Source organism: Dasypus novemcinctus, chromosome 11 (assembly GCF_030445035.2).
Source record: "Dasypus novemcinctus isolate mDasNov1 chromosome 11, mDasNov1.1.hap2, whole genome shotgun sequence".
Taxonomy (NCBI): Eukaryota; Metazoa; Chordata; class Mammalia; order Cingulata; family Dasypodidae; genus Dasypus; species Dasypus novemcinctus.
Genome location: NC_080683.1, coordinates 56313618 through 56601975, shown reverse-complemented (window position 1 = coordinate 56601975; position 288358 = coordinate 56313618). Strand labels below are relative to the sequence as shown.

Here is a 288358-nt window from a genome sequence, read left to right as displayed (position 1 = left end):
AGTAGAAACAGATAATGAATGTAAAAACTAATGTAACTAATGCATGTGAAGTATAGAATGAAGCTGAGGAATAAGAGTTTCAGAAGAGGAGGGCTTAGCAGTGTCACTTGCTTGACAGTGAGTCAATCAAGATAATGATAAGGATTAATAAGATCCCTCTGAAAGCTCATCTTTTTTCCATTATCAAAATAGGATGCTTGTTATAAAGGGGTTAACAGGCACTTAACCAAATAACTGAAAAGGCCATGGGGCACACATGTTAGTACAGTTAGAAAGCCCTGGCAGAATTAGACTTAACTGAAGCAGCAGAGATGGTGTCATATAACTTTCATTTCATAACCCATACCATGGAATAGATTCTTGTCAGCAGACATAAAATCTTTTAAAAATGGTAGTGATTTTACCTGATTTGATACTGTAAAAGCAATCATCTGAACCTGTTAGTGTCATTACATATAAAGAGTTTAAGTGGAAATAAACTTTTTTTTGATGAAAGTACTTCATAGAAGAAAAATTTCTTTGCAGTTGTGGAATGTTGTTTTTCTTCAAGGAATCAGGACTTTTGTTGAAAATATAAGCTCTGAGCTGGCGTGGTAGAGTGTTTTATAACTTTTTTTACTTTTCGTTAAAAATGATAACTGAGTAAATTTGGTAGCAGTTTTTAAAATTCAAAACCAAAATTCATGTGACTCCAAGCTAGAAAAAATAACATTTGTATGTAATATATTTAGTTATTGTTAACTTTAAATGTGGTTTTGTAAAAGATTTGATTATAGAAATATTAAAACCTTATTTTATAACTTCTTAAGGATAATTTGAAACTCTCATTTTAAAAATTATTACAACTTTTTATCTGATTTTTTTTGCCTTTAATTTTAGGAGCTATTCTTGTTTTTATAGAATTACCCAATAGGTAAACATTTTCTAATATGCACTTGCTAATAAATCTGTGAAGTTGAATTCTATAAATACATGATATGTATGTCTCCAGTTTTAGAGAACTTCTTCGTCTTGGCTCTAATTATGTGAATCTAATACTTAGACCTAGGGAAGAGGCTGGAGTAAGTAGCTGACTATATTGCCATGCCAGTCACCACTAAAAGGAGCATATCAGTTTTGCCAGTGTCTGGCAAACCTGAAGGGAGAAATAAACATCTCTACAATAATAGTTGGAGACTTTAACATTCCACTCTGAGCATTAGGTAGAATGTCTGGACAGAGGGTAAAAAAGGAAACTTGAGTAATATGATCAATGAACTAGATCTAATAGACATTTATAGAACACTACACCCTATATAGCAGGATATACATTCTTCTCAAGTGCTCATGGACCTTTCTCCAGAGTCTAGACCATATGTTGGAATATAAGTCAGATCTCAGTAAATTTTAAAACATTGAAATTATACAAAACACTTTCTCTGATCATAATGGAATTAAGTCAGAAATTATTAACAGTCAGAGGGTAAATCCGCAAATATATATGGAGATTAAACAATACACTCATAATAATCAGTGGGTTAAAGAAGAAATTACAGGAGAAATGAATAAATACCTCAAGACAAATGAAAATGAGAACAAAACACACCAAAACTTATGGGATACAGCAAAGGCAGTTCTGAGAGGGGAATTTATAGCTCTCAGTGTTTATATTATAAAAGAAGAAAGAGGTAAAATCAAAGACCTAACTACACACCTGGAGGAATTAGAAAAACAACAGCAAACCAATCCCGAGCAAGCAGAAAGAAAGGTTAGAGCAGAAATAAATGAAATAGAGGGAAATAAAACAATAAAGAAAAATCAACAGAACTAAAAGTTTGTTTTTTGAGATCAACAAAATTGGCAAATCCTTAGCTAGATTAACAAAGAAAAGAAGAAGGTGCAAATAAAATCAGAATTGAGAAAGGGTGACACTACCACTGACCCAGTAGAAATTAAAGAGATCATAAGAGTGTACTATAAATAACTGTATGCCAACAAACTAGAAAACGTAATGAAATGGCACAAATTTGTGGAAACACATGAACAAACCACACTGACCCTAGAAGAAATAGAGGACCTCAAAAAAAAAAATAAAGAAATTGAAATAGTCATCAAAAACCTCCCCAAAATGAAAAGTCTAGCACCAGATGGCTTCACAATGGTTTCTATAAATCATTTAAAGAAGATCTAATACCAGTCTTGCTTAAACTTTTCCAAAAAATAGAACAGGGAGAAATGCTACCAAACATCACCCTAATAACAAAGCCAAATAAAGTTATTACCAAAAGAGAAAATTACAATTTCTTTAGTGAATATGGATGCAAAATCCTCAAAAAAATACTTGCTAACCAAATCCAAAATAACATTTAAAAAAATTATACATCATTATCTTTATATCAGGTAGGCAAGAATGGTCCAACATAAGAGAATCAATCCATGTAATATACTACATTAACAAATTGAAGCAGAAAAGGCATTTAACAAGATACAGCATCCTTTCTTGATAAAAATACTCCAAAAGATAGGAATAGAAAGGAAACTTCTCAATATGGTAAAGTGCATGTATGAAAAACCCACAGCTAACGTTGTACTTAATGGTGAAAGACTGAATGAAAGCTTTCCCACTGAGATTGGGAACAAGACAAGGATGCCCACTCTTCCCTCTGTTATTCAGTATTGTGCTAGAAGTTCTACCTAGAGCAATTAGGCAAGAAAAAGAAATAAAATCCACCCAAATAGGAAGGGAAGCAGTAAAACTTTTCTTATTTGCTGATGATATGATCCCATACTTAGAAAATTCTGGAAAATCCACAGCAAAACTATTACAACTTAAAGACAATTTCAGCAATGTAATGAGATACAAGATTACTATGCAAACATCATTAGTGTTTCTGTACACTACTAATGAACAATCTGAGGAAGAAGTCAGAAATAAATTTTCATTTACAATAGCAACTAAAAGACTCAAATATTTAGGAATAAATTTAACCAAGGACATAAAGAAGCAGTACTCAGGAAACTATAAAACATTGCTGAAAGAAACCAATTATGATCTAAACAACTGGAAGGATATTATTTATCATGGGTGTTCATGGGTTGGAAGACTAAATATCATTAAGGTGTCAATTCTACCCAAATTGATCTACAGATTTAATGCAATCCCAATAAAAATTCTAATATCCTTCTTTGTATATTGGAAAAGTGAATTATCAAATTTATCTGGAAGGGAAAGGGCCCCTAAATAGCCAAAAATGAAGTTGGAAGACTCTTAATTCCAGATTTTAAAGCATATTATCTAACTACAGTGTTAAAAAAACAAAACCAACAAAAAAACCCAGCATGACACTGGCATAAAGATAGACAGATTGACAATGGAATCAAATCGAGAGCTCAGAAACAGACCCTTACATCTGTGATTGTGATTTTTGATAAGGCTGTCAAACCCACTTAGCTGGATAGACCAAGGACCTAAATATAAAAACTCTTAGAAGAAAATGTGTGCTTTTCTTCTAAGACCTTGTGCTTGATGGTGGTTTCTTGGCCCTTGCAATCAAAACTTGAACAAAGCAAAAAAGAAAATAGATAAATGCTACTACTGCCTCAAAATTAAATACTTTTGAGAAAGCGGATGTGGCTCAAACAATTGGGCTCCCGCCTACCACATGGGAGGTCCATGATTTGGTTCTCAGTGCTTCCTGCAGAAGACAGTGATCTGGTGTGATGGGCAGGTGCGGTGAGATGATGCAACAAGAGACACAAGGAAAACTTAATGAGATGATAGTTTATATAAACTGTAATACATGCTGTGTAACAGTGTTCCAAAATGTATTCATCAAGTGCAATGAATGTACCACACTAAAGAAAGAAGTCGTTGATGTGGAAAAGTGGGGGGTGTAGGGAGAGGGGCATATGGGAATTTCCTATATTCTTTAATGTAACATTTTGTGTGGTCTGTGTATCTTTTAAAAATAGATAAAGTATATATATATTTTAAAAAAAGAATGTACTACCTAAAAAAAAAAAAAAGTAATGAGAGACACAACAAAGCAGGAAGCAGAAGTGACTCAAATGATTAAGTGCCTCCCCCCCACATCAGAGGTCCTGGGTTTGGTTTCCAGTTCCTCCTAAGGAAATAAGATGAACAGATACAGCAAGTGCAAAACAATGGGTGGGGAGAAATAAATAATAAATAAAAATAAATCTAAAAAAAAAAATTCTTTTTAATTCTAAAGAATTTGTGGGGAAGCGGATTTGGCCCAGTGGTTAGGGCGTCCGTCTACCACATGGGAGGTCCGCAGTTCAAACCCCGGGCCTCCTTGACCCGTATGGAGCTGGCCACGTGCAGTGCTTATGTACACAAGGAGTTCCGTGCCATGCAGGGGTGTCCCCGCATAGGGGAGTCCCACACGCAAGGAGTGCGCCCCGTAAGGAGAGCCGCCCAGCGTGAAAGAAAGTGCAGCCTGCCCAGGAATGGCGCTGCACACACGGAGAGCTGACACAACAAGATGACGCAACAAAAAGAAACACAGATTCCCGTACTGCTGACAACAACAGAAGCAGACAAAGAAAAACAAGCAGCAAGTAGACATAGAGAACAGACAACTGGGGCAGGGGTGGGGGAGGGGAGAGAAATAAATAAATAAATCTTTAGAAATAAATAAATAATTTGTGAAGAAACTTAAAAGTTAATCTACTCAATGGGGAAAACCATATAAATGACAAGGGATTGACCTCCAGGCTATAAAAAGAGATCACACAATAACAAAATGACAAGCAACCCCGTTTTTTAAAAATGGGCAAAAGAATTGAACAGGCATTTTTCCAAACTGTAAATACAAGTGACCAAAAGACATGAAAAGATATTCAACATTACTAGTTACTAGAGAAATGCAGAACAAAACTGCAATGAGATATCTTCTGACACCATACAAAATGTCCATTATTAAAATAACAGAAAACTTGAGGTGTTGGAGAGGATTAGGAGAAATAGCAACACTCCTTTACTGTTGGTGAGACTGAAATGGTGCAACCTCTGTAGCGGTTCCTCAGGAAACTAAATGTAGGCCATATGGATGGTGGGATGAAAAGGGGGAGAAGATACTGGATGGATATAGCATATTCCCAAGTGTAAATACATGATAATGGTTGGGCTTGATGGTAACATGTAATGATATAACAAACTGTTGTTGATCTATGAATGTGATTGTGACTGAAACAAGCAGTCTAAGAAGATTAATGTTAATTGGAGGACAACTGAAGAATAATATTTGGGAATATATAACAATGATATTGGAAGTAGATAAGGATTGTGGTTAATAATATAAATACAGGAATTTTCTATAGGGTGTTAAGAATGTGGTGTGATACATAGGAAATATAACTAATGTAATTTATGGACTATAGTTAACAACTTTGTAATGTTTTTGAAGCAAAAGTAAAGTTGATACTATATTCTAAACATAAAAAAAGAATATGGGGTTTGGTTTTATGAGATGTGAATATGATTAAGCATTTTTCCCTCTTCATTTTTTTTCGTTAATAAGGAGACCTTGACTATGTCATTTAATCTGTGTTCATCTGTGTAACTTTCTGAACACTAGAGGAACAACTGAGTTACCAGTTGGAATTAGATGAGATAAATGTGCCTGAAAAATAACTTTTTAGGAGTAATGTTTCCATAACTTGTTGAGCTGCCTTTTTCTGTTCTTTTATTTTTGTGAATTTGAAATAAAGTTGTTAATTTTAAAAATATGAAAAAATAAAAGGAGAATATCACAATTTCCCTGATACATAGAACTATGGGAATATTTGAAAATGTAATACGCAGGTGTCCCCAACTTTACTCTTGATATCCTTTGTTTTTCCTTCTCTTTTTTCAGAAGGTTTAAAAAAATCTGTCATATACTTCAGTGTTAAGGCATAGATTATTGTGCTTGGATACAATTAAAATTAGTTGCACAGAAATTATCTTCTATAATATTTTAAATTGGTACCTTTAAAAATTTACACATAGCACTATTGGAGTTTGATAGCATTTTATATTTCAAAGAAAATCCTTTTTGTCCATTAGAATTCCATGACAATATTAAGACTTTTCTATGCCTACTGTTTCAAAGTAAGATTTTTGTGGTATTTGTGTATTTATTCATTTTGATGAGTTCATCAAAAATACTTCATATATATCTTCAGGGTCCTTTAGTTCATCTGCTGAACTTGTTTAATGGTGTCCACATGTTTAGATGTTATCCTTACTGTCTTATATCCTGATTTTGAAACTGAAATTTTTCACTTGACGTTACAACCGTCCATATATTCCATTTTGCCTTTACATTGTTTGGTGTGTGGAAATTCAGAATGATCAGTGCTTGATATTTTGACTTGGAAATATCTCTCTAAATCCGTATTCGCTTTTATTGCAAAGTTTCCTCTAAACTGAAGGTTTGAAAATATAAACTTCACCCTTCTTTTCAGAAACCACAGAATCCACAAAATGTTATTGTTATCAGCTTATGGGAAAAAGATGTGACTAATACTGCTCATATGAGAAAGGGGAGTGGGGACCTCTTTCCTCCACATCTGCTTATGATTTAAGTATTGCTAGCTTTCAAAAATCCAATTGCAGCTTTCATGTGACTCAGTTGATCTCCATTGTAAACTGCCATATACCTCTTTCCCTTGTGATCTGATAGAGCCATCCCTAGAAAAAGCTAACCTGACTCATTCAGGAAACTGTATCTGCAGATTGTCATTGACTTACCTGTTTAAATTTTTATCATCTTAATTGTGTGAAGCTTTTGTGACATTTCTTACTACTTAATAAAATCTAGCTTGAAAAGAGCAATAATTATAGCAATGAATAATCTCGAGGTAGACATATTATGGGCCTAATCCTTCTTAAGATCTTTTATTTTATATTAACAAAAAAGTAAAAGGTCCTTTCCTGAAATTTTGGTATGGATCCTTAGAAAGTTTTTTTTTAATCAGTTTTATTGAGATGTATTCACACACCATATGAGCAATCCAATTGAATAATCAGTGGCCCTCAGTATAATCACAATGTTGTACATTCATCACCACCAAAAATTTTCGAACAATTTCATTACTCCAGAAAGAAAAACTCCACACCCCTTACCATTCACCTCTCAGTTCATCTATCCTTCCCTAGCCCTATATAACCACAAATGTAATTTCATGTTTACACATTGGTTTATATTTACATTTTATAAAAATGGAATCATACAATAGTAGTACTTTGTGTCTGGTTTCTTTTACTTAGCATATTGGTTTTTCTTCTAATATTAACATATATTTATTCAGTTTCAAAGAAAAACAGTCCATGTGTAATTTTACCATATTCCTCTTTTACGTACAGTTTTACTATACATGACCTTAGACTTTCCCTTTAAGCCACTGTCTTACCCATATAATAGTACTGCTAGTTACAAACATTATGTTCTGTGTTCACATTTTCTATTCATTTCCAAAGATTAACACATATACATCCTTTTTATCAATTCTCTACAAGTTTGAATTTTAATCTACTCACTCATGGTGTCATCCTTGAGTTTTCTATGATGCATTCATTGAGATGGAATTGGAAGTGTCAGAAGTGTATCAGGGAGCAATGCCTGTGAAACATGAACAGAGAGGGAGCAGGATTGGGCATAGAAAGCCTTCTGACCATTATGCACATCTGGGAAGCAGATCTGGGCAAGGAAAACCTCAGGCTGTAATGTATATCTGACAGAGTCTCAGACAACCCAGTGGCAATCTCCAGAGCAAAGACTGCTGTTAAATATGTTCCACCTTGGGTAGAAATGACCAGTCCCTAGTATATATACTGCTACTACCCTCTGTTATTGGCTGGGGCTCCCTGGGAAGATGGTAGCCTTGAATCAACTGCTGTAGCAGATCCAAAACACATTGTGGCTGGAAGCAGTTAGCTAACTGCACTCCTCACAACTGAACAGTCAGTTCTTTCTTGAAGGCACCAAACAACACACCTCCATTTCTACCAAGCCTCAAACTCCATCTCACAATATCAGGTGCTACTTCATATCTACCAGATTATCAAAATGTTTAAATCTGACTATACCAAATATCTGAGAGGTTGTGGGTCAATATGTATACTCCTTGCTGGGGTGTAAATTAATAAAGCAATTTGTAAATACAATTATAATCATAAGCCTCTATATAGCACTTTCACCCAAGAGGTGCTCATTCATAAGGAAACAAATTTTCATAGCAGCATTGCTTATATATAATAGTGAAAAATTGGAAGAAACCTAAATGTCCATCAGTGGGATAAACAGTGACATATTTATAGCATGGAATAATACATGGCACATAAAAACTGAATGAGCTCTTGCTTCTTTGGCTCACATGGATAAATCTAAGCATCTTAGAATTGAAGGGGGTAGGGAGAATTACAAAAAGATACATTACCAACAGCACTATACTATCATTTCATAGTATCAGATATCATTCAACAGCCATTGGATTTGTATACAGTAATTCATGTATATAAATTTAAAGGAATTTCATTTTTTTAAATGGAATAGATATATACATATGTAGTAAAAGTTTAACAAGCATGGGAATAATAAACACCAAATTTAGGAAAGAGGTTACCTTAAGGAAGTAGAACCAAGGAAGTGCAGAAGAGGTTTCAAGTGTATATGTGATTTTTTTGGTCTGAAATAATAAAGGAATATTGCTAATATTTCACAAAATTTGGTAGGGAGCACAGAGATTTTTTTTTTTTTTTTAAGATTTTTATTTATTTATTTAATTTCCCCCCCTCCCCTTGTTGTCTGTTCTTGGTGTCTATTTGCTGCGTCTTGTTTCTTTGTCCGCTTCTGTTGTCGTCAGCGGCACGGGAAGTGTGGGCGGCGCCATTCCTGGGCAGGCTGCACTTTCTTTTCACGCTGGGCGGCTCTCCTTATGGGTGCACTCCTTGCGCGTGGGGCTCCCCTACGCGGGGGACACCCCTGTGTAGCACGGCACTCCTTGCGCGCATCAGCACTGCGCATGGCCAGCTCCACACGGGTCAAGGAGGTCCGGGGTTTGAACCGCGGACCTCCCATGTGGTAGACGGACGCCCTAACCACTGGGCCAAAGTCCGTTTCCCCACAGAGATATTAGTAATGTTATTTTCTAATGCTCTTCTCCACTTACAGTATTTTATCCAGATAAGTATATGGTTTTTGGTAGTGAAACAATAGGTATGAGTCTAAAATTCCCTTTGTATGCTGGCATCTCATTTACAGATCCAAATAAAATACTATATTCAAGGGTGTTTACTTCTATTTTTCTGGAAATTCTGTGTTAATAAGTCTTATCACATAAAAATGTAAATCTATTTTTAAAAATCTGAACTTTGCAGTCTTTCTGTAGAAATTGACATGAGGATTCAAAATATATATGGAAATACAAAAGACCTAGAATAGTTAAAATCATTTTTAAAAAGAAGATTAAAGCTGGAGAACTTATACTCCTTGATTCTCAGATTTACTATAAGGATACAGTGATTCAATACAGTGTGATATTGGCATAAGGCAATAGAACAATAAAACAAAATAAATCAGTGAAAAAAAATAAAGTCCAGAAGCAAATATACATACATGTGTATATAATTGTTCCTAGACAAAAGTACCAGGGTAAGTCAGAAAGGATATGATAGTCTTTGAATGGTGGTATTGGACTAACTATCCAGAAGGAAAAAATGAACCTTGACTTTTACATCACACTCCAGAAATTTAACTCAAAGTGAATCATAGACCTAAATATAAAGTTAAAACTATAAAAATTCCAGAAGAAAACATAGGAGAAAATCTTGGTGACCTTGGGTTTGGCAAAGGTTTCTTAGAGAGGAAACAGAAAACACAAATGGTGCTTTAAACCTGTCTAGTGTCCTTTCCTTTCAGTCTGAAGAACTCCCTTTAGCTTTGCTTATAGGGTGGGTAGTAGTGTTGAACTCCCTCAGCTTTTGTTCATCTGGGAATGTCTTAATCTCTTTATTCTTGCTAGTTAAGAGGGAAGAGAGGTACCTACAAGATGAGTATAAAATAATGAAACTGATTTTAAAATCACTTTGAAAGTTTGCAATATTTTTGTATAAATACATAGTCTAAAAGTAGCCCCTCTCTACAATAACATTCAAATTCATTTGGATACATAAATTCTGACAGAGTTGTCTGGAAATATTCTGTATTTTTATAGTCTGTAATATGATATAATATATTTTCTTATATTAAAAAAAAAAGTGTACTGGTATCAAATGTGGTCATTGTTCTTGGCCTTCTGGCTTCTCTCTCAAGTGGCAACACTCCAGTGTCTACTCCTGGTTCCTTAGTTGTTATTTAACCTTCCTAGGTATTACTTGTTTCTAAATGTTCTTTTATGGTCTTTCTAGCTCTAACACTTTAATCTCCAGCAAAATAATATACAGTTCTCTTTGCTGCTCAAAACTTGATCCCTAGCATTTTGTGGACTTTGGTAGCTTTTAGAAATAAACTGTGATCTAGACTAAATTGAGAGGCAGAGACAGACAGATTTAGCAATTCAAACTACATAAGTAAATGACGTGATTGAGATTGAGGATGATTGATATATTTACCAGAACCTGAATTTGAAAAGATCATTAATACTCTATGAAATGTCTGCAAGTGGAGTTTGTAAATTTTTAGCAGTTTCTGAATTTCTGAACCCTTTTTATCAAGGCTTCTAGGCTGGAGGATTTGTACAGTTTAGAAATGGAAGAGGAAAATACAATGGCATGTTCAAGGAGAGGTCAGTGCTTTAGAGTCAAATTTGCCCTGAGAATTTGGACCTCTATGTATGTTACTCTTAACCCATAGAGACTTTTCCCCTCCCGTCCCCATCTCCCTGCACTCCATCTTTGCAATCAATTATGTGGCTTTCAGACATAGTTCTTACAAAATTGTGCTTCACAGTCCTGTTTTACTTGGTCTCATTAAAGTTAAAGATAACAGGGAAGCAGAAGTGGCTCATCTGATAGAGCATCCGCCTACCATATGGGAGGGTCCAGGGTTGGATCCCCAGGGCCTCCTGGCCCGTGTGGTGAGCTGGCCCAACCACAGTGCTGCTGCGTGCAAGCAGTACCATGCCATGCAGGGGCGCCCCCGCTAAGGCGTGCCCCATGCACAAGGAGTGCACCCTGCAAGAAGAGCCACCCGGCATGGAAAAAAGCACAGCCTGCCGAGGAGTAGCACCACACATGGAGAGCTGATGCAACAAAAAAGAGACGTGGTTTCCTGGTGCTGCCGAGGGTGCAAGTGGACACAGCAGACAAGGCGCGGGGGGGGGGGGGGGTGCGAGGGGGGTGAAGGAGAGAGAAATAAATAAATCTTTAAAAAAATTTAAAAATAAAATTAAAGATAACATGTCGTTTGTCTTTTCCATATACTTTTCCACATTCTCTTTTATGTTCACCTCCCAGTGTTCTCTTACCTCTCAGATCTTTCCACAGTATATTTGGAAACCCATTTTTTAATCACAGACTCCCTTAATTTACACGTAGACTCCCTTTACGTCCTTTACTTAAACATGACTCTCATTTTAGACCTTTCCTTTACCTATAGTTCAAACAGTAACACTTGTTAGTCTATACCCTACCTCTGCCCCTTTCAGACTGTTAGGACACTGTCCTTTGCAAACTCTCACACATATTTCCTTGATGTTCATGTCTATTATTAGACTTACCATATCTCTTTTTTTCTCCCAGCTTCTTAGTAGCTCTCCCCTCATTCTTGCCCCTGTTTGCAAAATCTTATCCTGAACCCCCTTTAATTTCTATGCAGATGACCTTTCATATTCACTTGCCTCAGTTCTTAAGATTTTCACTTCTAATGGCCTTTACTACCTTACCACTTTAGACAGCCGTTAGTGGCTGTATCATAGGTGTTGTGATTTGCAACTGCTCTAATTCTAAAATAATAAATTCAGACATCTTAATTTCTCATGACTACTTCCGATGTTTTATGTCTCTAAGGTTTTCAAAAGCAGCATATCCAAAGCTGAACTCATGATCTTCTTACCAAACCTCTACTCCAGATGTTGTGGAATTTAAGAGAAGTTCAATTATTTGAGAATAGAGAGGCCAGGACTCAGGAATGATTTTGAGAAGGAAAAATGGTTTATTGACGGCCGGCCGGACTCGGGAGCTTTCTGTTTGAATCCCGAGCCCCGAACAAGATTTTCAAACGTCTTTTATACAGAGAGGAAAGGCCAAATCGTCCCTTTGTTTCAGTTCTCAATAGGCTTCAATTAGCATATATCTCTTCCACATCTTAGGTAAGCTTTTAGCAAGGACTCCAGACATTTTAGATAAGCCTTGGTTTTTGCATTTCCCCTAAATACTTAAAGTTTATAGCCCTTGCTTTGTTAAACATTTCCTGGGACTGGAGCCTGCTGGTCCCTAAGAGCAGGACTGCAGCCCCTTACCGTTTCACACCCACAAGTCAAACAACTTAGTTATCTCTGAAGAGACAAAGAGCCTTCCACCCATAGCCCACATCATTCCCCCCCTTTGTCAAAGTTTACTTGCTAAGCTTTGGCATAATTATTGTTGTAGCTATGAGGTGGATGACTGTTTGTTGTCTTGACTGATTATTTATCAGTCTTTAGTACAGCATCAAGGACCGTTTTTAGAAGTTTAGAACTTTTCATTCTGGACAGCAGAATCTTGGGCAGGGGCCTCCCGCAGTTATTCTGCTGCCACTGGCACTCACGTGGATTTCCAGTCAGGTTCCAGATCCATCTATTACTTTTATTTTACTCTTAAAGAGTTTACACCTTTAATTTAAAAGGGGTGCTGAAGGGAGACGATCTCTTTTCTGTAACTGCTTCCTGCTGGCCATGGGCTGTAGTCATTGCCTAATAAGGTGTAAAAACTCTTTAATTTATTCTAACTGGAGGAAGATGGATCTGGCATTCTGTACGAAGTTGGATGAAGTTTTCATATGGTTAATAAGATGTTCACTCTGAAAGAAACAAACTTAATTAAAAATTTGGAATACCCGTTTTTAAAAGAGGACACATTGGATTACAGAGATAGACAAGATTAGATGCCTATAAAGATGGCATTCCTTAAAAGCTGGTGGGAACAGCATATATATTCTTTTTTAAGTTATCCATCTTTAGAGAGAGATTGCAACAGACACTTAGCTTTGTCTGAAGACACATTCCAAGCTGTTCAATGATTGACACTCATTCGCTCTGTCAGATGCTCCTGGTGAACTGGCACTCCTTGGGCAACTGGCTTCACTCAGGATTAGAACACTAATTTGGAAATACTCTTAGTTTTCACCTGTGGGAGTGATCAGAACTACAGAATAAAGATTTTTACACCTTGGTTTTCATTGTACAATTTCTAGCAATTTTGACTTGTTCAATAGGTGACTCACCATCAGCAAGCAAGCCTCACTTTTGCTAACTGAGACTGGCTGAGACTGCCACCTTATTCTATAGACATGTTATTAACTGTTTAGAAAATGATTTTACCAGGAATTTAACATGTCTAATATACTTCTGCACTTGATCCAAAATAGAAAAGATAACATTTCAATTATTAGGCATATATTTAGTACAGGATAAAAGTACAGCACTTAATATTAACTAATGTATTACTTAATGCATAAGGATTCAGAGTTGCCATTATTAGTTTTGAGTTTCAGGTTTGTAATACTTTACATGTTATCTCTCCATGAGAGCAGGCCATAATGCCAATTGTGCTCAAGTTTTACTTACAGTCTCCTGGTATCATGGCTCCACTCAGCATGTTCTTCAACGCAGTGAGCAAGTTGCAGCATCCTTCCAGTATTCCAGAGATTTTCCAGTATTCTACTAGCCTGGTGCATAGTGCTCTCTGGCACCATGGAACAGTGCCAGTCTGGAGGCGATATCCATTGTACACTTGGCTGTACCGAGTCATTATTGGCTGCAGGAGCTTGAAACTGCAATATAGTTTCCATCAACTTCAGGAGCAGAACCAAAGACTGATATAGCACATATTTTTAATTGAGGGGTCAGTGACCAGCCTAGCCAATAACTCACATGGAGAGGCCACCTGTAATGTATACAAGGCCTGGTTCGAATGCACAAGAGTTTGACAATGTTAAAGTTTATTCCTTGTTTTATATATATCTTAAACAACTTAACGCAATACATATATCAAATGACTATTTACTTACACAATTTTACTATGAAGATAACAGTAGGTGCTTTACTTTAGTAATAGAGGAAAAATATTATTTTTCATTGTTAGAATGAAAACAATTTTTCCAATAGAATCAAGACAACTTTTTATTACCATTTACTTAAATGTGTATTTTGCAGTGGCCTTCAGACAGGTTTATTATCATGAAGTTATTTCTGCTACCAATACCAATCTAAGTTTCTTTAGTTAACAATGACTTCTACAACTAGAATTATTTAAACATTTTCAGTTTGGAAGATGTTTTACAAACTCTTTATAATTGACTATAACCGCATTGACTAGACACCTCATGTTTAAATAAACTTACTAAATTACAATTACCAATGAAAGAAATTTACTCTCTATTTAAGAGAGCCTATCTACAATCTTTTCCCTTTAGCCTAATTTCACCAATGTGAACTTACAATTTTCACTTACAATTTTCATTACTGTAAAGATTTTGTACATATGTTAATTTAGTTTATAAATTAACTATGGGAGATTACACTCAAGTTAAATAAAATTGAAACCATAATAGTTTATGCAAGGAATGTTCTCTTTTTCCCTTACAGGAAGCTAAAAACTTCTTTTCTTTAAGTTATGAAAATTATTAATTTAAAAGCATAACTGACTACCAGGTTTTAAAACACATGCATACTGACTTCCAGGTTTCAAAACACATTACACAATTACTTAATTTTTTTAAAATCATAACCCAGGAAAGATCTCTCCATAGTTTTTATGGACTTTCCTTTACTTACTGAAATTTGTTAATAGAGCCACTAATTACCTTATTTTGTTGGAAAGAAATCTTCTGGAAGAAAATAAGGCTCACCAGATTGTGGAGAAGAAAATACTTTATTCTCAATCTTGCAAGAAGGGGCGCAGAGCCAGATATGGCTGGTGCCCCGAACAAAGAAAAATGACACAATTTATACCCCTAAGCCTAGCATGCAAGCTCTTCCTGTTTTTCCATAGATTGGATACTTCAGAAGTTACAGCTTATCTGAGATTTAACTTTCCCACGCAAAAGTTTGATTTAACTGCTTCTTCTATCACATTCCAACCATTTTAGTTTTTACCTGCTCCCCCCCTTTGTCAAATAAGGAATAGAATTTAGTGCTGAAATGGCACCGACTTAGTTAGCTCCTTCTTGGGCATCCTTCCACTGCCCATAGGACTGGCCTAAACTGGTCTCCTCCACTGCTGTCCAACCCGGGAGTGGGAGACTGAGGCAGCAGGCCGCCGGGTTACATCAACATTTTTCTTCTGTGAAAATTAACCTAATCTTTGTTTTGTTTTGTTTTGTTTTTTTTTTCCAATTTATGGCTGACAAAGGTTTAAACTGGGAAATTACCAGGCAAACTGATTCTTAATTCCCTAGCCTACTAGATAGGTTTAATCTGCCACACCTAGTCTTGCCTTAAAAGCTCTTGCAAAGAGGAGGCCCTTTCCCAATTGTTTCCATAATCAGATTTCTATGACTTTCTCATCCTGCTTAGTTCAATTTGGGCTTTAAGAATATTTATAAATATAACTGCATATTTAACCTCAACAATTTGAGCAAATAGGCAGACATGAATAGTTTGGCACAACAACATGACTTTAGTTACTTTAAACTTTTCAAAGACTTTTGAAACTCTTCTTAATTTGCACTATGACCATGCAGTTTACCACAAGAATTTTCTTTCTTACTTAATGGATTGTAATAACCAAAATGTTCTCAATGCCTTAGCACCATTTTGTTTTAGAACTTTATATTTTACTTTGAAATTAGCAGAATTTTGGATAAGTAACAAGATTAATTTTATATATATTTACTGAGGCTATTTGAAGCCTCAGGGAGACAGACTGCTTTCTCTCATGAATTGCCACTCTTAGGAACACTGACCGTCAAGGCAGGAGACTTCTCCCCCTCCACCCCCCTTTTGATTTTGGAGATAATAAAACTCCAGTGGCCATTTAACCTTATTTTATCAGGCAGCCATTTATTTAGTTTACACTTGAATTCATGAGAGAAAGGGTTACTAATACCAGAAGAGGAGACAGTGATGTCCCAGCTCTTCTCAATTATGAAATAACCACAGGCAAAGGCAAAGGGCGAGGTTAGGCCTGAAGCAACCATAAACAAAGGAAAGGTTAGTGTAGAATTTACACTTAAATAATAGTTTCAGGCTAAATTCACCCAGCTATAATCTCAGTTATTGTCTTTCCACTGTTTTACAATATAAATGCATTTATAAATGATTTTAACTCTTAGTTACAGTTTTTATTAATTTTTTTTAAAATCTATTCATTTTATAACACCTTTAAATACCTTTCATTCAACTTATAACATATTAAATGAACTTAATCATTTAATTTTTCCTTTAAAGTGAAAGAATAAATCTCTTGCAGTTAGTTTGAAATAAAAGGCTACTTTTCAGGATTTGATTTCTAGAACATAAAATGTTCTTTTAAAAGAACTCTTCTTCAAACATTGAGGATATGATGAGGTTAAAGCACAAGAAGCTATTGATAAAAGATTTTCTTTGTATATTGATCTTATTTAATTTTAATCATAAAAATTTCCCTTCCACAAACCTTCTACACCTTCAGTATTCATTCAGGTTCTGTCCCACACTCTACTCTTTCTAATAATCAATCATTTTATCTTAGGACAAAATCATCTTCTGTTTCCTTAACAATAAAAACACACTCCATATATCCCACATACTAAGTTACCAGGCAAACTTCTTACAACATATAATTGCCATTAATACTAAACAAGTTTGTTAAAATAATGAATTTTTTTTTCACTTTAAATACTTAGTAGCATGCAATACTAGAAACAGTTTTTTTGGAAGCAAGTTGGCAGGGGAGATTGGCTGCCGAAAAAGTTTGTTATAAAATTGCCTTTTATTATTATTATTATCAATTCAGTTTTGTTAAATAATGACTTTCTGCAATTAGCCACTTAAATACCTTAAACAATGCTTTGTAAAACTTTTATAATTATTTATACCCTTAAGACAAAAATTTTACCTTCACAGAACACATTCCCTTACTTAAGGTTACTACAATACCTTCTAAGAACCTGAGCAGAATGCAAACGTATTTTGGCTTTGACACCCTAAGGAGGGAACTTTACTGCATTTATTCTGATTCTGCTTTTCACCTCCTTCACTTCCCCCCCTTCCAGGCAGTCGGGTGCACAACAAACAGGAATGCGGCTTATGAATAGAAGGGTGGACTCACTGGAAAGGGGCAAGCCGCTCCCCCCTTTCCAGCTTTCAGCCAAAATGGGCAGACAGAACCTACTCAAATTTGGCAACTCTCCCAGGAACCCAGCCGCCCTGACTGGGACATTCCCAACAGACTTGGGTGCTTGGCTCGGACACAGATGGCCTCCAAGCCCCGGCAAAGGGCCAGACCAGAGACAAGACACCAGAACATGCACAAACATCTAGACTCCGCAAACATCCAGACTCCTCAGCTTTTGCCCCAGAATCATTTCACCCCCTTGCCAATGGCAAGGGAGGGCTCCAGCTCAGCTGTAATTCTACTTAATGTAAGGACACAACTCCAACACTAACATTGAGCTGACACAGACAGAAGCACAAAGGTCACTAATCTGACTCACAAGTTTATATATTTATTTTCACCACGGCTGCCCCCACAGCCATCACAAACCTCAGAACACTTAACATTTGGTATAAAGCAAATTCATTCACAAATTAGCACCATAACAAAAGATTTCAGCTAGACTTTTTCACTGTTTAAACTTTACACCCAGACCAAGCTCCACCAGAAAAGCCGATCCATTTTCCTGTAACCAAGTTTTGTTTTCCTTAATCTAGACCAATTTCCAGGATATTAGGACTCGAACCTATAAATACCCTTCCTATTAAAATCGAGACTCCACTCCTTTAGTGGATATAAGACCAGTACCAGATTCTAACATGCAGTTAGACAAACCCAAAACACCAGGGCTTTTCCCCGGTTTTCCTCCTTTTCCCAAGCCTAGAGAGAACGGCTTCCCCCCAGCCTTCTGGGGCTACTAGGGTTCTCTCGGGAGGTGATCAGCCTCCCCTTCCTAGCAATTAAAGCTAGGGCCTTCCAGACTCTGCTCACCCGGGGAGTCTTACCTTCTTCCCTGTTCGGAGCTCTTTTTCGTTCCCAGAATCCTTCTCTTCAGACCTTCCATTGCCCCTTGATTTTTGTCGGGAAGATTCTGGTGGAGCCCACATCTTTTCTGGATTAAATTTAATCCAGGGGCGCCCAGATTTGGGGTTCACCCGAGTCCTCCCGGCTTCCTCGGGGATTTGGAAGGGGCAGCAAAATGCTACCGTCTCTGGCCTTCATTTTTATCCCTCCGTGGTCGCCATTAATGTTGTGGAATTTAAGAGAAGTTCAATTATTTGAGAATAGAGAGGCCAGGACTCAGGAATGATTTTGAGAAGGAAAAATGGTTTATTGACGGCCGGCCGGACTCGGGAGCTTTCTGTTTGAATCCCGAGCCCCGAACAAGATTTTCAAACGTCTTTTATACAGAGAGGAAAGGCCAAATCGTCCCTTTGTTTCAGTTCTCAATAGGCTTCAATTAGCATATATCTCTTCCACATCTTAGGTAAGCTTTTAGCAAGGACTCCAGACATTTTAGATAAGCCTTGGTTTTTGCATTTCCCCTAAATACTTAAAGTTTATAGCCCTTGCTTTGTTAAACATTTCCTGGGACTGGAGCCTGCTGGTCCCTAAGAGCAGGACTGCAGCCCCTTACCGTTTCACACCCACAAGTCAAACAACTTAGTTATCTCTGAAGAGACAAAGAGCCTTCCACCCATAGCCCACATCACAGATGTGTCCTGTTTTTTAATATTCCCATCATCTACCAAGTTGTCTAAACCAGAATCTTGGAATTCATCCTTGATTTCTTCTCCTTCATTAGTTACTTCTCTTCACCTAATATTATCAACTCTCCTAAATTTCTCAAATTCATCTACTTCTCTATCCTCCTCCAGGTTCCAGGTGAAACCCTGAAGTTTTGCTGAGCTTCCTACATCTAATCTTGTCCCGCCCCCATCCATTCTTCACCCGGCCCAAGCAGAATTTGAATAAAATGCAAAAGTCACGCCACTCCCCTGCTTAAAGTCCTACTCTTCGGATCAAATTCAAACCCCTTAACGTAGATTAAAGGTACTGCATAATCTGACCTCGTTTACCACCATAGCCTCAAGTCTTGCCTCTTCTCCCTTCAAATCTGTGATTCAGTCATCTTTAATTTACACTTCTGGAGCATATATTGGATTTATTTAAATCCAGGCCTTTGGATGTGTTCTCACAACCTTAAACATTCTTCCTCTTCCTCTTAACTTGGCCTCACTCATCCTTTAGGCTTTAACTTCCTCTAGAAAACCTTCCCTAATCTCCGTAGCTCTGAGATAGGTATCGCTGCTGTATGTCCCAGCACCCTGAATTTCCTCTATTATAGCACTTATCACACTGTATTATAATCACTTATTTACTGGTATATATTCTTCACAAAAGTATAAGCTTTGTGGGGGCAGAAATGTGTCACTAGCACCCAGAACAATTCCTGGTCCAACGTAGGTACTTAGAATATTATTTGATAAATGAATAAAGTAGAGAAGAAATGAAGGAGAAAGTTTCTTTTTGAGAATAGGTGGAGATAAGGTTAAATGAGATTTTATTATGTAAGACCTCCTTTAAAATAGCATGACTAAATTATTTTCTTTTAGTGCAGGAGTTCTTAACAAGGGGTCCATGAGCTTGAACTGAAATTAAAAAATACGTTATTCTTGTGGGAATGTATTGGTGCAGGTGTGCTATACTTATTAAATAATATACAGTATAATGTGGACTTAGTAAGGGGTCTGTGGAACAAAAAACATTAAGAACCCCTGTTTTAGTAAAAAAAAAGAAAGACTACATATGATCTGGAGTGACTGCAGTTAATCTTCAGAAGTTCTTCACACTAATGTCCTCAGTGTCCTCTAGTACATACTTTGGCAACCTCTATGATTTTATTTCTCACCTTGAAATCATTCCTCTACTAACCTGGATCCTACTCAAGTTCTCAAAGTTCTCAATCCTATTAGTATTCTTTTTTCTTTTGTATATATTCTTTTAAAAAAATATTCTTAGATTACATAAATGTTACATTAAATATAGGGTGGGAAGCTGACGTGGCTCAACTGATAGAGCGTCCATCTACCATATGGAGAGTCCAGGTTCCATCCCCAGGGCCTCCTGACCCGTGTGGTAAACTGGCCCACGTGCAGTGCTGCCACGTGCAAGGTGTGCCGTGCCACACAGGGGTGCCCTCACATGGGTCCCCATGAGCAAGGTGTGCGCCCCACAAGGAGAGCCACCTGCATGAAAAAAGCGCAGCCCGCCCGGGAGTGGCGCTGCACACACGGAGAGCTGACACAGCAAGATGACACTACAAAAAGGAGACTAAGCTTCCCAAGTGCCACCTGACAGACACAGAAAAACACACAGAGAGCAGACAATTAGGGGAAAGGGGAGAGAAATAAATAAAATAAATCTTAAAAAATATATATATGTATATATATAGGGTATTCACATATGTCAATCCTACTATGATCTCTTTATGTGTTACTAATTTTGCTTTTAATTTGAACCTCCTCTAAATTTTCAACTTGTATTCTTTGTCTTTCCAATGAGACTGTAAGCATTTTATGGGTAAGATCCATGTTTCTTATTTGCTTCTTAATTCATTGCATACCCTTCAGCCTCGCTTTTTTTTTTCTTTTTTTTTTTTTTTGGTATTGTCCTTTAGTAGTTTCTCATGTCACAGTAAAACTGTAGGGAAAGCAAGAAACACTTTTTGTTTTAACATTTTACTGTGGTAACATATAAACAACTCAAAATTTCCCATTTTAACCACTTTCCTTTGTACAATTCAGTGGTGTTAATTACATTCACAATGTTGTATCCATTACTGAAACATTTTTCATCACCACAAACAAACTCTGTACCAATTAAGCAATAGCTTCATACCTCACCCCTGGCATTTGGTAACCTGTAATCAGCTTTCTGTTAATGAGTTTGCATAGTCTAGGAATTTCATCTAAGTAGAATCATGCTGTATTTGTCCTTTTGTGTCTGGCTTCATTTCATTCAACATGCTGTCTTCAGTGTTTATCCATGTTGTCGCATGTATCAGAACTTTATCCCTTTTTATAGCTGAATATATTGAACATACATTGTATGTATATACCACCTTTTGTTATGCACTCATCTGTTGATGGACACTTGGGTTGCTTATACCTTTTGACTATTATGAAGAATGCTACCATTAACACTGGTGTTCAAGTATCTATTTGAATCCCTGATTTTAATTCTTTTTGGTATATACCATAAAGAACTAGATCGTATGGTGATTCTGTTTAACTTTCTCAGGAACCACCAAACTGTTTTCATAGCAAATGTACCATTTTACATACCCACCAACAGTATACAAGGGTTCCTATTTCTCTGGATTTTAAAAATCATAGCCATTCTAGTGGGTGTGAAGTGGTATCTCATTGGAGTTTTAATTTGCGTTTTCCTGATGACTAATGATGTTCAGAATCTTTTCATTTGCTTAATAGGCATTTATATATATCTTCTTGCAGAAATGTCTATTCAAGTCCTTTGCCCATTTTTTAAATTAGGTTGTTCTTGATCATTTATAATCAAAGAAACCCTAATGTTTTCACCAATATCTGCCCATATACTTTCTGTAATAAAAGTACCTCGAATAAGCAAATTAATGTAAACCATAAGTAGTTTAGAAGTTAACAGTGGTCAAAGGCAGGGGGAATGCAGAATCTATTGTATAATTGGTACAGAATTTCTTTTCAGGGTTATGACAAAATTCTGATAATGGATAGTTGTGATGGTAGCACAACATTGTAAATGTAATGCCGAGAAAATCATATCAAAATATAATAAAGAGGGTTACCTGTTTAGAATGCTCGGAGGGGAGGGTCTGATGCAGGACGGGCTCCTGGGGAATGTCTAAATGCTCATTCTGCCAGAGTGGGTGACACCATGGGGTAGAAACCCAAGTAGTAAGAGTGGGGGTGGACCCACATCCTGGGGAGGACTAATGCCATCCAATAGAGGGAACTGTATCCCTCGAGAGAAAGGGTGGCTCCCAGGGCATTGGGGCAGTTGAGCAAGTTAGGCCCTGAACACTATTCCATCTATCTCTGGAAGTGGCTCCTCAGGAAACGGAGGTTGGCTATCACTGAGGGCACCAAGGTGGAAGGGAAAATGGACGTTAAATGTGTGGAACCAAAGTAAATGGGGGGTAAGAGAGGAGTTTCTTGAGAGTACACAAGGATGGATATAAAACATGTAATATTACACCATAACATATAGGAGATGACAGACTGATAATGTAAACCATAATGTAAAACATAGGATAACTAAAAATGTAAAGAACTGTGTATCCTAAAGTATGCACCATAATGTAAACACAGATGTCACCTTGTTAGAAAGCTAATGTCTCAGACTCTGTACATCACTTTAAGTAAATATGATATGAATAGGGCGTAAGAGTATCACTGTGGAAGGGAAAAGGTTTTCTGGTGGATGTGTGGGAGTGCTGTATATTATATATATACATTGCTGTGATCTAGGACTCCTGTGAAGAAAAGCTGAATAATTAGGGGGGGGGAAAAAAAAAAAAAAAAAAGAAAAAAATAGGATGTGGAATTTTTTCAAGTCAACATTCTTTATCTAAGTTCTTTATCTAACTTTATCCAAGTTCTTTATCTATCCTTTAAACTCATCGCTATATGCCATTCCCTAGTAAGGGACCATGACATTATATTGGGCTTCAAATTTCGGGGAGTTCTGGATCACAGAGTGTTTCAACAATGGCAATGGAGGGATACTGGTATGGGATACCAATGACAGATGATATATGACTGACAGGGAGCTGTACAGAACATATGTCCAGGGTGCATGGTAATGTTTGGATATACTCATAGTGGCAACAATTAAAAACCACAGTAGGGGGGGTACTGGGTTCCTGGCCAGTGGTGCTCTGTCGTGGTCCCTAGGGGAGCAGCGACAGTCTCACAGGTACAGTGGTGGGGACCGGGAGGGAGTGAGGGTTCAACAGTGAGCCCCTGATACTAATGACTATGCTTGTGAGCTGATAAACCCAAAATAATAACAAGGCCTAGAGCAACTTTGTGCCTGGGAATTTCCTTCTGTCAGCCTTCATGTTACTCAAATGTGGCCAGTCTCGAAGCCAAACTCAGCATGTAAATGCAATGCCTTCCCCCCAGCGTGGGACATGACACCCGGGGATGAGCCTCCCTGGCAACGAGGGACCACTATCAACTACCAACTGATGATGCAACTGGAAAATGACCTTATACGGAAGGTTCAATGCGGATCAGCAGAATATCCATGTCTACATAAAATACCATGACTTTAAAATGCTGTTTGACCTAAAGTAAGGGGGAAATGGAAAGGAGAAATGAGTTTATATGGCTACGAGTTTCTAAAAAAGAGTCTGGAGGCTGGCAGAAGGTTTGCCCTCATGCACAACTGAGCAGAGTCAGAGAGACAGATAAAGCAGATACAACCCCCAGATATTGGTTCCTTTGAGGGCTAAAGAGACCCATGGGAGTTATGGTCATGGCCGATGGGGTTAACTACCAGGGCAGATGGCCCCTCTTTGGAAATGGTGTTTATGTGTGATGAATCTGGACTCAGATGGGATCTCCCTTCATAAGACTTTCATGCTAATGTGCTGGAGGTGCAGTTAATGTTGGGGTTTAAGATATAATTAGGGGATTTGAATCTCTGGACTGACAATGTGATAGCCAGATCCTGAGCCTCAACAGACTCCAGCACCTACAATCTGATTTATTGGACTTACCACACTCAGCTAAGATGGAGGTGAAGAAGGACAACCACCACACCATGGAGCCTAGAGTGATTACAACTGAAAATGGGAGGATTGCATCCAGCATCCAGGTGGAATCTGAGCCTCCTCTTGACATAAAGGTGCAATGGACACAACCAATCCAGTGTCCACATAGAAGAGGTGGCATTGGATTGGGAAAAGTGGACATAATGGACAAAGGGTATGGGGAAAGGCAGGAAGAGATGAGAGGTGGAGGCGTCTTCGGGACATGGAGCTGCCCTGGATGGTGCTTCAGAGGTAATCACCGGACATTGTAAATCCTCACAGGGCCTACATGATGGAATAGAGGAGAGTATGGGCCATGATGTGAACCAATGTATATGAGGTGCAGAGGTGCCCAAAGATGTACTTACCAAATCCAATGGATGTGTCATGATGATGGGAACGAGTGTTGTTGGGGGGGGGGAGAGGGGGGGTGGGGGGGTGGGGTTGAATGGGACCTCACATATATATTTTTAATGTAATATTATTACAAAGTCAATAAAAAATAAAAAAATTAAAAAAAAAAAAAAAAACATTGTAAATGTAATTAATGCCACTCAATTGTATACTAAAATGATGAAAATGGCATTTTTATATCATATACATGTTACCATAATAAAAAATGAAAAATCTCTTTCCAAAAACAAAAAGTACCTCATATGTTGAATGCATACAAGTGCTATCTTGCTAGCTTTATGACAAAAGTATACCTGTCTTGTTTTATCATTTCAATTCCTTAAATTTACTATTTACTTCGTTGACTTGATCACACTGACTATGGGAGACAGTATACATAGTGATTAAAGCCATGGGCCCTGTGGTTCAGCCCAGGCTCTAGCTAGCATTTATTAGCAGTATGAATTCAGCTGTAGCCCTTAATCTTTCTGAGTTCCAGTTTTCTCAACTGGAAAATGGGATAATAACAGTATTTTCCTCATGGGGTTGCTGAGAGAACTATATGAGATAATTCCTGTTAAGTATGGAGTACAGCACCTGGGATGTAGTAAGTGTCAGATATAATGATTAGTCACTATAATAAGTTTTTGTCTGATTTTAACATGCTACAAAAGTAAATTTTCTGTAGTTTTTACATGTTAATTTTATGGGTGGTATTTTTGTTAGCTTTTTGAATAGCTATTTATACTTACTATTATATGTGGTATTAATCATTAAAAAAGTAGATTCTTTCAGTAGTTAGGCAGAACTGAATTTGCTAACTTCTGTGTGTTCCACTACTTAGTATTTCATAGTGACCAGGCTGGTTCAAACTGGAACAAGATATCCCTTATGTGGCTTTCTTTTATTATATGATGCAAGATGCTTGTGTCACAAAATGAATTTAGAACTCGTCTCTCTAAATCTTTAGGAGTCAAACCAGAGTTAACTATAGGTAGAGAAAAGTCATGAAGTAAAAACTGATATGCATTATTCTCCAGGGCATAATTCTAAAATAAATCTGTATAAATGATAAGGTACCCTGTGTACTGTTTACTATCTATATCTGTTCCCAGATTTCTCTTAGAAAACATTATAAATTTATAGCCCAACTACAGTGTGTCCTAAACACTGAAGGCAAACCATATTGTGGGGATTCCTTTTTAACTACAGATAAATTGTCACAAGCTCAAAGCCACAGAACCAAGTAAGTAGTAGATCCAGGAATAGAACTGAGAAGGCACTGATTCCTCTGCACATATTGAAACCACAAGGTTTTGCTGCTTCTGCACATAATGATAGGTCATCTGCTGCTGTTTGGTGTGACACATCAGGAGCTGTATGAGAGCACTTTCTAAACGTTAAAACTTTACTTTCTAAAGACCTGCTTAGAAAATAGGAAAGTAGCAAAAGAGCCATTACAAGCACCAGATTATTGACTGATATTTGACTTGGGGTACTTAGTTGCTAGCACAAAGTTTGTGTCTCTACTAAGTTTATTTAAAAAGTTAGAATTTATAAGCATAAAATTGATTTTACTAGCTTTTAATAACGTTAGTTTTTTTTTAAAATAAAGCAAACAAAAGAGTTTCCTTGTTACATTAAGAACATCATCGTAAATATAAGGAATAGAAATAGTTAATGTACCTTTCAGGCTTTCAGAAATTGACTCCACTCCCCCATTTTACTTTGTTTTGCTTCTTTTTGCCTCCTTTTTCCTTTCCCTGACAGGTGGAATGTACTGTCGCCAGTGCCCTTTCCATTTACATTTAAAGGTGTTCACAGTACTCAGTTTACCAATTTATTTTATAAGTTTGTTTAAATAACGTGTGCTTTTAGGGAAATCAGCGATAAATCAAAATTTTAAAACTACGGAAAGACCGTTCAGTATCTGAGGCTAATCTGCCTTCTGTCTTCTTTCTTATGTTAATCTATTACTTATGAAATTAATTGTCAACCTTTTGAAATAATAAGGGAACTATGATAGAACCAGGGAGTTGTCTAATACTATGATATTCTTTACAGAACTGTTCTAGAGAAAGAGTAGGGGGATTTTTAAGGTGGCTAGAAGTTAATGGTGAGACTGACTGAGTTCCCACTAGCATCTTCTTCTGGTATTCAGGAAGATTTTAACCTTTAATCTATTACAATTTTCTTTATGATTGTATTATTTCCTTTGTTTATGAGGATTAGAAATGCACAGGCTTTCAATTATTAAATTTAGTTTATCAAAAATTCTACAAATGCCTGGCTTATAGTTTTATTTAAAAAAGAAAAGTAGATAGACAACCCATTGTGTCTTTTTCTTGGCCCTATTCCTTTCCCTCCGATAGTTTCCAACAAGTGTAACTGATGGGTCATATGGTAAGTTTATGTGTAACATTTTAAGAAACTGCTAAACTTTTTCAAAGTGGCTCTACCATTTTTTTTTTCATTCCTACCAACTGTTATGAGAATTTGTTTCTCCACATATTCACCAGTACTTGATATTGTTTATCTTTTTATTGTGGTCATTCTATAGGTTGGGCATTGGTATTTCCTAATGGTGTTAATTTTCATTTTCCTAATGAATATTGGTCTTGACTATCTTTTCATTTTTTTATTATGCATTTGTATGTCTTTAATGAAATGTCTGTCGAAATCCTTTGCTCATTCTTAGATTGTCTTATTATTGAGTTGCAAGAGTTTTTATATATATGTATTTAAGCAGTTTTATTGAGATATATTCACACACCATATAGTCCATCCAAAGTGTACAATCAGTGGCTCTCAGGGTAATCACAGAGTTGTGCATTCATCACCACAATCAATTTTAGAGCATTTTCATTACTCCACAGAGAAAAACCCCATATTCCTTAGTAGTCACCTCTCAATCAATCCCTCTATCCTTCCCCAGCCCTACATAACCACTAATCTAATTCTGTCTCTATAGATGGATTTATATTTATATTTTATACAAATGAAATCATACCATATGTAGTATGTTGTGTCTGCTTTCTTGCACTTAGCATAATATATATTTTAAATGATTGTAATTATTTTCTTAATTAGAGAAGGTGTAATTCCACATAAAAGTCATATAAAAATACATTCCCATATATCTGCCTATGTTGACACTTAGCATGTACCTCTGTTATAATTAATGAAAAATATTAAAATATTGCTGCTATCTATAGTTTATAGTTTGCAGTAGATATATTTTTCCCATATACCACTCTGTTATTAACATCTTGTAATAGTGAGATATACTTGTTCTAGTTCGTGAAAGACCATTCCTATAGTTGTACTATCAACCACAGTCATTGTCCACAGCAGGATTAACTGTGTTATATAGTCTGTTTATCCTCCCCAAATTTCCCTTTCAACCACATTCACACACAAAATTAGCGCTGTTATTCTCACAATAATGTGCTACCATCCCCTCTATCCATTTCCAAACACATACAATCTACCTAATTAGAAATTCTGTACAGATTAAGCCTCAACTCCTCATTCTCTACTCCTAGTCTATCCCCTCCTAACCTATATTCTAGATTCTAATTCTATGAGTTTGCTTATTTTAGTTCATATTAGTGAGATCATACAATATATATCCATTTGTGTCTGGTTTATTTCATACAACATAATATCCTCAAGGTTTATATATTTTTTATATAAGTCCTTTGTCAGAAATAGATTTATAAATTCTTTCATGTCTTTCCGTTTTCTAAACGTCTGTTTTTTTTACTAGACTGTTTTTAAAGCAGTTTTAGGCTTACAGAAAAATGGAGCAGAAAGCACAGAATTCCCATATATCCTCACCCCCACACAGTTTCCTCTGTTACTAACATTTTGTGTTGGTGTGGTACATTTGTTACAATTGATGAACCAATACTGATTCATAAATTATTTCTGAAGTCCATTGTTTATATAAAGGTTCATGTAAACAATGTGTTTATATGTGTTTTACAGTTCTCTGGACTTTGAAATGTGTATACTGTCACTTACCACTCAATGGTTATCTTTTAAAGTGTAAACATTTTTAATTTAATGAAGTCCAATTATTACTTTTTTTTTTTTTAATGTTGTGCATTGTGCTTTTGGTGTTGAATCTAAGAACTCTTTGCCAACCCTTTCATATCTGCCTGGGCTACATGGAGAGCTTTTAAGCCCATCTGTGGTGTCTTGCTCCTGGATCTCATGTTTTATCCCCAGCTAGTCTGCTGGTCTGCCACTTGTCCCAACCAGGACCACAACTTCAAGCTAGGAGAACAGCAAGTTTTTCTAGTTGCTCTTGGGTGTGAGTGTTAACTCAGCCTCCTCTGGCGGCAAAGCAGTTGGCTTTCAGGGTCTACCTCACCCTGGTAGAAATACTGTCAAAGGTTGGGGGAAGAAGGGAACATCAGAGAAGTCTCAGGCAAACACTCCACAGATTTCTACTTTTCTGTAGTTTCTCAACCACTACTTCTCTTGTGTGGGAGTTATTCAGTGAGGGTGGAGAAGGGGTCGAGAGAGTCTAGAAGATAGCCAGGCCTATCAGGTGAAGTTCAAAAAATATGAACTAGTTGTTTTGGTAGGACCAGAATGGAGAATATGTGCTGGAGAAAGAGTTAGTGGAAGAGCTGCTAGAATAGGATTAGGGTCATAGAGAAAAGTATTTCAGAATGTAATATCTTGGCAGTAGTACAGTTTCAGAATCTTGGCAGTAGAACGTTTAGACCATTAACTTCCTCCTAGTAATACATATTCTGGTGGGTATTCTTTAAAATTCATAAGGGAATTTTTCTCATTCCATTTATTTGAACTAAAAATTATTTCCTTTAAAGATTTAATGGACTAAAGAAAAGAGAAAAAAAAAGATTTAGTGGACTATTGTAGAAAGTCTTCCGAGCAAATAATTAATATTATCTTTTCCAAAAGGACATTGAGAGAAAGGAAAGGAAGGAAAGGAAGAATATATAAGGGCAAGATATTTTAAATGCTGAGGGGGGAAAAATGTCCATTCCATATGAATTCTTTTTTTAAGTAACTTTAAAACAAATATTTTAAAGAGGGGGCATTTAATTATGAAAAAAAAAAATTATTAAAGTAATGATTACTTACATCCAAGAATTTCCCAGGAAATTCAGTCAAATTTCAACAAAACAGAAAAATGTGTTAGTGTCTCATGTACTAAATGTTTAATTTTAGTCTTGTTTTGATTAGACACTTTTTTGTTTATTAATAGACCCTACAGCTATTGAAAGCTTATCTCCCTACTTAATAGTGACTCTAAAAATTAACATAAAAGGAAATTGATTTTGTTTCTTGCTAAACAGTAATTTTGGAATAAAAGCCACATTTTCTACTCAGATAATAGGATTATAATTTCTTTGAACCAGTGTGAAAACATACAAAACAACCTAGACTTCTGGTATGTGTGTTGTGAATACAGGGAGTAGTCTACTCTGATGCAACCCTTTCAAAACAACTGATAGTAGAAGATGTCAGTAGTGAAGATTATTAAGCAATCAGTTATTCTTAATGAAACAAAAATTTATTGATTTCATATTATGTTCACATTATGATCCCTATGCCAAATTAATGTTACTCGAAAGAAGTTTTAGGCTTTCAGAAACCTTTTAATCTAGTTGAAAAGTCACATACACACTAGCGGTTTTAGAACCAAAATAAGTAGGACAAATATTTGCAACGAGTTCAAAGAATCAAAATTCACTTGGGCTGAAAAAGTTAAGAAAGTTTCAAGAAAAAAGTAGATTTGGGACACATCCATCAAAAGTATGATTTTTTAATGGCAGGCCATTCAAAAAGAAATGGAAAGGAGATGGCTATGGTATATTTTGGAGAGACAATGAAGGTATTAGCCTAGTGGAGCAAGGACTCACACTGGAATTCAGTGATAGATAATCCAGATGAAAGGGTAACATAGAAATATAAATCCTGCAGGCTAGAAGCAGCAAAACCAATTAGGATATTTCTGTAGTCCTGGAAGGAACAAGAGTGATTTATTTGGACATAAGAATGCTTTGATAGTAGAAATGACAAGTCATGGTAATTAACTGAATGTTAAGAGTTTATAAAAGGAAATAGAAGATAACTACTTCAATCTTTTGACCTCCGATGTGTAAAAATTTTTGCTCTTACCCCACCCCAACCCCAAAATGGTGAAGTTGAGCATTGGGATTCTGTGTTTGTTTTGAAATTTCTATTAAAATGATTGAGTTTAAATATGAGATTTGATCTGGAAATAAAAGATGTTGGCTTAAGTGTTGAAGAGATAGACTTTACTTTGGAGAGGCTGGGCCACTGTGAAAAACCTGGGCCTCTGCTTAATAGCTTTGTGTTAACTGTTGGTTTGTAGTAAAATGAGCCCCTAAGGACTGTTCAGTCTTCTCACTAATTTATAATGACTTTTCCTCCAGTTATTCTGAGCAAGTTTTACAGTACTTTTTAGTGAGATGACACCTTAATTTTAGTCTTAGAAATTGGTACTACTTAAAGGTATAGATAATAACCTACACTGTAATAAAAAAATGATTAATTATAAACTTAAAGCTTACTTTAAACAATAAATCTTTTTCTTTTTCCCTTTTCGGAACAATTAAAAATTTTTCAATAAGTTTTTATGGATGAAATGCTGTCATTTCTGGGATTTACTTTCAAATATTTCATTGAAAAGCAAAAATGAAGTGGGGATGGGAGATTAGTTGGAACAATTGTGGAAAAATGTTATAATTGTGGAAGCTGGATGATGGGTGCATGGGGACTCATTATACTATTCTATTTTTAAGTATGCTTGCTACAGCATTCTGTTGTAGGGCTAAATAATGAAGTTAGTAAACTACTAAGTAATGTGTTTTAGTGAATTGGCAGGCTCTGGAACACTGCCTGGCCAAAGTTCTCAATATGTTTGATCTGTGTATGTTAAAATATAGGGAGTATTTATGAAAATGTCTATATTGCTGTAATTATTACTTAAGTATATTATACATAGAAAAAAGAAGGAAAGAAGTTTAGCATTTTGTTAACACTCTTTATTCTGGTTGGGGAACTGATAAAGATTTTTATTTTCTTCTTTCTATTTTTCTTATTTTCCAAATTTTCTACAATGAATAGGCATTGCTCTTATAATTATAAAAATGAAGTAAACATTGTTTCAAAGTCATAAATAAATCATTGGACCAAGTTAGGCCACATGAAATAGGCTAAGAGAGGAAATAAAATAAGTGCTAAGTAGAAAATGAAGTATTCTACTTTCCATTACAGATTAGAATCATGATCTAGTAGAATTTTAGAGGTAGAAATTACCTCCTGCAGGCTCTTTACTATGGAAATCAGACAATTTAGGACAGCAAAGTTGAGGAAAAAATTGAGCAAACAGCTTTCAAACCCCTCAGTGATAAGCATGTGGAGAGCATTTTAATAAATTCCAAGTACAGACTTGCTTGGGTTGTAATTCTAGACCCCTCATTTATTATCTTTGTGACTTTGAGCAAGTTATTTAATTTCCTCTGTCTCTGTTTCCATATCTATAAAACAGAGACAGTAATTATATCTATTTCATAGTGTTAAATGATTTAAGACCTCTCAATTTTAAGTGAGGGAATACATGTAAAATACCTGTGCTTGGTACATAGTAGATAATAAATAAATATTATAAGAATTTATTATTATTTATTTTGCCTAAAAAGTGTGTTTTTCTGTATTTAAACTTTATTTTTAAAGGAATGACCTCATTTTTATAAGCATATTTACAACCACTATATTCTGTTATTTCATGCTAATGGTATTAGAGGCAAATTTTATCAGAGATTACCTTTAGGTTGACAATTATGCTCATTTTTCATATCATGAAATTAACTTTTCCACCTAGCAAATCCTTTCACCCAGTTCTCTTTCTTATTGTTGTTTACTATTGACACTTTCTTCACTTTTTTCCATTTACTATATTACTATTGTGTAAGGTCAGAGTGTGGTCATAATTTTATAATATGTGTATATTGCATGAAAGCATTTTATAGTTAGTAATTAATTAATCTCTTATCCATATTATCACCATATATAGGAGAAATGATACTCCATGGTGAAAATTCTGTGGAAAGCAATATAGGAGCTGTTTTAAGGGGTAGGGATAAGAGAATATAGTTTAGAGACAAAAGATTTTCAGTTGAGGCAAGCAGAAGTCTGCTAAACAGCTACTTTATGGGCCCTAATGATTCTCATTTGCCACCCACCCACACTCTTGAGAACAAATTAAAGGCTTGCTTTTTCCTTCTTCATCTTCAAAATTTTGCTACATATTTCCAAATCAAGTGTTTCTCTTGGCCAGGGTACACCAAGAGTTGTATCTTTTCTGCTTTGTTTTTCCATTATAAATAACATTTATTTGAAAAAAAAAGCATGACTGCATTTTTCCATCCCTAATCCAAATTCCTCCTTCACGCCAGATTATTCTATAAACTTCTAGTTTACGTTAAATTCAAGCATACTTTTTCTTCTAAACTTCAGCCTATTTACTTAATTCTCATTCATAAGGGCATTGTGTTACTTTCTAAATTGCCCTTTTCTCTTTTTCCACTCAGGCTTATATTGATGAAATCATTCCTGTTGTTCACAATTCCTTTTTCCAAGACTTTAGTTGCTTTGGCAGAAGTAGGATGGGAGTGGGTGGCAGAATGCCTTAGTTAATAGACATTTTTTTAATATTTCCATTTGGCTCTGCTTTTGTTAATAAAGTATTTTATCAAGACTTTAACAGAAGTAAATATTTTTTCGATTCAAAGGTAAATTATTCATTTTGTATCCTCAGTGTGTTATATCCCAGAAAAGACATGGTAGAGTTTATGATCAGGCAGCGCTAACTGCAAATTCCCTTCCGCAGTTTATTAGCTGTCTGAGGTTTCCCTTACCTATAAAATTGTACCCAGAGGTTAAAAGAGAAAATATCTGTAAATTAGGTTCGTCCAGCAACTACTTATTATGTGCTTATCGATATTATGAGAATATAATGCATTCTCTTTTGGACTTTTCAGTTTGAGGTACCGTGGGATATTCAAGGAAAATTATCCTCCAGGCCATGAGATATACAAGGGTGAAATTCACAGGAGTGGACTAGAGATGTAAAATTGGTGAAGGAAATCAGGAGCCTATTGAGATTACACCAGGAAATGTAAATGTGTATGTGTGTGTATGTATATGCTGTTACCCACGTGCGGAGTCATGGTTTAGGAAAAGGCACAGAAAGCTCTAATATGTTAAGAAGCCTAGAGAATAGAATTTCAAGAAAAAGGTAAACAGCATCAGTAGAAATACATCAAAGAGTTCTAGTAAATTAATTATTTAAACAATATTCATTGGATTTTCAGTAAGGAGATATTATTTTGACTTTAGAAAAGCAAATTTAGTAGAGTTGTGAGGGCAGAAGGTACATTGAGTGATTGAGCAGTAAATAAGAGATAAACTGTCAATTATTCTTTCAAAAAGATGAAATAAAAATAGGAAAGACATAAGATCAAGGGAGGATTTTTTTCCTTCTGATACTAGAGACTTGGTTTTATTTATTGGTTGAGAAGAAGGAACCTGTCCAGAGGGAGTTATAAGTATGAGCAAGAGCGGTATGAAGTGTGAGCAAGGAGGTATGGGAATGTGGACACCAGCAGATAAGTTGCCTTGAAAAATAATAAAAATAAATACCTTATTCTCTGATGTTTGGGAAATATAGCTAAGGATGGATATGGGAATGGTGAACAGTTGAGGGAGATCATGAATTATGTTCTCATTATGCCAATAAGTAGGAGCAAAGTGAAGTGGTCAGTATTTAAAGGGATTGGGGAAAGTTAGGAATAGCTGTTGAGTATAATAGAAGTGGAACCTGAGCAAGGAAAACTAAAAGGAATCACTGTGGTTGAGAGTCTAGCTGTGGTTGGAGACCATAAATGTATACTATCAAGATCTTCACAGCTAAATGTCTTTCTCTGGCAACTCTCAGATACCTGGGTAATCAATAATGTTAGTGCCCTTTGCCTTGAGTGGATAGATGGATGGATGGTAATATGAATAAAGGAATAGATAAGTAAGATCATTTATTTCAGAAATAAAAGTCCATCCTTATATACTTCAAAACGTGATGGCTCTTCATTGTTTGGCCACTGCTGTAGAATAAAAGCCAGAGTCCCAAGCTGGACTTTAGGGTTTCCAAAATAAAATTCTGACCTTGTCTTTCACTGTACCTTAGGCTACATGTAGCCCTACATTATAGACAAATAAGGACTTCTTGCCATTTTTTTAAACCATTTGTCTGTCTCCACCTTTTACCTCCATTATTTTGCTGCTTCCATTTCCTCAGCCTGTAAAACCCTGAATGTCTACCTTTGTAATCATAACTATTGATAAAACTTAGTTCACTAGTCATTTGTTTCAGCTGGAAATGAAGTCTGTCCTCTGAATACCTACAATTCTTTATTACTTTTCATTTATTTCTTAGGATTTTTGTTTTTACTAAATTGTAAATTCCTTGAGGATTGGGACCATATCTTTGGTCATCTTTGTATTATTTCACAATACCACTATACTGCCCTTCCTATAGTAAGCATGCAGTAACATTGGCTGAATAGACATTGCATTACATGTTTATACTAACTAGAGCAAGACAGTACTTTTTAATAGAAGATAATTTATGCCTTTCCTGTGGGCTATTTTTTAAAGGCTTCTTAACTGTTATTTCATTAGCCTCTTTTAATTTGAATTTTTTATCCCATAGGTATGGCATGAATTGCCTTATTCAGTTTGAAGATTTTGCCAATGTGAATGCATTTCGTCTCCTGAGGAGGTATCAATACCAGTATTGCACATTCAATGATGATATTCAAGGTAATTAAATTTTTACTGCATATGGATCAAGAACTTATCCTGAATTATTTCATGATTGTATAATAATTCTGATTCAGTAAGCATTACTAAATGCTTGGAATTATGCTGTCACACAGTTACTTCTCATTTAATATCATATGTTTGAGAAAAATGTTATGTGACTCTAGGATATATCTTATTATCTGTGACTAGCAGAAAACATTCAGAAATCAGATAAAATCCGTAGTGATTACAGCTAAACAAAGAATGAAATGCATGAAAATGTTATTATTCAGTGTTTAATAATAGAGATATATATACTTCTGTCTTCAGCCTTGATTCAATCAGCCACAATTTATAAGCTTCACCCCAACAAGAGCTGCCTGTATGCATAGTATACCACATTTTAGTATTTGTGTTTGATTGTAGATGCTTGACTACCTGCCTTTATCTAAACTGCCTGTATCTTTCTCTATAAGCACTTCCTTATTTTAATATTTTTTTTACTAGAGAAGTTGTACAGACAAATCATACAGAAAATACTGAGTTCCCTTTTATACTCCCCCCATTATTAATACCTTGCATTAGTGTGGTACCTTTGTTAGAATATTGTTAATAATTGTACTATTAGCTGTAGTCCATGGTTTATATTATGGTTCATTGTGTTGTACAGGCCTATGTTGTAGTTACTTATAATTTTCATTCTAGTAACATATATACAATCTAAAATTTCTACTTTTAACCACATCCAAATAGATAATCAGGACAAGCACTTCTTTTTTAACCCTCTCTAGATCCACACCTACTCAATCCTGTGTCCAATGCCAGTATCCTATTCTATTAAGGACAGAGTTAGAGGAAAAATCATGGGCAGAGGTCATAAGGGGAAGACCATAATGAGTTCTAGCAACTTAAAATAAGCTCGCAGATGGCTTCCATTTCACCAATTCCAATGGGCACTTTTTGGTGTTTTGAATTCTTGGTAGCATTTGACATTGTTGACCTCAGCCTCCTCCCTGAAACACACTCTTTTACTGTCTTCTATGTCACAACACTCTGTGGCTTTCTTCCTACCTTGTTGACTGCTCTTCTTATTTTTTTGCTAGTTTAACCTTTCCCAACTATTAAACAACAGAAGAAGACTTGTTCTTAGACTCTTTTTTAAAAATTTATATATATATTTTAAAGATACTTACATTACATAAATGTTACATAAAAAACAGTAAAGATTCCAATATACCCCATTCCCCCCACCCCCCACATTTTCCCACATAAACAATATCCTTCATTAGTGTGGTATATTCACTGCAATTGATAAAAACATTTTGGGGCATAGCACTGAGCATGGATTATAGTTTACATTGTAGTTTATACTCTCTCCCAACCAATTCTGTAAGTTATGGGAAGATCTATAATGGCCTATATCTGTCATTGCAATGTCCTTCAGGACAATTCCCAAGTCCTGAAAATGCCCCTTTATTATACCTGTTTTTCCCTCACATTGCCCTCAAAGCCTCCAGTGGCCACTACCTCCACATCAGTGTTCTAATTTCTTCCATTGCTAGAATTACAATAAATTTATAGTAGAATACCATAAGTCCACTCTAGTCCATAGTTCATTCCCCAATCCTCTAAGCTCTTTTGTTGTCTTCATTGTATATGTAGAAGTCACAAGTTCCATTATCAGATTTATATCTCTCACTCAGTCTTCTTTGAATTCCAGATCCATATACCCAGTGTTTACTTAGAATCTCCTCTTGAATATCTCAAAGATATCTCATACTCAACCTAACTAAAATCTGTTATTTCCTAACCAAACCTGGGCCTCCTCTAGTGTTCTCCTTCTCAGTGAATATCTGACATCTTTTTCTCGACTCTCCCCTCCTATCACCAAATCCTCCTGATTTCCTATTCTATATATCTGCATCTTCCATAGACATCTCTCCTTCATGCTAGTGCAAGTTTCCATCATATCTCCCCTAACATTTTCCTAAGTAACTACCCTTTACTCACTCTTTTCCTCACATGTACTCTGTTAGTATTTCTATGATTTACCAGATACTCATCTAAGTGCTGAAGATTCAGTGGCAAATCAAGACTTAGTTTTCTTTTTGCTATAAAAATCTAGTTATAGTACCCCTTCCAATACTTTGTTTTCTATTGCACATAGGGTAAATATTAAAATTCTGAGTGTGGTCCACAATGCATAGTCTGAACCCTGCCTCTCTTAGTCATTATTTTTGTCATTCTAGCTAGAGCATCCTTTCCCAATTCCTGAAATGAGCAAGGCTCCTTCCTACTAAAAGGTTTATCTACATAGTGATCCTTTTTCCTAGAATATTCTATTCTCCCATCTTTAAATATATTTTTTTAAAGATTTATTTCTCTCCCCACCACCCCACATTGTCTGCTCTCTCTGTCCATTCACTGTGTGTTCTTCTGTGTCTGCCTGAATTCTTACCAACCGGCACTAGGGATCTGTGTCTCTTTTTGTTGCATCATCTTGCTTTGTCAGCTCTCCGTGCGTGTGGCACTATTCCTGGGCAAGCTGTGGTTTTGTGCGGGGCAGCTCTCCTAGTGCAGAGGCCACTCCTTGTGCAGGGAGCACCCTTACCTGGGGGCATCCCTTACCTGGGAGCATCCGTGAGTGGGCCGGCACTCCTTGCACACAGCAGCACTGCACATGGACCACCTCACCACATGAACCAAGAGGCAGGCCCTGGGTATCGAACCCTTGGACCTCCTATATGGTGGGCAGATGCTCTATCTGTTGAGTCATGTCTACTTCCCCCATCTTAAAATCTTGACTCAATCATGACTTAATGACATTCTCAGGAAATCCCTGTGTCTGGGTCACATATACCTATTACAGGCTTTCACAACACTTTTTATTTTCCCTTGTGTTACTATAGCCACAATTATATTTATTTATGTAATTTAAAAATTAATCTCTCCTTCTGCACAAAAGATTTAAGTTCTGTGAGTCCAGGGAACTTGGCTGTTTTGCTTATCATTATATCCCTTGAGATTAATACAGTTTCTAGACCATAGCAGGCACCTAATATTAGTGGAATGAATGAATGTAGTATGTCTAATGCAGGGTTTGGTAAACTACAGCTTGTAGGCCAAATCTGGCCCACCATCTGTATTTCTAAATCAGGTTCTATTAAAACAAAGTCATGCAAGAGAACTTCTGGGAAGATGATGGAGGAGAAAGCTCCAGGATCCACTACTCCTCTGGGAAACAGCTGGTAGGTAGGCAGGAACTGTCTGGAGCAGCTATTCTGGGGATCAGGAGGTCAGGGGAGCACTGTATAGTATCCAGGGAAAAGCAGAACGAAGAGACTGAGAAACTGTGATAAAAAACTGTGAATGACTCCTTCCATTGCAGCAGCCTGCACCCATCCCCTACCCTTGAGGTGAACAGCTTCAGGTCCAGTCCCTGGTTGGCTGCTGCAGACCAAGAAGGACTTGGAAGCGCTCTTCCCCAGGAAGGGAGTGGGGTGTGTATGGCCACAACTGTGTACTGGCCAGAGCTTTTGACTGACTAATTTAGATTGCTGGCTCCTGACTTGGAACTTCTGTTTGGACAGGGACTGCTATGGCTATTATTTCAATGTGGCCCCAAGAGGGGCAGGGCTGATATGAGGTTTTAAGACATACTCCTTCATAAGGGCTTGGGGGAACAGTTTGCTCAAGAGTGCCATCTGCTAGACAGGCCAAAAAAGCATAGCTTCAAGTAGCCAACAAAAAGGCTTTTTGGTATCTTTCATGAACCCTTTCCCCATGGCCCTTTAGATCTGGTCTGTACCATTCATGGATCCCTGGCCCTGTTTTGCCTGTGAAATTCTGAATTAGGTGACCCTCCTCCCAGTATTTGCCATCCAGGCAAAAGCAGCTAGAGGAAATGAAAGGATGGTAACAACAACCAAAATAAGACTATAGAGGCAAAGAAAAAAAAAAACAAAACAGAACAGATCAAGATTCCCAGAGAAGGTACAGTGGGAAGGAAGCTTTCTCCTAGGATGAAACATTTGCACAAACAGAGGAATCTTAAGAATGATACTGCATACCCAGGGCAAAAATCCAGTGTAGAAGAGTTGAATAAATCTGATAACATAAACACCGTCAATTCTAAAGATCTAGAATAAGTTGCACCAAGTGTCGAAGAAGAGCCTTGACACAAAACCCATCAACAATAATGCCCTAGACAAGATAGAGAAACTGACCTTCAGAGTAAACTCATCAAGATAATCATATGCCTAGACAGCAGCAAAAACCTGCAAGCCATGCTAAAAAGAACAGGAATATATGGCCCAATCAAAGGAAGAAATTAAAAAGTCAGAGGAAGCACAGAATTTAGAACAGCTAATTGAAGATGTTCAAACAAATTTCATAAGTCAATTTAAGGAGATAAAGGAAAATATGACTAAAGAGATATTAAAACACTGTGTGAGCATAAAGAAGAATTTGACAGTTTGAAAAGAAACATAACAATTTATGGGTATGAAAGACACCATAGAAGAGATTAAAAATACACTAGAGGAGCAATGCAAGATGGTCTCCGCCTCAGGCTTGGGAGAAAAAGTTTCTCTCAATTTCCAACTGTTGGAAGAACTCAGGGCCAGAAAGAAGGAAGAGATAGCACTGTTAGCTGGGTCTAGAATATGATGAAGACATAACACTTACAAGATGGACATGGATGATAATTGGGCCTCTAAGAACAATGTGTGTAAACCAAATACACAGTCTTAAAATAGAATGTGGGCCTAAATACCAAGAAGCACCCCTTTTGGAAAACTTGTAACAAAAATTAATATGAATGGAGTTAATAGTTCTAATGGAGTGGTGGAATCAAGACCTATATCAGTGCTATCAAAATGGTAGAATTCATATAGCATCAAAGTTATCCTGCAAGAGCTTTGGTGCCTAATGATGTAAAAGAAAATAGTAAACTCCTTCAACTACCTGAAAGACAATATTACAGCAATTAATCAAAAAGAAAAACCACTAGCTCTCCCCCTTCTCCATTTAATTTAAGCCGTGTTCATTTTCAACAATAGTAAATTTTCTAAATATATCTCATAGACCTCAAAGTACTAGAAAGGAAGCTCCCATACAAAGGCATTTTATTTTAAGATACTGTGAATGATGCTAATTTTTTGGCCATTTGAAATACATAAGTTGAGCTGTATCCATTCATACTGTCAAATGTAGCCACTGCCCATGAAGTTGAACTTCTGGGATCTAGAAAATAATGATTCTCATCCTAACTGGTGGGGCCCATGTAATTCAGTTGTGAAAAGACAATATCATACACTCTCCTTGTCACTGATTACATGGCCTGGGAGCTCTCCTTTTTCTCCCATTGCTTTCCCCTACCTCCTTCTTTCCCTCCCTCTCTTAACAGCTATCCAGATTGGGGTAGCTTATTAGAATAGATGTGAAGGTTTCAGGTCTCATCCTGTTTGACTGTTGCTGGATGTATGGGTGCTTTGTGCCCTACCCCCCCCAGTTTCTTTTTTTTTTTTTAAGTGTTAAATGGCTCCACCCTTCCAAGCCTTCATTCTTTCCTCCCTTTCCTCCATTCCCACCTTGGCTGAAGAATAGATTGTAACCCCCTTCTCCCCTCTGAAATTGGCCTTTGGTGAGAAATTCCTTCAGGGCTTTCCCCATCTCTTCCCCCACCCCCCTAATTTATTAGGGTGCTGCTTTTCTATTCCTCCTCCTGAAGCCCCTTCCTGTACCATCACCACCCGAAACTTTCTATGACTTTTCCTTGTTTTGGTTACAATCCATCAGGTAAGGTTGAAAAGAGTATCTGATATCCCTCATTTTGTTTTGGAATCACATTGCTTTATTTTTCACAATTCCGGGAAATGAAAATTGAGTCTTCAGCACTGCCTCCCTCTGCTGTCCTCTGATGCATTTTTTAGCTCCAGTTTTTTTTCGAAGATTTATTTAATTTATTTATCCCCCCACCCCGTGGCCCCACTGTTTGTGCTCCCTGTTTGCTCTCTGTGTCCATTCATTGTGTGCTTTCTCTGTCTGCTCATCTTTTCTTTAGGAGGCACTGGGAACTGAACCCGGAACCTCCTGTGTGGGAGACGGGTGCTCTGGTTTTGAAGCAGACGTGGCTCAACTGATAGAGTGTCTGTCTGCCATATGGAGGGTCCAGGGTTTGGTCCCCAGGGCCTCCTGACCCATGTGCTAAGCTGGCCCACATGCAGTGCTGCGGCACACAAGGAGTGCCATGCCATGCAGGGGCGTCCCTGTGTAGGGTACCCCCACGTGCAAGGGGTGCACCCTGCAAGGAGAGCTGCCCTGCATGAAAAAAGGGCAGCCTGCCCCGGAGTGGCACCGCACACACGGAGAGCTGACACAGCAAGACAACACAACAAAAAGGAGATGCAGTTTCCTCGTGCCGTCGGATAATGCAGGTGGACGCAGAAGAACACACAATGGATGGAGAGAGAGAGCAGACAATGGAGGAAAAGGGGATAGAAATAAATAAAAAATAAATCTTTAAAAAAAAAAAAAAAAAAAAGAACAGTCATCAGGGTTACTCAGACCTGCCAGCTCTCAAAGTCCTTTGTGTTTAAACTTGGAGAAAGGTCACATAGAGACACGTCTGAGTATACACAATCCCTCTGAATGGTTTCCTTTTCTTGTAATTCCTTTTGCTTTTAACAATTGGAGTTTTGAACAAACAGGGCTCTCATTTGGTCATCCTTGCAATCCATTTGAATGTAGTTTGGAATCTGGCAACTGGAACAAAATCAACCTTGAATTCAGGAGGTAACTTTGGTTTCCATGCTGCTGCCTCTCATGATCCTCCGCAGGGGTTAAGAAACAACTCGGTGTGCACAGCAGACCCCTGAAATTGCTGGGCTTGACTTCCTAACAAATTGCTGCATTTTTCCACTTTGCTGTTCAGGACCACTAAATGCTAAAATGTGGAAATATCCCAAAATAAAAGTAATTTGTTGAATCTTTGTGTGTGTGTATGTGTAAACCACCTTTAGAAGCAGAAAGTATCAAGTCTAAAAAGCACAGTATTTCCATTAATCTTTTTTACTGGGGAAAACTTTAGTTCTAAGGTTTTAACATCCTGTAAGTAAAGTTAAACTTAATACTATTTATTAATTTAAGTAATTAATGCTTAGTAGTATTCCATGAGGCTTTTTTTTTTTTTTGGTCAGACCATTGCCCTATTTTAATATAATTTTTTTAAAAGCATGCATTAAGAAAATACACTAAAGGCAGGCAATAGCAGATTTGAACAGGCAGAATAAAGAATCAGTGAAGAAAAAAAATAGGATATACAAAATTTTACAGACAGAAGAACAGATAAAGAATGGAAAAAATTGAAGAGTCTCAGAGAACTGAATGAGAGAATGAGGCACACAAACATACTTGTCATTCATGTCCCAGAAGGAAAAGAAAGGAAAAAGAAAAGTTGTAGAAAGAATAATTGAGAAAATAATGATGGAAAATTTCCCAACTCTTATGAAAGATGCAAACATACATTCCCAAGAAGTACAGCATACTCCAAACAGAATAAATCCCAATAGACATACTCTAAGACCAGACACCAAGTATGTTGAAAGACTCACACTTTCTGACTTTAAAGCATGTTGCAAAGCTACAGTGGTCAAAACAGCATGGTACTGGCATAAAGATAGGATATACTGACAAATGGAATTGAATTGAGAGTTCAGAAATAAACCCTCATATTTATAGTCAATTGATATTTGATAAGGCTACCAAGTCTCCTCAACTGGGACAAAATAGTCTCTTCAACAAATGGTGCTGGAAGAACTGGATATCCAACAGAATAGAAGAGGATTCATATCTCATACCTTATACAAAACTTAACTCAAAATGGATCAAAGACCTAAATATAAGAGGCCGGACCGAAAAACTTCTAGAGGAAAATGTAGGAAAAATGCAGCTTCACATCTTATGGCAAGCTATGGTTCCTTTGACTTTATTACCAAAACATAAGCAATGAAAGAAAGAAAAATAGATAAATGGGACTGCCTCAAAATTAAAAACTTTGGTGCTTTACAGGACTTTGTCAAGAAATTGAAAGGCATCCTACTCAATGGGAGAAACTGGAAACCAGTTTCAAAGTCCAGAGAGGACTTAATACCATTTTATATAAAGAAATCATACAACTCAACAATAAAGAAACAAACGATCCAGTTAAAAATGGGCAAAAGACTTGAATAGACATTTTTCCAAAGAGGGAAATACAAATGACACAAAAGCATATGAAAATATGTTCATCATCACTAGCTTTTAGGGAAATGCGAATCAAAACGACAGTGAGATATCATTTCACACCTACTTGAGTAGCCACTATTAAAACAGAAAACCACAGGTGTTGGAGAGAAGGTGGAGAAATAGGAACACTCACTCATTGCTGGTAGGGATATAAAATTAATACAGCTGCTATCGAAGACAGTTTGGCAGTTCCTCAGGAAGCTAAGTATAGAATTGCCATATGATCTAGCAATCTCATTACTATATATATATACCCTGAAGAATTGAAAGCTGGAATGCAAACAGACATTTACACACCAAACTTCATAGCAGCATTATTCACAATTGCCAAAAGATATAAGCAACCCACATGTCCCTCAACTAATAAATGGATAAACAAAATGTAGTATATACGTACAATGAAATATTATTCAGCTGTAAGAAGGAATGAAGTCCTGATGCATCTGACAAAGTGGATGAACCTTGAGGACATTATGTTGAGTGAAATAAGCCAGACACAAAAGGACAAATACTATATGATCTCACTTATATGAACTAATTATAATATGCAAGCTCATGAATTTAGAATCTAGGTACCAGGAGAGGGTAGAGAGTAGGGGTAGAGAATAGGAAGCTGATTTTTAATTTGTGCATGATTTCTAAATAGTTTGATTGTAAAGGTTTGGATAAAGGACATGTTAGCACATTATTGTGAAAAGTAATTAACAGCATGAATTTTGCGTGTGAATAGGAAATAGGAAATTTTGGTTCATACATGTTACTAGAAGGAAAGCTAGAGGATAAAACATGGGACTGTTTAACACAGTAAACCTTATTGTGAGTGATGACTTTGGCTAATGTACTAATATTAGAATGTTTTTTCAGGAACTATGACAAATTTATAGCAGTATTACAAGGTGCTAATAATAGGATGATATAAGGGGGAAAATATACCTAATATGAACTATGGACTATCATTACCAGTAATATTGTAATATTCTTTCATCAGTTGTAACAAAGATGCCACCCATCCATGTTAAGTGTCAATAATACAGGAATATATGGGAATTTGTGTTTTTACATGATTTTTGTGTAAACCTACAACTTTTCTAATTAATAAAATTTATAATAATTTTTTAAAGCCTGCTGAGTGAAAGAAACTAGACAAAATGAACTACATATGATATGATTTCATTTGTATAAAATTTTAATATAAATTTATAGAGACAGAATTAGATTAGTGGTTATGTAGGGCTGGGGAAGGATAGAGAGATTGAGAGGTGACTGCTAAGGGGTATGGGTTTTTCTTTTGGGATTAATAAAAACGTTCTAAATTTGTGATGAATTCACAACTCTGTGATTATACTGAGAGCTGTTGATTGTACACTTTTGGATTGTATGAATGTATCTCAATAAAACTGCCACCAAAAATCCCACAGTCATGCCCATTTGTTTGTGTATTCTCTGTGGCTGCTTTCACACTGCAGTGGCAGAGTTAAGCCCTGCATGGAAATGGTATAGACAGCTAAGCCTAAGGTATTTACTTGCCTAACCCTATATGGAAAGAATTTGCTAAACCCTGGTCTAAAGGATTGAGTTTGAAAGTATTGTTAAAAGCTGAACTAAAGCGTTTGGTTGGCCAAGGTGGCTTTGCATTTTGGAAAGATCACTCAGCTTGTTGACAGTGTAGAGAACAGACTGAATGGGAGCAAATTTGAAAGCTATCGATGTAATCCATGTACATGATGATGGTGCCAGTGGAGACGGAGAATTTGACAGTTGACTGATTGGTTGTTGCAGGTGAATGTGAACAAAGAGCCCAGGACAAATTATAGGTTTTTTGCCTTGAAGAATTGGGAGAATGGTGGGACCGTAATTGAGAAAGAAGAAATGAGAGTCCTTGTAACATGTAGAGGTTAAGAACATGGATTCTGGAGAAAGATTTGCTTTACTCCTTACTAGCTGTAGGTTTTGATCAATTTACTTAACCACTCTGAATTTAGTTTTCTCAAATGTGACAAAAAATTGTAAATGGTTCCTGTTTTTTTTGTTTGTTTTTTTAAATAAGAGATAGAATCAGATATTTGAGGAGAATAAAGAAGGTCTGAAAGAATGGTTGTGAAGAATTAAAAGTCAATTGAGTATGAAACACAAGTCAGTGGATAGACCCAGTTTTTATTGAATACCATAAATGGATCATGGCATCAGGCTGAGCACCTAGAATTCAACAGCTTAGGAGTAGGCAAGGCCAAGATGGACAGTTGCATTTATCCTTGCAGGTATTTGTGCAAAAAAAGGAATGGGACAAAGGAGTCCCCATGGCATTAACCTGGGGATAAGGAAGGAAATGAAGTTACAAGTTGCTGATATGTAGGGGGAAAGGGTTTAAACATTTTCATAAGGTTGAAGAATAAGTATATAATGAGGATAATTGAACAAGATAACTGAAGACCTAAGAGATTTAGACCATTCTAATATAGTACTACTTCAAAGAAGGATTACTTCTGAGGAATCACATGAGATTTAAGATAAGCTTTAACAGGAAGGTAGCCAAAGTGGAATAAAGTTGACTGTCCCTGGGTGTGAGGTAGTAAAAGAAAAATTTAAATGTGAGATGGATGATGTTTCTCTCATAGGGTTTATGTTGTGGACAAAATAGATAATGTTTGTGAAAATACCTATCAACTGAAATGTACTTTATAAATATACTTTTAAAAATTCATCATACTTAAATTCTTTAGTATGGTATAACTATTAATGTAATGTATTTTAAAATAATGTATTTAAAATGTTTTTATCTTTTGAGACACACTAAAGTAGATGGTTGAATCTTGCGTTTCCCAAAATCTTTTGTTATTTTAGTGCCAACATTCATGGCAGTGATGCTTGTTATTTAATTTTGCTTTGTTTTTTAATTAATTTTTGTTTAGTATTCTTGAAAAGTGAATAGTTGAAGGATTTCAGAAAGTTACCTGAAATTTCCCACAGGTAAGATTTGCAAATGCCAGCTGTCGGATGACATCCTAATTTTAATGTGCTGTGATCCTAACTTCAAGATAACGTGTACAATGACAGAAAGCTTAGGCTTTATAGATCAACACCTTTAAGTCAGTAATCATTTTGCAGTGGTGTCCAAAATATCATCAAGTAAACTATGAAACAGACCTACACTTGCCTTTCTTTAATATTCTCTATCTTTTAATGTTGTGTGTCTTTTTTGAAATTTCTTTATAGATGTTAAAGACCATTTCTTCATAATTATGACTGGTTATGGTAGAAGTAGTAGCATTCAGATTTCAAATTAAGAAAAAGAATGGTAAATCCAAATCCTCAAACAAACTGAGGTGTGAGGAATCAGGGTTAGAGTTTCTATGAGCCAAGACCAGGAATTCAGAGGTAAAGACCGAGATTATATCAGAATTAAAGTCCAGAGAAGAGAAAATCTGAAGCAGGTTACCAAAGCAAGGTCAGGAGCACTTGAACACAGGGAGGCCCTGCAGATCCACAGCAGAGTATTCACCTCAGCCAATCTCCGCAGTGGCATTAAGTTATTAGTCATCTTTTTTTTGTGAAGATTTTATTTATTTATTTACTCCCATTCCCCTCCTCCCCCCACCCTGCTGTTTTTGCTCTCCGTATCCATTCGCTGTGTGATCTTCTGTATCTATTTCTCGTTTGGTCTTCTCATTTTTTGTGCTCCAGGATTCTCCGGGATTTGATCCTGGGGACCTCTTATATGGAGAAATGTTCCCTGTTAGCTGTGCCGCCTCAGTTTCTGGTTTCTGCTGTGCTTCATGTTGACTCTCCCCCTCATCTCTCTTTTGTTGCATCATCATCTTTGCTACGTGACTTACTTGAACAGGCACTGGCTCTCTGTGCAGGTACTCAGCTCACCACATGGGCCCTAGCTTGCCGCAAGGGCACTGGCTCACTGCACAGACACTCGGCTCGCCACACAGGCACTCAGCTCTTCATGCAGGCACTGGCTTGCCACATGGGCACTGGCTCACCATGCAGGCACGCTTTCTCTTCTTTTTTTTTTCTCCAGAAGGCCCCAGGGATCAACCTGGTGCTCCCATATGGTAGGCAGAAGCCCTACCATTTGAGCCACAATCTGCTTCCCAGGTAACTAGTTTTTCACCCAGCTAATCTGGCCTAAAATATAATCTGCATACAGAGTCTATTTCTACACAGAGGTTTTAGAGTATTACTGCACGAGCTAACAAAAAGATATGTTTGAGAAGAATCTCTGACTGACAACAGTAATAACAAATTAATATTAGGACTCTGACTAAAAATGACCAAATTATTTTGTACATTTCTCTGTAACAAAATTGTGTCTTTAATAACGTATTTTTGGGAAACGGACTTGGCCCAGTGGTTAGGGTCTACCACATGGGAGGTCCGCGGTTCAAACCCCGGGCCTCCTTGACCCGTGTGGAGCTGGCCCATGTGCAGTGCTGATGCGCGCAAGGAGTGCCCTGCCACGCAGGGGAGCCCCACGCGCAAGGAGTGCGCCCCGTACGCCCAGCGCGAAAGAAAGTGCAGCCTGCCTAGGGATGGCACTGCCCACAATTCCCGTGCCGCTGACAACAACAGAAGCGGACAAAGGAACAAGACGCAGCAAATTAGCACAGAGAACAGACAACCGGGGAAGGGGGGGAATTAAATAAATAAATAAAAATCTTTTTTAAAAAATAAATAACATATTTTCCATTTTTAAAAAAAGACTTAATGGTAGTAACACAAATGTGAAAAATAGTTGATATGTTTTCTTAAAACTGGCAGTCAGTATAATTAAATAGGACAGCCTGTAGTTTTCCTATTGCACATAGGCAAGTTTCTATTAGTCTGAATCTTAGTTTTCTCATCTGTAAAATAAAAGATACTATTACCTATCTTGTAGGATGGGTTTGAGAATTCTGTAAGGTTATATGTTTTCAGTTCTGGAAAATAGGAGGTGCTCTATTGAACAGTAAATAGAATACTATTTGTTTTGTAAATGCATGGTGATTATTTTTGGCTAGATTTCACTTATTTTCATCAGGCTAATAAAATTTTTGTTATATGAATGTGTGTTATCTAATTTCAAAATGTTGCTTAGAGATGTCCTTATTGGGTGAACATGGGAAAAATATTAAAATTTTTGCATAAATTATGTGCAGATAGTTGATAGAGTTAATATACTATTAATATATTTAAGTATTCCTTTGTTGCATTTTGTTAATACTAAGTAGTTTGAACTCAGTTTTTAGTAGTGTATACTATAGTAATTTTCTTTTTGTTTAAAATTATAGTTTACTCAGGAATAATTTAAACTTGAGTATATAGTTGTATTTCTTTAAACTTAATAAATTTTAAATATTTTTTTAAATGACATATTTTCCCCATATGTTCCTGTTTTACCTTTTTAAGCTTATGTGTTTTTACCATTATACCCACAAATGTAATACTTTCCCAATGTGGGCACAGAAATTACATTCCAGTGCCAATGAAAATAATCATGTAACATTACAGCTTTACCATGTAAACAAACATTTTTACAGTGGACCCTTGGGAAGACTATTTTTTTAACAGATGTGTTATTTAAATATATTACTTTTTGAAAACTATTTAATTAAAGAGAAACATACTTAATTCTAGAATATAGTGATCTAAAATCTTTTATGATTCAGATTTTGGTTAAATTTATTTTTTCATAATATAGTCTAGTTAAATTATTTTTAGCTGGAAAAATGTACAAATTCAATAGAGTGGAATAGTTACTATTAATAAATTGGATGTTTAATTATTTATTCTAGAGTCCATCACAATTCAGCAAATTCATACCAAAAGAATAAGGTCTCAATCTCTGGTCACTTAAAATCAGCTATAAAAAGAGATTTTCCCTTTCATAACAGCCTTTCTCAAATAGCTATTCTGTAACATGACACGTTTAATAGTGTATCTAGAAATTTTATCTGTAATAAACTATAGTGTGACTTCCCTAGGGTTTGTTTGTTTAATAAGGTAAATGTAGCCTAATCTTATTCTGAGTGCTTTGATAATTGAAAAGAGCAGACATTTCACCAAAAAAAAAAAGGAATTCCACTAGCCAGTAAATGTGTTTTCAAGTTTAATCTCACTATTTTTATAAAGCATATTAAATAGCAAATGAGAAACTGATTTTCTCTATCAAGCTGATAAAGATCTCTGTTGTAATCCCACCTGTTAGTGATGCATTAAGAACATGAGCACTTTCATACATTGATGGTGGAAGTATAAATTGGTACAAACTTTGGGGACAGTAATAGCTATATAAAACCTTAAACACATGTAATATTTTGTTCTTTATTTTATTTTTTTAGGAGGTACCAGGGATTGAAACTGGGACCTTGTATATGCAAAGCAGGTACTAAACCACTGAGCTACACCTGCTCTGCAAAAAACATGCAAATCATTAACCCAATAATTCCATTTTTAGGAATTTACCCTAAGGAAGTAAAGGTATGCAAAACAGATGTACAAAGATATTTATTGCAATATTATTTTTAATAATAAAATGTTAGAACCCTCTAATATCTAAAAATAGAGGTTTTTAAATTCATTACCATATATCCATACTATGGAATGCCATACTGTACAAAATAATACTTTAAAATATATTATGTGCAATGGATGTGTCATGATGATGGGAGTGAGTGTTGCTGGGGGGGGGAGGGGTGCGGTGGGGGTGGTGGGGTCGAATGGGACCTCATATTTTTTTAATGTAATATTTTTACAAAATCAATAAAAAAATATATTACTACTAATCAAAAAAATAAATAAAATAAAATATATTATGGACATAGTAAGATAGTAGTGAGATATTTTTAAGTGATAAAATGGCATGAAATTTTTTTTGTAAATGAAATTTTTCTTGAATATATATATATCAGATGTAAAGGAAATCTGAAAGAATATATATCAGAATGTTGAAAATGGTTATCCCTGAACAGTGAGATTATAGGGTTTTTTGTTACCTTTTGTTTTTCTGGATATTAAGTATTTAAGCATTTGTTTTGATGAGCATGGATTTATGAAAAATTATTCCCAAGTTTAAAAAGATCAGACCTGGCACATTGAGTTGGTGCCATGACACCAAAAATACCCAACGTATAATCTTTTGTTAGCAAGATTACTCAATACCACAGTTTTTACCTTTTACTTCCATTAATATTCTTTTTTTGGTCATTCATTTATATTTTAATTTGGTATTTGCCATCATCTCATATAAATGGCATTCTTCATTATGTCACCACTTATTTGACACCACTTTGACAAAATATTAGCTATAACCAGTTGTAGCAGACAAAAGTTACACAGAAAAAGAAAGAAAACGTTTTAACTACACTTACTCCTTCCTCTTATTCATAGATTTTTCTGAGTTTATACTCACGTATTCTAAATTAATACTCCAAAACACATTGTTTTGTATTTTATAGATTCCATAATTGCATTCCAATGCATTCTACATTTCTTTATGCTAAAATGCAAGAAATTTAGACTGTTTTGTTACATATATTTGTTTTGTCAAAAATTTATTGGGGGGAAATGGATGTGGCTCAACCAATTGGGCTCCCATCTACCATATAGAAGGTCCAGGGTTCAATGCCCAGGGCCTCCTGGTGAGGGCAAGCTGGCCTATACAGCAAGCTCGCCCACACAGAGTGCCAGCCCATGCAGAAATGCAGCCCTGCACAGGAGAGCTGGCTCAGCAAAATGACACAACAAGAGACACAGAAGAAAGAAAATAAGAAGACATAGCAGAACAGGGGAGCTGAGGTGACACAAAAGAGTAATAGCCTCTCTCCCACTCCGGAAGTTCCTAGGATCGGTTCCTGGAGCCGCCTAAGGAGTATACAAGCAGGCACAAAAGAATACACAGTAAATGGACACAGAGAACAGACAATGGGGGGAAGAAATAAATAAATCTTTAATTTATTGAGGAAAATGCATATGAATTAGAATATTTTTGTTATATATATTATAAAAGAATTCAATCTAACATAATTTTTCATATTTTATTTTTCTTTACTACTAATGAAACCCTGCCACTTTGGTAAATCTCATCAGGGTTTGCAGATAGCTTCTTTTCCTGTATCTTCAACCTCTTTCTCTCTTCTGCCTTCTCCTTAGCCTCTAGCCTTGTTTAAAGTGCTTTCATTCTTAAAATACTGCATTCTTTTCATCCATATCTCCATCTATTTCTTTTCTTTTTTCTTTTTCAATTTCTTTTCTTATCTAGGCTTATCTCCTGTTCTTTCTGTTCTTCACCTCTTATTTAGTGCTCAGCACACTGCCCTCCAGCTTCAGGCCGAACATGCATGCCACTGAAATCATTCCCTGAAAGGCCACTGGTGATGTAATTGCCAGTTGCAATAACCATTTTTCACTTCTACTCCTACTTGGCCTTTTCTTTCTCTGTCACCACTTCCTTTGTTTCCATGACAATTTTTCTTTGTTTCTTCTACCTCTTGTACCATTGCTTCTCAGTCATCCTTATGTCACATTTTATCTTTCCCTCCTCCTTAAATGTTCATATTCATTTGATTTCTCTTCAGCAATAAGTTTTCAAATTCTAATTGTATATCTCTGGCCCATATTTCTATGCTGAGTTCTAGACCTGGTTATCTAACTACCTTCTTGGTATTGCCACCTGCATAACATACAGACAGGAAGCACAAACTCAAAGTGCTCAAAATTAAACAAACTCATATTTACCCTCCAAACTTTTTTCTAGTCATGCAAGCAAGAATTTCTCTCCCATTCTATGCCTTTATTCACTATGACCTATTGATTTTTATCTCTTAACTGTCTCTTCCCTCTCTTCTCTCTCTCGAATTATTGTAATACCCTCTTTTCTCAACTATTACAGTAACCTCCTAATTTGTCTACACTTTTAGCCTCAAAAACTCTCAAATCCACTCCCTACACTGCTATCTGAATTTAAAATCTTTCAACAACCATCTGTTACCTATATTATAAAGGCTAAAGCTCTTTAATATGTAGTAGAAGGCCCTATATGATCTGACTCATTTCCTAGCCTCATATCACTTTTCATTGTAAAAAAAACTACGTTTGCTTGGGCAACACTTAAACTGTCTACAGTTACACGTGTTTTATGTTCTTTCACATTTTATGTTTTTGGAGGCTTGGTGGACAATGGTCTTTACTGTGAGATGACCTGGTTGGGACATTTCCTTATAGTTCTCCATATTAGTCACTTTGGATTTTTTCTCTTACACTGGTCAGACTCCATAGAAAAGATTTTTCTGATCTCTCTATTAGCTTTCTGCCAGTATTTTTTGAGCCAAACAGGAGTGGAAGATTTGGTAAACTTTCATAAAATATTATAATTTTCAGTGTGGTACCCTAACCTGCTCTCCTACAACAGAGACCATCTGCAGAAAATAAATCTCTACTTTTCTCCCAAATCTGTGGGGGGGAGAATCAGCCTCTTCTATAAGGAGAGGGAAGGCAATCTGGATTCTAACTGTTCTTCACAGATTTTTGGCCAAACCTCCTGTTTCTAGCTCCCCCCCTTCCTCACTTCCAGAGGTACTTGATGCCTCCCATATCTGGGCCTTTTGAATTTTGCTGTATCAGTCTGAGTGCTTGTTAGCTTTCCTCTCTGGTAGTGGACAATTCAGCTTTCTCAAGTCTGCTAAGTCAGCTGCCATTTGCCTTTCATGATTCTAAAATGTTGTTGACCATTCTCTTCTGGTCTTGTTGAACATATGGGTTTTGTTTGTTAGTTTTGTCTTGATTTTTTTTTTTTAATATTCTGAACAGACTGGACTTTTTATTTTATTTTAATTTCAACCCCCCCCCCCCATTGTCTGCTCTCTGTGTCCAATCACCGTGTGTTCTTCTGTGACCGCTTGTATTCTTGTCAGTGGCACTGGGAAACTGCGTCTCTTTTTGTTGCATCATCTTGCTGTGTCACCTCTCCATGTGTGCAGCGCCACTCCTGGGCAGGCTGCGCATTTTTCGCACAGGGCGGCTCTCCTTGCAGGGCGCACTCCTTGCATGTGGAGTTCCCCTATGTGGGGGACACCCCTGCATGGCATGGCACTCCTTGCGTGCATCAGCACTGTGCTTGGGCTGGCTTACTGCATGGGGTCAGGAGACCCTGGGTTTGAACCCTTGGACCTCCCATGTGGTAGGCAAATGCTGTCAGTTGAGCTACATATGCTTCCCAGTGTTTGTTTGTTTTTAACGCCCCTTTTCCATTGTTTTAATGGAATTTGTTCAGAAAAAGGAAAACTGAAATATGTGTTTAAGCCCTCATTTTTAATGAGTCATTCTTTCATCCATGTCTTTGTGCATGCTTTCCTTGCCAGATTTGTTCCCCTATTTATCTTCCTGGACCTTTCACATTAATCCTTAAGTACTGTGCTCAGGTAGTACCTATTCTAAATTCCTTGACCCCTGCATAGACAAATTTACCCTTCCCTGCTACCTCTACCTCTTGTACTTCACCCAGTCTATTTATTTAATAGTACAAGGGTTATAATTATATGATTACATATCAGTTTCCCTTACTAGTTATATATAATAGTTCCAATCAGATTTAACAAATTATTGCATTAGTAGAGGTCATTCTTTAATAAAAGATAATATTTAACAGCCATATCAAAGGTCCCTACTCTTTTTTTTTAAAGATTTATTTTTTATTTATTTCTCTCCCCTTCTGCCCCCTCTTCCCAGTTGTCTGCTCTCTGTGTCCATTCGCTGTGTATTCTTCTGTGACCGCTTCTATCCTTATCAGTGGCACCAGGAATCTGTGTTTCTTTTTTTGTTGTGTCATCTTGCTGTGTCAGCTCTCCATGTGTGTGGCGCCATTCTTGGGCAGGCTGCACTTTCACTCTGGGCAACTCTCCTTATGGGGCGCACTCCTTGTGCATGGGGCTCTCCTTTGCGGGGGACACCCATGCGTGGCATGGCACTCCTTGCACGTATTAGTACTGCACATGGGCCGGTTCCACATGGGTCAAGGAGGCCTGAGATTTGAACCGCTGACCTCCCTTGTGGTAGGTGGATGCCCTATCTATTGGGCCAAGTCCGCTTCCTCCTACTCTTTAAATATCCTTAAATGTGGATTCTGCTTATATTGGAAGCATATTATAACCAAGTTCAAATAGACGTTTCTGAAGTTTTAACTTCTCTAAAATTTTATCTTCAGTCTGTTTACCATCTTGCTAACAATATTTTGCCCTCTTTAAAACTGATAGTACAGGGACGTGGATATGGCTCAAGCAATTGGGCTCCCGTCTACGTATAGGAGGTCCAAGGTTCAAATCCCAGGGCCTCCTGGTGAAGGCAAGCCGATCCACATGGAGTGCTGGTCTACACAAGAGTGCTGGCCCACACAGGAGTGCTGGGCGGGCTGTACAGAAAGCTGGCGTAGCAAGATGATGCAACAAAAAGAGTCTCAGAGGAAAGACGATGAGAGATGCAGTGGACCAGGGGGCTGAAGTGGTGCACGAGATTAAGTGCTTCTCTCACGCTCCAGAAGGCCCCAGGATCAGTTCCCAGTGCCAGCTAAAGAGAAGACAAGCAGATAAAGAAGAACACAGAGCGAGTACAAAACAGTGGGGGGCTGGGGGCTTATAAATAAATATATAAATAATCTTTGGAAAAAAAAAACTGATAGTACAAAGGTAAACATCAGTCCTGCCTCTGGTTTACTAAAAACTTAGTTTTCAGTCTCTAAACAAAAGCTATTATGAAATAATTTGGTGTGGAAAAACTCACAGGTTTATGGAATAAAACGCACAGGTTTATGGAATTTTAGTTTTCCTTATTCTCATCACTGGATTAAAGTACATCTTAAGGTAGTACTACGAGATATTACCAAATTATGTATAAGACTGTATAAGTTTTTAGGAATGCTAAAAATATCTTTCTGATTTTATTAGTTAATTCTATGAAGAGAAGTTTAGATGGTTCATTATATCCTCAAGAAATATTATGGGATATAAATTTATATATAAGACTCTGATATCCATTGTAAATAGAGTAGACTTACTTTGCCTTATTTTGAGGCAATTTTCTCTGAGTTTAAAGCATTTTAAGTTTTAATATAGAATAATCTAGAATAACCATATGGAAATAAGTTTTTACAATTAAGATCTTTTGAAATACTTTGTCTTTCTGACCTTAAATGCTCAATTCTATTTAAAATTAAAATAATGATAGAATAATTGCTGACACTTCAATTTTGACTCTTCATCTGGTTCATCCTTGAGGGATGGTAGAATCTATACACCATTAAAATCATAGAATTTCAGAGTTGAGAGCTTAGAGTTTCACAGTGTAGTCAACTTATTTCAGAAGAATCTGAGATAGAGATAGCTTTATGAACAGCTGCTTACCTAGTGACTAGGTATCTGGACCTCGTTCTAATTTAAATTCTCTTTTGTCTGCTTAACAATTATAGTGAATCCGTCTTGATGTACCAGACAAATATCATCCTAATCTTTGTATCTTCCCTACCTACATAACCCATATTTTTGCACAGCCTTTCATTTTAAGTAACACATAGAAGAATAGTTTTGCATAATGTATGACTTAATACATTTCATAATTATTGCATTGATGCATTATTTTTAATTAGAGAAGTTGGGGGTTCACAGAACAATCACACATAAAATACAGGATTCTCATATACCACCCTATTATCAACAACTTGCTTTGGTGTGGTATGTTGGTTACAATCAGTGGAAGCACATTTTTATAACTGTGCTATTAATTGTAGTCCATGGATTAATTTAGGGATAACTGGTTGTGTTGTTCAGTTCCATGGATTTTTAAAAATTTATTCTAGTACCACATATACAGCTTAAAATTTCCCTTTATAGCCACATTCAAATATGTGATTCAGTGCTGTGAATTACATTTGCAATGTTGTGCTACCATCATCATCGTCCATTACCAAAACTTTTCCATGGTCCTAAGTAGATATTTTGTACATTTTAATCCTTAAAACTTAGAGCATTTTATTTTTGTAATCCATGTTCTATTCCTAAAACACATACAGAAACACACAATCTGTAAACTGATCATTTACTGTTGTCTTATTTATGACTACCAAATCCTACAAGAAAGAAACAAACCAAAAGATTGCAGAGAACAAATGTACTGATGGTGAAATGGTGAATGTCTTTGCTGCTTCACATACACAGCACTTCATCAAACCTACTGTAATCTATGCTTTTAAAATGACATGAGGGGGAAGCAGATGTGGTTCAAGTGATAAGGGCTCCGCCTACCATATGGGAGGACCCACGTTTGATCCCTGGGGCTTCCTGGTGAAAAAGAAGAAGAAAAAGCATGCCTGCATGGTGAGCCAAGTGCCCCCACAGTGAGTGGTGAGCCAAGTGCCCCACGTGGTAAGCCAGTGCCCACACTAGCCAGCCAGTACTCACACAGAGAGGTGAGCGCCCATGTGGCGAGCCGTGTGCCCATGTGGTGCGCCAAGTGCCCATATGAGTGCCTGCCTGTATGGTGAGCCAGTGCCTGCATGGCAGGCCGAGTGAGTCACACAGCAAGATGATGATGCAAGAAAAGAGAGATGAAGGGGAGAATCAAGGTGAAGTTCAGCAGAGACCAGGAACTGAGGTGACGCAATTGACAGGGAACCTCTCTCCACATCAGAAGTCCCCATGATTGAATCCCAGTGAATCCTAGAGGAGAAAGATGAGAAGAGAAGACAAAAAGAGAAATAGATCCAAGAGATCACACAGTGAGGGACATAGCAAAAACAGCAGGGCGGGAAGAGGGATGGGGGAGGAAATGACGTAAAAGTGTTTAAAGTTTAGCTAGTGTTTACTCCCCCAGCTGATTGATCTAGAAAACATTATAGGTAGAATTTCACTTTAGAGGAGTAATCAAGTAATCAAAAAACACTGTAAAAAGCTATAAAGTTTTATTGCAAGTATGAGCCATAAAGAAGTTAAACTATTTATTATGTTCAAAGTCAAGAAAGCTTATATGGCAAAGTAATATAATTAGAATTGAAGTTTCTATGCCTGTAAGACATGATAAGGAAAATTTTTACCCTGGATAAATTTTATATTTATTTTGTAAAGCACCTTTGGGATCTACGAAAGATGATCATAGTTAGAATGCTAATTAGAAAAATATGTATATATATTGATGTCAGTAGTCTGAGGATTTTGCCTCTGATGCAGTCATGGAATGAGACAATTACAGCTTCCCTTCCTGTACCAGTTAACCTGTTGTTTGATAATTTCATGATGTGAATGAAGAGTCGAAGTTTAGAATTTGGCCAGATGTATTCGAGGAGTAAATCAAGGATATTTGTTATTGTTTCAGGAACAGCATCTGTTGCAGTTGCAGGTCTTCTTGCAGCTCTTCGAATAACGAAGAACAAACTGTCTGATCAAACAATACTATTCCAAGGAGCTGGAGAGGTACCTGCCTATTTGTCATGTGTTTAAGGTGCCATTTGGGGAGAAGGGGGAGAAGCTACCAATATATAATTATGTATGAAAACATTTAAATATTTAAGCTGGGATAACTGATGCTGATTTATTTGTATCCCCCAGTGACAAGTACAAGACTTTTCTTTCTTAATTTGACTCACAATTCAATTCACACATATATAAATTTTCAGAAAAAGCTATTTTGAATTAAATTAGAAGCTCAGTGCATTACAACTGTTCACAAACAAAAGATCCAAAATATTTTATACCATTGGAAGGAGATCACAGTAAGACTGAATTATACAGTGTTCAGTAGTTTTTTACTATAATTTAATCATTTCAAAGAAGAAAATTAGATCTAGTAATAATAATTTACCTTCAAAATAAAAGTTAAAATTTCATCTGAGTTTGAGCTTCTTGTGTTAAAACTGCCAACATTGGTTTTGAATTATAGAATGTAATAAATAGAAAAATACTTTGACTATATGTATCTTAAGAAAGCTTTAAAATTTCAAATATAATATGATTATGAATAAAACAAGGTATTACACTGGTAAAAATTTGTGTTTACTGTGTGTTGGTTTGGATTTTGTGTATACTTAAAATAAAACAAAATACATGCAATTAGAACTTAAATGCCAGGATATAAATATGTGAAAATATTCATAATGTAAATAGAAATTCATTGCATTTTTACATTGAAATAAAGGAAAAATCAAGGCTAAAAAACAACTCATTACAGTTGAGTTCTTTATTCTGTATCTTATTTATACATGCTGTATTTAATTTTAGTGAGCCTCTTTGAATTTCTAATGAATGACACAGACTACTTCTTGATATGCAGCAGTGCAGAACTATTCATGGTTGGATGATTCAAAACTGCCACTTGTTTGTCACTGAAAAGGTTCTGGAAATTTCACAAATTATCACAAAATGTATTAAATGCAAAAGAAGGTGGTTCTTTCAATCTTGCAATAAATTTTACAACTTTCTATGTCCAAATTAAGAGAGTAAATAAATGGTTGGGAGTACAAATATTAGATCATTTTTGTTTGATTGCCTAATTGGTCAAGCTCTTATCTAAATGACTAGGCCTCACTCTTCAAATTCAGTTAGAGGTTCTTGAACATAACGATAAACAGCACAGTCCCATGAGCAATGGTTGACCTGTTCATTATATTAAAAATTCAATGTTTTCTTGTAGCAAATCTTGATTATATTAGGATTAAAGATACTGACAATCAAGGAATATGACTGGTTTGTCTGTGGCTAAATAGCAAGCAGCATAATATAGTTCTCTTGTAATAAGAGTAAATATTTAGCACCTGCTTAACCCAAATGTGAAAAATTCTTTTCTTCCAGTGTAAATGAATGATTGTAGCTCTTTAGTTCAACAGAACCATTTTCTGCTATTTGCTAATGGAGGCAAAATAAGGTGAAATGTAATTCTTGATAAAATATGTGGAACAACTTTAAACATATTTGTTTTCTTAAATCTTTCTCAGGCTGCCTTAGGGATTGCACATCTGATTGTTATGGCAATGGAAAAAGAAGGTTTACCAAAGAAGAAAGCCATTGAAAAGATATGGTTGGTTGACTCAAAAGGATTAATAGTTAAGGTAAGAATTTGTCATTTTTAATGAGAATAAAAATCAATATGCCATGGTGGATAACCATTCTAAAGACTGTCTCTAGTTTCACCTTTATCCCCATACTATACAATGCTTTATGTATGAGAATACTATCACAACATTATTTACGATAGTGATATGTTTTATTTATTGGCATACTTAGTAACTGTTTGGGGAGGAAGTAGGGGAGAGTAGAAAAGGAGTATAGCTGGACTCCTTGGGTGACTGTGTAAACAATACAACTATTGATATAAATAAGGAATAAAAATAGAACAATTTAAGGGGGAAGATAATGAGCTCAGTTTTGAACATAGCAAATGTAAGTGTAAGTTATATGTGGAGACCTCAAATGGAGATGTCCCTTGAAAATAGTTGGAGGAACAGGGCTGATGCTCAGGATGAGGATGTGGAGCTGAAGATAAGGGATATGGAGATCATAAGCATGTTAATAGTTAAAACCTTTGAAAAGGCTATGCAAATTGTGTTATATTTAGGGATGTCCAACATTCAAGAACCAAATGTGGAAGTCTATGATTGTGGTTTTTCTCTTTTGGTTTTTATATGAAGTCTGTATAAAAATACATAGGTTTTAGTATCTCAAATAATTTTAACATAATATTACTGAGCTGAGACTCTAATTTCCTTAGACTGCAATACTTGCAATAACTTGAAGCTGCTGGCTAGACCTAATTAGTCACTCTTACTTCATGTCTTTTACTTGCCAAAATATAGTATGTATATTCTGCTTGCCAAGATAAAGAAAGTTATATTTTGAAAGGTTTTATATATTTAATAACTTACATTTTTATTTATTTAATAACAATGTAAGGGGCATATGAAGTTTCAGTTAACCAGTTTTTCTTTCATGTTTTAAATAGTCAAAATTCTTATGAGGATTTTTGTTGTAGAACTAATAAATGGTAGGATAACTAGTAAGTTAGCATAATCTTGTGTTTTAGTTTGGTTTGCTGCCAAAAGCAGATACCATAAAATGCATTGGCTTTAGCCGTGGGAATTTATTAGCTTACAGGCTTACAGTTTTGAAGCCATGAAAATGCTGAAATCTAGGCATATTGAGATGGTTTTTTTCTTCCTGAAGACCAGCTGCTGGTGATACTGAGCCCCTCTGTCAAATGGCAAGGCACATGGCGGCATCTGCTGGTCTCCTTCTTTTCTTCCAGGTTTCATTGCTTTCAGCTTCTTGCTTTCAGGGCTTTCAAGGATAATGACTTCTTTGTTATCCTTCATTCTTCAGTGCTTTTACAACATCACCTAAGAACCAAAGCAATCATTATATTAGTATTTATTAACTTGTAATGTAGCTGTTTATAGTGTATTTTAAAAATCATAAAAGTTTGAAATAAAACATTTTATTGGTCAAATGCATTCACTCCCTCCCCCTTCCTGAAGTGGCTCCCTCGTCTGTTTGCTGGTTGTCTGCTTGTTGTCTGTTCATTGTCTGTCTGTTTCTTCTTTAGGAGGCACTGGGAACCAAACCCAGGATCTTCCGTGTGGGAGATGGGTGCTCAACTGCCTGAGCCACATCTGCTCCCTCATTCATTTTTTAAAGGCATAAAACCAAAAACTAAAAAGAAAACTGTGAACTCCTCTCATTATTGGAGTTATATCATCATCAGATTAGATAACTAATATTATTATCTGTTTTCTGTTGTCTTTTTTATTTTTGTTTTTTTTCCTTTCTTCTTTTTTCATTTTCTGTTTTCATTTCAACATCATGGCTATAGTATTCCCATCATTAACCTCATATCTATTTGTGTTATAGAATGAGTCTATGGTATAGAATATCAATATTTTAAATAATTTATCCGTATCAGTAAGGTTGATTAAAATCAGTTACTTGGTCATCTATAATGCTCAAATATTTTACTTTAGAGGAAATTTTTATCAGGAAACAATTGGTATATACATATAGCCAACTAAAATTAGTATATTTCAATAAAGACAAACATTCTTGATTTTAAAATAGTCTTTCAAAATTGAAAGAAGAAGAATAAAAACAGTAGAGAGGATGAAAAGGGAGCATTTCCAGCATGACTAGTATTTGCATTTCGCAGTGATGATTTGGAGCATTTTCAGGAAGAACAAGAAGCTAAAGCACAATCTAGATAATCTATTCTTTAATTAAGATAAATACTTTTGACCAAAACAGAAAACTAAAATAAATGATAGTATAGTAATATATATTACAAAGGGTTAGCTTCATCTAACTCAGAGTAAGGACAGTTTTGAGTTTTATTTTGATTTGGGTGTTATTTTGTTCTATTTTCAATAGTTCTTTTTAAATGAGTTTATTTTAATTACTACAATTTTTTAATTTTTTAATTTTTTGCTTTATAGTTAAATGTTTGACTCCTGAAGAAAACTGAGAGCGTTATAAAAATAGTTTTGATAATGCTGTTACTAGATTAGCATGTACCTTTTGGTAAGAGATGTTCTTTCAAATATTTTTTGGAGTACCTACCTACCTTGTGCCTAGGCACTGTTGCAGGCAGTGGAATACGGCAGTGAGCAAACCAACAAAATTTCCTACCCTAATAGAATTTATATTTTAATTAGGGTTGGAGAAGTAAATATAAAATTAAATAATTTATAGTATGACAGATAAGCTATAGTATGGTGGTAAGTGCTATGAAGAAGAATAAAGCTGGAGAGAAAGTTAGAAATGGGTAGGAGAGTGGTGTTAGGTGTTGGTTTGCAACATCGAATATGGTGTTCATGGAAGAAATGAACTTTGAGAAAGTAAAATTTGAGCAAAGACAGCAAGATAGGGTTCCAGCCACGGTGATAACTGGGGGAGCAAGGTGCCAGGCAGAGAAGGTGAGAACAGTTTAGCATGTTTAAAGAACAAAGAGACTAGTGTACCTGGAACAGAATGAGGGTGGGGGATGGGATTGATCCTGGGAGAACATGTGGAATGGTATGTGTGTGGGAGAGAGGACGTCAAGAATAACTTCAAGATTTTGACCTGAAAAACTAGGAACATGGAGTTGCCACTGTTTAATTCATATTTATCATCCATCTTTCTTTTACTTCCTTCCTGAGAGTTTCGATCTTTAGGTCTAGAGGTTGAAACTCCTGGGTATATGGAGAAAATCTTCCTTCCCACTGCTGTTTTATTGAAATTTTAGCCAGTATTGCGGCCATCACCTTGAATGCTGGTTAATACACTTCACACATTGTGTTGGTTTTTTTTAAAAAAGAAAATCACTCCTAAGAGACTTTATTACTTGCTGAAAAATATCCAGCTTGATTTTTTTCCTTTCTCTTTTCCATTTTATATAGATTATATAATCAGTGTATATCCAGGTATTATAAAGAATAGAGGCAAAAGATATATATATATATAATATTATATATATATAATGTCCTTCAAGCATTCAGAAAATTATAGACACTGATTTTTAGCAATACAAAATTAAATATTGGAGGAATAAACCAGCTACTGTCTTAAATTATGACTCTTCTCTACCCCCTCATTATGATCTAAGATAGAAAATATTTTTAATATAATATGACTTCCCTTCTTTTCATCTGTCTTTAGACAATGAAACATGACTCTGAGTTCTTTAGCTAGTATACATACCTGCATTACAACTATTGCAGTGAAATGCTACCTTTGGTGTGCTAAAACAACTCTGTCTACAAGTCCAGAAAGGGGCCAGGTTCAACTCTGATAAGTTAATGGCAACAAAAGCAGGCTAGTAAAAGGGGCAGGTAGTTCAAGGAGGCAGGGATTCAAGGTTGGCATTTGTGGAAGAGTTCTTCTAGTGCCAGTCTGTAAGAAGAAATACATATTTACCAGTCACAGCCTATAATTAATTTATTTAAACTGATCCTAAGTCATGGAATGCTAACCCAAAATTGTGGCAATCCTTGTCAACTAGACTCTTTCCTCATCCGCCACCACCACAGCATGCATACATGCCTTTGAGAAAGGTAGTAATTCAGTTCATTCATATCAATCAGCACAAAATGAAAGGGGGAGAGAGTAAAGAAATAAGAAATCACAAGAGAATATTTTTAACCCTTTTGGGTATAATTAGACTACAAAACAAAAGGAAGAATTTGGACTTTCTGAGATCAGAGATGCCCACTTCTAAAAATGCTAAAAGAAGCATTTCATGAAAGGACCCTCAAAAGGGGTACTGAGGGGAAAAATATATATCCATATCCAACTTACATGACTGGCATGAAGAATATGAATTCCAAATCAGATTTTTTTAAAAAGGAGAAAAATGAGCCATTAATCCAGAAAATAGAAGTCCAAAGGTAAAAGCAGTTGCCTCAAGACCTATGTTACCACACTTAGAGAAGGTCGTATTCCAATAGTTTTTCAATCTGAACCAAATCATATTATCAACTCTGAAATATGCTTTGGAGATCTTTATTTTTCTTTAATTTTTTTTTTTTATATTAGAGGTGTCGGTTTATAGAAAAATCATTCAGAAAATACAGACTTCCCATGTAAAAAACAGAGTTCATAAAACTCACCATTTTCCTTATTAGTAACATTTTGCATTAGTGTGGTGCCTTTTACTACAATTGCTGAGACAATATTATTATGATTATACTATTAAATAGTCCGTAGTTTACCTTAGGGTTCACTCTTTGGGTTGTATAGTCTCATGGTTTTAAAATTTTTTATTTTTAAAATACATACATACAAACGAAAACTTTCCATTTTAATCGTATAGCAATATATAATTCAGTGGCATTAGTCAAATTCACAATGTTATGATATCATCACCACCATCCATTACCAAAACTTTTCCATCACCCCAAACAGTAATTCTGTACCAATTAAGCATTAACTCCCCATTCTGCACCCCCCACCCAGGCCCCTGGTAACCTATATTCTAGTTTGGTGCTATAAATTTGCTTATTCTAACTAGTTCATATAAGTGAGTTCATAGGTTATTTATCCTTTTGTGTATGGCCTATTTCATTTAACTGGTGGTCTTCAAGGTTCATCCATGTTGTCATATGTATCAGAACTTCAGTCCCTTTTATAGCTGAATAATATTCCACTGTCTGTATATACCACATTTTGTTAATCCATTCATTGGTTGGTGGGCACTTGGACTACTTTCATCTTTTGGCAATTGTGAATAATGCTGCTATGAATGTTTGTAGGCAAATATCTGTTCAAGTCATTGCTTTCAATCCCATGTAGTATATATCAAGAAATGGAATTGCCAGGTCGTATGGCAATTATATTCTGAGTCTTAGAGGAATTAAAGAGTAGAGTTGTATATTGAGGGTACAGTATCTATTGAGTTTTGCAATTATTCTTTTAGTTACCCATGCTGATGACTTTCATTTCTTCACATTTCTCCAAGCCACTCTCTCCTGTCTTTTCCTTTCAACCTACAAAACTCCCTTTAGTAATTCTTTTGGGGCAGGTCTTTTTTTGTTGTTGTTTTCATTTTTTTAATTTTTTATCTTTTATTTTGGGGCAGGTCTTTTGTTGACAGACTATCTCAGTTTCTGTGTATCTGTGAATATTTTAAACTCTCCCTCATTTTTGAAGTACAGTTTTGCCAGATAAAGAATTTTTGGCTGGCAGTGTTTTTCTTTCATTTCCTTAAATATATCTCATCTCTGCCATCTTGCTCCATGTTTTCTGATGAAAAGTGGCACTTTGTCTTATTGAAGATCCCGTGTATGTAACAAATCATTTTTCTCTTTATGCTTTCATCTTTAGCATTTGACATTCTGCTTAGTATGGGTCTTAGAGTAGGTCTATTAGAATTTATTCTGTTTGGAGTACATTGTGCTTCTTGGACACGCATATGCATTTCTTTCGTAAGAGTAGGGAAGCTTTCAGCCATTATTTCCTCAAATATTCTTGTTCCCCATTTTCCTTTCTCTTCTCCTGGAATACCTGACATGTATGTTAGTGCGCTGTGTGCTGTCACTGAAATCTTTGAGGCACCACTCAATTATTTCTGTTCTTTTACCCATCTACTCTTCTGCCTGTATGATTTCTTTGTCCTGTCTTCTAGTTCAGTAATTCATTCTTCTGCCTGTTCAAATCTGCTGTTGTATGCCTCTAGTATATATTTATATATTTTTAAATTATCTTTTTTTTAAATTTTTTATAATTAAAGTTAATAGATCACAAGGAATGTTACAATAGAAAACATTAAAAAACAAGAAACGTAAGAGGTTCCCATATAACCCATTCCCTATCCCCACCACATCATTTTTGTAAATTGTATTTTTTTGAAGATACATACATCACAAAAAAAAATGTTACACTAAAAAATAAAAGTTCCTGTATACCCCCCACCCCCCACCCCACTCCTTCCACACCAACAACCTCCCTCATCATTGCGGCACACTCATCGCACTCCGTGAACACATTTCGGGGCAGAGCTGCACTACACAGATAATAGTTTACCCTGTAGTTTGCACTGTCCTCCAGTACATTCAGTGGGCTATGGCAGGATATATAAAGTCCAGCATCTGTCCCTGCAATATCATTAAGGACAACTCAAAATCCCAAAAATGCCCCCACATCACATCTCTTCTACCCTCTCCCTGCCCTCAGCAACTACTGTGGCCACTTTCTCCACCTCGATGCTAAAATTTCTTCTATTACTCATCACAATAGTTTTAGAGTAGAATATAAGTAAGTCCACTCTAGTCCATGTTTTATTCCTCCATTCTGTGGACCCTGGGATGGTGATGTCCCCTCTACCTCTAGATCAAGAGGGGGCTTGGATTCCAAATGCCTTCTGTTCAAATCTGTTCAAATCTGCTGTTTTATGCCTCTTGTATATTTTTAATCTATACTCTTTTGTTTTTCATCCCCCAGATTTCTGTTTCTTTTTATATGTTCAGATTCTTCTTTATGCTCGAGCATTGTCTTAATATCCTTTTCCTCTTCATCCATATTTTCCTTTATCTCCTTGAATTAGGAGATTTGTTTGAACTTCTTTGATTAGTTGTTCCAAATTCTGTGTCTCCTTTGAAAAATTTTAATTTGTTCGCTTGCCTGAGATATATTTTCCTGTTTCTTAGTGTGGCTTGTAATTTTTTACTGATGTCTAGGCATTTGATTATCTTGATAAATTAACTCTGAAGGTCAGTTTTCTCCCTCTTATCTAGGGTTTTATTGTTGATTGCCTTTGTGTTAAGGCTTTTCTTTGATGGCTTGATCCAACTTATTCTAGACCTTTAAAGTAGCCAGTGTTTAACTGGTCAGATTTTCCCAGCTCTTCTTCATCTGATTCTTGTCATAGATATGCAGTACAGGTTTTAAGATTGCGCTATTTGTGCAGTTGTTCCACCTCCAGGCGAGAGCTTCCTTTCCTCCGTACTTTCTCTAGGAATCTTGATCTGTTCTGTTGGCTTTTGTGCAGAATTTTCTCCTCATTTCTGTGATTTTGTTTAAATTCTCTCCATTACTCAGCACCTCCTTTCCTTACACATTTCAGTTCTGTGACCCAACCCATATTATAACAATTCAGTTTAATGCCCCCTTGGTTTTGTGTGTGTGTGAGTCTTTTCTGCCTCTGGTTTCTTCCCTGTTAGGGTACCCCACCCCAGGGAACCAGCTGGAGTCAATCCAGAAAGGTGATTCATTCCAGAAAAATTTGTTTTGTGTTTCTGTGCTTCAGCCAATAGAACCTGTTGTGAAGTGAGCACACTTCATATCAGCAGTTCTGCCATGATCTCTCTATACCCTCCAGTCCCAGAGGGAAACTTTCTTTGTATGTAGTACAACTTAGAGGCTTATGTTTCACCCTGGGTCTCTGCAGACTGTGTTCCTGTGCCTGGATATATATGGAGTTATATCTCACTACCTTGAGTGCCTCTATAATCTGTTCGTGGTGGGAGGAACCTGGGCACTGCCTCTGTGCAGTTCACACGCTGTGCAGGATCAAATGAGGAGGGGTACTGACCAGTGTGTTGAGGATGGAGATTTCCCACTTGATATTTTTCCTTTTCTTCAGTTTTTGTGTCCTTCTGCAGTCTCTACCATCCTCCAGAGCTCTAAGGAAGTGGGGTTTGTCCTTTTATTTGCTGATTCTCAGTAGGCTTTTTTCAGGGGATGTCTTACATCACCATGTTGATGATGTCCTGTCATCATGCTGATTTGATTACTATAGCTTTGTAATAAGTTTTAAAATGAGAAAGTATGAGTCTTCCAAACATCCTTCTTCTTTCTCAAGATGGTTTTGGCTATTGGTGGCTTTTACCCTTAGAACTGATCATTGGTTTTTCCATTTCCGCAAAGAATGCTTTTGGAATTTTTATTGGGATCACATTGAATCTGTAAATCACTGGGTAGAATTGATATCTTAACAATATCTATTCTTCTAATCGATGAAAACAATGTCCTTCCAGTTGTTTAGATTTTTAATGTTTTCTCTCAGCCATGGTTTTTAGTTTACATCCTTTTTTTTATATTTTTAAATTTTTATTTCTCTCCCCTACCCCATTCCCACCCCCATTGTCTGCTCTCTTGTGTCCATTTGCTGTGTGTTCTTCTGGGTCTGCTTGCATGCTCGGTAGCATTGGGAATCTGTCTCTTTTTGTTGCATCAGCTCTCTGTATGTGCGGCGCCACTCCTGGGTGGGCTGTGCTTTTTTCGCCTGGGGCGGCTCTCCTTGCGGGGCGCACTCCTTGCACATGGGGCTTCCCTACGCGGGGGCCACCCCTGCGTGACATGGCACTCCTTGTGCGCATCAGCACTGCGAGTGGGCCAGCTCACCATACAGGTCAGGAAGCCTCGGATTTGAACCCTGGACCTCCTATTTGGTAGGCGGATGCTCTGTCAGTTAAGCGACACCCACTTCCTTACTTACATCCTTGGTTAAAATTTTTTCTAGATATTTAATGCTTTCACTTGCTATTGTAAATGGACTTTTTTCATTATTTCCTCTTAAGAGTGTTCATTCTAGTATACAGAAGCACTACTGATTTTTCATGTTGATATTGTACCCTGCCAATTTGCTGAATTTGCTAGTTCTCATGGTTTTATTGTGAACTTTTCAGGATTTTTTTCCACATAGGACCATGTCATCCACAAATAGGGAAAATTTACTTCTCCCTTTTATTTTGGATCCCTTTTATTTTGTAACTTGTAAAACTGCTCTGGCTAGAACTTCTACTACAGTGCTGAATAATGGTCATGATAGTGGGCATCATTGACTTGTTCTTAATCTCTGAGGGAAAGCTTTTAGTCTTTTCCTTTGAATTTGATGCTAGCTATGGGATTTTCATATATGCCCTGTATCATGTCGAGGAATTTTCTTTTTAGTTTTCTAGTGATTTTTATCATAAAAGGAGTGTTGCATCTTGCCAGATGCCTTTTCTGCATCAATTAGGAAGATCGTATGTGTTTTTTCCTTCATTCATTCTATTAACGTGGTGTATTATATGAATTGTTTTCTTATGTTGAACCACAATTACATACCTGGGATAAATCCCACTTGATCATGGTGTATAATTCTTTTAATGTGGTGTTATCTAAATGTTTACTAGTATTTCGCTGAAGATTTTGTCAGTAGTGCTGCTGTGAACATTACTATGCAAATATCCCTTCTTTCAGGTATATAACAGGTAGTGGGATTGCCAGGTCATATGGTAGTTCTGTACTTCGCTTTCTGAGAAATGGTCAAACTGTCTTCCACAGCAGCTCTACCATTTTAGATTGCCACCAGCAATAAATGAGTGTTCCTGCTTCTCAGAATCTTCTCCAACACTGGTCATTTTCCATTATTTTCAATAACAGCCACTCTTGGCTTGGTAATCTAATAAAAATAAATAGATTTCCATTTTTATGGAGATTATATGCAAATTTATTTTAACATACCAGAAGCAGCTTAGCTATATTTTCATTTTCATGTTGTATTCTAAAAGAAATAAATTAGTGACAAATTTTCCTCTTAAAACTATTTTTAATATTTTCTATCCCTATTCCTTTTTAATAATCCTAAAGTCCTATAATTTTTTTTCTTTTTTCTCTCACAATCCTTTCACTGGTTTATCTGCTTTCTCTTTCAAAGTAAACCACAAGGAAGACTAATTATAATGTTTTTTGTTATTAAAGGTATAAATATGATACTAGAAGTTACTAATAGAATATTGAAGTCAGTAGCTAGAAAGTACAGTAATTCCTTGACCATATTTTTCATAATTGATTATTCCTTTTTTTTTTTTTTAAAGATTTATTTATTTATTTAATTTCCCCCCCTCCCCTGGTTGTCTGTTCTTGGTGTCTATTTGCTGCGTCTTGTTTCTTTGTCCGCTTCTGTTGTCGTCAGCGGCACGGGAAGTGTGGGCGGCGCCATTCCTGGGCAGGCTGCTCTTTCTTTTCACGCTGGGCGGCTTTCCTCACGGGCGCACTCCTTGCGCGTGGGGCTCTCACGCCGGGGACACCCTTGCGTGGCGCGGCACTCCTTGCGCGCATCAGCACTGCGCATGGCCAGCTCCACACGGGTCAAGGAGGCCCGGGGTTTGAACCGCGGACCTCCCATATGGTAGACGGACGCCCTAACCACTGGGCCAAAGTCCGTTTCCCTGATTATTCCTTTGATGGAGACTTTTTTTTTACTTCTGTGGTATTTAAAAGGATTCAAAAGCATCTGAGAATGCAAAGATCCCCTAATTGATTGTAAGAAAGAAGGACAGGTCCAGTGAGAACAGTTATAAGCACTGGTGTTCCTTGTGTGGGAGAGAAAAATATATTGTGGCTTCAAATATACCAAAAAAAATTTTATTTAAGGACAGTTGTACAAAGTTGAAAAAAAAAATGGTATTAAATTGCAGTAAGCAGAAATTTGAGAAAACAAAGAATAGCTGAAATATAGAAAAATTATCGAATTTATATTACTAGGAATCTTTAAAACCTGTATTGACAACTTTCTTTGTTTTAATAGTTTGGCCATTGGCCTTCCTGAAACGTAGAAACCTGTCAAGCTTCCTCCTAATTGTGTTTGTGCTATTTTCAGGTATCTAAAATGACAGGACTACTTGGATTAAAGTGCTGGTACAGAGTCCCAAGAATGTAGTGACTTAAACCAGATAGAATTTCTTTGTCATGCAACAGTGCAGTGATAGGCAGTCCAGAGGTTTAGGTGTGTCTGCCATCCATCTCTGGATGCAAAGAGCTTTTCAGTTCTCATCATCTCCCAGTCTGCTGGAAGGGGAATGGATTGGGAGAATGCCTTATTCCCTTTACAGGGACACAGCTAGAAGTTGCACACATCACTTTCACTCCGTTCTTTGGCCAGAACATAGTCTTACACCATACCAAGTGCCAAGAAGGCTGAGAAATAGCCTCTACCTGGCTAGCCAAGTGGCTGACTAAAACTGGAAGTTTTGTTATTATAAAGGAGAGAATGAATGTTGATGGACAGTTAGCATTCTTTACCACAATGTGAAAAGGGTTTCATTATTTGGACATAAAATTACAGACTTACTCAGATACTATAGTAAATTAATTGTCTTTGTTCCAGAAAGAGTTAATAAACAATTTAAGTAGATAGTTAAATACTGCAACTGGAAACTGGTTCCAAATTCTTATTCCTATTCATGACCAGAATTGCTTTTCACTTTGTATTAATGCAAAATTATTTTTTTGCCAAGTAACTAAGGTAGTAAGAAGGGCATAGAGATAGGAGCAACATTGAGTAAATAGACGGTTAAATGGATAGTCAAAATTAAAATCACCCCATTTCAGTCAGCTATTGTTGTGTTGCCAATAGCCGCAAAATCTCGGTGCTGTACAACAAGGATCTTTTATTTCTCACACATCTGTGGGTCAGTTGGAGCAGCTCTGATGATCTTGGTTGCTTTGTTCTATGCTGAAGATTGGGCCTAGGTCTGTTTCACAAAGCTCTCATCCTCCTTGAACCAGCAGGCTAGCCAGGTCATGTACTTCTGTTTGTTTTTTTTAGATTTATTTTATTTATTTATTCCTGCTCCCCTCCCCCCAACCATTGTTTGTGCTTGCTGTCTGCTCATTTTCTCTTTAGGAGCCACCAGGAACTGAACCTGGGACCTCCCATGTGGGAGAGAGGCGCTCAACCTCTTGAGCCACCTCAGCTCCCTTGTGTCTCTCGTTGTCCTTCCTCTTTGTTGCATCATCTTGTTGCATCAGTTTACCATGCCTGACAGTTGTACCAGCTCACTGCCAGGAGACCCCAGGTACCAAACCTGGGGCCTCCTATGTGGTAGGTGGAAGCTCAGTCACTTGAGCCACATCTGCTTCACAGGTCATGTACTTCTAATGGAACGGGAATGGTATCAGAGGGTAAGCAGAAACACCAGTGCTTCTTAACATTTGAGCCTGGAGTGGGCACAATGTCCCTTCAGCCTACACTTTATTGACCAAATCAAGACATGTGGTCAAGTAAAAGACAAGGGGTAGGAAAATATATTCTGCCTTTTGTGGAAGGAACTACAAAGTTACACAGCAAAGGGCACTGACACAGGGAAAGATGAGGAGGAATTGGGGCCGATAATGCAAACTACCATTTCCCCTAATACAAAGTAAGATAATTTTGAAAATATCTGGGGGATTCTGTCATATCCTAAATACCTGTTTACTCATTTGTGGCTAATAAGTTACCACAAAGCAGAATCATTTTGTACCTGCTAGGGTGATTGCTAGATTAGTCTCCATGGTTGAGACATGTAAATGAAATAAATATCCCAGCTGGGAAGTGAAGAGAGCTGAGGATGGGGGCACAAGATCGTCCCTCACCCCCAGCCTTAGTGGGAATTACAAAGATTTCAGTGTTATCATAGTTTTTTTATTATTATTAAAAGACAATTTTTTAAAATCTTGTCTCAGATACAGAAAAAGAGCAGTTTGAAAATATTTAGTTTTCACCCACAATATCAGTCTAGGTTTATTTATGTCAATTATTTATTTCTTTGGACTTAGGATTTAACAAAAAATTATGATAATAGTTAAATCTTAATGAACAATTTGATGCTTTCTAATGAAAGTGTAGACTGAATTATCTAATTCTTCTGACTAATTTTTCTTTAATAAGCATGATAAACAAGAATACCCTGACATTATTAGAAAGTAGAGTTTTCACTGCTAAAAGTAAACCACATATTTGATTCTTAATGAATTTAAAAAGATTATTTTTCATTGTCTAAAATGTGTAGTATATTTTGATGTGTAGGGAGAGAGGTTGAGATGATAACCTTCCAAAACCCAGAAATGTTTAGTGGTGAATTTCATTGTTAGAGAGCTGTCCAATTTAAAGTCATGCTCTTAATGGAAAACAGTGATACAGAAGTTGTACTTTACAATAGACTAGAAGAAGATGTACCAAAATTCAGAAATGCTAAAATTATAATTTATTCTTCATCACAATAATTTAAATTACAAGCAACTAGTACTTATTGAACTTTTACTGTAAGACAGGCATTGTTCTAAGGGCTTTACATGTATTATTTCATTTAATTCACAAACATGATGTAGAAATTCCAATAATATTTATTTCACAGAGAAGGAAGCAGGCACAGAGAGGTTCTTATGTTTTAAATATTGCACATGTATTAATTTTCAAAATAAACAGTATACTAACATTTTAAAGCAAGAAAATTATGTTATTTTCAGTATTAACCATTTGCACACAGTCTAGCATTTACCATCTTAGAGCTCTTTTTCCAGAGGAACATTGTGCTGAATTGAAGATACCTTGAGCCTTGGTTTCCTCTAATGAAAAATGACTCTATTTATCCTTTCCCTATTTCTCAAGATTGTTAACAGGATAAAATGAAATATGTGAAAACAACTTAGGGTCCATTAAGTACCATATAAAATTAGGTAACAATTTGGTATGTAATAAAAGACCTTAAAATTTTACATTTAAAATACTATATATGGCACATTTACAATTGAAACATTAAAAACAAAAACATAAAAAGCCTGCACTTATTCAGAAAAGCTAATGATCAATGATTTAAACATGGCGTAAAGTCCCATTCTTAATCAAGATTATGTAGGGAAGTGGATGTGGCTGAACTGGTAGGGCATCTGCCTACCATATAGGAGGTCCAGGGTTCAAACCCAGGGCCTCCTGGCCCATGTGGTGAGCTGGCCCACGTGCAGGCTGCCATGCCCAAGGAGTGCCATGCCACACAGGGCTGCCCACCCCCCGCTGCATAGGGGAACCCAATGTGCGAGGAGTGCACCCCGCAAGGAGAGATGCCCTGCGCAAAATCACAGCCGACCCAGGAGTGGTACCACACATATGGAGAGCTGACACAGCAAGATGACACAACAAAAAAGAGACACAGATTCCCATGCCTCCTGACAAGAATGCAAGCCTACACAGAAGAACACACAGAGAATGGACACAGAGAGCAGACACTGGGGGTGGGGGTGTGGGGGAAGGGGAGAGAAATAAATAAAGATAAATCTTTAAAAAAAAAAAGTGTCCTGAGACACTACTTATTAACACAAATAATATGTAGTAATATGTATGTCTTTTTTTTTTCTCTCTCCCCTTCCCCCACCCCCCAGTGGTCTGCTCTCTGTGTCCATTTGCCATGTGTTCTTCTGTGACCGCTTTCTATCCTTATCAGCAGCACCGGGAATCTGTGTTTCTTTTTGTTGCGTCATCTTGCTGTGTCAGCTCTCCGTGTGTGCGGCGCCATTCTTGGGCAGGCTGCACTTTCTTTCGCTCTGGGCGGCTCTCCTTATGGGATGCACTCCTTGTGCGTGGAGCTCCCCTACACGGGGACACCCCTGCATGGCAGGGCACTCCTTGCATGCATCAGCATTGTGCATGGGCCAGCTCCACATGGGTCAAGGAGGCCCGGAGTTTGAACCCCGGACCTCCCATGCGGTAGGTGGACGCCCTATCGATTGAGCCAAGTCCGCTTCCCTAATGTTGCTTAAATCATATATTGCATTACCATTTGTTAATGCTAATCTCACAAATGTGTGTAGAATTAGATTTTTAGGATTAAGTAATTATTAACTAAAGGAAAAATTTCTGTTTTGTTTACTATTTACCTGTTGTCTAGAAAAACATTTTCTGATACATAACTTCATTGAAAGAATGAATGAAATAACCTGACAATTGAAAAAATACTTTAGGAAAGCTATAGCGCATAGTACATAAAAATGTTAAGTATAAGTACTGTTAATACGTATAACATTCTGAAACTTTTTTGACTCAGACATATATTTGGCAGATTCATCATTTCTTCTTATAGGCATATTTTGGAGATATTGCAGTTTCAGTTGCAGACCACCACCATAAGCGAGTCACAATTTTTTTGTTTACCCAGTGCATATAAAAGTTATGTTTACACTATACCATAGTCTGTTAAGTGTACAGTAGCATTATGTCTCAAAAAACAGAGTATATACCTTAATTTAAAATACTTTATTTCTAAAAAATGCTAATCATTGTCTGATCCTTCAGCGAATCATCATCTTTTTGTTGGTGGAAGATCTTGTCTTGATTTCAATGGCTGCGGACTGATCAGGGTGGTGGTTGCTGAAGGTTGGGGGTAGTTTGTAGCAATTTTCTTAAAATAAGACAACAGTGAAATTTGCCACATCAGTAGACTCTTCTTTTCACGAAAGATTTCTCTGTGGCATGCATTGCTATTGGATAGCATTTTACTCACAAGAGAACTTCTTCAAAAATTGGAGTCAGTCTTCTCAAACCCTGCCACTACTTTGTCAAAATTGATGTAATATTTTGCATTCTTTGTTATCATTGCAACAGTATTCACAGATTCTTTACCAGGAGTAGATTCCATCTCAAGAAACCACTTTCTTTGCTCATCCATAAGAAGCAACTTCTCATACATGAAACTTTTATCATGAGATTGCATCATTTCAGTCACATCTTCAGGCTCCATTTCTAATTCCAGTTCTCCTGTTATTTCCACCACATCTGCAGTTACTTCCTCCTTTTAAGTCTTGAACCCCTCAAAGGCATCCATGGAGGTTGGAATCCACTTCTTCCAAACTCCTGTTAGTGTTGATATACTGACCTCCCATGAATCACAGATCTTCTTTTTGGCATCTGGAAAGGTCAGTGCTTTCCAGAAGGTTTTCAATTCACTTTGCCTAGATTCATTAGCGGAATCACTATCTGTGGCAGCTGTAGCCTTACAAAGTATATTTCTTAGATTATGAGACTTGAGAGTCAATCTGACTCCTTGATCCATGGACTGCAGAATGGATATTAGGTTAGGTGGCATGAAAATAACATTTAGCTTGTACAGTTTCATCAGAGCGCTTGGGTGACCAGGTGCATTGTCAATGAGCAGAAATATTTTTAAACGAATCCTTTATTTTTAGCATTGGGCTTAAACCAGGTTGTAAACTGATGTGCTGTCATCCAGACTTTATTGTTCCATTTACAGAGCACATGCAGAGCAATTATAGCATAATTCTTAAAGGCCCTAGGATTAACAGAGTGGCAAATAAACATTGGTGTCAACTTAAAGATACCAGCTAGCTCCTAGCAAGAGTCAGCCTGTCATTTGCAGCTTTGAAATCAGGCATCACCTTCTCTTCTCTAGCTATGAAATCTGAGATGGCATCTACTTCCAATAGAAGGCTGTTTAGTCTACCTTCAAAATCTGTTGTTTAGTGTAGCCACCTTCATCAGTTACCTTAGCTAGATCCTCTGGATAACTTGGTGCAGCAGCACTTGCTGCTTCACCTCGTACTCTTATGTTTTGGAAATGGCTTCTTTACTTAAACACCATGAACCAACCTCTGCTACCTTATAACTTTTCTTCTGCAGCTTCCTCACCTCTCTCAGCCTTCAAACAACTGAAGAGTTAGGGCCTTGCTTTGGATTAGGATTTGGTTTAAAGGAATGCTGTGGCTGGTCTGACCTTCTGTTTAGAACACTAAACCTTTTTCCATATCAGCAATAGTGCTGTTTTCCTTTCTTATATCATTCATATGTTCACTGGATTAGCACTTTTAATTTCCTTCAAGATCTTTTCCTTTGTATTCGCAATATGCCTTCCTCACTAAGCTTAATCATTTCTAGCTTTTAATGTAAAGTGAGAGGTGACAAGTCCTTTCACTTGAACACTTAGAGGCCACTGTAGGTTTATGAATTGGCCTAATTTCAATATTGTAGTGTTTCAGGGAACAGGGAGGCCCCAAGGAGAGGGAAAGAGAGAGAGGGTAATAGCCAGTTGGTGGAGCAGTAATAACACACTTACCATTTATCAGTTAACTTTGCCATCTTGTATGGGCATGGTTCATGACACCCAAAACAATTAGAATAGTAACATCAAATACCACTGATCACAGATCACAATAGCAGATATAATAATGAAAAAGTTTGAAATATTGTGAGAATTACCAAAATGTGATGCAGAGACACAAAGTGAGCACATGCTGTTAGAAAAATGGCACCACAGCATTGCCATAGACATTCAATTTGTTAAAAATAAAATATCTGCAGAGCACAATAAAGCAATGAGCAATAAAATGAGGTATGCCTGTATTTGCTTTACTTAGAGACGTGCTTCCTTAACACCGGAGAAAGAGGAATTTGCCCATGAACATCAAGAAATGAAGAATCTGGAAGCCATTGTTCAAAAATTAAAACCAACTGCCCTCATAGGTAAACTGTTTTTTTCTTCTTCCTATCTCCCCCCCATCCCCCTATCCCTCACCCCCTGTTGTCATCTGATTAGTTTTCTTCCTGCTAGTTTTCATGGCATAATTTAGCTTTGTCAAAATTCTGACCTTTGGAATTCACAAACAAAATTATACATTCACTCAAGGAACAGTACCCCAAGGCACCCAGATTCCTAAGTTCCCAATTACATCTTCTTAGTCTTGCTGACCCCAGCTGAAGTGTCTGTCACCCTGTGCTAACTCTGTCCGTCTTTTAATACTTGGCATAGTCAGCACTTTTACAGGCTTTATCACTCCAGATAGACCATGGTTCTTAAATGGGAGTGATTTTGCCCCTTAAGGCATCTGACAATGTCTAGAAACATTTTTCATTGTCACACTGGGGCAGGGGGCAGGGTTTGTGGCAGAGGGCAGGGATTTGCTACTGCCATCTAATGAGTAGGGGCCAGGGATGCTACTAAACATCCTACAATGCACAGGAACCCTACCCCACATACATACCCCACATACATACACATCCCAAGGAATTATCCAGCCAAAAATGTTAACAGTGCCAAGGTTGAGATACTGAACTGTATACTCCTTGAAGTTAATGACTACATCTCATATTTCTTTGTTTCTTTGTATTCCTTACAGAATTTAATACAGTAGTAGTTGACACATTGGATATGCACAGGAAGATATTTAATATGGTCAAATTTAATAAGGTCAAATAAAAAAATCACAAAGTTATGAAACTATCCCTTATTTTTATGTATATAATGGCAGTCCTTCATATCATACCTCATTCCTAGAAACTATTGTGAAACATATGACAATATTGATAATAATGATGATAATCATAATAAAAACAAGTACTTCATTAGAGAAACTATACTAAGGTCTTTAGTGTTTTATAGAATATGTTCTTTCAGTAATCTCACATGTCCTTTTATCTAATTCCTTTATTCCTCTAGTAAAATTCTTTCCTTTTTTAATTTTTAAATTTAAATTTTTTCTTTTTTGGGTAAGCAAGAGATTAAAAGAGTTTATTAAGAAACACGAAAACAACTAAAATACATGGTCCAAGGCATGGGCCTCCAGGATGCTGCAGAATGAGAGACGCATACATGGGGGCCCCAGGTTAGGCCTTTTAAGGTCTTTCCTCCCCCCCCTTCATAGTGTTGGGGAGGGGCTCCAGTTGTTTGCTGTTCTGATTGATTGCCCCACCTGTCACTTCTGAGGGGGCCAATGGTGAGTGACTTTTGAGGATATCTGGGGCTTTCCTTAACCCTGAATGGGATTCTCATTCCAAATGAGTTTCTCATGGCTGGGATCTCACAGGGTCTCTCCGGCAGCCTTCTTGTCTGTCTTTCCCTCAGGGGGTTTCCAGGTGGGGGGTTCACGGCCACATGTCTCACGGCCACGTTTTCTGCCAGGTTTCAGCTGTGACTCATTTTCCCTCTCCCTAAACTAAACTGCCTCAACTTCCCCTCAGATTTTACACCCTTATTCTTAAGGGGGTACTGAAGGGCAATGGTCATTCTTCTGTGGTTACTTCCTGCTGGTTAGGGGGAGTAGGCCTACTTGACAAGATTTAAAACCCTCTCGCTATTTGTTGCAGTTGAGGGAAGAGGGGTCCAGAATCCTGCTTGAACTGGATGAAATCCCTGCCTGACTAATGATTCTTTCACCATTATCCAGTTTGTAACAGGCAAACCCCAAATCCAATTTCCTAGGCATGAACAGACTCTATCTCCTGCCTGGCTCACTAAATAATGTTACAGGGGAGCTCTGGATTCTAGGCTTCTAGGTTCTTGACTGTGTCACGTAAAAGAATTTAAGGACACACCATAGAGTAGGCAAGGGAGTAAAGAGTTTATTAAAAAACAAGAAAGGGAAGCAGATTTAGCTCAATTGATACAGCATCTGCCTACCACATGGGAGGTCAAGGGTTCAAACCCAGGGCCTCCTGACCCACGTGGTTAGCTGGCTCATGCACAGTGCTGATGCGCGCAAGTAGTGCCACGCCTCGCAGGGGTGTCCCCCGTGTAAGGGAGCCCCACGCGCGAAGAGTGCACCGTGTAAGGAGAGCCACCCCGTGTGGAAAAAGCACAGCCTGCCCAGGAGTGGCACCACACACACACAGAACTGACGCAGCAAGATGATGTATCAAAAAGAGACACAGATTCCTGGTGCCACTGACAAGAATATAAGCGGACACAGAAGAACACACAGCGAATGGACACAGAGAGCAGACAACTGGGGAGGGGGATGGAGAAGAGGAGAGAAATAAATAAAAAATAAATAAAATCTTAAAAAAAAAAACAGAAAATGGGGTAAGTACATGGTCTGAGGCATGAACCATGGGCATGCTGCAGAATGAGAGCTGTGCCTAAAATTCTTTCAATGAATACTTCAGTTTTGCATTTAAATCAGATATGTGTCTTCACTGTTAGTATTGGCATATAAAGCATTATTATTTTATAATCTGGCAGGCTGAAGCATACCCATAAAATTATTTATAGATAAATAGACATCCTGATACAGATGCCTATAATCAAAATCCCAAGTGATAGAGTTGAATATTTTACCTGTGGTGTTTTTTTTTTATGGATACTTGTAGATTTGTGACCTTAAGGATTATTGACATTAACAAACTTAACATTTTTGTCTCTATACTTTAATACAAATGTTACATGTTTTGTTCAGAGCCTATTAGAAAATGACCTGGCATGCCTCATTGTTTTCTGGGCATGGGCTTGTTAGATAAATTACGAAAGTCCTAATCCCTGGTTTCTCATTTCTTCATTAGGAGTTGCTGCAATTCATGGAGCATTCTCAGAACAAATTATCAAAGATATGGCTGCCTTCAATGAGCGACCTATTATTTTTGCTTTGAGCAATCCAACTAGCAAAGCAGAATGTTCTGCAGAGCAGTGCTATACACTAAGTGAGGTAAAAGAAAAATATAATTGATATTTTAATAATCAAATTTTGATTCATTATTGGGGGGCCCATTACATCTAAGGTGCTTATCCTTACATTTTAAAAGTTATACAACCAAGTTGGAAAGAAAAGTATGAACAGTTGAAAAAGGATAAGAACTGTTTCCTTCTCTAGAATATTGTTGGGTAAATCTTCTTCTTGAGTAAAATAAAATAAACTTTATAATGTTTTGTTGGTATTTTCAAAGGATTTGGAAGTATCTAAGATTTAGATATGAAAGATAGAAAGGGAAGAGCTGGATTCTGGATGCTTATTAAAAATGCTTTTAGTAGCTCTTCCCAAACATTGAAGCATACAGTATAAAGCCAAAATTTTATATTTATTTGCAAAATCCTGGGTTTGGATTTTGATGCCAGGGGTGGAGCATTTGGGCAGCTATATTGACATCTAGCCAGTGTGGGATAGAAGTCCTCACTGCTTTCAGTACTTTACTGTTTCAAAAAAAGTGAATTATTTTTATGCATTGTTTGTACTAAAATGTATATATATATTGACTGATATGTTGGCAAGGACCTTTTTTTCCTTAAAAAATTTGAAAATGTCATTACAGGAAAATAATGGTTGTGTCATATATATCTAACATTGTTATATTGGAAATAAAGCCAAAATTAACCAGAACAGTCAAGCATGATGTAAAATTACGTCTCTCAGCACATATCAGTCTAGATGGTTCTAGATCTTTGAAATTATATCCTTAAATACTCATTACTAGAATTAATAACTTTTTGTAAAGAGCCATTCCATTGTTTTCCTCCCTTATTTTGGGTGCTAATGTCTTCTATAACTTTAATTTTTATTTCATCTCTAGATTGGGGAATTTGCCTCACAATCTTCAGAATCCTTAAGTCCTTAAGGAAAAAAAACCCTCTGAGTAGTAAATAACAAAATTTTAGCATGGTGCCTTGCACACAGTAGGCACATAATAAATGGTTAATTATTTTGTCTTAGAATAACTCAGTAGTCCTCAAGGATTTAGAGAGTCATCTGTAATAGACATATAATAAGCAAAATGTATATAGTTGTTTTTTAAAATTTGAATGTGTCTGGTATAAATGGCCTATACTCTTTCTTCCAATATTGCCTAATTTCTATATTGTTACACATAAAATCCAAAGTCATTTTGAGACCTGAAAACTTAGACAGTGGTTCGGGCAAAGGATTACAGAACAAGAAAAAGACTATCTGTTGGTCTGGATGTCAGTTTCACCTACTGCAGGGACAGATGAAAAATGGTTAGGAAAGATTACAAATACAACATACTGAAAGATTATTGAACCATGAAAGTTATCAAGTAAAAATTATGCTTAGAGATTTACTTCTCCATACTGACAATACATATGAGCACGTTTAGCTAACTACCATTTATGTAATGCCATTTTTCTTAAAAGTTGACAATTATAGAAAGATAGGCTGAAAGAGTGAGAGTGAAGTAGGGGAGGGAAATAAGCTTATATATAAAGCCTGCCAGTCTCTCAAAATATAATTTTCAAAGGCCTGAATATGTCAAATAGTAATTTACTTATATTAGAAAATTAGGAAAACGGACTTTGGCCCAGTGGTTAGGGCGTCCGTCTACCACATGGGAGGCCCGCGGTTCAAACCCCGGGCCTCCTTGACCCGTGTGGAGCTGGCCATGCGCAGTGCTGATGCGCGCAACGAGTGCCCTGCCACGCAAGGGTGTCCCCTGCGTGGGGAAGCCCCACGCGCAAGGAGTGCGCCCGTGAGGAAAGCCGCCCAGCGTGAAAGAAAGAGCAGCCTGCCGAGGAATGGCGCCGCCCACACTTCCCGTGCAGCTGACGACAACAGAAGCGGACAAAGAAACAAGATGCAGCAAATAGACACCAAGAACAGACAACCAGGGGAGGGGGGGGAATTAAATAAATAAATAAATCTTTTTAAAAAAAAAAGAAAATTAACTGGTAATGAAACACTTCATGTGATAGAGGTAAAAGTATCACTTAAAACAAAATCTAATTTTGTGTAAGACCCCTTATGTTACAGACCCCTAGATGAGACTTTTATATTTTTATTGTTTATATCCTAAAGAAGGTTGAATCTTTATATTTACAACTAATATAAAAGTACTGAAAGATGTTATGACATTTGTTAAAAATGAATATTAAACTGATGTTAGCAATATCATATTAGATCTAGACTCTAAATCCAGAATACATGAAAGTTATAGCCCAGTCTATCATCATTTAAACTATACTTTGTGGATTTAGTCCTGGAGACTTTTCAAATTAATTTCTCAAGATTGTGATGATTTCTTTGTTGAGGGTTTCATATTCCTATTTTGGTAGTCTGAATACTCTCAACAATATCTCTACTCTCCCCATCATTGATCAGACAGTTATGTCCCATTTGAATAGCAATATGGAATGCAAAACCTAATAAGCTCCTAGTTAATGCTATGGTAAGGCATGTCATCCATGAGGATCTTTAAAATGTTGTAGTAAGATAATGAAATTACAGCAAAGGAAGACAGTTTTTGACAATTAGTGATCACCTAATCTTCCCCAGTCACACTTGTCCTGAGTTTGTTCCCTGTATGATTTTTCATTATAGCTCCTTAGAGTACAGAAATAAATAGAATTTGTCCCAGTGATTACTTTGGAAATGTGTTGCTCCCTAAACTCTAACCTAAATATCATTATTTCTAATTCTGTAATACTAACTTGTCATTTTTTATCTTTATAAGCCTGTAATTGAAATCCTACATAGAAATGGTTGTTGGACCTACAGGTTGGGCCACTGTAGAGAGTGGAGCGGTGGTCTCAGGGAATCCTGTGCTTGTTACATTTTTCCAGAGTGTACAGAGTAAGAGAATAGTAGTAATCACCCACTCCAGAACGTATTGCCCAACATCCCAGGCTTATTAGGGAGTTCATGAAAATATAGATACTTTCTAAGCAGTCTTTACTTTGACTGTGGGGTTGTTCTGTTATGATACATTTGTTTTAAAATATCCTACTTCTTTTTAAAGCTAATTGTGTGTGTTTATGTTATAGGGACGTGCAATTTTTGCCAGTGGCAGTCCTTTTGATCCAGTCACTCTTCCAAATGGGCAGACCCTATATCCTGGACAAGGCAACAATTCCTACGTGTTTCCTGGAGTTGCTCTTGGTGTTGTGGCATGTGGATTGAGGCACATCCCGGATAGTATCTTCCTCATGACTGCTGAGGTATCATGCAAAGCTCTTAAGTTCTTTAAGGCCATAAAATACCAAGCGAGCTCCATATAGGTTATCTAATGTATTTATCTAGCATCTCAGCTCACTCTCTAGAACAGGGGTTCTTAACCTTTTTTTGTTCCCCAGACCCCTTTGCCAGTCAGGTGAAAACCACAGAAATGTATTGAATGCATTCGTAAGTGAAGGAAATGCTAGAGTTCAGTTAGAGGTCAGAGAAAATAAAAATAAGTTATTTTTTTTCAGTTCAAGCTCATGGACCCCTTAAAATTTGTTCGTGGACCTCTGGTTAAGAAATCCTGCTCTAGAAGGTGTAAAGTCTGAAAAAGAAAATCTTTCCCAGTAGAAAATGAAGAATGCAGAGAGGGTTAACACTGAGTCAAAAGATTGTTGTTCAGTAGCCAGTAGAAAAAAATTGTTCCGATTTTATAAAAGGAATTCTTTATTTATCTTCATTTTTCCAAGTAAGTTCTTGATACTAATGAAACAATTTTAAAAAACTATTTCAAAACTATGACTGTTAAATTTTTCTACATTAAGAACTCTCCTAAATAATAACATTTTGAAGGTTTGAAATGAAAATCTGGTATATATATATATACATACATACATACATACATACATACACACACACACACACACACACACACACATACACACTGATAGAGTAAAGAAGTATTTGTCAGTCATGGTCCAGAGCAAGAAACAGAAGCTAGTATTTTAAGCAGAAAGGAAAATAAAACGGGGGGTTTCATATATAAAGTCATTCAAAGGACTAGAGAAGTGCGATTTTGTCTGGGTCTTCAGGAAAGATTCCCAGAACATCACAGAACATCATTAGGGAAGCTCATGCTGTCAATAACTGTGAAGAGGCTAACAAGTTAGCCTGCCACAGTTTCACAGCTGCTGGCAGAAGACACAAAACTCTGAGATCAGAGACAAAGGACTTCATTACTCATATCACAGGAGGTAGCAAGATTTTCCCATGTTCCTATTAGTTTCCCTTGCCACCAAGTCCTATAGGAATGGTACAAGGCAGGCCCAGGTAATTGAACATATATCTGAAATCATGAACTTTTGATAACCAACATGTTCATTTGGTTGATACTGTGTTTTCAGACTTGGACAGGATGCAATTCATGATCAAGAAGTATGACTGAATTTTTTCTGTAATTAAACCACTGCATATTATAACTAAACAGAACCAAATAAAAATTGATTAATACTCATGTATTTTTATCCTATAAAGATGCTATTCCGTTGTAAGAGGCACCCCAAACATCTAGACTGAGATTCTTCTGTTGTTGATGTAACCCTAAAGGAGTATAGTCTACAGTTTAGTGTCAGGAGTCATTCTAGGAGAACAGATGTGTTAAAGATATAATGTTTCACTCCTAACTTTTTCTTCAGTACATTAAAAGTATGGCAGCTTATGTCTCAGGATTCCTTTACCTCAAGAAAGAAAAAAATCTCCTTAAACAGAAGTCGATGTCTAATTGCTAATAGAGCTTTTCCAAGTTGTTCTTACAGTAATGAAAATGTAACTGTTGCTGTTTTAACAGAGTCACATTAGAAAGGGCAAAAAAATGGATATTTTACTCACGATATATGGTTTTTCTTTCCTATGTAACTCTAGCACCCTCTAGTGACAAATTTCATGACAATTTTTTTCCCCATTTACTGTCCCAGAAAAATAATAACTACCAAAAACTTTGAAGAAAATTAAAGAAAATGTGATGTTAATGGTATAATTCTTATCATATCCAGTAATCATAGCCAAGACCTGGATTCATCTTTTGGCCTTTCCACTGGCTTTCTGTTAGTCTTCAATATAACACTCCTGTTTTTCTTACCACCTTTATTATAGCCCATTCATTGTTTCTTTATTTTCTTTTCATGACCCTTTTAACTAAGGGCTTTTCTTCATTCATTTTTGCCCCTACCTTTTCTCTCTCTCTCTCTCTTTCTCTCTCTCTCTCTGTCCCTCTCTCTCTTTATCCCTTCGAAGATCGCTTCCATTACCTTCATTCTAATAATGACTAAACATGTGTATCTCTAGTTGCATCTTTTACTGTATCTTCAGTTACCAGCTGGATAAAAATGCAGAAATGCCCTGCTGTTTCCTCAAATATGACATGTTTGAAACCATATTCATCATCTCCCTTGCCTTCAATATTTGCATCTCTTTAGGGAGACCCTATTCCAAACGCACCAAAGCTTAGAATCTTGAGTCTTTAAACTTGTCATGTGTACGTACACCTGTGAAACTAGTTGATCTATAGTCCTGCCTGGAAAGTTCTGAGAATTATTTAATCCCTATTGTCAGGGCACTGCTGATCATTGACTCCTTTTGTGACTACTCTGGTTCTTCTTGATGTTTCTCCTTAATGATGGCTGTCTTTATCAAACATTTTAACATTTAATTTTATTATTAGCTGTATTATGCTCTTGGGAACTTAATCTTTTAAACAAATGTTAACTCTACAATTAAATTATAAATTATCTTCTTTAAATAGAATCTTCCATGTACTTCTTTCAAGGCTCCAATAATACCTAACACATTGCGAAGCACAGAAAAGAAACTTTGTAAATACTTGTTTAATTGAATCAAAGAAAAATAGCTCATATTTCTTAGCAAGAAGAATAAATACAATACCATAGACACTCATTGCGGGAGGGCCCAAAAAAGAAGGAAGCCCTTATTATCTAGGTTGTATTTTGTAGTTAACAAAACTACAAAAACTACAAAAAAAGGAGATCTATGTGGAAATATATATATATATTTTTTTGACAACCCAAATTTTAATAACCACTAGGATTATTGTCAGAAATACTGGCTGGCCTGGAACAAGAGAAGGTGAAGAAAAAGCCACTGCAATATCCACTATACCAACTCAAGACTCCAGCAGCTCTCCCTGTCTCTTCCCATCTCAGCCTTCTGGAAAAGGAGTAGCTACTATTGTGCTGGTGGCAGGGCTGATCCCACTACCTCTCAGGCCATGGGGGTGGTAGCAGGTGTCACTTGTTACATTGCTTCCTTATAGTATGAAACATTTAATGTAATGTCTCTTTGTCGTACAGTTTGGGATCCTGATCACCAATTTTGGGCAATGGAAAATCCTGTTAACAGAGGCAAGAAATAAGTAATTTAAACACTGTGTTCATTATAAAATTCTTTATGGTCAGTACTCTGCAAAAAGAGTATAGGACAACAGCATCCCACCAGGGTCAACTATATTTCAAAGCTAAAAATACTCCAGGAATATTTGGCCCCAGCACAATTCTGGATTTGGATATTGTAATAGTTTATATAATATGTAAATAATATTAACCAAATAGAAATTATGCTAGCAACTTTATCCTCCCCTCTCCCTCCAATTCCTGACTAAATATTCTTGCTCAGAAGTCCTCAGTCATAAGATTTCATCTGAATTCCCTAATTTGGCATGGACAGTGCTTCAATCCTTATTTCTCTATGCAGATCATCTGCTCTGCCAGATCAGGACACTCTGACCCATCGAGTCCAGCTTGCACATCTCTACTTTTGATCTGGCTCCGCCTTCTGTCTGGAATGCCTCCCCCCTTTTCTGTTTGTCTAAATACTAGTCTTGCTTTAATCCCATATTCAAGCCTTCTTCCACTAGGAACACTTCCATAACCACTCTTCTGCTGGATTTCCTAACACATTCATTTCACCTTAACTTTAACTGTCTTCTCTTTCAGTTTTTCCTTGATTTCCTCCTGTATCGGTTGCCTCCCTAAATCGCAAATCTCTCAAGGACAGGAACTTTTTGTTGTTGTTAACCTCTCTGTAGTGTTCTGCTTGCTAAGTGACTTACATATTCACTGATGGCAACAAAACAGTATTTCAGAAATGATTTCATGATAGAAAAGTCTGGAACATATTAAGGCTGAAAAAAATTATACCTATTCAAAATATCTCAAATGAATAAGGTTTTCCGCTTCCTTCTAGAATCAGCAATTCTATTAAATAAAAGCCCAGCTACAAGTGGATTCAGATCTGTGCCAGTTAGAGACTTAATCAGAGTCTTGAAACTGGAAGGGAAATTCAAGCTTGTTGAGTCCACCTCTTTGCCCTAGTAGGGTTCAATCCATCTAGGGAATAGTTTGGAGGCAGCAAATGCTGAGGCTAGGAAGGTGGTGCAAGATAATCCGAATCTGTGCAAAGTTAAAATCCTACCTACACAGTGACTCTGAAATAGCTTTCTAAGCCTCCTGTTCCAACTCCTGTGAAGAATATGTGAGAGGAGTAGTGGGCATGATCAACCTTGGGTGCCTGTCCTCTCCCTTCAGGGTCCTTTCCCGCCGTTCTCTTACCTTCCTCTGATATTCGTCTTCTTTCCTTACACCTCTTTCTTCCTGTTCCCCTACTATATCAAACTGGAAGCATTTGGCATTTTACGATACAATAGAAAAGGAACTTGACTAAGACAAAACCTAGATCCTAATCCCAGGTTTTTACTAAGTGTATAAGCCCACCAATCACTAAGCCTCTTTGGGCTTACTTTTTCCACTGATAAAATGAAGACCTGAGATTAGTTAGTTCATGTGATCACATGAGTGTGATCTGATTCCCTTAGAGCTGGGAAAAAACCTCAAGGTTGCTGCATCCACCCCTCTGCACAGGTAGAGTGATTATGTTCATTCATTTATTTCACCTCCTACTCTACAGGTTGGTTGCTCTGAAATATATTTTTTTTTCTTATCTTTTTTTTTAAGGTTATAGCTCATCAAGTATCAGATAAACACCTGGAAGAGGGCCGGCTTTATCCTCCTTTGTACACCATTAGAGATGTTTCTCTGAAAATTGCAAAAAAGGTAAAACTGCTCATTAAAGTATCAATTTTTCCTTTCTAATCTTGCTAAATATGCATTCTTAAGTAGTAAAAATCAGCTTACTTGATGACAGTATAAGGTGATATCTGTATCAACTTATTATATCAGGAGGCAGAGAAATGAGGCACAGTGGCTCAGTGGAGCTTAGGAGCTGTGCTTGATCCATACAGAGGAAAGGGAAAATTGGGTTGAACCATTAATACTTATATTATTCTTTTTCCTCCCATAATTTAAATAATTCATTCATGTTTTCGTTTGCTAAAAGCTGCCAATGCAAAAATACCAGAAATGGGTTGGCTTTTATAATGGAAATTTATTCGGGTAAAATCTTACAGTTCTGAAGCTATGAAAATGTCCAGATCAAGGCATTATCCGAGATGCTGTCTCACCAAATTGCAGCTGAGGACAAAAAGGCACATGGTGGTGTCATCTAAAGATGCTTTCTCTTGAGCTCAGCTGTGTCCGATCAAGCACATGGCCAGACATAATGGTGTCCCACTCCACTCTCCTCTCCTCCCAGCCTGTCTTTCAGCTTCGAGCTGCTGGAAAGGCCTAGTTTCCTGGGGGCCTCATTGCTTCAGCTCTGGGCTGTTCTGCTGATTCCAGCCTCTGACCGGTCTCTCAGCCTCTTGGGGTTTCTCTGTCTTTCTGCAGCTATAGGCAGTCCTGGAGTCCTCTCTCACATGGCAGGATAAAATGGCAGCTCCCTTTCTCTGTATGTTTTTGCTTACAGTTCCCCATTTAAATAAGACTCCAGCAAGGAGGCCAAGACCCATCTTGGGTCAGGGCTCACTGAAGTAGTCCAATCAAAAGCCCTAGAGTGGTCTAATCAAAAGGTCCCTTAACTGAATCTAACCAAAAGGTCCCACATAAAATAGGTTTACATGCACAAGAATGGGTTAGTTTAAGAACATAATTTTCTGATGTCCAAAAAAAACTCAAATCAGGACAATTAAGGATTCCTATCAATCACCCCTACTTCCCCCTACTTCACCTTTTTTCAGTTATTCTTTTCCACATCACTTTTGATAATCACCAAAAAGATTGTAGATATGGTAGAGTGACATTTAGACTTTGAATTCCCTGCCTTATTAAGGTCTGTATGATGTGTGGCATCTCAAATGACTGAGATCACAATGAAAAATACTGGGAAATAGGAGAAACAATGAAGGCAGAGATCTCAAGAGCTTTTGGGATAGTGGATGAACTATTGAAGGAGCTAGCCAAGAAGAACTGTAAGGCAGAGACATTTTCTGTACATAAGATGAGAGAAAGGTTGACTTTACATTATCAGCCAGGTAATTCTTTGTTATGGGAGACTATGCTAGGTATTATAGTATGTTTAGCAGCATTCTGGCCTTTCTCCACTAGATGTCAGTAGTATCTGCAAAATTGTGACAACAGAAAATGTCTCCAGACTTTGCTAAAAATCCCCTTTGGAGTATAATCATTCCCAATTGAATGGTTTATATTATTAGCATGTTTATCTGAACACCATTTAGGATTCATATGCCATTTATCCTATTGATTGGGAGAGGATGCTTCAAAATAAAAAATCCTTCAAAACACTTTAGGTAATAATCTACTTGGTTATTTATTTTTGAAAGCATGCACTCTTATTTTCTACTAATTTGCATTTACTAGTTTTTAACTACCTTTAGCTATTAATATACTGAACAGCCTATTATTATTATTAAGTTCATTTTGGAGATTTAAATGAAGACAAGTTAGCATATGATTAGGGAAAAGGTAAGAAAGCAGGGAACAGCAGGTGGAGTATGAAAAGAGAAACGAAGAATGCTAGGTGTTATAGATGGAAATTGGGAAATCAGGGCAAAGGCCTAGCTATGGGGAGGAAGATGAAATAAGTAGACTGCTAGTTTGCGGTATCATTGGCACATTCAGATGTATAGTTCTAACAAGTTGATGAAATGATTAAAGATAGAGAAAGCTTAGATGCATAGATGTGGGGATCCTCAACATGGGGTAACCAGTGAAGAAGTCCCAAGATGTGGTTGGGATTGTCAAAAGAGTAATGATAGAAAGGAAAGAAAACTAAGGGTAGAACATACGTTATTATTTTGTCTAGAATTCAGAAAAAGAAAAGCCAGTTAAGAGGAGAAGTGGTCAGAATTTGAATAAGAGACTCAGAACTGAGCAGCATGTCAGAAATTAGAGAAGAGACAATTTCAGGATGGGGGTGGAAGTTGTGATCAACAGAGCCAAATCCTGGAAAGAACAATAGAAGTCAACTTTTGTATTTGGTATGCAGGCAGTTATCAGGGAATTTTTCAAAAGTAATTTCAGTAGTGCAAGAGATTTTTTGAAATATTATATTATGAAAATATTATAGCTGGAAAGTGGATTTGGCTCAATTGATCCGCCTTCCACACGGGAGGTCCAGGGTTCAAACCCAGGGCCTCCTGACCTGTGTGATGAGCTGGCCCACGCACAGTGCTGCCGCACACAAGGAGTGCCCTGCCAAGCAGGGGTGTCCCCTGCATAGGGGAGCCCCACGCACAAGGAGTGCAACCCATAAGGAGAGCCACCCCATGCAAAAAAAGAGCAGCCTGCCCAGGAGTGGTGCCTCACACATGGAGAACTGACACAACAAGATGACACAACAATAAGAGACACAGATTCCAGGTGCCACTGACAACAATCTAAGCAGACACAGAAGAACACACACAGCAAGTGGACACAGAGAGCAGACAATGGGGGTGGGGCGGGGAGAGCAGGTGGGGGAAGGGGAGAGAAGTAAATAAAAAATAAATCTTTTTTAAAAAAAAGTATTATAGCCATTACAAATAGATACAAAGGATCATTTGAGGTGATGGAAATGTTGTAAAACTGGATGTGGTAATGGTTACACAACTTTGTACATTTACTAAAAATAATTGAGTTGTATACTTAAAATGGATGAATTTTATGGTGTGTGAAATTATACCTCAATAAAGTGTTAAAAAAAGTAATAATACTATTTTATAGATGCTGTCAAAAATTAGAGGAAAGGAATATATCTGTTATTCTGCTTTTCTAACACATGCATTATCACCATTTCAGTGTTTGTCTTCAGTCTTTTTCATATGACTGCTTTCTTTAATAATATCACAATCATGTCGTATACCTACTTGTCTTCTACTTTTTTCACAATCTGTATAAGACTCTTACTCTTCATAATCATAATTTCCATAAGTACATGTTACACTGACAAGAGATATATAATCATTCTGATATTCTTCAAAATTAGGTTTCTCCAAATTCACTGAGCATTAGCTCTTCCATGATTTTTTAAAAAACTGGAGTGAATTAAAACGCATATATGAAGGGACTATTTTGACAAGATGGATACTACATTTTTCTCAAAGAAAGCAGGGAAAGAGAGAATGTATGAAACTACAGAATAGACAGTTTGAGTTGATGAAAGAGAATATTAGACTGTTTTCTCTTAGCTCTAATTTTCTCATTAGTCATGAGAGTCAAATGGAAACTTGAAGATGAGGAAGGTTTGGAATTGTCTTTTGAGACTATGACAGGAAAATTTTTTTTAAAGGATACAAGAAAAATGTGCAGTCCCATGGGCCCAAATAACGTTAGGAAAAGTGTGACTCATAACGTAAACCCATAACATAGTTGTGTGATGGATAGCAATAGAAGGAAAAAGCCAGCACTGAGGGTTTCTCAGACTAGAAACTGGAAGGGTAAACATAGCACAAAGACATGGGACAAGAGATTCTAAGATGCAGGCAGGATTGTTGAAACTGACTACAGAGTCCAGGGAGTTCAGGCTGATTAGATGAACAGTATTAAGAGACCCTACAGTAAATAAAGATTTTGAAGAAGGCTGTGGTCAGAACGGGACTTCTTGAAAATTCAAGAGATTCAAGTTCAAGCTTAGTAAGAATATTCAGGTATGTAGTTCAATTGAATTACCAGTCAGGTTATATCAAGACTTTTAACAGGGTTTCTCTGAGAAAGCCTGGTATGATCACACTTGAATAAATCTCCATTATTCACACATTTCTCAGTTATTGATATCATTTTCCCCTCTTACTGTATAATTTATGATTGTATTTTTATAATTTCTTTGTGTATGTGTGCTTTTATTGAATACAACTTTTTTGGGGAAAAAAGGCAACATAAACTAGAAGTTAATTTTTTAAACAGATAAAATCTTCTACTGACCCGTGCTCAACATCACCTCTGTTGATTAAAATAATTGCTGTTCTTTTCTTATTTCTAGATTGTGGAAGAGGCATACAAGGAAAAGACAGCCACAGTTTATCCTGAGCCCTCAAACAAGGAAGCATTTATCCGCTCTCAGATGTATAACACTGATTATGACCAGATTCTACCTGATTGTTATTCCTGGCCTGAAGAGGACCAGAAAATGCAGACCAAAGTTGTGTAATAACTGGCATTTGTAATACCATTAATGAGATCTTTGAGTCTTTCATAATTTTTAAAGGTTGGAATCTTTTATAATGATTCATAGAATGCTTACATTAATATAATTTTACTCTAACAATCTAATTATTTGTGGAATATATTAATATAAGCTAGGATAAGTATCACACTAGACAATTTTGCTTCATTTGCCTTCTGGTTATTTATGATTTCTATCATAATTATTTTTCTCAAGTTCTCTTTAAATATGCTATTGTACCTACTACTAAGAAACTCATCATTTTCATATAGGGCACTAATAGGAAGACCAAAATTAAATTAATGATCTACATTAAATCCTTTTGTTGACCATTTTGTTAAAAATCTCCTTTTTTTAAAATAAATATAGAAATGAATTTAGGGATAGAAGAACATTTGTTAAAACAAAAACAACAGTTTTGTTACCTCTCAGGTACTTTTATCCCAGTCCTAGATTTTATTTGTTCTTTTTTGTGCAACTGAATTCTGACATTTCTAAGAAAGATCATTGCTGTTTACAATGCTTTGTGCAAACTTAGATTTTATATTCTTTTGCTATTGTTCTTCTTTTTGAGGAAAGCTCTTATCACCTTGGTCATCAATTAGAAATCTCTTCTTTCAAAGGCCCCTTTATTTGTCCTGACCAGATATCCTAGCACTGAAAAGGGTTGTAAGGGAGGATATGTAGGCTCCTTGAGAAAGGGCTGCTTGAGGAACCAACCTCAGAGACAAGGATCTCAAGAGTCAAGAACAAGATGGTGGTTCCCAGACAAGCTAAGTAACCTGCCTGAATCAAGCTCAGGCAGGTAACTGCTCAGTGTGCTACAGTAAACTCACTTTTCTCTAAGTTTGAAGAAAATAGATTTGTGACTACTTCCCCCAAATCAGAAATTTTTACATCAGATATTAATTTTTTTTTAATCACCTTGCCCATTCTAGGAGAAAGAAATTCATGTTAATTTCAAGGTTTACTTTAAAAATTAATAATTGAACCAATAAAAAATGTAATTCTTAAGCTTGGGTGCAATAACATTTGCTATTTATGTGGAGAGTTACTTGGAGAGTTTTCTGGTTTTGAAGTAATGTTTTAAAGAGGGTAAGGAGATGATCTGCAAGGTAAACTATACTATAAAATGTTCTTATGGAAAATTGGAAGGACGCGGATTGTTTGAGGTGTTGAATAGAAGGCTGAGGATAGTTTTTAATGTAAAGTCAAAAGTTGCCTCAGTATAGTTATTTGAGAAAGGTCCAGAATGTGTATTTCCTGTCTGTTTTCATGTTGTCTTACAGTTCTAACTAAATTTATTTACCTGTATAAAAGATTTATTAAACATAGAAAAAGTGAATGAATAAAATTATGAAATAATTGTCTTTTTTCTTAAAAATATTGTAACATTGTAAATTGGTAATCCTTGGTCATGTGGGTAATATGACTAAGTATCATGATTTTTAAAAATATTCTAATAACTGTTTCATGAACATCATTCAGTTAATACATATATAATCATATATTCTGGATACTATGATGAGTGAGATACTTGCTTGTCCTCAGGGAAAGATAATGAAACAGGTTTTTGATGGTTACTTACCAGATAAGTAATCTTATCTTATTTAATCTCCACAATTTCCTTTTGAAGTAGATATTTTAAGTAATTTGCCATGTCCAGATAGGTAATAAGAAAAGGAGGTGGGCTCTAAATCCAGGTTTATATTTCTTCATAGTCTATTCTCCTTTTACTGTACTGCCATTTCGAACAGTGCTATCCCATAGGGGAAAAAAAATGAGCCACTTGTGTAATTTTAAATTTTCTAATAGCCCCATTAAAAAATAAACAGGTGTAATTAATGTCAGTAATATATTTTTTTCAAAACATTGTATCCAAAATATTATTTCAACATGTCATCCATGTAAAAATTATTAATGAACTATTTTATATTCTTTTGTTCATACTAAGTTTTCAAAATCCAATGTGTGTTTAATACTTGCATTTCAGTTTGGTTCAGAGTAGGCACATTTATCTGGCAATGGCCACTGCATTGGACAAATGCACATCTAGAAGTAATATATACTACTGGCTGATTATAATACTGTAGCGTACTACATTGAGAGAGCTAATTTCAATGAGAAAATTGCAACTTACATCTATGAGAAATGTTTAAACTATTTTGGTAAATTATGTCTCAGTAAAGTTGATGCAAAAAAAATTTTGCTGGCCACTTTTCATAAGTGAGGTAGGGAAAATCAGCAAGGAACCTATAGGCCCAAGACAAGAAAATTAATTTAAGTATTTTTTATAGATTGCCCATTTTGCTTTTTTCAGAGAAAATACAAAATGCTACTGGAGCACATATCAAGAATAGATGATACTGTAGGGGGGACATGTCAAGGAAGACTTCCTAGACAAAGGGATGTTTAAGCCATAACCTGAAGGCATAAAGGGTAGCTGGCCAAGGGACAGGTGCGTGGGCATGGTGCAGGTGGGCAGAGAGAAGTTCAGGCAGAGGGAAAAAGCATGTGCAAATGTCCCAAGGCAAGAGTAGAAATAAGAAAACTGAAATGAGATTGGTATAGTTTGAACATAGAATGTCAGAGTAGCAGTGGATCTGAAGAGGGAAGGAAACGCCAGTTTTTTAAAAGGGTTTATAGGCATATAGAGAAATGTGGACTTCATTATCCTAAGGGAGCCAATGCAAAATGTTCAACAAGAAAGTAACCTTGGGGATGGATGTGATTCAAGCGGTTGAGCAACTGTTTTCCACATGGGAGGTCCTGGGCTGGGTTCCCAGTGTCTCCTAAAAACAAACAAAAAACCACAACAACAAACAAATGAACAAACCAACTCAGGGGAGCCAATGTGGCTCAATGGTTGAGGCCAGCTTCCCACATATGAGGACCTGATTTCAATCCCCGTACCCAGTACCTCTAAAAAAAGAAAAGGTAACCATCTTAGGTTAATACTTTTAAAACAATGAACTCTAAATCGTGTTGTTTTCCTTCATAGAGGGTTTATGACTGCTTCTGTCCAGTGCTACTTTAGTGGCGCTAGCAGTCCCATCTCACCCTAATCCAATCAGGTACTGAAATGATACAAAGCTTGAGTTTCTTCTCTGTGAGGTTTGGTCTATTTTTGGTTCTTCACTCTATGTAGTGACAACTTAGAGTTTAACAAGATCCTTTCTTTCATATGAATTCCTCCCTCATACCTGTGACTCTGAAAATGAAAGCTCACCCTTTCCGCCTCCCTGTCTCCTGAGACCAGCTCAGCAATAGGTTTGCAAAAAGGGAAAGTGACACAGAACTTAAGAAATAAAAGAACAGGGAGCAAGACACAAGAGAGAAATTAAAGATGCAACCAGGGGACTCAACAGCTTCTGTAACTAAGAGCCTCGACCCTAGTTTCCACATCGTATTTATTAGAAATTACAACGCAGTAATTATCTATGTTTACTTTCAAGGCTGCTTGTTATTAAACCTACAGCATCTGCAATACCAGGGAACAGGCCATATAAAGTTCAAATGCCTCCTCATGCAAACAATTTTCTCATGCTGACCAGACAGCATCCACCTAGTCCAGGCCAGTGTTCCGAAACCCACACTTCTTATCTGCATTCTGGAAACGTTTCAGCTTCAAGCCAGGTTCCCACATTCAAATTCAAGCTATTTGCCCACACCTGCCAGCTCTTGCCAGAATCCCATGGGTCAGAAAACTGCAGCCTATAGGCCAAATTAAGTCAACTCCCTATTTTTCCTCCTTTTTAACTTTTTAAAATATTTTATTGTGGTGAAATATATACAACCCAATATTTCCCAATTTAACCACTTGATGTGTACAGTTCAGTGATATTGATTACATTCACAATATTGTGTCACCCTCTCTACCATCCATTATAAACAGAAACTCTGTACCCATTAAGCAATTACTTCATATTCCTCAGCCCTCTAGCCCTTGGTAACATGTAATCTACTTTCTATCACTATGAATTTGCTTATTCTATGTATTTCACATAGGTGAAATATAATGTCTCTCCTTTTGTGTCTGACATTTCATTCAACTTGAGGTCTTCAGGACCCATCCATGTTGTAGCATGTGTCAGAACATGGGATATTCCCTTGTACGTATATACCACATTTTGTTTATCCACTCATCTGTTGAAGGACATGGGTTGCTTCCACTTTTGACTATTACGAATAATGTTGCTATGAACATTGGCATACCAATATCTCTTTGAGTCCCTGTTTTCAGTTCTTGTGAATTTATATATACCTAGAAATAGAATTGCTGGGTTATGTGGTAATTTTATATTTAACTTTTCTACCGTGGCTGCACCATCTTACATTCCTACCACAAATGGACTAAAGTCTCCTATTTCTTTGCATCCTTGTCAACAATTATTTTCCATTTTTGTAATAATAGCCATCCCACTGAGTGTGTGAAATGTTACCTCATTGTGGTTTTGGTTTTCATTTCCCTAATAGCCAATGATATTGAGCATCTTTGCATATGCTAATCTGCCATTTATATATCTTCTTTACAGAAATATCCAAGCTCTTTGTCCATTTTTAAAATTGGATTTTTGTCATTTTGTTGTTGAGTTATAGGATTTCTTTATATATTCTGGATATTAAACTCTTGTCAGATACATGGTTTGCAACTATTTTCTCCCATTCTACAGGCTGTCTTTTCACTTTTCCAATTATGACATCAACTTTGATGCCCAAAATATTTTAATTTTGAAGAAGTCCAATTTATCTATTTTTTCTTTTGTTGCTGGTGCTTTTGATGTCATCTCTAAGAATCCATTATTTAATACAAATTCCTGAAGATTTTCCATGTTTGGTTCTGAGAGTTTTATGGTTTTTAGCTCTTATATTTTGGACATTGGTCCATTTTGAGTAATTTTGTATGTGGTGTGAAGCAGGGGTCCAATTTCATTCTTTTGCATATGGATATCCAGTTTTCTAGCACCATTTGTTGAAGACTCTTCTTTCCCCCCTTGAGTGGACTTGGCACCTTTATCACAATTCATCTTGCAATAGATGTATGGATTTATTTCTGCATTCTCAATTCTATTCCATTGGTCTATTTGTTGTTTTCATTAGCATAGTTGTATAGTAAGCTTTGAAGTGGTAAAGTGTGACTCCTCCAACTTTGTTTTCCTCTCACGTTCATGGAATAAATCCCACTTGGTCATTGTGTACAATCCTTTTTTTTCCCCCCTTTTGGGAGGTACTGGGGATTGAACCCAGGACCTCATACATGGGAAGCAGGTGCACAACCACTGAGCTACATCCACTTCCCTGTACAATCCTTTTAATGTGCTGTTTCTTTAATGTGTTTTCCTTTTTCAAAATGGTTTGGCTCTTTGGGGCATCTTGAGATTCCATATGAATCTAATGATTGACTATTCCATTTCTGCAATAAGGTTGCTAGGAACATGATTGGAAATGCATTGAATCTGTAAAATTTTTTGGATAGTATAAATATCTTAACAATACTTTGTCTTCCAACTCATGAATGTGGGAAGTCTTTCTGTTTATTTAGGTCTTCCTTAATTTCTTCAGCAATGTTCTGTGTTTTCAGTGTACAACTCTTTTACATCCCTGGTTAAATTTATTCCTAGATATTTTATTTGTTAGATGCTATTGTCATGGAATTGTTTTTTTATTTCCTTTTCAGATTGTTGCTGGTGTATAGAAAACTGATTTTTTTTTTACAAATCAATTCAGTTAATACATGTTAATAAAACATAAATCCATCCACAGTGTATAATCAATGGTATTTGGTACAATCACATAGTTAACACAACTGATTTTTTGCATGTTGATCTTGTACCTCTCCATTTCGCTGAATTCGTTTATTAGCATGAGTAGCTTTCTCATGGATTCTTTGGGGTTTTCTATATATAGGATCACATCAGATGCAAATAGAGATAATTTTCCTTCTTTTCCTATTGAGATGCCTTTTATTTCTTTGTCACGCGTAATAGCACTGGCAAGAACTTCCAATACAATGTTGAATAGCAGTGGATCCTTGTCTTGAACCTGATTTTAGGAGGAAAGCTTTTAGTCTCTCACCACTGAGTGTGATGTTAGGTGTGAGTTTGTCATAAATGTCCTTTATCATATTAGGAAGTTCCCTTCTGTTCCTAGTTTTCTGGGTGTTTCTTTTTATCAAGAAGTGATGTTGAATTTTGTCAAGTGCTTTTTCTGTATCTGTTAAGGTAAGGTTTTGAGTTTTTTCTCCCCTTCATTGTATTAATTTGGTATATTATATTGATTTTCTTATGTTGTACCACTCTTGCATTTCTGGGATAAATCCCATTTGGTCATGGTGTATAATCCTTTTAATATGCTGTTGGATTTGGCCATGATCTGTTTTAATAAATAAATTTTTATTAGAACACAGCCATGATCATTCATTCATGATATTGTCTATGGCTGCTTTTGTGCTACAAGAGGAGAATTAAGTGTGGGACAAAGGCAGTCTGATGCTTTTAGACAGATTTGGCTGGAGAGGAGTTGTCTGGCTTTTCTAATTTTTCTCAGGATAAAGGTTGGCCTGAACTACCTAGTGTTCCATTACTGGCTAAATGCTTAACTTTTAGTTGAGCAAAGTAGAACTTTTTCCATTGGATATGGGAAAGGAGGGAAAATGAAGATGGCAAATATGAACCAAAAGAAATTATTTAATAGCTAACATAATAGGATGCAAGACAAAATATAATCATAATAGACAAAGATGAGTGTTACATATTGGTTTAAAAAAACAAAACAGGGAAACGGACTTTGGCCCAGTGGTTAGGGCGTCCGTCTACCATATGGGAGGTCCGCGGTTCAAACCCCGGGCCTCCTTGACCCGTGTGGAGCTGGCCCATGCGCAGTGCTGATGCGCGCAAGGAGTGCCGTGCCACGCAAGGGTGTCCCCCGCGTGGGGGAGCCCACGTGCAAGGAGTGCGCCCGTGAGGAGAGCTGCCCAGCGTGAAAGAAAGAGCAGCCTGCCCAGGAATGGCGCCGCCCACACTTCCCGTGCCGCTGACGACAACAGAAGCGGACAAAGAAACAAGACGCAGCAAACAGACACCAAGAACAGACAACCAGGGGAGGGGGGGAATTAAATAAATAAATAAATCTTTAAAAACAAAACAAAACAAAACAAAAAAAACCATAGACCAAGATGATACAGCCGCCATGTATTATATATCCTCAGATAATGCAGCAACTGACGGTAATGCAGAATATAGATAAATCACCAATTGGAGTTGGATATTTTAACTAATCCTTCTCAAACGTGATCTATCAAGGAAACAAAATGTAAGCACAAGTAGATTTGAATAATAGAAGTTCAAGCAATTAGATAAACAAATCCAACTAAGTAAATAGAGTATACATATTATTTTCAAGTGCACAAACTATTTACCAAAAAAAGCTTCAATCTGTAAATTATGTGTCAGGCCACAAAGAAGTTCTCAAGTTTTTGGTTTTTTTAAAAGATTTATTTACTTCTCTCCTCTTACCTCCCATTGTCTGCTCTCTGTGTCCATTCACTGTGTGTTCTTCTTGTCCATTTGTATTATCAGGTGGCACTGGGAAACTTCATCTCTTTTTGTTGCATCATCTTGCTGTGTCAGCTCTCCATGTGTGCAGCGCCAATCCTGGGTGGGCTGTGCTTTTTTCATGCGGGGCGGCTCTCCTTGCAGGGCACACTGCTTGTGCATGGGGCTCCTCTATGCAGAGGCGTCCCTGCATGGCATGGCATTCCTTGCGTGCAGCAGTACTGCACGTGGGCCAGCTCACCACGCGGGTCAGGAGGTCCTGGGTATAGAACCCTGGACCCTCCATAGGGTAGGCGGATGCTCTATCCGTTGAGCCACGAACTGATATTTAAACAGTGGAATAAGATTGAAAATTAATACCAAAACTTTAAAAATCCTTTGCCGAAAAACTAAATAGTGCTAAACAAAACACAATTAAAAAGAGTCATATGTTAAAAAAGAAACCATAAAGAATATTCAGCTAAATGACAGTGAAGATACTACATGCAAATATCTGTGAGACACAACTACAGCACTCATACAAGATTTATAGCTTTGAGTATAAATCAAAAACGGAAAAGGAATGACTGAAAGTAAAGCTAAGAATTAAACTCAAGATGTAAAAGAGAATCAAAATAAATCCAAAGGAGGAAGGAAATCCAAGTTAAGTGTAGTTATCAAGAAGAGTGAGAATTAATAAAAAATATAACAAAACCGAAAACATGCTCTTTGAAATGATTTTAAAAATTGCAGATATCTGGCAAAAATAATCAAGTAAATTAGAAGATGCAAATAAAAAACATGCAAAATTAAAAAGGAATTAATTACCAAAACAGATTTTCTAAATAGCCAAATTATGATTAAATATATTCACCAAGTAAATTAACTATGATTTTTCAGTACATATAAAATGCCTAAATTATGGGAAGCGGACATGGCTCAACTAAAATGCCTAAATTAGTGCATGAATAAATAGATAATTTGAACAGTTTAATTTTTAAAAAGTTAAAATAGACTTCCTCCCCAAAATAGTCACAAATACTTTATACATAATTTCTATCAAACTTTCAAGAAGAACAGTTACTTCCTATTTTTACTTATTTTTTTTCAGAAGTCAGAAAAAGAGAAAACTGTTGAGCTGATTTAATGAGTACAAACTTGATTCCAAAACCAGACAGAAATACTACAAGAAAAAATTATAGACCTATTTCATTTTAAAACATAAATGCAATAATCTTATGTAAAATATTGGCTCACCAAATCCGATGGTATATTTTTAAAATAATATATCACGATCAAGTAATCAAGTAAGATTTATCTTGGAATGGAAGTTCTTCACCATTAATAGATCTATAATTATAATTGACTACATTAATAAACTAAAAGGATTAAAAATTACATGTTCAGCTTTGTATATGCAAGAAAAGTATTTTAATTCAACATTTATTTATGATTTTCAAAACTAACAAACTAAAAATAGATGGAGACTTCATTAACTTGGTTATTAGACTCTAAAGAAATATTTATTAATTTTTAAAAGATTTATTTATTTTTTTCTCCCCTTCCCTCCCCCCCCCACCCCGGTTTTCTGTTCTCTGTGTCTATTTGCTGTGTCTTCTTCTTTATCCACTTCTGTTGTTGTCAGCGGCATGGGAATCTGTGATTCTTTTTGTTGTGTCAGCTCTCCGTGTGTGCGGCACCATTCCTGGGCGGGCTGCACTTTCTTTCACACTGGGCAGCTCTCCTTATGGGGTGCACTCCTTGCGCGTGGGGCTCCCCTACGTGGGGGACACCCCTGTGTGGCACAGCACTCCTTGCGCACATCATCACTGTGCATGGGCCAGTTCCCCACAGGTCAAGGAGGGCTGGGGTTTGAACTGTGGATGTCCCATATGGTAGACGGATGCCCTAAACACTGGGCCAAGTCTGCCACTTAAAGAAATATTTAATTCATTCCCTTTAAGATCAGGAACAAAACAAGGCAATCCACTACTGTTATTGTTTAAGATAAGTTAACTGTAAGTCCTGGACAAAGCTATAAGAAAAGAAAAAATAAATTATAGCTGTAGGAAATTTGTAAGGAAGGGATAATATTGTCATTGTTTACAGATAGTTATCTGCATATACAACCAGCAGAATTACAAACTATCTGTGCGAATAGGAGAATTCAATTTTGCCATATGCAAAATCATCTTACAAAAAGCAATAGCATTTCTGTACACCAGAAATAATCAACTAGAAATTATAGTCAAAGAAGTTATAATTTACAACAGTAGAAATAAAATGACAAAGAATATACAATCCTTCATGAGGAAAAAATTACATTTTTCTAAAGGATATGAAAAATGTGAGTAAATGGAGAGACTATCCAAGCTCTTTATAGGGTTACCTTAATATTATAAAGTTGTTCTTTCTCTCCAGAAATAAAATTCAATGCAATCCTTTATAGTTTGAGCTAGGCTAACTGCTCCAATAACCCCAACTGTCAGGGGCACACAGTGAATAATATTTGTTCACAACATTAGCTAATGCAGTCAGTTGGGAAGGAAGGTCCTTCCATTTTGTAATCACCATCTTCATCATGTAGCCTCCAAAGTCACCAGGATAGGGGACAAGAAAGCATGGAGAATCATGCAGAGGTTTTTATGGGCAGATCATTTCCACCTACATTACGCTGGCTAACATGCAGCCACATGGCTTCAGGAGTATAGCAAGAAATCCTGAGAAATGCAGTTTTCTGTGGCTTCAGGATTACAAAAGGAAAGATCTGAGGAGCATAAAATAGCATATCTACAACAAATCCAAATCAATTTTTGGTTGAAGTTTTTTAAAAACTCAAAAACTTACTGTAAAGTATTTATGGAAACATAAAGGCCCACTCCTATAATATGCATAAAACAGGCCTTGCTCTCAAGACATTTGAAACTGGAAAAGAACTGAAGTGAGTTAAAGCTGCAACCCAGCCCTGATTCAGCTTAATCCCTGATTAAAGTTTTCAACCCCTCACCCTGGTCCCATGAGAAAGGACCTAACATGCCCTCTCTTGGAAAAAAGAAATATTTACTCTAGTCTTTAGAGGTCTTTAAACAATGTTCAGAATGCAATAAATGAAGAGACCTGTGAAGAAGCAGGAAAATGTGACCTTGAATGAGGAGGAAAAATAATAGGAAACTGAAGATGGCTCAGATGTTGGAAATAGCAAAGACTTTAAAGTAACTATTACAGCAATCTTGCCAAAATTAGAAAAATTCACACAATGCATGAAAGATGGAGAACATCAGCAAAATATATTTTCTAAATGAATGTACATTCTAGATCTGAAATTAAGAATTTACTGGAAACAATCAATGACTGCAAAAACCAGTTATTAGAAATTACCCAAATTGAAGCATAGGGAGTGATAAAGAATAATGAGAGAGCAATCAAGTTAGGTAGCCTAATATCAAATAGTCTAATACATGTGCTGTTGGAGTGCTAGGAGAAGAGAAATATTTGGAGTAAAACATATTTGAAGAGATAATGGCTAAAAATGTCCTCAAATTAATGGAAAACATCAGTTCATAGATCCAAAGCTAGCACATTCCAAGCAGCCCACTTCTAGGTATACACCCAAAAGAACTGAAAGCAGGGACTTGAAAGTGTATTTATACACCAGTGTTCATAGTAGCATTATTCACACTTGCAAAATGATGGAAGTAACCCACCCAAGTGCTCATAAGATGAATAGATAAAGAAAATGTGGTATATACGTACAGTGAAATATTATTCAGTGTGAAAAGGAATGAAGTTCTGTTACATGCAACACATGGATGAATCTAAAATACATTATGTTGACTGAAATAAACTGATACAAAAGGACAGTGTATAATCTCACTGATATGAAAAAAGTAGAATTAAAATAGACCAAAATTAGTCTTATATGTTACAATACAGCTTTTATTTTTAGATCAAGCTCATGAATGGTATATTAATTTTAACTATATAATCTCACAGCTGGAATTTGTAGCATGTTGCTGTGCATCATTACTTATTAATGAAAACTCTTTAATCACAAAGTAATGTTCCTGTTTTTTCACTCTGTAGGAAATTCCTGTTTTTTGCTCCCTATCAAGCTTCTGTTTTTCTTCTATCCCTTATCTAAACCCTCAGAAAAGCCTGAGACCAAGGACACTCTAAGGAGTGGCCCTGAATGCACTCCTTCTCCACCTACTTTGAAGGTGAACTCAGCCAATGACATCCCTGTCCCCGCCCTCTTTGTCTAATCCTAATAAAAACTCTTGCCTCCTTTGTTTGGGAATGCAAATTTGAGACTAACCTCTTCCAGCTTCATAAACCCTTTCACTTGTGTAATCAAAAACTTGGTGTGGATTCTAATTCTTTGCAATGGGCCAAAACAAAAAACCCGGAGACCCCATGAGGTTCACCTTCAGGATAAAAAAAACAAACTCACAGAGTCAGAAACCAGAATACAATTTACCAGCATCTGGGTGGGGGTATGGAATGGGCTGTTAATGCTTAATTGGTAAAGAGTTTCTGCTTGAGATGATGGGAAAGTTTTGATAATAGATGGTGGTGATGGCAGCACAACATTATGAATATAATTTTCTTTTTAAATCCCAAGCAGGACCAATAAAAAGAAAACCATATGTAGGAACATTGTATTCAAATTGTTGAAAACCAAAGAAAAAGAGAAATCTGAAAAGCTGCCAAAGAAAACAGACACTTGTAACTTCAGAGGTACAACAATAAGAATGACAGCAGATTTCTCAATGAAATGGTGTGCGACAGTGGAATAAAACTGGTAACTTGGAATTCTGTACTCAGAGAAAATGTGCTTCAGAAATGAAGGTAAAATAAAAACATATCAGACAAATGAAAATTTAGATAATTCATTGCCTGCAGACTTACACTACTAGAAATAATAAAGAAGGGTCTTCAGACTGATGGGAAATAATCTTAGATGGAAGCATTGATCTTTAGGGGGAAATTAAAACCACCAGAAAGGGTAAATAAAAAGGTAAATACAAAATACAATATAAAAAAATTTTAAGACTATTGACTGATATAAAAAAAAAATGTATGTGGAGTTAAATTAAGTAGAAGTAAAATGTATTATAACAGTGCATCAAAAGATAAAAGGAAGATAATGGAATTATCATAAATTGTACATGAATCACAAAGTGATATATTATTAATTCCAGGAATATTGTCATAAGTAATGTACCACTTTGCAAGCAATCTACAAACTGTACAATTCAAGGCACGTTGCAGTTATTCAAGAAATATTGTAATAAATTAAGGATGCATATTGTAACTTCTAAAATAAACAATAAGATATAATTAAAAAGCTAATAGATGGGAAACGGACTTGGCCCAGTGGTTAGGGCATCCGTCTACCACATGGGAGGTCCGCAGTTCAAACCCCGGGCCTCCTTGACCCGTGTGGAGCTGGCCCATGGGCAGTGCTGATGCGTGCAAGGAGTGCCGCGCCACGCAGGGGTGTCCCCTGCGTAGGGGAGCCCCACGCGCAAGGAGTGCACCCGTAAGGAGAGCAGCCCAGGGCGAAAGAAAGTGTAGCCTGCCCAGGAATGGCACCGCCCACACTTCCCGTGCTGCTGACGACAACAGAAGCGGACAAAGAAACAAGACGCAGCAAATAAACACAGAGAACAGACAACCGGGGAAAGGGGGGGGGGGGGGGCGGGGATTAAATAAATAAATAAATCTTTAAAAAAAAAAAAAGCTAATAGAGGAGAAACAATCAAATAAAAATACTTGATTTATGCAAAAGGAGCCATAACAGAGGGCCAAATTTACTGAATTAACAGCTTAGCTCCTGGGATAAATATAAAACAAATACAAGATGTGTTGCATTCCACTAATCAGCAGCAGTACTTGTCCCAAAAGAAGAAATAGGTGGAGACTCAGCAGGAACCACCCCAAACTGCCCCACAGCTGCATTGTTGAGATTATGGAGTGATCAGTCCTTCCATAAGGGTCATCAGTCCTTCCTTAAGCATTTATTGGGGAATTTATGTACAGAGAACTGCAATTACCTTGCCACAGACAGTAATATGGCAAGAACTTTACCCAAGTGTGTCTGCACCTATGGCAACCACTCTTTAGATGATAGATGGCTGGATAAAAGTGGCTGAACACCAGGGGCTGGCATGCAACTTTTGGAAAATTATCTGAGCATGTGCTTTTTTTTCTTGAAAAAGATGTACTCAGCAAGGTCAGCATTCAAGGTTATAGGAGCCAAAGTTTGATGTGCTTCTGAGGAGTTATGGGAAGGGATGCCTAAGGAGGGGGGCAGGGACAAAGTCTATCCTTGGTGGGGTAGGAGATGCTATCTGTATCATACAGTCCATCTCCTTGACCTGCCCTACAATCTCACCTATCTCCTCCAAGACCCCCGGGCCATGGGTGGGGTGTGGGAATAGTTTGTAAAGCTATTCCTCTTTTTAAGGAGTATGGAGACAGACATTACACCAACAATTTATACAAGTGCGTAAAACAAATCCAAGTGCCACAATACCTAGAAGGTTCATCAACAGTGTTTTCTATAAGCTAATTCACCCTGTGGACCAAGCCTTTATTTGAGACCACCTTGAGTCATCACCCATTTCATCTATGAGTTGCCATTGTTTTTGCAAGTGAGCTAAGGACTTGCAAAAAAAGCTTCTTCAGCTTTGTTTACATTCCAGACAAAAATCTCCTTATGCTGTGGCGAGAATATCCAGGTGCAGTTTTGTAGCACCACCTTGAACATAGCTAGTTTCTTTCTTTTTTTTCCCAAAGAGAGAAAGATTTTTACTGGTTGTACAAACAGTGGAGCACAGGGCCTTCTGACCCAAAACTGCCTTTCCAGGCTTCAGAAATTTTAATATTTTATATCACTAGGGTGCTAATGAATAATTTGGGGTGGAACTTGACACAGGTTCCTGCATTAATAAAAATCAAGGGGCTGAACTGGATGGACTGGGGTACGATAGCAAACTAGGGTCAGTCACAAAATTTGGGATAGGGGTGTACAGAACAAAGGTCAGTTACAAGATCTTTAATACGGATACGCAACAGGTGGATCAAGTGGTAACCTACCCAATAGTAAGCATACACAAGGGTGAGGTTAAGTCTAGGGTAACCATAAACTGGGGTGGGACCAGTATAGCCAGCTTCAGTAATTTCAGGTATTAAACTTTTGCTATTTTATAATATAAAGGCATCCCATTTAATGAGTTAGGAATTAGAATTGTTAATTTTTTTATAATTTATTTATTTCTCTCCCCTTCCCCACTCTCCCTCCCCCCCAGTTGTCTGCTCTCTGTGTCCATTTGCTGTGTGTTCTTCTGTGTCCACTTGTATTCTTGTCAGCAGCAACCGGAATCTGTGTCTTGTTTTTTGTTGCGTCATCTTGCTACATCAGCTCTCTGTGCATGCAGTGCCACTCCTGGGCAGGCTGCACTTTCTTTCATGCTGGGCGGCTCTCCTTACAGGGCGCACTCTTTGCACGTGGGGCTCCCCTGTGGGGCGACACCCCTGCATGGCACAGCATGCCTTGTGCACATCAGCACTGCACATGGGCCAGCTCCACACGGGTCAAGGAGGCTCTGGGTTTGAACCTTGGACCTCCCACTTGGTAGGTGGACGCCCTATCCATTGGGCCAAGTCCACTTCCCTATTTGTTAATTCTTAACCCTCTGTTAAAACTCCTTCTTCTCTGTAAAATTCCAAACCTTGGGGATAATCTGGATGTCAGATCGTTACAGCTTCTTCATGCTGAAAAGGGGCATCGACATTATGGAATGGAGGAGTGAAGTTGGTTGTCTTTTTTTTTTTTCAAAGATTTATTTTTTTATTCATTTCTCTCCTCTTCCCCCCCACCCAGTTGTCTGCTCTCTCTGTCCATTCACTGTGTGTTCTTCTGTGTCCACTTGTATTCTTGTCAGCGGAACCAGGAATCTGTGTCTCGTTTTGTTGTGTCATCTTGCTGCATCAGCTCTCCGTGTGTGCAGTGCTGTTCGTGGTCAGGCTGCACTTTCTTTCACGCTGGGTGGCTCTCTTTATAGGGTGCACTCCTTGGCGTGGGGCTCCCTATGTGGGGGATACCCTGCATGGCATGGCACTCCTTGCGTGCATCAGCACTGCGCATGGGCCAGCTCCACATGGAGGAGGCCCAGGGTTTGAACCGTGGACCTCGCATGTAGTAGGTGGATGCTCTATTCATTGAGCCAAGTCTGCTTCCCTTGGTTGTCATTTTGACCTCTGGGTTCCAGGGTTTGTCTGGCACAGGAATTATTTAGAAGCTTTCTGAAATATAAACAATATGCAAATTAAGCATGCTACATTGGGGAAATAATTTCATAGCTTTTCTTAGATGTAGTCTGGAGTATCTTTTTGGATTTGCCTACTATGGCAGTTTGTACTACCTAGCTAAAACCTGCATAAGAGTAACCTCCAGAATGACCTCTCAACTCTCTTTGACCTTAAAACTTTATTCTGTTCTATTTCTTCCATCCATTTAAAAAAATTTTTTTGCAGAACCAGGGGGCTGGGGATTGAACCCAGGACCTCATATGTGGGCAGCCAGTGCCCAACCACTAAGCCATATCAGCAACTGTGAGTTGGTTTTTTTCATTTGTTTTGCTTGTTGTTTTGTTTTTTGTTTGTTTTTTTTCCTAGGGGGAACCAGGAACCAAATCTGGGACCTCCCATGTGGGAAGCAGGCACTCAACTGCTTGAGCCACACCCACTCCCTCTTTTCCCCTTTTGATCTAATCCCATATTATCAGGGAAGTCCATCCCTGGGAGTTGCTAAGTCCTACAATTCTAGGAAAATAATCTCTGGAAGTTAAATCCATGTTGCCAGGGAAAATTTTATCCCTGGAAGTCCTGTCCCACATAGGGAGGAAGGTACAGTTTGGCTTAGAGAGGCAGGCCGCATTTGAGTAACAAAGAGGTTCTCTAGAGGCACCACTTCTTAATTCATTACACGTTACCTCAGTCCTTAGCTAACACATGACAGACTAATAAGAATGAATACTGAAGAACATACTTAGGTGTAGGGAGCCACCCGCTGTGAGACCTATTTATAGCCTCTCACAACATGGCAGATCTCACAACATGGCGGATCTCACAACATGGCAGAGTTCACAAATCTGCCCTGTCATTTCCTTATTCTTCCTCCCTGCTTCTTTGTTCTCCCCTTCCCGCTGCAACTCAGGTGACCACAGCAATACGCATGCGCAAGGCGCGTAACTCTGCAGACCCAGCACGAACTTTCAGCCAATCCCCTCCTTGGACGTCTGCGACCCGCAAAACCAGCCTATCACCTATGTACACGTTCCCTTCCCTCTCTATATATCCCCGTGTTTTACCCCCAATAAACGAGGCTTGATCAGAATCCTATCTTGCCTCCGTTCTTCGTGTCTCTTGTCCCCGTCTCTGTGTCGTTTGCTTTGTTTCTAGATCCCCGAGCTTGGTTGGACGGGAGACGTCCTGTCGTATTGGCCTGGCCCGTGGGTGGGTCTGGGTCATTTTGGTGCCCAACGTGGGGCAGAACTGAGCAACGACGTAGAGAGTGCCGATTGATGGGCCCAAAAGAAGAAATCCAGGAAGACACCGTGTAGAGTGAGTCCACAGTCAAAGCTTCGTGAGTGAATGGAGACACCGCACAGGAGCCTGCTGCACAGTCAGGATCTCAGTAAGTGATCGGTGAAAGTATGGGATAAGCAATGAGTGAGCATAAAGTGCTTGTAGAAGGTCTACTGTGAGGCTTTAAAGGCACGAGGAGTAAAGGTTAAAGTTAAACAGCTCCTAGAATTCCTTGCTTTCCTAAAAGAAGTTTATCCCTAGTTTCCATAGGAAGGGAGCATTTACAACTCATAAAAGGAGCTACAGCAGCTAAAAGAATTACAACACCATAAATGCAGGAAGGAAGTTAACCACAACCTTTTTATCGACCTTTTGCCCAGCTATAGTTCCCCGTCAGAGCCGCCCGTGCTAAAACCGTCACCTAAATACCCTCCTAACTTTTCTCCGTCCCACCCCCCTGTAATTACCTCTGCTTACCTGGTTACCCAAAAAAAATGATGATGATGAGCAAGTTCGGGTACACTCCACTTTTCCGTTTAAAAATTTAAAAGAGCTTAAGTCCGCCGCCTCTACCTATGGGTCCACTGCTCTGTATACTATTACCATTTTGGAGCACATTGCCGATGCCTGGCTTACACCTCATGATTGGCGTACTCTTGCTCGCTCTGCTCTCAGTGGGGGAGATTACCTATTATGGAAATCCGAGTACGCCGAGTTCTGTGCCGATACAGCCAAGCTGAGTTCTCTGCCGATACAGCCATGCGTAATGCTCAGGCCGGCAACAAAACGGGTGGACTATTGATATGCTCACAGGGTCAAATGATTATAGAGATAATACAAACCTATGTAGGTATGACCCTGGCCTATTTGCTCAAATTCAAACTGCTGCCCTTAAGGCTTGGAAAAGGTTGCCCTCAAAAGAACACCCTGCCTCCTCCCTCACTAATATTAAGCAGTGGCCAGTGAAATCCTTTTCAGATTTTGTAGGCAGATTGTGCCCGGCTGCAGAAAAACTGTTTGGCTATACCAATACATAAACAGACTATGTAAAGCAAATTGCCTTTGTAAATGCAAATGCAGCTTATCAGGCCACAGTTAGACCTTATAGGAAGAAGGAGAACTTGTCTGGTTACATCAGGCTTTGTTCTGAAATTGGCCCCACCTATCAACAAGGCCAGCCACAAGCCCCAAAATCCAAACAAGCTTATAAGGCAATCAACTCTGTTCCAGCAAACAGCCCACCCCTTTCACAACTCTTCCAGCTCCCTACTGTCTACGTGACAATGTAGCTCTGGGCTAGTGAGGGCTAATATAGTTAAGCCACTGGAGTGAGAGAAAAACGTGGCAACATTTGTGTTTTGTTTTATTTCCATGCTAATTCTGATTGGGTTTATTTAACCAAGATAATAAAATGAGTACAAAATTTTTATCAAGGTCTAAAAGGAATTTTCAGTTTTAAATCAATAATTATCTCTAGAACTTCAAGTCTCAGTATAGTCTTACAGTAATAATCCAAAAATCTGTGCTAATGGTCTGCCTAACTGCTGCTCAAGTTATTTTAACTGACTGCTGATAACTAATAAAAATGTTTCCAAGCACAAGCTTGCATATTACAGGCAACATGAATTCCAGAAGAAATCTTGAAAGGTACAATCTAAGATGTGCTATATAACAGAGGATTTAAAAGCAGCTATACCAAGAAAGTAAAGAATTATGAGTCGATTGTAAATAAATTGTATGTTTCTGTTAATGTGTTGTAATTGTTTTGCGTTTGTCTGTCTGTTCATTCAATGTCACTGTATATTGTGATACCTCCGCATGGTAATATAAATTAGTAAAAAAAAAAAAAAAGCTCTATTCAAATGGCCAAAAATTAAATAAGCGCTTATATTAATACTTAAGTTTATTATATTGCTACATAAGTTTAAATGTTAATAAGATATCTACAATAATAAAAATTGTAAGTCTTGATTAACAAAATTAACTGTAAGTCTTCATAAAAGGTTGTTCTTGCCTAGATTGAAACGAATAACTTATATTTCTTCACAGGATAATATGAAGGATGCAAAACTTAAATGAATATTTGATTAAAAGTTTGTGGGAATGCTGACTGAAATTTAATAAGTTTTTTCTAAAAGGCCTATTTTTTCCTAAAATAGGATGGCTAATTTTTCATAAACTCTTGGAACTTAATTTGCATGTGGCGAATTGTAGAAGGTATTGTGGTAACTTTAAGTAAGGGAATGTGTTCTGTGAAGGTAAAAGTTGTCTTAAAATAATATAGTCTATATGGTTATAAATAATTATAAGAAGTTTAATGAAGCATTGTTTAAATTAAGGTATTTAAATGGCTAATTCCAAAAGTCATTATTAAATATATATAAAACTGAATTGATGATAATAAATAATAAAAGGTAATTTTATAACAGGGAAACTTGTTGGTGGCTAGTCTTCCCTGCAAACTGGCTTTTAGGGGACTGTTTCTGGTATTACATGCTACTAAGTATTTAAACTGAAGAAAAGTTCATTATTTTAACAAGCTCATTTAGTGTTGATGGCAGTGATATGTTGTAAGAAGTTTGCCTGGTAACTTAGTATGTGGGATATATGGAATGTGTTTTTATTACTAAGGAAACAGGAGATGATTTCACCCTGAAATAAAATGATTGATTATTGAGAAAGAGTAAAATGTGGGACAAATGAATACTGAAAGTGTAGAAGGTTTGTGGAAAGAAATTTTTATGGTTAAATTAAGTAAGATTTGATGGGTCTATCTATAAAGTTTGAAAAAACCTTAGTATCAAGTAGTATGTATCAAAGTTAAAAATATTGTTCTTTTTCAAAGTCTCTGAAATCATTAGTCTGTTCTGGTGAAAGTTTATGGAAAGTTTATATCCTGAATAATCAGTATACAAAGAGTCTGTTTTATCAAAACAGCTTCTTATGCTTTAACCTCATCATTTCCTCAGTGTTCAAGGAAGACAGGGTCTTATCTCTTTTAAAGGAAATAATGTTTAAACTTGCTTTCTAAAAATCAGATCCTGAAAAGCAGCTTTTTATTTCAAACTAATTACAAGAGATTTGTTCTTTTACCTTGAAAGAAAAAAGTTAAGTTCATTTAATATGTTATAAGTTGAGAGTGTTTAAAAGTGTTATAAAGTTAACAGGATTTTTTAACCCTCTGTTAAAGTTGTATGAGTAAAAGATTCCTATGAATGCTTAAGAGTGTATACAGTTACCAATATTTCAGCATAATATTAAGAAAAGTACAATGTGGTTATTTATGGTTTTATTTATAATAAAAGAGTATATGTCACAGAAACAACCTCTTATCATAGATTAAAGTAACACTAGTATGCAGCAATCCCAAACACTGCTAGTTTGTTGCAAAAAGTTAAGTCCAGCTGTATTGCTATCACTTTGTTTTAAAACTTGCTAAGACTTTCTCTAGTTTCTTCTTACACAAATCAAGCCAGCTGCATTCCTCTATCTATAAAAAACCCAACAATAAACTTTTGCAGTGCTTTTCAGGACTGTGTGCATAGCCTAATCATCTTGTACAGTATTTACTGATAGTAATAGTAATAAAAAAGCAGCATACATTATTTCTCAAAAAAAAAAAAAAAGGTTTGGCAAACTCCTTATTCATCTGCTCAATGCACAGAGCTTTCAGCCATCATTAAAGTTTTATAAACGTTTCAAAAACTCTTTAATATTGTCTCTGACTCCTAATATGTGTGTTTAACTCTAGCTCATATTGAAACAGCTCATATTTTTATTATTAATGAATTATCTCAACTTTTTGCCGGCCTTCAAGCTCTCATTCGGCAAAGAAGTCAGCCCATATATATTACTCATAGCCGATCTCATTCTTCCCTTCCTGGTCCTCTAGCTACCCAAAATGCAAGAGCTGATTTATTAGTAGGATATTTGCAGGATGCCAATAAATATCATACATTGACTCATATTAATACTAAGGGACTTAGACATAAATTTCCTCAATTAACAAAACATCAAGCTCAAGAAATTATTCGTACCTGTCCCACCTGTGGACCACTAACAGTGGTGCCTTTTCAGGCTGGAACTAATCCCAGAGGCCTGGCTCCTAATCAATTATGACAGATGGATGTTATTCACGCACCATCCTTTGGTAAATTACAATATGTTCATGTTTGTATTGACATTTATTCTCATTTTTTGTGGGCTACTACTCAAGGTGGGGAACAGTTTCATCATGTTTGCTCACACCTCTGGTTTGCTTTTGCTGTAAGGAGATGCCCTCTGAAAATTAAAACTGATAATGGACCTTCTTACATTAGTAAATCCTTTGAATCTTTCTGTTTAAAATATGGTATTGAACATGATACCAGCATTCCTTATAATCCTACAGGTCAAGCTATAGTTGAATGCAGCCATCATACCCTAAAAACTATGCTTTTAAAACAAAAAGGGGGAAATGATGGTATTATAACACCAAAAGATTAATTAGCAAAAGCTTTATTTACTTTACACTTTCTTAATGTTTATAATTCATTAACACCTGTGGAATGCTCACTTAGAAAATGTCAAACATCTACAGTAGACACAGGAAATGAAGATCAACCAATATTCTGGAAAGATATTTTAAGCAATATATGGAAAAAAAGGCAGGATTATAGTAAGGGGGTGAGGCTATGCTCTTATCATTTCAGAAAATGGAGAACAAATTTAGTTATCTGCAAAAAGGATTAAACCCCAGAATGAAGAGATGGCGTCTTCTACAACTTCTGATGATGGTGATCGTAAGTAATAAGGAAGCTGCCAGCAATTACACTTATTAGACCTATATACTTAAACCTCCATTACTTAGAGTATTAACCTGGAGAAGTCCATTCTTTCATAAATATCTGAATAAGACCCATATATTCCCTGGACCAATTGATGATCGATTGCCAATTAAACTATGAAGAAGGACAAAGAATTGATAACCTCATATTACCATTTAATTATCGGCCCTTATGTATGGGTAACCATCCTTCCTGTATGTATGTTCAAAATCGGGCCATAATTATCTTCAAAAATAATAATACTCAGTTTATTGTGACTTTATTTCACTCTTCCAATTTATTCGTAACCAAAAATCCTACTTATGATTGTCTGCAAAAAGACAGTAGGAATAAAGAAGGATGACAAGAGTGGCATATAGGAAGAGAATCTGTCATTCTTAATGATTCCTATGGAATAGTGTGGGAAAGTGCCCCTATGGGGAGTCCCATCAAATATAATGACAGATTTATTTGGCATGGTCTAATAGTAAAGGACAACAAAAAATATATTTTTACTAAAAATAATATTTGGAAACAGAAAGGGAAATGGATCCCTTCTCCATGGTGTAATATTACATCTATACACAAGCAGAAGAATCTGTGGAAAGTTTTTCTAGGAATAGCTCCTACTATAGAATGGATTGAGAATAATAGTAAGAATGGTCAATATCTGCATTTAAATCAAATTCATCATCTTGACCTACTTAAAGCTGATAAAGGGGGAACCTGCCTTTTCCTCCAGGAAGAATGTTGCTACTATATAAATGAATCTGGTATTGTTGAGCAAACTGTTAAGAAATTGCGAGAATTGCGGGAAGGAATACTGCCCTCCCAATCAAACTCCTCCTTATCCGCCTGGCTCACTTCCCCTCTCGCAAAGTGGCTAGGTCCCCTCCTCAGCCCCCTAATCACTCTCATATTAATCTGTGCATTTGCACCTTGCCTCCTTAAATTTCTCCAAGAAAGGATGAAGCAAATCTCGGCCCACATGATGTATCTTCCCGCTGTTTGTCAGTACCCACCTATCCGAACCTTTGAAAATGCAAATTTCTTATGTTGTCTCATTTGCTATCCTGTACCCTAATAACATTTCTTTGCCTGTTTTCCCCTTACAGTCACCACCTCCCTTATCACGGCTTAACCTTCTCTGTTTAATCTATATCACTGAACGGCTTCGGCTGGATGGCTTCGGCAAAGATCCAGCGGCAAAGATCCAGCGGCTCGAACGAGCAATGGGCACCCTGGACTGACAAGACCAGGGCGGGTGTGGCCACACCCACCAATCTCAGTACATCATGCTTGTCATACGCGGTCTATGAGGTCTCCCCGTTATAGCTTGCTGTAATTGCAAGCCATCTGTCACTGAGGTGCTGGACTGGTTAGCCAATGACGGGCAACTGGGCTGACCCATCAGTCAACCTAAGACAGGGACGTGGCCTTTTGCTGCCATGATTCCCAATGACGGGTAAGATTGATCGCATACTGGGTAAGATGAATCGCTTACCAGGTGCAGCCCCGACCTAAGACAGGCACAGCCCCCTTTTCAGCACGGGAGCACCTTTCAGCTGCATGCCACTACTGAAAATAAGCCCTGCTCTATCATGAGCCATCGCTGGCTGTTCCTCTCTTCAATTCATAATATATTAAACAGAAAAGGGGGACCTGTAGGGAGCTACCCACTGTGAGACCTATTTACAACCTCTCACAACATGGCGGATCTCACAACATGGCGGAGTTCACAAATCTGCCCTGTCATTTCCTTATTCTTCCTCCCTGCTTCTTTGTTCTCTCCTTCCCGCTGCAACTCAGGTGACCACAGCAATACGCATGCGCAAGGCGCGAAACTCTGCAGACCCTGCACGAACTTTCAGCCAATCCCCTCCTTGGACATCTGCCACTCGCAAAACCAGCCTATCACCTATGTACACGTTCCCTTCCCTCTCTATATATCCCCGTGTTTTACCCCCAATAAACGAGGCTTGATCAGAATCCTGTCTTGCCTCCATTCTTCGTGTCTCTTGTCCCTGTCTCTGTGTCATTTGCTTTGTTTCTAGATCCCCGAGCTTGGTTGGACGGGAGATGTCTTGTCGTATTGGCCTGGCCTGCGGGCGGGTCCGGGTCACTTAGGAAATCCTGATTTAATTTGGTAAGCTTTAAAATACAGTGCAACTTCTATAAATACTTTTCCCAAATAACCATTTAAAAATATATTAATATAAAAATATAATGTAAACTGTGTCAGGATTCTTAAATTACAAGCAATAGAGACTGACTCTGGTGTCCAAGAAAAAGGGAAGATTTTGGGTACTTCAAAGGAGGCTTAGAGCAACCAAGGATTGAGTAGGCCAGAAATTATGGCAGGTCTAAGGATTTAAGCTGCAAGGACTCACAAACCATCTCTCCAGTAGTTCCAAGATGATGACTCAGTTCTAATCTTTTCCTCCCAAACTTCAGAGAACAGGCAGTTCCCCAAAGCATAAGAGTATATATGTGTGGGTGGGGTAGGGTGGGGTGGGCATAGTATTGCTACTATTAGAAGTGAAGTGAGACAGGGCAAAGAAACCAGGAGTCTACTACACATACAGAGCTGAGTTTTGAATTATTATATGTGTATATTTTTTCAATAAAGTCTACATTTCTTCCATAATTAATGTCTATTATTAGTGTTTAATAGGAAAAAGTATTGCCACCTGCTCATATTGACCATATAAAAAGTAGGTGCTGAAAAATTATCAGATTGCTCGAGAAGCAGCAAAACAAATTCATAATAGAATTAATTCCCTCTGTTTATTGAATTATATAATGTATCTTTCACTATATAATTTGGCTCTTTTAATATTGCTACTTTACCCATGAAAAGTACTTCTATGAAATAGGTGGAGAGCTTGTTTTATTGTCTCATTCCAAAAAAAAAATGTTAATGGAGCTGTATTTATTTAAGATGTGAATTCTAATTATATATATTGATAACGTCTGGGAAATTAAGTGGAAAATCATGTACATTATGTTGTTTTGAATCATGTTAAACATTGAGAAATGTGTCTTTGGCAATGTTAGTTGTATTTCTTCCCTCTGTACATACGTAAAGTTTGGCACCCCAGCTCAAGTCCAAGCCACTTGAGTCCAGGCTAGGAATAAAACACAAATGGACGCACTGCATGATCTGGCATGGCAGGCTCACCAGGAGAGCCTTGGCTTGAAGGTCTGAGTTGGGCCCTTAAAAGAAAACTCATTCTGAGCTATAAAGCAGCAGGTAGGACAAAGTGGACCCAATTCCAAGGCTTCATGGTCAGAAGAGGGAAGTGAGAGTCTGATTAGTACAGTGTCTACTGGTCACTTCTGGACACTACCATACCCAAAAATATGTGTCTGCTTCCTAGAGACAGAGAATAAAACCAGAATTCAAAAAATTCTGTAATCTTCTGAGTCACATGCAGCACTGTTCTGGCATCCTTCTAACACAAGGCAACACAAAATGGGGAGCAAGGCATTCCCTTCCATGTTACTAAATCCCAGCACCCAACTTTGACCTCCTGAAGGGTCCAGAACATTAGTGGGGTGTCTGGGACTCAGCAGAAAAATGAAATGCTCCTGGGAAAGGGCAGTAGTAGCTAAGGAGAGACCATGGAAACTGGGGGAATTTGCAGAGATGCTGCCAGAAATTCTTGGGGATAGATGGATACTTTGTAATGAAAAGATTTGGCAAGATATACTTAAATAGGGCTTATTATCATTAAAATGAACTCACTTGAGTTCTCTCATTTTGAAAAAGGCTGGTGAAACCTGTAGAGCTTGGATTTTTCAGAAGAGATGACAGAATTATCACCAAAATGTTTGATTTTTTTCTCCCAATAAGGTGATGGTTCACACTGGTCTCTCAACTTTCTCTTGCCCCTAGCAGTAATGCATTCAGGCACAGGAGCAAAGATTGGATGAAATCAAGGAAATAGTCTTAAAGAAACCATATATTTTTATGTGGATAAGGACTGAACTGAGAATATTGGTACCATTATTGTCAGTATAATTGCGGCAATTTGGTATCATTTATGAATTCAAAAAAAGATATAGATTATGTTTGTAAACTGGTCTGTTCCTCTGGGGACGATAACCCTTTGATTGTATTAGATTTAGCTGAGATGTCTGATTAAATTAAGACTAGGGCTTTGATTCAACCACGTCATTAGAGTGTGCCTCAGCATTGAGTCATAGCCCCACACAGAGAAGATACATAGCAAAAAAACACAGCACAGGAGAGACCTTAGTTTTAATGCTGGAGCCCTGGGAAGAGAGATGAGCCTGATAGTTTACAACTGACCTTGTGAAAAGAACAGAGCAGCTGAGTCCTGAAGAAATGAGCCTTGGGAAGAGAGATTTGCCCTATGCCAGCCTACAGCTGAGATGGGAAGGAGGAGGAAAGAGGAAGGCTCTCGCAGATATTGGCAGCCATCTTGCATCAAAAAGTGGCAACAGATTCTGGGTGAGAAAAGTACCACTTATAGTATCTTGAGTTGGACTCTTAGGGTCTTGTAACTGTCAGCTTCTACCCCAAATAAATACCCTTCCTAAAAACCAACAGATTTCTGGTACTTTGCATCAGTACCCCTTTTGGCTAATAAAATCATCAACCAACTGATATAACCAGTCTGAAAAATATTTAGCATTATGTGTCATTTTCATTACTCTTGAGACTTCACTATTATGATTCCTCTGCCATTACAGTTAGGGACTAGTTTTGTTAAAAGGAAAAAATGTCAAAATGTAAGTTTAATTTTGCATATTGAAGAATTAACCTTACCCAAAGAGAGCTTGATCTTTGCTGCTGGCTACTAGGATATGATCTCTGGGCCCTTGGAATACCCTGACAGGCATGTTTTGGGTTGCCTGGAGGCTTTGGTCACCCCACAGGTTAACAACGTGATTTAAGATGGGGGCTTAGGGCCATGTGGTATCGGTTCTGGAAGGGATTGGAGGCGAAAGGTCAATAATACAAGCATATGTTATCCAACTCCAATAAAAATTCTCAACCTCAAGGGCTCAAGTGAGCTTTGTTCCAGAAGTTCTCCATTCATCTGATCACATATCAATGCTGGGAATGTAATGCATCCACATATCCATGGGGAGAAGGCATCAGACACTGAGAAGTTTGTAGTGCTTCCTGTCCTCTGCCTTATCTGCTTCTACCCTTGTCTGATTTCAGTGTGTATCCTTTCCTTGGAATAAATCATAAGCATAGCAGGTTTCAGTGAGTTCTGTGGGACTGTCTAGCAAATTATTGAACCTGAAAATTGGTGCCAGAAGGGAAGGTGGCATGGTGTAGATTTTGTGTCCTTGAAGGTTCTCAGTTTGCCTAAACCATCTCAAAAGTAAAGAAACATTGTAAACATGTACTGTCTGTTCACATTTTAAACTTGATTTAGAATTCATCTCCAATGTTAAAAGAAAATTTGGTGTATTACCTGAGTGTTAAATCAAGAAAGAGAAAAATGGCATTCATATTTATGAATTCATACTGCAATTTTATTTTTGATATTAACCGTGGACTTTGAGCTTCTTTTTAATCAAATTCGCTTCACTAAACTGTTTTTTTTAATTCACAATGAAATAGTATTCAAATGATTTAACACAAGAATGTAGAGGTAACATCAGAATTGTTCTGTTAATCTGTCTCATTAACAGGTGAAAATTCTAGGACTAGGTTTCTCAGAGGCCGCTAAACAGCCATATGCCCTTTCATTTTTGTCTAATTAAAAGAAATACTTATTTAATGAAATTACAAGCATGGCCCTCTTAATAGCTTCCTATGCCTCTGAATTTTTGCTTTCAATACCAAATAATATCTGAAAAACATGCTCACTTTTATGCTTTTTGAGAAATTCTAAGAAATGACCCAAATTCATGTGATAGTCATTCCTTAATCCATAGTCACCATGGGCCTCAAGGAGTAATTCTTCAAAAGAATGGAAAAGGCGTAAATCCTCACCATTTCCTTCTGTTTCGATACTTTCAGCATGTTTACAGGAAATGTGTTTCCAATTGGGATACCTAATTGTGTGCCAGAATTCTTCACAGTGCTCTTTGAAGCCCTCCACACAGATTATACCAGGCTTTCCTGTAATGCAAAATCCAGTCACAGCTAACCTTCTCCCAGCTTCCAAAATCTTTTTCCTTAAGTCTTGCTGATATATATGGTGACTGTAGATCCACATTCGAAGGAACGTATTCTTGACCGGCTTTTCTTGTGTAGATGGTTCATAAACGAGCTTTCTATCCAGGAAATAGGATGCACTGTTGTCCTGTAACCACTGGATTGCTGCACATACACAGAGCTCACCTGGATCAAGAGTCCCTATGTAAGAAGTGAGACTTTTGTTAAGAAGTAGCTGCTGTTGTCTGTCAAGCTCAGATGACCTTCCAAACAGCTGCAATGTTGCATAGGGGTAGCTGTGAGGCATGGTTACTTGCAAATCAATTTTCACCTTAAAATGAAAATCAGATAGATTTAAACACCACCATTAAATCACATACGCTAGTTTATCAATGGCAACTACATGATTTTGATAAATGTTAATATTTATTGTTACTATTAAGCTTCAGCTAAGTGCCAGGAATCATACTAAGTGTTTTATATTCCCTGTATCTTCCATTTTATGTATTCATTCATTCAAATATTTTTTTAATATCTAAAGTATGTTAGGTATCCTGTGTTGGCATAAAGAAGAGGCCAGACACTCTGCCTTTCCTGAAGTCAATAGCCTAATGATGAACACAGACATTAAACAAATAATTACACATATCAAGTATTTATTTCAATTGTGAAAAGCTTTACCATGGAAAACAACAAGGGTCCATAACAGTTGTAACCAGAGGGACTGAATCTAGTCTGGGCAAAGAGAAAGATCCTCTGAGAGAATGACAACTGAAGGATGAGAATAGACCAGTGGTTCTCAAATGTCCAGTCCACATGGTACCTAAGCTATGCTAATATTGCTGAAAGAATGCCTGAGAAGCTGGAGGAAGATTCGTCTTTAGAACCCACATTTCATACCTAGCTTTGTTCTCTTTGTGTTATGGTGCACTCAAAGAAACATTCATTCACTCCTTAAAAGGCAAAAATTTAGATTTGTGAAAATCACCACTTGTATGTACAAGGTAGTCCATACCTTTTACCAGTCCAAAAGCTGAGCTGGTAAGAATGTAGAGGAATATTGGTGGCTTACTATGGCAAGATGTTTTCCATAAAAATCCCAGGCACATTTGATAAAAATGTATGATATTTATATAAAATTTAGGATATTTATTGAAGATAATTTACAGGGCATCTCATATTTCACATTATTGTCTTGCAGCTCTTGCCTTTTTTTTTTCTTTTAAAGAAAAAAATATATTTTGCTCCCAAATAAACAATATTATACATCTGGAATATTTGTTTCCTGGACAGGAAGCTTACATTCCACGTCTTTAGGTTGAAAAATGGACACCTGGCAAAGCTTACAACAATTCAGGGCACCCACCTTGGGCTCCTCAATCTGGAGCGTGATCACAAATTCGATTTTTGGTGGCAGTGCCTCCCTTGGGCCTTCCAAATATCTCTTTATATTTGTGAGGGCATTTACATCTTCAAGTTTTACTTCTCCTTGGTTAGGAAACATAGAAAACAGCATTTCCATCTCTAGCAGTTGCAGCTGAAGACATTCTTTCACCGAAGTAGACATGTTGCCTCGAAATCAATCCGTCTGGAAACCTGGAAGGTCCAGGGACACAGGGTTTGTCAATGTCAGCATGTCCTGAGCAATTTCCCGAAGATTCCTTTGCGTGGAAGCAGTTCTGTAGGAATGTTTTGCAGCGAGAGCTACGGACACAAACAGGGAAATTTACGCTATTCTACTTCATCTCCAGACCCCAAATATAGTTTACAAAAGCATCCCCTGAGGTACTTTGTTAAAATACACAGTCCCAGACTACCGCCCCGATCTAGACCCGAGAACCTGCACTTTTCAATGAGTCCCCAGTTGTCTCCTGCAGGCGGTGGGCAAACGCTTGCAGTCACTCTGCCAGCCCGGCTCTGCTTTCAACCACGCTCGGGCGCAGCTGGGAGCCGCGGCAGGGAGGCCGCAGAGCCGGCGGGGCAGGGGGCTCCGGTGCTCGGGTGCCCAGGGCCGCGGGGCCCTCGGGCCTCTAACGCGACCCACACCCGCCCCGGCGGCGTCACCAGAACCCAGGACGATTTGGATCCAACCGGCCTCTGCTTCGACCGGATGGTCTTACAGGTAAATAAATGACGTTCAGTGCGACCTCGCGGGAGGCGGCGGCCCTGGAAAGCTTCCGGGAGTCAGAGGTTCGGGAGACGAACCTTGAGAATCGAGAGGGGGATGCGGGAAGCTGGGCAGCGCCCGCTACGACCGAAGCCACCTTCTCAGAAACCCCCTAACCGAGCTGGTACCCCTCCCGCCCCAGGACCCCCGGGACCCCGGTTCCCCAGTGACGCGAGCAGGGCCCGCCTCCACCGCCCCTGAGATCCAGGATCTGCATCTGTCGGCTGTTACCCTCGGACCCAGACCCCAGGCCGCCGCGGAGCCATTTGCGGGAGGGGCCTCAGACCTCACCCTTCCCGGTCATCCCTGGTAACGGCCCTAGAACCCGCTCAGAACCCGATCTGCAAATCCGCAGGCGCCAGTGGCGCGAGGCGGGCGGGAGGCAGGGGCGGGGCCCGCGGCTCCTCCTCTGCCGTGATTGGCCGAGGGGCGTGGCGACGGGCCGGAAGCCACGCAGGGCCACGTCTGCGAGTTGTGAGGGCTCTAGTCCAGTTCTCGGCGCCGCCACGAAGGTGCTTCTCTGCGAATAGGAAGAGGGGGAGTTCTGGTGGAGGTGAGTGGCACCCCGACACTTGGAGGCGAGAATGGGTTGGGCGGTATCCTTTCGCAGGGGTTGGTGTAAACCCGACTGGCCGGAACTTTGGCCCAGCCGCCCGGCGAGCGGCGAGCTAACAGACTGCCTGACGGACCGCGCGCTGGACCCTTCCCCCCGCCACTGCGCCCTCGGCAGGGGGTGGGTCCGGCCTGAGCGTCTGGGTCGGGGGCGGGGAGCCTCGCGATGAGTTCAGGGAATTGTGCGGTGATTTTAAGACCTAAAATACATTTACGTATGGAAGCATTTTTAATTGTGACTTTTTTTTCTTCAGACTTTTGGGATTTAACGCTACTGCTTTACGCCCTTATGATTAGTCATGTTACATTACTAACTGAACGGTCAGTTTAAAAAAATGTTTCAGTGCTTGTGAAAGACGTGTCATCACTTGGGACCGGATGAAATTAGCTTGCTGAATGCCTGCTTTTTCTCATTGGAAAAAAGCAAACACTTTTCACCTTTTCCTTTCCTTTAACTTTTGTTCATTGGTGCAATAAAGGACAAATAAAGAAAAAATATGGGATTCCTCTTCTCATCTCTGGGTCAAAGGAATGGGATTTTCACAGGAAGTGCATAATATATTGGTCTTTCAGGGTGCACTGTGGACTGGAATTAGAAATCCCAAATTCCACTTGATTATAGTATCCCAGAGAAGGAAGTATTAGTGGGTAAGGGCCAGTGTTTTGCTTCTTAAATTACAGGTAAAAGCTACATTATTTAGGAAGATGATGCTGCTAGTTTCAGAGTTCCATTCAGAAGATGGGATCCACCCTTAGAAAAATTGAAACCCCCCCCGCAAATTGTATTAGATTTGGACAGAGTCTTGAAGAGGAAACTCTTCAGTTTATTTTTCCTTTGGGAATTTATCTTTCTAGCCTGGCAGGGATAGCAACAGGCCCACACATTCTGAAATATCTTAGGGTTTGTAGTCCCAGTCCTCTTGGGAGTCTTAAAAATTCTGACCTTAGAGTTCAGTCTGTCACCAGCTATATATGTTGTTGTTTTTTAAAAAAAGATGTATTGTTCACAATCTGACTTGTGTCGTAAATCTACTCAGGAGTGGACAGCACAGGTTGGACAGGATCTTCTAGGTAATTCTGACCTCCAGGATTCACTCTTCGTTCTTTCTTCCCTGTCTCCTTTTGGGAAATTCAGAATGAGGCAGACCTATTAGGGTGGGCAGTTTTTCAAGTAAATGGTCCTTGAATATTTCTTGTGATGCCTGAAAAGTATTCTTAATTTTGTAGCTATGGATATAGACACGATTACTAAACATTCAGCATTACATGCAAAGCCCAATGGACTCATTCTTCAATATGGGACTGCTGGATTTCGAACAAAGGCAGAACATCTTGATCATGTCATGTTTCGGATGGGATTATTAGCTGTCTTGAGGTCAAAACAGACAAAATCTACAATAGGAGTCATGGTGACAGCATCACACAATCCTGAGGTAATGCATTTAGTGCTCTGATGGAGCAAACGTTTGTATACAATACCTAACAGTAGTTATTTGAGCACTTTGACCCAAAATGCAAATTCTCATCCTAGGGAAGTGCTTGCTCATTTATATGTGCCTTTGGATTTGAAACAACTTTTTCTTAATAAGTCATCATTTAGCTCATGATTCTTTAGAGGGTGCTGAGAGAATGAAATGAGATGCTGTCATTTTTTGCAGAGTGTCCATATTAGAGAAATAAAATATTTCTAAGTTAGTATTGAGACTGTATCGGTAATAAAGAGTGTTACCTCTGTGAAATTGAGGTGATTTAAAAAATTGGCATCAGGGGTGGGATGAAGGGCAAACATTTGAAAACACAGCACAGTTTGAAAGTTTTCAGGCAAGTTTTCTGTAGCTAAGTAATCTTTTCTGTCCTGAATCAGCAACCAAGCAACGTGGCTCCAGTGATCCAAAAGTGAGCTTTGGGTAGAATATTGATGAAGCCTGATGGCTCTACTCTTCCTGAAAATTTAAGTTTTTAACCAAAATATTCCTTCCGACACAATTTAAGTTTATTTTGTTATGTACTGCCTATAGTTCACTATACATGGTTTCAATAATAAGCTTCTATTTGGTTGCTGGGCATGAGATTTTTGCCTTCATAGCTAAATCAACAAGTTAAAGCTATGTAGGTCAGTGAAGGATTGTATCCTCCTCTCAGACAACAGGACAGAGCTTGTCCAACTCTAAATGTGTGATGACCATAAATGTGTAAATGTCTAAATTGCCATAATTGTTGACTTAAAGGAAGCATCCTAAATTTATTACTACTTCCAAAGGTACTCAAAAACTATTCTGAGCCATTTCTTTCAATTGATATTCATTGGGAACTGCACTTCATTTCTTTCCAGGAATTTGTGCAGAACAGAGTTGGGAGTCACTTTTCTGCTTCAGTGACTGCAGTATGTTCTTAGGAGTCCAAAGTTACAGCGAAAAGCATCTCTAGGTGTCCTCATTCCGTTGCAGTAGTGTTCTTCTCAGTTAATCAATAGTGTTGGCAGTGTGCACAGTGGTTTTGCTAGGTTTAAGGTGCAGACAGGTGTTTAACATCAGCACTGATAATTTTTAACTCTATGAATATAAGCAAAGTACTTGACTGCTCAATCTTGTTTTCTCGCACTAAGATTGGAATGATAGAATTAGTAATTAAATTGATACATGTCAGGAGGATTTAATGAGGTTATGTATATAAAACACCTGACCCAGTGCTTGGCATGCAGTCAGTGGTAACTGTTGAAATTGCTCAGCCTTCAGTCCTTTTTTGAGAGGAAAACAGTGTGAGTTTTATTTCCTCAACTTATTCCTTATGAATATGCAGATTGCTTTTTGTTTATTTCTCTTTTAAGGAAGACAATGGTGTAAAATTGGTTGATCCTTTGGGTGAAATGTTAGCACCATCCTGGGAGGAACATGCTACCTGTTTGGTAAATGCTGAGGAACAGGATATGCAGAGTGTGCTGGTCAACATCAGCGAGAAAGAAGGAGTGAATCTTCAACAAGATGCCTTCATAGTTATTGGTAGAGATACCAGGTGAGTATACAAGCAACCTGGTGAAAACAGCTTTGGGAACAAGATATAAATGATTGAACAATTGCATGAATTTTAGTACCCAAGACAAATTGAAAGAATTATATAGCGTGGAACTGCCCTGAGTAATTATCAGATTTTTAGTAGGATGTAGGATGTAGGAGCTGAGTCACTACTGCAACTTGAGTTTTGGATTTGAATCCTAACTCTAAACTTAATGTATGATTTGAGCAGGTTATTTAACTTTTAGAGAGTCCATTTCCTCATCTCTAAAATGTTGATCATAAGGCCTATTTCACAGGATTAAATGAAACGTGAGGATTAAATTAAATAATATATGCAAAATACCTAGTGCATGAGGGAGGCACTTAATTTCTCCAACCCACTCCACCTTCCACTTTCGTAGCTTTATTGTTTTCCCATATAGAGCTGGCAGACGTGATTTAAACTCTAGGGATTTACTTTAAAATTTGTATTGCTATTGGTTCAGATAATTATATCATTTTTCCCATGCTGGAGTTCATTGGCAGACATTAACACTTTATATGATTTTCTACATATTTGGCAGCTTTTGCCTTCCTTTACAAACAGATGTCTTTTTATAAAATGATAGATAAAAACTTCACTTTGAAACAGTACAATTCTCTTTTGTATAAGTTGTGGTTTTATCCAGAAATTCTTTCAAAAAGAAATATCTACTCATTGTCCTATGGCTTAGACTGTTTGTTTTTTACCCTTTTTTCAATGTTGCTAATAAAGCACTGATAGTAGATTCATAGGGAGTAGAAACAGCCAAGTGACTTTAAGCTTTGAAGGAAATTATTATCCCACTCTAAAGCCATCCCACATGTATTTGGCTTTTACTTAAGAACTAATTTAAACAGTATAAAACATTCTTTTTCTACAGGGCAGTTATATAATGATTGCATTATTTTCGGGTAGATAAGTAGTTTGTTCTGACTTTTAAAAATGAGAAGTAGGTTCTGTACCTTTGGTGGTTTATTATTCAGTGCTGTGCTTTGCACACCAAGTGCATTCAGTATTATAACTCTTCATAGGCAACATATATGCTGCAAGAATCAAACTTTGGAGAGAAAAGCTGTTTTGGTATGGTTAGTGTATCCTTTATATCTGTGTTCTAGATTTATTTAAAAGCCATAAAAAAAACTTTCCAAGATATGCATTGTGAAAGGCTATTAGAAAATGGTTATAATATACCTGTATCTCCAGAATTTATAGGTTTCTGTTCAAATACAGTGAATTTATAGTGAAATTTGTAGCACATGATTTCTGCAGTTGTTTTCAGAACATACAAATCTGTTGGTTTCAGGAGGGAATAATTATATTATTCCTTTTCTTTACTAGGCCCAGCAGTGAGAAACTTTCACAATCTGTAATAGATGGTGTGACTGTTTTGGGAGGTCAGTTCCATGGTATGTAGTTATCCTGAGTTGTAAATTAATCTTTAAGAAACTTTAAAAATTACAGTAGTACTATGGATTTTTTAAAAAGAATAGTTTGAAAATTCAGATAAACAAAAAGCTGAAAAAATAAACACAAAACTCTACAGATAGAATATTGTAGCTTTTTTTAATTTTTAAAATAATAATTATAAGAAATAACCTCTCAGACATTTTTTCTGAGCATCTTATTGTACATTTTACCTGTGGGAGTACTGTAGATTTTAGGTAGGGGACTCTGATACCTTAGTAAGACTGGACTTCTTCATAGAAAAATCTTTGAACTTGCCTAATGATGTTCATATTGGGGGACTTTTGTTAACATTAGGTATTAATATTGTGCCCTTGTGGAATCAGCTGTTGCCTGTTAAATGGTGATGGAAAATATCTTTGGCTTACTTATAAGCATGGTTTTAGTTTTGACAGGTGTTTCTTCCTGTTTTTATCAAATGAAGAAGCAAATGCAAAAAAATGAGAGCCAGAGTTCTCTTCTCACATCATTTGTGCCCTTTGTGAAGGCAATGATTCCACATTGCTTTGTTGTGAACATTTTTTCTGTTGTCATGATTTCTCATTAAAAAAAAAAAATCCTTTCTTGACCTTTTAAACCTCTTTATTAGCGCCTATGTCCCTTCCTTTGCAGTTAATCTGGCCTCTTAGAAGAGCTCACTCTGCTTATCCTTCTCTGTTTTTCTCATTTTTTAAGGTGTTCCTTAGCGTTCTAAGGGGAGTCTCTATCCTTGCTCCTCCCCGGAAAATGTCCATCCCTTTCCCCCTCCCCCTCACTCATCTGAATTCTAAATGCCAATTCTTGTATTACAAAAGTGGGGATTCTTAACCTGGAGCCAGTGGACCCTTGCAGAGTGTTTAGTTAAGTTGCAGGGAGTCTGTGGACCTTTTGAAATTGTGCAGTGTGTTCCCTGCACATGTAGAGGATACATAACGTCAGGAAATTTTTGGAATTTATGTTGTAGTTTTTATTTCAGTTGACTTCTTTATAGCTTTCTGCATTGTCAAAACCTCCTCTTTCTTTAAACTTCCATTTCCTTAGCCGCTATTCCTTGTTGGTCTCCTCTGCTGGCTCCTCTTCCGTCACTTTTTTTTCCCCCTTATTTTTTTTTAAACGTTATATTCAGAAAATGCGAGGTCCCCATATACCCCCCATCCCCCTCACCCCACTCCTCCCACATTAACAAACTCTTTCATCATGGTGGCACATTCACTGCATTTGGTGAATACATTTTGGAGCACTGCTGCACCACATGGATAGTGGTTTACATTGTAGTTACACTCCCCCAGTCCACCTGGTGGGCCATGGCAGGACATACAGTGTCCAGCATCTGTCCCTGCAGTACCACCCAGGACAACTCCAAGTCCTGAAAATACCCCCCCATCATATCTCTTCTTCCCTCTCCCTACCCTCAGCTTCCGTGGCCACTTTCTCCACATCAGTGCTACAATTTCTTCCATTACTAATCACAATAGTTCCATAGTAGAATACCACTAAGTCCACTCTCAGTTCTCTTCTCGTGCTATGATTTCTGAAGGACTGTCTCTACTGTCACAGCTTCAGCTCCCTCTATCCATTTCTTTATTAATGCATAGAACACTTTTGACTACCTCCTATGTGCTATGTACAACCCTTTATTAGTATGTACCACTAATTACTGTATATCACAACCCATTTTTAAAAAAAGATTTATTTATTTCTCTCCCCTTCTCCCCCACCCCAGTTGTCTGTTCTGTGTCTATTTGCTGTGTCTTCTTTGTCCGCTTCTGTTGTCAGCGGCACAGGAATCTGTGTTTCTTTTTGTTGCGTCATCTTGTTGTGTCAGCTCTCCATGTGTGCGGCACCATTCCTGGGCAGGCTGCACTTTCTTTCGCGGTGGGCGGCTCTCCTTTCGGGGCGCACTCCTTGCATGTGGGGCTCCCCTATGCAGGGGACACCCCTGCATGGCAGGGCACGCCTTGCGCGCATCAGCACTGCGCATGGGCCAGCTCCACACGGGTCAAGGAGGTCAGGGGTTTGAACCACAGACCTCCCATGTGGTAGATGGATGCCCTAAACACTGGGCCAAGTCTGCCGCCCTCACAACCCATTTTAAGAACTCTATTTTATAGCATGATGTGTGTATGTGCTTGTGTGGATAACTGAAACAAGTTTCAATAAACAATACCCATAGTACACACCTTGCATTCATTCTGTTTTATTAGAAAATGGTTGTATCCCACTAAGTGGCTTCTGTAACCCAGTGATGGGTTTTGCCTGCAGTTTTTGTAAAGCACTGGTCTAAGTGTGACTCCACTTAGATATTCTGCCGCAACCACAGTCAACCTGCTCAAAACTGTTCTAACATCCACAGAGAGGTTGACCTTTCAGCACTCTCATTCTGTATCTAGAGCTGTCACTCTTCTTTTGGATTCACTGTTTTCTCTCCTTATATACTTTCATTAAACTAGTCTAAGCGCTTACCAATTTTTTGAGCTCCCTCACCTCTTACTGTCTAATCCTTATGCCAGAATCTAGGTTGCCTACATAAATATCATTTCCATTATATCACTGCAGGGCTCAAGAACTTAAAATGACTCCTTTTTGCCTCTAGTCCAAACTCTTATGTTTGACTTTCAAGACCATTGAAAATTCAGTCAGTGAATACATATTTATTGGATACTGATCTATCTCTGCTATTTCTTTTAGCTCTTGCTCAGAGTGCCTTTCTTGTCCGTTTAGTTATATTTGACTATAAACTCTTTGTTTCTCTTAGAAAATAATTTGTGGGACATTTTTGAGACTGAGCATGTCTTCCTCCGGCAAAGATTAGTGTTTGATTCTGCTGGGTTCCAGGGGGCACTGCCTGACCAGGTCCACTTTAAGTCATGGCTTCAGGTTCTTTTGGACCACCAAGGTTATGTGAATTTTGGCTGGAAATCCATGAAGGGCCTGTGCTTTGTGATGACATTTCCTCAGGGATGGCTTTTATCTCCTCCTCTGCGCAATGTCAAGACAACTTTCCTGGGAGTGGGGACTTGGGGCTGATTTACTTCTAAATCTTGCTCTGAAGGTGTAGTCCTTTGGGGTTTTAGTTCATGAGGGCCTGGTCTTCTACTAGATTCCCCAACTTGGACCAGCCTGGACAACTAAAACTCAGTTTTCAGTTTAGAACAAAACTGTCTCTGTTTGCTTTATATATTGGGGTTCTTGTCTTCATCTACATTTTGGCCTGATAATTTCTCCCTACCTTATCAGATCTACAGTTCTTTTTAAAAAGAGATTTTTGTTTTATTTAACATTCATTTGAATTACAACTCAATTATTACTTTTCTATATTGATTTATGTTTACTTTACTACTGGTTTATACTAAAAGATTGTTTCTTCGCTACCTATATAGTAGTTCATATTTCTTTTAGAATTGAGTCTGTGACATGCAATTGAAATGATTTCATTGGATATTTGTACATCTGAATAGTATAGAAGTTAGTTTGTTGGTTTTTTTCCTATATTAAGAAATGTAAATTCTTTTTTTTTTTTTTCTTATTTCTATGACAGATTATGGCTTGTTAACAACACCTCAGCTGCACTACATGGTGTACTGTCGAAATACCGGGGGCCAATATGGAAAGGCAACCATAGAAGGTTACTACCAGAAACTCTCTAAGGCTTTTGTGGAACTTTCCAAACAGGTGAAAATCACTTGAACATGGTTAGAGCTTAAATAAATGGAAAAATTAACACAGATCTCTTGAACCCTTTCTCTTAATTAGTTCGTCACTTACTTTTTCCATTTACAAAAATGCGACATATCTCCTTTTTCTCCGTAGGGCACCACAAGGTTTTGGTCCACATAGTCTGCTAAGCATAGGTGGTTGGCATTTACTTGGCGAGGCACGTGTTATAGTCTGAGACCACTGGGGAAGAAGACATAACAGTGGTCTTGTTTATGATTATCATAAGTATTCATTCAGATTAATTTAGTCTTAGAGTAAATGTTGGTGGCATTGAAACATATACTGTAGAGGAAGTTTTTTTTTTAGGTATATTGGCTTATTAAATCTGATGAGATTTGAGGGGTTATAATTCACTTGCTCAACAGATATTGAATGAATGTTATAATCAGGCACAGTCAACAAAAACAAAGCCCCTGCTCTCATTGAACTTATGTTCTGGGGTGGGGATAAGTGGAACAGGAGACAGCCAGTAAGGACAAAACTAAACATGTCTGGTGGTAGTATATGCTATCAAGAAGAATAAAGCATGGTAGGTGGTTAGAGAATGGCAAATGTTAGTACTGCTCATTCATCTTTATTCTTATTTGTACATGTGAATGGTTGTTATATAATATATACATGATTTTTAAGAGACCCTGCTTGAGGCTAAATTCTAATAAAGCTTTATTTCTATAAATTCTTCAATCATTGAAACTGTTCCGGTGTCCAGTGTGTTTTTAAATTTTCATTTCAGTATTGCTATGCCATGTAAAGACCTCCTTTAACAACATCCAAACATATGCCTGTTTGTTTCCTGGGTTAAAATAGATGCGTTAACTGAAATAATGGACAATGCTTACATATATATGGATATGTATACTTCATACTTCACTTTAACTTTCATAACGTGAAATTTTTTCTTCCATATATCTTTTTCCTTTTGAAGGCTTCCTGCAGTGGAAATGAATATAGATCACTTAAGGTCGACTGTGCCAATGGTATAGGGGCCCTGAAGCTAAGAGAAATGGAACACTACTTCTCACAGGGGCTGTCAGTTCAGCTATTTAATGATGGGACCAAAGGGAAACTCAATCACTTATGTGGGGCTGACTTTGTGAAAAGTTATCAGACATCTCCTCAGGGTATGTAGTTCTAGCTGTAAAAAAAATTTTTTTTAAAGCTCTTGGAAGCTCATCTCATTTACAGATGGAGAGGTACACATCTTCTCCTGGCTCTAAGGCTTTTAAATACCTAGGAATCTTCCCACTATCAGTGCTCTTCTGAACATTGTCTGCTTTCCCTGGCTGCAAGTCATATAATCTTCATGGCGTCTAGGAAATATGGATGGGAAAAGAAAAATAAAAAAAATGGTACTCCAGAGCAATGTTCTTACTCAAACTTTAGTATGCCCTGGAGGGCTTGTTAACACACAGGTTGGTGGGCCCCATTTCACAGGTTTTGATTCTATAGGTCTAGGGTAGGGCCCAATAATTTGTATTTCCAACAAGTTCCCAGGCTTTGTTGATGGTGCTAGCCTGAGGACCACACTTTGAGACTGACCTAAAGGATAGCAATAGTTATGTAGCATTGTGTTTCACTTTCTCTGCATTAAAGACACTATGGATAGGGAATGCAGCTCTACTTAGTTAACGTCTGCACAATCAGTGTTTCCACAGTGGGCATATTAGGAGGAAGACTGTTCTTCAGATTAAAAAATTCCATGATTTAACTTAAGTATCAGAATCTGTGGCTTCTCTGTAAAAATCAGAAAAAACTTCACATGGCAGTAATTTGCTGCAATTGAGTAACTGCCATCCCCTCCACCCTTTTAGACAGGTACAGATTTCATCCATTTGCCATATTCATTTATTCTGCCTTGCCTAGTTAAAACATTTAAATTTTTGCCAATTAATTTGAGTTCTTTTTGAAATTGAATTTTCATATTTACTGACCTTTCAGTTCTGTGTTGCTCATTTATCCATTCACTAAGTATTTGTGCTTATTGCCTACTGTTCTAGGCCCTGGGGATACAGAATGAACAAAGCTTTCCTGAAGCTTGCATTCTTCGTCTTATAGTCAACCTTACTTAAATATTCCAGAGAAGAGTGCCTCACTTCTTAGTTGTCTCATGCTGATTTGTCACTCTGCTGCTACTATGGCTAAGGAACAACCAAATTTTCAAATAAATTTATTAGAAATTTGTTTCAGTCTTCAGTAACTTTTTGAAAATTATACAAGCCATTTATCTTGACAGGTTATATAATTCTTTCCTTTTAATTATTTGTTCACAGAATAAATAACAAGAAACATTGATAAAAATCACTTCTATCAGAATTAAATCAAAGGACATACCTTGCCTATTGCTGTTTTTTCTTAATATGTCAAGGGACATCACAGTTCTAGGTAAATTGCATTAAGAAATACTGTGTAGCTTTCATAACTATACAGGAACCCTGTCTAGCTAAACCAACTGGCTTATGAAATGGGATTTTTATTTTAGTATTTTAGCAAGTTTTAGCATAGCATAGATTTTGAATGCTCCTTTTTTGATTTGCTGTAAAAGAATTTAACCTACTAAAAACCACCAATATGTGAGCGGATATATCTCCATTGGTTGAGTGCCTGTTTCCCATGTATGAGGTCCTGGATTCAATCCTGAAAAAATGAAAAATAAGAAAATGGGGAAAAAACAACAACGTGGGGAACTGGTGTAGCTTACTTGCTGAGCGCTGGCTTCTGACATACGTGGTCCCAGGTTCAGTCCCTGGCTCTGGTACCTCAAAGGAAAACAAAACGCACTAATAGGGGAGCAGGTATAGCCCAGTGGTTGAGAGCCTGCCTCCCATGTACAAGGTCTCGGGTTCAATCCCCAGTATCTCCTTGGGGAAAAAAAACAATAAACTTTGTACATTTAAAATTGAGACATATGTGGAAGGATCTTTTTTTTTTTTTAAATATTTATTGCCCCACCTTGAGGCTTGTTTTGCTGTCTGTTCTCTGTGTCCATTTGCTGCATGTTTTTTCTTTGTCTGTTTGTCTCCCTTTGTTGCATCATCTTGTTGCATCAGCTTTCTGCAGCGTGGGCGCGGGCCAGCTTCCTTCACAAGGAGGCCCTGGGACACGAACCCAGGGCCTCCCATATGGTAGAAGGGAGCCCAACTGATTGAGCCACAGCTGCTTCCCTGGCAGGATCATTTTAAACATCTTTTAGAAAAGTTACAGTCTACATACAGCTTGCAGCACATAAGACCAGTTATGATCATACTTTGGTGAAAAAATTCTCTCCTATAACTTGTGAGAGAAAGACTTAAAACATTTTATATTGACATTTGTTCCATTTCTGAGACTGAATTGAAATTTTAAATTATTCTTTGTGCTAGGAATGGAAATGGAGTCCAATGAAAGATGCTGTTCCTTTGATGGAGATGCAGACAGAATTGTTTATTTCTACCATGATGCTGATGGTCACTTTCATCTTATAGATGGAGACAAAATAGCAACATTAATAAGCAGTTTCCTTAAAGAGCTTCTATTGGAGGTATGGTGGGGTGACTGCTGTTTCAAACAAGATTTACTAGTGAAATAATTCCATACCAGAAATTTCTTACAGTTGTGGTCAGAAAATACAAACAAATAGTAATTCCAGTCACCTCACCATTGGGGCACTGGTTTTGGAGCCTGAAAGTCTTATTTTTCTAATTACACTGGCAAAATTTAATGATTTGAAGCTTTATGAAGATTTGCTTCCTTCATAACTCACAACTAAATGAGAGTTCCATTATCACTCCCCATAGCCTTTAATCTAAACAATAAACTTTGCCATTTGATTATGATAAACTTATTAATGTGAGAGGTTTTTGTTTTTGTTTTGCTCTTGAAAATCACTTTCAGGTTAGCTTTATTATGGGAAATAATTTTAATATGATAGTCATTTCACTAAGAATTCCATAAGTACTTTATTAAAAAAACTGAAAAGATAAAGATGAAGAGGTGATTGTTCATATCACACATCTCCTTATTAAGAATTTCTTGTACAATAGCTTTAAATAGTGCTCAGAATATTTCTTTTTTCTATTTTAAATGTAAATTTTTTAATAATCATTTATAGATTAAACCAATCCCCAGCTCAACTGTCTATAATTTTATGTCATCCATTAGCACACTTACGCTTTTGCTTTTGTAGACTTTGTTTTACTTCTGATGGCAAGTAGGCATCATCGTTTGTTTTTGTCTAGATTGGAGAAAGTTTGAATATTGGTGTTGTACAAACTGCTTATGCAAATGGAAGTTCAACACGGTATCTTGAAGAAATTATGAAGGTAATTGAACCATTTTTATTTTCTGGTAGTTTCTTAATTCTTTTTAAGATATTTCTGTGAGGAAAATAATGTCCTCCTAAAAGCAAATAGGCTGTAGTGTATTGAACTGAGCCTTTGTCTGTGGAAGGGTAAATACTAATCAAAAACTTGAAAAAATTTAATTCTTCCTAATGCAAAAAGGGAAAGATCCCATCCCCCCCTTTCCTTTAGAAAACCTGTAATTCTGAATTCTTTACTTGCCCCTTCGATATGAATGTAAGTCTTTTTATAGGCTAAATAAGCCTCTTGTCAGTTTATAACCCAGGACTGCCTTAAGGCCTGGGGTCACCTCTTTAAAATGTAAACATCAAGGAAGATACCACCTGTTTCCCAGTCTCTATGAGTTCAATTTGGACATCTGACTCCATGTTGTAACTACCTGTCACAGAGATATGAGAAGTTTTATTATTATTTTTGATAAAGGCAAATTAGCTACTATAGATGGCCAGGTAAATTTAGGTTATGCTGTATGTTGCCTTTGGTACTGTCAAGTCCTCTTGAGGACTGTAAACATGTGCAAAGGGGTATATCTCCCTGTTTATGTAAAAGGGTGAGATTTCCATTTTTAAAAGAATCCCAGTCTATTTTAATGATGATTTAATAATAAAACTTTCTTTTCTATTCTTGTGGAGAGGTTTTTGGGTTGACAGGAGATTTTGTTTCTAATTATTTCCCCAGCTTACCACCTGCTCAAAGGGTTAGGAAGGACTTCATGAACAAAACTGGAAGTCTTATTTTTATATTTGTTCTTCATGGAAATAGGGTTAAAATACAAATACGTAGGGAAGAGAAACAGATTAGAGAAGGAATATAAAACTTGTAATAGAACATCTGATAAGAATGAACCCTACTTAGAATATTGCTTAAAAAAAAAAGCATCACAGTACACTAGCAAAACTCAAATGAGTCTGGATTCTTAGAACACAACTCAGTTCTATATCCTTAGAGCATGAGCAGTTTTGCCCTTTCTCACTAGCTACGGTAATATTTTAATTTCTGTGCCTCCCTTTAAAAATTTCTGCATTTTATTCAGTTTTTGCTACTTTCCTATTTCTAAGCAGGGGTAGTAAATTCAGATTCATGTAGGATCTGATTTGGTAAAGTAAATTAATAAAGTGGGTAGATGAGGACTGTGAGAAGTGTCCCCAGCCAGTCAGGCCAGCTCCTGTCAGCTTTCATTAGTATTACCAGCTTCTTCAAGAGAAGCTACAAATCTGAATTTCCATGTGACTTTCCTTTTTTAAATCTTAGCACCTAATTGAAAATTTAATAAATTAGTGGGCGAGCAAAGCAAAACATCCAGAAGCTGCTAGTTTATGACCTGATTTAAATACATGGCTATAGTAAACTCACTTGAGGGACTTCATCTGAGCCTAGGTGCCTACCTTTCACAGGCATACTCAGTATGTGTGGGGTGTTTTAGTATTTTTATTTTCTGCCTTAACAATTCCTTACAGGTAGGATACTGTGATTAAGAAACCTGAGTATACCAAAAACTGTTAACTACACAGACCACTCTCTTCTTATTCAGTATTTTTAGCCCTTGTCATTCCCAAGGTCTCTTAAATCTAATCAAATGCTGATAGTTTTCTCTTTTGCAGTTTTGCTACTGATCAGTCTTTCCTTAGCCATTCTTAAATCTCTCAGGTCCATTCATAGACTTTCTTTATATATTGTTGCTAGCTACTGTAAATTTCTTATTGGGATTTACTAATCCAGTAATCTGGATTGATGCCATCTCTCCACCTGCCTCTTAGCAAAAACCAACCTGTGAGCCAAATCTAGTCTGTCATCTGTTTTGTAAATTTTTATTTTTTAATGTGTTTATTATTTAAAAAATTTTTCATACCAAATGTCTGGCATTTAGTTTTTTTATAATTTTTATTGATACATAGTAATAAAGCATAAGTCCATCTAAAGTGTATAGTCAGTGGTATTCAGTATAACACATAGTTGTGCATTCATCATTCCAGTCATTTTTAGAGATTTTTATTCCAGTAATAATAAACAAAAGCCAACCAAACAAAACTCATCACCTCTCAATATCTGTTTGGTGTACATAGCTGCTATTCTGTTTCCTTCTTTCTAGTTTATTTGTATTTATATTTTGTAAAAACAGTGTTACATAAGCAATATCACCCATATTCGTATTTTGCATGAGGTTTCACTATGTTATATAGCCCCATGTTACATTTTTTAGCTTTCTTTTTAGTAATATAAATGTCCTTAGGCTTTTCCTTTCAACCACTGTCACACCCATGTAATAGCTCTGCTAGTCACAAACAGCATGATGTTTCCATTCATTTCTAAAATTTATAAAAACCTGTTAACCGGTTCTGTGTAGATTAACCATTAGCTTTCCATTCTCTACCCTCATTCTATTTTCTGGTGACCTATACTCTAATTATTAATTTCATGAGTTTACATAAAATATTTAGTTCATAATAGTATAATTGTACAGTAATTGTCCTTTTGTATCTGCCTTGCTTCACTCAACATAATGTCCTACAGGTTCATTCATGTTGTCATGCTACACAACTTCATTTCTTCTTCCTGCTGCATAATATTCCATCGTGTGTATACACCACAATCCATGAATCTTTTGGACACTTGGGTTGTTTCCAACTTTTGGCTACTATGAATAATGCTACTATGAGCATTATTTAGTTCATAATAGTATAATTGTACAGTAATTGTCCTTTTGTATCTGCCTTGCTTCACTCAACATAATGTCCTACAGGTTCATTCATGTTGTCATGCTACACAACTTCATTTCTTCTTCCTGCTGCATAATATTCCATCGTGTGTATACACCACAATCCATGAATCTTTTGGACACTTGGGTTGTTTCCAACTTTTGGCTACTATGAATAATGCTACTATGAGCATTATTTAGTTCATAATAGTATAATTGTACAGTAATTGTCCTTTTGTATCTGCCTTGCTTCACTCAACATAATGTCCTACAGGTTCATTCATGTTGTCATGCTACACAACTTCATTTCTTCTTCCTGCTGCATAATATTCCATCGTGTGTATACACCACAATCCATGAATCTTTTGGACACTTGGGTTGTTTCCAACTTTTGGCTACTATGAATAATGCTACTATGAGCATTGGTGTCCAGATGTCTATTTGTGTTACTGCTCTCCGTTCTTCTGGGTATATACCTAGTGATGGTATTTCTGAGTCACATGGCAAGTCTATATTAAACTTCCTTAGGAACTGCGAGACAGTCCTCCAAAGTGGCCAGACCATTCTATATTCCCACCAACAGTGACTAATTAATTGTTCCTTTTTCTCCACATACTCTCCAACATTTATAGTTTTCCAACTTTTTAATAGTGGCCAGTCTAATAGGTGTGAAATATATCTCATTGTAGTTTTGATTTGCATTTCTCTAATCGCTAGTGATGTTGAACGTTTTTTTCATTTGTTTCTTGGCCATTTGTATTTTTTCCTTGGACAGTTGTCCTTTGCCTATTTTTTAATTGGGTAGTTTGTTTTTTTATTGGGTTGTAGGATCTGTTCATATCACGGATATTAAACTCTTATTGGGGGAAGTGGATTTTGGCTGAACGGATAGGGTGTCTGCCTTACCACATGGGAGGTCCAAGGTTCAAACCCAGGGCCTCCTAACCCATGTGATGAGCTGGCCCATGCTCAGTGCTGATGCATGCAAGGAGTGCCATGCCATGCAAGGGGTGTCCCCGCGTAGGGGAGCCTCATGCGCAAGAAGTGTGCCCCATAAGGAGAGCCGCCAGGCACAAAAAAAAGTGCAGCCTGCCTAGGAAAGGCGCCACACACAAGGAGAGTTGACGCAGCAAGACGATGCAACAAAAAGAGACAGATTCTGGGTACCCCTGACAAGAATACAAGTGGACAAAGAACACACAGCGAATGCGAATGGACACAGAACAGACAACTTGGGGGGGTGGTCGATGGGGAAGGGGAGAGAAAACAACAACAGCAAAAAACTCTTATTGGATATGTGCTGTCCAAATATTTTCTCCCATTAAGTCAGCTGCTTTTTCACCCTTTTGATAAAAAGTCCTTTGACGTGCAAAAGTGTTTAATTTTGAGGAGGTCCCATTTATCTTTTTTTTCTTTTGTTCATGTTTTGGGAGTATCCAAGGGAAATTACCGCGTACTGCAATACCTTGAAGATGTTTCCCTATATTTTTTTTGAGGAGTTTTATGGTTCTAGCTTTTATGTTTAGGTCCTTGATCCATTTTGAGTTAATTTTTGTATAAGGTGTGAGATATGGGTCCACTTTCCTTTGGATATGGATATCCAGTTCTCCCAGCACCATTTGTTGAATAGACTCTTGTGGCCCCCCTCGGTGGGCTTAACAGCCTTGTCAAAAAGCCACTTGACTATAGGTATGAGGGTCTATTTCTGAGTTCTTGGTTCAGTTCCATGGTCAGTCTGTCTTTATGCCAGTGCCATGCTGTTTTTACCACTGTAAGTAATATGGTTTAAAGTCAGGAAGTGTGAGTCCTCAAATTTTGTTCTTTTTAAAGACGTTCCTGGCTACTTGGGGTCCCTTAGCTTTCCAAATAAATTTGGTTATTGGTTTTTCAATTTCTGCAACAAAGGCTGTTGAGATTTTTATTGGAATTGCATTGAATCTGTAAATTAATTTGGGTAGAATTGGCATCTTAACCATATTTAGTCTTCTAGTCCATGAACATGATAATATCCTTCAGTTTTTAAAAGTCGTTTGGTTTCTTTAAGCAATGTTTTGTAGTTATTTATTTTTTTTTTTTAGATTTATTTTTTCTCTCCCCTTACCCCCCCCCCCCCCCCCCCGTTGTCTGCTCTCTCTGTCCATTTGCGGTGCCTGCCATTCCTGGGCAGGCTGCACTATTTTCGTGCTGGGCGGCTCTCCTTATGGGGCATACACCTTATGCCTGGGGCTCCCCTACATGTCATGGCACTCCTTGTGCTAATCAGCATTGTGCGTGGGCCAGCTTATCACACGGGTCAGGAGGCCCTGGGTTTGAACCTTGGACCTCCCATGTGGTAGGCGGACACCCTATCCATTGGGCCAAATCCGCTTCCCTGTTTTGTAGTTTTTTGAATACAAGTCCTTTATATCCTTGGTTAAGTTTATTCTTAAATATTTGATTGTTTTTTGGTTGCTATTGTGAATGGAATTTTAAAATTTGATTTCCTTTTCAGATTGCTTATCAGTAGTGTATGGAAATGCTATTATTTTTGCTTATTAATCTTGTATCCCACCACATTGATGAACTAGTCTATTATTTCTAGTACCTTTGTTGTGGACTTTTCAGGATTTTCTAGATACAGGATCATATCATGAGCAAATAGTGAATGTTTTACTTCTTCCTTTCCTATTTGGGTGCCTTTTATTTCTTTGTCTAGCCTAATTGCTCTAGCTCAAATTTCTAGCACAGTATTGAATAATAAAGGTAACAGTGGGCATCCTTGTCTTATTCCTGATCTTGGCAGTGATTTCAGTCTTTTTCCATTGCGTACATTGTTAGCTGTAGTTTTTCATACATGCATTTTACCATATTGACAAAGCTTCCTTTTATTCTTATCTTTTGGAGTGCTTTCATCAAAAAAGAGTGCAGTATTTTGTCAGTTGCCTTTTCTGCATCAACTGATAGGATCATGTGATTTTTCTTCTTCCATTTATCAATGTGGTTTATTACACGAATTGATTTTCTTGTTTTGAACCACCCTTGCATACCTGGGATAAATCTCACTTTGTCATGGTGTATTAACGTGCTTTTGGATTCATTTTGCCAGTATTTTGTTAAGGATTTTTGCATCTCTATTCCTTATAGATATTGGTCTGTAATTTTCTTTTTTAGTAGTATCTTTATCTGGCTTTGCTATTAGAGTGATGTTGGCTTCATAGAAAGAGTTTGGTAGCATTGTTTCCTGTTCAGTTTTTTGGAAGAGCTTGAGCAAGATTGGTATTAGATCATCTTTGAATGACTGATAGAATTCACCCGTGAAGCCATCTGGTTCTGGGGCTTTTCATCTTTGGGAGATTTTTGATGACTGTTTCAAGCTCTTCAATTGTGATTGGTTTGTTGAGGTCTTCTATTTCTTCTAGGGTCACTATAGGTGATTCATGTGTTTGTAGTAATTTGTCCATCTCGTCTACATTGTCTAGCTTTTGGCATGCATTTATCGTATCCTTTTATGATTTCTCTTATTTCTGTGGTTTTCATTTCTAATTTTGTGTCTACTCTTGTTATTTGTCAGTCTAGCTAAGGGTTTGTCAATTTTGTTTATCTTCTCAAAGAGCTAACTTTTAGTTTTGTTGATTATTGCTTTTTTTTTTTCCTCAATTTCATTTATTTCTGCTCTGCTCTTAACTGTTTCTTTCCTTGGGCTTTGTTTGGGATTAGTTTGCTGTTCTTTTTCTAGTTTTTCCAGGTGTGCAATTAGATCTTCAACTTTAACTCTTGTTTTTTTTTAAATCTAAGCATTTAAGGCTATATCAGTTTTGATATAGAGCCAAGAAATTTGCTGAATTCTCTTGGAATGTCTTCTTTGGCCCACCAACTGAGTGTGTTGTTTAATCCCCATATGTTTAACAATTTTACCTTTTTCTGTCCATTATTGACTTCCAGCTTTATTCCATTATCAGAAAAAGTGTTTTGTATAATTTCAGTTTTTTAAAATTTATTGAGTCCTGTCTTGTGACTCAGTCCTTTCTTGGCAAAGGATCCATGAGCACTTGAAAAGAATGTATATCCTGCTGTTTTGAGGTGCAATGCTTTATAGATATGTTAGGTCTAGTTCATTTATCATATTATTCAAGTTCTCTGTTTCTTTATCCTCTGTCCAGATCTTCTATCCAATACTGAGAGTGATGTATTGAAGTCTCCCAACTATTATTGCAGAGACATCTGTTTCTCCCTTCAGGTTTGCCAGAGTGTGCCTCATGTATCTTGCGGCACTCACGTTAGGTGCATAAATATTTAGTATAGTTATTTCTTCTTTGTGATTTGTCCCTTTTATTAATGTAGAATGACCTTCTTTGTCCCTTATAACAGTTTTGCATTTAAAATCTATTTTGTCCAATATTAGTATCACTACTCGAGCTCTTTTTTTGGTTTTACTATTTGCATGGAATATCTTTTTCCAACCTTTCACTTTAAAAAAAAAAAAGATTTATTTATTTATTTCTCTCCCCTCCCCACTCCTACCCCTGTTGTCTGTTCTCTGTGTCTATTTGCTGCATCTTGTTTCTTTTTTTTTTTTTTTAAGATTTATTTATTTATTTAATTCCCCCCCTCCCCCGGTTGTCTGCTCTCTGTGTCCACCCGCTGCGTCTTGTTTCTTTATCCGCTTCTGTTGTCGTCAGCTTCTGTTGTCGTCAGCGGCGTGGGAAGTGTGGGCGGAGCCATTCCTGGGCAGGCCGCACCCTCTTTCACGCTGGGCGGCTCTCCCCACAGGGGTGCACTCCTTGCACGTGGGGCTGCCCCACGTGGGTGACACCCCTGGGTGGCAGGGCACTCCCCGCGCGCATCAGCACTGCGCATGGGCCAGCTCCACACGGGTCAAGGATGCCCGGGGTCTGAACTGTGGACTTCCCATGTGGTAGATGGACGCCCTAACCACTGGGCCAAGTCCGCTGCCCTCACTCTTATTTTTGAAGGACAGTTTTGCCAGATACAGAATTCTTGGCTGGGAGTTTTTCTCTTTCAGTGCCTTAAAACACATCATACCACTTCTCTTCTCCATGATTTCTGATGAGAGGATGGCACTTCGTCTTATCAAGGTTCCCATGTATGTGATGCTTCGCTTTTCTCTTGCTGCTTTCAGAATCCTCTCTTTTTCTCAGATATTTGCTATTCTGAATAGTAGGTGTCTCAGGGTAGGTCTGTTCAGACTTACTCTGTTTCAGGTGCATTGTCCTTCTTGGATATTGATATTTGTCTTTCATAAGGGCTGGGAATTTTTCAGTCATTATTTCCTCAGATATTCTTTCTGCCCCTTTTCTATTCTTTTCTCCTTCTGGGACACCAATAATGCGTACGTTTCTGTTTCGTATTGTCATTCAATTCCCTGTTCCACTTTTTCCCTTCTTTTCTCTTTCTGTTCTGTCTTTTCCTATTCAGATGTTCTGTCTTTGAAATCTCTGTCTTGAAGCAATTCAAACCTGCCGCTAATGTATTTTTAATCTCATCCATTGTGTCTTTCATCCCCATGTCTGTTACTTTTAAAAATACATATATTTTTAATTTATTTTTAAAAGATACATAGATCACACAAAACTATTACTTTTCTTTATAGTCTTTCAAATTGTTCTTTATGCTCACCCAGTGTCTGCTTAATATCCTTTCTTTTGTCATATTTTCTTTCTTATTGTCTTAAAGTGTGTATCTTTTCAGGATATTTGGTTTGATCCTTTGGATGGGCCAGCTCTTCTTGTCTCCTAGTATGGCTGATTATTTTTTCCTGCTATCTAGCCATCTGAATATATTGGTGAATTTATTCTAATGGTCAATTTCTCTCTTGCCTTTTTGTTTTTCCTTCATTGCTCTTCTTTGATATTTTGTTTAACTTATTCTGAGCCTTTAAAATTGCCCAGCTTAAGTTATCTAAATTGTGCCAGGGATCACTAAAGGGGTGCAGATTTTCTCCCAGGAGTTAGGAGTACAGAGAGAACCAAAAGTAGTTTTTGCCCATGCAGTTTCCAGACAGGCCAGCAGATGGTGCTCGTTGGGACATCTTTCCACTGAGATTTTTCACTCTCCGTTTTTCTGTGTTTTGGTCTGGCCAGAGCTATTATTCAAATTTGGCTCTGCTGGCCAAATTAACTGAAGAAAAGCCCTCCAACTCCTCCCTTTTCCCTTGTAGTAGCTGACAGGGAAGAAGATGGCTGTTTGACTCTTAGCTACAGTGAGCCAGGAGTTTTACCCCAGCTTAATCTCTTGGGAGTGGGGGAGGGGAGCCCTTTGGGGGCTTTGGTAACTCACATTTGTTATTTTTTTGGCTTCTTCATCTCTTTGTCCCTCACCCTCCTTGGAGTTGTGAAGCACTGTCCTGGTCTGCTAACCCTCAAAGCACGTCCCTCAGACAGCTTTTGGCTCCTTCTGCATTACTTTTGTGAGTGAGCAAGCTCTGCCTGCCTAATCTGATGCCATTTTCCCCCAACCCTGTAAATTAGGTTTAATTGGGATATAGCCATGCTTCTTAGTTTATGTATTGTTTATAGCTGCTTTGGTGCTACAACAGCAGAACTGAGTAGTGATAGAGCCCTTACGACCTGAAAAGCCTAAAATATTTATAATATGGACCTTGCCAATCCCTGCTGTAAGCCATTCTCCACACTGTAGCTAAACTCAGCTATTGGAAATAACTAGAGATTAAGCCACTCCCCAGTTTGTAATCTCTTATAGGCTTACAAGGCTCTTCTTAAGGGGAGACCCTCAGCTCTCTTGGCTGTGGGCTTTTACTCGCCTGTAGTAACACCTGCCACATTGTATCATTAAGTGCTTAATTGTTTCCCTCCCTGGACTGAGCTCCAGAAGGTTTTGTTTCCTCTTTATTCCTGGGATAGTAGGTACATGATAAATATTTGCTGGTTGACTAACTGCTCTTGTGTTTCTTTACATTTGTGTTGTAGATACCTGTCTATTGTACTAAAACTGGTGTAAAACATTTGCACCACAAGGCTCAAGATTTTGACATTGGAGTTTATTTTGAAGCAAATGGGCATGGCACAGTAAGTTCACTTAAACAGTTTCAACTGTGGCCTTAGACGGCACTTTTCTTTATGACAGGCATTCTACATCAGTGAAGTGATAGGTATTTCACTTTGGTGAAATGATAGGGATGGTGATAGAATAATATTAGATTAACTTAATTCCTATTCTTGTGTGTTGCAAAACTATGGCTCTCTTTAGATTTTAGTGATCCTTCATTGAGTGTGTAGGGATGTACTATTTGTTCTTTTAATATTTTTAAAATTTCTTATAATTACATTGTCTATACATTATTCAGAGTATTTTCTTTCAACAGGCCATAGGAGGGAAAAGAAATATTTCAGTAGCTATGATAAAATGAAAAATGCTGGAAAGCTTAAGAATTAAGTTATAAACAACTGAAGTGTATTTAAAGTAATTAAGCATATAAAATTTTTTTATGGTTAAGCAAAATGGTTTTGGTTGAGATGCAATTGATAGAAAAATCCACCATTTCAAAATATGCATTCAGTGTTTTTGTTTTTACTATTTGCGTAAGCTTCAGAATTTTTACAAATTATTTTATCTCTGATCTCAAAAATGAATTTGAGGTGGCCAACAGAATATTTGAATGTAGACCAAATTGTTTCCTCATTAATTCAAAATTGGCTTCTAGGGGCCAATAAGACATAAGGGGAAATATTCTGAGTTCCTAGAAAATGCAATTAAACTATAGAATTATTGTGACTCTAGCAATGGATGAAACTCTATCATTGACTTGGAGACGGTGGTCTTGGGAGTTGCTGAGGGCAGGGAGAGGGGCGAAGAGGTGTGATATGGGGGCATTTTCGGGACTTGGAGTTGTCCTGAATGATATTGCAGGGACAGATGCAGGACATTATATATCCTGCCATAACCCACTGAATGGACTGGGAGAGAGTGAACTACAATGTAAACTGTAATCCATGCGGTGTAGCAGTGTTCCAGTGTGTATTCATCAAATTGTATGTGCCACACTGTTGAAAGAGGTTGTTGATGGGGGGGGGGGAGAGTAAAGAGTGGGGGTATATGGGAACCTGTTATATTTTTTAATGTAACATTTTGTGTGATCTGTGTATCTTAAAAAAAAAAAGATTAAAAAAAAGAAAAAAAACTTCAGTTGGTCAGTGTTTTCCTAAAGGGCCAGACAGTAAATATTTTAGGATTTGTGGACCATAAGGTATCTGTTGCAACTATTCAGCTTTACTGTTGTGGAATAAAAGAATAGGTATGGAAGTTTTTGGACAATGAAATCGTATTTGTTAGAATGATTTATCTTCTTCTAAAAGTAAGCTGGTTCCACAGAACTGATTTAGCTGACTGAGGGTAAAACAAAATGAACTCGTTTTGTGTATTCACCTTTAGCCAGGGTGGCATTCTTCATAATTAGCTGTTCAAACATTGATTATCAGTTTTATAATCCATAAAGAAACTTTTTTTGCCTAGTAATAGCTTCTGGGTTCTGATTTGATCTTACCTTTAATGTCATACATTCTAAGGCTGCCACTAAGAGTTTCAAAAGTGGTTTAGCAAGAATGATAGTACTTTATGATTGGGGGTTGGAGAATATTTTGTGATTGATTTTGTATGCTTTCAATGCAGGTATTGTTTAGTAAAGCTGCTGAAATGAAGATAAAACAACTAGCAAATGATTTAGAAGATAAGAAAATGAAAGCTGCTAAGCTACTTGAAAACATTATTGACTTGTTTAACCAGGTCAGAACTGACAGGGTGGTAGATTCTTGGTTATCTTTATTTTTTTTTTATTTCTCACCCCCCACCCCCCCCCCCCACCCCCTGCCGCTGCCACCAGTTGTCTACTCTCTGTCCATTCAGTGTATGTTCTTCTGTGTCTGCTTGTACCCTTGTCAGTGGCACCGGGAATCTGTCTTTTTGTTGTGTCATCTTGCTGTATCAGCTCTCCATGTGTGCAGTACCACTCCTGGGCAGCCTATACTTTTTTCATGCAGGGCGGCTCTTCTTGAGGGGCGTACTACTTGTGCTTGGGGCTCCCCTACTTGGGGGACACCCCTGCATGGCATGGCATTCTTTGCAAGCATCAGCACTGCATGTGGGACAGTTCACCACACAGGTCAGGAAGCCAAGGTTTAAAACCTGGACCTCCATGTGGTAGGCAGATGCTCTATCCGTTGAGCAAATCTGCTTCCCTCTTGATTACCTTTAAATTATTCAGAGGATGGACAGAATGGATTGTAGGCTATAAAAGATTCAAGTGGATTATAGTTGGGACTTTTTGTTTCCCTCTGCCTATTTTTTATGAAGAAAATTCTCAAGTACAGTGAGCAGTCCCCACCTAGCTTCAAAAACTATTGATTATATGTTATGTTGCTGATTTTTTGTTTTAGGAGGTACTGGAGATTGAACTCAAGCCTTGTACATGGGAAGCAGGCACTCAACCACTTTAGCTATATCTGCTCCCCTGATATTTAAAAAAATCAACCTTCTAGAGAAATTCAGGAAAGTATAATTGGTTGTCTGTAGACAAAGGATATGCATGTAGGTCATAGTTGGGATTGGAGTGCTGAGTGTGACTATGGAAAAGCATGAATAGAGGGAAAAAGGGATGGAACTAATATTTGAGTGTCTTCTACATATTGGATACTTTACTATGATGTGTCCCACTGTGATAGTATCAAAGAAAAATTTGAGCCATAGAATGTTAGTGCTGGGACCTTATAGTTGTCCATTTTAATCTCATTTATCATATTGTTTGCATACCTTTCACCATTGTCTTCTGTAGATATCTTCCTTTCATAATTGTTGATATTTATATACCGCTCCAGTTAATAAAGTGTGTGTGTGTGTGTGGGGGGGGGGAACATAGGTGTTACGATGGGCTTGCCAAGACAGCATTCATATCCATGACTTGTGTGTGCTGGACAGTAGCTTCTTCCATTTTGTTTCTCCATCTTGCAGGCAGCTGGTGATGCTATTTCTGACATGCTGGTAATTGAAGCAATTTTGACTCTGAAGGGGTGGACTGTACAACAGTGGGATGCTATCTATACGGATCTACCAAACAGACAACTCAAAGTTAAGGTGTGAGACTTTAAAATAATCTCTGAACATAAAACTTAAAGCTATTATCCCAAATCTCACTATATAAACATATTTCCCAAGTGTGTTTCATCCTATACTTATATACACATTACATAGAAAGTTATGCTATAAAATGTCTGTTCTTACATCTTTAAAAATTACAGAATAACTGTAAATTAATTTACTTAACCATTCTGTTCTTTGACAAGTACTTTGTTTCCAATTTTATTATGATATTATGAGTGACCATGCATCATTAAAAAATTTTATTATGGAAAATTTAAGACAGGTACAAAAAGTGAAAATCAGAATAACGACTTCCCATGTTCCCATCTTCAACAGGTCTCAGCTATTTCCCACATCCCCAAGATAGCATATCATTTCAAGTGAAAATATTTCCTTGGCATTACTCTTAATTTACAGAGTATTTCCTGAGGCTAGTTGGTGAGAAGTGGAGTCTGTAGGCTCAAAAAAAAAAAAAGAGAAAGTTTTCAGGCATTTGAGATAAATCAAGTGATCTCTATATGGGTTCATACCACTTAGAACATTCAGCAATAGAATTTGTGACAGGCAATAGAGATACTAAAATCAGAATTCTCAGAAATGGTTACCAATAATTCAGAAAAGTTTTGGACACATTTAGGAGCTATCATGATCCTTTTATATATAATAGGTTGCCACTTATTCTTTTTTAATACCTATTGTTTGATCAATGACAATATTAGGGTCCAGGTATGGCATGGAAGTTGAAATCATGTAGTATTTACTGGCCATTATTTTAGCAATAAGGTGGGTGGGGAGAAATGATTTTACAACTGTTAAACTGTTCTTTTTGCTAAAGGTAATTCTTTATAGAATGGAGAAACAGAAGTTGTACATATGTTGAAGTAAATAACCCTGACCTTGGCAAAAGTAAAATTTAAAATGTTAATGGAATTTCATCTTATGTTTAATTTGGTACATTAAGCAGAAGTGTAGGTCTGTTAACTGTTGAAATGTCTGTATTCTTTTGATGGGGAATTTTTTAGTTATGTTGAACAGATAGAGGAAAAATATGAAATGCTGGTGCTTAGGTTTCAGACAGGCAAGTTATTAGTACCACTGATGCTGAAAGACAAGCAGTAACACCCCCAGGATTACAGGAGGCAATCAACAACCTGGTGAAGAAGTACAGGCTTTCCCGAGCTTTTGTCCGGCCCTCTGGAACAGAAGATGTAGTCCGAGTATATGCAGAAGCAGACTCACAAGTAAGCTGGGATATTCTATTGAAAAAATATGCAGTGAGAGTCTAATAGTATATGATGGGGGAACAATACTATGGGAGAGGAAAAAAAGACTATTTTAATAGTGTTTAGAATCTGACTATAATAAAAAAAGGTTTAATGTCTTGGAGATTTGTTTATGGGGCCTTTTAAAGTCATATAAGACTATAAAATTATTTTCTTTAATTGTTCTTATGTAATAGTTGAACAAAAATTGATAGTTTATTTTCCCAGATTTAAAAAAAAATTTAGCCTAGAGGCAGAGTAGGATGGGTTTGAATAGGGTCTCAAGGAACACATTTCCAAGTAATTTGTAAAATAGCTGGAAGCTTTTTTGAAAAAGTTTAAGCCATTTCAAAGTATGTTAAATGAATAGTCCCTTATGAGAGGACAACTGAGGCCATAAGAGTTGCTTATTCTTAGGCTACAGCAGCCTTCTTACCTTTAAAGGATTAGGTTTTATTGAATTTATTCATAGCTTTATAATCAGAATTAAAAGCTTACCTTATTTAGAAGAAATTGACACATTTCCCATTTTTTAAGGCATTGGAGTTTGTTGCTGAAAGATGAAGAAAAAGTTTTGAGTATGTTACTGAAACAAAATTAGGGAACACTTTATCCCTTTTCTTAGAGGTGCAGGTAGCATATGGTAGATGCTATGTATTTCTCATCTAATCATCTTTAATGTAATTTCCAGGAAAGTGCAGACAACCTTGCACATGAAGTGAGCTTGGCAGTATATCAGCTGGCTGGAGGAGTTGGAGAAAAACCCCAACCAGGTTCCTGAAAATAATTTTTACATTCCTGGAGTTTTTTAAACTTTAAAAAAAACAATAATAGTACTGCCATTTTTCTGACAGGAATGACAATATTTATGTTTACAGTTGCACCTTACTTGCTTGTTTCTAGATCTGATTCTTTAACACTACCAGAATAATTCTTTAGAAATAATTAAACCTTATACTTATTGTTTTTAAAAAAATGAAACAACTCTAATTGTAACCTCAGTGATGTAAAATATTGAGGTTTTAATATGACTTGTTCATGATTTATTCATGAGGGTTGCTGAAAAATAAAGCTTATTACTAATATCTTGTGATGTCTTTTCCTGTGCCATTACCTAAGTAAAATGCTATTTTGCAGTACTCACCATCTTTAGTACAAATGGGTAGGGTAGAGAATACTTACCATTCCATTAATATCATCAGGAACTTAGAGGTGTAAATGTGGACGTTGTACACCTTTACTCCAAACCAAGAGGTCAGAGATGATCATGGTACACTTACAAGGATGCATGGCCCAGATTTTAGTTATTTACTGAGCTTAGTGAAGCTATGTAGGAAAAAACCTAGCTTTAATACATTATAAAGCCTCTGTGATCCCATTCGACGATAGTACATGATTAAAGAAAAGAAAAACCCACAGTCTAAATTAAGCAAAGCATAAAACCAATAGAAAAAAATGTGCACTGTGTATTTTGCAGGTTTAAGACAACTCAAGGACAATAAAACAATGGACTATGTATATGTATATATAGGTCTCTGTTAGGCACCATAATCAATATGAGCCAATATGATTAAACGTAATTCAGGCCCCACATTCAGACATTTCCTCTTATTTACAAATATTTAAATTAAATACAACTTGAAGTGTGTTTTGTTACATTAAAAAAAGAAACTGTACAACTGAGAGAGGTGTTTGCTTTAAATAATTACATTTACATTTATACTAAATGGAACTGTTTGTGATCAAGTTTTTATCACCCCTTCCAGAAAATCCTTCTCTACCATCTCCTCTATTTTTTGCCTGGCTTTGCTAGAAAATGGTTTGTGGTTCTCCAATTTCATGTCCTTATTAGAGAAGACGTTTGGGTAGAGTATGGGGCTCCCTGAGTGTCCTACACATCGGCTTGTGACTTTACTGTTGAAGACTTGGCTGAGGACATTGAAGAATGGCAGGAGCTGCTCAATACTTCGCACAGTGCAGATGGTGAGCAGCAAGTGCCCTGGCTCCCAACCCATTGTTCTCCCTGAGTTGTCTTCCTCTGGGTTTTTCTGCAGAGACAAATTGAGAATTGTTATTAATAGATAATTTAGTACACTGGAAAAATTAGAAGGATATAAACATCAACAGATTTTAAGAGATGAATAAGGCTCCATCCTGATTTAAAACCCTTGCCTCTAAATGAGGCCCTTCAGAGGTCTGACACTGTAGTAATATTTTCCAACTAGAACGTACAGTTAAGCTTAGTTGGCCGAAATGGTTTTAGACAACCAAAGAGAGTCAAATGTAAAAGTTTGTGCTGTGCTTTGCATATACTCAAAAAGCTCCAAGATTTCTGGACTCCCACTAATGTAACCCAGGAGCATGCCACAAAAAGACTGCAGAAGGAGGCTAGGAAGTGACAGAATCCCCTCATTATTAGTAAATGAATTCCCTTTTAACCAGTTGGCCTAAATTTGTTATAAGATAGAACAGGATCCAAAGTGAGCCATTACTGTCAGCACTGCAGCACAGGGAAAGGAAAGGCTCACTCAGCAGAGACATAGCTATCTGCTTGTGTTGTGCTAAACAGGAGGAAGGAGTGGGGTGGAGAGCAGGACCTGGAGTCAAAATAACTGCCATTTTCTTATTCTGTGGTATTCTTGGGCAATATACAAAGGCTTCTTACATTAAAAATTGGAAAATCTGATCTCTGCCTCGCAGTGGAGAAGTGAGAATATATGTGAAAAATCTTTGTAAACTAAATATAAACAAAAAATAACATGCATTAAGATGCCAACTAAAATATTAACACAGCTGTAGCCACCAGTCTATCTAGTGAAAGACTGAAAGTACTGAGGATTTTTGGATTTAGGCAGAATTATACAGACTAAAGATAAAACAATGAACTGGATAGAAAAAGGAAAATCTTTACATTAGACGTAAGCAGAACTGCAATCTGTTTTTTGGTGAACAAATGGAGGACTTTGCCTACCATGATCAGATAATGGTGAGAAAGTTTCATTTATCTAATATTTTAATATTTATTTTCTTGTATGTGCTCACAAGGCTTACTTGCTTATATTTAAAGAAAAAAAATCCTGAGAAAGGAAGGGACTTAAAGTGGAAGACACCAGGACCCGACAAGATGACCTTGTTTTTTAACTGCAAAAACAACTCAGCTATAACACTTGGCTTCATTTGTAGGTTATACAGTGATGAATTTTATTCTAAATGAAAATTAATATGCTTGAACCATCTATGTAGCTACTTTCAAATGTAAGAGAATTGTGTTGTATCTTTTTTAAAAAAAAATTATTCCTGTCAATATGTGCTTTTAAAAGAGGGACTTTTATTAAGTTCTTGATCTAAGGTGAGAGGGTTAGTTCAGTATTTCACCTATTCTTAATCAGAACTTCACCCACACCTCAACAATAAAATTTAAAGATAAAACTCTTTTCAAACAAACTATTTCTCCTTTGACTATTTCAATAATCTACACTTGAAGAAAGACTTCTGTTTGCCTCTCTTGTACTTGTTGAAATCCAGATGTGGCAGCTTTTGCTATCATATCACAAGCATCAAAAAGCCACCCTCACCTGATGCTTGGCCATCTCCAATCCTTCCAAAATCACTGTCTTAAAGTGTTCCTCCTTGTCCTGTGGAAGGAAAGAGTAGAACTCATAGCCTTTGTTCCAGTAAATGTATGTTTGGCCTTGAAGACCTTGTTTAAAGTAATTTGGATGGGAAAATGTTTACAACCCAAACAGTTTTCTTATTCTGTGGGGTACGTTTTAGCAAAAGACTGTTATATTCATCAGTTAAATGGGAAGGTGTCTTATAAAAATTCATTACCAGTGAGATGGAAGAGGTGAGTACACGTGCTTGGGGTCATATATAATTGCTTTGCCTCTGGATTTGTTGCCATTTTTCCAGAAATGTAATTGACATCAAAGTGTGAAAGTACATAGCAGTCCTATGCTAAACTCTGGACCCAACTTTTCATACTCATCTCTGACCTTTAATTCAGCCCCGAAAGAAGCAACTGGCATTTTAAAACAAGTTTTTCATGTCCTTCAAGTACAACCTCCTTTTTAATCATTTTTTTCCATTCCATTTCCATAGTTAGTGGACTGTAGTTTAGAGCTGTTGCCTGAATATGGGACTCCAGAACACTGGAACATTTCTGAGCATTCAAAGCACATACTGCAAACTAGGACTCGTAAAATAGGCTGGATCATTCCCAAATTGTACAACTTATTTTTGAAAATTGAATACAAGAGAAAATATGACAAAAGATTTGTTAACAGGGCCCCAGCATGCCAATTTCACTACTGTTTCTTTCTTAGGCAAGGAACTATAATCATCCTGATACACACTTAAAGACATGATAAAAATATATTTATCATTTTATCTTCTATGCTTGCTTTATAGTATACATTTAAAGTCAATTTCCAGGGAAGCGGACTTGGCCCAATGGATAGGGCGTCTGCCTACCACATAGGAGGTCCGCCGTTCAAACCCCGGGCCTCCTCGACCCGTGTGGAGCTAGCCCATGCACAGTGCTGATGTGTGCAAGGAGTGCCTGCCACGCATGGGTGTCCCCTGCCTAGGGGAGCCCCACGTGCAAGGAGTGCACCTTGTAAGGAGAGCCACCCAGCACGAAAGAAAGTGCAGCCTGCCCAAGAATGCTGCTGCACACGTGGAGAGCTGACACAAGAAGATGACACAACAAAAAGAAACACAGATTCCCGGTGCCGCTGATAAGGATAGAAGCAGTCACAGAGGAACACGCAGCGAATGGACACAGAGAGCAGACAACTGGGGGGGGGGGGGGAGGGAAGGGAGAGAAATAAATAAAAAATCTTTAAAAAATAATAAAGTCAATTTCCATTTTTCCCCCTTGAGTTTCTCTAAGTAGATGCTTTATACTTTTGAGTTCCTTCACTATTCTAGTAAAGACAGATTAATTTAGAGCAGTGTTTATTATAAAACTGGAGGTGTGGGGAAGGGAGGGTCTTAAAATCTATTTAATGAGTCATGATCAGCATTAAAAAACAATAGAAACTACAAAAGAAAATATACTATAATGTGTACTAGGGACAAGAATTGTTTTGTAAGAAACTTTAGATTCAGCTATATAACTATTGGGTCAGGATATGAAATGCATTTCTTACTATAAATAAAAATCACTGATTTAGAAAATGAATTTTTAGCATGTACATTCTGCCCCATGGGTAAACAGAATGATAATACTAATTATTGCCCTTTATTTTACTGATTAAAATACAAATGAAGGCAAATGTGGTCCCTAAAATTTCATGAAGCTAAATATTAAAATTCAGTGTATCAGCTGGCTGACAAGTATTGTAGTAATTAGGTATACTCAACTCTTTCAAAAATAATATTCTTTTTAAAAAGGAAAAAGTACACAATTTATAGGTTAGCTTAGATATGATCACTGAGAAGTCTGTCAAACAACAGCACATAACAGTTGAAGTTGCTTAAATAAGTACACAATTAGTGGGGAATGTATGTTAATTGGTTCCCTATTAAGTTTTTAAAAAAAAATTTGTATGATAATCATACTCCTTTAAAATATACACAATTTTTTTTAATGTCTAGGAATAGTAGGTTCATGGACATTTATTCTCATAAGTAGACATTTGTTTTCAAAATGGCTGAAATAGAAAATGTCCTTGGTTCCCCATGAAGTATTTATAAGGGCATCGCCAATGCAACACATAGTTACATAAAAACAAATAATAAAAAGAATGCAATACCTTTGCCCTTTTCCGAAGAAGTTTTGCTAAGCGTACCACATAAGGCTTAAATTCTCGCTGATGTATGCCCTGCCTTCTGACTTCCAAACCTGAATCATCTGAGACTTCTGGAATGAATGCCCAACGGTACCTTTGTATGGAAGAATTGACATCAACATCAGTATGACAACTTTGTGCCATCTAGGACACTCTGCATAATGTAGTAGAAAGATCACGGCCTCTACTTACATGGATTCAAATGCCAGCTCTGCCCCTTGTAACCCTGTCACTTGGGCATGTGTCTCAATCTCTTTGAGCCTTTTCTTCTTCATTGATAAATAAGGATACTATTAACTACTTCTGAATAAATGAATGTGAAAAGTGCTCATCACAACACACATGCTCTGTAATATGGAGCTAGTTTTTTTTCATGAACACAAAAATATTCAACACATTTTCCTTTCTCATTAGTTAATAGGCAAAAGTTCTTAAAAGGAAATTGCTTTTATTTAGTTATTTCTTGGCACTATAACAGAATCCAATGTATACTTGGCCAAATGTTACCTAACTACATGGGAACAAAGAAAAAGCTGAAAGAATTTAATAAAAATATAAGTAGGGCTTCTTTCAGATCTCCCCTGTATTTTCCAGTTTTTGCTTTCATTTCTTTCTTTAAGAAGTAGTAGTAGTATCTGAACATGTGGATAATATTCAAAGAGTATAAAAATACATCCAGAGAAAGGATGCACTCCCATCCCAAGGGTCCATCAGTGTCACCAGTTTCTTGTTTAGCCATCTAGAGAGTTTATGCATACAAAAGCACATATCCATACAACCAGGTCCCTTCCATTTAAAACAAGATCATAACGTGACTGATGCTTGTTTTTATTTATTTACACATCTTGGAGATCATTCCATTCCATATAAAGCTGCTCTATTCTTTTTAACAGATGCATAGTACTCCGGTGTTAGAAGGTACTTTAATCAGTCTCCTAGATTGTCCAATCTCTTGCTGTTACAAAAAGTGCCACAATGGATACTGTTAAATCATGATTATTTTTGTGCACAACTGGAAGTGTAGCTGTAGGATAAATCCTTGAATGTAGCAGAATTAAAGAGGATGTATATTTTAAATTTTGGTATATAATGTTCTTCCTAGAGCAATGAAAAGTATACTTTCTATCACCTTTGTGAATATAAGCATCCTGGTTAATGTTGGCCACTTTCTTACAATTTTGCTTAATATTTTCTGAACTTGTCCAGGAGTAGCATTATTTTAATAGCTACCCAAGCACTGAAATTCATCAAGAGATAGACTATATTTTCAAATGCAAAAAAAAAAAAAAAAAAAAGGAATGAAATCATCAAATAATTTCTAGTTCTTAAATTTAATGAAAAGTAAGGCTGTGCAACAAGAGCTTTTGGAGATTTAAGCATATACAAGTATAGAAGAAAGATTATGTATTTGTTATCTTACTCTTCATCATGTTGTTATACCATTCCAGAGGAATGATTTAACACAATATGTATAAAATGTAAAAATGTATAAACACATAAATACATTCTGATCTTGTGGATAAATTCTTAAATTATCTTAGTTACATTTTGGTAGAATAATTTTTTATATAGTTCATTATTTTTAAAATATAGATATGAAAAACCACAATTAAATATTTTTAGTACTTAGTAACAAGGTATTGTAAGAATTTAATTTTCTAAATTTTCACCCTGCTCCTCTCTGCCATCACCCTAGTCCAATCTATTATCATTTGAAATAAAGCAGCCTCTTTGATTCTAGTTGTGCCATCTCTAGTCCTTTCTCCACACTATATAATCAAAGTAAACCTTCTAAAATACAAGTCTGATAACATCACTTCCTTCCTTAAAAGGCTCCAACAGTTTCCCACTATCCTTAGGATAGTCCAAATTCTTTGATATAGCTTACAAGGTCTTAGATGATTTGTCCCTTTGCATTCTCTTTTCTCAACACCCTGATTCAGACAATCCAGGTCTGCCCCTGCTTCTTAAGTCTTCACACTGCAACAACCTCATTCTTCACCAACTCAGTTTAAATCTTCCTTAGGGCCTGCTTTGACCCTCCAACTTAGAAGAGAACTCTGCTGTGTGACCTCACAGCACCCTGTACATCCACTATCATAAGGTTAATCATGTGTTTAACCATATGACTCAATTTATTGATGGAATAGGATATTAATTTTAATATAAATACATCAACCATTTACTTCTAATAACTGTGATACCTATCCACCCCCATCGAAAGAATTACAGTCTAATTATGGAAACTGAATATTCACCTTACACAAAGAACTTTTACATGTTTTAGATGTTAGTGACCAAAGCAAATGTTTTTTTCTTAAAAATTCACTTAATATCCTTTTACTTACATTTGAAATTGAGGAAGATTTTCAGAGGGCAGTGCCAGAGCCAAATCCAAAAATTTGCAAGCAGAGAGATAGAGGTTTAACCATCGCTGGCTATTATATGAAGTAGAAAAGCCATTACCTCCTGTATAGGTTGTCTCCAGACCAGCCACAGATGGGCCTGAAGTCCTGCAAGCAGGAGACAATGTTGTCAGCAGCTGTACTAGTTTATTCACAGGTAATTTCTGGAAAATCTCAGAGTGCTAGCTAATATTATTCATAACAGTTTTGAAATTAGCATATCTGTAACTGTTAAGTAAGGCTGTGAACTAACTTTTGCTATTTTCAAATAAAAAAATTCACTTTCATTAAATGTTAAAAATGTAGAACTATAGTAACTAATTAACATCACACTAAATAAGTATAAAAATACACATTTGTAGATCCAAGAAACTCCAGTCTGCAAAGATGGGGGGAAAGCTTTTTATAATAATAAATATATATATCTTAGTACAGAAGACTATTTGTAAACCTAGCACTAAGGGAGAATAAAATGCATTAAAAATAAATAGCCTTAATGAAAATTTTTTAAGTTTGCAAATTTATTTGTAAAAATATTCCTGCTTATAAATTTCTTAAATTATGGATTTCTGTATAAAATCCCTGCTTAAATAAACTGCCTCTACTAAAAAGAATAAAATTATGGTACATTAAATTGGGATCATTCTGGAACACCTTGCTTATAGGCTACTTGCTATAATAGGTTTTGCTGTATGTTGCAGTGTTTTGGGGGCCAGATCTGACCTACCGAAACCAAAATAGCCAATGGGACTGACATAATGCTATTGTTATTACTTTAAATTAAATTTGTCAAGAGGTCAAAGGTCATAAATGTCAATAATTTAGTCCAGTCTAAAATGCTTATGGAATAAGTAAAACTACATTGTATTCAAAACAATCAACTTGATAAGGGACTAAATGTATAAAGCATTCAAATGAAACAGTATATAAACTCTCCCAGTAGAGCAACATTCTGGATGATTTCAGGATATTAAAAACTAACAAGAGGGAAGCAGACTTGGCCCAATGGATAGGGTGTCTGCCTACCACGTGGGAGGTCCGCGGTTCAAACCCCGGGCCTCCTTGACCCGTGTGGAGCTGGCCCATGCGCAGTGCTGATGCGTGCGAGGAGTACCATGCCACGCAGGGGTGTCCCCCGCGTAGGGGAGCCCCACGCGCAAGGAGTGCGCCCCGTAAGGAGAGCCGCCCAGCGCGAAAGGAAGTGCAGCCTGCCCAAGAATGGCACCACACACACGGACAGCTGACACAGCAAGATGATGCACAAAAAAGGAAACACAGATTCCCGGTGCCACTGATAAGGATAGAAGTGGTAGCAGAATAACACACAGCAAATGGACACAGAGGAGCTGACAACTGTGGGGGGAGGGGAAGGGGAGAGAAATAAATAAAAAATAAATCTTTGAAAAAAAACACTAATAAGAAAACATTGAATTACATATTACCGTGAAATATCTTCATCAGCAGTGAGTTCCTGCTCCATCAGTAAAAATACCTGTACCTGAAGACCATGGAATCAATTTTAAATGTTTGTTAAAAATGGATATTTACTACTACTTTCAAGTTATCTTTATGCTGTATTTTCATGAAAATTAAAACAAATTTTAATTTTTTTATTTAATATTTAATTAAATGTTTATTTTACATCTTCAGGATCATTTAAATTATCTTTAGTTTCTGAAAGTAAAACTGCAAATTTAGAAGCAGAGTCTTACTAATAATTTGGCAAAAGTCCAGGGAGATGAAATCAGGCTTTTGTTTCAATGATTATGGAGCTTATTATAAACAACAGTTTGTTATAAAGACAAAACAAAATAGCAAAATATCAAGGCACATTTCTTTGTGAGGAAATTAAAAAATGAGAGTGTGCAGAGATATAGATTCCTTTCCTTTATTCATCCTCCTTTCTGTCACCTCACACATCATTCAGATGAAGGTTTCTGGGTACGGTTTGGGGAAGGGGCTGGAATGGTGTACATAGGACTTGGGAAGGTTTATTGTTTGGAAAAGCTTTGTGGAAGTCTTGCTGAAGGACGCTTAACTTGGATAAGTCCTTCACCTCAAAAGTGAATATATATGTCTTATGTCAGTCCATCTAAATCTAGTTAAACCATCTCTATCATTCCAGAGAGGTAGAACCAGACCTGGCAACCATGACAAAGTTAAAAATTTTGCCTAGAAGAGACTGAAGTAAACCACATCAGATGAAGTAATAATTCAGAACAATGAACTAGTCATGTAGGTGGCCTAACTGGAAGCTTAAGCTATATGACAGTGGATGGTTTAACTTTTTTTCAACTGTAAAAATTGTCAGTAATTACCTAGAGTTCAATTCTCTTCCAAGATTAGTTTGTATCCAGTAAGCACACAAAAACTGATCACACTGTTTTAAAATTTACATTTATAACCCAACTGAACTAAAATTAACTCACAAGTTCTGTAATCATGGTAGGCCAAAGTGAGGTAAGATGTTGTGGAGACATTCTTAAAAGTAACACTCTGAAAAACAGGAACACTTGAGAGTGAAGAGTTGGAACCTGGGGCAAACGGAGACTCTCAACCAATCTCTCTGAAAGAATGCAGTAATATTTTCAATACTAAATAATTTGGACCATTAACTTATAAAACTTTTCTATATCATCTAGTTCAATACTTTCCAAAATACTGTGGTGAAGGACCAACATATCTATTTTTTAAATTTCCAATCTGTTATGGATTGATACTTTCAGAAAAAAACAGTAAAAATGAATTACGGGAGGGGAGTAGATGTAGCTCAAGTGGTTGAGCACCTGCTTCCCATGTATGAGGTCCCAGGTTTGATCCCCAGTACCTCCTGAAAAAAAAAAAAATTACTGGAAAAATGAAATTAAAGAAAAAAGACATACAAAATACAAACACCATATTCTTATTAGATTTAACAGATTCTATCCAATTGTTATAAAAGTTTAAAATGCTTACTCTAAATTTCTGTATTTATCCTATCACGGATGGGACTGCAGACTAGTACTGGTCCATGGACCACACTTTGAATAGCACTGACCTAGTCAACTTAAAAAAAAAAATTCACACATTGTGCATGATGTACAGTTGACATTAGGTATAATGGGAATGGAAAGAAGGAATCATGTGTTCTCTGAGGGAAGAGAAATAATCTCACTAGAAAGATGGCAATTGCCATTCCTAGCCCAGTTCCCCTGTCAGCTAATGAGGCTTGAGACTGATTTAGGCAGTGTGGGATCTGTTGGCTGGAAGCAGGTCTGTTCTGGGTAAAGTTCCTTCCACTGTGGAACTATTTGGTGGCATGGAGTCATGATGAGTGCACTGGTATCCTGGATACAGAGGGAGACCAAATCCATTGAATGAAGATAATAAAAAACCTTATACAATCTCTTTCGCATCCTCCAAACTATAGACCCTTAAATGTTACTTCTAGTCAAAATTTTCTGGCTATCCTCTGTAAGAAAACACTAACATCTGCCCATAGCAAAAGAGATTTATACCTTATCCTCAAACATGAATAACTAGGGAATCCAAACCAAAGAGCAAGATAGAGACCACAGTTAGGCAAGTCCAACCAATTCAGTGTTTGATTTCTTTTAGATAACTGGTCATGATGATTTTTGTTTAAAAATTTAGAGCATATTTCTAAATCCAGGGCATTCCCCACTGAGCTCCCTAAACTTGGTAGTGGATAGTTCACTCTTAAAATTTACGGAAAGTATTTTCTAAGGAATAAAAAACCCCTATAGTTTGGAATACAGGGGGAATAGTTTTTCACTGCTTACCTTGTATATCAGGAAGATACTTCTGGTACTGGTCAATTTCACTGCTAAAAATAGCAAATGCTAATCTTTTGAGAAGCATGGCTCTCTGTTCTAGCTCCACATCACGGTTTGCAAAGAGATTAAGTGAACTGCTTTGAGCCACAGCCACCCGAGCTGAAAAAAGAAAGCAAGAGAAAGACTGTAATACAGCTATTCATCTAACAACCTGAAAAGGTATTATTCTAGTACTGCTTGTTAAAAATGGCTAAAAATGCTCTGCGACATTCAAGAGTGAGAGGATCTTGGAGGACTTGGGGTTCATCTCTGGGACAGGAGGGCTGGCAAAAAGCTTTAGCATTTACAAGCCAGAAGACAAAGGGGAAATTTGTAATTTGGAAAGAGAGGAAAGTTTATAACTGGGTTTCAGAAGGTAAAGCCCCTAACAATATCATTTTATAAAGACCTACTGATCTTTCCTTTCTAATGTCTTATCATTCACCCTCTGTCTTACTCTACTGCTGCAACACTCTTATTTGCTGATCCTTGAAGTCACCAGACTTATTCCCACCCCAAGGCCTTTGCATTTTTGTTCCCCATGACTGGTATATCTGCCCCTGTGCCTTTTCATGGATGGTTTCTTTAGTTTCGGCTCAAATATCTGTTCTTTAAAGAGGCCTTTCAAGATCCTCTTATCCAAAGTGGTACCCTTTCAGTTAAAATCTACCACATCACCTTATTTTTTCTTTCAATTTTTAAATTTCCCTCACAACTTCTCCTTGAAACAATCTTATTTGTTAATGGTTAGCATAATTCCTGGCCCAGTGTGGTCTTTTAAAAAATTTTTGTTGAATAGATTAATTTGCACCTTACAATAACCCTGTGAAGTACACAGAAAAGGTAACACGTTTCCCCTTTTCCAGATGAGGAAACTGCAGCTTGGATTAAACAATTTACACAGAATCTTAGTGAGTCAGGCAATTTCATTTTTTAATTAACTTTCTAACTTTTAAAAAATATCAAGGTAACTTTTATTTCAGGTGAAATACTATATGGAACCCTAATGTAGAAAACCTATCAAGATAGAGTAGAAGGAGGGTAGAGGGAGTTTCTGAAATCTTTTTTTTTTCACTGTGGCATCCAGTTTCTATTCACAAAGAAAAAGCTCCAGTCCATCTTTTAATTTTTTTTTGAAAAATTCCTGACATTACAGAACTAAACTGAAATGTATTAATATTCCACTCTTACATTTCCATGACAAACAGGAAAAAAAAAATTTTCTGAAATCTTGACCTCTTTCTTCCTTCATAGAAGATAAGTAGAGCACCAGAGAATTAATGTGACTAGTCTGATAATTGCCTGTCTTTCTCTGCCTGTCAGTCTTTCGTTTTTTTCAGTAATAATTTATTAAGTACTTGTTATGTGCCAGATACTATTCTGTGTGCTGGAAAAACAATTTACAGTCAAGTTAGGCATGACCCCTTCTTCCCACGACTTGCCCTAAAAGGACTACAAGTTTTACTTATTATTTATCACTAAATTGTTCTCTGTAAGTTTTAACATTTATATGTCTAGAAGATACTAAATATAACTTGACAAAGGGCTAATTTAGTACAGATAAGAGCAAAATGATTGATAAAAAATGATTCATGTATAGGAAAGACAGTACTTGTCTTTCTTTCCTAAGTCATCTCATAATACTCACTCATCAAATCTCTAAATGTTGTTTTATCATGTGTCATCAGATTGTCCATAATTGCTCTCCAACTGAAAGAGACAATGATTATGATATATAGTTAAGATTTTGTTGCTGTTATTGTTAAAGAAACAGTGTTCTACTTTGTGAGATAGTAGTTGATTTAAACAGAATTTGTAAGACATCTGATCATAAAGAATAAAATAAAGACAATGACTTACTGATTAACACAAGAAGCATCCATCTGAAAGAAACTGGGATCCATGAAGAGGTCAAAGGCTTCTTTTTTCCAAGCTCTTCGTGTATACTGATATCCACTAAGACTGCTAAGCAGCTGAACACAGGCTCGATAACTAGGGGCATTATGTGCGCTATTAGGAAAAAAAAAACACCTTAATCTACATATTATAATATTAATCATTATATTAAGTTATACATAGTGTTTGCATTTATATAAGATAACACATGAAGCCATGAAGAAAAAGCACTGTGAGAGAAATAATATCTAAATAACCTTTTTTATCCTTATAACACAAGGTAAAAATCATGATGTTTTATGGTAACTCTGAAAGTGGTAATAAGGGAACACAATTTGTTTCTAGCAGTCTATAAAATACTTAATAACTCCATTTAAATAATATACCTATGATTTCGGAGGTAGGGCACAACATAATGCATAATATTTACAAGCAATGGAATAACCCGTTCCTTTTCATCACTGTAGAAAACCATATCCAAAAGATGGGCCAAAACCTATAAGAGATAAGAAATCACATGAAGTATAATCAATGAGCTGAAACTGACATCATCCAAAGGCACTGATTTTTGGTCTGATTTAAGGTCTAGAATACCTTAAAATAAAAGAAATCTAAATTTAGGGAAGCGGACTTGGCCCAATGGATAGGGCATCTGCCTGCCACGTGGGAGGTCTGCGGTTCAAACCCCAGGGCCTCCTTGACCGGTGTGGACCTGGCCCATGCGCAGTGCTGATGCGCGCAAGGAGTGCCGTGTCACACAGGGGTGTCCCCTGCGTAGGGGAGCCCCATGCGCAAGGAGTGCACCCCGTAAGGAGAGATGCCCAGTGTGAAAGAAAGTGCAGCCTGCCCAAGAATGGCACCACATACACACAGAGCTGACACAACATGATAACGCAACAAAAAGACACAGATTAACACACAGCGAATAGCCACAGAGAGCATACACTGGGGGGGAGGGGAGGAGGAAGGGGAGAGAAATAAAAAATAAATTAAAAAAAAAAGACAGTAAAAATATATTTAAAAAAAAATCTAAAGTTAGACCTCCCTAACTCATCTTTATATTAATGATTTTGGTCACCATTTGCTTTTATGTCCATTATAACTACAGTATATAAACATGGGCACATTTTATTATTTCCAACTGAGAAAAAGGGAAGTACAGAAAAAGAGAGATTAAGAATTTTTTAATATAACACAGTGAGTAAACAGGAAATGTAGGGCTGGAAACTCAGTATTCTCTTTCTCTGACTTTTAAAAGATGACTTGGAAAAAAACAAAATGAATTGGGGTGCTCAAGTCCAAACCCTGTCAATTAATATCTATTTAGCCTTAGTTGTGTTATTGTTTGTGAGAGTTAATATCCACATCTTTAATGGGGAACTAAAGATGACCCACAAGGCTGTATAATAGTATATAAAAAAGAGCATGACTACTGATGTAGATAAAGATATTTGGTAAATTATAAAACACTTTATAGTGGCAGAAATCATTTTACCACCTTCACCCATCCCCACATATTGCAATATACAAAAGCACTTTTTAATAGTGTGTAAGGGATTGGGAAAAACATCCAAAGTTATTATAAGTAATATTAAACAAACTAAACAATCCAAATACAGACAGGGTCAAAACTTTGTATTGGTTAATTCTATTTAGTTATTTCTAGAAGTACAAAATGGTTTTTCAAAATTAAAATCTCCTTTGTAAGAATTAACCCCTAATATTTATCATATGAAACTATTTATTTGAAAGTTCATGTGAAAAAACTTGATAATATTTACCTCAGAAAGTAATGTCAATGCATGAACACTATATACAGAGGGAGTTATGTTTGAAGTTTCCATTGCAGGTGATAACATATCTAAAAAGAGAAAAGACAGGAAAAACAGAGATACAATTAAGTCTTCTCCCACTGAAAGAAAGTCACCAGGTAAACACAAGAAAAGGGATGATTTTATGGTACCTATAGTGCTAGATTAAATAATTTGAGTGAATACATGCTTGTAAATATAAACCTAAATGTTTAAGAGGAATACCTTCAACATCAGATTCCAAATTGGTTCCATCCACCATTATTTTGGGAGAAGGCTTAACTTCAAGATTTCGTCGTAACCATGTTGTCTGTTCCAAAGAAGAACCAGCAATTGCACCAATTGCATCCACTATTTTATGAGTCACATCCTAAAGAAATAAGAACCATGAGTAAACATACTATCATACCACAGTTATGAACTTTTGTTGTTCAGATTTTTGGTAACATATTTTACGAAACATTGATTTTCATAGAATCATGGATTGTTAAAAGTTGGAAGGAACTTCATGAATGATCTTATCTGACTGTCCCCTTTTAGAGATGAGGGCCCCAAGAACCAGAATTTTGGCAATGTTACAGCCCTCAAGTCTAATGCCTTACCTGAAGGTCTCTTTGATCTTTTTTATTTTCCAAACTAGGGTTTTTCATAATAAACTCATTCAGAACCCTAAAAAGGGCCAAAGAGAAAAACAGAAACAAGCAGTATTATTCTGAAGAAGATGATGCAATTTAATTTCTCACAGTGACAAGTGGCTTTGTGGCCTCAATTTCTATTTTTAACTATGATAATTACCTATAACATACATATTCATACATATATACATATGTATATGAAAAACATACACATATGCATGAAAAGCAGCATTATTTGTAAAAGCAAAAGACTGGAAAGAACCCAAATGTCCAGCAAATGCAGAAGATGTAAACTGGTATGCTCATACGATGAAATACTAAATAGCAATGAAAATTAATAAATTATGGGTACATTAAATTACATGGGTGAGTCTCGCAAATGCATGTTGAAAGAAACTAGATGCAAAATAACATATTTACATATACATATAGTTGAAAAACATGGCAAAATTTATCTATTGTGTTAGAAGTTATATTTGGGGAGCACGGAAAGGATCAAGATTGGAAGGGGGCCTGCAGAGACAGGTATTGTGATTATATAGTTGGTGTGTTCATTTTATAATAAATCAAGTTGTGCACTTACGATCTATATATTTTTCTGTCTTTCATATACTAATAAAAATGTTAAAAAACCCTCAATCTTAAATTTTAACATAGAAATGATTTATTACCATTTCTATATATGTATAAATAATAGGTTTAAAATACTTCACAAATGAAAAGGCTGTTTTCCACTTTTCCATTGTTTACTGAAATTCTACTCAGTATTATTTTGACTGATTTTATTAAGAGAAATATACACATAAATTACTTCCAAACTAATATGTGTAAAGCATTACTGAAGAGTAACCTTTATATTGATTTATATTTTGTAATTAGGAAATGTTTGACCAAAAAAACAAAAAAAGTTAACCACTAGCAATTTTAAAAGAGAAACTAATTCAGGCTATAGTACCTGAAAATGTTTAACCTTTAACACTTAGTGATCAGAGAACACACATGTGGAGTAGAAGGTAGGACCCGTCATTATATGAGAAAGGAGAGGATAAGAGAAGGTGGGAGAGAAAGCAGAAAATCTTGCAGAGTAGAACGTACAAGTAAAAATGGATGGCCTTAATTTTTTAATGAAACTGAAGAACCTATATATACATTCTTTCTTTTGAGTTTTAAAACAACTCAGAGGTGGAGAGGTTAGGTAATACCCTTGCTTGACAGAAAAATAGCCTTAGAGAAGTTTATTGACATCCCCAAGGTCTCAGAGATAATCTAACTAGAGATTAGAAGAAAAATAAGAATCAGAGATCTTCATAAGAATGATTTTGGTTTCCAGTATCTACATTTACCTCTCATCACTAAAAATTATGCATACTCATTATCTTTATTTTTGATCCAGGAATTAAGGCACTGAGTCTACTGCTATTTTCACTGCACCTTCACTAGCTAAAATTCCTTTAGTTTTTAAATTTATGAAAATTTTCAAAATAGATAGCATGAGGGGCCAGGGGTCATCATGATCCCTGAATTTCTTGAGCAGGATAGCTAGTTCCCCTTGGTTGGTCTCAGTGTTACTCAGCTTGCTTACAACCTAATCGGCTCTTTTCAGTCTCTACCACTGTACTACCACCTCCTCTCTTCTTCCTGGCAGAAAACTAAATTCCCTTTACTTTGCCAGAAAACAAGAGGCCATCCCATCTTCTCTCTCCACTTTAAAATTTTCTAGATTGGTAGTTGCCAAGCTGGAATTGCTAGTACTCTTAAGGATGATATGGGTAGAAGCTAAGTCTACATATATGGAACTATACCTACACATAGAGAATCACTGTCAGAACTATAGAAGCTGACTAGAATGTCAAAGGTCTTTGCATTTGGTTGATTTATATCCATTCAGTGTGATAACATGTTGATTTTCACTGGCTCTTAATGACATCATTGGGCTGTTAGAGGTAATGTAACAAGGTTGGGAAAAAGTTTACTCTATATCCTTTCTTCCTCCCCCCCTTTTGTCTTCAGCAGTCCTTTTCAAACTTTAGTGTGCACATGAATCACTCAGAGATCTTGTTAAAATGCAAATTCTGATTTGGGAGATCTGGGGTAAAGTCAGAGATTCTATATTTCTAACAAGTTCCCAGGTGAAGCCACTGCTGCTGGTTGAAGGATCAAAGGCTGAGTAGCAAAGTTTTAGAAAAAAATGAATCTTCTTTTCTCACTCTTATACCTGCCATTCCCTTTCCCTATCTACTCCCAACTGTCTCTGGAATTTGGAGTTATCAATTAGCCACCTTCTTTCTAGGATCTTGTCTTTCATGCTCCACTTACATAGCATTTTCATTGGCCAGGCACTTTTATAAGAATTTAACAAATATGAACTAATTTTATCTTAATAACAACCTTATGAGGTTGATATTATTATCACCTCCATTTTACAGATGGAGAGATTAAATAATTTACCCAAGGCTGCATAGCTAATAAATAGAGGAGCCGAGATTAAACTCATGCAGAGAACAACTTCCAAGTCTGTGCTATTAACTACTCAACATTCTTAGGTATTTCTTACTATTGATGACAACTTCTAAATCACACCTCCTCATACTACCTTATCATCTCTTTCCTTTTATGATCAAATACCTTCAATGAATAATCCACAGTCACTTTCTCACTCTTCTGCTGTTAACATCTATGCCAGTTGCCCTACAAAACTCCTTTCTCCCCAATCACCAGTGCCTCCCCAAATCATCATAAATACAGCCTCTTATTATTTCTTACCTTCCTTAACCTCTTTTATTTTTTTCAGGAGGTACTGGAGATTGAACCCAGGACCTCACACATGTGAAGCAGGTGTGCAACCACTGAGCTACACCTGCTCCCCACTTAACCTCTTTTAATGTGTTAATCATAACTTTCCTTTGCTGTGGTAGAGTGAATATACATGATTTTCTTCTTTTTCCTTTGCTGGCGCCTTTTTCTTCTTCTTTGTCTGAAATCTAAACATTGACCCTCTCCTCTGCTCAGTCTATACACTATGCTGCCTCTGTGACCTCTGAACCTACCACCTCTGTTCCCTGAGCATGTATTTGTTGGTGACCTATTATGAACAAAGAATACTGGCAAGCAGAAAGCAGATACTACCCATGCCATTATGGTGCTTGCAGTTAAGTATAAGTAACTGGTATTATTCAAATAATCATACAACTTATTAACACACATCAGGAAACTCCAAGGCATAGAGGGAAAATGACTTTTCTATGCCTACTTATGTTCAGCATCCTGTTCAAGTGCCCCTTCTCAGTGAAGTTCCACTTCAGCCATTTCATTCTACTCACCTCCTTTCCTTTCAATCCCACCCCCGACCCCTAACAGTAACTACAGTTAACAGTTTCATGTTACCCTAACAGTAACTACAGTTAACAGTTTCATGTTATTGCATTTACATTTTGTGTATGTATAAACACACACAGTTTCCCCCTCTATTAAACAGGTGTCATATTACATAAATATTTCTGCACGTTAAGCATACTACGAGAAGGTAGATACAGCACATGCTCACCCAAAACATCTATTATCCAGCAATTAAGACAATGGACAAAATCTTTTTATTTGAAATAATATTTTTAAGTGAAATGGCTTACCCAAGTATAAGAAATTGCCCTGGGGCTGGAAGACTCAGCTGTATAGAATCTTTCAGAAGTACTAACAGTGATGCCCAGCTATCCACTAAATTGGGCACTGGAATTCTGCAAGATAAATATAGTTTATATATATAGAAAATCACAGTAAGCTTTAATTTTCTTTTACTCTTCCCACAGTCTTTATTTTCCTACTAATTTCTCTGAAATGTTCCTTATATTCTTATAAGCTATGACAGAACAAGATTCCTAAAAGCTTTATATTTTCTTTTAATATTATAGAAAAAAAAAACTAAACACATTTAAAGTACACAGTGCAATTTTTCAATCTAGAAATTTTGTATGGAAATCCCAATTTCTAATCACAAAGTAATATTCAATAGTAAAAAATCTCAGTTTAATTACTGCCATTACAGTTACCTACTCCCTGTATCTCTACTTCCCTCTTATATTAGCTCTTTTCCTTCACCTTCAGGTCTCCACCTCATTTTAGGGAGGCCTATTAGTCTATCCTGAACCTATAAACTAAGATTCTCTTTGTTTCAGCCTGATTTAAACCTAACACCTCCTGCATCTGCATTCATATTTTAGGCAGTCCTTTCTCCAAGTCACAACCAGTTTAAATACAATAAATAACCTAATTTTGTAAGTTTTAGCTATAGATCACAAATGGATACCAAGTTGGTAATTAAAATGGAATTATCCTATTGTGAAGATAAAGATTCAGGTTCTCAAGTAAGAAGTTATCTAAATTCAAATCAAGTAACTTCTGTTCAGGGGTCAGCTAAATGCAAAGCTGGAATACTATAACAACAAAAAGACACTTTCTCATCAGCATTCCTGACATTAAAAAAAAAAAAATCAGATTAGATTGCTACATATTCTCCTATAACAAAATAATAATGGAGTCAGAGGCAATATGCATGTTTCAAGTATAAACTTCCGTTTTTTCATTTCTATTTAAATGATTTTGCTTATAATTCAGTGTTTAATATCTAGCATATCATAAATAAACTGAAGCCTTTAGGTTGGTGGGATCTGCTTGGCTGGGTCATTAAGATGCCCATGGCTTGCACTAATATTCATTAATAATGTTTCTCTGTTCCTATTATTTGTTCTTTTCATTTTAGGGAGAAAAATTTAGAATTTTTTAAGACTACAGGCACTCTTCTTCTATGCATTAAGGAGAGATCCACATCAGTTATCTTACCTTTGAATATATGCATAGAAAAACTGAAGCATGCAGACTTCCAAAGAAAGATGTTTCTATAAACAAAAGAGATCAATTTTATGGTGAAGAAAAATGCTGCCTTTGATTTTTTCATTGTTGCAACTACTCTGTATCTTATTTTCAATTTCTAATCAAACAATTAAAAGAAAACAAAATTTAAAAACTAGTTTATTATAAAAACACATAGCTCTCTTCTATTTATTAGGGGAAACTCACAATACAAGAGCTATTTAAGGGAAGCAGATATGGCAAGGGATTGGGCTTCCACCTACCACATGGGAGGTCCCGGATTTGGTTCCCAGTACCTTGTAGAGAAGGTGAGCTGGCACAGTGGGCAGGCACAGTGAAATGACTCAACAAGATGGGGCAATGAATGAGACACAAAGGGGAAAGTCAATGAGAGGCACAACAAACCAGAGAGCTGAGGTGACACAGGTGATTGAGCACCTCTCTTCCACATGGGAGGTCCCGGGTTCAGTTCCCGGTGCCTCCTAAAGAAAAGTCAAGCAGACCTAGAGAGCACACAGAGAGTAGACAGTGGCAGCCAACAACGAAGGGGGGTGGGGTGGGGATAAATAAAATAAATCTTGAAAGAAAAGAGGTATTTAAAAAGTTGAAAATGGATGAAAGGAATTAAAAGATTCTCACTTTTTCTTCCCTCATATCAGAAAGTTGATAGCCAATTGTCCACTTTGAAATGACCCATTTGTTCTATAAGCATTTAAACTATTTTATTTTAAGTACCTTATACTTGGTGCTAACAGTATTAGGTTGAGATCTTTTTATTAAAAACAAATTTAAATCTATTTTACCACACAAACCTACTCAGTATAGTTAGTTCAATTTGGGACCAACCCCTAATAGCCAAAAATGAAATTATTAAAGACAATGCTGGGGAGTGAATGTGGCTCAAGTGGCTGAGCACCTGCTTTCCAATGGGAGGTCCTAGGTTTGGTCCCTGGTACCTCCTAGAAACAAAACAAAAAACAAGCACACAAATGGAAAAACTCAGGGGAGCCAATATGGCTCAGTGACTGAGCGCTGGCTCTGCCTGTGAGCTCCCGGGTTCAATCCCTGGCCCTGGAACTGCAAAAAAGGAAAAAAAAAAAAAAGAAAGAAAGAAAAGAAATGCTAGGCTGTAACATAAAGAAAACACCTACTCTTGGAGATTAGTAATAGACAAGAAAATGATCCTACATCCATTCACATTTACCAGTTATCCCTATTTAGTCCCAACTATTCTGTTGAATAGTTTTATCAAACAAAGAAAAACCAAGTATCTACTAGATTCAGAACTTAGTGGGAACTGCTCAGCCCAATATCTGGCACAAGTAGATGCTCAAAATATAATGCTGAATTGATCTTTGATATACAAACTAAAAATCCTATGACAAATGCCCCAGAGATGATTTCAGACTTGTAAGGAAATTTAAAAATGTTAATGCTGACTATTCACACACACAAGGTACACTTTTCTCTTGGCAATTCAAGAGGAAAAGATAAAATTAAGGAAGAAATAACTCAACATTTTCAGTTAAATGTAACATTTTAAAAAAAGATTTCTCTCCCCCGCCATTGTTTGTGCTTGCTGTCTGCTCTCTGTGTCTTCTGTTCATCTTTTGTTTTTTAGGAGGCACTGGGAACGGTACCCAGGATCTCCTACATGCGAGGGAGGTGCCCAATCACTTGAGCCACCTCCTCTCACGTAATGATTCTTTTAAAAATTTGATTAGGTCTATTCTGGCTTGGCTTAAAGTCTATTGTTTGTAGTTGGTAAATATTTTCCAGGAAAATATGGCCTTTTGGTATTGTTGGAACAAAGAGAAAAAAAAAGAGAAATCTACAATTTTCACTGATTTGTGGGCTTTTATGTCTCTTAATTGAAAACAAAGTAATGTGAGTACTGGGACTATGCCCTATTTGCTTTCTGTTTCCTTGCAGAGTACAGTCTTGTACATGATGAAGAAATACCACTGACTAGAACTGAGATTATGCCAATACTTGGAGAATTTACAGAATTGAGAGATTCACTTAGAAGAGAAAGCAATAAAGAAGCAGTGAAAAATGGTAACAACTGAGGTAAGGTGAATTTGGGCTCTGGCTTTTCTGTTCTTCCTTTACATGACCAGAAATATTCACCTTAGAATTCGGCCACAGCCTTGGATGTGCATGTAGAAAGGTAGGAGAAATTAACTGATCTCCACTGTCTATGGAATAATCAGATTAGCAAGTCATTGCAGATTCTGATAAAAGTGAAGGTCAGATGCAATCATCTCTGCCATCTGTACTATATAGTTAAAAGAGCATTATTGTACAAAAAATGTCTTATCTATCAGCATCATTTCTGAAACAGAGTTGTAAACAAAAGCAAAGAAAAGCTTTTTCTTACCTTGTCCTTGGCTATGGCAGGGGGCTGCTTTAAAACTTCTTTCACAGTCTGGATGACAGTTTCTGCTCTCATGACACTGATTGAACGAACCAGTTCTACTAGTAATAGCTGTTCTTCACTGGCTGTAGGAATGACCTGGATAACACATCACTGTATGTACATATGTGTGCATAGAATTTTTTAAGACCAGTAATGTAATTAAGAGAGTAATTCATGCCCCTGTCTTAATATATAGTTTTTTGCTTTCCATGTCCTTTGACTATTTTAAGTAAAATTTATTTTTTACCAATATAATAAATATTTCTCTTTCAAAAAATTAAATAGGATAATAAGTCTTATAAGGAAAAAATGCCTATACCTGCTCCATCCCATCCCATACCCCAAAGAAAACATGCTAAATTCTTTTAGTTTTTCTATTATTTTTAGTAACACATACAGTTATTACTACTTTTTCCTATTTCATGGTTTATTCAATTTTAGATATTACATACTGACTTCCTACTTGAGAAGATAAAGATTTAGCTTTCTTACACTTTTTTCCCTAATCATTCAACAAATTTATCCCATATATATATTTAAATCAATATCCAGTGGTAACATGACTATTTATGGTTACGCTTTGTATTGTACAACTTTTAGCAATTCCTAGAATTAAACTTTTTTTTCTTGTTTTTCTCTGTATCTATTAGAAATTCAACCCCAAGCATTCCAACAAATGCAAATCTCCTCTAATTACATATTCAAATACATCAGGTAATTAATCTCTTCATCTGCCCCCTTTCCTTTTTTTTTTTTTGAAACATCTCTGTTAGATGTCTTCTTGCTCTAGTCTGGATTGGTATTCTCTAGGCTTGCTATTAGTATCATATCTTTTTTTTAAAGATTTATTTATTTATTTATCTCCCTTTCCCCCCCAGTTGTCTGCTCTCTGTGTCCATTCACTGCATGTTCTTCTGTGACCGTTTCTGTCCTTATTAGTGGCACCAGGAATTTGTGTTTCTTTTTGTTGCGTCATCTTGTTGTGTCAGCTCTCCGTGTGTGTGGCACCGTTCTTGGGCAGGCTGCACTTTCTTTCGCACTGGGCAGCTGGCTCTCCTTGCGGGGCGCACTCCTTGCGCGTGGGACTCCCCTACGCGGGGGACACCCCTGCGTGGCAGGGCACTCCTTGCACGTATCAGCACTGCACGTGGGCCAGGTCCACATGGGTCAAGGAGGCCCGGGGTCTGAACTACGGACCTTCCATGTGGTAGGCAGACGCCCTATCCATTGGGCCAAGTCCGCTTCCCTAGTATCATATCTTGATCATATCTCTCCCATCATAGTCATCTTAGGGATTCCCTTTGCTTTTCTCCTATGATGAACCCCCTGTTTCTTGGATCCCACATCTTCCATGTTCATGGTTTATTATTCCTTCTGGTGGAGATGTATCTTCCAATATTGGAGAAAGGGTGAATTGATTGTATTTTTTTGTTGAATGGTGAGATAATGCATGGCCGAAAATGCCTTGAGTGACAGTTTAGCTGGGTATAGAATGATAGGTTGAGACAAAATTTCCATGTGCTGCTAATGACAAGTTTGATGATCATTCCTTTGAATGGGACCAGTATTTTCTCTTTAGCAGATTTTAGAATTCCCTCTCTTCCTTTTTATCAGGTTTTAGAGTCTGTGTTCTTAAGCATATTAACCAATATGTTGTTATTGCATCTCAAATGGAAATTAAAAAGTGATAGGACATCCTGCATTTGTGGGCAAAACTAATGGATGGGTGGACCTCTCTATGGAAACCCAATGATCTGTTTTTGTTTTTAATTAGGGGACTCAAAAATGCCAGTAGCAATAGGTGATTTTTCATAGACAGTTTTCCTGAGAGGAATTCTCAAAACTCTTACCTAATAGGTATATATCTTTACTGGTTAACTCAAGGGGGAGAATTTGGCTTCCAGTATTCAGTATGTAAACCTTTTTTCAATGCCCAGGCTTTCAGCATGAAGTCTCACTTCTACATGTGCAGCTCTCATACCCTTGGGTCCAGAGCCCCTCTTGACAAACTCCTCACTGTAAACTTTAATTCTAGTTTCTTGCTAGGAGAGGACAGGAGAAGCGGATGGTTGCTTGAGTTAAGGAAGAGGGATCTGGAAGGGGTCTAATTGCTCTTTATATAAAGTTTCAACCAATCTTTCAGATTTCAGCCCCATCACAAATCTTTGCCTTTAGAAGTACCTGATACTTCTAACTGATGAGTCTGTCTGTAATTCTACAGTGGGAATATATTTCCTTTTGCAGGAATTTAGATATCAGCTTTCTCTATTAAGTCAGTTACAACCCAGACATCCATTTCTCATCTCCCAAAATTTTGTTGACAGTTCTTAATTTCTGTGGTACTTCCCTCAATCTCTTTGTCTTTGTGGGTTTACACTTTTCTAAATTCGATTACTCTAATTTTCCACAGAGAGCAGAGAATAATGCATGTGTTCCATATGCTGTATTAAATAAAATAGTCCAGGAATTCCATTGTCTGATGTAATATCTATTACTGGTCTTCCCAAGAAAAATCATGCAATATGAGAAGGAATGTTTATTTTTATTATTTTGGGAAGGTCAGCATATATGTAATGTGAAGTCAGTACAAATATTACAGATAAAAAACATTTACCTGGACATGTCACATAAATGATTTTTTTTTCTTTGAAATCCTCACAATTCTAATAAATCACTATTTCCAATGGCAATTTCACACTCACAAAGCAATGAAATTTTCACATAAAAAATCCAGTCAAAACCAATATATGGGATATAGTGGGTCAGCAAGATGGCAGAGTAGGCAGCTCCAAACTCTCATCCTCCAAAGAAAACACTAAAAAATATCAAACTGTCAGTACCAACTTTGTTAGAACTCTGGAAAAGTCAAAGGTTTACAGCAACCAAGCAAATGCTGACTCAAGAAAAAAAGGCAACTTAAAAACAGTAAGAAAGCAATGTGGCATTTTTACTTGCTCTTACCCACTCTCTTACTGGCTCAGCAACAGTTTTGAAGATGGCAGCCTATATTCCCAGATGGAACCCTGGTCCATGGTTCGATGGGAACACAGCAGATATCATTCACAAATTAGCATGTATGTCTGTGCTAAAATGTCTGGTGGCTACCTGAAGGACTGATGCAAGATACTCTTCTATGTTTTACCTATCTCAGAACTCACTCAAAGCTGTAAGCATTGCTCAAAAATACTGCAAGATGAACTATCAACCCAAGGTCACTTTGGGCAAAAGACTATTATTGAGATATGCAATAGAATGTCTGAAGTCTACAAAGAAAGGCTGGAAGAGTTTCTTTGGGAAATTAGGGCATTCAAAAGCATCGATGTATACAGTGGTTTAAAAATCCACATACATAAACTCACTGCAAAAGGCATGCTTAGATAAGATGTGAGAGGACACCAGGATTTTATCTCAGGCTGATCTCTAGGCTCAGTGTATGTCTGGCTAAGTGTTGAAGGAATACTCCTAGTGCAGAGCTAATAGGCAGAGGTGGGTTTTAGTTCACTTTTGTTTTAGGTTCAGGCATTCTTGGAAATCTCCATCTAAATACTAGCTGAAGAGGAGATGTAGCTCAAGTGGTTGAGTGCCTATTCCCCATATATGAGGCCCCAGGTTTGATCACTGGTACCTCTTAAAAACAAACAAGCAGGGAAGCAGCTGTGGCTCAATAAGTTGGGCTCCAGTCTACCGGATTCACGTTCTGGGGCCTCCTTGCGAAGGCAGGCTTGCCTGCATGCTGCAGAGTGCTGTCCAGCCCGCAAGTACCACAGAGTGCTGCTGGCCCACAAGTGCTGCGGAGAGCCGACTCAGCCAGGTGACACAACAAAAAGGGAGAAAGGTAAGAAAACACAAAACAGCACGCAGTGAATAGACACAGAAAGCAGACAACAAGCAAGCTGCAAGGGAGGGGGAATAAATAAAAAATAAAAATACAGATACACAGAAGAATGCACAGCAAATGGACGCAGAGAGAGCAGACAGCAAGCAAGCTGCGAGGGGGAATAAAAAAATCAACAAATGTACAGTTAAAAACAAACAAGCAAACAAATGAAGAAACCAACTCTCATTGGGTTGTGGATGTAGCTCAGTAGTTGAGCACCTGCTTCCCATATACGAGGTCCTGGGTTCACTACCCAGTACCTCCTAAAAAAAATGCTAGCTGAAAATGAGCTAAAGAACAGTGACTTTGGTGACCACACATGATAAGGGATACAGTCTATCTAGTTTGAAAAACTCATTAAAGAAATGAACTACTACAACCTTCCACAATAATAATAATAATAATTTTTAAAAAACCAGCACACCCTGGAGGAGGAGAATCTGATTTCCAGAGTCATCACACTATAATATTCAAATGTCCAGAATTCAACTGACATCAAAAGACATACAAAGAAACAAAAAAGGATAGTCCATTCAAAGAAACAAAATAAAGTGAGAGAAACCATCCCAGAGGAATCCCCAATGCTGAACTTGATAGACAAAGAATGAAACAACTGTCTTAAATATGCTCAAAGAATCAAAAGAAAACATGGATAAAGAACAAAAATAAATCAGGAAAACAATATATGAACAAAATGTTAATATCAAAAAGGAGATAGAATTATAAAAAGAAAATAAACAGAAATTCTGGAATTGAAAAATACAATAACTGACATGACAATTTCACTGGAGGTATGCAACAGCAGACTTGGGCAGGCATATGATGAAAGAATGAGTGAACTTGAAGATAGGACAACTGAAATTATTCAGTTTGAGGAGTGGAAAGAAAAAAGAATGGAGAAAAGTAAAGAGCCCAAGGGACTTGTGGGACAGCACCCAGTGTATCAACAAATGCATAATGGGTGTCTGAGAAGGAGAAGATATATAAAGAGGCAGAAAGAATTTTGAAGAAATAATGACAATCTTCACAAATTTAATGAAAGGCATGAATCTGTATCCAAGGTGCGAAGGTCTAAGTTGCATAAACCCAAAGAGATGCATACCAAAACACATTATAATCAAACTGTCAAAAGACAAAGAGAATTTTGAAAGCTGCAAGAAAGAAGCTACTCTTCACATAAAATGATCCATAATAAGATGAACAGCAGAATTCTCATTAGAACTTATGGAAACCAGAAAGCAATGGGATGACATCCTTAAAGTGTTGAAAGAAAAAGCCTATCAACCAAGAATTCTATACCCCGCAAAACTGTCCTTCAAAAATGAGGGAGAAATTAAGACAGTCTCAGAAAAATAAAAACTGAGGGGGTTTGTTACAAATAGACCTACCCTACAAAAAATGGTAATGTGAGCCATTCAAGTTAAAATGAAAAGACACTCCACAGAAACTCAAAACTGTATGAAGAAATAAAGATTTCTAGTATAGGTAACTACATGGGCAAATAAAAAATCCAATATTAGTGTACCTTTGGTTTGTAACCCCCCCTTGTTAATTCCTACATGATTTAAAATACCAATGTATAAAAATTAATTACAAATGTATTTTATCACACAATGAATAAAGAGATAATCTATGACAAGATAAAGTAGAGAGGTAGAGTGTTATAGAAGAGTTTGTGCATATTTATCAATTCAATGAGATTTTTATAAATTTAGGATTTTAAGTGTAATTGCCATCATAACCACATAGAAAATATCATTACATATATACACAAAGGAAATGAGAAGGGAATCAAAATGGTTCACTGCAAAGAAAAGCCAACTAAACATACAAAAGGGCAGTAGCAGAGGAAATGATGGTTAAAACCAATAACCTAATTTTATTCTTTGAGAATTAGAAAAAGAAGAGAAAAGAAAACCCAAATCTAGCATAAGGAAGGAAAAAACAGAGTGGAGATAAATTAAATAGAGAATAGAAAAACAATGAAGAATCAACAAAACAAAAAGTTAAGTTCTTTGAAAAAACCTTTAGCTAGAAAATGAGAAGATGCAAATAACTGAAATCAGAAAGGATATTATTACTGACCTCATAGAAATAAAAGGATTATAAGAGAATATTATGAACAATTGTATACCAAGTTAGATAATCTAGATGAAATGCACAAATCCCTAGAAACCCACAAATTACCTGAACTGACTTAAATAGAAAATCTCAATAGAGACTTCTCAAGTAAAGAAATTGAATCAGTAATCAAAAACTTCCAAACAAAGAAAAATCCAAGACCAAATGGCTTCACTGGGAAATTCTACCAAACATTTAAGAAGAAATTAACATCAATCCTTATAAAACTCTTTCAAAAAAAAGTAAAGGAAGAAACACCTCTTCACTCATTCTATGAAGCCAGTGTTACCCTGATACTAAAGCCAAATAAGATATCACAAGAAAAAATGACAGGCCAATATCTCATATGAAAACAGATGCAAAAATCTTCAATAACATAGTAGCATACTGTATCAAAGGGCATATTTAAAGGATTATATACCATGACTAAATGAGATTTATCCCAGTAATGAAAGGGCAGTCAATGTAAGAAAATCAATCAGTGTAATATATCACAGTAACAGAAATGAAGGGAAAAAACAAAATGATCAGCTTAATTGATACTGGAAAGGCCTTTCACAAAATCAAACATTCTTTCATGATAAAAATGCCCAGAAAACTAGGAATAGAAGGAAACTCTCTCAACATATAAAAGGCATTTATGATAAAATCCTAGCTAACATCATACTAAATGGTGATGATTGCAAAACATTGTGAATGTAATTGACACTGAATTATACACTAAAAAATGAAAATTTTTGTTATAAATACTTTAATACAATAAAATTCTAAAAATATCTGAATTAGTTTGAAATATGAATTATTTAAGCTATCACACTGTAAAGAAGAACTAATCAAGACTAAAACTTCTTTCCGTATCTTTGCACCCTTAATGATTAGCATTTTAAAAATAAACTGTACCATATAATTTCTATCTAAAACAATTACATACTTATTATTTCATACTTCTTTCACATAAAATAATACCTTTTATACTTGATCTCAAAATTTTTATCAATTTATGAAATGTCATTATTTAAACCTGTAGACTAACGTCTGTTGTTTTCCTATGCCTATTCCACCTCATTCCCATCAAGCCCCACTACAACAAATGGAAATTGAACATTAGCCTGTACTCACCAAATGCTTACCAAATGAGAAAACAGAAGTTTTACCAAGTGGTTAAATACTTACCCTTGTCCTGTTGGTGGTTTTGTTCTGTCTTCTTTCATTCCACACGAAGGCAATGGCAGCCATAAAGTGAACACCATGATTCATTGAGATGGGGCCCAATAATTCAAGGATCTGCTGTCTCAAGTTCTAAAAGAGTTTAAATTAAGCAAATGACAGTGAAACTTTTTTAAAAAAAGTATGAAATATTATTAACTGGACTGCATTTTCAGTTTTTACTGAAATATAATACTTATGTGATTTGCCACCTACATAATAGTTAGTAGAGGAAATTTTAATCCTACTGAGAGAAGCAATCTTTTAATTTTAAAAGGGGAAAAAAACTCTATAAAATGACAACTACTAATTAGCCAGAAGCACGTGTCTACTCAATATGGTGAGTAGACATGTGGTAAAAGAAAGATTAATATATGACTCCCAGAGATCTGAAAAGTGAGGTCTAGAAATAAGACTAGATAATTGAGGGATACCAATTTAATAACCTGAAAAGATATAACACAATTTTGGATAGTCTGTCATTTTCCTCAAAATATAAAGCAGTAAATTTGGAAGATATCAAAGAGTATAAGGAAGGAAATTTAAAAGAAACCAACAACCATTAATCATATCAGTCTAAAAGAATCAATATGTACAAAGAGATGACCTAAGACTTTTTCTAACAAAAAAAAATTTTTTTACATAATTGAGAATGTGATATTTGTTCAATTATATAACCTCCCCAATTCACTAAACTTGTGAGTATATTTTCCTATCCTGCAAGAATTCTTCAAAACAATGATTATTAATGATTACATAATGTACTTCAGGATATTTTATTTAACCAATTTCTTATTGTTTACTCTCTTTCTTTGCCATTAAATAATGCTACAATGAACCCTTTGTACATACATTTTGCATAATTTTGAGTACCTTAGAATTCACTGCTAAAGTATTCAACTAGGTCAAAGACTGTGAAACTTCTTTTAAAATAAAAATTTTATCAAAGTCTATCATTCATACACAAACATACACCAATAAATATATCGTAAAATTTGTGAATTTATAAAACAAACATGCATATCATACAATGCTCCCATACATCTTCCCACCACCGTTGGGTTATAAAACATGTGTTACAAACTGTGAAAAAACATTGTCAAAATATTACGACTATCAATAGCCCATATCTTATATTTGGTGTATTTTCCCCCCAACCCACCCAATTATTAACACCCTGTATTAGTATTATATATTTGTTATCATTCAAGAGAAAATGTTCTCCTATTGCCCTACATCTCCCTAATAGCTGTTGATGCTGAACAATTTTTCATGTGTTTTTGGCATTTTTATTTCCTCTTTGGAAAAATGTCTATTCAAGCCTTTGGCCCATTTTTTAATTGGGTTGTCTTTTTATTATTGGGTCATTTGCCTTTTTATTGTTGGGTTATATTATCTCTTTATATAACAGGGATATTAAGCCTTTATCAGGTATGTGTTCTCCACGTATTTTCTCCCTTTGAGTAGGCTGCCTTTTCACTTTCTTCACAAAGTCCTTTGAAGTACAAAGTGTTTAAGTGTGAGAAGGTCCCATTTATCTCCTGTTTCTTTGCTAGTGCTTTGGCGTAAGGTTTAAGAAAACAATGCCTACCACAAGATCTCAAAAATGTTTTCCTATATTTTCTTCTAGGAGTTTTATGATTCTAGTTTTTATATATATGTCTTTCATCCATTTTGAGTTAATTTTTTGTATAAGGTTTGAGATAGAGGTGCTCCTTTCTTTTGGATATGGATATCCAGTTCTCCCAGCACCAATTGTCAAATAGACGGTTCTGGCCACTGGGTGGGCTTGACAGCCTTGTCAAATTTTACTTGACTGAAGATGTGAGGATCTATTTCTGAGTTCTCAATTCAGTTCCATTGGTCAATCTGTCTATCTTTATGCCAGTACCGTGCTACCTTTACCATTGTAGCTAAGTAACATACTTTAAGGCAATAAAATTTAAAAAATATGTTTGAAAAATGAACTATTTAAGCTATCACACTGTAAACAAAACAAAACAAAACAAAAAAACAACCAAAAAAGCAAAACCTATAGTCAAGACTAAAACTTCTTTCCATATCTTTAAAGTCAGGAAGTGAGAGTCCTCCAACTTCATTTTTCTTTTTTCAGACATTTTTGGCTACTCAGGTCCCCTTACCCTCCCAAATAAATTTGATTATTGGCTTTTTGATTTCTACAAAAAAGGCTGTTGGGATTTTATTAGGATTTCATTGACTCTGTAAATCAGTTTGGGTAGAATTGACATCTTAACAATATTTAGTCTTTCAGTCCATGAACACAGAATGCCCTTCCATTTGTTTAAATCTTGTTCGGTTTCTTTTAGCAATGTTTTGTAGTTTTCTAAATACAGGCTCTTTATGTCCTTGGTTAAGTTTATTACTAAATATTTGATTCTTTTAGTCACTATTATAAATGGATTTCTCTGATTTTCTCCTCAGATTGCTCATTAGCATTGTATAGAAAAGCTAAATTTTGCACACTAATCTTGCATCCTGCCACTTTGCTGACACTGTCTATAAGTTCTAGTAGCTTTGTTGTGGATTTTTTAGATTTTCTAGATATAGAATCATACCCTTAGTGAACAGTGAAAGTTTTAATTTTCCTTTCCTATTTGGTGCCTTTTATTTCTATAATAATCTGATTGCTCTAACTAGAACTTCTCGTACAATATTGAATAACTGTGGTGACAGTAGGCATCCTTGTCTTGTTCTTGATCTCAGTGGGAAAGCTTTCAGTCTTTCATCATTGAGTACAATGCTAGCTGTAGGTTTATCATATATGCAGCTCACCATATTTAGAAAACTTTCTTCTATTCCTATCTTTTGGAGTGTTCTTGTAAGGAAAGGATGCTATATATTGTCAAATGCCTTTTCTGCATCAATTGAGAGGAACATGTGATTTTTCTTCTTCAATTTACCAATGAGGTTTATTATACTAATCGATTTTCTTGTATTGAAAAACGCTTGTATACCTGGGATAAAACCCACTTGATTGTAGTGGATAATTCTTAAATGCACTTTGGATTTGGTTTGCAAATATTTGTTGATGATTTCTGCATGTATATTCATGAGAGATACTGGTCTGTAATTTTCTTTTTTCATATTAGGATGATGTTTATAGAGTGAGTTTGGAAGTATTTTTTCCTTTTTCTGGAAGAGTTTGAGCAAGACTTCTATTAGGTCATCTTTGAATGATTGGTAGAATTTACCTGTGAAGGGATCAGGTCCTGGGCTTTTCATCTTTGGGAGGTTTTTGATGACTATTTTAATCTCTTTACTTGTGATTTTTCTGTTGAAGTCTTCTAGGGTCAGCGTACAAGTTCATATATTTCTAGGAATTTGCCCATCTCACCTACATTGTCTAGTTTTTTTGGCACACAGTTACCCACAGTATCCACTTTTTAAAAAAAATTTTATTTATTCATTTAAAAAAAAATATTACATTAAAAAATATGAGGTTCAGTATCCACTTTTGATCTTCTACTATTTCTGTGGGATCAGGAGTAATGTCCCCACTCTCATTTCTGGTTTTATTTATTTACATTTTCTTTTTACTTAGTCATTCTAGCTAAGGGTTTGTTGATTTTGTTAATCTTCTCAATGAACCAACTTTTGGTTTTGCTGATTCTGTCCATTGTTTTTTGTTCTTAATTTCATTTATTTTTGCTCTGGTCTTTGTTGTTTTTTTCCTTTGGCTTGGTTTAGGATTAGTTTGCTGGTTTGTTTTTTTTTCCTAGTTCCTCCACATGTGTAGTTAGTTCTTCAATATTAGCTCTTTCTTTTTTTTAATGTAAGCAATTGAAGGCTATAAGTTTCAATCTCAGCACTGCCTTTGTGGTATACATAGGTTTTGATATGTTGTGTTGTTTTAATTTGTCTCAAGATATTTAATGAATTCTCGTGCAATTTCCTTTTTGACCCACTGATTATTTAATAGTATGTTTAATCTCCATATAATTGTGAATTTTCCTTTTTTCCATCTGTTATTTTTTGTTGTTGTTGCATCATCTTGCTGCATCAGCTCTCCCTGTGTGTGGCACCACTCCTGGGCAGGCTGCACTTTTTTGTGTGGTGTGTGTGGGGTGGCTCTCCTTGCAGGGCGCACTCCTAGCATGTGGGGCCTTCCTATGTGGGGGACACCCCTGCATGGCAGTGCCCTGCATGGCATGGCACTCCTGTGCATCAGCACTGCACGTGGACCCTGGACCCTCCATATGGTAGGTGGACGCTCTACCCGCTAAGCCAAATCCACTTCCCTCTATCTGTTATTGATTTCCAGCTACTTCTGTTATGATAAGAGAAAGTGTTTTGTATAATTTTCTAATTTATTTTTTATTTCTTCTGCAACTCCCCCCCTCCCCCAGTTGTCTGCTCACTGTCCATTTGCTGTGTGCTCCTCTGCATCCACTTGGATTCTTGTCAGCGGCACCCAGAATCTGTGTCTCGTTTTTCTGTTGTTGTTGTTGCATCATCTAGCTGTGTCAGTGCTCTGTGTGTGTGGTGCCATTCCTGGTCAGGCTGCACTTTTTTTGCACTGGGTGGCTATCCTTTTGGGGTGCATTCTTTGCATGTGGGGCTCCCCTACATGGGGGACACCCCTGTGTGGCACAGCACTCCTTGCGTGCACAGCACTGCACGTAGGCCAGCTCATCAAATGGGTCAGGAGGCCCTGGGTTTGAACCTTGGACCTCCCATGTGGTAGGTGGATGCCTTATCCGTTGGGCCAAATCCACTTCCTTGTTTTGTATAATTTCAATCTTTTAAAATTTACTGAAACCTGTCTTGTGACCCAAAATATGGTGTATCCTGGAAAAGGATCCATAACAGTTGAGAAGAATTTTATATCCTGCTGTTTTGGGGAGTAATTCTCTATAAATGTGTTAGGTTTAGCTCATTTATCTCTTTATTCATGCATTTATTCATTTATCTCTTTATTCATTATCTTCTGTCTAGATGTTCTATCCAATGCTGAAAGTGATTATTGACATCTCCAATTGTTATTGTAGAGATGTCTATTTCTTCCTTCAGTTTTGCCAGGGTGCCTTATATATCTTGGGCACTCAGGTTAGGTACATGATATTTAGTATAGTTATTTCTTTCTCATGAATTGCCCCTTTAATTATTACATAATGACTTTCTTATTTAGTATATTTCTTCTTCATGAATTGTCCCTCTTATTATATAATGACTTTCTTTATTGCTTATAACACTTTTGCATTTAAAATCTATTTTGTCCAATATTAGTATTTCTACTCCAGCTCTTTTTTGGTTACTATTTGTATGGAGTATCTTTTTCCAACCTTCCACTTTCAACTTGGTTTTTCCTATAGCTGAGGTGAGTCTCTTGTAGACAGCATACAGATGGCTCATATATTTTTATTTTTTGCAGGAGATTTATAATATTATTTTTAATGTTTTGAAAAATCTATTTAAATAGAATAAGTTGATCATATATTTGTAAACCAAAAGATAGTTTCTCAAGTATTTGGAAATAAGGAAAAAAATTTCCCTACCATTTGGTTATTTCTCTCTCTCACACACACACAATTTCCCTTATATGCCATTACCATGTAGTAATAGAGACCATTACCTTGTGCAAATCACAGATATATAAACCTGTCCTTTCATTAGACTTGTACCAGTGACTACTGAAAACAGTAATCTCTACCACAGCAGAGACAATGCTCAGGTTGTACTCTGAGATCACAATGACTATGCCCATTATCGTCTAGAGAAGTAGGGGCATTCTATCTCCAGCTGGCTGTTTTTTCTCAAAGAGCCCACTTGTAGGGAGCCATGGTAATGGACCACAGGGGATCTCAGCGAGCGTGCGTGCGGCAAACCGCCCGCCTTATTAACGGAGAGACCATGCCTGTCAACATGGCGACCGTCCCTCTCTTCGTCCTCTTCCTTGTTGTTCTTCCACTATAATCTCCTGGGCAAAAAGCGTCGCGCCTGCGCAGTACTACTCCAGGGTCACAATTGGCGCGAAGATGAATAACCTATGACAAGCAGCCTAGCAACTTTTCATCGCCTTTTATGGAAACCTGCCTTGCATGCCAATCACACCCTGCCATGTATTCTACCCTCAATATAAAGTCTGATGCTCAACCCTCAATAAACTTGATCAGAATCCTGTCTTGTCTCCATTCTTCTCGTCTCTTGTCCCCCCAATTCCCACTCCCTTTTTCAGGTCTTGGTTCGATTGGCCCGTGGGACGGGTCACCCACTAATCTGAGTTAATTGGCCATAGAGCCTCTCTCTCGATGGGGGAACATGGTAGCTAGGGTCCAGGATGTTTGTTACTCTGCGCTTTCTCTCTTTCTCACTTCCAAAACTGGTATGGATAGGGAGGTGCAGCAGTTTGACATATTTATGAATTCCAAAAATAGATACTGGATTATATTTGTAAAATGGCCTGAACCTGGGCATGATTAAGTTATGATTAGGGCTTTGATTGGGTCACTTCATTAGGACATTATTTCCCAAAGTTAGGGAAGGCCAGGTGGTCAACTCATTGCTCTGAGAGGGTGAGCCTGTATGCCAAAGTTTAGGGGGAATGTTGTCTTCACATCACTGTGCTAAGAGGGTTAAGACTCTTAACCCAAAGATTGTGTGATGTGTGGCAATCACCCCAACCCTCTTGGAGGGTGAGGTCTGGAGCTTGGTCAACACCCAGATACTTGATGAGGATGGAACCGAGAAAATGGCCATTGGGCAAGCATGTTGAAAGGGTGGGTTCCCATAAGGCACCAAGGAGAAGAAACCATCATCTTAAGAATGACTCTCAGACTGAAATTGAATGGAGGATGCCCTGCAGGTTTACTGAACTGCAGAGGACCCTTGACACATGTTTCCCTCCCAATTTCTCCTTATTGTAATGAAAATATTTATCCTTTGTCTGTCAATTTGTGTATTGGAAACAGATAAATTGTTTTGTAAGTTTCAGAGGTCTGTAGAAGACAGGACTTTGCCCCAAGACAAACTGTATTTCTTTAAATTGATTGTGATATGATTTAGTACTTGCACTGTTACTGATTTAAAGTTTATTTGAATATTGTAAAGTCTTTTTGGAATTCAGAGGGTGGAGTTTAGCAGTTTGACATAGTTATGAATTCCAAAAATAGATTTTGGATTATGTTTGTAATCTGGTCTGAACATGGGCATGATTAAGTTATGATTAGGGCTTTGACTGGGCCATGTCATTAGGGCATTGAGTCCCCACCCCTTGATAGGTAGGGACTCACAGATAAAAGGTATGGCAAAAGACAGAGTTTGGGGGCTTTTGATGTTGGAGTTTTGATGTTGGAGTTTGATGCTGAAGCCTTAAGCTGGAGCCTCAGGAAGTAGGCTCACAGAGGAAAGAGAAGCCAGTCCTAGGAAGAAAGGAACCCTGAGCCCAGGAAGATGCAAGCCCTGCGAAGGTAGGAACCTTGAACCCAGAGAGAAGCAAGACCTGGAAGGGAGGAAGCCAGGAAGCCTGAACCCTTGCAGCTGTCGGCAGCCATCTTGCTCCAACACATGAAAATAAGACTTTGGTGAGGGAAGTAACTTATGCCTTATGGCCTGGTATCTGTAAGCATCTACCCCAAATAAATACCCTTTAAAAAACCAACCAATTTCTGGTATTTTGCATCAGCACCCCTTTGGCTGACTAATACAGGAGGGAAAACTACTCAACCTCTTTTTCTTCAAATCTGTAAGGTAAACCATTCGACCTATTTTTCTTCAAATCTGTAATGTAAAAGCCAACATTGCCCCTGCTGCCAGGATAATAAAGTCATTAATTTGAAAAGGTGCATTTGTGAAAGCTCTGCAGAAATGTGTTGAGTGATCTCTTGGGTACATTCAAAGTGATGTAGGAAGGGCTTGTGTACATTTAACTGTCTATGGCCAAAACCAACTAAAAGGAGTCAATATTTCCATAAGTCATATGTTCAATATTCTTAGGCCGCCCATGAAACTATTGGAATGATAACAGTTATACAAGAGAAGGTCATCCAGAAAACACCATCATCATGAAAAACCTTCAGGTTTCCCAGTGGAGTGAAGAAAGTCACAGATGTGATTAGAAGGCCCAGCACTAGTCCCACATATGGCATGCAGAGCATGAGGATTCCAAAGCACCACCAAGAAAATTCCACTAATGCTTCCAGCTATAGCTTTAGAATCAGATGAACATCATACTTAATAGGTGTTGGTCTTGTAATCAATACATAAAAGATGACTCCCATGAAGATAAAACCTATGAAGAATAATTCTGTTTTCTAGAATCTGTGTCTGAAAAATCAAAAGAAGAGACAAAGCAGAGCAAAAAAAAAAAAAAAAAAAGTAAAGAACACCTTGGTGGATACTCTTTCCAGAGAAGATCAATTACCCTCCATTGCCTTAAAGGTGCAAGCATTTGCATGAACAGGAACATAAGCAGCAGATGTATTCAGCAATGGGTCCCAAACAAGAACAGAATAAATTATACCTTGACCCCGCAGTAAGAAGTAAATGTTGGTCTTATCGCTAGCTGTCAGAGTAACCACCTTGATGGCACTGGCCTTCACCTGAGACACCTCAGCCATCCTCTATAGATGCATCAGTAAGACCTTGTTAGTGTGATCATTCTCAGGCAGAAAATACTGATAGACATCATACTGCAACTTCTACCTAGAGTTCTATGTCATCCCAACATCACATGGCAGAGGGTCTGTGCCTGTAAGGTCAACCAACAAAACTGAACATCAGTCTCTTGTGGTGCAAGTCCTATCTTGTAAAACCCAGGTTTGCTGGGGCAAATTTGATAATTGCTTCGAAGAAATTATATTCCAGATAAATGTTGGCATCAATATCTAAATCAAACTCCAAATTACAGACTCCAGGGAGAGGATATTTGTATTTACTCATGCTTTTACCCTCACTGGAGATCTTTATTTCTTCCTTCCATTGTCTATTGGTCTTTTCCTGTCTACCTGTAGAACTCTCTTGAGCATCTCTTGTGGGGCTGGTCTAGTGGCAATGAACAAGTTTCCCTTGTACGTGATGCCTTGCTTTCTCTCTTGCTGCTTTCAGAATCCTCTCTTTGATAATTATCATTCTGAATAGTAGGTATCTTGGAGTTGGTTTATTTGGATTTATTCTGTTTGGGGTACATTGTATTTCTTGAATACTGGTCTTTCATGAAGGTTGGGAAGTTTTCAGTTATTATCTCCTCATATATTCTTTCTTTTCCCCCTTTCCATTCATTCTCTTCTCCTTCTGGGACACCAAGAACATGTATGTTTGTGGATGTTGTATTGTCATTCAATGCCCTGAGATCCCATTCCATTTTTTTCATTCTTTTCTCTTTCTATTCTTCTGTCTTTTCAAGTTCAGATGTTGATATTACTGACTGTTTTTCACCAGTTCAAATCTGTCATGTGCTTCTAATGTATTTTTAATCTTTTCCATTTGATCTTTCATTCCCATATTACTTTTCTTTGCAGGCTTTCAAATTTTTCTTTATGCTCACCCAGTGTCTTCTCAATATGTTTTACCTCTTTTGTGATACTTCCCTTCCATTGTTTGAAATGATTCAAAAGATTTGTGATTTTCATTGATTAGGTGTCTTAAATTCTATAACTTGTCTGGATATTCAGTTTGTTTCTTTTGCTGTGCCATCTCTTCCTGTTCCCTAGGGTGATTTGTAATTTTTTTGCTGCTGTCTAGGCATCTGAATGTACTGGTGAATGTACCCTGATAGCCAATTTCTCTCTCTTGCTTTTTTTTCATGGCTCTTCTTTGATTTTTGGTTCAACTTATTCTGAGTCTTTAAATTTGCTCAGCTTAAGTTATCAAGTTATTCAAAATCATGCCAGAGACTCACCAGTGGGGCACAGATTTTCTCCCAGTTCAGGTTAAGAGAGACCTAAAATCCATTTTTCTCCTTGCAGTTTTCCAGCTGGCCAGCAGATGGTGCTCACTGGCAAACCTTTTCACAGAGGTGTTTCAACTTCCGCTTGTTTTTTTCTGGTCTGGCCAGAGCCGAGATTCAAAGCCCACTTTGCTGGCCAAATTCACTAAGGTAAAACCACTCTGCCCTCTGCCGTACATTCCCACCTCCCAGGGAGGAAGACGTCTGTTCCCCTCTCAGTTGATTGTAGTGGGCCAGGGTTTTATCCAGGCTGCATGCCTTGAGGTTGGGGATGAGTGGCTTTCCCAGCCACTGTGGGGTTGTTTTTTTCTCTGTCCCTCACCCTCCTGGGGTAGCACAGCACCACCCTGTTCTGCTGACCCCCAAAGCAGGTCCCTCGAACAGTTTTTGACCCAATTTCTATTGTTTTTGTGAGAGAGTTGAGCCCTGCTTGCCTACTCCGAAGCCATTGTCCTGGAAATTTCTGGTGCTTTTAGCTCTTGGTAGGTATTTTATTTAAAGGGATTTCTATGGGTCTGGTTGGCAGGAACCAAATATTCTCCGTCACCACATGCAAAGTCAAGCAGGGCATCAGCAGGATGCCCAACTGGACACTAAAACTCTAAATTTTACTTAATTGGAGATTCCAACCATATTTAAAGGTTTTATTCAAGAAGACAAGGAGAAAGGGGCAGACTGGCTGATGAGAGTAATATGGGGTCTGAGTTGCCCCCTCATCCCAGGGGGAAAAAAAAGAGAGAGAGAGGAATATGAAACTTCTAAAGCTTTCTATACATATTGCTGAGTTGTTTTCCATGAGGGCTTTGTAGGTTAAAATGTCAAGCACATATTTTACAACTCCATTTACATGAAATGTCCAGAAAAAGTAAATCTATATATAGAGAAAATAGATTAGTGGCTGATTGAGGCTAGGGATGAGAACAGGGAAGAAATGAAATTGGGCACAAGTGGTCTTTTTGAGATGATGAACAAGTCTAAAATTGGATTATGGTGATAGATTCACAACTCTGTAAAGTTACTAAATAAGCTGAACTGTATACTTTAAAAGGGTAGATTTTGTGTTAACCATATAGCAATAAAACTGTTACATTTTTAAATAATTAATTGCTTAAGTCTTGCAGAGTGCCATAAATACTATTCAAATTATTCACAAATTCTGAACATAATCTCTGGGAAAGTCCTTCTATAGAATTTTTTTTATTCAGGAGATACTGGGAATTGAACCGAGGACCTCATACATGCGAAGCAAGTACTCAACCACTGAGCTACACCCACTATGCCCTTGTACAGACTTTTGAGCTCTACAGATTGTGAATTTTCTAACCTTTGTGGCTCCAAGATTAATAGTAGTAACAGATGCAGCTGCAGCAACCACCATCTTTTCTGTAGAATCAGCCTGATGTAGTATGCTCCAAAGCAGTGTCACAGAGGACATGATCATATGAAGGATTGAGAGGATTCCACTACGTGCTTCAAGTAAGTGTTTTTGGTCTACATTGACCAAAAGCTATTAAAGTCAAGGGGAAGAAACATATCACTTACTGAGGTTTATAAATGGGGACTTATTTGTAAGTTCTTATAAAGGAATCAAGTATCTGTGCAGTCTTACTTGGTGATACTGTGTAGTTGGATCCAACAAACAGTAATGGATAATGGCTGTGATGCCTTCCAAAAGGGTAAGAATCATATCTGGTGGGATAATTGATGCCATCCACAGAGGCCTGAAAGAAAATGTGTTCATGTGAACAAAAGTTCCATGAAAAAGAAAATTTGTATTTTTTCACTGATAAATATCCAACATGTACCAGGCACACAATAGGTGCTCAACAAATATTAGACAAATAAATAACTAAAAGAATAAACCAGGGGCTTTTATTTCCTAATCTAGAAAATAAGGGAACTGGGCTGAATGTACTAAGGTTCATTTTAGTTAAAGAATTCTATACAATCTGGACAAATATAGCCAGTAAATTTCTAGCAAATGGGAAGTGGTAGGTCTCTATATGTAGCACTTTGATACAATTATGAATTCCAAAAAGAAATACTGGATTATGTTTGATAACTGGTCTGTATCCGGGCATGATTAATTTATGATTAGGGCTTTGACTGGGCCTCATCAGTAGGGTGTTGAGTCACCACGCACCAAGGGGTAGGGAATCACAGATAAAAGGCATGGCAAAGGACAGAGTTGGAGGGATTTTGATGTTGGAGTTTTGATTTGGAGTTTGATGCTGGAGTCTTGAGCTGGAGCCCCAGGAAGTAAGCACACAGAGGAAAGAGAAGCAAACCACAGGAAGAAAGGACCTGAGCTGGGAGAACACAGAGGAATAGAGGTGGCTCCTTAGACATGGCAGAAACCCTGGGGAGAGAGACAGAGCCGTTTGCCTGATAGTTTACAGCTGACCTTGTGGAGAAAACAGAGGACCTAAGCCCAGAGAGAAGCAAGACCTGGGAAGACAGGAACCCAGGAAGCCTGAATCCTGGCAGACATCAGCAGCCATCTTGTTCCAACATGTGGAAATAGACTTTGGTGAGGGAAGTAACTTATGTTTTATGGCCTGGTATTTGTAAGCTCCTATCCCAAACAAATACCCTTTATGAAAGCCAACAGACTTCTGCTATTTTGTATCAGCACCCCTTTGGCTGACTGATATACTATATTATATAATTCAAGCAGTTTTCTCATTTTTTACATGAAGTAGCTGAGGTTATACTGGAGAAAAAACAGACACTAGCCATATACTAAACATTCAGCTAATTTTTTAGGGCCTAATTTTGAAGATGGTCTGGGATACAGATAGAATTCACCAGCAAACCATGAAAATGACAAACAAGAAATAAAATAAAATGGGAAAAAAATTCTTTGTAAATTTAAATTTATTTCAGCCTGAGATTTATTTGTACTCTGGTGATAATACCAGCAGAGACAAAGCAGAGACAAAACCATGGAAACTCCTTGTTTAGATTTCTATTACTTCTGCTGGCCAAGTCAAGAGGCTTATCAATTAATTCAACCACTGGGAGAAAAAAGCCTGTTTAAATATCCTTCTCTTTTTCATGCTTGATTGTTAAACCGATGCTCTACCTCAAGTGGAATTTTTTCATGAAAATGACACACTGTCTGTAACCTATGTGGAACCATGACTTTTGTAATCAAATTGTGAGTCACCTTCCAGAAGTTTAAGCATACTTGTGAAAAATGTCAATGATAATAAAGAAAATCACCACTTACCTACAATCAGAGAATCCTGTTTCATATTTGTACTGCTGAATTAGATTGTCCATATTTCTGCATAGCTGTAATGTCACAGAAACAACTACTCTCTGTAGAACTTTTCCCATGTAAGGCAGAGTAGATGTGATTAAACCAATCCACTGTGGGTGCATTTTACAAGCACAATGTTGATGTAAAGCTCGTATCACTGCACAGAGGAACATGCCCTGACATGTGATAGGTTGAGCATGCAAATACTGAAGTGAAGTCATGGGCTGATGGGGATTGATGTGTTCCAGGTCAGATACAACAAAATCAAAACCTGTTTCATTCTCTTCGGGGATTGTCATTACCCGATGTTCTAGAACAATCAGCCTCTGAAGCACTTTAAGAAGTTGTGACTGGAGAGTGCTGCCATTGTCAAATTCATCCTCTGAGAAATTGATAAGGCTATCCTCTGAGAAACCTTCTTCCACAGCAACCATGTTCTTACCTGCTATTTTTTCACTATGCCATTTCTGTGCACTAAAGATAGATGACAGCAAACAGTGAAGAATCACTTTCTGAACTTTGCACTTAGATAACATATCAGAGATAAAACTAGGGAAACCCTTTGCTGAACTTTCTATTACTTTTGCCAACTCAGTAAAAAGGAGTGTCAAAATTTCTATGCTCATCATCTGCATGTTTCGATTGCCTATTAAATCTTTTGCAGTGACCTTGACGTGAGTTGGGTAATGACTACGCATATAATATAAGCAGAGGGAAATAAGGATTTCTATGTACATAGAACTCCGAAAGTTATGATTAGAGTCCACTGGAATGTGACTATAAAAGTCTTTACCCATAACAGAAATCCGGTGTCTGGCCAACAGATTCTGAAGCAGAGACAACTGAGGGGTGTAAGCATTATTCACACTAGTGGTTGAAATGGCATTTACAAAAGCAGTAGGATTAGTTTTCAAGATGGCTTTGATAGCAGAGAAAGCATACAGAGTTCTTGATGAATCATACAACTGAAGATAGAGGAGCACATGTTGATTGAGAGGATGGATGTTGAAATTGGGAGATTTCCGTGATCCTGGAGAACCTATGTCACTTTCAATTTCAGAAATTTCTCCCTCTCCACAGCTATACCAATTCTCTAAATCTAGACCATCACTGAAGAATACACTGGTTTGTTTGAGTTTTTCATTTGAAGTTTTTTTCTTGTCATCCTCCTTTTTTCTGGCAAGTTTTACTTTGGGTTTTGCTCCTGGTTGTTTACCTGACTCCTTAACAATGGTTTCTTTCTCTGAGATTTTTTCTGGTAACTTTTCCTTGAAGCTAAATTGAATACTACTATGACTCCTCTGTCTAGATTTAGTTTCTGTGGAAGCAACAGATGGGTCCTGGAGAATTTGCATGGTTCCTGAAATACAAGGTGAAGAGCTATTTCTGGAGATTCCATTTGGCATGTGCTCACTGTCTTCCTCTGTAGACACAGGCAAAAACAGAGAACTTTCATTACTCAGCATATCACTTTGACTCTTCTGAATGCACTGATCTTCATTTTTAATCACCTCCTCACTCAGAGCTAAACCACTGCACTTTGAAGTCATAGGTTCAATTTCTATTTGAGATGTAACTGATGCAGATTCTGCTTTGAGGCCACTTACGACTTTACATATGAGGTCAAACACTACCTGCTGAACAACTTCATCTGGAGAACTTGCCTTTGGTATTTGAGAATCCTCTTGGACATTCATATTTTCAGCATCCACTTCATAACTCAAGTTGTCCCCAGCAGAGGACTGTGAACATCCAGAGTCAGAACTCTGAAGTATTTCTATCTGTTGGTCTGGAAGATCAAAATCAGCTACAACCATTGGAATTGTCTCACTGCTGGTACTTAGAAGGGAAAGTCTGTCACTTAATGGGTTAACAGTAAGGCTGAAGTTCTCCACTTCATCTACAGTAAGCAGCTTTTCACCATTCCCTTTCGATGCAATGTGTTGTACTTGGCTTACTGGCATATGTGAAAAATCATAAAGGAGGAAAAATACAAAATGTATTAAATAAAATCATTGAAATATAGAAATGTAGAAAGTCAAGATTATTAAACATTAGTCTTATCTAGTTTTTCCTATTAAAATTACTTATTAATCATTATTTCAGACATTTCAAGTCAAAAAATTAGGTAGATGGCTATTAATTGTAATTTAATAGTTTATTTTAATAGAATTGGAATTTAAAGACAGTTCAATAATAAATGGACTAGTATTCAATTTAATTGGACAGAACATCAGTCAACATTAAAAAATATAAAAATTTTCATCTTACCCCCTAAAATAAGACATCCTTTGTACTGCAACTCAGAATTTTAGTCTTTTTCTCCTTTCATTTAATTATGCTGTTTTTAAAAATTTAAATAAAGCTTAGAATGTAGTCAGCGTATAAATACAGTGGATGTATTTATGAATTACCTAATATGTGTAAGATCCTAAACCAGGAAATAATAAAAGGTGAGAGCAGAGAAGAGACATCACTGAGACTCTTTAAGAAGTTTAATATTAGTAGTGGACCCCAAGAACATCTTACTCATTTCTATATTTTCGGGGGAGCAACTATTATGTTGATGTATTATTTCAGAAAAGGAAGAAAGCATGGTGCCATATGAGTGGTGCAAAATAAATGCTATGGATTTCAGAGAAAACATCATGACAATAAAGGTGGGGTCTAAGATTAATCTCAGAGGGAGGTGAGAATTCAACAGACAGGTAGGGACAACGGCAAGAGAAACACTAACACAAAGAAGTTCTGGCAAATGAATAGGATAGAACATGTTCTTAGAAGATTAAGGGGAAGCAGTAGAAAGGAAGCTAGATAGATGAACCAGGGTGCTATAGAAAAACATTAAAGATGGAGTAGGAGCATGAAGATTTAGTTCTGGCTTCACCACTTGCCAAGCTGTGGAATTCTGAAAAAGCCTCAGCCTTCTAAGCGTCAGCTCCCTCACTGGTAAAATAACCTTTTAATTACTGATCTCAGAGGATTATTTGCCAAGAGATATGAAAGTGGTATGTCAGAGTCTTTTTTCCTTAAAATATAATATAAACTAATGCAATAAAAGGGACAATTATTTCTGTTATAGAAGGCATCACTTGACAGTTGGAAAGTAGGAACTTAGTAACAGTGAATATTTATCAAGCATGATATGCTAATCACAGCACTATGAGTGTCACAAACATGATTCTACTTAATGTTCATAACAAAACCCTGAGAGGTAGATATTATTATTCCCATTTTACAGATGAGGAAAAAGACACATTAATATAAACTATGTATCAGAGGCTTAATATAAACTCCCAGTATTTACAGAGACTTGCAGGATAAGGATTGCTAAATAAGTTCTAAAGGTATTTTCATCAAAATCGAAAAATGCCTTTGACTAGTGCTGATAAATAGTTGATATAGTTGATCTGATAGAATCAACTAATAAGAGATCCAAATTCTCTAAGATAGTCTTTGATGAAGTATATTCTGATATGGACCATATGGACATGACTAGTTAAGAGGGGAAAAAATAAGTCTATGGGGAAAATCTCACATTCAATTCTCCTGCCAATAACTTTTTAAAAAATATATTTTTTGCCAATCACTCTTGTGTTCATCACTCAATCATTTTAATAACTTAATTCCAAATAAAACTATATTTCCATGTGATATTCACCATTGCCACAGGCAAAATTTTGCACAAAATGCTTGCCACTCTCCTCTCCTGGATAACAGGGGGCCTTATTCCAATAACGCTCTGCTTGTACACGTTGCACTGAAACCCTCTGAGTTTTTGGATGAAGCAGGAGCAATAGCAATGGTTCCAGAACTCTTGCAATATCATGTCTTTGGAGGACTTGGTTCAGCCAAGCTTGTCCCACAGAGCTGGTAGAACCATCTAGACTGCTAAGGCTGTCTAACATGATGAATAGTGACCTACAATAAACAACAAACATTAAGACAAAATATAAAACACCTACTTTAATTATAAAGCCCTACTTTTCTTAAAATAAAATTAACATATGTTGTGTTTCTTATTTTGAATGAACTATTTTTAAGTAATTATAATTCAGGATAATTTTTGACAACAGCATTTTTGTAATCTCAATTATTACAGTCTCAGTAAATACAATGAGAAAGGAGAAAACAGTCCTTTCAACTTTTCCTAAATATCTGTGTTTTTGAAATTTCACAAGTATGCATTACTTTTATAATATAAATATTAAACAATAGGAAAAAAGCACATTTTAACAAGTCTTGTTTTAGCAACATATTTCTGTTCATATCACCAAATACTGAAGGTGTTGCAAGTTAATAGTACATGCTGGTCCATACTCCTCTGCTCCTTTTCTCTTCATGACAAAGCTATATGCTTGAATTCAAGGAATAACCTTCTGTGAAAGGTATCAGTGTATGGTTTGAAATCAGAAAACTCAAGACTCACATCAGGGCTGTTCTATTTTACCTCTTACGTGGTCTTGGGCAACTTACTTAACTTCTCTGGGCTGCCAGTACCTCACTTGTAAAATGAGAGAAGTGATTGCAGGGTGATTCTCAAATTAGAGACGGTGTTTGGAAAGTACCTAGCCCAGGATCTTGCACATGTAGGGTTTTACTATATGGTTCAAAAGCAGATAATTTAAACATGGTAATGCTGTTTGAAAAGCACCAGCTGAAATAATGACCAGCAGAGCAGAATCTGATTCTACCATTTAAACAAATTTGATTTGTGGCCACCTCTTTGAAAACTGCTGGTGAGACTGCTATCTTATACTAATGTATGAATACACCTATAAAGGTCAGCTCCTTTTTATTGCAACTCTGGTATCTGGGGTATGAGTCATTTAAGTAGTCTAGAAACATAGCAAAACCACTCTAAGGCAACTAAATATTCTTTGAATCCATGGAAGGGGGGTTTGTCAGTGTTATGCTCAGCTGTAGTAGATAATAAGTCCAGTTCAAACAGAAGACTCAGTAATTGCTAGAGAAATACATTATATACTTTTTATTTGTAATTGTACTGAACTTGAATTTAGATTCAGGAAGGCTATATCTAATTTCTGCATACCTGGCACCTAGAATAGTGGGACTCAATGAATAAAGTTAGCTGTCCAAAGAAGGGAAGGGTCCCTGGGTGCTCCAGGGCTGGAAAGAAAAAATCTGGTGAATAAAAGAAAATATCATATATTTTAATAAAGCTCAGGTTTTTAAAAATAAATTCTCTCTAAAATTTGTAAATTGCTGTCTTCTAAATCCCACCAAACTACCACAGGGTTCAATAGCAGATCAAGGAAAAAAAATTCAATATCTGACTGTAAAATCTGAGTATAAAATGTAAAGTAAACACAGTAACTTACCTGTCAAAGGAACGTGCAAAAGACGAAGACTTATTTATATGGAGATCCCTTGTTAGATGCCAAAGAACTGCAAACTTTGCATGTGCTTCCATTCTTATTTTCTGAGGAGGAATATGGGAGATTAAATTATTCTCCCTTGAAAATATTAAGTGATTTTAGCGAAATCAAAGTAACAATTTAGGACAGGATATTATGTTCACAGTACTCAAATACACACTGCAATCAACTTTATATTTTTATGAAAGTAGAAATGCACAAATACTTAAATATATACAGAATATTAAATCTGGAGTATCACCTTATCCAATCAGATAATTACTATTCAGTTTAGACTTTACATAGTCAATCTACTAGATTATTGTATAACTAGGGATTAAAATAGCAAAAACATAGGTTGTGGTATCTTGAATCTAGGAAGTGCTTTCCTTCTTATTTTAACATTAACATTTAGTTGTCAAAATTGATTTTATTGGGCTGTAAAATTTATTTTTGCTCCCGGAAATTGTACATAAATCCTCATTTTGGATATTATAAGGCAACTAATATAATCTCTCATATTGGTAAAAAAAGTAATTTTTACAAACTACAAAAAATTTATAAATTAAAAAATTTTTAAAGATACTTAGATTATACAAATGTAACATAAAAAATATAGATTTCCATATGCCCTCCTCCCCACACCGCCCACATTTTCCCACACTGACAACATCCTTCATTAGTGATGTACATTCATTGCAACTGATGAACACATTTTGGAGCATTGCCACTAAGTGTGGATTAAAGTTTACAAAAGTAATTTTCACATGCATTATTTTATTTCATATATATTAGCTAAAGGATCCACCAGAGTCATAGTTGAGGCTGCTGATTCTTATTTACATGGTCCAAGAATTTGGACCAGTAAGAGCTTTAATCACCACTATCCATAACTGGTATCCTAAATCAGGAAATAAACCGAACATTTGATTTTGGAATGCTTGATGTTTTTGTAAAGAATTTTCCTTTGGAAAGAAGAGGACAGATTTTATAGAGATTAAGATCAATTTACTTGGAATTTTATTTCTATATTTTCTCTCATTTAAATGATAGCAGTAATAATTTTTATACTAAAGAATTTCCTTAATTTACCTTTTGGTATAATTTGGTACAGGTTATGAAGGGAAGACTTTACCTTATCTTTTTGGGTTAACTGCTGACTTATAACATCCTCACAGATGCTAGAAGAAGGAACCAAGTTATGTAATTGATAAAACAGTTCAACACTCTTCTGGTGGTGCTGAGGTGTCCCATCTCCCAGCTGGTCCCACAATGTTAAAGCTACATGCTATAGAAAAAAATATACAGATGACAGTGTTAAAGTACACATAAAAATTTATTTAACAAGCCTTTCATATTAGGTACAAATGCTCAGACTGACAGACCTGGAAGGTCTCTAATACTCACTTAAGCCACTGGTGTGAGATTTAAAAGAGCAGCCTTCCATCTGCCTAGTTTCTGCTTTCCCAGGCTCTTTAAAAGTTTTTATGATTGTCATAATAATATTTATCTTAAATATCAGACTTGTGCTTTCTGCAGGGACCAGATAAAACTCCATTTTGATATTTTAGTCATGTTCAGTAAAGTGATGCTTGAATACATTATCCTTAAGAGGATACTAATCTCACATTGAATGCAATTTATATTAAAATTATATATTTCAGAGTGAAATATAATTCAGTCCAAATATAATCAACATTTTCATAAAAGTCATATGCATTGAAGAGTGACATCTGTTAATATAGCACTAGATGATTTAAGGCAGCATTAATAAAAAATGTAGCAAGTTTTAAGGTTCACCACATTATAAAAACCAACTGTAACCTAGCAGGAAGAAGGTTCACAATGACATGAAACCAGATTAAATTTTTTTGCTTATGTGAAAAACTTTAATCTATCTGCTTAAGATGTAATACAATCCAAATATTTAATGATTTCTCTAGGTAGAGAAAACCATCTGTACCATTGAGATACTAATCAAAGATTGCATTTTTTCCTGAATGGCATCATACACCACAATCTGGACAATCAGAAAAACTTTTCCTAGAAGTTTTGGATAGGTAGGGTTTTACTAAATGACTAGCCAAAGTATCACAACCACTTTATCTGGAAATGACTTCCACTTCATAAATAAGCTTTCCTCTTCTTTAGCTGAAATTATTTCCTCTATGACTTTGTTGCCCTTATACTTAGCTTTCTTACCCCATCCATAACTTTTGTCCCTTACAAAAATGGGGACAAGATGAGCAAAGCATTATATAATAAATGTGGCATCTTTTTCCACGTGGTGTGATGTTGGCAGGAGTTTAATTAAACCTGATTATCACCTTTAAAATCAATGTTAAGCTTTACTAAGTCAAGTATGATACATGCAGAGACTGTATTAGTCATATATGTATTTCTTGGTATTTACCTTGAAAAATTCAGTCTTCTCAGCTATATATCTCAGATTTCCTTGGGTGAGGGGGGGTCTAATAACAACGGCTACTCTTCCCTGGTTTGGACTTAAGGGTTGTGCAGGCTCTATACTGTTGATATTTTCCCCAGTGACCATGGCCACAGATTGAGTCAATCCCACCAGGTCCATGACTAGTGAAATAGCAACACTCTGAACACTGAAATCACTCGCTTGTCTGCAGGCATTCATCAGAGTTTGGAGCCACAGTGGAGGTTGTACCTGTTCATAGTCTGAAACAAAAGATGGAAGTAAACAGAGTTCATTACACTAAACATTTCACACATCCTCTAACTTAAAAGCTGATTTCAAAAAACAAAGCAACTCTACTCAATACCTTTAAGCTATCATCTGTTAACAAAATCATGGTTTCTAAAGCCTTATGAAAATAAAGCAGTAACATGAATTTCATAAACTTTTATTTTTGGAATATGTGTTTTTCTTATCCCAAGACATGCAATCTACTTTGATGTCCTGCAAAACCGTGTATTAATCAGAAAACATTATGTGGTACTTACGCAACTGATAAGTGAGGAAGTCATTTATTAAATCCATTCAACAGACATTTATTGAGCAACTACTACACCCAAGGCACAGCGCCAGGGTTGGGAGTGGGAGATGCAAAGTAATAAAATATAATACTACCATGAAGGCCTCAACCTAACACAGATGTAATGTCATTTCTACAAAAAGAAACAACTTTGCAAGATACATATAATATATATAAATTCCAGAAGAGAAGAACAATGGTCTAATACAATTCAAAACCTGAGAAGTAACTTCAAGGAAGGAGGTCAGAGAAGAAATTAGGGAATAGATTTAATTTGCAAAGCTATCTTGAAGGAAGAGGAAGGGAGGAAGTTTCTAGATACGTAGGAAATAGTGCCAGAGGAAGAAAAGAAGATAGCATAAGGAGGGTTTGCTAAACTTTTTGACTGTGCACTAGAGTAAGAAATAAACAGTACTTAAATTGGAACCCAATACACATAGAAGTGAATATGAAACAAAAGTTTCAAGAAATAATACTTGGAAATAATTGTGGGAGGATGGCAAAGGAAGAAGCTTCAGGAATCAGTACAACCACCAGAACAACTATTGAACTGGCAGAAATGGTCTGAATCAATTATTTTGGAACTTTGGAATCTAATAGAACACTGTGCAGCAAACCAGGAAAGAACTGAAGGAAGAGGCTGGTAAATTGTAGTAAATACCAGTGAATTTCACCTTCCTTAAAGTAGTTATCATACTTCTTCCCCCAGTTTCCTGGCAGCCAGCAGTGGGGACAGGAAGAATGCTGGTGCCAGGGTAGGTACTCTAACTCCAGGAATGTGAGGTCTGATTTTGATCAGCTATTTCAGATCTCTGGGAGCCAGCTCTGAGGTCTGACATTGTTCTAACCCTCCTTAGAAAAGAGCAGCAGAGGAATCTTAAAAACAGCACCATTCTGCAATCTGCAGAAAAGAGTAAGAGGGCTGCAGTAACTGAGCAAGTGCTTAATCAAGGAAACTTCAAAAGGAATAGTAGAAGCTCCTGGTGTCCCTGCTGTCCTCTCCCCCAGCCCCTCCCTAGCACAGTGTGGAACCAGCCTGTACTCCCAGTTTGGGTCCCTGGCCCTGCTCAGAGGGAGCAGAGTAACCCTTATGTACAGACTGGGATGCCTGCATGTCAGTGCCAATCTATCTTGTCAAGTCTGGAAGACTGAACCAGGACATTTGTCTCAGACTTGGACTTCCCCACCCCCTTAATCTATCCTGAAGGCAGAAGAGCAGCTTGCAGACAGCTAAAGTATTAGAAGAAACTATTAACTCTAAGCAGCCTGGGGGCAAAGGACTATTTGCATTGTCACACAAGAGCACCGAAAGAGGAAGTGAAAGTCTATTTGAAAGGGAGTGTATTGGAGAGGGGGGGGGGCATTCAAACTCCGTAAACTGTAAATAGGAGAATTCCTGGGGCTACAAGTAAGCTTAAGGAAAGAGGCAGGTTCCTCAGCTCCAACAGGTGTAGATAAGACAGAGACGACCCTGTCCTTCCCATTAATTTCAAGCTGATCTTATTGATAGGAAGACCTCCAGCCACAGCAAAGCCAATTCTCAAAGACTGTGAAAGGTGCTGTTTGCTTTGGTTTGTTTATTTTTTGTTAGCTCCTACACTCAAGAAAATCTCTGTCATTTCACTAGCTCAATACAAATTTAAGGACAAGAGAGTTCAGGGACTAAATTCTGAGATAACTTCAAAATATTAAAATGTATAGTTAGAAAAGATTATAAGACAAAGAAATAGGAAATAACAGCAAAATCCAGAAACCATCAATGAAGAGGACCAGGCTGTGGACATACCAGACAAAGACATTAAAAAAATGATCTTCAATATGCTCAAGGAAATAAATGAAAACACAGAGAGATAACTAAAAGATACAAGGAAAGAAATACATATGAGAATTTTCAATAAAGAGCCAGATTTTAAAAGGAAGCAGATGGAATTATTGAGCTGAAAGCCACATATCTGAAATGAAAAATTTCATAGAGGGTTACAACAGCAGACTGGAACTGGCAGAAGAAAGATTCAATAATTTTTGCGATAAGACAGCTAATGTGATTCAGGTGGAGGAGCAAAAATTAAAAAGAAAAATAAGAAAAAAAGCAGAGTTTAAGAGACATATGAAACAATATTAATCATACCAAAATATGAATTATGAGGGTATGTAACAGTTTAATATTAGTGATAAATTCTAAAAAGGAAATATTGGATTATGTTTGTAAACTGATCTTTTCCTCGGGGCATATTAGATTATATTGGATTCAGAGGTTTACTTGATTAAGCAATCAGGTAAATCTCTTGTGCCAGTAGGGCACTGAGTCCCCACCCACCAGATAAAAGGCATGGCAAAAGACAGAGCTGGAGGGCTTTTAATGTTTGAGTTTTGATGTTGGAGTTTGATGCTGAAGCCTTAAGCTGGAGTCCTGGAAAGTAAGCTCACAGAGGAAAAAGAAGCAAGCCCCAGGAAAAGAGAAACCCTGAACCCAGGAAAAAGAAGCCTAAGGAAGGGAGGAACCCAGGAAGCCTGAATCCTCATAGACGTTGGCAGCCATCTTGCTTCAACACGTGGAAATAGACTTTGGTAAGGGAAGTAACTTATGCTTTATGGCCTGGTATCTGTAAGCTCCTGCCCCAAATAAATACCCTTTCTGGTATTTTGCATCAGCACCCCTTGGACTGAATAATACAGGGTCCAAGAAGGAGAAAGTAGAGGGAGGGAGGAACTATTCAAAGAAATATAGGCAGAAAACTTACCAAATTTAATGAAAGCCAAGAATATACATATCCAAGAAGCCCAACAAACCCCAAGCAGGATAAACTCAAAGAGAATCACAAACAGAACCACAGAAATGAAATTGTTAAATAATAAGACCAAGGAGAGAGTCCTGAGAACTGCAAAGGAAAAGCTATGAGTTATATACAAAGGAATCTCCCTAACATTAAGTGCTGATTTCTCATTGGAAACCCTGGAGGAGATTTGGTAGTAGGATGAAATATTTAAAGTGCTGAAAGAAAACAACTGTCAAACAAGATTACATGGCAAGACTTTCTTTAAAAAAATGAGCAAGAGATTAAGACATTTTTCTATAAACAAAAGCTGAAGGAGTTTGTCAGCATTAGACCTGCCTACAAGCTGAAGGAGTTCGTCACCGTTATACCTGCCTACAAGCAATGCTGAAAGGAAAGGACACTAGATAGTGGTTCGAAGCAGCATAAAAAAAAAAATAAAGACCTGGGATCTAGATAACCATATGGGTAATTATAAATGCCAGCACTATTGTGTATTTTAGTATGTAACTCCACTTTTTACTTCTTACAGGTTCTAAAATGCAAATGTGTAAAAAAGTAATGATAAATCTGTAGTTTTGGATGTACTATATATCAAGATATAATTTGTAACAAATACAACATAAAGGTGGGGATGGAGTATAGAAACAATGTAGTTGTATGCTACTGAAGTTAAGTTGATATCAAATAAAATATGAATATTATAGAATAGGAAAATAGATGAAAAATATATGCAGAGGGAAGCAGACTTGGGAAGCAGACTTGGCCCAATGGATAGGGCCTTTGCCTACCATGGGAGGTCTGCAGTTCAAACCCCATGCCTCCTTGACCCGTGTGGAGCTGGCCCATGTGCAGTGCTGATGTGCGCAAGGAGTGCTGTGCCATGCAGGGGTGGCCCCCTCATAGGGGAGCCCCACGCCAAAGGAGTGTGCCCCGGAAGGAGAGCCGCCCAGCATGAAAGAAAGTGCAGCCTGCCCAAGAATGGTGCCACACATATGGAGAGCTGACACAACAAGATGACACAACAAAAAAGAAACACAGATTCCTGGTGCCGCTGATAAGGAGAGAAGCGGTCACAGAAGAACACAGTGAATGGAAACAGAGAGCAGACAACTGGGGGTGGGGGAAGGGGAGAGAAATAAATAAAAAAAGAAGAGAAAGTGTGCCTGCATGGTGAGCCAGTGCCTGCACAGTGAGCCGAGTATCAGCGGGGTGAGCTAAGTTCCTGTGCAAGTGAGTCATGCAACAAGATGATGACGCAACAAAAGAAAGACGAAGGGGAGACAGAGATGAAGGGGAAAGTCAAGGTGAAGTGCAGCAGAAACCAGGAACTGAGGTGGCACAGCTGACAGGAACCTCTCTCCACATTAGAGTTCCCTAGGATGGAATCCCAGTGAATCCTAGAGGGAAAAAAATGAGAAGACAAAAAGAGAAATAGATATAGAAGATCACACAGGGAATGGACACAGACAGCAAAAACAGCAGGGCGGAGGGAGGGGGAGGGGAGTGGGTGGGGGAGGAGGGAAAATGCTTTTAAAAAAAATAGTAAGCCTCTATAACCCATGACTGATCATCAAATCACAGGGGCCTGCCTCAATAATCATTATCAAGCGGTGTACCTTTAATCTAGAACCTTCCTAGCTTCATGTAGAAATGCACCATAAAAGACCCCTCTCATCTGGTGGAAAGGGCAAATGTCAAGGCTAGGAAGTGCCGTCTTTCCTCCTACCAGTGAGGACTAAGATGAGACCACGACCAGGCTTGGGACCATCTCATCCTCCTGCCAACAAGGACTAAACCTCACATAAGCACCCCTAAATAAATGCTCATTACTTGCCAAGTTGGGCTTGTCCGTGTCTTTCTTTGGTCTGATAGCAATCCTAGCTCTGTGGGAAGTTGTCATTTTACATAGCTCCTTGAGACACTTGGACAGTGTTCTGAACCCCAAACAAGCAGTTTTGGCTGCTTATTAGGGTGGGAGCTCTACTAAAAGGTTTCTTATGTATACTTTTAGGTCAGTGGCATAGTTCCCATGCCCTGGGTTGTAAAAATAACTATGCCTCAGGCAACACAGGTGCCCCTCTTCTCCAATGTGAAGTGGGGCATGTGGATGGAGCTGCCTCTACAGACCCTGACTGAGAGTTTGCCTACATGGAAGACCAGCCAAGATGGGATCTCTTTCCCTGCTGTTTTGGAACCTTTGCTGTGTAAGTATTAAAGCAGTCATTGGCTTAAAGACTTTGTTGTGTCTGAGCCAGTGTTACTATGACACACCACAGAGCAATTTGTTCCACATGCGAGGGTGGTTTGACATAAGAAAATAAATGTAATATGCCCCATTAGTGGAATAAAGAAAAAAATCCCACATGATCATCTCAATTGATGAAGAAAAGATATTTGACAAAATATAGCACCCTTCTTGATAAAAACACTTTGAACACTGGAAGAGAAGAAATGTCCTCAACATGATAAAGGGCATAAATGAAAACCTGGGAAGTGGATGTGGCTCAACTAATAGAGTATCCGCCTACCATATAGGAGGTCCAGGGTTCGGTACCCAGGCCTCCTGGCCCATGGGGTGAGTTGGCCCACGTGCAGTGCTGCTGCATGCAAGAAGCGCCGTGCTACTCAGGGGTGCCCCCCATGTAGGGGTGCCCCACCTGCAAGGAGTGTGCCCTGCAAGGAGAGCTGCCCTGTGCGAAAAAAGTGCAGCCTGCCCAGGAGTGGCGCTGCACACGCAGAGAGCTGACACAGCAAGATGATGCAACATTGGTATTACATACAGAAAATCCTGAAAATTCCACAACAAAGCTACTAGAGCTAATGCATGAATTCAGCAAAGTGGTGGGATTCAAGATTAAAATGCAGAAATCAACTGTGTTTCCATACACTAGTAATGAATATGAGAAGAAATCAACTGAAAAAATTGTATTTACAACAGTAACTAAAAGAATCAAATATCGAGGAATAAATTTAGCCAAGGATACAAAGGACTTGTACACAGACAACTACAAAACATTGCTAAAAGAAATCAAAGTAGACCTAAATAAATGGAACAACACTGTGTGTGCAAGGCCTGGAAGACTAAGTATTGTTAAGATGTCCATTCTACCCAAAACTATTTACAGATTCAAGGAATTCCAAATCAAAATTCTAACATCCTTCTTTGTAGAAATGGACAAGCCAATCATCTCACAGAAGGGTAAGGGACCTGAATAGGCAAAGCCATCTTTAAGAAGATCGAAGTTGGAGGAGTCATGCTTTTTGATCTTAAAACTTACTACAGGGAAACGGACTTTGGCCCAGTGGTTAGGGCGTCCGTCTACCATATGGGAGGTCCGCGGTTCAAACCCCGGGCCTCCTTGACCCGTGTGGAGCTGGCCCATGCGCAGTGCTGATGCGCGCAAGGAGTGCCGTGCCATGCAAGGGTGTCCCCCGCGTGGGGCCCCCACGCACAAGGAGTGTGCCCGTGAGGAAAGCCGCCCAGCGTGAAAAGAAAGAGCAGCCTGCCCAGGAATGGCGCCGCCCACACTTCCCGAGCCGCTGACGACAACAGAAGCGGACAAAGAAACAAGACGCAGCAAATAGACACCAAGAACAGACAACCAGGGGAGGGGGGGGAAATTAAATAAATAAATAAATCTTTAAAAAAAAAAAAAAAAAAAAACTTACTACAGAGCCACAGTAACCAGAACAGCATGGTAGAGGCACAAGGACAAATATACAGAACAATGGAATCAAATTGAGATTTCAAAAATTAATCCTCATATCCATGGCTGACTTTTAAGAAAGGTGCCAAGTCCATTCATTTGGGTGAAAAGTCTCTTCAACAAATGGTGCTGGGAAAACAGGGTTCCATATGGAAAAGAATGAAGGTCATCTCATACCGTACACACAAAAAAACTCAAAATGGATAAAAGACCTTAATATAAAAACCAAAACTATAAAACTCCTAGAAGAAATGTAGGGAAGCATCTTTGGGACCTTGTGGCAGCCAATGGTTTCTTAGAATTGACATCTGTAGCAGTTTGATATAATTGATGAATCCCCAAAAGAAATATTGGATTATATTTGTAATCTAATCTGTACCTGGGCATGATTGAGTTATAATTAGGGCATGTGTCCCACCCTTTGGTGGGTGGGAACTCACAGATAAAAGGCATGACAAAGAACAGAGTCGGGGATTTCTGATGTTAGACTTTGATGCTGAAGACCTGGGAAGTCAGCACCCAGAGGAAAGAAAAACCAGCACCAGGAAGGAAGGAACCTTGAACCGAGAGAAAAGCAAGCCCCAGGAATGTAGGAACCCAGGAAGCCTGAACCCTCGCAGATGTCATCAGCCATCTTGCTCCGAACAGATTTTAGTGATGGAAGTAACTTATGCTTTAAGGCCTGTTATCTGTAAGCCCCTACCCCAAATAAATGCCCTTTATAAAAACCAACCAATTTCTGGTATTTTGCACCAATACCCCTTTGGCTGACTAATACAGAATTTGGTACCAAGGAGTAGGGAAGTGCTTTTGCAATTACTGAATGCTGGAACAGTTTTATAAATGGGTAAGGGGTATTTTTTGGAAGAATTGTGAGATGCTTGGAAGAAAAGACCTAAAGTGTTTTGAAGAGACTATTGATAGCAATATGGATGCTAAAGAGACTTTTTATGATAACTTAGAAGCAAATGATGAAACTAATATTGCAAACTGGAGAAAAGGCAATCCATGTTTAAACTTGCAGAGAATTTAGCAAGATTAACTCTGGTGTTTTATGAAAGTCAGAAATTGAAATTGGTGAGCCTGGGGATTTAGCTGAAGAAATTTCCAAAGTAAACCCAAAGAATGCGGCTTGGCTTCTGCTTGCAGCTTATAGCAAAATGCTAGACCAGAGAGATATGCTGAGGATGGAACTGTTGGGTACAAAGAAAACAGTAACTGAACCTGGAAATTCCAAGCCTCTGGAGATCAAGCTCCCAGATAAAAGTGCCCCATTGGAGGACTTAACTAAATGTGGAACTTGTAAATCAGGATTGAAGATGCAGTTATGTTGGAAGGCCTTGTGGAAAATCTTACTGTCTGATGGCTTGGACCCCTGCTTCCTGCATGCTAAAACAACAGGCTTTTTGAGAGAGCTGTATAAACAAAACCACTGTCAGCATGGAATAAAAAGGACATGGAAAGGAGAGATTGAAGGGGAAAACCATGGAAGCTGAGATCTGGAATTAGAACATCACCTTGGGCCAAGAGAGGAACCCCACCCATGTGTAGAGAGAGGGTGACTTTGCCCCAGCCATTTAAGAGGGGGGATGTTCCCACCTGATGTTCTGTGACAGTTTTGCCACCCCAGGGTACAGAGAGGGTAAAGCACATTCCCCAAGGATTAGGGTGATTAAGGTCAATACCGCTCAGGTTTGAGAGGGGTAGACCTGTCTCCCAAAAGTTAGAGAAGACCAGGTGGTTAACTCGTTGCTCTGAGAGGGTTAAGCCTGTATGCCAAAGGTAGGGGGAATGTTGTCTTCACATCACTGTACTACACTGGTTAAGACTCTAACCCAAAGATTGGGTGAGGTGTGGCAATCACCCAACACACTTGGAGGGAGAGGTCTGGAGCTTGGTCAACACCCAGATGCTTGATAAGGGTGGAACCAAGAAAATTGCCATTGGTCAAGCATGTGGAAAGAGTGGGTTCCCATAAGGCCCCAAGGAGAAGAAACCATTATCTTAAGAATGACTCTCAGACTTTGAAATCGAATAGAGGATGCCCTATTCTACTGAACTGCAGAGAAACTGTAACTCATGTTTCCCTCCCAATTTCTCCTTATTGTAATGAAAATGTTTATCCTTTGTCTGTCCATTTGTGTACTGGAAACAGATAAATTGTTCTGTAAGTTTCAGAGGTCTACGCAGATGGGGCTTTGCCCCGAGAAAAATGGTATTTCTTTAAATTGATTATGATATGATTTAGTACTTGGCACTGTAACTGATTTAAGGCTTTTTGAATATTGTGATAACTTTTTGGAAATCAGGGTGGAGTATAGCAGTTTGATATAATTGATGAATTCCAAAAAGAAATACTGAATTATGCTTGTAATCTGATCTGTACCTGGGCATAATTGAGTTATGATTGGGGCATTGTGTCTCCACCCCTTGGTGGGTGGGAACTCACAGATAAAAGGCATGACAAAGAACAGAGTTGGGGATTTCTGATGTTAGACTTTGATGCTGAAGACCTGGGAAGTCAGCACCCAGAGGAAAGAAAAGCCAGCACGATGAAGGAAGGAACCTTGAACCCAGAGAAAAGCAAGCCCCAGGAACGTAGGAACCCAGGAAGCCTGAACCCTCGCAGATGTCATCAGCCATCTTGCTCTGAATAGATTTTGGTGAAGGAAGTTACTTATGTTTTATGGCCTGTTATCTGTAAGTTCCTACCCAAATAAATGCCCTTTATAAAAACCAACCAATTTCTGGTATTTTGCATCAGCACCCCTTTGGCTGACTAATACAACATCTAAAGCATAAGCAACCAAAATAGATAAATGGGACCTCATCAAAATTGAAGTTCAAAGGACTTTATCATGAAAGTAAAATTACATTCTGTTCAGTGGGAGAAAATATTTGGAAACCACATTTTCAATAACGGTTTAATATCTAGACGATATAAAGAAATGCTACAACTAAATAATAAAAAGACAACCCAATTCAAAAATGGACAAAAATCTTGAATAATCACTTCTCCAAAGATAAACAAATGGTTAAAAAGGATATGAGAAGATGCTCAACATCATAAGCCATTAGGGAAATGCAAATCAAAACCATGATGCGATATCATTTCATACCCACTAGAATGGCTATTCTTAAAAAAGAAAAAGAAAATTAACAAGTGTAGGAGAGTATGTGGAGATCTGGGAATGCTCATTTATTGTTGGTGGGAATGAAAATGGTGCAGCTGCTGTGGAAGACAGTTTGGTAGTTTCTCAGAAAGTTAAATATATAATTTTCATATGACCCAGCCATCTCACTTCTAGATATATACCCAAAAGAAATGAAAAAGTAGGGACTCAGATAGTTGCACAATAATGTTCACGGTGGTATTAGTCACAATTGTCAAAAGATGCAGCAATCTAAGTGTCCATCAACTGAGGAATAAACAAAATGTGGTATATACATACACTGGAATATTATTCAGCCATAAAAAGGAATGAAGTTCTAATACATGCAACAATATGGATGAACCTCAAAGACATCATGTTGAATGAAATAATCGACACAAACGATATTGTATAATCTCATTGGTATGAAATAATTAGAATAAGCAAATTCATCAAGTCAGAATCCAGAATATAGGTTACGGGGATGGAGCAGGTATAGGGAATGGGGAGTGATTAAATTGTATAAAGTTTCTATTTGGGTTGATGGCAAAGTTTTGGTAACTGATGATAGTGATGGTAGTACAACATCGTGAATGTAATATCACTGAATTATATTTTCAAGTATGGTTAAAATGGGAAATTTTAGGTTGTACATGTTACTTGAAAATGAGAAAACAGAAACGATAGGACTATACAACACAGTGAACCCTAAATTTAAACTATGGACTATATAGTTAACAGTCCAATTATAAAATTTTATCAATTGTAATGAATGTACCACACTGATACGAGGTGTTAATAATAGGCAGTGTATATGTATTTTCTGCATGAGGTTTCTATAAACCTACAACTTTTCTAATTAAAAGAAAGGACAAAAAAACCACAATTCTTAAATGTGCATTCTGGTATTCTCTCTTTTGCTAAATTAATAAAACACACATACATTGATTCAGTTCGAGAAACAATGGCACAGGGCATGGGTAAAGGAATGGCAAAAGGCTAACTGGGTGTATGAGAAACAGTATAAAAACTAAGTCTAGAAAAGATTCAGTTGGATGAACAAGAAGGGGATTTTTAATGGTATGTTAAGGAATATGGAAAGGCAATGTATGTTTTTAAGGAGGGTTTGCTAATCATGAATTTTGTTTTTGACCAGAGAGTGATGACTAAGAGGCAAATGATAATATTAGTCTGAACTCCAAAATAGCACTGTCCACAACTTTCTAGATGACAGTGCTAGCGAGAACTTGAAATGTGGTATGACTGAGGCACCGAACTTTTAATTTTTTTTTAGGTACCAGGGCTGAGAATTGAACCCGGGACTTCTTACGTGGGAAACTGGGGCTCAACCACTGAGCCACATCAGCTTCCCTGAGTTGGTGTATTGTTCGTTTGCATGTTGTTTTTTTCTTTTTAGGAGGCACTGGGGACTAAACCCGGGACCTCTTGTGGGAAGCAGGCGCACAACCACTTGAGCCACATCTGCTCCCTAATTTAGTTTTAATTATTATTTCTCTCCCCTTCCCCGCCCCCCCTCCCCCCAGTGTCTGCTCTCTGTGTCCATTTGCTGTGTGTTCTTCTGTGTTCACCTGTATTCTTGTCAGTGGCACCTGGAATCTGTGTCTCATTTTGTTGCGTCATCTTGCTGCATCAGCTCTCTGTGTGTGCGGTACCATTTCTGGGCAGGCTGCACTTTTTTGCTCTGGGCGGCTCTCCTTACGGGGTGTACTCCTTGCGTGTGGGGTTCCCCTATGTGAGGGACGCCCCTGCGTGGCACGGCACTCCTTGCGGGCATCAGCTCTGCACGTGGGCCAACTCATCACACGGGTCAGGAGGCCTTGGGTTTGAACCTTGGACCTCCCATGTGGTAGGCGGACGCCCTATCTATTGGGCCAAATCTGCTTCCCTAGTTTTAATTATTTTAAATTTAAATAGCCACACGTTGCTAGTAACAACCATATTGGACAGCACATAAAGGTCAGGGTTTAACTGCAGAGGTTACTGTGGTAGCCTCAGTTGAATCTGCACATAAAATACTCATGCTCTCTCACATTATATTTTGAACTTTGTTTCTTCCCTGAAAAGAGAATTATGCCTTATTTTAAAGATTATATTTTTATTGTAAAATTTTATTCAATGATATTTAAAATATTTCTTGAACATAGTTGACGGTAAGAATATTTACGTTTATTTCTATTTCATTAGCATTAATGGTTGGATAGACTGCATTAAGTTTTACATTAACATAGTAATGTCCTTGACAAACCAAAAACTCAACTTGAAATGCACTCTTCTGTACCACATAATATTGTAGTCACTATGAAAACGTATGTACAAAATGCGTCAGCAAGAGACTGGAAAACAATTGCTAAAATATGTTTACCACAGCACAAGTACAGTCACACAAAGAAAGCTTTTTTTAAAGAAACTAAAATTTCAAATGCATTATTTAGAAGAAATATCCAAGTTGATATGAAAATTGATAAAATGGTACCCCTGTCAGTCAACTGAAATATTTTGTTATGCAATTTTAAAAAGAAAAATTAGAAAATAAAGGAGCCTGAAAGTTTTCAATGATACATCTAATATAATAAGTGGATAGGATTTCCCACTGAGCTTTACTTGTATATTTAGAAGTCAACTTTCTAATGCGCACCACTATACATTTTATACAAAATCATTTGCTACTTCCTTATTTTACTTCTATGGTTTTATTTAAGAAAAAACCAATCTCGTGATTAAGCAAGATTTACCTCTTTCAGGTTGCAAACCACAATGTCAAAGCAGCGCCATAAAGGAGGTACAGGTGTAATGTTATAATCTTAACAGCAATAAAATGTAAAATAAAACAAAAACTAACTGGACTTAATTAATGCTGGGCATTCTCACAAGGAAAAGGCAAGAGGAACTTAAATCAATCAGCATTTGGATTATAGACAATAAAAGAATTTAGTTAGGCTGAGCCACCCTCATTCCTCTTCTCTGGCTCTCTCTCATTTGAGGCATACCAATTGAGAACCAGACAAATGCAGCTGGTAGTCAGAGGCTTTGCTTTGGAGTTTACTGAGAAAAGAAATCTTGGAAGTCCTGGAAGTCCTGGAAGACCACAGAAACTGGCTTTGGTGAGGCACCTACGTGCAGCAGTGTTACATATGGAAGTTGATAACATACTCAACTTTAGTCCTCTGTACTGAATGGCAAAAGGCTCAAGAGGGTGAAAGGTAAAGTCAACAAGGTGTCACACTAGGAGGCTGATAGGGCAGCCCAAGAGGCCTGCCTAGATCTCAAACTTGAGCAGACCAGAGTTCCTGGCATAGAACCTGATAGGGCTATCTCCACAAGCTTGGGCTGCGCCATGAGAATTATTAGTTTGAATATATCCACTTGTCATCATAGCTAAATAGAGATAAATCAAAGTAGGAGCTACCAATGTAAGACTAGGTTCTGATAGGAAGCTGATCTACCAGCCAAGAAACTTCCTCTGTGTCCGCCATATTTGGCATTTATAATAGTGTCCGTGAACCAGTGTTAGATCTGTCTTGTTAAATTGTTGCTGGAACTTGAGCAGGAAAACAGGACTTCACTGTGCAGGGTAGTATTACAGAAGAAGTCACAAAGTTCTCAAAGAGTTCCCAAAGCTCATTTGACATATTCTCTAACACAGTAATCACTTCTGTTGTCACCATATTATACATCACAAAGACAAAAGCCTGTGATAGGACTGTGACCCACAGTGTCACAACATCCTCACCTGTATAACTGATAAATAGATGGTTTTCATCCAGAAGCTGCATTTTCCACATGGGTAGCTGTTGCAGTTTGTCAAAATACTGGAAGAAATGCCTCTTGACCACTGCACTACTATCCTTTTCTACCTGGTATTAAATTAATAAGTATACCAAAAGGAAATGTTTCAGGGAGTTGATGAAAGGATCCCTAAAGGGGTTCATCATACCTGTCTAACTGTCCTGCCGTACTGTACCTCAGGGAAAATAGTTGACAGGTTATCCTCATAGCAAAGTGGCCAATGGTCTGCACATCAATGAAAGTGCCTTTGGGACTGGAAGAGGTAGATGGTCTGCTGCTGCACTGACAAGAAGGACACCATGTTCTTGTGCAAATACAGCCCTTGGTTGTGTGACAGGACCACTCTTTCACACATTAAAGTGCAAATATCACACAAATGGCCAGTGTGAAGGTCAACATTTTAGTTTGCAAAAGGCTGCCAGAGCAATATACCAGAAATAAACTGGCTTATACAATGGGATTTTATTAAATTTAAAGCTTACAGCTGTATGCCCAAATCAAGACATGATCAGGCGATCCTTTCTCCCCAGGCTGCAGCTGTAGGGGAATCAGGCACATGGCCCACTCATCTCTCCCATTTCTTTTAGGCCTCATTGCTTTCAGCTTTGGCTACTCTGTCTATGCCTTTTCTATCTTCTAGGTTCACTGATTTCGACTTCTGGAGGGTTCTCTGTCTCTCTGGCTTTTTATTCCTCCATTTAAAAAGGACTCTAGTAGGTGGATTAGGACCCACCCCAGGTCATACAAGCTAGTCGAAGGCCCTTAAATGACGTAATTTAATCAAAAGATCCCACCTATGATAGGTTTACTTGCACAGGAATGGATTAACCCCAAGGATGTGATTTTCTGGAGTCTACCCAGCTTCAAAGTATCACATCCATGATATGAGGGAATAGTTCTCTAGAGGGGAACATGGGTTCGGGATCACTGACTCACTGTTCTGATACACCTCATAGAAAAGATGAGCATCAATCTGGGAGGTAGGGAGCAGAGTCCACTATGATGCAACTGCAGTCATCAGTGAAGAGGCTACATTCTTGGTTTAGGTGCTTGCCATTGGCTGCCACACTGGCAATGTGCAGCAGGACAAAAAGTATTCAAAGAGCCGGCCCTAGATGTTCACTGACTGTTGGTCATTGCTGTTGGTCAGGATATCCCCCTTGTATCCCTGCAGTAGGTCTTCTGTTGCCTGACAGACTGGTATTCATAAATTTTGAGAGACATCTGGTCTTGCCTGAACAGATGTGCTGGCATTCCAAGCAATGAATGACATTTTGGTTTTGGATTCTTTGAGTTTTGATGATCGAAACATGATCCATTATCATAACTCTATGAGGCCCAGCCTCAAAGGGCTGGAGTGAGTGGGCCCTGGCCCTGCCTCCACCATGCATCCAGAATCCCTCTTGCCATGCTTGTTTTTATCAAAACAAATCTGCTGCATATTATCTAGATATATTCAAATATGTTCTTTTGCTTTAAAATGCCGATTTTAGAAGTGTTGTACCTTCAAAATTTGAAATTTTTTTCAAACACATATCTTCCATATGAGTACATGTGACAATCTATTAGGTGATGAAATTTTTCCTGCATCTCAGCTATAATATAAGGCTATGAAGGAAAATTTACATCATATTAGCAATCAATATATCTTTATTTTGAACATTTTGGAAAGGGGGATGTATTTATTTCATAATTTATTACTTGTAAGTTTGGTAGAAGTTGATAGTAATTTTCATTAGTAGTAGCTATAAGTCCCAAAGGCTTTTGGGATGTCTATCTAATTCTGATACTCACTTGTCTCCAGCTTAAGAGGTAGGTGTTTTGCTTCCAAGACATAAAGTTGCTGGAGGTAGAACAAACAGGGAAAGAAAAGGGCCTCTTACAGACCAGGCAGGCAGGAAATGCAGTGAGAACGGTTTATCACCTCTATCTCTTCTGATTTTTCTTTACCTTAATCTCATCCAAACCACTGCTAATGGCTTACTATACATTTTTTTCCCAGTTTTAAAAAATCTTTATATTTGTTCATAGAAAATATACTTATTGCATTTTCCACTTAATATAAGCATTCTCTTTAATCCTATCACATGTCTCTTTTATTATACTTCTTTGGACATACAAAAGGTTTCTTAAATTTTTTGAGCCTTTTAGTTCTTTAACGGGAAATGTTTTAAAAGAGCATACATCAAGACCATGCTAATAACAACAATGTCTATTTTCGGTTAGCTTCTTCCTCTGGCTTTGGGCCATGTTGGAACTTCAAATGGAAGCTGTTTGAGATTCTATTTATTGCCTTGGTCTGTGGGACCTGTTAAATTTATTCATTCTTTTTATCTAGTTTACCAGGTCTTCAAAATTTTACAATTGTTAAAGCTGTTTCTAAGCTTTATTGTGGCTAGAGTGATTTTGTTTAAATCAGCATCTCTATTCATTTCTCTTTAATATCTGTTAAAAGGATGCATATCCTTAATATATGGAGGCATTACCAGACTGCTTCCTTGTGTGGTTAAAAAACCCCAATTTTTTCAAAGACAAACTTCCTTTTTATTTTGTCATATGACTTTCTCAACTGCAAAAGGAGAAACTGTGCCTCTGAAAACATTATGTCTCTGAATTCTTGCTATAAATAAAGACAGGTGGTAACTGGTCAATTTCAGAAAATTCTCAACTTTTAGTTTGGGTCAAATAGTTTATCAAGGATTTTTATTGATATTTATTTTTCCAAAGCTTTAGTCAAGTAGTCTTCTGATCAGCTTTCACATCTCCAAATTTATATCTTGATGAACTTCCTAATATCTCCTCTGAACACTTAAATGTCTAATAGGTATTTCAAAACAAAAGTACTGACTTACTCCTACTCCCCACTGCACTAAATGGCACCACACTTGACTGTCCAATTCAAATCCAGAGTGTCCCCATCATTCTTGATTCCTCACTATTCCATCCGTAAATCCTGCCGTCTTTCAGTATTAACATTTTCCAGTTTCTGTGAATTGATGCTTTAACTTCTATAGGTGTCTTCAGGTGGCCAAGACCCACACATATATCTGCTATACCTAGATAATCCTCACTATAGCCTGCCTGCAAGTAAATAATCCACCACTTTCCAAAGTGCCATTTACAAATATTGCCAGCAAATCCCACTCTAGTGTACCTCTGCTCCACCCTTGCATGCTTCCTACAGAAACCACAGTAAAGATACTTTCTCAGTTCCAATTGCTCTCTCTCTCTGCCTTGTGACAAAATCTGGTGTTATCCCCACATGGCCCTATGTGGCATGCTGCCCCTTCCCCAGGGAATTGTGAATATAATAAATCTTATAAACTCTCCTAGGGTCCACTCTCTCTCTATGTCTGGCCTTAACATACCTCACACAAGGTAATACATATAAATCACTTCCCCCCTCCAAAATAAACCTCAAATCTGATGTCCAGAATATATGCTGAAGGTGTCTGTTTCTTGTGATCTCCTTTGCCTTCACACTGGCCCATACCATCACCAATTCTGTTGAGTTATTGGAATAGCCTCGAGTCTTCCTGTTTTCATTTTTTAAAAACAAATCAATTTTATTGATATATATTAATAAAGCATACAATTAATTCAAGTTTCATTTTTTAAAAAAATTTATATTAGGTGTATATTTTCCCTTCACAAACCACCCTATTATTACTTCCTTGTATTAGTATTGGATATTTGAAATAACTCATGAATGAACATTCTTATACCTATTATTAACTATAGTCCATCATCTATCTGCAATAGGGTTCATTGTCTTGTACAGTTCTATCTTTAAATTTTTTTCTAGTAATATATATATCCTAAAATTTCCTCTTTTAGCCACATTCACTTATACAGTTCATTGCTGTTGATTACACTCACAATTACATGCACCATTACCACCATCCATTTCCAAATGTCACCATCTGCCTAAATAGAAATTCTGTACAAGGTAAGCATCAGCTCCCCTTTCTTTAACCTCAATCTACCTCCTAGTAACCTATATTCCATATTCTACCCATATGAATTTGATTATATCATAACAGTGAGATCATACAATATTTGTCTATTTTTATCTGGCTTATTTCACACAACATAATGTCCTCAAGGTTCATCCATGTTGTTGCATGCATCAGGGACTTCATTCCTTTTTATAGCCAAATAATAGTCCAGCATATGTATATACCACATTTTGTTTAACCATTCATTAGTTGATGGACACTTGAGTTGCTTCTATCTTTAGACAATTGTGAATAATGCTGCTGTGAACATCAGTGTGCAAATAACTGTTCGAGTCCTTGTGTTCAGTTCTTCTGGGTATATACACAGCAATGGGATTGCCAGATTATATGGTAATTCTATACTCAGTGAAATGGTCTTCCATAGCAGCTGCACCATTTTACATTCCCACCGCAATGAATAAGTGTTCCTATTTCTCCACACCGTCTCCAACAGTTGTATTAATAGTTTTCTGTTTGTTTCTTTTTTTTTTCTTCCAACTGTGGCCATTCTAGTAGTGTGAAATGATCTCTCATGGTTTGGTGTGAATTACTTTAATATTGTAGCTAGTGATATTTAGTGTCTTTTCACGTGCTTTTTAGCCATTTATATTTCCTCTCTGGAGAAATGTCTATTCAGGACTTTTGTCTGGATATTAAATCCTTATTGGATATGTGGTTTCCAAATATTTTCTCCCATTGAGTAGGATGCCATTTTATTTTCATGATAAAGTGCTTTGATGGCACAAAACTTAAAAAATTCTCATTAAGTCCCATTTACCTATTTTTTCTTTCATTGCTCGTGCTTTGGGTGTAAAGTCTAAGAAACCACTGCCTATGAAAGATCTGGAAGATGCTTCCCTACATTTTCTTCTAGGAGATTTATAGTCCTGGTTCAAATATTTAAGTCTCTGATCCATTTTGAGTTAATTTTGGTATATGGTGTGAGATAAGGTTCTTCTTTCATTCTTTTGCATATGGATATCCAGTTCTCCCAGGACCATTTGTTGAAAAGACCATTCTTTTCCAGTTGAGTGGATTTGGCAGCCTTGTTAAAAATCAATGATCATAAGGGTGAGGGTCTATTCTGAACTCCCAATTCAATTCCATTGCTCGATATATCTATTCTCATGCCAGTACTATGCTGTTTTGACCACTGTAGTTTTGTAATATACTGTAAAGTCAGGAAGTGTGAGTCTTCCCACTTTTTTCTTCTTATTCAAGATGTTTCTGACCATTCAGGGCCCCTTACCTTTACAAAGAAACTTGATAATCGGCTTTTCCATTTCTGAAGAGTAGGCTGATGGAATTTTGATTGGGATTGCACTGAATCTATAAATCAGCTTGGGTAGAATGGACATCTCCACAATATTCAGTCTTCCAATCCATGAACTCAGAATATCCTTCCATTTATTTAGGTCTTCTTTAATTTCTTTTAGCAAAGTTTTCTGTGTACAAGTCCTTTACATCCTTGCTTAAATTTGGTTAAATTTATTCCTAGATATCCTCCTCAGATTGCGCATTATTAGTTTATAAAAATATTACCAAGTTTTGCATGTTTATCTTATATCTCACCTCTCTGCTGGTCACATTTATTAACTCTAGGAGCTTTGTTGCAGATTGCTGGGACTTTCTATATATCGGATAATGTCATCTGCAAATACTGAAAGTTTTAGTTCTATTCCAATTTGGATGCCTTTTATTTCTTTTTCTTCCCAAATTGCATTGGCTATAACTCTTAGCACAATGTTGATAACAGTGGTAATAGTGGGCATCTGTGTCTTGTTTCAGATCTTAGAGGGAAAGCTTTCAATCTTTTACCATTGAGTATCATGTTAGCTGTGGCTTTTTCATATATGCCCTATATCATGTTGAGGAAGTATCCCTCTATCCCTATCTTAGAGTATTTTAGTAAAGAAAGGATGTTGGATTTTACCCAATGCCTTGTCTACATCAATTGAGATAATCATGTGGTTTCCCCCTTCAAATTGTTAATGTATGTATAATGAATTAATTTTCTTGTGTTGCACCACCCTTGCATACCTGGGATAAAACCCATTTGATCATGATGTAAAATTCTTTTAATGTACTGTTGGATTTGATTTCCAAGTATTTTCTTTTTTTTTTAAAGATTTATTTTTATTTATTTAATTCCCCTCCCCTCCCCCGGTTGTCTGTTTTCTGTGTCTTTTTGCTGCGTCTTGTTTCTTTGTCCACTTCTGTTGTCGTCAGCAGCACGGGAAGTGTGGGCGGCGCCATTCCTGGGCAGGCTGCACTTTCTTTCCTGCTGGGCGGCTCTCCTTATGAGTGCACTCCTTGCGCGTGGGGCTCCCCTACGCAGGGGACACCCATGTGTGGCACGGCACTCCTTGCGTGCATCAGCACTGCGCATGGGCCAGCTCCACACAGGTCAAGGAGGCCCGGGGTTTGAACTGCGGACCTCCCATGTGGTAGACGGACGCCCTAACCACTGGGCCAAAGTCTGTTTCCCTGATTTCCAAGTATTATGTTGAGGATTTTTGCATCTATATTTATAAGAAAATTTAGTCTGTAATTTTCTTTTCTTGTAGTATCTTTATCTGATTTTTGTATTACGGTGATGTTGGACTCAGAATGAATTAGGTAGTGTTCCCTCCTCAATATTTTTTGGAAGAGTTTGAGCAAGATTTATATTACTCCTTCTTGGAATTATTGATAAGACTCACCTGTGAAGCCATCTGGTTCTGAGCTTTCCATTGTTGGGAGGTTTTTGATAACTGATTCAATCTCTTTACTTGTAAGTGATCTGTTGAGGTCTTCTATTTCTTCTAGAGTCAGTTTAGGTGGTTTGTTGCTTCTAGAAATTTGTCCATATCATCTAAGTTGTCTAATTTGTTGGTATACAGTTGTTCAGAGTATCTTCTTAAGATCTGTCTTATTTCTGTAGTGTCAGTAGTAATATCTCCCTTCTCATTTTTGATTTTTACTTATTTGTATCTTCTCTTTATTATCAGTCTAGCTAAGGATTTGTCAATCTAATTGATCTCAAAGAAACAGCTTTTGGTTTTGATTTTCTGTCAATTTCATTTATTTCTGCTCTAATCTATTATTTCTTTCCTTCTGCTTTCCTTTTTCTTGTTCCTCCAATAGTGCAGTCATGCCTTTGATTTTAGCTCCCTTTTTTTTTAGTATTATTTTAATTGTAAGTACTTAGGACTATAAATTTCCCTCTTAGTATTGCCTTTGCTGCATCCCATAAGTTATGATACGTTCTATTCTTGTTTTCATTTGGCTTGAGATATTTATCAATTTCTCTTGCAATTCCTTCTTTGATACACTGATTGTTTAAAGTGTGTTGTTTAACTTCCATATATGTGTGTATTTTCCAGCTCCTGCCTGTTATTGATTTCCAGCTTCATTCCATTATGGCCAGAGAAAGTCTTTTGTATAATTTCAATCTTTTTTGATTTATTGAGACTTACTTTGTGACTCAACATGTGGTTTATCTTGGAGGATGACCGATGTGCACTTGACAACAACGTCTGTCCTGTTGTTTGGGGGTGTAATGTTCAGTATATGTCTTTTAGGTCTAGTTCATTTATCACATTAATCAAGTTCACTTTTCCTTATTGATTCTCTGTCTAGATGTTCTATTTATTCATGAGAGTGGTATACTGAAGTCTCTAACTGTTACTGCAGAGACATCTAATTTCTTCCTTCAGTTTTGGCAGTGTTTTCCTCATGTATTTTGAGGTACCATGGTTAGATGCATTAGTATTTTTGACATTTCTTCTTGGTGGATTTTCCCCTTTTATTAATATATAATGTTCTTTGTCTCTTATAACAAGTTTTTCATTTCAAGTCCATTTTGTCCAATATTAGTATAGCAATGCCAGCTCTTTTTTGGTTATAGTTTGCACAAAATATCTTTTCCCAACCTTTCACTTTCAGCCTGTTTGTATCTTTGAGTCCAAGGTGAATCTCTTATAAATAGCATATACTTGGATCATGCCTTTTTTTATCCATTTTGCCAATCTGTCTTTTGATTGGGGAGTTTAATCCATTTATTAACATTCCATGTTAATACAGAAAAGGCAGTACTTCAACTATTTTATTCTTTTATTTCTGTAAGTTCTATCTTTTTTTTTTTAACCTTTTAGTTACTCTGATTGAAAATCTTCATTTCTTCACTCTACTCCCAGGCTTTCCCTTCTGTATTTTCCTTTCAACCTGTAGCACTCCCTTTAGTACTTCTTGTAGGGCAGGTTTCTTGTTGACAAATTTGCCCAGTTTCTATTTATCTGTCAATATTTTAAACTCTCCCTCATTTTTTGAAGGACAGTTTTGCTGGATAAATTATTTTTGGTTGGCAGTTTTTCCCTTTCAGTATCTTCAGTATACCATTGTCTTCTCCCCTCCATGGTTTCTTTCATTCCCATGAGCTCTGTTACTTTTCTGGTCAGAATTACAAATTATTCTTTGCACTCATTCAGTGTCTTCTTGTCATTTATCTCTTTAACCACACTGTCTTTCAACTCATTAATTTGATTTGGAAATTTGTGCACACCTTGCTGATTAGGTCTCTCTAATTCTGCATCTCTTCTGGGGCTTTGATATATTCCTTTTCATGGGCCATGTCTTCTAATTTCTTAGTATGGCTCATGATTTTTTGCTGATACCTAGGCATCTGATTAGGATGGAGTTTACTCAGATGCTCAATTTCTTTCTCTTTTGTAGGCTTTTAGTGGCAGGACACTGTGTGTTACCACTGCTCTTGGATTCTTAGCTTGACCTGGATTGTTAGGATTGTCCTACTAGTTGCTTGAAACTGGGCACTGGACCCAGTAATTGGTTGTGGAGTTGCTTCTTAGGGTCTTGGGGAAGGAGGCTAGAGAGGCCAGAAAAAGCTTCTCCTACTTATTTTTAATTTTCTTGAGTACACTTCCTTGGTCTGCTGGCAGATGGTGCTCTTTGGCAGTTCTCAGTTCAATGCCTGGTCAGAGTGTATTTGTTGCAACATAGACAGGATCAATGTGATAGTACTTCCTATCTGGAGGTTATGAGCCTTGTAATTCAAACTTTCTCTGAGACGGTTCTCCAGCCTTCTCTGGCAGCCTTCTCTGGCAACCCCCTCCCTTTTCCCAGGTTGGAAATATTTCCAGTCCTCTCTGAGTCCTCAACAATCACTCTCTGTTAGTAGAGGAGATTTTGAGGGTTGTATCTTTATCCCTTGCTGGCTCCATGCAAACAATAGCACAGCCCCACCTGGCCTGGAAGGGCTGCTGGGATATAGCAGACTGAATTTGTGGGTCAGAACCAGAGTCAGCCTTAGGCTGTGTCCCTCTCTCTCCCCTTTCCTGGGGTGGTAGATCCCTGAAAGCTCCATTTTCTGTAGTAGTAGGCCCAGAGGTCTGAGATTTCTGAAGTGTCTTTAGTGTGGGGGATGGTGTCAGCAGCAGCAGCCACTGGTTTCAACTCACATTTCTGTTGTCATGATTTCCCTCCTTTGTCCCTTTCTCCTCTGGGTGGAGTTTAGCCTTTGCCTGGTGTCCTAAACCTTAGATCTTTTCCTAGGCTGTTTCAGTCTGTCCTCTAGCTATTTTTCAGAAGGAGAAAGTCCCATGTCTTTCTAGTCTACCATCTTCCCGGAAGTTTCCCCTCCATGGTTTCTGAGGAGAAATCGACAGTCTTATTGCAGATCCCTTGTGTTTGATTACTGATCTCTTGCTGCCTTCAGAATTGTCTTTATGGCATTTGATATTCTGATTAGCATGTATCTCAGAGTAGGTCTATTAGGATTTATTGTTAGGAGTATGTTGTGCTTATTGGACATGTACATTTACATCTTTTATAAGCATTGGGAAACTTCCAGCCATTATTTCCTCAAATACTATTTCTGCCCCCTTTCCCCCCTCTTCTTCTGGGACACTCATGCATGTATGTTTGTGCATTTTGTTCTGTCATTAAAACATCTGAGACCCTTTTCAAGTTTTTTCATTCTTTATCTGTTCTTCTGTCTGTAAGATTTCATTTGTTCTATCTTCTAGTTTGCAGATTCCTTCTCCCTGTTCAAATCTGCTGTTGTATGCCTCTAGTATATTTTTAATCTCTTCTATTGTGCCTTTAATCTACATAGTTTTTGTTATTTTACACTTACCAATTCTTCTGTAAGATCTCACAATGTGTTATTATTCTTTATTGCTTTATTCATATTTTCTTTCATCGTCTTGAAATGATTTAGGATATTTGTTTGAACATCTTTGATTAACTGTTCCAAATTCTTTGTTTCCTCTGAAGTTTTGTCTGACTGCACCTTATCATCCTGTTTCTTAGTATGGCTTGTAAAGTTTTGTTGATGTCCAGACTTTGGATTATCTTGATGAATTATTCTTAAGGTAAATTTCTCTCTCTTGTTCAGGGTTTTATTGTTGATTGGCTTTGTATTAAGGCTTTTCTTTGACACTTAGTTCAAGTTATTCTAGACTATTAGAGTAGCCCTTGTTTGTTCAGATTTTTTCAGCTTGTCGTCATCTGATTCTTGCCCTGGATATAAGGTACAATCTTTTAGGACTGCACTTTTTGTGCAATTGTTTTACCTCCAGGAAAAAACTTCCTTTCTTCTCTTCCTTCTCCAGGAATCTTCATCTGTTCCCAAGTCAGTATTTCCCAACCAAAACAGGGCCAGGGATCCAGTAAGAGGGTGCAGACTGGCTCCAATGTGCCCTGGGGAGGGGATCAAAAAGGAAGCCAAGGCAGTAGACTTGGCCCAGTGGTTAGGGCATCCGTCTACCACATGGGAGGTCCACGGTGCAAACCCCGGGCCTCCGTGACCCGTGTGGAGCTGGCTTATGTGCAGTGCTGATGCGCTCAAGGAGTGCCGTGCCATGCAGGGGTGTCCCCCGCATAGGGGAGCCCCATGCGCAAGGAGTGCGCCCCGTAAGGAAAGCTACCCAGCACGAAAGAAAGTGCAGCCTGCCCAGGAATGGTGCCGCATGCACATGGAGAGCTGACACAAGAGTGCAACAAAAAGAAACACAGATTCCTGTGCCGCTGACAACAACAGAAGCAGACAAAGAAGACGCAGCAAACAGACACAGAGAACAGACAACCGGGGTGGGGAGTGGGGAGAAGGTGAGAGAAATAAATAAATCTTTAAAAAAAAAAGGGGGGAAGCCAAAAGCTTCTTTCACAGCTCTCCAAAGCTGTGCTTTCCTGCCTGTCCAGCAGATGCTGCCCTTGAACAAACTGTTCCCCACCACCCTGAGGAGGTACTGCATCTCTAAATCTCTGCCTCTGAAATAATGGCTGCCATTGCCTTTGTCTGGGGTGGGTTGAAACAGTAGGTCACAACTGGGACCCAGCAACCTGAATTTGCTAATCAAAAGCTGTGATCTATGTTCTGTCATGCCTACCCCTGTTCTTGGGGAAGAGCTGTCCATCAGCAACACTCCCTTCCCCCAAGGAGGTATTGTGTTTTTAAATCTCCACTGTCTCTGACCCTGTTTGGGGTGGGGTTTAAACAGTGGTTGATACCACCTTTGTCTGGAATGGGTTGAATTAGTAGCTCAGAGTAAGGATTCAGGGACCCAAATTTGCTAATCAAAAGCCATGATTGGTGCTTGGCTATGTCCACCTCCGTTCTTGGGGAAGAGGAATTTTACATTCCTTTCTGTCAGCTAGTTAGGGACTGGACCCCCAGGTGGCTTGCCATGAGAACTGGGGATGGGTGCCAGCAGTTACTGTGCAGAGAGAACTACATACTATTCTTTACTATAGCTTATCAGTCCCTTCCTCTCTTCCCTGGATTCTGTACAGTATTTCTCTGGCCTCTGGAACCCTGGAACAGTTGTTTCAGGGAATTTCTGCCTGTTTATTAGCTATTTTGGTGGAAGAACTGGTCCTTGCGCTCCCTACTCTGCCATCATCCCTGAAGTCTTTTTATCCTACTACAATCCATTCTCCACACAGCAGTCTGGATCAAATCATGTCTTCCCTGGTCTAGCACCCTTTACTAGATTCCACTGCACATAAAATTAAATCTCATTTCCTTTTATAGTCTCCAAGGTCATAAGTGATTGGGTCCCTTCCCACCTCCCTCACTTCATCTCCCCTACTATTCCCTTTTTCTTTAACTATCTCTAGCTACACGGTTCTTCAAATCCCTCTGTTCTTTAAACCTCCAACAAGTTTCTTGTTTTGGGTCCTTCATATTTGCAATTATTGTTTCTCTTTGTAATTATTCAGATATCAAATATGACTTTCATGTGGATACCCTAAATAAATTACCCACCTCCCACAAGCCCCAAAATATAATTCATTACTTTGTTTCTTCCTATCCATAGCACTTGTCCTATCTGAAAATTATCCTTCATTTCTTTCTTTCTTCATTCATTTTTGTTTTTCATTGTCTGCCTCTTCCTACTAGAATATAAATTCTAGGGAAATGGTCAACTTCTGTATCATTCACTGCTATATCCCTAGTGCCTAGAACAGTGGAAATAATTTTCGTCATATAATTCTGTTTTCAGAAGACATAGTTCAGAAAATAAAAGTTTTGAGTCATGCTGTATGTGAATTTAAAAGTATGAAATTAAAAAAATGTTAAGCTGCATTTACTTTACTGCAAATTAGAAGATGTGCTTACAACTTTATATATCATGGTATAGAAATCAGCCTAACATTGTGGTTCTCAAACTTGAGCATGCAATACAATTACCTGAAGTGTTTGTGCTGGCCCCTACCCCCCAGAGTTTCATATTCAGTATGTTTGGGTTAGAGCCAGAGAATCTGCATTTCTAACAAGTTCCTAGAAGATACTGCTGCTGCTAGTTCAGTGACCACACTTTGAGAACTGGCCAAGCATAATGTCTATTTCCATGTACAAGTATTTTGAATTAAGAGCTATTTAAGAAAGCACCCCAATATAAAATTAAAACACCCTGTGCTTAGTTTGGCAGGGTTAAGGGAAAACACTAAGTACACATATGGTTTGTTCTTCAACGTTCTCAATTCAGGAATCATAAAGTAAGCGATTGCCCTGAAAAAAAAAAATGCATGCCTGATATAGCATTCCCTTTCTAATTTCTTAGCTTCCTATCCCATCCTAGACAATGGTACAAGTCTAAGGTTCTTAGAATTCTAACTTGGCCTCCTGTTATATGTTAGAAGCCTAAAATAGGTAAACAATTAGGACAAGCTACAAAGTCCGGACTGTCTATCTCATTCTTAAATGGTGTTTACTTAAGTAAACAAAAAACTGTACCCTCTGTTGTAACTGATAAAGTACAATGTTTTCTTGTATTATTAAAATAGTGAAAACCCTTCATCCCTCATTTAGCTCAGATACTAAAACCACTATATGTGTTAATCAGAAAAAATTGTGCATGGAAATGAGAACCCTCCCCAGCAGGCTGCTTTTAAAACAATAACACAGGCTCAAGCAGTAAGGGGGTGGATCTTAACCTACCCTGTGAATTGCATGTAGCCAGTATCATTATTGGCTTTGGGTGGGGTTTGTGGCAAAGGCAACTTTCTAAACAAATACCACTTGAGTTTTAGTCACAATTGCCAGAAAAAACAAAGTGCAAGGGAAGAACAATGGACTGTTGTGAACTGCCCTCTGTGGAGAAAAAATCTGTGGAGAATATCTGGAACACCTGTCAGCTGTAACAGCAGGTTATGAACATCACCCATGAGTGTCCATCATGTTCACTTCAATGACTGTGACAATTACCTCACTGGATGAAACATAATGGCCGAGCACAGACTACAGCAGCATGATGGCAAGTAGATTACATCTGTCCCCTCTCTCTCTCAGAAGGGGCAAGGTATGCTTTCAGTGCTGCAGAGACACTGCAACAGGACTCTTGTAACCTTGTAACTGAATCCTTACAACAATGGACTAAGTCTAAATTACAAGTTAAAGTGCCAGCTGCTCCAAGCCCAAAATGGGAAGTAATAATAATTTGTTGTTGCCTATGCTTCAAACTGTATAAACTGGAGAAAATGTCATTTTGATCACTGTACTGGTCTACGTAGCTCTGCTAATTGGTAATCTTAAATCCATAAAAAAATCACCCAAAGACACTGTTATAAAACCACAGTTAATTATCTAAAATCTCCTATGCCAGCTAAAACTCTATGTTTATAAGTCCATCACATCACTGTCAATCATTAATGCCATTAATGTTTAATGCTGAATGTATATCTTATTCCTTTTCCTCAGACTCCTAGAAGTGATAACCTCACAATGCACCCTAAATTTCCTGATTAATTCCTATCCTTACCACAATTATAACTCTCATTCTCCTATCAGCAGCTCCACACATCTTCCATGCAATAACTCAGTTTATCCAGACAGCTGTCCAAGATGTCACTCATTATCATGTATGTGATCTTCTCCTGCTGCAAAAATACAATGCCAGCTGCCAAGCCAGAAGTCAAAAAACATCTAAATTCCACAATGCCTTCCTGCTCTCCCTCTCCACCCAACCATATCAAAGAGAGTTGAAAACTTTAGCTCTCCCCTGCCCCATGACAAATAGCAGATAACCCCAAACCCTTACCCCTGTCCCTAACCCAACAGGGTATACTAGGCACCTGTGCAATCTTAAATGAAACTTGTTTTTACATTAACAGAACTGGTCAGACCAAAAAAATCCTAAAGTCTTAAAAAATATATATAGAAATCGTTCAGAATACCTGAAATAATAATTATGAAAATTAGTCATGGTTATTCTCATTCCTTTTTTATTTTCCTCCACCCTTAAAATGAATCCTTTTACCCATTATAACACCATTATTAACAGTGTTGCTGCTGCTTCTTTTTGGTCCTTATCTCTTAACAGCTTCTTATCTGATTCATACACTGAATTGTACAGTCAGTAACCCAGGAATATGTAAATGGTGTCTTTCTGCTGTGTGAACAACATCATCAACCCCTGTGGGACCCGAAACCACAACCCACTGTACAGGATGGATGGGAACTTCTTTTCTCTGCCGCTTGACAGCAGGAAGTAGCCAGATTGAGCTGATGCCCCAAATTCCCTCACCCTCCCATTCTGCCCAGTACTGTATGCCCAATACCCAGGTCCCCCATTTATATATATATTGTTTATATATACATAAACAAAAAGTTAGGAATTTTAGAGGTTTGCAATGATTACCAGGTCATAAGGCTGTGTGGCTCCAGTGCAATCGACTGAGCAAGCTGCCTATGTGTGGAAGTCAGTGTCTCTCCCCCCAAGAATGAGCCATATCACCATGGGAATGGAGCAGATAAGGACCCTCATCCCTTCCAGGCCATCAAACCCCCTTGCATTCCAAGAAAAGTCTACTTCCTAGCCCACCACCCTCAAGCCATACACAAAGAGAATTCACTTTTACAGCCCTTTATTGACCCAAGGCTGTACTCTGGTCCCTAACCCCCTCCCCATGAACTAACATTTTCCCACCTATTGATGTACTGTATAAATTCACATCTGCACCTTCCATGAGTGGGCTGAAGTCTGTTCTTCAGACCCCCTCTGTTGGGAGAGCTTCTCAATAAATACATTTTCTGCCTGTGGTCAATCAGTTTCTGTTTCCCAGTGAACGCCATTTTTCTCGAACATTATAATTTCATGATTTTATAAATATCACATGCAAGTGTGTACATTCTTAGAATAACTAAAATATGGCATAAAATGATGAAAAGAAGGGAAATTTCTTCTTTAGTCTTTTGTCCCACAACTTGTTTTTTGTTACATAAACTTGATTAGTCTCTTTCTGCACATAAAGCCATGTAAAATTAAATGGGGTTAGTCATCCTTGAAGAAATAACCAACGTTAGCAAAAAGTCCTTGAAGAGTATAAATTTCACTAAACAAACATGATTAGTTTGTATTTTATTGGTAATGTTAGAACTTTCATTAGCTACTTCAACCTTATTTTTTGATCTTAAAAAATTACCTAAGTATATAAAAACATTTTAACAAACATGGAACTAGCCATAATAAAGGAAACCAGTGGATCTAAATGTTACATTACTTTTCTCCAGAGAAAGGAAGTGAGTTTCCTTCTTGCAAATAAGAGTCTATTCATTTGCAAGAAAACTGTTTTAAAAAACAAAATCTTCCAACATGTCAATCTTCCCATAACTAGTTATCTCACTTTTAAAAATTCTCCAAATTAAATTAATATACTTAAAAAAATTAACTTGCTAAAAAACCCTAGTTTTAACATCCAAATTCTTTAAAAAAAATGCCACACCAAAAACTTTAAATATATATAAAAAGGAAAAGACCTTACCAGTCTCTGATTTTTCCGAATTTAACTCTGATGTATGGTTCCCCTCAGCAATGTAAACTGGGAAACTTGAGCACTCCAGGAAGAGCTGACAGGCAGCAAGGAAGGCTGAAAGGTATTCTTTTGAAGTTTTGTGTTTTTTCATGTTTCTATCTTTCACGTCTCCATGCGAATCCTTGTCCCATTTTGAATTCTCTCCTTGTTCTCTACTGAGATCCCCTTGATGATCTGTAGCCAAAGGCTGAGACAAGGCCTTACTCTGTATGATATAGAGGTTGATAAGCCTGGTTATAAACTGTTGGACATACTCCAAGCAACACTGCATTGCAGTCTTTTGAGCTGTCTTCCCACTTTGGCTTGCTGTCCCCTGAGTGGTTATGGAAGGGGGATGGATGATGGTTTCTTCAGATCCCATAGTGGATGCTGTTTCTGTCTCGGAAGATGTGCTACCAATTGGTATGGCAGCTGCGCCCTGCCCCTCATGCAGTTCTCGGTCGATGTCATCAGTTCGGTCTGCTTGATATTGTATAAACTCAGTGAATCCACTTTCTGATGATCGGCTACTTGGTGGGTTTTCACCATCTTCAAATACTTCAGCGGGATTTTCAAGAGCAACTGCTAATACCTGGTGGAGATTTTAAAAAGCAAAAGGCTGAGTAGCTAAAGGTATATACTTAGGAATTAGAAATTTGAAATGGCCTCCTTTTCAAAGAAGTCAGATTTAGATTAGACTCTTCACAATTTAATGTACATATTCTTTTGAGTCTCTGAAACAGTTTCTATACTGATTCAGATATTTATGATAATAAATAGAAATATCGATATAGTTCGAACAAATACATTACTATCAATTTAGTCACCAAGTATTTATTATTCACCACATGCATAGTATAATGTTAGGTTCTTGAGGAAAAAAATAATTATATATACAAATCTCCAAGATTTACTTCCTTGTTTTCAAACAACTAACAATTTATTCAATCTATGAAATCATTTTCCTAATGTTTAAATAATGCAAGGAATGAGACATGTAAGGTTAAAATTAAATTTTAAAGGCTAAAAACAAAATCCAATAGGTCATCTGTTCAGTAACATATTAATGTGAAATTTTGTCTGAAAAGTATAAAGTACTTATTAAATGTTATTAATCTTACATTCTTTTAACAAAATGACCGGTTACTGAACTCATATGCCAGACACTACATTAGATATTAAGAATAAAAGGAATAGTTTATAATGTAGAAGATCTGAGATAATTAATCATAGTATAATCAAACAAATGAACCAGCACTAGAATAAAGCGGAAATGGATTAACATTCCATGGATTAACCCTCTCTATAATAATGATAGGACCAGTATAACCATCAGGCATATTTTTTTTGGCTTAAATAAACAAAAGTTGTCCATATCATAAATTCCTTGGGTGATTGTGCCAGGGTATAATTGAATGTTTCACTGAAAAATGATCTTATTAATATATGAATTAAATGATTTGCAGCCCTAAAGCAGGGCCTCACCCAATATTCCTTCCTTCTGTAAATGACACCAACATTCATCAAGCCAGGAAGAGCAATTTAGGAGTCATTCTTGGTAACTTCTCCACCTTTCCCCCTCTTTTTCCCTCCCCCTACATCCATATCAGTATAGGGTGAGGGCCCTGAGTCAGCTAGGGCTCTTCATTACCTAAGTGGTGCTTGGCAAGTTAAATAACCTCTCCATATAAATTTGCTAATCTGTATCATTAATAGGACAATAATACTTACATCTTACAGTTGCTGAGGAATAATGAAGTACACTGAAAGTGCCTAGCATTTAGTAAACACTCAATAAATGTTAATGATCACTTAACACCCACCCTTACCAATCCTAACTAAGTCCTATTGATTTCTTCCCCTAAATATATTGCTAATTCACCCATTTCCCTCTACCTACACTCGCTCACCTTGTTAGCATAAGTTATTACCACCTCTCACCTGCATTACTGCAGGTCTCCCCACATCCATTTTTGTTTCTCAGATCCATACTCCACACTGCAGAAAGAATAATTTTCCTAATACATAAATCTGATTATGTTAACTGCTTTTTTCCCCTCAGTGTCTTCCCATTGCTCCTAAGATAAAGAATAAAAGCCTTAGTACAGTGAACAAGGCTCTGTAAGACTTGGTCCCTGCCTACCTCATTAGCCGTATCTCCTACTCATTATTTGCACAGTGCTCCTTCCAGTCTACAAGGCTTTGTAAATGCTTTGGCTCTGTTAAGTGCTCTTTTCTTCCTACTCCACCCCACCAATTCCTCTGGAGCTCTACTCAAACATTCCTTCCTCAGGAATGCCTTCCTTAACCCCCAATCTCAGTTAGGGGACCTATTTTCCACATTTCTACCACTCTAAGATTTTTCCTTCACACATTTGTCCTAACTATAGTTAGATGTGCAACTAGTTAATACGTATCTCCCAAACAAGAAGGAAGGGTTGAGAAGGGAAGGGACTTTACCTACTTTACTGCTATATACCCAGTACAACTTGCACAGAGTGAGTGCTAAATGAAGAGAGAGTGCTTTCTCAATTTTAAAGGTAACTAAGATTCAGGGAAGTTAAAAAAAATTTTTGCCTAAGGTTATAGTAGACAACTCAGTAGTTAGTAGAAGGGCTCAGATTATGTGATCTTAAACTTCATATTCTTTTCACCACAGTATACTGCTGTATCTGTAACAGCAAGAGAACGTTTCATATTATAATGCCAAAGTTTAGAGGTGGTAACCATCAGTATTGAACTTATTCATCATTTTTTTTCCTTTGAAAGGTTAACAAACAAATATCTAAAATCTTGTGCAATTAAATATATTTAAAAAAGAAATCTTATTCAAATGGTAAAATTGTCATTAGTCTATTACTATAGTTATTTCAGTATTTTTTAAATACAAGAATCAATCATAAAACAACAGATACTACAATAATAGATATAAGATATGAATTCAGTTGAACTTATATACATTTATAAAGTTTAGTTGTATGGTCTACATTATGTAATTATGTTTCAGGTTATTTTATAATAAAATGTCTTTCTGAATATTTGGGCGTAAGATCCCATTCACTTATTTTACAAAAACACACCAAAAGTAGTGACAAAATCAGATTTGTAATTTTTTAAAGAATACTTCCTTGACTTACACTTTCAAAAAAAGTGATATTGAAATACCCTTAGATTTGTAATATGATCAATTTTCAGATATTGCAGTGAAGATAATACCACTGTGTTCCAGTAAACAAGAGAAAGAAGATATATGTCCTGGGACCATAGGCGATAACCAAATAGAGAGACAGAAAAGTATATTCTAAGATTAATGAACTCTAGGTTAATAAATTATTACATATTTTTAAAAAGTACACTATATAATTATACTTCATTTACCATGAATTGGAAGTTTGAGTTTACCTTACCTATACCCTTCAAAAAGGGCCTCCATATGTTTTCTGCATAGTAAATATTCATATTATTTGAATATACTACTGAGAGAATGGTAATGTCCTTGCCCCACTTTTACTAATCTCATTCAATAAAAACCAAAGCTTCAATAGGAGTTAGTACCTGTTATAGTTTTATTTCTAAGATGATCCTAGAAGCATAAATTAAGAGAAAACAGCACAACAAATAGAATTTGCCAACAACAGCAGACTTATGTATCATATATAAATAATAGGTAGAATGAAAGAAAAATAATAGAGACTGATTTTAGTGTATATAGGATAACTCTGGGATATATTTAAGTTGACTGAGGATCAGTAATACTCATTTTGTATATGAAGGGCAATACATTTAGAGGATTAAGAAAAAAGTTTTGAGATTAATATTTGATGGAAAGGTTGTATGACATCACCCTGATGTTTGCCTGTCTGAAAAAGACAACTAAAAAACGGGGAGGTATAACTATGCATACCCAAGATTTAGGTAACTGAATCTAATAATCTAGAAATTTAAAAATCTTTGTTTTAACATAGTGCAACTGTGCCTAAATTCAGTGAAATTATTATTCTTATTATTCAATTCCATTGAGCATTTCCACTAATATTTACCAAAATATTTTAAATTATAAACTTAAAAAGCTTTTAAAGTCTTGATTTTTCCACAGGTGTTCCATAGGTGTTTAAGTGTGCTACCAGTAGCAGATGTTAAAATTATTATAATAGTTTAATTCTATTCAACATCAAAAAGTATTAAAGATTTGGAAGACTGAGGAGGGTAAAAAGATTTTAGATTTCAAGAACAATTTAGATGTCAAAATGTGTAATGAAAAGGACTAGTGAAGTTTATATATAGACCTGCTATCCAATAAGGGAGCCAATAGTCACTGTGGCTACTGAGTATCTGCAATGTAGTCAATTTGACAAAGGACCTGAATTTTTAATTGCATTTAATTTTAATTAATTAAAATTTAAAATGAATAATTTAGTTATTAGAAAGCTTTTCACCATGTTTAGAATAACTTGGGTATGTGAATCTACTTTTACAACTATAAATTTTATGAACTCTAAATACAGATGGTGTATGTATGATAAAAATTAAGCATTTAAATGGAGATGTGCTGAAAGTGTAAAATTCACATGGGATTTTGAAGAATACAAGAAAAATCTAATATATCTCACATTTTTTATATTGATTACATGTTAAAATAATACATTGATACAATGGCTAAAAGAAAACAATATTAAAATTAATTTCATTTGTTTCTTTTTAGTTATTTTAATGTGGCTAGCTGAAAAATTTAAATTACACATGCCACTTCCATTATATTTCTATTGTAAAGTACTGATATAGATAATTAAACTCCATTAGAGCCAAAAGCATATTAATATGGCTTACTGACACAAAACTTGGATCTAAGAAAAATTCACCAATATTTAAATGCTTAGTGACTTCACTCAGAAACTTATTTGCTTTGAAGAATTCTAAGTGGACTGGCACCAAAAATAATAGCTAACGTTACCTTTTTGTCTTCCCATTCTTTAACCGAGTTGTTCTGCCCTTTTGGGAACTGGAACGTACCCACGGTGCCGGCAGATAATAAAGGAGGTTGAACCTTGCTAAGGATCTTTGAGCAGAGTCTGAGTGAATCTGTGAGTTCAGATAAGCGCAAGGTCTGGAGATGGCTCGTCAGAGCAGAAATCATCCTGAGCAGCAATTGAGGCAAGTGTTCTGTCTGGATTTCAATGTAAGTCTCCTGAAAATAAAGGTGGAATGAGAAAAGTTTAAATAATGTATAACTGAACCTAAAAGTTAAATTATTCCAATTGCTTTTTTTTTTTTTTAGGTGGTACTAGGGAGCTTGAACCCAGGACCTTATACATGCAAAGCAAGCACTAAGCACTCAACTACTGAGCTACACCTCTTCCACTAATTACTTTTTTATCTATATAACTAAGACAATAATTTTAGTCACCTACAATGCTTTATATGTATCATGCTCTTAACTAACTTTATAGTCATTTCACTATTGATGACTTATAAAATTTCTATTTCAAAAGTATCAATTTAAGTACTTCAGAGCATATATTATGAAATAACCCATTTTATCTGCTACATTACTTAAATTATAATATAATGAAAGTAAATAAAATCAGTTAAAAACAAAACAGGCTGAATGCCGTACCTGACACAGCACCCTCATACTTCTAGTAGGCTTCAAAATGAGAAAGCAAAGAATTGAGGAGAGAAAAATGTAAGGGAAAGATTCCAGCATTCTTCATTTTAAAAAATAAATCTTTAAAGAATATAAATGCAGCATTAGACCACTATATACTAAACATTTAAGATTTTATAACATGCCATTATAAAGTATATTCCATGTGTTATAAAACACTTGCATATGTATTACATATAATATATATCAGAGGACAAAACACTTGCAAAATTTTAACTAAAAAAAAAAAAGATATACCAAAAGAGAAAATTTTCAATTTATTTTTAAAGATGAAATCTGATTTGAAGATGAGGTTTGTCTCCAACATGAAATGGTTGAACTGTGTTATTAGCTTTGCTCAATATTTTTGACAAGGTGATCTTACCAAAGAAACTATATCCAACAAAAAATCCACCAGTAAGCAGAAATTGGTCAGCTGTAACTCAGATGACTCACTACTATCTCCAGGCCCAATCTGAAGTCTGGAATGCAGTGTCTTCCTATAAAGATTAAATTTACTTTATTAAGTACAATCAAGTGATATGAATACATATGACAATATTGTCTTTTAAACAAATGCCAAGTCAACAATAGACACACACACAATAATGTTCTTGTGATGAAAAACATTTCCTTTCCCCCAGGACATTATTGTACATCTATGTGGAAAATTCCCAAAGCCAGATTCCTAGGCTTCACTTTTCCTTGAAGCTCCCATTCTGCATTTCCACAAATTACATCTGTGGACACTTCATGTTCTTTACCCATGTTCTGGATGCATCTCATTTTCTTGGACTTATTTCCCATTGCTCCTACTAAAGATATCATTTCTAGTTAAAATGCATTATTTGCTACTTGATTTCCAATCTCAGGACATTTGTACGTATCAATTTATTCTCCTGGACTGCCTCCAAACTCATTCTCTTATATCCAGTGTGCATCCATCCTTCAAGGTCTAAGATCAAATGTTACCTCCTCCAGGAAGCCTCTTCTGATCCAAGTAGCAGAGATCATTCCTCCAACAAACATTCACATTATATCACATAATCTTATATGATTGTACATTACCTTATACTCTGAAGATTAAAGGTGACTAAGAATTTAATAAAGTCCTTTACCAGCAAAGAAATAAAAGCATGTGTGTAGACAAGCAACTGACAGTGTGAGAGGAGTTGATTCTGCTCGGAGCTTTGAGGGAGTCATGGAAGGCTACTGAAAGGTGGATGACCTCTGTATAGTGCCATACCAGATGGGCAAGGAGTAAGAATGTTTTAGAAGGAATAGCATGACTGAAGGCTGAGCAGTAAGAAAGTTAATATGTGTTCAGGAAATAATTCAGGTTAGCTAAAATGGGTGGAAGTGTGAGTTAATGAACGTAGAAACGAAGGTGGAAACAGAGGTAAGGGCCAGATTGTTAAAGGGCACTCATAACGCCTTCGTGTACCTACTACATTTTAGTCAAACATTTGTAATTTTTAATTTAATGCTAGGCATATGCATGTACATGTCTTACTTGTTCCCACTATAAGGTTTTTGAAGACAGGGACCATCTATATGCCTAGCACAGTTTTTTACACCTGGATGCTCAATATTTGCTGAATGAATAAGCGAACAACTTTCTAAACCATTAAAGGGAATATGTATATCATCAGTATTTATATTTTTAAAAGACTTCCAATCCTGAGATAATACCTGATCAATGTAGTGATGTAATGGCTTACTTTCAAACTGTATAATCCCAAGGTTTAAGAGATTAATCTGGTTCTGACAGGATTTGGTCTATAATTCAGGCAGAGATTCCATTCTGATTTACAAATCTTCTAAACTTTTTAGACTAATTTTTACTCTTTAGATGATAAAATGCTTTTATCCACTCACTGGTGACAATATGGGATGGTTCCATGGCTTTAAAAGTATAAGAGTGACCAAAGAGTTTTTTGTTATTCCAAGCAGGACACTTTAAGAGTGTCCTGAGGCAGCAGCCACAAATTTGCTTCCTTCTTCACAACAAAGATAAATTGGATCATTATAAGGTGGAGAGGGATAATCTTTCATCTGTGCTGGTGACTAAATAACTTATCTCTAAATTCCTTCCCATTTCTAAGATCATATGATCAATGACTCTATTTCCTAGAGTGACAAAGCCAATTAACAACTGTCTATAGCAGTAGTAGAACATACAGAAGAACATTCGTTTCATAAGATTCAAGAACTTAAAAGAATTGTAAGCTTTGGATGTTATAAAATTAAAACTAATGAAACAGTTTAACATACCTACAACATTCTTCAAACCAACGTGCCACGTAATCCCACATATAAAAAGGTTCAAAGGAATTAAAGAGAAGGTTGGCAGTTTTAATCAGCTCTGCTGTTTTCTTATTTTCCCTTAGTTTACTAAAAAAGAAAGGAAAAACAGACAAAAACTAACAAATATTAATCTTTATTTTTTCAAATTTAAAAGTGAGTTCAATATTATTAGGGCTGTACATATTCCTAGACAGTGGCTAGGAAATTTATTAAGCAAAAAGATTGCAACAAATAATTATCTCCTGCCACTCTTATATTATTCTGTGTGCACTCATTTTACCAAATTTGAGTTTTTAAAAGTCAAATTTATGATCAAGATAAGAAAACAGCTGTGTTACTGCAAAAGAACAGGAAGCTTTTTTAACTTGAGGGTCTGGCTATTGATTTAGCATCAAATTCTTTTATTTCCCTTGGCAAATATAAACGGTAATTTAATTTTTATTTATTTTTTAGAAGATACTGGAGATTGAACCCAGGACCTCATACGTGGGAACCAGGTGCTAAACCACTGAGCCATACCCAGTCCCAGTAATTTGATTTGAATAGCCTTGATTCTAAAAAGTTGTGTCTGTTTTTCTGTGTTGTTCAGGAATTTGCTCAAGAAGAGTTGTTTATTTTAGCCAGTTTAAATCAAATTATTATAATTAGCTTGGAAAACAACAAAAAGGACTACTATTCTAAATAGCAATTATTACTAAAATTCACCAGGTAAAAATAATTTCAAGTTGGGACTCCTTTAGCCTACTATCACTTAGCCACTTTCGTTCTCACTTCTATCCTTTTTAACCATTAAAACAATAGGTTTTCTATAGTGAGGTTTTGTCAATAAAAATAGAATGTCATGGCAGAAAAGACTAATGAAATATTTTGTGGGGCAATATAATTCCTCAGCAGAGTGCAGAATGAATTGAGTACTAGGGTAGTCAAAATTAATTTCTCAAAAAATTTAAGGGATTATATTAATCAGAAACAAAAAATTGCCTTAAGATGTTTAATAAATAAAAGTATGTTTTAGGAAACAGAGGGTTATCTTCAAAGTCTCACCAAGAAGCCACCAATGAAACAAATTATGTAAAAGTCTTGAAACCTTTGCCATATTATATTTATAGATGAGAATGGAAGAGTAGAGAAGAAAATGGAAGGCTTTGCCAGCATGTATCTATCAGTGACAGAACAGGGTATACTAATATTAAATGACTTGTCCTAGGCATTCAAAAAAAGAAGTATCCTGGAAGGAAGAAATAACCATAACTTGATTTAAAAAAAAATATTCTTTAAAGAACATCTGGTGCCCCTTGATTCACTTAACTCTACTTTCAAGTCTTTTTCTGATCTATGATTTCATCTCCTGAGTGTGTCAAGTCACCAAGAGGGAAAAGCCCATGCAAACAACCAGGCCTGAATACCAGGCCGGGTACAACTCACATTACTAACTGCTATAGTTCAGTTAGTCTTCTGTGTATTTAGTAAGAGAAAATAAATTCCCTGGAGCCTATATCTTCATGTTAACTACTAAAATTTAGTTGTCTAACCAGGTGAAGTTGAGAATGGACCCTAGACTGTGGTGATTCTGCTATATAGCAGTCATGTTGAAAGTTCCTATTTGAAAGACCAGTGCAGTCACACTATTATAAAAGATCTTTCATATTATCAAAATACAGTAAAGTTTTAAATCACATTTGCTTATTTAGAACATAAACTTCATAGAGTAAGATTTCCAGTCATTATAATCACTTCAAATTAAACATTTATAATGAGGACACCTTTATGTCATGCTTAATTTTTTGGTAATACACCTGCTTAATTGAGCATGATCCTTGCTGAAAGGAGGTTCCATTTGAAGATCCAGTTCTGCCTTGCATTGAGAATATAATGTTCTAAACACTTCAATCAAGACATCTTCCAGAATGACAGGTCCTAAAATAAATATACATATTAAAGGTAAAAATTAGAATTAGTAAATTGTGATTGTCTAAAAATTGGCTCAACTATACATTTAAAATATTTCCTTTCAGAGTCTAAACTAAATTTTACATTTGGAGAAACTAATTATAAAATAGTAAATAACTGAATAAATGTTTAAAGTATAGGGTGACATAATAGAAATTATGCAATCAGGAATATTGGTTTTGCAAGTTAATATCTGAGTTACTTAGACAAGTTATTTAACTTCTTTAGTTTCATCATCTGTATAATGAGGATAATACGAAACTTTTAGGGCAGTTGTATGGGTTAAGAAAATATAAGACATTTAACACAGTTCCTGGAATATAATGAGTAGTCAGTAAATGTACTTGTATTACTACTACTGGTACATTGAATAATACTAAAATGTAAAAGGTCAAACTTTATTGCTATAATAAATGCCAATTTCCTTGAAAGAATTTCCTGAGCTTCATCTATTACCACTTAATAGCTAAAATAAACTCAGCTTGTTATTTTTATATTTTAAAAACTTCATATTTAAGAGTTAAGAGGACTTATGCCTATTTGCTTAAACAATTGCATATAATTTGATAACATTACATACTTTATGATTTCATTTTATTGTTGCTGATATTTATGTTTTTTTCTTAATTTCTGTCTCAGGCACCATTACTATCTTCCCAGTAGACAGCATACAGAAGAAATATACAATGAAGAAAGGGAAAACACAGAAAAAAAAAGGAGGGGAAGGAAGTGAGGGATTTAACCCAAATATCTTTTTTTTGTGCTCAAGTCCTTGAACTCTCTATTTTATTTTTATTTATTTCTCTCCCTTTCCTGCCATCCCCCCCACCCCAGTTGTCTGCTCTCTGTGTCCATTCGCTGAGTGTTCTTCTGTGTCCATTTGTATTCTTGTTAGTGGCACTGGGAATCTGTGTCTCTTTTTGTTGTGTCATCTTGTTGTGTCAGTTCTCCATGTGTGTGGTGCCACTACTGGGCAGGTTGCACTTTACTTTGCGCTGGGCAGCTCTCCTTAAAGGGTGCATTCCTTGTGCGTGGGGCTCCCCTATGCGGGGGACACCCCTGTGTGGCACGGCACTCCTTGAGCACATCAGCACTGTGCATGGGCCAGCTCATCACACAGGTCAGGAGGCCCTGGGTTTGAACCCTGGACCTTCCATGTGGTAGACAGATGCTCTATACGTTGAGCCAAATCTGCTTCCCTCCTTGAGCTCTCTAAACTATGAGTGTCATAACACAGATCATAAATATTTCAATTGTAGTAACCTAAGATTAATTAGAATTTAGATGGCATCTTTAAGGTTACTCTTCCACTATATTTGTAGTACAGGATATACCGATAACATACTGATTGCATATACACCTCTATCTTTACTAGTGTAAATTTTAGATCGAAAACTACTGGAAACCTGTATTTAAAGGCAACCTTAAAATACAGTAATTTTCCTATGTAATAACTTGTCTTCTCATTTTTATTATGAAATGAGACAAAGCAACCAAATGGGACTTTATGTCCTAGGGCAGTATATATTACCTAGCTCAGGTTTGTCCAGTAAACTGATTAAAATTCGAAAAGGTTTTAGGTCCTGCATTAGAGTGCTCTCTTCTCCAAATCCATTCACTTGTAAGATCCCCACCATTGCCTTTAAAAGAGAAAAAGTAGACCAATCATTTAAGTAACAGATGCAAAGATTTAAGATTCTTAAAATGCAACTATATGTAATGGAGATTTATATCCCCTATTGCTTTTCTGAAGCCCTTTCTCCAATGTTGGCTTTTTCCCTCTTCTAGGAAAAAAAAAAGTTACAGTCCTCTGTTTTTAGGAAAAAAAGAACAATGCCTAAATTTTCTCGAGGAAAAAAGTAGAAGAGTCAAAGAAAATCTAGAAAAATATAACCATAAATTGTTTGCCCACAAGATGAAAATGTTTCTACATAAGATGATCAACATGTCTCAAACCATGCCATATTATCATAGCAGTATCTGGTGTTGTGAATTATTTTCCCATTACTGGCTCAAAACTAACTATATTCTTATAATCCTATTCATTGAAAAATGTTTCTTATATAACTTATTCTCAGTTTATGTTAAGATGTCTTGAAGAAACATCACTGAAGTAAAAAATAAGATGAAGTAAACCTATGGATCATTTTACCTTTTCCATTACAATAGCTGTTCCGCTACATTTAGATTTCTGTTACCACCTATATTTTTCTGGGGCTTCAGAGTTAGTAAAACAGGTTCTATCCCAGTTCTGGAAAAGCTCCCACTTTCAAAGGGCAGACAGGCATGAAGCTGCAAATTATGTTTTAATAAAGTCATGAAAATAACAAAAATTATTCATTTTCTGACCTTATGGGGAAGCGAATCTGGGTTATGATTACTTATTTTATAGACACTAGGTTAAACTTTTTATTTTGAAGTAATTTCAAACTTACAGGTAGTTGTAGAAATAACACAAAGGACATACAGAGAATTTTAACATACCCTCCAGTCATTAGGTTACTGTAGTCATTCTTAAGAATCCTGTGAGTCTTGTCCCCACCTCCCTCAAACTGTGAATGTGATGAAAACTGCAGTTTCTCTTATACTTTTCCAGTAAGTCTCAGTGGTCAGTGAGGAAGCAAAGAATAAAATGAAAATAGCCATTACCTGGACTAATAATTCTTTTGAAAAGGTGCTGAAGTAGTAAGTGGCATGTTCTTCAGGATTACTGTGCCTTGTACTTCTGGGTCCTATCACAGCACCATTGTTATCAAAACCTCCATGAAAACAAATCACAAAATAAAATAAAATGGAAGCCTCAGTATTATTGTTCATGAAGTACCAAAACAGCAAATATCTCAAAAACAGCACTCAACACTCACCAATTTGTAGCCCATTCAATGTCAGCAAGAGAGATCATTTTAGATAGTTTAATAAAGGGAAACCAATTCAATACATAAGTGAGTAGTATAGTATTCTTCTAGGATTGCTCTTTTACATCATACAAAACAATGAAATAACTAAAGATGCAAAAAATCCAAGATAAGTTATTTTGTGTCCTCTTTTAGAGTGGTAAAGAGTGTGTGGAAGACAGGACAACTGCTCACAAAAGTATGGAGGATCAAAGTGTACATAATACTTTATTTGCCTAAGTGGGAAATAGGTACCATGTGTGAGATAGTAGAACTGGTTTTATTTAGTCTCTGGTCCCGATTCCTTTGATGACGTCAATGTTTTGGAAATTATGCCATTATTTCTATTATTAATTTATCCTTATCTACTTTCTTATAACAACTTCAATTTATACAGGAGAAAATCTTCTCAAGGGAAATATGACCTTATGTATTCAAATCGCCTTTCTGGTAGAAACTTTTATATATAAAACAATTAATATTGCTTATCTTTTTATTATCCATTAAGCAAACTTCCAGTTCCTTCATTTAGGACATACACGCAAATTGGTAATAATTATGTATGGCAAGTTTTTCTCCTCCTTTTCCCAATTCTGACCACGTGCATCACACACCTACCTAGAAGCCATGCATAAAGTCTTCGGTTCAGGGACATATCCCTCCTTAACACTACATGAAGAGCTGCTGACAAGATCCTGATCATATCTGGTCGAGTGGCCTAAAAAAGTTAGGAATGTAGCTGTACTTAATCACATACAAAAACACAAAAAAGTATTAATTTTTTCCTCTTTAAAAAATACCTTGCAATATGTTCAAGTACGCTGGTGTTAGTGAAATGCTCTTGGTTCTGGGCTTCTAGGTTCTTGGCTATGTCCCATAAAGGAATTTAAAAACATGGCATAGGGTAGGCATGGGACTAAAGAGTTTATTAAGAAACGAGAAAAGAGGTAAGTACATACCAAGGCATGGGTGTGGCCTGTGCTACAGGGGGAGATGCACATGTGGGGCCCCAGGTTAGACCTTTTTAAGACCTTTCCTCCTTCCCTTTCCTAGTGTTGGGGAGGGGCCCCAGCTGTTTGCTCTATCTGTTTGCTCTCAGGGGGCCAATGATGAGGCCTTTTGTTTGGAGTTATCCAGGACCAAGGGGGTAGGCCTGTTTGGAGTTATCCAGGGCTTCCCTCTGACCCCAGAAAAAGTTCCAAACTGATCTCAAGGGCAGGATCTTGGTGGGGTCTTTCTGGCTTTGTTCTTAGTAGCAGCCTTCCCTCAGGGGTTTCCAGGCAGGGTTTCACAGCCATGCTTTCTGCCTGGTCCCAGCTGTCTTCCTTCTTTCCCTATACTAACTTGCCTTACTAGGTTTATAAAGTACTTTCATATAACATTATCTCATTTGATCTTTCAAACACAGGAATTATTACCACCATTTTGGAGATTAAGAAACAGGAAGAAAAGTTAGGTAATATTGCTATTTAGTAGAACTAAAATGAATTATTTTAACATCCAGTTCAGAATTCTTTATCTTATCCAGTAATAGCAAAACCTAACACAGAAAGAAAATGGAGCAAGGTGGGACCAGTGTAAGAATATTCTAAGGCTTTCATATTCATAGTGTTGTCAACTGGGTGTAAACTCTTTAGAAGTTCACTATCTTCGATTCTAAGTCCTTCATTTTATTTTCTTCTTTTAAAAGGAAGTTTAATTTATAGTATATCAAGTATACAGAAGAACACGGAAATGTTAACAAATCCTTATGTACCCATCATTCAGCTTTAACAAATTTTAATATTTTTCCATTTTGCTCCTGATCTTTTTAAGAGAAATCATTTCTTTTTCTTTGCCTCTTTCCCAATAGCCTTAATTATAATTTTAAAAAATGATTTACTAAAGGATATCTGGTATCTGCTACAAGAGGTAAAAATTTAAAATTTAGGGTGTAGATGTTGCTCATGTGGTTGAGTGCCTGCTTCCCATGGGCTTGATCCCCTGTAACTTCTCAAACAAAACAAACAAACAAATGAGAAAACCAATTCTCATTGGGAAGCGGATGAAGCTCAGTGGTCAAGTATCTGCTTCCCATGTACAAAGTCCTCAGTTCTATCTCAGTACCTCCATTTAAAAATAAAAAAATTAAAATCTGAAGTATGATGGTTGTTCTCAAGGAAAAGCAGTGATGTGTTTGAGTTGTGAGTTGAACTACCAGCTTTTTTCACAGAATACCATTTTTATGTGAAAGAATGGCTGAAGGCAAACTATGATTATTCAGACTTGGAAACCTGGCAGGGATTTTCTGAAACATAAAGTGAGCCTGTCACTTCAAGCAAAGCAATTAACATTAATTGTTGCAACAGATAAAATTTGAGCTTTTAAGAGAAAATTAGAATTTTGGAAAACATGCATTTTGCTTGAAATTGTGTTGCACTGAACTGTATTAAACTGAATTGAATTGGCTTGAAAGCTTACCAATACTTAAAAAAACTTTACTGTGATCAGTGGTGATAGTAATGAATGAGATTATTTTATATTGTATAATAAAATGTGTCAACATTTGGAAGATCTACATAATTTGGTAAGCCATTATTTTCCAAATAACCAATCACGAAGTTGCAAAATCATGCATGGTTGTAATAGATCCATTCAAAGTGCAGGACAGACCATTGGATTTGAATGAAACAGACTTTAGAAAGTTTACTGATAAGGTTTCAGATTGCATATTGAAATTAATTTTTAAGAAGCTATATAGCCTGTCAAGTTTTGGTCTGGTATCACTCTTTTGTTGGAAACTGTTATTTTCATAAAAATGTTATCTATGCTAACATGTAATATATTAGCTGTTATTTTAAATGAGTAAATATTTAAAAATTTGCCAGTTGTATTTTCTAATATGATAAATAAAGATTTTTAGGGTCCCCAAAAATTTATTAAAAAAAAAATTTTTTTTTGAGGTACCAGGGCTGGGCATTGAACCCTGGACCTCATATGTTGGAAGCTGGTGCTCAACCAATGACCACATCAGCTTCCTGAGTTGGTTTTTTTTTGTTTGTTTGCTTGTTGTTTGTTTTTGTTTTTAGGGGACACCAGGAACTGAACCTGGGACCACCCATGTGGGAAGCAGGAACTCAATTGCTTGAGCCACATCTGCCCCCTCCTCAATAATTTAAATGTTAACAGGATAATGAAAACAAACTGAGAACTGCTGACCTATCTGTTCAACAGTTGATATGTAGATTATATGGTCCATGAATCTTAAAAGTACAAATGTCTACCAATCTTATTTTGGGAGAAAAACTACTTGAGTTCTAATCATACCACCACCTACTTCTGAAATGGAACTCCTCAAAATTATCCATGAGGATTGGAATCAACTTCTTCCAAACTTCTGTTAATGTTGATATATTGACCTCCTCCCATGAATTACAAATGTTTTTAATGGCATCTGGAATGGTGAATCCTTTCCAGAAGGTTTTCAACTTACTTTGCCCAGCTCCATCAGAGGTATCACTATCAATGGCAGCTATAGCCTTATGAAATGTATTTCTTAAATAATAAGACTTGAAATAAGTCCTTGATCCACAAGTTGCAGAATGGATGTTGTGTTAGCAGGCAGGAAAACAACATTCATCCATTGTACATATCCATCAGAGCTCTTAGGTGACCAGGTCCATTGTCAATGAGCAAAAATATTTTGAAAGTAATCTTTTTTTCTGAGCAGGTTTCAACAGTGGGCTTAAAATATTGAGTAAACCATATTGTAAACAGAAGTGCTGTTATTCAGGTTTTGTTCCATTCATAGAGCACCGGCTGAGGAGATAATCTTAAGATTTATGCTCTTAAGAGCATAATTCTTAAGAGCTCTAGGATTTTTGGCATGGTAAATAAGCATTGGTTTAAAGTCACAAGCTCCATTAGCCCCTAACAAGAGCTAGCCTGTCCTTTGAAACTCTGAAGCCAGGCATTGTCTTCTCCTTTCTAGCTATGAAAGTCTTCCAATAGAAAGCTGTTTCATCTACATTGAACATCTGCTGTTTAGGGTAGCCACTTTGATCAATTATCTTAGCTAGATCTTCTGGATAACTTGCTTCACTTGCACTTCTATGTTATGGAGATGGCTTCTTTCCTTAAAACTCATGAACCAACCTCTGCTAGCTTGAAACTTTTCTTCTGTAGGTTCCTCACCTCTCTCAACCTTCACAGAACTGAAGTTAGGGCCTTGCTCTAGATTAGGCTTTGGCTTAAGGTAATGTTGTGGCTGATTTGATCTTCTACCCAGACTACTAGAGCTTTCCCCATATCAGCAAAAGGTTGTTTTCCTTTCTTATCCTTCATGTGTTCTCTGAGTAACACTTTTAATTTCCTTCAAGAACTTTTCCTCTTCACAACTTGGCTGTTTGGCACAAGAAACTTAAGTTTTGGCTTGTCTCGGCATTTGACATGCTTTCCTTACTAAGCTTAATCATTTCTAGCTTTGGATTTAAAGTGAGAGATGTGCAACTCTTCCTTTCACTTGAATACTTAGAGGACATTGTAGGGGTGTTAACTGGCCTAATTTCAGTATTGTAATGTCTCCAGGAATAGAGAGGCCTGAAAAGAGGGAGAGGGAGAGAATAGGGGAATCGCTAGTCAATGGAGCAGTCACAACACACATTTAGGGATCAAGTTCACTGTCTTATATGGGAACAGTTCATGACAACAATTACAATAGTAAACATAAAAGATCACTGATCATAGATCACCGTAACAGCTATAGTAATAATAAAAAGTTTGAAATCCTGTGACAATTACCAAATTGTGACAAAGAGTCATAAAGTGAGCACATGAGGTTGGAAAAATGGTGCTGACAGACTTGCTCAAAGCAGGGTTGCCACACACCTTCAATTTGTAGAAAATGCAGTATCCACAAAGTGCAATCAATTGAAGTGCAATAATAAGAGGCATGCCTATATTTTCCAAAGAATGCCTTATATCACGTGAGCTTTAATGTTTTACCTGACTCATGTGGAATGGAAAACAGAAGAGTATGAGGTCCAGTGTGCTCCTCTGTACAAGTACGCTTGAGTCCTGCACTGAAGTACTTACTGCTTCTACCTGAAATAAGAGAACCTTTAACATCTATTGTCAAATACACTGGGAAATTTTTGCAATGAAAATGTAATATCTCTTTCATTTTCTCAGTATATAAAAGTATGTTTTCTCAGCATCTTATCAGTAATTTTAAATGTTTTCACATTACTTTGAATAGGTAAATATATGATGATGGGTCATATGCTATGAAGTTTAAAAGGGTATAGAAGAAAAAGGTGCTGAGAACTTCTCCCCAACCATCCAATTTCCCTTTTGCAATCAGCTAGTATTACTAGCATTTTTCTTCAAATAAAATAGAAATACACATTCATATCCCCAAACACTGCCTTATTCATGAAAGTAGCCTATTAAACATATGCTAATTTTTTTTTTTGTCACTTGTGCTTTTTGCATTGCATCTAAGAAAAAATTGTCTAATCCAAGGTCATTAAGATTTATTCCGGTTTCTGGATTTTTTTTTAAAGGTTTATTTTATTTATTTCTCTCCCCTTCCCTGCCCGCCCCTGTTCCAGTTGTCTGTTCTCTGTGTCCATTTGCTGTGTGTTCTTCTTTTTTGTCCGCTTCTGTTGTTGTCAGCGGCATGAGAATCTGTGTTTCTTTTTTGTTGTTGTTGTGTCATTTTGCTGCGTCAGCTCTCCGTGTGTGTGGTGTTATTCCTGGGCAGGCTGCACTTTCTTTCACGCTGGGTGGCTCTCCTTACGGGGCCACTCCTTGAGCATGGGGCTCCCCTACGCGGGGCCACCCCCTGCGGGGCACGGCACTCCTTGCGGGCATCAGCACTGTGCGTGGGCCAGCTCCACACGGGTCAAGGAGGCCTGGGGTTTGAACTGTGGACCTCCCACGTGGTAGACGGACGCCCTATCCACTGGGCCTGTTCCGTTTCTAATGTGTGTTTCATGTTTGAAGAAACTGTCAAACTATTTTCCACTGTGCCTATACCATTTCTATGCAGATTTTTAAAAATGCTGTTACATTTCCTTTTATTGCACCTTGTTTTCATTTAACAACGGATTCTTTTAATAACATCTTTTTTTATTTTTTATTTTTCTCCCCTTCCCCGCCCACTGGTTGTCTGCTCTCTTTGTCCATTTGATGTGTGTTCTTCTGTGTCTGCCTGCACCTGGCATCTGTTTCTTGTTTTGCTGCATCATCTTGCTGTGTCAGCTGTCCGTGTGTGCAGCGCCATTCCTGGGCAGGCTGCACTTTTTTCGCGCTAGCTCTCCTTATGCACACTCTCTGCGCGTGGGGATCCCCTACGTGGGGGACACTCCTGCGTGGCATGGCACTCCTTGGGCACATCAGCACTGCGCGTGGGCCAGCTCATCACATGGGTCAGGAGGCCCTGGGTTTGAACCTTGGACCTCCCATGTGGTAGGCAGACACTCTATCTGTTGGGCCCAATCCACTTCCCTTAACAATGTATTTTAGAGACCTTTCCATATCACTACAAAAAGCGTCCATTTTTCTTATGGTCAAAGTATTTAATTTTATAGATGTACCCTAATTTATTAAACTAGGTGCCTAATATTTAAATATATGCTGTAAATACCCTTATATAACATACATGTGTATCTATAGCATAAATCCCTTGAAGTAGAATTGCCAGGTCATGGAGTACAGGCAGTTGCAATTTACTGTTATATTCTCACCAACAATGTGTAAAAGTTTCTATTTTCCTATATGCTCACCAATACATTTTTTATTTTGCAAATCTAAAAGATAAAAACTGCTGTCTTGGTATGGTTTGATTTTTTTTCAAATATGAATAATGCTGAGTATATTTTTTCATGTTTGAATTCTTTTTATTTCCTTTATGCTGTCTATTCAAATCTATTTTCTACTTGATTGCTAATATTTATTCATTATAATAGATCTGTGACTATTAGGGAGACTTATCCTTTGTGTGGTGTTGCAAGTATTTTCCCAGTATGTAATTTCCTTTTTTTTTTTAAACAAACAACAAAGTAAACCATAGGATCAACTTTATTGCTAATCGATTTGGCTTCTCCCTCCCTATGTTCTTGGCCATTAGAGTGGTCTAAACCCCTTCCAGGATGGCACAATGCTTAGGTGCTGCTGGGCTAGAGCCAAGGAGGTACAGCTTGCTTCCCAAGTCTGTCCCTGGCCCTGGGCCTCCCATGACTTCACTCCACCCTACTATATATCAAAGCATGTAAATACAGGTAGAGGCACAGCCCAGAACAATGGTCAGGAAGACTGATGTGTAAATGGATTTGGGACCAAGACCTAATCTTCTATCCCTACCCCATGCTGAAGCCTACGGTTAAGTCTGGGAAAAACAGGGGGCCTGATCCCAAACTCTGGCTCAAATTATGCAACAGCACAAATGGCTCAACTCCCTTTTGCTATCCACCCTCAAAGATTCCCAATCCTGAGGTTGACTCATCCCAGAGCTCCCCTCCAGGCCTGGGTAACAGATTGCAGGGTCCAGTTTTCTCCTTCCCACCCCTACCCAGAGGTCAGTGGGTACTGAGTCTTTCTAGGTGCCAGGGAGAAACCATTTTAAGTCATTAAAAATAACTAATAATGTATTTTAAAATCTGCATAAAAGTAGTATAGCCACTTTGGAAAATAATTTGGCAGTTTCTTACAAAGTTAAATACATATTAGAAGAAATTACAGGGAAAAAATTTTATGACTTGGCATCAGACAATGGTTTCTTAGATATAATGCCAAAGCACAGGTGAGAAAAGAAAAAGTAATGAACTTCAAAATTAAAACTTTGTGCTTCAAAGGACACTATCAAGAAAATAAGAAGAAAACCCACTAAATGGGGGAAATATTTTCAAATCGTACATTTGATAAGGGATTTGTATCCAAAATATATAAGAATTCTTACAACTAACCAATACAAAGACAAATAATCCAATTTAAGAAATGAGGAAAGCATCTTCTCCAAAGAAGATATACAAATGGCTAATAAGCAAATGAAAAGATGCTCAACATCATTGGTCATTTGGAAAATGTAAATCAAAACCACAATGAGATACCATTTCATATTCACTAGGCTAAAATAAAAAGAAGGTAAGTGTTGACAGGAGTGGAGAAATTGGAGCCCTAATACGTAGTTAGTGGGAATGTAAAATGGTACAGCTACCTTGGAAAACAGTCTGGGTGTTCCTCAAAAAGTTAAACAGAGAGTCATTAAATGAACCAGCAATTCCACTCCTAAGGATATACCCAAGAGAAATGAAACCATTTACACAAAACTTTTTTATGTATTCTCAAATGTATTCTCATAGTAATTATCCAAGTAGCCCAAAAGTAGAACTACCCAAATACCCATCCTCTGATGAATAAATCAATAAAATGTGGCATATTTATATAATGGAATATTATTGGTGATAAAAAGGAATCAAGTACTGGTATATGGTACCAGATGGATGAACTATGAAAAGATTGTTAAATGAAAAAAGTCATACTTATAGGATCACATATATGATTCCATTTATATGAAATGTCCAGAATTGGCAAATCCATTGAAACAGAAAGTAGATTAGTGGTTGCCAGAGGAAGTAGAAAAGGGAGAATGAGTAGTGATTAATGAATATTGGGTTTCTTTGAGGGGAAGCCAGGATGAAAATGTTCTGGAATTAAGACAATGTTGATATTTGTACACCTCTGAATATACTAAACACCAGTGAACTGTACAATTTAAAGGGTGAATTGTATAGTATGTGAATTATAGCTCAAAAAAGCTGTTATAAACCAGACTTAATGGTTATCTATTATATGATTCCATTTATATAGCATTATGGAAAAAAACAAAATCATAGGCACAAAAAAACAGACTAGTGCTTGCAAATGATTGGGAGTATAAGGGGAGGAGAGTCATTCCAAAGGGCAAAGGGAAACTTTGGGATGATGGAAATGTTCAGTATCTTGATTGTAGCAGTGGTTCCATGACTGCATGTATTTGTCACAATTTCTACAAATGCACGTGTAGGAAGGGTTAACTTTACTATATGTAAACTATACTTTAATAAACCTGATCTTAAAAATCTGCATTAAAAAATTCTTATAATGCAAATGCAGGTCTAGCAAACATAATGCTAATCCTAGATTACCTATTGATTTAAAAACAAACAAAAAACAAAAAGTAAAATATAAAACAAATTTATGTTTTATAGACCCTGGGAAAAAGAATTTTCAGCAAAGTACAAAAATTTAAAGCATTCCTTTCTTTAATTTTGTAATTCTTTACTGTGGAATAGCTTAGGATGTCACTTCCGTTTTAGATAACAGAATTTATAACTGAGCAAGGAAGAGTAATTTGGATTATAAAATTCTTGCTTTAATAAAAATTCCTTAAATAGTAAAAAAAAAAAAAAAAAAAAATTCTCATAATGACCCTTAAAGGTTTGCCTTTTTAAACTGATAGAATTCTGTAATCAGAATTCTGACTATAGAATTCTGTATATATATATATAGAGAGAGAGAGAGAGAGAGAGAGAAAAGGTTTCCTTCTCTTTATCTTGGAATTACAAATAAAAGTATAAACAAACACCAGTATAGTTTTTTTGTGACTATCTTTTACTATCTGCTTTAGCACTGTATCTTCTCACATGCATCCTGCATAGACTCTGGCTATCACTTTGTCTAAAATCTGACTTTTCTATAAATAAGGCTATGACTGAAGAAAAAATCCATTTTGATATAAAATAATTAATGTGGCTATGTTAATGGTCTGATCTTCAGCAAAATAATAAAAGCATATTTACTTGAGTAAAGTAATGCAGAAAACATAAAGAACAATCCTTTTCATGAAAAACATGATTAAACTTTTAAAAACAATAATTAATGATTATTTTGACTTTTAATTTTCTTTGGCAAAGAATGTAAATAGGAAAACAGGAACATCGTTCATGGCTCTGTCCTCAATATCTTCCTGCAAGAGTGCCTGGCTCTAAAAAAATACTTATTAAATGACAACCATATTTTTGACTTACCATTAGCTCAATATCACTGCCAATTATATAAAGCTGATCTTCCATAGAAAGCTTCCTGTTTAAATGGGAGAGCACATACGTGATTCCAGGTAAACGCACAGCAGGGCTGGTAAGAAGACTACCCCAGAGGGCGCTGTAGAATGCTGACTGGTCCACTGCAGCAGCAACCTTTTCCAACAGTGTGTTTGTTCTGAGGTACAAAATGTGGTTTGAGAAGGGAGACATTTACTATCACATTCTAGAAATAAATCATTGTTGTCTTCCAGAGTGGATGAAAGCATCTACACTACAGTTATATGCTCTGCTCTGGAAATAAGTGGGAGAGACTGGAAGAAACATACAATTTAGAGTCAGAGGTCTAGATTTAAGTTCCAGAACCACCATTTCCTAGCCATGTAACTTTGGGGAAGTCATTTAATCGTTTTACAGTTCAATTTCCTCATCTGTAAAGTGAAGATAACAAAACCACTGCCACCAGCCCTATTCTTCCTCGCTGCATTGTTTAACTATTTACTCTAAGTAATAGAACACTATACACATTTTAGTTTTCGGTAAATTATAGTAGAACACATCTTCTGTTGATTTTCTACAAGACATTAAAGGACTTTTCCAAATGTTTCCTTCTTGTTGAATCACACATACAATTCACAACTTTAATGAATTACACCTGCAAAAAAATCCAGGATGCATCTTGCTTTATTTATGATAAGTTTAAACATAAGATAAATGATATAATACATAAAAATTGATTACACTGTACTACAGGAGAGTCAGAATCATCAGACTTTGATGATAACTTCTGCTTACCTTACAGCTGTAATTCCTTTTGGTCTCCATTTATTTTCAGATTTAAAGAAGCATATATTTACAAACCCTTTCAAAGAACTTACGTACAATTAACTGGCAAAATAAGATAAATAATGTGTCTACTACAGTCATAAAGATGATTATTCAATTCCTTTAAAAAAAAAAAAAAGATTTATTTATTTATTTTATTTCTCTCCCCTTCACCCCTCACCCCCCACCCCAGTTGTCTGTTCTCTGCGTCTGTTTGCCGCGTCTTCTTTGTCTGCTTCTGTTGTTGTCAGAGGCACGGGAATCTGTGTCTCTTTTTGTTGCATCATCTTGTTGTGTCAGCTCTCCGTGTGTGCGGCACCATTCCTGGGCAGGCTGCACTTTCTTTCGCGCTGGGTGGCAATCCTTATGGGACACACTCCTTGCGCGTGGGGCTCCCCTACGCGGGGACACCCCTGCATGGCAGGGCACTCCTTGCACACATCAGCACTGTGCGTGGGCCAGCTCCACATGGGTTAAGGGGGCCTGGGGTTTGAACAGCGGACCTCCCATGTGGTAGACAAATGCCCTAACCACTGGGCCAAGTCCGCCGTCCCCCTGATTATTCAATTTCTATGTTAAAATTTTAATTGTAATGATAACTAGTAGAGTTATTAAGTGATACTGATTCCATGCTTCCCTTATGAGAATTAAGGTAACAATTTGAAACAAAACTGATTGGTAAACTAAATGAAATAATCTCACTAATATTCCAAAATTATGAGCAAAATTAAAAGGTTAAGTAAATAAAAGCAAGTGCTCTGCTTTGAGGATAAAATTATTTTTTCTTAAAGTAGTTTATAATGGTAAACCAATATTTTTAGCAGTTAAATTCTTACTGCATCTAGGACCTGCTAAAATACAATAAAATAGAGTAGCTGGTCAATGTACCAGAATAAATCATTTAAATTTAAATCAAGTTTTTTCGCAAAATAAGATTCTATTTTTTAATTTTGCATTTCTTATTTTTGCCACCTTAACTCATAATTACTTTTATTTTCAAGAGATCAGTAACAAGTTTAAGATACTAAATGTTACCATGCATTGTCTACAGCTATTAGCTCCCAAAGAAATAACAGTAGGATCCAAAACAGATCAAACACTTTTCTTCAAAAAGTTCATATATCGAGGGTATTGTGCCAACAGCTAGTGAAACAGCACTGTACTTGGTGTTTGGCTCTTTTCCACCATCAACAATTTAAAAATTTTGGCACAGGGCCAATTTCCTAATCTTTTTATTAATCTAAATGTCCTATCTATGTATTACTATTTTAAATTATGAGTTACAAATTTTTGAGTAACTTCCATGTGCTATGTATTGCAATTAAGTGATTTAATTATTACAACAACACAATTAAATAGATATTATTCTTGTTTTATAGATGAGGAAACCAGTAAATTTCAGAAACAAAAAAAGTTGCTTAAGGTCATGGACTAGTAAAGCTGGGATTTCATTCTGGCCCATCTAACTCCCAGATACATAGCTTTTACCAACTAGCTCTGTGTGTGTGTGTATGTGTGTGTGTGTGTGTGTGTGTGAGAGAGAGAGAGAGAGAGAGAGAGAGAGAGAGAGAGAGAGAGAGAGAGAGAGAGCACGCACGCATGAGCAAGGACTAGCAGTCAATGGAACAGAGAAACCCTTGTGCATTGCCATGTGACAGAAAAGCCAAAGACCAAGGATCACCAGTAGCCAGTCCAAGAATGGCACAGGCTTTCAGAAGAAAGTTATCACCTTGATGACACTTTGATTTTACACTCTTCCTAGCTTCAAAAACATGAGCCAATAAATTCCTGTTGTTTAAGCAAACCCATTGCATGGTATTTGTTTTAACAGGTAGGAAACTAAAAAGGAACAGTACTAGTGTACCAGACTAGGTACACTACAATATGCTAGAAACCTTCAGGTGATATACTGAAACATATAGAATTCCTTTTTGTGATGCTAAAACATAACTGAGGAGGGCAGACTTGGCCCAATGGATAGGGCGTCTGCCTACCACATGGGAGGTCCGCGGTTCAAACTCCGGGCCTACTTGATCCGTGTGGAGCTGGCCCATTTGCAGTGCTGATGCGCATAAGGAGTGCCCTGCCATGCAGGGGTGTCCCCCGCGTAGGGGAGCCCCACATGCAAGGAGTGCACCCCGTAAAGACAGCCGCCCAGTGCGAAAGAAAGTGCAGCCTGCCCAAGAATGGCGCCGCAAACACAGATAGCTGACACAACAAGATGATGCAACAAAAAGAAACTCAGATTCCTGGTGCCAGTGATAAGGATAGAAGCAGTCACAGACACAGAGAGCAGACAACGGGGGGGGGGGGGGGGGGGGAGGCGGAAGGGAGAGGAATAAATAAAAAATAAATCTTTAAAAAAAAAACATGTGATCTAACAATGCTTGCTGGCAAATCCATGATATCGGTTATTTAGCTGTACTAATAAGTAGCACCATCTTACCTCTCGTAGTACTCTGATCCTTCTTCTAATCCAGGAAGAATACCAGTTAGCAATCCTTGTAGACCAGGCTTCAGTGTTTTACCCAAAGGCAGGTAATATATCTCATACAAACTGAGTAATGTTGGTTTCACAGACATGGCGGCATTTGCAAGAAGAGGAAATAACCCAGAACTGTTTCAAATAATGACAATATATTAATCCATATGCAAATACATGTGTATATAAATCTCTTTTTTTTTTAATGAAATAAGGTACTGACTTAAAATTATAGCCAATATATTGGTGACTTTTAAATCCATTAAATTAGCCCAGGTTCCTCATGTAACCTTCATACTCATAAAACCTAGCTACCAAGCTATTTTACAAAGGCCCCAAATTTCACAATTCCAAAACAGAACTTCCCCCTTCTTTTCCTGCCAAACCTATTCAGTTTCCTATAATTGCCGCTTCAAGAAATGACATGACCATTCATCTGGCAAACCAAAAATGACAAACCTAGAAGTGGTCCGTGACCCTTATAAAATCTTCTACTCTAACCTGCGCTCAACCACCAAGTTTTCTCTCCAGCTCATTCTCTTAAATATTTAAAAATACATTAAATTCTCTCTTCCTTTACCAGAAATTTCCTTAGAAGAGACCATCATTATATCTTCATCATCATATCTTAACAAGTATTAAAAAAAAACCCAAAAAAACTATTGTTTTAATATTGCTCTGAAGCAGTCACCCCCATTAAAATCTTTCATTGGTTTCCCATTGCCCTTAGGATTAAATCTAAACCCCTTGATGTGGCTTTTAAGATCTTTCATATTGCTTATCTCTGTACAGCTCATGCACACTTACCTATTTTACTCCTGTACCCTCTGCTTCAGTCATATTGAACAATTCCTTTCAGTTCCTAGAAACTTTCATGTTCTTTATTATTCAGACCTTCATACATGCTTCCCTGACAGATATGATTTCTGCTCCCTTACTGCTACTCTCTGTATGGAAGACTCCTAAAACTTTCAGGTCTTAGCCTAAGCCATTTCCTTGAGATCTTCCCCTATTTGGACTAGATTAGGCCCTCTATTTAACGTTCCCCTAATACTCAATACTAAACTATTAGAGCATTCATCATTTTGCATTTGAATTGTTTAGTGTGTCTTCAACAGACTGCAAATATTGGAAAGCAACAGGTAATGACTATCTTTTCATTTTGGTATCCTGACTGCCTAGCACCATGTCTAACACTTAACAAGTACTTAAATGAATTAAGAATTTGTCTTGCTACTATAGTTTATACAGTAAACAAAGGTCATTGAGTGAAAATTCCCTCAACTTTCCACTTTTGTGCTTCTAATTTTAGGAACAGTTTGCCTTAAAGCTTAGTCTCTCAGTGGCGTTGAAGCTCTCTTCTCTGATAAGTTCCAGAGTCCATGGCCTGCCTTTTCCAGGGCCCTGCTTCACTCATTATTCTTTTTCTTTCCTATAATTTCTATTTCTCTTCCACCACTGACACCTCTGCCTTTCAACACAAATTTGCTCAAAACCTTCCCCATGATCCTAAAAAGAGAACAAGAACAAAACTCTCAAAAACTTTAACTTCCTCCAGGCTTGAAGGTTTTGAAATATATAAAAACGCATTCTCTCCAATTATCACCTTCTCTCAGATCTTCATTAATGACACTTCTACCACTCTACGTAACTGTTCTCACTAGTCACAAATATCTACTAATTGTCAGAGCGAATGGTCTACTGTTCAGTCCTTATCTTCCTTTGTCTGTAATATCTGATACTACTAATCATAACTTTCTCTTTCTTGAAACTCTTTTCTCTTTTGGCTTCCAGGACAACTGTTTCCTGGTACAATTTCTACCTCTGACTCCTTTTGTTCCTTTCCACTGACTACTTTTTCCCATCTGCCTTTTAAATAATATGACTTCTAAATACTCACAAAGTGGCCTCATTCCTTTTTCCACCTTGTTATTCACAATGTACCTGGGTGAGCTCAACTATTTCTTGGCTTCAAGTGCCACCCAAATGCTGACTGCTCTAAAATGTCTCTCTCTGCTCTGAGGTCCAGGTTTATAGCACCAAAAGCTTACTCTATATAATCAAATAGTCTAAGGTATTCAAACTTAACCTCTAGCCTTCTTAATAACACCTTTGTGTTAAATGAGAAAAAGCTGACGAAGCAAATTGAGAAAGAGTAAAGAGGATAATGTAGAATCACAGAAGCAAAGGGAAAAGACCATTTCAAGTAGAGAATGGTAAAAAATGTTGAAATCTGCAAGGTATCTTATTTTTTTACAGGATGGTTCTTAAGCTTAAAGTAGTAGAATGCAGTGTAGCCTCAACAATACTGAATGAAACTTTTCATATAAATAACATCTAAGAATTTAAAAAATCTACATTGAAGAATATTCTAAAGTTTTCTGAGTTACTTAATAACTATCAAAATATTTAAGATTGATAACTGAAAACAACTCTTTAAGGAATTTTCAATGTTTTAGTTCTTACTAACGAAAAGCATAAAATAGATTTAAAAATGATTTATATGTAAATAGATAGTAAAATTATTCTTACCTATATAAAAAAAGATCTTTGGCAAGTCGCTTAGAGCCAATGATTTTGAAGATAATTTCATATGTTTCAAGTGCCTTCCGATGAACTCCACCCGGTAATGCTGGATGTAGACATTGAGCTAAGCGTTTGCCTATAGTCAGCTTTTTGGGCACTACCTGGTACTTTGAGTTATTTTGTAAAACCTTTAAAAAAAAAACAAAACCATTTTCATGCAGTGGGAAATCAAAGACACATTTCATTTTATTTCTATTTTCTAGCATGGTATTAACAAAATTTATCATGGTAGGTCTCTTTAACACTGAAAAACTCAGAACTTTTGTTTATGTGGGTTATATCTATACATATATCAGAAATTAAAACTGAGGATTTAAAAATATTGTTAATTTGCTTAAAAATAATAATTACACATTAATAGAAATAATATTTTTATTAAAAATAATATTTTCCAAACCAACTTTATTGAGGAGAAATTGTTTTAGCTTTTGCAAATCTTTAAAGTCTGGCTTAATAGAAAATAGTTGGATTGTTATATAGACGTGAGCATTCAATCTACTTTTAGTTTGTTGTTTATTTGAAATATGTGAAGAAAGTATGACCTTACTACAGCTAGATAATTGAAAGCGGGAGAACCACTGCTTTAGTGAATAATTGTAATGCTTCTATGCACCTACATGTATGTACCCCCTACACATAAATGTGTGGAATAAATGTTCCATACATTTAGCACTAATATTTTCCATACATTTAGCAACAAAAAGTTCACATACACATTATCAAATTTACTAAATTTTCCTTTTTTTCCTGCCTTTTTAAAAAGGAATTTAATTTTGCAATTGAATGAAATAGATTTTGCTTTCTTTATTTAATTATAACATTTCTTTAGAGATAATGGTCAAGTCAGAATATATATATAAGAAGATCCTATCTTGCGCATTGCCCAAGGAAGAGTAGTTATTTAAATAATATCAAGATCTTACAAACATAGTCCTTCAATATTAACCCAGAAAATAATATTAAAGTGCAGATGGAATAACAAAAAAATGAAGACTCGAAATGAATACAGAATAATATGCTAGAAATAGAACTTAGAAGGAATACACAAGAAGTCCTTTATTCTACAAAAGAAAGAACTGAGGTTGAAATATATAAAATGACCTGCCAAAAGCAGTAGACCAGAACTAGCACTATAACTTTCAGTTCATTAGTCAGCATCTACTGAGACATAATGTTGTCCATGTTCTTCCAACTACAGGCCTTTAATTCAATTTTAAATTGGATATAATGCATGTAAATAAAATAAGATCTGTAGGTAACGAAAAGCAGATTAAGAAAAAAAAACAATAACAATAGAGCTGTGACATTTTATTTTTTCAAACCAGTTGCTTCCCATTTCTAGATTATTAATTTGAATTTCAGAAATAGGAGCAAAGAGTTAATAGTAACACGTACTTTTAAGAAAAATATAATTATTACCAGATGTATCTCTGTATAAGGATTTAATGATATATAACACAAAATGCTTCAGTAAAGAAATACAATTAATACCAAAGAAAATGGAAACAAAAAAGCAAAATGCAGCATCGTTTTCTAAAAGCATTTCTGAATTGGAATACTGAGATGGAAATTTAGTATATTAATAAACAAAACTATTTTATACTAAAACATATATTTAGACTGTCATCAATAAATATATATCCTTGCCTTGTTCCACAATGACTTCAGGCAAGTTTCTTCAATGACTTATATATACTATTTTGTGCTAGCTGAGAACAGTGAAATATATTTTCATGAATATTGATCAATCTATTAAAAACTAATTATGAATTTCTTTAGGCAAATTAGTATTCATAATTCAATGAATTGCTTTTTGAAATAGTTCCTAGTAACTCTTCAAGTAAACAAACTACTCCTGGATGCAATTTCTACTGAACTACTTGAACATGTGAAAATTAAGAATTTTTGAAACCTCAAATGACAAATGTTAGAAGTTAACATGTCAATGATAACCTTATGCATCTAATTTTAACGTAAACTCTTGGTACATTGAAAATGGAAGCTGTCCTTGCTATATATTTTAAGACTAATTTCTTAGCTAATAATTGTATGCTAAGCTGAAATTAAAATAGTTATTGGAAGAGCTCTTTTTACCTTTCTGTTTCCCTACCTATTTTAATAACAGCTGTGGGGAGGGGGTGGGGGCAACAAAACTGTGGGTGTTGAGGAGTCTGGCTCCAGGGCAAAGTGCTACCTGTGGGGAAGCGGATTTGGCCCAATGGATAGGGCGTCTGCCTACCACATGGGAGGTCTGTGGTTCAAACCCCAGGCCTCCTTGACCTGTGTGGAGCTGGCCCATGCGCAGTGCTGACGTAAGCAAGGATTGCCATGCCACGCGGGGGTGTCCCCCGAGTAAGGGAGCCCCATGTACAAGGAGTGCACCCTGTAAAAAGAGCCGCCCAGCGCGAAGGAAGGTGCAGCCTGTTCAAGAATGGCACCACATGCACGGAGAGCTGACACAACAAGATAATGCAACAAAAAGAAACACAGATTCCCAGTGCCGCTGATAAGGATAGAGGTGGTCACAGAGGAACACAGCAAATGGACACAGAGAGCAGACAACTGTGAAGGGAGGAAAGGGAGAGAAATAAATAAAAAATAAATCTTAAAAAAAAAAAGTTTACAAATGCTACCTTTGATTTTTCAGGCCTGACCATAGGCAATTTCAAAAGCTTTACCTGGCAAGCCACAGGGGGAGGGGGGGACAGGGGAAGTTGCCTTTCCAAAACCAGACCTGAACAGGCAGGATGAACTGCAGTCTCTGAATAGAGCTGCATTTAAAAATTCAGCATCACACTTACCTTGTCCAGTAGGCTATATACTCTTATGCATATCTGCATTCCTACCACAAATGGCTCCATTTGGTGGCCTATTTATCTAGGTAGCCCAGGACTGAGGATTTTCTCAGACATCTCTGCCAAGACCACTTTATCAGAGGAATACAAAGTCACTCTTCTCTACTGATTCAGTACTCAGCACCTTCCACTCTGAGCCTTTCCCCTCTGCCTTCCCCAAGTTACTGGGTCCATAAAACAGCAGAAACTTTTTGTTTGGGGCTCCCTTAGCAGTAAGATGATCCCTACATCTGTGCTAATCCATCTGACCCTCACCTAGCACCATTCCATGGTGGGGGAGGAGGGAGCAATGGAACACTGAGGGAGCTGGCACTTTTTCCTGTTTAGCCTCTTGCTTATACTATTGCAGTAAGAGATGAAGACCTGACTGTTACTTTCATTTTGGCTTGTTGTATTAATAGACACTTGGCAGTTCAGCTCTTTAAAGGTGTGAGGTAAGACAAATATGACATGTTAAAAAATAAATAACAGGGCCAAAATTTAAAGTTAGGAGTTGGTCAGTGATGCTACCAGAGTAATAGTGGATAAAAACCAGACATGTCAAGAAAGAGCTTTCAAGGCTAAGCTCCCAGGTCTAAGAGACTGCTCGTATATAGAGTTACCTTTGTTCTGCACACAACTAAGACTTGCATGGATATAAGGTGTCTCCTTGCTGCTATAACCACTTGGAAAAGACACAGTAACTACTGCTTTTCATTTTGGTTTTCCAATTTGATGCTAAGAGCTTCAGAATCATATGGTGTTCAATTACAGAAACGTATTTGCTCTTATGGTTAGCATATTTGCTTCCTAGTTTTGTGACTTTATAGGTAATAATGTTAATAATTATATTTTCAGGAACTGTTTTTCTTTGAAATAGAAATTCTAAAGCCTTAACATTATACCTGACTACATAAGCATTGAATTCATGAAGTAAAATAGCACGACACAAAATAATTCTGAGGTTTGCTTTTGCTTTTAAATTATTTATTTCAAGATTTAGATCTAGTAAATATAGATGCAGATTTCTAATTTTTATTCTTTTTTATGAAATAGATAAGACATACGTACCTTGTTAAGTTTTCCAAGTGCTGATATCAAATCTGCCCATTCACTGGAATATTCAAAATTTTTTAGTGCTTTATCGATTGCAGCTACGTAGTTTCTGTATTTGGAGTCACTCAATAACTCCAGCTCTTCTGTGTTCATCCTCCTACAGAGTCCCACTAGAGACCAGTTTTAAAGTCACCTACAAAATCATCACCTACAAAAGAGTTGTAGAAACAACTACGGTTACAAAGTAAAGTAAGCAGTACAATGAATTCAGATGATCTTGCTACAAAATTAATTACTAACTTTAAAATGTTTCTCAAGTTAGAAGTGGTCAAAATTCTGGTCAGCTAATATGTGAGGTCGTGGAAATATTCACAGATAGTTTCAAAGATTAGCTACTCTTGTGTAAACTGGAAAAAAATGGCTATAAGGAAGGAAGGAAGGGAGGAAAGAAGGAAGAGGAGGAAGGGAGGAAGAGAAAAGAATGACCTAAAGATCATCTTATTTTATTAAGCAACATCAGCAGTTTGGCAGTTCCTCAGAGCTGTGGACAATTGTTTGATGGTTCCTCAGAGAGTTAAGTACAGAATTATCATATGACCCAGCAATCCCATTTCTAGGTATATACTCAAATGAATTGAAGGCAGGAACCTGGCTGCACACCAATGTTCACAGCAGCATTATTCACAATTGCCAAAAGATGGGAGCAACCCAAGCATCCATCAATAAATGAATGGCTAAATAAAATGTGGTATATACATACAATGGAATATTATTCAGCTGTATAAAGGACTGAAGTGCTAATATTTGTGACAACATGGATGAACCTTCAAGACACTACATTGGGTGAAATCAGCCAGATAAAACAGGACAACTATTATATGATCTTACTTATATAAAATAATTAGAATAAGCAAATTCATAGGGTCATTATCTACTTCACAACAATAGATAACTAATACAGAGTTGTAACAAGGATTTAATCAAGGCTCAACTTAAAACTATTGTGGCCTTCCCCCATTTTTTAGTACCCTACCTGAGTGCTGACTCTACATCTTTCCCTAGAGTTGGGTTCATGGATGTGCAGAAGAATCTAAGAATGGGCTTCAGTGGGTGCCAAGTCAGTTCAGTGGGGATAAGAATACTATTCTCAAGAAATGGTGCTAGGGTAACTGGATATCCACACGCAAAAAATGAAGTTGATTCCTTCCTCATACTATACACAAAAATTAACTCAAAATAGACTGTAATTCTAAATATAGTAGTTGAAGCTATAAAACTCTTAGGAGAAAATACAGGATTAAATCTTTGTGACATGGGGTTAGTCAAAGCCTTTGTAGAAATGACACCAAAAGCAGAAACAATAAAAGAACCCAATAGCTAAACTGGACTTCATCAAAATCAAAACTTTTGTGCTTCAAAGGATACCATCTGACAACACAGATGGGAGGAAAAATATCTTCCATATATCTTATAAGAGACTTACTCTTACAAATCAATAATAAAATACAAATATCTCAACTTAAAAAATGGCAAAGATTTGAATCGACAGTTTTCCAAAGAAGATAAACAAATGGCCAGTAAACACATGAAATTATATCATTGATCATCAGGGAAATCAAGTAAAAACAACAATGAGATACCACTTCATACACACTAGGATGCATACAATTAAAAAGACATAATAAATGCTGACAAGGCTGTGGAGACACTGGAATTCTCATACATTGTTGGTGAGAATGTAAAATGGTGTAGCCATTTTGGAAAATAGTCTGGGAGTTTCTCTCAAAAGGTTAAACATAGAATAACCATAAGATCCAGGAATCCACTCCTATGTATATACTCAAGAGAAGTGAAAACATATGCCCACACACAAACTTGTTTACCTATGCTCATAGTAGCATTATTCATAATAGCCAACAAGTAAAAACAACTGATGAGTGGGTAAATAAAATGTGGTATATACATAAAATGGAAATTTGTTCAGCAATAAAAAGGAATGAAGTACTGATACGAGATGAAGGAACCTTAAGAAGATGATACTTAGCGAAATAAGCCATCCATCAGAAAATACTGCATGGTTTCATTGAAATGAAATGTCCAACATAGGCAAATCTGTAGAGATACAAAGTGGACTGATCGTTGCTTAGGACTGTGGGTGGGTGGGGGTGGTGGGGGAAATTGAGAATGACTGCTAATAGATACAGGGTTTCTTTTTTGGGATGATAAAAATGTTCTACAATTGATTATGGTGATGGTTGCTCAACTTTTTATAATACTCTTAGACCACAGTTTACTGTATTTACTCAAAAAGGTTAAACCTCTATTCTAGCAAATACAGTCTGTGATGGTTGAACTAGTTTGCATTCAAAAAAAGATGAAAACTCGGAAGTGATGTGGCTCAAGTATGGGGCTCCTGCTTATCACATGGGAGGTCTGTGGTTTGGTTCTTGGTGTCTCCCAAAGAAGACAGCGAGTTGGTGCGATGGGCATGCCCATGGCAAGCTGACACAAAAAGTGATACAAGAAGAAAAACGTAATGAGGGACACAGCAAAAGCAGGAGCAAAGGTTCCTAGTGCATTCTAAAGAGGATGAGCAGGATGGTAAGCTGGCATGACAGGCAGGTACGATGAGCTGGCATGAAAAGGTGATGTAATAAGACACAAGAGGAAAAAATAACAAGAGACACAAAGAAGCAAGGAATAGAGGGGGCTTAAGTGATTAGGCACTTGCCTCCCACATCAGAGATCCTGGATTTGGTTCCTATTGCCTCCTAAAGAAACAAAGATGACAGACACAGCAAGTGCAAACAACAAGGGGGTGGGGAGAGATAAATAAATAAATCTTTTTTTAAAAAAAAGATAAAATTTCATTAAATAAAACAAATTCCTTGGTTACAGTTATGCCAGAGGAAGGCAATATAACTTTCTAGTTCTTTCTATCCAGAAAAAATGAAAACAGAGAAACCCCCAATTCCACCTTTGGTGAGAGTAATCACCTTAATTGTAGAGTCACTTGATACATACGAAATTATATACTTCAGCATACCATGTGCTGGGTATTATGCTGGAGCTGACTGAAGATAAAAAGACAATTCCTAATCTCATGATACTTTCATTTCCAGTTTGGAGGGATGGTAGTGGGGTACAAAATAAGGTAAATCCTTTAAGACAATCTATTTCTTTCTTTAAAAGTGTGAAAACTGACACATGGAGCTTAAAATAATATAAAGTTGATGTGAAAATAATGACTTTATCAAATATACTTTGGACTATCCAAGCAGCAAGTCAAACATAAAACATTATTTTGCGGTACACTCTGAGGAAACTCAAGATAAAAATGAACTTAGATGATAAGTGAGTCATAGATCATTTTAATCGTGTATTTCAAAATTAATTTTGTTTCATAAAAGATTTAGTAATGAATTTCCCTTAAAGTGTGGAAACAGAATAGGAACTGTGTTTTATATACATCTCTGTATACTGTATAGCATACGCAACTTGTAATAGTGAGGTTCTAGCTGAACTTAAACACGTGGTTAAAGTACAATGGTTAAGACTAGGAATAAATTAAAAATCATGCAAGGTGTTTTATTTTTATCATCAATCTATGGTTTCTACAAAAAAAGTTTAAGCTAGATTTAACCATAAACATATACAGCAAAATGTACTTTAGATACAAAAGAGTGACTGACATGCTAAAGCAAAGTCATAAATTTTGATATTAATAAAGATAATATTAATAAAATTGTTAAATACTAATAGATAGTGATATATATGGAGTGAAGGTAGAATTAACACAAACTAAAACATTTCTAATTTTGCTTCTGGAATCAGAGAAGCAATAATAGCAAAATCAAATTTAATTCAGTAAAAAAAAATTAACTTGATTGGATTTTCTGAAAGTATGTAAAACTGTTTAAAATGACTAAATTCCAAAGAGTAAATCCAAGAATGTACTAGTGCTAGAGTAAAGCACATATACAGAATTTACTTAAACGGACAATCTTTTTCTTGTCTTAGCAAATCAGAACAAAATTAATTCAAGGTAATAATCATGGTGCTAGTACAATTTTGAAGCTATCATCAACTGAAATATTCTTCGGATATATTTTATTTGGTATAAAAAAAGGTAACCCATCAGCTAAGTTTGTGGCATTTATAACACCTGTATGTAATTGCAGCTAAAAAGTCAGGTAAGAAAATTTAATTTTCTGTTATTTATTTATCTTAAAAACTCTGCTTATATGTTTCTGAAAAGCAGTTCATATAACTTAGGACACATAATAAGTGGAACATTTAAAGCAAAATCTTATAAAAACAGCAGAGAAAAGAGGACTTTCTGTAGAAGAGTTCATCAGCAGAGCAATAATTGTTTTTTTCATGTGCAAAGAGGGTCAGAGTTAGGATTAATACTTTGGATATGCATCTTCAATGATTTTTATTGCTTTTTTTTTAAAGATACACAGAGTCCTGAATGGTTTTAAAGCAAATAAAGTTACTCTCCAATTATCAGAAAAGATTTAGGAATGCAGCACTTTTGAACTTTTCATTCAATATACAACAAACATAAATTCCAGTTGCCAGGTCTTCTTTTCTGTATTTCATTTTAAAGTGGCTTAGAACAAGTGATTCTCCAACTACATGTGGTGAAGGGCCAGCTTTTTGTTTGTTTCCTTTCCAATCCATTGCTGATACTTGCTCACTTTCACCTCTGTATTTAATTTGTCACATTCCAATAGAGTTTGTGAATGGCTCATGAATCACACTTTGAACACTACTGACTTAAATTATAATGCAAATATAATATTCCCATACTGTATCTAGAGAACTTTATACCTTGCCTCTTCTCCAGAAATGTGGTGGCCCACAAAAAAAACACATTTAATAACAAGACAATAATGGAAAACCAGACCATGAAAAGCAACAGGGCCTTCAAGTGCAGGAGCTGAAGTCAAATTGCCTGGAATCCTAGTTCTAACACTTACTTAGCAGCTGTAGGACCTTGGGCAAGATTTCTATTTTCTCAGGCCTCAGTTTCCCCATCTTTAAATGGAGATGATAATGCCTACCTGAATGAGGTGTTAAAATTAAATAAGTAACATACGTAGTTACAGTAATTGGCATATAGAAAATGTTCAGAAATCACTTATTGTAACCATTATGGGTAAACGTCAAAACAAAATACTAGGAAGTAAGTATGCTAATTATGAGAGTTAACAAATTTCTGTAAATGAGCATTGACTATGACTGCAAACTTCCTGGCAGCTATACAGAAAAATGGAGACTGTCACTAACCTATCTCTGTCTAAGTGATGCAAATTAAAATATGTGATTGCCAAATGTGCTTTTTTTATTATAACCTTATTGAGGTATAATTTACATGTTCTAAACTTTATATAGTTAACACATACATATTTCATGAATTTTGACTAACATATGCATCCATAAAGCCATCACTGCAGTCAAGATTCTTTACCACAATTAAGATGCAGAACATTTCTTCCCATCACAGTCCAAAGATACCAAAATATTCCATCATCTCCATCACATGAAATTTTTTCCTGTGAAATAAAAATTACTTCCCAGAAGGCATAGAAAACAAATACCAAATACAAACTGCCTCAAAAACCGAAAATGTAAATATAAATAAATAATAAAAATTCTAATTTGATTTTTCTTAAAGTGATACAAATAAATCAGAATGGCATTTAGAACCTTTTAGGAGCTATATTTTTATTTTATTATTTTATTATTTTATTTACTTATTTTTCTCCCTACCCTCTTGTTGTTTACACTCGCTGTGTCTGTCCGTCTTGTTTCTTTAGGAGACACAGGAAACCAAACCTGGGACCTCCGATGTGGGAGACAGGCCGTGTTTGGCTAGCTCCTTCCGTCCCCCAAGTAATATCAAAATCTCAGGAAAGGCAGTGGACTTGGCCTAGTGGTTAGGGCATCCATTTACCACATGGGAGGTCTGCGGTTCAAATCCCGGGCCTTCCTGACCCGTGTGCAGCTAGCCCATGCGCAGTGCTGATGCGTGCAAGGAGTGCCCTGCCACGCAGGGGTGTCCCTCACGTAGGGGAGCCCCACGTGCAAGGAGTGCGCCCCGTAAGGAGAGCCGCCCAGTGCGAAAGAAAGTGCAGCCTGCCCAAGAATGGTGCCGCACACATGGGAAGCTGACACAACAAGATGACGCAATAAAAAGAAACACAGATTCCCGTGCCGCAGACAAAGAAGACCCAGCAAAACAGACACAGAGAACAGACAACCTGGGTGGGGGTGGGGGAGAGTGGGGGGGTGGGGGGGGAGGGGAGAGAAATAAATAAATAAATCTTAAAAAAAAAAAAATCTCAGGGAATTCTTTTTCCACCAGTCTGTCTCAAGTGGCCTGCCTCCAGGCCCATGCTCTTACCATCTTCTCTATAACATCACGGGGTTATTACCTTCCTATTACTTATTACAGTCTGAAATTGCCTTATTTATTTGCTTGATTATTGTCTATCTTCCCTATCTGTAATGCAAATGTCATGAGATTAGCAGCCTCATTTGAATTGCCCATTCCTTTATCAGTAGTGTGGCTGATAGAGTAGAACCCCAAATATGCTTTGAATAAATGAATTTATCAATGTGAGCAACTTTCACACACCATCTTGCTTTATTTTCTTTGACCTACCTGCACACCTGAAGAAGCTAGAAAAAGAACAGTAAAATAATCCCAAAGCAAGCAGAAGGAAAGAAATAACAAAGATTAAACCAGAAAAAAAAAAAAAAAGAGAACCAAAAAAACCAAAAGCTCATTCTTTGAGAAAATCAAGAAAATTGACCAATCCTTAGAAAAAAAGGAGAGAAGACGAAGATAAATAAAATCAGAAATGAGAGTGGGGACATTACTACTGACCCTGCAGAAGTAAAAGAGATCAAGAGGATACTATGAACAACTGTACACCAACAAACGAGACAATGTAGATGAAATGGACAAATTCCAAGATATACATGAACAACCTACACTGACCCTAGAAGTAATAGAAGACCTCAACAAAACAACCACAAGTAATGAGATTGAAACTATAAAAAATCTCCCAGAAATGAAAGGCCTAGGGACCAGATGGCTTCACAGGTGAATTCTACCAATCATTCAAAGATGATCTGATACCAATCTTGCTCAAGCTCTTCCAAAAAACAGAACAGGAAAGAATGCTACCAAACTCTTTTTATGGAGCTAACATCACTCTAATATCAAAGCCAGACAAAGATACTAAAAAAAAAAACAAAAAACAAAACTACAGACCAATTTCTCTAATGACTATAGATGCAAAAGTCCTCAACAAAATATTTGATAACTGAATCCAAAAAGCACATTAAAAGAATTATATACCATGATCAAGTGGGTTTTATCCCATGTAAGCAAGGATAGTTCAACACTATAAAAACAATTAGTATAATACACCACATTAATAAATTGAAGAAAAATCACATGATCCTCCTGATTGAAGCAGAAAAGACATCTGACAAAATACAATATCCATTTTTTTTCAAAGATTTATTTATTTCTCCACCCCCCTTGCCACTTGCTTGCTGTCTGCTCTGTGTCCATTTGCTGCACATTCTTCTGTGTCTGCTTGTCTCTCTTTGCTGTGTCATCTTGCTGCGCCAGCACTCTGCGGGCGTGGCCATTAGCTCTCCATGGGCGGGAGCCATCAGCTCTCTGTGGGAGCAGGCCAGCTTCCTTTCACAAGGAGGCCTTGGGAAGCAAACTCAGGGCCTCCCATATGGTAGATGGGAACCCAATTGGTTGAGCGACATCTGCTTCCCCGTAGCATCCTTTTTTGATAAAAACACTCCAAAAATAGGAATAGAAGGACACTTTCTAATTATGGCAAAGTGCATATATGAAAAAAACCCCAGCTAAAATTGTAGTCAACAGTGAAAGACAGAAAGCTTTCCTGCTGAGATTGGGAACATGACAAGGATGCCCACTGTCAGCACTGTTATTCAGTATTGTGCTATAAGCTAAAGCTAGAGCAATTAGGTAAGAAAAAGAAATAAAAGGCACCTGAATAATAAAGGAAGAAATAAAACTTTCACTGATGATATATCCCATATCTAGAAAATCTGGAAAAAATCTACAACAAAGCTACTAGAACTAATATATGAGTTCAGCAAACTGGTGAGATACAAGATTAATACAAAAAAAATCAGTAGTGTTTCTATACACTTTTTTTTTTAAGGATTTATTTATTTATTTATTTCTCTCCCCTCCCCCCCCTACCCCGGTTGTCTGTTCTCTGTGTCTGTTTGCTGAGTCTTGTTTCTTTCTCCGCTTCTGTTGTTGTCAGCGGCACGGGAATATGTGTCTCTTTTTGTTGGATCATCTTGTTGTGCCAAATCTCTGTGTGTGCAGCGCCATTCCTGGGCAGGTTGCACTTTCTTTTGCGCTGGGCGGCTCTCCTTACAGGGCACACTCCTTGTGCGTGGGGCTCCCCTACGCGGGGGACACCCCTGCATGGCAGGGCACTCCTTGTGCGCATCAGCACTGTCTGTGGGCCAGCTCCATATGGGTCAAGGAGGCCTGGGGTTTGAACCGCGGACCTCCCATGTGGTAGACAGACACCCTAACCACTGGGCCAAGTCCGCTGCCTCTATAAACTATTAATGAGCAATATGAAGAAGAAGTTTAAAAAATTCTATTTACAATAACAACTAAAAGAATAAAATATTTAGGAATAAACTTAATCAAGGACCTAAAGGACCTGTATTCAGAAAACTATAAAACATTGCTAAAAGAAACCAAGGAAGACCTAAATAAATGAAAGGACATTCCATGTTCATGGATTGGAAGACAAAATATTGTTAGGGTGCCAATTCTACCTAAACTGATTCACACACTCATTGCAATTCCAGTAAAAATTCCAAGTCTATTTTACAGAAATAGAAAAACCAATTATCAAATTTATTTGGATGAATAAGGGGCCCTGAATAGCCAAAATATCTTAAAAAAGAACAACAACATTGGAGGACTCTCACTTCCTCGCTTTAAAGCATATTACTTAGCTACAATGATTAAAAAACAGCATGGTACTGGATAAAGACAGACAGAATGACCAATGGAACAGAATTGAGAACTCATAAATAGACCCTGACATCTGCAATGGAGTTTTTATTTTTTTTTAATACTTTAACATTTTTATTTCTTTAAAGATATTTAGATTACATAAATGTTACATAAAAAATGTAGGGGATTCTCATATGCCCCACTCCTTACCCCTCCCACACTTTCCCACATTAACAACCTCCTTCATTAGTGTGGTACATTTGTTACAACTCATGAACACATATTGGAGCATTGGTGCTAAGGGTGCATTATAGTTTACATTATAGTGTTTTTTTAAAATATATTATTTATTTTTTAAAAATACGTAGATTATACAAAATGTTATACAAAATATATAAGGGATTCCCATATGCTCCAATCCCCATACCTCCCACCCTAGAAGTGAGTTTTGACAAGGCTGTCAGGCCCTCCTAGCTGGGCCAGAACAATCTATTAAAAAATCGTGCTGAGAGAACTGGATATCCATAGGCAAAAGAAAGCAGGAGGACCCCTATCTCACACCTTATACAAAAAAGGACTCAAAATGGATCAAGGACCTAAATGTAAAAGCTACAGCCATAAAACTCCTAGAAGAAGATGTAGGGAAACATCAAGATCTTGTGGTAGGTGGTGATTTCTTAAACCTTACACCCAAAGTATGGGCAAAGAAAGAAAAAATAAACAAACACTTTTGTGTTTCAAATGACTTTGTTAGGAAGGTGAAAAGGCAGTGTACTCATTGGGAGAAAATTTTCAGAAACCAGGTATATGATAAGGGTTTGAGCTCCATGTTACATAAAGAGATCATATAGCTCAACAACAATAATAAAAAAAGATAAGTAACCCAATTAAAAAATAAGCAAAATACTTGAACAGCAATTTTTTGAAGAAGAATTACAAATTGCCAAAAAGCACATGAAAAGATGCTGAACATCACCAGCTATTAGGGAAATGCAGGTCAAAACTATAAGTGCAGTGGGTTTAGTTCAGTTGTTGAGTGTATGCTTCAAATGGATGGGGTCCTGGGTTCAAGTCCTGGTACCTCCAAAACAAACAAACAAAAAACTACAATGAGATACTTCACACCTTATGGAATGGCCACTATTAAGAAGGCAGAAAACTACAAGTACTGGAAGAGGATGTGGAGAAATGGGAACACTCCTTCACTGTTGATGGGAATGTAAAATGGTGCAGCCTCTGTGGAGGAGAGTTTGGCAGTTCTTCAGGAAGCTATAAAAAGAACTGCCATATGATGGGGCAATCCTGTTACTAGGTATACATTCAGAAGAAGTGAAAGCATGGATGTAAACAAAGATTTGCACATCGATGTTCAAAGAGACATTATTCACAGTTGCTAAAAGATGCGAACAAACCAATGTCTACCAACACATGAATGGATAAATAAAATGTACTATATACAAACAATGGAATACTATTCAGCTGTAGGAAGAAATGAACTTGGTATGCATGACAAGGATGAACCTTGAGGATATTATGTTGACTGAAATAATCCAGATACAAAAGGATAAATATTGTATGGTCTCACTAAAATGAACTAAATACAGTGAGGAAACTCATGGAGTTAAACTCTAGATTACGTGTTACTAGGAGATATAATGTGGGTCAAGAAGGTGGATCTGATGCTGAATGAACGCAGAATGTTAATAAAGGGAACTGTAAATGTGGGAAATGGTTAGAGTTGATGGTAACACATTGCAGTGTGTATAATCAACACTGCTGATTTATAAATGTGATTGTGGTTGAAATAGGTAGTCCAGGGAGGTTAATTCAAAGAAAGCTAGAATATAATCTAGGAACTGTGTAACAGTGATTTTGGTGGTGGATAATGATTGTGGTTAGCAGTACAAATACAAGAATGTTCCTCTAGGGAAACGGACTTTGGCCCAGTGGTTAAGGCGTCCGTCTACCATATGGGAGGTCCGCGGTTCAAACCCCGGGCCTCCTTGACCCGTGTGGAGCTGGCCATGCGCAGTGCTGATGCGCGCAAGGAGTGCCGTGCCACGCAAGGGTGTCCCCCGCGTGAGAGCCCTACGTGCAAGGAGTGCGCCCGTGAGGAGAGCCGCCCAGCGTGAAAAGAAAGTGCAGCCTGCCCAGGAATGGCGCCGCCCACACTTCCCGTGCCGCTGACGACAACAGAAGCGGACAAAGAAACAAGACGCAGCAAATAGACACCAAGAACAGACAACCAGGGGAGGGGGGGAAATTAAATAAAATAAATAAATCTTTAAAAAAAAAAAAAAAAAAAAAGAATGTTCCTCTATTACAAGGTGTTAAGAATATGGAGATACATGGGAAAAATATAATTAATGCAATGTATATTGTAATATTTTTACAGCAATGACAAAGACACTACAATATCAATGCTAAGGGTCAATAATGAGGAGTACAAGGGGGAATGGATATTTCCTTTTGGAGTAATGAAAATGTTCTGAAATGGGCCAAGCTGATGACAGCACAACTCTGTGATGAAACTGAGGGCCACTGAGTGTACACTTTAGATGGGCTGTACATGGCAGGGGACCATGAAGAGGCATGAACCCTGTGGTGAATGATGGACTATGGTTACCAGCACAAATATGAGAACATTCTCTCAAGAACTATAACAAATATATAATACTAATATGGTGCTAATAATAGAATGGTTTATGGGAAAAATACACCAAGAATAAGCAATGGCCTATAGATAGCAGTAATATGACGATGTTCTTTCATCATTTTAACAAATGCGCCACAACAATGTAAGGCCATGGTGGTGTGTTATATGCATGTCATTTTTAACTCAGTTTCTCAAATAAGAAATTTTTAACAAATTCATTTTTAGCTAAGTATTGTTCTTTGATTAACAAATGATTTTGCTTAAACGTTGAAAGAAATATTCTATCTTAGGCATTCTACAAAAAATAAAATAAAAGCAAAAATAATCTTCAGAGTACAATTAAATACATATTACATTAATAAAATTACTATTTCCAAGAAAATAAAATTTAACCAACATTTTAAAAACTTAGTAATTTAGCAAAAAATTACTACTTAATTACTATTATTATTACTACTGTAACAATTTGTAATTTAGCAAAAATTTTTTTGCTAAATTATTTGTAAATTATTTTACAAATAATTATTTGTATTTAGCAAAAAATTACTATTTAAATTATCACTACTACTGTAATAATTACTACTGTAATATCTTAAAATTACACCAAATTTTAAGTTAATCAATAATACACCATGAACTAAATACAGGAAACAATTTAAAAATAAAGATTGGTTTTAAAATGAAATATTATATATATGAGCCAAACAGTAATGTTTAAAAAATTTTATTTTTTTAGAAAGGTTTTTGTATTTTGTAGTGTATTCAAATTTACTGAGCACACGTGAACAAATTTTTTAAAAGATTTTTTTATTTTTATTTATTTATTTATTTCTCTCCCCTTCTCCTCCCCCCACCAGTTGTCTGCTCTCTGTGTCTATTCGCTGTGTGTTCTTCTGTGACTGCTTCTATCCTTATTAGCAGCACCAGGAATTTGTGTTTCTTTTTGTTGTGTCATCCTGTTGTAGTCAGCTCTCCGTGTGTGCGGTGCCATTTCTGGGCAGGCTGCACTTTCTTTCGCGCTGCGCGGCAATCATTACGGGGCACACTCCTTGTGCGTGGGGCTCCCCTACGCGGGGGACACCCCTGCATGGCACGGCACTCCTTGCGCGCATCAGCACGGCATGTGGGCCACCTGCACACGGGTCAAGGAGGCCTGGGGTTTGAACAGCGGACCTCCCATGTGGTAGGCGGACGCCCTATCCATTGTGCCAAGCCTGCTTCCCATGTAAACAAATTTTGGTCTCTTATTCATGGCCTGTGAACAAACGTCTACTTTTCTAAATTAAAAAAAAAAATCCCATGCAGTTTTAAAGTTTATTTTCCTTTGTAAATTTTATTAAAATGGTTCCAAAAATAAAACACACACAAAATTCACTAAGATATAAATTCAAGTATGCCTATGCATTCAAGGAATGGGATCAAATATTATACAGGCAGTAAGGTACCAACATGTTAGTTGAGTACTTTTACATAAAAAGATTCAGGGTTCACACTGGACACAGTTCACCCTGGACACAGACCATGCATGTGGTCAGCACGTATCAGTTTATTCAAATCTATTAAAGAACTGTGCCAGACAGTAGTAGCCTTGCACAAGGGTTAACTCCCTTGATGGGCAAAGGAAAGAAACTAGAATTAATTTTGAGAATATTAAGATATTATACAGAGAGAAGAGTGTACCATCTATAGCAGACCTTGCCCCTGCTTCTCCATCTCTTCTAATGTTCATCTACTCTCACATTTGAAAGTTAAGGTTAAAACAGATCAAGAGTACTGTACTAACATATATCACGAAAAAAAAACAGAAAAACCTTGCTGAGGTGTTGCTCTGCAAGAGAGATAATTAACTGTGGGTATTTTGGTTGTTTCTGAAACACCCAACAGTTGGAATTCAAATCAGATATTGCCTGATTACCTGTAAAATCTCTATTCGGAGTCTCTTTACAAACACTGGGCACCTCCTAAAACAATGATAAACCATGAACTGTTATCACTGTTATTACAATTCTTTTTATTTCACTTGTTAGTCTCTCTGTCCTCTTAAATTTAAGAAATTACTCCAACACAAGAAGTACAACATGTCGAGCACTGCTACTATTGTTCTCTGAATTTTCTTTTTTTACTTCATTATTATCAAGAGCACCATCATCTTTCTGATCATACAGATCTGTGCTTTGGCTTTATTTCTTATTCTCATATCCCAATCTATCAACAAAAATTTTCCCCACTCCTACCACAATATCTCAGAATGGTCCTTTAGCCATGGCTGAATATTTTACACCTGAAAGAGCCTCCTATTTTTTACTACCTTCAGCTTCTGCAAGAGCCAAATAATTTGACATGGTAAAAAATAATTTGCACATGTTCCTCCTTGCTGGCAGCTCAGAAAAGTAAATTTGACAATCCATGAAAAACATTTTAACCCAGGGTTTATTTAGTACATAAGAAGTGTTCTTATCATTGCTATAATTATAACATTCAGTTCCTTATAACTAAAATCCAAATGCTTAGTCATATGCTTAGTCTTTTCATAAACTGGATCCATTCATTCAATCTTATCGTTCAAATTTCTGTTTCAGCTAAGCAAAACCTAGGGACTTCAAGACTTGCTCCCTCCCATCTCAGTCAGTGCCTTTATATATGCTATTTCTTCTCTGGATATGCCCATTCTTTCCATCATCTGAAATTCTTTTACCAAAATTAGCTTAAAATGATATGCCTTTCCATGATGTGTTCTCTGATTCCACTCCTCTGAGCTGGATTGTTCTTTAATCAGTACCTTTATCAATATTCAGAAACATGGCTTATATTAGTAATAAAAATGTAAATATGCTACATGTTTCTAACATTTGAAGACATTTTTTTGAGAGCCAACCTTTTATTCCCTTTACCTGAAATCCCAACTTGACTTGGCTAGTACCAACTCATCCTTCAGGTCTTAAATTTTACCCACTTTGGGAAGACTTCCCTGGCTATTCCACTGTCCCCCAATCTTATATACACACCTCCTTCCTGAGGACTCCCACTACACACTCTACATCTTCTATCATAGAACTTATGTTTTGTTATTATAATTAAACTATGATTCTCAGGGGTGCTAATCCCTGATGGAAGGCCCCCATCTATCACGTTAGCTCTCATGTTCTACAAAGTGCTTGACCCACAGTAAACGATCAATAAACATTATAAAAATTGAATGACAATGAATTTAACTGGTTGGTAAAAAGAATGAATAGGGTCTATGTATTGATTTAGAAAATGCCCCTAAGATACATTAATTTTAAACAGGTGTAAAACAGTGTTTATAGTATGTTATAATTCATATAAAAGGGGGGGACATGTTTCATATAATTTGAATATGCATGATGTATCACTGAAAGAATACACAATAACATTTACATTTTGTATACTTTCAAAATCATGTGAATTCCCTATTTATGGCATTAAGTAAAAAATTTAACCCTATCAGCCCTATTATAACTAGCGTTCTCTACAGAGGAGCTATGTAATATGTGGCATTTCTTCCCTCCTCCCTCTCATAAGGAATAAAAAGAAACCAAAAGGAGTAAAATCTGTTTCTTGTTACATCTGAACTCAGAATCACCATACCTTTCTCCCAAAAACAACAACAACAAAGAGCCTAGGAATTTTGTTGTAAAGTACTCACTTTGTTTAGTACAGTAACCCTAAAATGCAAACCCAGTAAAATCAAGCGGCATGTTAAGATAACCTTAATATTCTTTCCAAGACCATAGCTTGCTGTGACTATACTAAATATTGAGTATGTACTGCTTATTAAAGACATATTTACATACTGGTTTTATGAAATGTGGTAGCCAGCCTACAAGATGTCTTCCAATGGTCCTTACCTCCTGGTAAGGACGTAATACCCCTGTGTAGTACCCTCCCTCACGGAATTACGGCTGGCCTGTGTGAACAATAAATAGAATACTACAGAAATGATTTTTCAGGCCAGGATAAAAAAGACATTGCAGTTTCCACCTTGATATCTCTTAGATTGCTAATTCTGGGGCAAACCAGCCTCTGTGTCATGATGATATTCAAGCAGCCCTGTGGCAGGGATTCCCAAGTGGGGAATCCCAACAGCCAGAACAACCTGACAGTCATGTGAGTCAGCCACTTTGGAAAGGGGATCATCCAGCCCCAATTAAGCCTTCAGGTGACTGTAGCTCAGGCCAACACCTGGCTGAAACATCACAACAAAAACAAGCCACTTATCTATGAAGAATAGACAAAATAGAAAAGTTTATTTTCAAATAGTTTATTTTCCTTCTCAAAGTCTGTCATCTATAATTTAAAAGACATAATGAAAATAGTAATTACCAGATCAGATAAACTAATACACAGCCTCATTCTATATTATAGAATCAGACAGGCTTGGGGCATGGTGCTTTGCAGATGGCCTTCCAATAAAACGTCAGATGCCATAAAAAATCATGCTGCTGGAACCCCTCATTCAGGTTCAAGGTTAAAATCTTAATTACTAGAATATGGAAGTTATTTAAATATTCTTTTTTCTTCCAAAGTATCAGAGATTAACAGGTAAAGAAAGTCCTATGTTCCATTTTTTGGGTCAGCATTTTCCTCTCCAGCAAATTTAAAAATTGACACATTGTAAAAACATGTATAAGCGTGCATGGACAATAGGCACTGTGCCAGTGCATCATGCTGAAGACAAACAAAAAACACAATCAGTAGTCTGGAATTGCATTTGTAGTATATAAAAAAGTTCCAGAAATCCCAGGGGTACATGCCAGCGTCAGGTCAAGGTTCCTGTCCCGGTCCCACTGAGGCTGCGACTGCAGTAAAAGGAACAAGCTGTTAGGCACGCCGGCCTGCCCCGGCTACACGTTGCAACATTATCTCAGCTGAAAAATGACCTATATGCCCAGCACTGCTAGCCTCATGAGGACATCAACAGTAAGTAGCTCATCTCCTCCAAGTCAAGTCTGGGAAAGCACCTGGTCCTGCTTCAAGATGGAAGAACACTCACAGGCTTTTTAAGAAACATTGATCAATTTGCTAACTTGGTGCTACATCAGACTGTGGGGCGTATTCATGAGGGCAAAAAATACGGTGATATTCCTAGAGAGATTTTTGTGGTCAGAGGAGAAAATGTAGTCCTACTAGGACAAACAGACTTGGAAAAAGAGAGTGACACATCCCTCCAGGAAGTATGTACTGAAGAAATCCTAGAAGAATAAAGGGTGGAACAGCAGACCAAGGTGGAAGCAGAGAAGTTGAAAGTTCAGGCTCTTAAGGATCGAGGTCTCTCCATTCCTGGAGCAGATACTCTGGATGAGTATTTAGTCTTTTGCTCAGGGCTATTGCTCTTGGGAAGCAAAGGCTGCTACTGAACTGAAAGTGATATCCTGGTAACCTCACATATTTGACCAGAGACTGGAGAGTATTGAAAAGTCATTTTTATTTTCAATTCTTTCACATATGCGACATGAAGAAATCATGTGGCTACTTTTTTTTTTTAAATAACAAATCATTGTTTAAAGAAATGGTAACATGGACTCCTTTCTCATGTCACTTTGTAACCAGCCACTACTTCTTTATATTGCTCTCCTTATGCCAAATTAGACTTTATAGGGGACGTCTTTCATTTACCTGTAAATAAAATATGAATCTCAAAAAAAAAAAAGTTCCAAGTATTTAAAAACTTTGATCAAAATAATGCATATCCTTAGGGTCATAGGTAGTACAATTAAGTGCAACTGAAAAATGTAAGGCTAACCTGTATAACTCAAAGGACTAAAACTGATAGGCTTTCATTGTTTTTCTGACTCTGGTCATTTTTTCACTTTTAGTAATGACAATGTATTGGTACTTTACTTTATAGTAAAGACACAGAAAAGAAACCACTTGTTTCAATGAAAGCTTTCTTATGAAATAAAGATAATGCATTCAAGATGACTCTTTTCTTACCTGTGACTTGAGGATGCATCCCAAATTTTAGATTAACAGAAATCTGACCTCTGGTTGAGTACCAAATTATTGCACGTACTGATAAACCTATTATTACACTCAAGTAAATTTTTATTTTTTGAAAACAGTAGCATCGAACTAAATGGTTTATTTACCTGAGCTCTTTGTTCGTGAACATACGATATCTGCAATTTAAGCATTAAGCTTAAACTGTAGATATACACCTTTAAGTAACCATAGGAATTTGAAATGTGAGATTTATTTTATGGAAGAGTAGGAATTTATTTTCCTGCCTGTTCATGTGAAACTCATTACATGAGAGAAGAGTTTGTCATTACCTCGAAGAAAAAGGCCATAAAAATCTTCAACAGGATAGAAATATGAAAATACAGCTATATAAAATGTAATAAGTGGAGAAGTAAATGGGAGATATCAGATGCTTTTAACTGTATACTTAAAAGCTTTGCCAAACAAATATTGTATTATTATAGGAGCTTTGCCAAATAAACATATTATCATTTTATTACTCCTGAATCAACAGTTACCACTTGTTCATAAAAAGGATCCTGCTGGCTTTTAGATGAAAAATTTCTTTAGATACACGTTTATCTTAAAGCGAATGTATTTCCAGTAGCAATAAGGTATTAGTATTTTATTTGTAAAAGTAACATCAGTAACACTGAGGATATTTTTGAAAATATAGTCACTTACCTAATTAAAAAATGATCCCATTAATGCTTACTCTCTGTTTTTTTTCTTGTTGTTGTTTTTGTGGTATTGGGGCTAGGGATTGGACTCTGGACCTTGTATGTGGGAAGTGGGCACTCATCAACCACTGAGCCACATTGGCACCTCTGATTTGTTTTTTTCCATTTGTTTGCTTATTGTTTTTTGATTGTTTGTTTTTAGGAAGCACTGGGAACTGACCAGGGACCTCCCATATGGGAAGCAGGTGCTCAACACTTTTTGTTGTATTTTTTTCTTTTTAGGTAAACATTTTTAAAAAAATTTTTTTATTATTATTTTTAAAGATACATAAATCACACAGAATGTTACATTAAAAAATACAAGAGGAAAGCAGATGTGGCTCAACTGATAGAGCGTCCATCTACCATATTGAGGGTCCAGGGTTTGACCCCCAAGGCCACCTGACCCGTGTGGTAAGCTGGCCCACACACAGTGCTACCGTGCGCAAGGAGTGCTGTGATACACAGGGGCGCCCCCGCATAGGGGTGTCCCATGTGAAAGGAGTGCGTCCCACGAGGAGAGCAGCCCTGTGAGAAAAAAGTACAGCCTGTCCAGGAGTGGAGCTGCACACACAGAGAGCTGATGCAGCAAGATGACACAACAAAAAAAGAGACGCAGTTTCCCAGTGTTGATGGATAATGCAATAGGACACAGAAGAACACACAGCGTATGGACACAGAAAGCAAACAATGGAGGAGGGGGGGAAGGAGAGAGAAATAAATAAATCTTTAAAAATATATATATATATATATACGTATATATGAGGTTCCCATATACCCCACTCCCCATACCCCCACTCCTCCCATATCAACAACTTCTTTCATTAGTGTGGTATTTTTTTGTATTATTAAAGTTAGTTCTAGTATATCTTTTAATTTATAGTAGAGACTTTATTTCATAATTCTTTTACTGTTTAAGCTCCAGGAATTTTCAAACTACAATTAATCCAGTATTTCCTGAAATTTGGGTGATTAACCCAATGTAAAACGATTTTTAGGGGATCCAAGGACAGGGCAATGTAACACTGAAAGCTATTTCCTCTTCTTTCTCTTTCAATTTCTTTGTATCATGAAGAAAGTCTCAGTTTGATGCTAGAATATTATCAAAACCTCTGTAATTCTTTATAATCTCTCTTTTTAAAAAAGAATAACAAGTCTCAGACTTAGAGCCTTTAGCAGGCAAATTTCTAGTTAGAATTTAACAACACTTTTCTTTTCATTATTTTAATCTTTGAAATATCTTTTTATTTATAGCGATTATTTCAAGTTTTCTTTAAAATAAACAGTTGCCTTGATTTGAAGAAATATTTAGAAAATTAGTATATATGAAGTATACAGATATGACCAAAATTTTGATGATGATATAAGAACGACATAAGTTTGGGAAATACTGAACTAATCTGTTTGGTCAATAAATAAATATAAGTACCTACTCTGTGCATGCCAGTGGTTTAACCATTGTGAAGGACAGAGAAAGATGTTAAAAAAAAATGTAAATTGAAAAGCCAGAAGAGGACAAAATTACTTCAAAATGAGGTAATCTAAAAAGGATTCACTGAACCAGCACTTGAAACACAGGTATGATTCAGACAGGGAGAGACAGGGAGAATATACTAAGAAAGCAAAAGCATAACGATACAGGCCTGAGTAATGGACGTTTCAAATCTTAATTGTGGTGGTTACACAGATATGTAAATATTTGTTAAAATTCATTGAAATGTGGGAAGCAGGTGCAGCTCAGTAGTTGAGTGCCTGCTTCCCATATATGAGGTCCTGGGCTCACATTTCACCTTAAAAAGTTGATATGATATCTGGGTTATGCAATGAAAGGATGGGTTAAAGATCATTGAAGTTTGGATAGCTTGGGGAGGGACAGGTACAGAATGTAAAACAAAGAGAAAAAAGGAATCATAATTTAAAGACAAGGAATTTAGAGTATTTATGTTCATGTAATAAATTCTCAATACAAACTGTTAGCTAATACAGAAAAATATTAGCTCTATCCTTGTACTTAGTTTTATTTCAGGGAGAGAACTTCCCTGAATTAAGGCATAGCTATTAAAATGAAATGCTGTTTCTCCCTACCCTCCCTCCCAACTGCATTAATAGCAGTCACACCTAACAAAGTAACAAGAGTTCATTAATAGCACTCACCCTTAACGAAATAGCAAAGAATAAACAGAAGAATTCACACCGGTTGTGTGCCAGTGACACATGACAAAATTTTGGAAAATAATTGTATTCAATACTTAGATCCTGTTTTTTTATCAATGAAGAAACAACTATTTCAGAATTTGTTTTGGCCTTGAACTTTTCCATTATCTAAGCTCTTAAAATTTAATTATTAATTACTAAGCACATTTCAAGTGGGTTCTGTCACATTTCATAGTTGTAAGAATTCATGACTAGAAAGGCAAATCATTCATAGTAAAAATAATGCTATTATCAACAGGTCTTTACTTATTAGAACTTTAAAGTGCCATCCTCAATAAAATCAATAACTTGACCATAAAATCAAGTTCAAAACATGAATTATGGTTAAAGAAAAGCATTGAGAGATGATAAAAAATGAAAAGATACTCTTTTGCTATAAATTAATGAAGACGTATGAACATCCTTAATACTAATAATTTAGTAAGGAAAATATAAGCCCTTTGCTTATTCCAGTGAGAGTGTCACTCCATCTTCATGTTCCAGAAAGTTTAAAGTGAAAACTACAATAAAATAAATTTTAGTGCTTAAAAAATAATGCATGGAAAATCAAAAGAACAACAACCCATAATGCATGGAATTTTAGAGCTAAAAGGGTTCTCAAAAACCTCCAATTTTTCAACTTGATATCCATGTAATTATCTTTTAGGAGATATTAACAGCTTGCCATGAAAAAAATATGCTCTCTGGCCAGGTGATTTTAGGATATGCTTGATAACTTTCTGGAAATTTACACTGCATATAAGCATAGTAAAGGTTTTAAAAAGTAGTTAAAAGCAAATCAAAAGTTAAACTTAGTTTAGCCCAGTGTGCTTCCATATTATTTGCCATGGAACAATGTTGGGGACAGTAAACCTATTAACACCTTTAGAACAGTGTTTAAGGGAATATTAGGTTGGGAAATTCTGGTCTTGTCAGCTTCCCTTAAAGAGATGAAGAACTGAGGCCTAAACTGACCACACTGGTTTGTATATTAATGTAGGTGCTTTAATTCTACCTTCAAGACTTGGGTCTCTAACAATAAGGTTCATCCGGAGATTTACTTATTGCTTAGCAATTCTGCAGAATTATTTAGAGTGGTGGCTGAAAGTAATGACTTAAATAAGCATTTGGACTACAAAGTGGTTTTAATTAAGTCATAATTTTTATCAGCCGAACCAAATCACTGCATTGTCTATCAGGTGATGAGTTACTTAGCACAAAATGTTGACATATTATCTACAGACTGATTTTAAAAGTAACATCTACTTTAATATCTACATAAAAATTAAAATAAAAGATTTGTTTGCAGAGAAAATAATCAGTATCAAAACTGGGAGATCTTTGTCTCCCTATAATTCAAGTCTTGTCAGACGAACACTTAATTTCCTATTTTTTGTGATAAAAGTTGATTGTTTTATTTACAGTCTTTAAGTCAGCTTTTTTCAATTTTTATTTCTCAAACTCCATAAACTCTTAAGAGTAAGAACAATCAAAATTCATTTAGCTTTTAAAAAGTATAGTTGATGTTGCTTTTTCTACTCAGGGTAGCGAGAACAATCTGGGAAACCGAACAAATGTAACTATTGTTATGTTGCAACTTTTAAAAAGCTTGGTAATTAAAGGTAATAATTAATAACTTCCGAACTCTTAAAAAAAACTTCGGTGCTCCTTTCTAACCTCCACTTGTGAACGCTAACCATAGCTAAAACTCCTGTGGTCTCAATCCTAAGAAAACCCACCAGACAACGGAGACGGTCCGATGCCCAAATTCGGCCAACAAAGAGGCTACTTCGCGCGCCTTTACCGCACAGGTGCGACTCACAATCCACGCTCGCGTCCACGGGACACCCCAGCCCCGCCTCCGGCCAACCTTGCCCAGGCCGCCCTCGTGCCTCCGCCCGGCGCCGGCACGACGGTCGCCGCGCAACTCCCGCCTCCCCGGAACTCAGAGGGCAGCCGGCCGGCTTCACGGATCCAGGCAGGGTCCGGGCCGCGACACCCCAGCCGCCACAGCACACGACCCACGGGCGTCCCCGCAGCTGTTTTGAGCAAGGCCTAGGAGGCCGCCCGAGGCCGGCTACCAGCCTCGCGACCGCGTTGGGGGCGGGGACGCTGTTACCTGCTGTAGCCGTTCCCCTCCGGTGCCGCTCTCCTGGCAACCGCGACAGCGACACCGAGGCCAGGAGCCGAAGGGCCGGGTGACAGCTCCCAGCGTGCACCGCGCCCACGTCGACGTCGACGGCCCAAGATCCCCGCCCCCCAGTCCGCGCCTAGCCTCTTGGCTCTGGTCGTCGCCACTGTGCCCTCTAGCGGCCTCTCAGGGAAGCGGCCCACGTCACCAGCAAGAGTGGGCGGGTTAAAGGTTTATAGCTTTTCTACTCGCCAGCGCCAGGCCCATCTGGATGGAAAGTTTGAAGGACTGCTAGGAAATTAATACTTTTTTATATGAGGAACTTGAGGCCCAGAGGGGTTAGGAGGCTTGTGAAGTTGGGAGGCAAATAGTTGGTATCAAATTTGGAACTATTCTGAGTCTAAACTCACTCTATCATGTCAAGTTAGTTTGAGATTGCACCATTTTGCCTAGAATTTACGATAAAAAAATGAAAAGTTTTAACAAAGACGGGACTATGTATAAAATAGAAAGTATTAAAAATATTCAGTCACCAAATATGAGGAACATGCTGTGCTATGAA

The 288358-nt window shown here is 37.0% G+C and overlaps 4 protein-coding genes and 2 pseudogenes across 16 annotated transcripts in view; 2 read left to right on the top strand and 4 right to left on the bottom strand.

Moving 5' to 3' along the window:
- Positions 1-94214, top strand: part of ME1 (malic enzyme 1) — a 238350-nt gene extending 144136 nt beyond the window's left edge. The window contains exons 7-14 of the mRNA XM_023589983.3: positions 35308-35417; positions 58026-58123; positions 59641-59754; positions 77276-77381; positions 80193-80335; positions 83398-83571; positions 88318-88416; positions 92678-94214. Coding sequence (XP_023445751.1) covers positions 35308-35417; positions 58026-58123; positions 59641-59754; positions 77276-77381; positions 80193-80335; positions 83398-83571; positions 88318-88416; positions 92678-92845 — 1012 coding nt within the window. The 3' untranslated portion in view covers positions 92846-94214. The remainder of the gene's footprint in view (positions 1-35307; positions 35418-58025; positions 58124-59640; positions 59755-77275; positions 77382-80192; positions 80336-83397; positions 83572-88317; positions 88417-92677) is intronic.
- A 26072-nt stretch (positions 94215-120286) lies between these two features.
- On the bottom strand, positions 120287-123495 carry RWDD2A (RWD domain containing 2A). Of its 6 annotated transcripts, none has more exons than XM_004462596.5 (3): positions 123395-123480; positions 122303-122640; positions 120287-121267 (listed from the first exon to the last, which is right to left on the bottom strand). In XM_004462596.5, the coding sequence occupies exons 2-3, from the start codon at positions 122501-122503 to the stop codon at positions 120590-120592; spliced, it is 879 nt and encodes a 292-aa protein (XP_004462653.1). In that variant the 5' UTR covers positions 122504-122640; positions 123395-123480; the 3' UTR covers positions 120287-120589. The 6 variants fall into 6 exon arrangements, with proteins under 6 accessions (XP_004462653.1, XP_004462651.1, XP_004462657.1 ...); XM_004462594.4 differs by lacking the exon at positions 123395-123480 and adding an exon at positions 122777-122939; XM_004462600.5 differs by having other exon boundaries at positions 120445-121267; positions 122303-122532; positions 123395-123495.
- PGM3 (phosphoglucomutase 3) lies at positions 123472-151379 on the top strand. Of its 2 annotated transcripts, none has more exons than XM_004462605.5 (13): positions 123472-123656; positions 124943-125148; positions 126543-126727; positions 128090-128157; positions 131733-131866; positions 132837-133032; positions 135271-135428; positions 136126-136209; positions 145870-145968; positions 147569-147682; positions 148904-149026; positions 150169-150273; positions 150986-151379. In XM_004462605.5, exons 2-13 carry the CDS (start codon positions 124945-124947, stop codon positions 151073-151075), a joined length of 1560 nt encoding a protein of 519 aa, XP_004462662.1. In that variant the 5' UTR covers positions 123472-123656; positions 124943-124944; the 3' UTR covers positions 151076-151379. The 2 variants fall into 2 exon arrangements, with proteins under 2 accessions (XP_004462662.1, XP_004462661.1); XM_004462604.5 differs by having other exon boundaries at positions 150100-150273.
- Positions 149278-287973, bottom strand: DOP1A (DOP1 leucine zipper like protein A). Of its 7 annotated transcripts, XR_011650087.1 has the most exons (40): positions 287785-287973; positions 265079-265271; positions 261120-261301; positions 258552-258722; positions 255269-255458; positions 250203-250301; positions 245838-245937; positions 244975-245057; positions 243857-243965; positions 242172-242292; positions 240343-240462; positions 238454-238568; positions 238039-238068; positions 237376-237609; positions 232395-233016; positions 202098-202372; positions 200820-200972; positions 199649-199749; positions 197968-198227; positions 194274-196263; positions 192651-192762; positions 192366-192548; positions 181105-181230; positions 173895-174029; positions 171485-171540; positions 170278-170382; positions 166619-166685; positions 166242-166386; positions 165987-166066; positions 164592-164701; positions 164170-164319; positions 163958-164019; positions 162277-162429; positions 160924-161060; positions 159937-159992; positions 158438-158602; positions 156054-156183; positions 151477-152342; positions 150793-150847; positions 149278-150288 (listed from the first exon to the last, which is right to left on the bottom strand). XR_011650087.1 is itself a non-coding variant. In XM_058307086.2 (39 exons), the coding sequence occupies exons 2-39, from the start codon at positions 265214-265216 to the stop codon at positions 152037-152039; spliced, it is 7431 nt and encodes a 2476-aa protein (XP_058163069.1). In that variant the 5' UTR covers positions 265217-265271; positions 287785-287973; the 3' UTR covers positions 151741-152036. The 7 variants fall into 7 exon arrangements, 4 of the variants coding, with proteins under 4 accessions (XP_058163069.1, XP_058163070.1, XP_058163073.1 ...); XM_058307086.2 differs by lacking the exons at positions 149278-150288; positions 150793-150847 and adding an exon at positions 153870-153929 and having other exon boundaries at positions 151741-152342; XR_011650088.1 differs by lacking the exon at positions 238039-238068 and having other exon boundaries at positions 150793-152342; positions 244975-245084; positions 287785-287966.
- On the bottom strand, positions 188776-190689 carry LOC139440057 (transmembrane 7 superfamily member 3-like; annotated as a pseudogene).
- Positions 215457-217454, bottom strand: LOC105746529 (DET1 homolog; annotated as a pseudogene).
- Positions 287974-288358: the final 385 nt, after the last annotated feature.

What these genes read in the sequence shown, in the direction of transcription:
- DOP1A (XM_058307086.2), bottom strand. Translation starts at nt 265,216, where the DNA reads ATGAACACAGAAGAGCTGGAGTTATTGAGTGACTCCAAATACAGAAAC. An exon ending in ACTTTATGCATGGCTTCTAG is followed by an intron (nt 245,058 to 245,837) that starts GTAGGTGTGTGA and finishes GTGCTGTGATAG; the next exon opens with GACCCAGAAGTACAAGGCAC. An exon ending in TGGAGATGGCCAAGCATCAG is followed by an intron (nt 152,343 to 153,869) that starts GTGAGGGTGGCT and finishes TTGTCTCTGCAG; the next exon opens with AAAAACCCAGAGGAAGACAA.
- PGM3 (XM_004462604.5), top strand. Translation starts at nt 124,945, where the DNA reads ATGGATATAGACACGATTACTAAACATTCAGCATTACATGCAAAGCCC. An exon ending in TTGTGGAACTTTCCAAACAG is followed by an intron (nt 131,867 to 132,836) that starts GTGAAAATCACT and finishes TTCCTTTTGAAG; the next exon opens with GCTTCCTGCAGTGGAAATGA. An exon ending in TTATTGACTTGTTTAACCAG is followed by an intron (nt 147,683 to 148,903) that starts GTCAGAACTGAC and finishes TCCATCTTGCAG; the next exon opens with GCAGCTGGTGATGCTATTTC.
- RWDD2A (XM_004462600.5), bottom strand. Translation starts at nt 122,503, where the DNA reads ATGTCTACTTCGGTGAAAGAATGTCTTCAGCTGCAACTGCTAGAGATG. An exon ending in TCCAGATTGAGGAGCCCAAG is followed by an intron (nt 121,268 to 122,302) that starts GTGGGTGCCCTG and finishes TTTCATTTTAAG; the next exon opens with GTGAAAATTGATTTGCAAGT.